Source organism: Pelobates fuscus, chromosome 4, assembly GCF_036172605.1.
Source record: "Pelobates fuscus isolate aPelFus1 chromosome 4, aPelFus1.pri, whole genome shotgun sequence".
NCBI lineage: Eukaryota > Metazoa > Chordata > Amphibia > Anura > Pelobatidae > Pelobates > Pelobates fuscus.
Window position 1 is genome coordinate 172,391,633 of NC_086320.1, and position 243,548 is coordinate 172,635,180.

The window sequence follows — 243,548 nt, forward strand, 5'->3', positions numbered from 1 at the left end:
AGTCTCTCCTCTGAGCCAGTGCTCCCTTGTGCCTTGGAACACAGCTGCTGGTCGTTAATCAAGTGTAAGATCTGCTTTTGTAGGCTTAAAGTTTGACAGTTGCAGGAGCTGTTGTTGTGTGCGACCATTCAGGTTGGCGGTCAGGCCCCGCCCCCCCCCTACTATGTATAGTTTTAAAGCGCAAAAAACTGTACTCCAAAGTGTTTTTAATTTATTTTTTTTATTTCTTATTTCTGCCTCTGTTTGTGACATCACTTAAAAAAAAATGTTCATATTTCAGTGAACAACAGTTGATGATGGCAGAGCGGTCAGCTATGAAGAAACCTGATGCTCGTCACTGACCATAGTGGACCCTTTGTGCCTGGCAAGGAACCATGTTAAAGGACAAGCCACTGCAAAATGGGAAACGAGAACCGGGTACTCCTGGCATCATAATCACTACAGTGGTCTATAGTGGCTATGATACTTGGAGTAACACTTTCACAATAAAACTTCCCTTTAGTAAACCAGATATTTAATGTGCAGTAATACATCCAATTGTAAACATCAGTAGACAGATCATATAACAATATAATCACTCAAAAATATCACTGACATAGAATGTGTAAGTTAATTATTTTATTTTTATTATACCACTTTGTAACTTTTTGATGAAGGCTCAATGAGCCATTTGATGTTTTAATTTTAAACTTATTATTAGCCATTCTAGTATACAAACTTAAAGGGAAACTCCAGTGCCAGAAAAACGATCCGTTTTTCTGGCACTGGAGGGTCCCTCTCCCTCCCACCCACCAATCCCCGGTTACTGAAGGGGTGAAAACCCCTTCAGTCACTTACCTGGGACAGCGGCGATGTCCCTCGCCGCTGTCTCCGCCTCCGCGACGCTCCTCCTAATGATTACGTCGGCCGGTGGGCGAGACTAATCTCGCTCACCGGCCGAGGAGACCTAATGCGCATGCGCGGACATGCTGCGCATGCGCATTACGTCTCCCCATAGGAAAGCATTGAAAAATCATTTCAATGCTTTCCTATGGGGTTTTGAGCGACGCTGGAGGTCCTCACACAGCGTGAGGACGTCCAGCGACGCTCTAGCACAGGAAACCTGTGCTAGAACCCAGGAAGTGACCTCTAGTGGCTAATAGACAGCCACTAGAGGTGGAGTTAACCTTGCAATGTAAATATTGCAGTTTATGAAAAACTGCAATAATTACACATGCAGGGTTAAGGGTAGTGGGAGTTGGCACCCAGACCACTCCAATGAGCAGAAGTGGTCTGGGTGCCTGGAGTGTCCCTTTAACTCCATTAACTATAGTGTTAAATGTCTGGATTTAACATCAGCAGGGATGCACTTCAGTGAAGTGTTCAAAGTTCATTTGTAGCTCTCCTAATGGGAAAATTACATGATAGCAGAAAGCGTTAAAAAAAATCAATACATTAGGTTAACCTATTTGTGTGATTTTTTTTTTCTTTTAATTGAATGTGAGAAATTTAACAATTGACATCACAATCCCATTCAGTCCAGGCATAGTCAGGACACACCTTGTATGAGAGGAAGAGAAACAAAAACACAAACACTATTTCTGTTTGCATTTTGTAAGTAAAACTATTTTTAAATTTTTTTTTTATTCCTTTGTTTGATTTAAATCTGGATGTTACTTTATTAAAGGAACACTATAGTCACCTAAATTACTTTAGCTAAATAAAGCAGTTTTAGTGTTCAATTCACTGTCATTTAGGAGTTAAATCACTTTGTTTCTGTTTATGTAGCCCTAGCCACACCTCCCCTGGCTATGATTGACAGAGCCGGCATGAAAAAAAAAAACTGATTTCACTTTCAAACAGATGTAATTTACCTTAAATAATGATATCTCAATCTCTAAATTGAACTTTAATCACAACAGGAGGCTCTTGCAGGGTCTAGCAAGCTATTAACATAGCAGGGGATAAGAAAATCTTAATTAACCCCTTAAGGACACATGACGTGTGTGACACGTCATGATTCCATTTTATTCCAGAAGTTTGGTCCTTAAGGGGTTAAACAGAACTTGCAATAAAGAAAGCCTAAATAATAGGGCTCTCTTTACAGGAAGTGTTTATGGAAGGCTGTGCAAGTCACATGCAGGGAGGTGTGACTAGGGTTCATAAACAAAGTGATTTAACTCCTAAATTGCAGAGGATTGAGCAGTGAGGCTGCAGAGGCATGTTCTATACACCAAAACTGCTTCATTAAGCTAAAGTTGTTCTGGTGACTATAGTGTCCCTTTAATGTTATTTAAAAAAATATTATATCCTATGTGGAATTTCTAAACAGACAAAGTGTCAAATAATAGTGCCTACATGTGAAAAGTCTGAATATTCAATAGGAGTACAGTCCCTATTTTGGGCCAAAATGTATCTTTCCCTCTTTTCCATCCTTATGTCCCTCAACTCTACGAACTCCATATTGGTAGTCTGTCTGAGTGTTCCACAGCAATATTACTCAAAGCCATGTATCGTTCAACTACAATAAATGTGTTTAAACTACATTTCAATCGCGCAAATTGTAATTAATAAGCCACCTAAAATTTCACAGAACAACCCCACTCATGGCCACACTCCAACTCACAACCCTAAGATGAAAGTGTCCATCTTTGTCCATTTGAAATATTGTGAGTGTATGTTACCATGAATGGTGCAAAGTGTGAGTGTGCCAAACTACAGATATGATGTAGAAAAACCAAAATAAAAAATTATATATAAATCTGTATATAATTTTAAAAATTAACTTGTATAGTTATGTTAACCTTTGAATAATACACAATATTGTTACATTAAAGCAGAAGACACATGTACACACTTATTTGTATATACAAATTGAGATCGATATTTTGGTTTACAATATTTATTATTTCAGAAATCCTTTCAATACTAATATTACAGATAAATATGTATACACATTTGTTTCTATACATTCATTTCCCCAGCTTAATACTACGAGATGGAAGTTTAAAAACTTTTTAGTCTCTATTTCCCTGAAAAAAACATTGCCTCTTGGCCAAAATGTGTGATGCGTGTATATGTATGCATTTTTTTTTCCTGTCAATGAATATGACTATACACAGTATAACATTGTTAAAAAGAAATCTCAGTGTAACAACGCTCCCCTTTTTCCTGTAAGCGCCCCCTCAAAATACACTTGTACAACACGAAACCACCGCTGACACATGCTACAAGAAATGCAGTTTAGCCTGGTGACACATTAAATAGCAGGCTGACAGCAGAAAAGGGTTTGTCCATCTAATGGAAACTTCACACTGTTTCAACTCGGCTGAGAAACTGACAAAGCATGATAAAGTACAATAAACACATAATTATGGAGAGCTAACTACTAATCACTGACAAAAGTGTAGCATCCATATATATTGACAGACAGAGAAATATATACATGTACATAGGTAGAAAAGTAGAGTGATTCACAGACAGAGAAAATGTCAGAGAGACAAAGACAGACATATAAACAGAATGAGAACAAACAGGCAAAGACAAAGATAAACATTCACGCAGAGAAATATTTAGACAGAAAAAGGTAGGTAGAGGATAGATAGACAGGAATATCACTAATCAAATATACTACTGGAAGGATTTGCATAGCATATATCATATATTAACAAACAAAGCATAACAACTTTTTCAGAATACAATATAAGGTATAATAATAGTACATATAGAACGATCACATTTTCAGATTGCTTAACTACACTTTTGTTGGCTCCCTTTGTAATGACCTCTTGTTTAACCCCCTTAATGCCACCAATCGTGTATACATGGTTTCCAGTGTATACAGCCATATGCTGCAATCCGTGAATACATGATTTTAACTATTCCAAATGAAGTTAGTTTATTGCAAACTAATTTTGTTTGCAATGGCTGTCAGGACATCAGAGCCGGCGCTACCATTATAGCGCCAGCTCTGCTAAGCCCGGCACAGCTACATGGGTTGGTGGAGAGATCTACATTTCTACACCTCCAGCTGAAAGCTGCTCTCATCATCCTGGTCCATGAGGGGGCATCCAACATCCAAAATAGTCTGCACCCAGTCAGTGGTATAAATCCCATTAGCAGCCCACTGGACAACCAGGGAAACTGCTGGACCAAAAGGAAATGAAAAATAGAGCCATATTCACTCCAAAAAGGTAAGTAGAAGGTGGGCTCAGCTGAAAAGGTATGTGTGTGTGTGTGTATGTATGTATATATATAAATAAATAAACTAGCAACTCTGTGTGGGGAGGGTGGACAGAGAAATACAGCCCTCCAAACACAATGTACCCTGCTACTCATATTGTCACATTACACATGCAGACACACACACCCGCTCCTCACACACAGTCAGTCACCATGTCACAGATACCTCCCACACCCACTCCTCACACAAAGTCACTGTCACAAATACCCTGCCACAGTCATCCTTATACATAGGTTACATATTGAGACATTTCATTTACAACACTGTTTTCTTAAGGGTAACTTCATTATTTGGTAAATAATTTTTTTCAAAAAAGTTTTTCTGTCCAACATAGAATTTTGCTTTTGTTTCCATTTAAAAATGCGCTGTCTGTGAATACTAAAATTCAAAAATACATTTAAACATTACTTTCCAGTACACACAAAATACTTGGTTTCTGAAGGTGTTTTTGCAAACTGAGAAGGTGTTAAAATGGAGCGTTTAGGATGGATACTAAGTTGCACTTGCATGTTTACAGTCACAAGCTCACCTTTGTGCCATAAACAACTAAACTGTTACCCTAAATCTCATGATATATTTTGGAAAAACCAGAGTACAAAATGTGGGAAAGAATCATTCCACCCCCAATTTATCCTTATGTGTGCGGTTTTATTAATACTAAATAATCAACAAAGTACAAATGTACCCCGCCACTAAAAGAAAATGAGAGAAATATGAAAAATAAATAAACAATGCAGATTTTGAGAGGGTGCTTACTCCATTAATCTCCGTTTCTTAGGAATGGAAGCTATGGCATCACTAGCAGCCCTAGTACAAACAGTAACCCTAGTACAAGGATTATCCCTCTCCTTGAGCTGTTGGATGACAGACCTGTATCCAGACTGGACAGATTCTGCTATTTTCACATACCCTACTATTATAACTCCCTTAGGCCCAAACATAGCCTACAGAGACAATTCATGACTTTTGAGAATATGTTTTCTGCTGAGTGATAGAGAAATCACTACTTTTCAGATCCACACTAAGTTTCTCGGGTTTGCCTTACTCAGGAAATAAAGCTGGGGAGAGCATACCCTGATTAAGCAGTTGTGAATATTGGTATTTTTTCCTAGCCAGCTGCATACTACATAGACAGATTATAAACTCCTGAAATGGGATACAGAGTCATGCCTGAGATGTCGGGGAAGTAGGATTGAATCACTGTTGTCCAATGTCTGCATATAGAAAAAAAAAATCATTGTAGGCATTTCATCAAAGGAGTGAAGGCTGTGATTCCTGTCTAGTGGAAACAGCTAGTGGAAAAAATGTGCTCCTCCGTTAAGATAACTGACCACTAGAGTGGAGGTGATAAACGATATGGAAGATGTGATAGCAATATTACATGAAAGGTTGTTTGAGAAATAGAATGGTCCTGCCCAGTGGCGTCTCTAGGATTAATTTTTAGGGGGGGCTCATGGTGGGCCAGGGACAAAAGTAGGGGGGCACATTTAACCCCGCCCTCGCCGCAGTTTGACCCCGCCCCTGCCGCATGTTAAGCCCCGCCCCCGACACAATGTGTTTTTTTGTTTTTTTTAATAATCCCTGGTGGAGGATTCATTATTTTCCACCAGGGATTATTAAAAAAAAAAAAAATCCCTTGATATAGGGCCATAGTGCCAACATTTGAGACATTGGGACATTCAGCGCTCCCTGTACAGTGCTGCTCTCTGTATAATACATGGCTGTGTGTACAATACCCTGGGACAGTCAGTGCTCCCTGTATAGTGTTGCACTCTGTATAATACATGGCTGTGTGTATCATAGGAAAAAAGCAAAAAGTTAACCGTCAGTACTATAGTGCACACAGTACCCTAGGTTTATAAGTGTACCCTTATAAACACTCAAAAAACAACAGTGACAAGAAAAAGGAAAAAACCAAAGGTACAAAATAATGTGAATCACCAAAGTGATAATGCGTAAATAAATACAAACTGGGATGATGTAGAAATGTTAAGATTCAAAATTGTATTCACAAAGGTAAGATGAAATCAGGCATATCTCCCTCTGTATTAGGGAACTGGAAAATATGAAAGACCTCCAGCGATGAATCCCAATATAAGATGGCAGCAAATCTTCTAATGCACTCCAAATAGAGAGAAGAAAATAGATAGTGCAGATTGTATAAAAAGTAACAATTTTATTGCATGTATTGCACTTACAGTGTATCAGAGTAAAAACAGCTTGTCTCCACACTAGGTGGTATTCATAAGCAGCAGCTGGACCAATCAAGATACAGGATCAGGAACAGTGGTAGCAGCACCAAACAATGTACAAATAAAAGTTCGGTAAAAAAACAAATAAAAATTAAACAATTCCGAGGGGCGGAGCCTAGCAGCTAAGCAGCCCAGACGTGTTCAGCACGAGCTCCCACGTCTGGGTCGAAAAACAGGGTGTTTCACCCCAAAAATCGGCACTTACCAACCGCAGCTTCTACTGCTGATAACCGGGAGAGGCTGCTGCACCAAACGGTACCTCTCCCGTTCTTCTACGTTAGTGGATCAACCAACGAGGCTTGCGGCCTACAGAGGACTGAGTCCGGGAGAGACGGCCGCTCTCCAGGATCTCCAGCAACGAGTGGGCACCCTGTGAATCCCCCCCCCCCCCCGGACCGGTGGGGGTCATCCCGGTCCATACCACGCACCATACGGAAAGCGGGTACCGGAGAAAGCGGGAAGCTGTTAAACTGCGATCTCCCCCAATATGGCGGAAACAGTTTCTGCAAGCGACACGAGGCAGACCACAGCAGATGGATGCGCTGCACTCGACCGCATGCTGCTACACATCGACGAGGTCTTCGCCCGGTTCTGGAAGCATTTAGCCGAACGCGTAGCAACGGCGGCTGGGGGAGGGAAAAGCGGACGAAGGCGAGCAGGGGAAGGGGTACGTGGGACCATGCCAGGCACCACAGCCCACCGAGCACCCAGGCCGCACGCAAACAGCCCTTCTGGGCAGAAAGCCAACGAGAAACTCACCCCAAAGCCCCAAGAGCCACAACGAAAGGCCCCTCAACAGCTGACACAGCATGACACTCCCAGGCGGATTGCAACCCCAAAGCAGCAGCCAGCGGCACAGAGGAAGGCCCCACCATGGCGGCGAGCAAAGCACCATCCGTCGCACCGGCTGCGGGTACAGCTTGGGCCCCATGCATCATCCCAGCACAAGCAGAAGACAAAGCAAAACCGGATCCATAAGAGACATACCTCTGCACAGCACAGAAGACTCCCGGTACTCCCAGCGACTACCACCAAAGGGTCTGACCGAGCCCACTTGCCAAGACAGGAGACGGGAGGCCTGGGCTACTCATCAAATAGGTCTGGACAGTGTCTGATAGCCATGGGCATAGGCTGAGCGAAATAAGCACCAGGGGACACTAGCTAAGTTAAAGCTATAATCTGCTGTTCCCTCTCCTACACACAGCACTGATATACAATGGTAGCATGTGTTTTAATGTTTTAGTATTTTGTTTCATGTCTATATTCCTATGCCCACTAATCCACCGGATCCCACTACTATGTGGTACCAAGTCATTAATAGACCTGGTGGTCTCCTCTCTCAAATAATGACCAGCACCTGTAGTCCCTTAGCATGCGTTGTCCTATCAACTACCTGAATATTCCTGCTGCCCCTCTAGGACCAGTCACTTATTGATGCATGACATGCATAACCTTGCATCCTTCCACGGCCCTAGACACATTCTCTACGCCTATTCTATAAGCCTGATTTCAAAGCCTGATTTCAAAGCCCGATTTCAAAGCCCGATTTAACAGCCTGATTTAAAAGCCTGATTTAAAAGCCTGATTTAACAGCCTGATTTAACAGCCTGATTTAACAGCCTGATTTAACAGCCTGATTTAAAAGCCTGATTTAAAAGCCTGATTTAACAGCCTGATCTAACAGCCTGATTTAAAAACCTGATTCATAAGCTTGATTTACATGCCTGTTTTCTTAGCCTGTTTTCTAAGTCTGTATTATACGCCTGTTTTACATGCATATCTCGTCTTAAATATACATAAAAGTGCACTGTCTATGCAAGCCACATTACAACCTATGTATGACCGCGTAAACTCTGACAGAATGCTGTTGTGGCACTATGCACAATAAAATAAAGATTTGAAAAAAATTTTTTTTAAAAATTCAACAATTCCAACGCGTTTCGTCCTTCTCTGGACTTCCTCAGGGATGTGTAGCTGTGATGGGAATGGGAGTCTTCTTAAATATCCGTCTTTTAATCAATCAAATTATCGCCGGTGTTGGCGTGCGTTCCACTGTGGAACTCATATTACTTCCGCATGACGTCACTTCCGGTTTCGCGAGTAAAGTGAAAAAACACATTCTCTATTGAAAGTGGCAGCTCAAATAACAATAATAATAATAGCATAGAGACATAGACAAAAACAGTGGAATTCATGTTTATCCACAAAAAACATCTCACATGAATTTACAAATGTAAACATATAAATTACTGGACATTGGGCATATCTAAATTGATATACATCTATGTAATGTAATATCTGCAGATTAATAAGAATAATTAGAATAGACAATTAGAATAAATCCAGTTATGATGAATATGGATACATTGAAATGTTATTTAGAAGATGGAAATTTGGAAATATAGAAATTTAGATTTGAAAAATGAATTTAAGATTTAAAGGTATACACAATTAATATAGATCGCCTTAGTATGCTCAATATCTTACAAGGTTGAATAATATATTGTATAACATCATCCAATGAATTGGGAATAATATTTCTGTAATAAAAAACAACAATTAATCATCAAATATAAAATTATCAATTATCAAAATATCGGATAATTATGAAGAATAAAAGAAAATTGAATTAAAAGATGAAAAGGAAAAAAGGGGGGAAAAGGAATTTAAATTAATTTAAATTAATCCCACTAAATCTATTTCTTGATTCAAACCAAATTTTAAAGTTTTTAAATTAAAAATCCATTGAGCCTCCTTAGTTTTTAATAAAGTTTCAATGTTGCCTCCTCTCCAGTGTTTTTCTACCTTATCTATCCCAATGGCTATCAATGTGTTCCATTGGAACTGTGGACAGTAGGCACAATGTCTGGATACACTGTGTTCTAATTTTGTATTCCTTATGTTTTGAAAGTGTTCCAATAACCTTACGTGTAATTTTCGAATCGTGCGACCAATATATTGAGCTCCACAACCACATTGCAGTAAATAAACTACATGGGTAGTGGAGCATTATATACATTTATTAATCTGATAAGTTTGTTGAGTATAAGTTCCTAAAAATGTATCTGTACTCTTTTTTTGAAAACTGCATGTGGAGCACTTTCCACATTTAAAGAAGCCTTTTAGTATCTGATTAGAAAAAAATTGTGTAGGTTGAGAAGAAATACTTTTATTAGTAGGAAGAATACTAGGAGCTAGTTTATTCTTTAAATTATCTGCCTTTTTGTAAATTACAGTGGAATTACTTGGTAGAATATTATTAAGAAAAGTATCTTTCTTTAAAATATGCCTGTCAGGATCCCGCGGGCGGCTGCGAGGGGAGGCTGCAATCCGCTCGCGGCACTCACCCTCCAGCCGTCCGCGGTCCCCTTCCTGCCATGTGTTCGGCGGGCGGCATCCTCCCAGCCACGGGTGCCGCCCGCGTCTTCTTCCGGGTCCCCCGGCGGCAGCATGCATGACGCTGCACGCTGGGAGACCGGCCAATTTGTTACACGCCGGGGTCAGTGACCTGACCCGGCATTAAAGTCACAGTGCCTCAATCACAGTGGGAGGTTTAGATATCTCCCACGTGTGATTGTTAATTCTGATTGGAAATTAGCCAATCAGAATTAACCTTCTGGTTTAAATACTTACCTTTCCTGTTCCTCCCTGCCCTGTTGTGGTCTTTGCTTTATAGTTTGATTCTGAACGTGTGATTTCTGGTTACGTACTCTCTGGCTTGTTATACTGACTTTGTGACTTTCTCCTACCCTTTGACCTCGGCTTGTTTCTCGTTATTCTGTTTTCTGGTTCCCCTTACTCGGCTTGTCTCCTGACTATTCTGTGTGTGCTTAGCCCGGCCACTCTAAGGACCGGTACTGCACACTTTCTGTGTGTGTGTCTGTGTGTGTGTTAGCGTGTTGGGTTCCCCGAATCGTGACAATGCCAGTGTCGATTGATAATATTTTTGATCTCACGGGCTTGAGAATGATATCTAGTAATAAATGCAAAATGCAATTTATTTGAATCTTCGTTTCTTTTCTCTCTATTTCTATTTGATGAAAGCAATTGGTTACGATCACTATTAATTAAAGAAGATTCTGCTTCTTCAATTATTTTTAAATCATATCCCTTTTCTATGTATCTTTGTTTAATGATTCTAGATTGAGTTTTAAAAGTTTCTATATCTGAACAGTTGCGTCTTAATCGTGTTAATTGCCCCTTTGAGCGCTGATCACCGTCCCAGATGATAAGGACATCATCTATGTAGCGTCGCCACAGAACGAGGCTCCCCCCAGCGTCTGACCCAAAGAAATACATCTGGATTCCCAATGGGAGACATATAAATTGGCGAAGCTGGGGGCGAACCTCGTCCCCATGGCGACACCACATAGGTGTAAAAAATACTGGTCATTAAACCAGAAAAAAAAAATTGTGAGAACAAAAAGCATGCAGTCAATCAAAAATTCAATCTGTTTTTTGGCAATAGAAGAATTCTGTAATAAACACTCTCCTACTGCCGATAGGCCTTTTTGATGGGGAATACTGGTATAGAGAAAAGATACATCTACTGAGGCTAAAATATAACTAGATTTCCATGTTACAGATTGTAGATGATTTAATAAATGTTTGGTATCTTTGATATATGAAGGTATCTTGGATACATATGGTTGTAGAAAAAAGTCTATGTAGGCCGAAAGGTTTCAAGAAAGTGAATCAATACCGCTTATAATGGGACGACCTGTAGGATGTGAAATGGACTTATGTATCTTAGGTAAAAAGTAGAAACATGCAATTTTGCAATGGGGATTATATAAGAAATTGTATTCTTCTTTAGTGATTATATCATTTTCTAATCCAAATTTCAAAAGGATATCAAGTTCCTTAAGAAACAATGCAGTTGGATCTTTATCCAGACATTTATAAGTAACCTCATCGTTCAAAATTTTATAGGCTTCTTCCATATAATAATATTTAGACAGAATAACAACACCACCTCCTTTGTCTGCTTCTTTGATAATAGATTTAGATTAGAAATAGATTTAGTGGGATTAATTTAAATTAATTTCAATTCCTTTTCCCCCCTTTTTTCCTTTTCATCTTTTAATTCAATTTTCTTTTATTCTTCATAATTATCCGATATTTTGATAATTGATAATTTTATATTTGATGATTAATTGTTGTTTTTTATTACAGAAATATTATTCCCAATTCATTGGATGATGTTATTGTGGCGAAACCGACCTCGCCACGTGTCCTTGGAGGGGGCTGATTGCCCGCCTCTTGCCTTTGGACTATGGACCAGACTTTATGGGAATGTGATACCCCAGATAGCCATACCATGGAGCCTATTCATATAATGAAAGACTATGGGAAAGACTTTAGCTCCATGGCAATTGTACTGTGTGAGTAGGATCTGCGCGCTATTCTGTAGTTTTGTGCGTGCAGATCCCAGCTATCTGGGGATAAGTGAAATGTCTGTGTGCTATGTGTAAATGTGACTTTATGTATTTTAAAGTGTTTTATGTTGTTTTGCAACCATGTGGTTAATGGAGTCTGGCTTTAGTCCTGGGTAATTGGATTACTTCTCCAATTAACTCCAGGGCAGAAGGGAGGAAACCAGGGTGCATTGTGGGGATGTTTTTCTGCCAGCCAGAAAGGAACAAAAGATACTTTTAGTATCTTTTGAACCCCTGGTCGGATTCATGCCATTTTTTAATATGTTGTTCCCCTGAATGGATTGATTGTGGATATGTATTTTTATGTGAATGTGATGTATGGTTTTAAAGTTATGAAAGTTGTGTAAAAGTATATTTTACACTGTATGCATAATGGGATTATGTGTCACACTAAGGGGAGGGGATGTGTGGGAGGTAACATCTATGTCATTGGTTCTTTTATGCCTCCCCCTGGGTGTGGCCTGTATGTGTGAGTTGGAAATAAAAGCCAGGCTGGATGAGCCAGTCCAGAGTTCCTGTTTTACCCTCAACTTGAGTCCTGTGTCTTATTGGGGGAATCTGCTACAAGGGATTGCTATGCTAGGCATATTCCCTTGCTATAATCACTGAGCTCTTGTAAGAGCTTGTTCCTGCTTCGTTCTGAAGGGAGATAGCTGCAGCCTGCGGTGCTTATGGTGTCTGGTGGAGTGCTTGGAGTCCTCTGGAAGCGCTAGGAGCATCTTTCAACGGAGGTACCCAGTCGGGGTGCCAGGCGATCCGTTACATTGGTGGCAAGCGGTGGGATGGCGTCCTAGTGCGAGGAGAAGCAGCTCAGAGACACCGGTAACGTGTGGAGTTGTGCAGCGTCCCTATCTTCAGCAACATAATGGAACCAGCAGTGGCTACAGCAAGCATGGCGTATAGCTACTCCGTACTAGAGTTTGGCACGATGGTAGGGTTGCGCCTGAAGTTTTACGGACCCAATCCAGAGGAGAAATACGTGCGGTTCGTGTGGGACATGGTGACCCGGAACCTACAACACAGGGCGTTGAGGGAAGGCCAGTGGGCACGTTGGGAGAAACTCCAGCCACAGGTAGAGTGGGACGAGGAAGAAACCGAAGTGGCCGGTGGAGATGGGACCGAGGTCTCTCTACCGGCCCTACAGGGATGCTGGGCACCCGGCCCAGATCCCCAGCGGCAGTATGTTTTACAGGGAGGGGAGACAGTCGGTCTCACTCCTCAGCGGCAGAATGGGTTATTGGAGGAAGAGACAACCGGTCTCCCTCCCCAACAGCAACCAGAGGTACCCGAGGTAGAGGACCTCATAGACTGGTCCTGGGAGGACCCCCTGCAGGCAGGTGGAGATGGGACCGAGATCTCTCCACCGGCCCTACAGGGATGCTGGGCAACCGGCCCAGATCCCAAACTAGAGCTGGAGTTACAGAAAGTGGAGAGCATCGACCTCCCCCCCCAGCAGCAGGACAATGTATTGGGAGGAGAGACAGTCAGTCTCCCTCCACAAAGGCGGAAAGTATGTATGGGAGAGGAGCTTGCTACCACCTCTCCCCAGCAGCGGATCATTGATGTGCAGGGAATAGGGAGCCCAGTCTCCTTTCCCCAGCAGCAGGGCACTGTATTGGGAGGAGAGACAGTCGGTCTCCCTCCACAAAGGCGGAAAGTATGTATGGGAGAGGAGATTGTTACCACCTCTCCCCAGCGGCGGATCATTAATGTACAGGTAATAGAGAGCCCAGTCTCCATTCCCCAGCGGCAGAGTGTTCTAATGGGAGAGGAGCTGGTTACCACCTCTCCCCAGCGGCAGCTTAATGTACCAGGGGGAGACTGTAAGCCCCACACCTGTGCAGATGGGACCGTGGTCTCTGCACTTCCAGCACAGGGGGTAGGGACGGTCGGTCCTGCCCCCCCACAACAGGGCTGTTTAGCCAAAGGGGAGACAGTCTGTCTCCAGCAGCAGAGCTGTGTAACTAAAGGGGAGACAGTCGGTCTCCAGCAGCAGAGTTGTGTAACTCAAGGGGAGACAGTCGGTCTCCAGCAGCAGAGCTGTGTAACTAAAGGGGAGACAGTCGGTCTCCAGCAGCAGAGCTGTGTAACTCAAGGGGAGACAGTCGGTCTCCAGCGGCAGAGCGGTATAACTCAAGGGGAGACAGTCGGCCTCCAGCAGCAGAGCGGTGTATTTAAAGGGGAGACAGTCGGTCTCCAGCAACCAGGCTCCAACCAGACTACTCCCGTGGTAGTGCTGGCAACAGGACAGAGTACCGCTGGTCTCTGCCCCCTCAGCAACCTACCAAGGCAGCCTACCAGTCCCCCACACAGCCGTGGTGAGGCACCTGAACCTGGACAAGATTCTCCCTCACCCAGGTGTAGTAACGGTTTATTGTGGGTGGGCTGCTCTGCTGTTTCTGTCTTGTGGGTGGGCTGCTGGACTAACAAGGGCACTGACCGGCAGGAGGTCAAGTACCCTGTTAGTCTGGGGGGTAAAGGGGAGAAGTGTGGCGAAACCGACCTCGCCACGTGTCCTTGGAGGGGGCTGATTGCCCGCCTCTTGCCTTTGGACTATGGACCAGACTTTATGGGAATGTGATACCCCAGATAGCCATACCATGGAGCCTATTCATATAATGAAAGACTATGGGAAAGACTTTAGCTCCATGGCAATTGTACTGTGTGAGTAGGATCTGCGCGCTATTCTGTAGTTTTGTGCGTGCAGATCCCAGCTATCTGGGGATAAGTGAAATGTCTGTGTGCTATGTGTAAATGTGACTTTATGTATTTTAAAGTGTTTTATGTTGTTTTGCAACCATGTGGTTAATGGAGTCTGGCTTTAGTCCTGGGTAATTGGATTACTTCTCCAATTAACTCCAGGGCAGAAGGGAGGAAACCAGGGTGCATTGTGGGGATGTTTTTCTGCCAGCCAGAAAGGAACAAAAGATACTTTTAGTATCTTTTGAACCCCTGGTCGGATTCATGCCATTTTTTAATATGTTGTTCCCCTGAATGGATTGATTGTGGATATGTATTTTTATGTGAATGTGATGTATGGTTTTAAAGTTATGAAAGTTGTGTAAAAGTATATTTTACACTGTATGCATAATGGGATTATGTGTCACACTAAGGGGAGGGGATGTGTGGGAGGTAACATCTATGTCATTGGTTCTTTTATGCCTCCCCCTGGGTGTGGCCTGTATGTGTGAGTTGGAAATAAAAGCCAGGCTGGATGAGCCAGTCCAGAGTTCCTGTTTTACCCTCAACTTGAGTCCTGTGTCTTATTGGGGGAATCTGCTACAAGGGATTGCTATGCTAGGCATATTCCCTTGCTATAATCACTGAGCTCTTGTAAGAGCTTGTTCCTGCTTCGTTCTGAAGGGAGATAGCTGCAGCCTGCGGTGCTTATGGTGTCTGGTGGAGTGCTTGGAGTCCTCTGGAAGCGCTAGGAGCATCTTTCAACGGAGGTACCCAGTCGGGGTGCCAGGCGATCCGTTACAGTTATACAATAAATTTTTCAACTTTGTAAGATATTGAGCATACTAAGGCGATCTATAATAATTGTGTATACCTTTAAATCTTAAATTCATTTTTCAAATCTAAATTTCTACATTTCCAAATTTCCATCTTCTAAATAACATTTCAATGTATCCATATTCATCATAACTGGATTTATTCTAATTGTCTATTCTAATTACCGGTATTCTTATTAATCTGCAGATATTATATTACATAGATGTATATCAATTTAGATATGCCCAATGTCCAGTAATTTATATGTTTACATTTGTAAATTAATGTGAGATGTTTTTTGTGGATAAACATGAATTCCACTGTTTTTGTCTATGTCTCTATGCTATTATTATTATTGTTATTTGAGCTGCCACTTTCAATAGAGACTGTGTTTTTTCACTTTACTTGCGAAACCGGAAGTGATGTCATGCGGAAGTAATATGCGTTCCACAGTGGAACGCACGCCAACACCGGCGATCATTTGATTGATTAAAAGACGGATATTTAAGAAGACTCCCATTCCCATCACAGCTACACATCCCTGAGGAAGTCCAGAGAAGGACGAAACGCGTTGGAATTGTTTAATTTTTATTTGTTTTTTTACCGAACTTTTATTTGTACATTGTTTGGTGCTGCTACCACTGATGTAGAATTATTAAAAATCTTTATTGAACTTGTATTGAATTATTGTACTAACTCCATTTTAACTGCATACTGTGAATCCTCCATTTTGTCCTCCTAACCTGACTTCTTCAATCCTCCATTTTGTCCTCATAACCTAACTTGTTCATTTTAAAACTACATTACATGACAGAATTTCCCAGCACATCTAATACAATAGACAAAGACTGTATTCTCTATAAAGACATGATTAACTCAGGAACTGCTGACTTTACTGACTTTCCCCTAACTTGCAACATAGTATAATTTGAAGGCCACGAGAACACAGTAGTAATGAAATGTTCTATTCATAAGAGACCTTGCACCTGGACATGAGGCCCGATATCACTGACTGTGTAAAATGACGCTCAAGCCCCCCTTTCCACCGAGTAAACCTCATGCTGGGAAAGATGGCGCCTGAGCCTTCTGTCCACACCCTTGTCCAGAACAATACCACCTCCCGGTGGGAGGACACCTAGCTGGTCACTCAAATCCCTGAGCCAATTAATAATATTGATGGGTGGACACTGATATAGTCACATAACGTTTAATCCAATTAATGATGTTTATTTGTTATTATCTGATATTCAATGATGATGTCATTTTGCTTTTAAAAAGATCTACACAACTGTTTTCCAACCAGATTGTATTAAATTTTCTGAAGTGCTTTTAACCTGAACTCCATGTGTCAGTGTGAGCTTACTTCTGCGTATACGCAATTTAATCATCTCAGATTTGGACAGGAACAGATAGACATTTAAACATATTTGTTTATTTCTAAATTAATCTACATCAATTTGGCGCCCAACGTGGGGCATCGGGCTATGGCCTCTGGCCGGTGAGCCGTCCTAAGGAAGATGCTGTTGGACGGGGGAATCCTGGGGGTAGGAAGGGAGACTGATCACCTCCAAGTACACGGTAGAGACTTCTGCAGAGCCACCGGTATGTTCCGGCCCCTTTGATTGACCCGTCCACGTGTCTGTGACTGCTTCCCGGGAGGACATCAAAGACAGGTAATATCTTGCCCGGTGTCTCGTTACTCACTTGTTTACCTGCATTTTAGTCTATCTGTTGCCTGGGTGTGTTTGAATTGTTTGCCTGTTTCCCCATTTTGAGATAAAGGGGGGGTGGACCTGCAGGGGTTTTGCCTGGGGTTCTGTCTTGCTTGTTTTCCCCTTTTTGGGATAAAGGGGGGTGGACCTGAGGGGACTTGCCTGGGTCTTCAGTATATCTGTCTATCTGTTTGTATTTTACCCCTTTTGGGATAAAGGGGGGTGGACCTGAGGGGATTTGCCTGGGTCTTCTGTTGCCTGTTTTACCCCTTTTAGGAACCACGGTGCTGTGGTTGTAGGGAAAAAGGGGGGTTGACCTGTGGATGTGTTCCTGGGGGTCATCTTTTCCTGTTTAACTCTTTTAGGAGCCTCGTGGCTGGGGCTGTAGGGAAAAAGAGGTGTGTTGGATCTGTGGAGATTGTGTAGACTCATAGTTTCCTGGGGATCCTTCTTGTGTCACTTTGATAGCCTAGCTAGCTTCTCTGTGCACGTTACTCTGCTTGCAGAGTGGTGGTACCCTCCAGCTTTGAGCGCTGAGCTGGAGCCATTCCAATTTTTATTTGGTGGTGTGTGAATTCGGGCAGGCATTGCTGTCTTCATCACCACGGAGTAGTGGGACTTATAAAGTGGGTCTTTATAGGGGCACTACAAGAGTGAGGGTAGCGCAGACACTATTAGTGGGCTGCTGTGACGAGGGAGGCATATGGATTTCGGACCGGTGTTAGCTGTTATCCTTGGCCGCTGGTAGTAAGATACTACGGGATTGAGGGAGGTGACTTTGGAGTAAGCACACGAGTAAAGGAAAGGGATTATTGTTGATTTCATTTGAACTGTGATGCATGCACTGTATTTCAATTGTACTGTTGTTTTGTTTGTGTAATTAGGAGTTATTTAAACTCCTGTGTCTGTCTCTAAGGATTTTTCCTTGCCTTTTCCCTTTTCTATACTTCCTATATTATTATTCTATCCTCTCCTATTTCTATTGTGAGAGAAGTGATTGGTCACACACTTCTCACCTCGCTCCAATTAGTGACTAGTCTACGTTTTGGGAAGACGCACTTGGGGGGGACCCACCCCTCTCGAGTGTCAGTCCACCATTGTAGACACTGTTTAAAACCTTTTTCCCCTATATCTGGGACGCCTGTATAGGAGGGGAATGGAACAGGGTTAGAAAAGCCCAATAAGGGCTGACTAGCGCGTGTGATCTAGTTGAAGATAGAGATTGCTAAAGTGTGTAAAATTGCTGTGCCTTCATGTGGTAGATTACTGACAGAGAAGAAAGCAAGCTTACTGGTACAGAGTAGCAATGCTATTCAGCAGGAAGGTAGGGTTGAGGAAGAACTAGATCACAAAGGGTTAAGAATGTATGTATATTATAATAATTGTTTTTGTATTTTGTGTTAGCCATTACCCTGGTAGAGGGTGGGGGTTTTGTATTGAGTTTCACTGAAGAGTATTATTAAATGTTGTGTTTTTGTGTCTCTTTGCTTTTGCAATAATTGTAACGTAACTGTCTTTCCAGCGCTGACATGGTTAAAAAACTTCATGCTGGCTCTCTCCTTGCCTTCTGTGAGACGCGAGGGGGGAGAGGGAGGGGTGACATTCCTGGTTTTTCAGTTCTGTGTTCAGTAAAATTATTCAGAAACTAATAAGATTTAGCAATGGAACAAAGTATTTTCTCCAAGACTGTTGTATAAGATAAGGAGTCAGGGATGTAGCTCAGTGTTTATTACGAAGGTTAGGAAAGTGAATCTGATGCAGGAATAGAGAATTATTTGGACGAGTTAAAAATGTAAAGGCAAGTGTGATTTGTTGCATTGCTATGCAATGTGGATAGAGGGAATATGCAAAGTTGTTAAGCTAGATTGTGAAGAGGAAAAGTGATTAATGGCTGTAGGTATATTGTTTGCATTCCGTGAGTTTATTTATTTATTTTATTTATTTATTTATTTTCCGCCCGTGTATTGTGTCATGCTCATCCTATCTTAAAGACATGCTGTCTTCCTTAATTCCCATATATTATGAACAAAAAGGTTACGGTTACTAGGATTATCCTGCTATTAGTTTCCCTGTGTCAGGAAGGTGTCTGTGACAAGTATTGGTTAATATGTAGATAGAATATATATGTCTATCGTTTCACGTATAAGTAACAAGTGTGTTTTAGCTTTGTGTACAAAGATTGATAACATGCTGAAAGAAGGGTTATCTTAAAGAACATTTACTAAAAGAAAGTTCTAATAAACCAAGATTTCTTGAACAAATGAATAAGCCAAGTTTAAAGACTGACTAACATAATTTTTGTTGTAAGCCCAGATATTTTATTATTGCATATCGAAGGAATTGAGACTTTGGGCATTATAGTATATTAATTCTAGATCTGTTACTAGCAGCAAGTGCTTAGCCTTATGCCTATCCCACGCATGCTTAAAACACTTCTACTGAGTTAACCTCTACCACTCCAGTTGGAAGGCTATTCCATGCATCCACTACCCTCTCAGTAATGTAATACTTCCTGATATTATTTTTAAAACCTTGGTCCCTCTATTTTTGAGACTATGTCCTCTTGTTATGGTAGTTTTCCTTCTTTTAAATATAGTCTCCACTTTTTACTGTGTTGTTTTCCCTTTATGTATTTAAAATGCTTTTATCATATTTCCCCTGTCTCGTCCTTTCACCTAGCTATACCTGTTAAGATCCTTTAACCTTTCCTGGTGAATTTTATCCTGCAATCCATGAACCAGTTTAATAGCCCTTCTTTGAACTCTCTCTAAGGTATCCATATCCTTCTGAAGATATGGTCTCCAGTACTGTATCCAGTACTCTAAGTGAGGTCCCACCAGTGTTCTGTACAATGGCATGAGCATTTCCCTCTTCCTACTGCTAATACCTCTCCCTATGCAACCAAGCATTCTACTAGCATTTTCCGCTGCTCTATTACATTGTACATTGTCATCAACAGCCAGAAACTGGAGAACAAGAAATGTGAATTAATGTATAGCCATTTATAAGCTTAACAAAATCTCCATTATCTTTTCCATTTATTTTGCAGAAGGCAATGTTATTTGTCTATTTTGTATGTTTTAAAAATACATTATCAGTAAAGAGTAGAATAAATTTTATCCCATTTACGAGACATAAAATTGTGATAATGTATATTTGTGATATAAGTAGAAATTACATTTTGAGATGTTAGATATAAATTATTAAATTAAGAACGAGAGTCAGGGATAGCGTCTGTCTCCGCGGGCACAAGGCCCCGTGTGGAGAAGTGGTGGGCAAGCCATCATGGGCCACCCATGGGAGTGAAACGTTCGAGGCTTGTGGAGACAAGATGAGCATGTTAGCCTTTTATTATTTTTCTCTAGGGAAAGCATAGGGCCAGTTAATAGTTGTTGTACATGGGCTATTTGCAGCCTCCATTGCATTTCTACCTAGTCTTGATTCCTGATGTATCCTCCATTGCTACATCACCTGTTTGCTCCCTTACCTGCCCACCCCCGCTTATTCCTCTAACCAATCCATCCATTCCTCCCACCGATCCCTTCCCTTCATCTACAAGTCCCCCACTTTCCCCTACTGCCCCTCCCTCTACTCCACCTTCTCCTCCTCCTTCTTCCTGCTCTTACTCCTCCCTCCTCTTCCTACTCCTCCCTCTACTCCACTTTCTCCTCCTACTCCTTCCTCTACTCCACCTTCTCCTCCTCCTACTCCTTCTTCCTGCTCTTACTCCTCCCTCCTCTTCCTACTCCTCCCTCTACTCCACTTTCTCCTCCTACTCCTTCCTCTACTCCACCTTCTCCTCCTCCTACTCCTTCTTCCTGCTCTTACTCCTCCCTCCTCTTCCTACTCCTCCCTCTACTCCACTTTCTCCTCCTACTCCTTCCTCTACTCCACCTTCTCCTCCTCCTACTTCTTCTTCCTGCTCTTACTCCTCCCTCCTCTTCCTACTCCTCCCTCTACTCCACTTTCTCCTCCTACTCCTCCCTCTACTCCACTTTCTCCTCCTACTCCTCCCTCTACTCCACTTTCTCCTCCTACTCCTCCCTCTACTCCACTTTCTCCTCCTCCTACTCCTTCTTCCTGCTCTTACTCCTCCCTCCTCTTCCTACTCCTCCCTCTACTCCACTTTCTCCTCCTACTCCTTCCTCTACTCCACCTTCTCCTCTTTCCTCCTCCTTCTCCTCTACCCCCCCCTACCCCTTCCTCCTGCTCTTACTCCTCCCTCCTCTTCCTACTCCTCCCTCTATTTCTCCTTCTCCTCCTCCTACTCCTCCCTCTACTCCACTTTCTCCTTCTACTCCACCTTCTCCTCTCTCCTCCTACTTCTCCTCTATTCCTCCTTCTCCTCCTCCTCCTCCTCCCTCTACTCCGCCTTCTCCTCCTCCTACTCCACCTTCTTCCCTCTCACTCTATCCACTACTCATTCTTCCATCTCCCCACCACCATATCTATATCCTTTATATGCTTCCTCCCTTCTTATTCCTTACCAATTTCCTCCACTCATAGACAACTCTGCCTCTACCTGACAACATTATATTTTGAAGAAAAGTTGCTCTGGCCACTCTTCCGCCACTTCCCAGGGGGGAATACCACACTGAAAGAACTGTTTTGGGCACTCTCAAGGAAATAGTGCGGCCCTGACCCAGATTCCCATGGAAGTAAGGGAGGTGGCTGTCCCTCATGTTTTTTCTTCACTAAGTCCCCAGAAATCTCATGAAAGGAACTTGACTCATTAGAACAAAACATGAACATTCAATTTACAAATCTCTACAGAGGGGGGTCAGCAAGAGAACTGTGAATAGAAAGACAAAGTAGCTTTACCAGATCCTGACTCCACTCTGTTTGCGGATAAAGAGGAAAGGTACCATACTGGATTTGCTGTTGCTACAGAAGATCAGGTACGTCAAGCACCTTCACTTTCCTCACTCACATCTGCTCAAGACGCTGAATTGACAGCCTTCTCAGTGGCATACAAAATGCCTGAAGGAAGACATGCCAATATCTACACTGACTCAAGACATGCCCTGGGTGCAGCACATTATTTTGGATCAATCTGGAAGATAAGAAGCACCACTCAGCTGCCCAAAAGCTGCCAACCAAGCCACAAGTGCACCAAGGGAAGTGGACAGAAGAGTGTCCGCTAAAGAAACTTCTATACTCACCATGTAGATCCTACCTACAGATCTCAAGCTTCTGAAAGAATGACAAGCAGCTGCTGACCCTGAAGAAATACAAAGCTGGAAAAACAGAAAGGGGCAACCCTTGAAGACGGGCTGTACTCCAACGCTCTTAAGCTCTGTTTACCCAAAAACATGTACTGGGCAGTGAGCCCATGGAACTTTATACCTATCCAAGACCCTCATGAACTCTTTGATCTCTAAATACTCTAAAGCACCTAGAATTACTCCTCTAATCACCAGTCACTGCCGATCCTGTGTTATTTGTGCCAAGGACAGCTCAGGCAGAAGAGGAGGAGAATCCTAAGCACCTAGCTAACTCTCAATATCCCTTTCAAGAATCCAGATGACAAAGAGCTACTGGGTCAAATATGCACTAGTTATCATAGACATTTTGTCAGGATGGCCAGAAGCCTAGCCGGTCATCAATGTGACATCCAAGACCATATACCCAGTAGTGCATTGTGAAAGTTGCAGAGATCACTCAGTGGATTCATTGTTCCAGATTCAAGACTCTCTCTGCAACATGAGAAGTGACATTTGTTGATTTTGACACACTTTTGACTCTAAAGAAAAAAATGACTTGTTAAATAAAAAGATACCAGCAAGTAGGTGTTTGATGGCCATAATAATGCCTGACCACCTGCCATCGATGGAAAGCCGAGGACCCCAAAAGGAGACCTCGTGAAGCTAAAGAGATCCAAACGCCAAGCTCCCTCAGGATTATTTGCCCATCCTGAGTTTGTGGTGATATTAATATTGACTAAATGATCCGAGTCCACCTACGCTGATGTAGCGTGGGACAGGTTTAATACTACAATGCATAAGCAAATGCGCCCTAGCCAAGGTTATTATGTCCATACACATAATACATGACAAGGTACTCTTGACACACCACATTCATGCTTCAGAACATAAAAAGGAGCACCCCTCTAAAGGGAAAGTTTGATATATATATATATATATATTGATGCCATAGGTGTGCCAAGGGGGGTACCAGATGATTTTGCAGTAAAGGGAAAGTCTGAGTCCATTTTCCCAACCGTCACTGCTAATAATAATAATAATATTTTGATTTGCATTTATTATATCTATTGCAACCAACAACGTTTACCTGTCACCATGACTTGTTGTGCCTATATTCCAGATAACACAGGTCCATATGGTAATGTAAGCTTGTCTATTTATGATGTCCCTCTGAAGAACTAAGAAGACTTTAAGAACCGTTACTTCATAGGGTTTTGTGCCTTTGGGCTAACCTGTCTTCTGAAACTAACTAATAAAGTTTATCTCTTAGAATATTAACATTTCATAGGGGGGACTGATGTAGAATTATTAAAAATCTTTATTGAACTTGTATTGAATTATTGTACTAACTCCATTTTAACTGCATACTGTGAATCCTCCATTTTGTCCTCCTAACCTGACTTCTTCAATCCTCCATTTTGTCCTCATAACCTAACTTGTTCATTTTAAAACTACATTACATGACAGAATTTCCCAGCACATCTAATACAATAGACAAAGACTGTATTCTCTATAAAGACATGATTAACTCAGGAACTGCTGACTTTACTGACTTTCCCCTAACTTGCAACATAGTATAATTTGAAGGCCACGAGAACACAGTAGTAATGAAATGTTCTATTCATAAGAGACCTTGCACCTGGACATGAGGCCCGATATCACTGACTGTGTAAAATGACGCTCAAGCCCCCCTTTCCACCGAGTAAACCTCATGCTGGGAAAGATGGCGCCTGAGCCTTCTGTCCACACCCTTGTCCAGAACAATACCACCTCCCGGTGGGAGGACACCTAGCTGGTCACTCAAATCCCTGAGCCAATTAATAATATTGATGGGTGGACACTGATATAGTCACATAACGTTTAATCCAATTAATGATGTTTATTTGTTATTATCTGATATTCAATGATGATGTCATTTTGCTTTTAAAAAGATCTACACAACTGTTTTCCAACCAGATTGTATTAAATTTTCTGAAGTGCTTTTAACCTGAACTCCATGTGTCAGTGTGAGCTTACTTCTGCGTATACGCAATTTAATCATCTCAGATTTGGACAGGAACAGATAGACATTTAAACATATTTGTTTATTTCTAAATTAATCTACATCACCACTGTTCCTGATCCTGTATCTTGATTGGTCCAGCTGCTGCTAATGAATACCACCTAGTGTGGAGACAAGCTGTTTTTACTCTGATACACTGTAAGTGCAATACATGCAATAAAATTGTTACTTGTGTGTATCATATCCTGGGACAGTCAGTGCTCCCTGTATAGTGCTGCTCACTGTAAATACAGATCTGTTTGTGTATAATATCCCAAGACAGAGAGCAGCACTATACAGGGAACAATGATTGTCCCAGGATATTATACAGACACAGACCTGTATTATACAGAGAACAGCACTATAGTATTATACAGATAGCTGAGCATATACCCCATGTCCCAATCTCTAGACTACAAGTACCTGTCAACAGCAGCTCCCAGATGCGTGTAGCAGGGCTAAAGTGTGCGGCAGCTCACACAGATGATTCAGCGGTAAAGCGCACTCGCTGGCAGAGCCAAACTGGAAAGCAGCCCTGGAAAAAAAATGTATGCCATTTCTACAGGTCAATATATATATATATATATATTACAGTGAGCACACAAGCTCACTGACATGCGCAAATAGGCTCACTGACAGACAAAAAACTCTCTGACTCGCACACAGGCTTACTACAGACAAACTCAGTTGTATAAACACAAGGCTCACTACAAAGAAGTTCAGGGACACACACATGCTCAATAAATAGAAGCTCACTGACACACACAAGCAGTACCATCTTAACAGTGTTAAGGGCCCCCGGGCAAAGTAGTGCACTGGGGCCCTTCCTACACAACAACTCACAGGAATACAAATTTTAATTATTGATTGACTGCTGAGTATATACACACAGTACACAGATACGAACACCGAGAGACTTCTGAATACACACACACAGATTTCTGAATGCACACAGACGTTGCTGAATGCACACAGGCTGATTTATACACTTACACACAGACTGCTGAGTCCAACACACACACAGCTGAGTCCACACACACACACACACACAGACATACAGACTGCTGAGTCCATACACACACAGACTGCTGAGTCCATATACACACACACACACACACACACACACACACACACACAGAGTGCTGAGTCCATACAGACACACACAGACTGCTGAGTCCATACACACACACAGACTGCTGAGTCCATACACCCAACCACCCACACACACACACACAAAGAGTGCTGAGTCCACACACACACACACACACACACACAGAGACTACTGAATCCATAAACACACACACACACACACACACACAGACTGCTGAGTCCATACACACATACAGACTGCTGAGTCCATACACACAGACACACACACAGACTGCTGATTCCATACACACACACATACTGCTGAGTCCATACACACACACAGACACACAGACTGCTGAGTCCATACACACACACATACACAGACTGCTAAGTCCATACACACATACACACACACACACAGACACACAGACTGCTGAGTCCACACACACACACAGACTGCTGAGCAGGGCTGCCATCAGAAATTTTAGGGCCCCTGACACAGCTCAAGATCTGGGCCCCCAGGGCCAGCCCCGAGCTTCCCACAAGGATGAAGTATGTGTGTGTGTGTGTATAGAGGATGTAGAATGTGTGTCATGGATGCAGTGTGTATAGTGGATGTAGAATGTGTGTAGTGGATGCGGTATGTGTGTCATGGATGCAGTGTGTATAGTGGATGCAGTATGTGTGTCATGGATGCATTGTGTATAGTGGATGCAGATTGTATGTTTTGTGTAATGTATTTAATGTTTGTATGCATGCATTAGATGCAGAGTGTGTGTGTTTAGTGAATGTAGGTGTGTATAGTGAATGCAGAGTGTGTGTTTTTGTAGTGGATGTAGTGTGCATAGTAAATGTAGTGTGTATAGAGCATGTAGTGTGTTTGTAGTGAATGTAGTGTGTTTGTAGTGAGTGCAAAGTGTGTAAAGTGAATGCAGTGTGTGTGTGTTGCAAAGTGTGTTTAGTGAATGTAGTGTGTGTGTGTGTGTAGTGCAGAGTGTGTTTAGTAAATGTAGTGTGTAGTGAGTGCAACGTGTGTATAGTGAATGTAGTGTGTGTGTGTGTGTGTGTGTGTAGTGCAACGTGTGTTTAGTGAATGTAGTGTGTGTGTGTAGTGCAGAGTGTATAGTGAATGTAGTGTGAGTATGTGTAGTGCAGAGTGTGTTTAGTGAATGTAGTTTGTGTGTGTGTTTGTGTATGTGTAGTGCAAAGTGTGTATAGTGAATGTAGTGTGTGTGTAGAGCAAAGTGTGTTTAGTGAATGTAGTGTATGTGTAGTGCAGAGTGTGTTTAGTGAATGTAGTGTGTGTGTGTAGTGCAGAGTGTGTTTAGTGAATATAGTGTGTGTAGTGCAGAGTGTGTTTAGTGAATATAGTGTGTGTGTAGTGCAGAGTGTGTTTAGTGAATGTAGTGTGTGTGTAGTGCAGAGTGTGTTTAGTGAATGTAGTGTGTGTAGTGCAGAGTGTGTGCTTGTAAGGATGCAGTGTGTGTGTAAAATAGGGGGGAGGGGAGTATTTTTTTATTTATTTGTGTATATTTCAACTTTTTTTCCCCCTCCCTGGTTCTTACCGATCGCATTCCCTGGTGGTCCGGTGGCATGGTGGAGCGAGCCAGCCGCGTTACATTGAAGAGGGACCCAGCAGCACACACTGTCTTCCTTTCCAGCTCCTCTCTGACTAACTCTCGTGAGATAGGTCTGCGTGCTGTGCGGAGCGTTGCCATGGGCGGTCGCAGGGTGCAGGAAAGTTAGACAGAGAGCAGCTGGAAAGGAGGACAGAGTGTGCTGCTGGGCCCCCTCTTCAATGTACAGGTAGCAGGGGGCCCTCTGTGCACATATATATATAGCAAAAATTATATATAGGTGCACATAAGGAATGTGGGGCTCGGACTGCCAGAGTAGTTTGGGTCCCCCAGGACCGCCGGGCCGGTTGTCATGCCCTGATGGCGGTCCTGCTGCTGAGTCCATACACACACACACATAGACTGCTGAGTCCATACACACACACACATACACACAGACTGCTGAGTCCATATACACACACACAGACTGCTGAGTCCATACACACACAGCTGAGTCCATACACACACATAGACTGCTGAGTCCATACACACACACACACACACACACAGACTGCTGAGTCCATACACACACACACACACACACACAGCTGAGTCCATACACACACAGACACACACACAGACTGCTGAGTCCATACACACACACACACAGAGACTGCTGAGTCCATACACACACACACAGACTGCTGAGTCCATAGATACACACAGACTGCTGAGTCCATACACACACACAGACTGCTGAGTCCATACACACACACAGACTGCAGAGTCCATACACACACAGACTGCAGAGTCCATACACACACAGACTGCTGAGTCCATACACACACACAGACTGCTGAGTCCATACACATACACACACACACACACACACAGACTGCTGAGTCCATACACACACAGACACACAGACTGCTGAGTCCATACACACACACACACACACAGACTGCTGAGTCCATACACACACACTCACAGACTGCTGAGTCCATACACACACACACACACACACACAGACTGTTGAGTCCATACACACACACACACACACACACACACACACAGACTGCTGAGTCCATACACACACAGACACAGACACAGACTGCTGAGTCCATACACACACAGACACACAGACTACTGAGTCCATACACACACATACACAGACACAGACTGCTGAGTCCATACACACAGACACAGACACAGACTTCTGAGTCCAAACACAGACACACACACAGACAGACTGCTGAATCCATACACACAAGCTTCCTCACTAGCAGACAGACAGACAGACACACACACAAGCACATTAAGCCTACCTGTCCCTGGAGCCTGTTGCTTAACGGCGGGGGCGGGGCTTGTGTGCAGGAGGCAGGACTTCGTTTGGGGGCGGGGCCTGTGCCGGGGAGCCTGTCAGTGCTCCCTCCGGCCCCAGACAGCACCTGACCCAGTGCTCCAGCTGCTCTGCCCTGCATTCCCTCGGGCTGTTACAGATTGTTACAGCCCGAGGGAATATAATTCAAATACATAGCCAGTAGGTTGCTGGCATTTGGGGGGGGCCCAAGGGGGGCACAGCATGATGTAGGGGGGCCATGGCCCCCTCTGGCCCCCCCTAGCGACGCCACTGTCTACAGTCCCTAGCCACATATGCATTACATTACACCGCAAACACAACACGACTAAAACCGACCTTATTACACAATACCACACCACAATCAGCTCACTCTACACACACGCAATCCCACAAGCAGGCTCCAAACACATGCACAATACTCTTTCCTGGTATTTTTGTCTCCTGGTATCCATTTATAGAGACACCAGAGACAAGTTGCAAGGAAACACAGTGCAAGCATGTTATTAAATTTGCTTGCCCTGTGCAGAACAAATACAGGGCTTTTTTCTCATGCTAGAGCTCTTTAGCAGAGCTGTGCGCATGGTCTGCCCTGGAAGAGCATTAAACCAACATGCTCACTTTGAGATGGGGCGTGTTTGTCATTAGTGATGACAAAACACACCCACTCTGCCCCGCCCCCTTCTTAGTGGGCCGCTGTGATAACAAAATGCCAGGGCAAACTTTTTTTTCCCAGTCCGGCCCTGAGCACTGGGTATGCATGCAGGCTCAGGAGAGTTAAGTGCTGTCAGTGGGGAGCTGCAAAATTAAATCAACAACAAAAAATGGGATTAAAGGTGACGTTTTGAAAAAAAGAATATACAGTTGTTGTCTGCTGCAAACTTGAGCATGTGTGACAGGCAGCCTCTTAGTCGTTCCTGTAGTGGTGCTGGATCCGTCGGTGTCATAGCCAGGATCAGGTCATATGTAACTCGCGCTGGTTGCTTGCATGTTTGGTGTCTTAGTAGCTGGGAATGTGTCTCTGTGTCTGCTGGCACCAACCTCAGGCAAAGGGCTGAGCCTGCACCCCATGTCCATAAGTATAGGCTGGGTCAGAGTCCTGACAATGTCCCCACAAACCTGCCTGCGACCGTGGAAGGTGAGCTCTTGGGTGGAGTGAGGATACTCTCGGAGATGAGCCGGAATGGCTCTTAACATGCTTGTTGGGTATTCACCCTTTAGAGAGATCCGGTGGTCGGGGTGGACGGAGGGGATACACCGTTTGTTTTTGGGCTGCTGCCAGCATGCGATGTTCAGTGCTGCCCCGGCTTCCTGGAGGTATGTAGCCTCTTTTGTGACAGCCTCTGCTCTCCAGCTTATGGTAGACGTGGTGGCCATTTTGGTTTTGCCATGCGGGCCCAGGTTGGTCTCTCCACTGCTCAAATGTTGCGGGGAGCTCTGCTTCCCTGGTGGGGGCCGGGATAACCCCCACCGGCCCACTGGGGGGGAGAACGGGGCCCTCCACAGGCGTGAGAGAGGACACGCCGGACTAAGCGCAGGAGATCAGCCGTTTCTCCCGCCAGAGCCTCGCATCAGGCCGCAAACCCATCATCCCATCAGTTGGTGCGGTCGGCTGTATGGGAGCTGACATCCGCCCCGAGGGTTGCTGCTCGGGTTCCCTTTTGCCTTCTCGCAGCTGCTGAAGATTTTTTAGGCGAAAAGGGGTAGTTTTGGTCTGGTTATTGGGGATTCCTCTGGGAGCTGAAGTGCCCCACGTCCATCCACCTTGGCGGCCAAGCCCCGCCCCCCCTCACAGAGCTTATAAACCTTTACACCAAACCTGGAGCGCTTGGAAGAAATATACTGTTTGAATCCCATCCTTCCCTTATACTTCATCAGGGATTCATCCACGCATATATTCCTTCCATGTAAAAAAAAAAATCCTTTGCAAACCTGGCAGCGAAGTGGGTAATCAGGGGGCAGATTTTATACAGCCTGTCAAACTGGGGATGCTCCCTAAGGGGGCATAGGCTGTTGTTGAAGTGCATTAAATGTATATTCATTCCATACCTCTTCCTCGACATATACTGGGAGTAAATGGGGGTAGAGCAGATGGGGCTACTGCTCCAGTAGGAGCGGATGGAGGGCTTCTTTATGATGCCCGTCACCATAGTCAATGCCCAGAATTTTCTAAATCAAAATAAATCAATTTGGGCCCTTTGCTGCTTTGCCAAAAAAGAGTCAGGCTTTGCAGCACGGAACTGATGGGCATATAAATTAGTGGGCGACAATCTTTCCTAATACATCATCGCCCAGAAATACCTCCATAAACTCTTGGGGGCTAAATCCTGCAACATCCACATTGATGCCAGGATTTGCTGTGAAGGGTGGGATATCTGGCCTCTGGCGATGAGGCACCAACCACTCCTCAGCAGCACGTCTCCTTCTGGCAGGGGGACTAGAAGCCACAGATACATCATAACTAGATACATCACTAGCAGCAGAAACTGTATCTAGTGATGTATCTGAGCACCTGGTAGGGTCAAAATCAGGGTCGGAGACAGACATAGACGCATCAGACTCAGTGGTGTATCCTGGTTTTGTGCTGCCCTAGGCAGGACAAAACTCAGGCGCCCCCCCTCCCCCCGCGCCCCCCCTCCTCCCGCGCCACCCCCACCCAACCTTTCCCCCCGCCCCGCATACTAAATACACACACACACATTCACTGACAGATACGCATACACTAGCTAACAGAAACACACACACACACACTAACAGACACACTCACACTCAGTAACAGACAAACACACTCACTAACAGACACACACTCACTCACTAGCAGACACACACACTCACTAACATACACACTCACTAACATACACACTCACTAACATACACACACAGTCAGACACAGACACACACACTAACAGACACACACTAACAGACACAAACACTAACAGACAGAAACACTAACAGACACACACACTAACAGACACACACACTCACTAACATACACACACAGTCAGACACACACAGTCAGACACACACACTAACAGACACAAACACTAACAGACACACACACACACTAACAGACACAGACACACACTAACAGACACACACACTAACAGACACAGACACACACTCACCCACCCACATTAACACATTTTGTTTAAATTTATTTTTAACACATTTTTTTTTATTTATTTTTAACACTTTTGTTTTATTTATTTTTAACACATTTTTTTTTTATTTTTTTTTAACACATTTTTTTTTAAAATTTATTTTTAACACATTTTTTTTATATTTATTTTTAACACGTTTTTTTTTTTTATTAACCCCCCCCCCCAGCCTCCTTACCTTTGGGAATGCTGGGGAGGGGGGGTGTCTCTTCGTCCCTGGTGGTCCAGTGGCTGCTGGGCGATCGGGCGGCACTGCATGGCGGGCGGCCGGCCGGCGAGGGAGCACTTCCCCTGAGCTGTCTGCTCAGCTCCCTCGCGCGCCTCAGAGTGAGGCTGGGAGCCGGAATATGACGTCATATTCCGGCTCTGCCTCCCAGCCCCACTCTGCGGCTGGCGAGGGAGCTGAGCAGACAGCTCAGGGGAAGTGCTCCCTCGCCGGCCGGCCGGCCGCCCGCCCGATCGCCCAGCAGCCCGCCGGCATGTCTGTTAGCCGCAAGGCTAACAAGACATTTGCCTTGGGCATTTGGGGGCGGCTTTTTTTGCCGCCCCCTGGAAAATGCCGCCCAAGGCAAATGCCTTGTTTGCCTCGCGGCTAATACGCCCCTGATCAGACTCTAACGCAAGGATGGCATACACCTCCTCAGCGCTATATGACCGCTGTGACCTCTGTGATATGATCACAATCACTTTATTTCGTGGTCTGTCACAAAAAAACCCACACAAAATAATTAACCCCTAAGAAAATGCACAGACAGCTAAATAAATTATGCTGTGCAAGAGCCAGTGATCTATACAGTGATCACTGACAGGATAGGGGTTAATAGCTCTGAACTTTTGGGTCTCAAAAAAATAAAAAAAATCACAAAAATAAATGAACCCCTAAAAAAAATGCACAGACAGCAAAATAAAGTGCTGCTGTGCAAGAGCCAGTGATTATAGTGATCACTGGCAAGATAGGGGTTAATGGTTAAATAAAATTGTTATAGGGGCAAGCTTTGATTGGATGTCCCTAGCTTGCCTGTGCTGAAGAACTGAGTAACAGGGAGAGCAGGAGACACAGGCGAAACTGCATCACCCCAAACACACACACACACACATCTTCTTTTGTGTTTCTCTTAACTCTGTTTTGAATTTCTTTTTTTTTTTTTTTTTTTATGTTTTGTATTCCCTCCTTTGATTTTTTTACCTTGTTTAGTGTATATTGTCTCCAATGTATCTGGAAACAAGATACATTGGATGACAATCGTAAAGCCATTCTATAGGTCAAAAAATATGCTTAACCCCTTAAGGACACATGACATGTGTGACATGTCATGATTCCCTTTTATTCCAGAAGTTTGGTCCTTAAGGGGTTAAAGGACCACTATAGTTAAACGTGGTTAACCCCACCCCATGCTAATGTTTTTACTGTTTAACCAAACTTGTTTTACTATATAAAAATGTGCTATCTCTCCTGCCACTGCCGAACCTAAGTACACCTTCAACACGCTGATGTGGCGTATATATCGATACCATGTAATTAACTGCACAACAAAAATAAAGAATTAAAAAAACAAACAAAAAAACCCATTATATCACTTTACCAACTGAAGCAACTGTTTTAGGCTTTGTATCTGATAGCTGGTTAAACCAGCATAGCTAGTAACACTAGCATAATGTACTGTATACTAATGGGACCTCGTGACGTTTACCTAGCTTGACATAACTACCTATTGAAAATGTGCAGAACCAACATATACATCTCATTGAGCGAAGTGTTTTCTCTTGTGTTCAAATTATTATATGTTACCGGATGCTTGACTACTCTACCGTATGTTTCTACTAGTAACTGCAAATATCTGAATACCTGCTAATATATTACTCATTCATGCTTTATGTTCAGTAAAGATAAGTTTACGTTAAGCGACTTACAAAATAATATAAAAAATGAGGCATTGATAATAATTTGGAAATGTAACTAACGGTGCTATTGCTATATTAACCCTACTCTGTGAAAATTCTTGCATTTCCCTTTCTTTATTCTGTACCCTACACACGTGCCTTAATAAAAGAAAGATTGACAAAAAAAAGAAAATACCTCTCTGTCACAATAAAGTAAAAACTGGTATTATAAAACTCACATATTTCCTAAAAGAAGGTACATTACCAAAATAGAGGAGCTCAAGAAATTGAAAGCGCAAAGTATAAACTTTCTGTTTAATCCTATACTACAAACACTACAACAAACTGCGGGATACGGCTGAGAATAATTCTAAAAGGAACATACAAAATACACAGAAATAGTGAAGTACAGTTTAACACATCTCATGCGCTATATATGAATGCACTCACAAGATAACGGAGAATAAATCGCTCATAAGGTGCCTCCCCCGGTGGATATGGGGGGCTGGTAATCCCTTGATTCCTCGTTGGATTTCTTAATAATACTCAGGACTTCAAATGGGTAGTAGTAGAAAAAAAAGGATGCTTTTATTGATAAAAGGTGAATAATCACCATCAATAAAATGTATTAAAATAAATCAAAAACGGTATGGTCCTACGCGTTTCGTTCTGTAAAGAACTTCCTCAGGGACCGTATATAGAAATAAAACAATGTACAATAATAACAGGTAAGAAATACATCCTATTCCCACCCTCCCCTAGTCCTCTTTAAATAGGGCTACTCCCTGTGTCCATTGGTGGTTCCATGGGTGGTACTCGGTGTCCATCGCTTGATTGGTCCTGTAGGTGGATAGTACAGCTGATTCCCATTCTCTGCCTTTTGCTGGCAAATTTGGCGCGTTCGGCTGACCGGAACCGGAAGTGTAGGTCATATTGCACTTCCGCTTTCCAAATGCGTTCCACCTACGGTTCATATGCGTTACACCTTCATTCTATTACGATCTCATAGTGTGATCAAAAAAATCAACAGACAACAAAATCTTCTATCTCCTGAGAGGAAAAAAAAGTGTTAATAACTTCATTTACAGCACATTTTGTCTATAATACAGATCATAATAAGACACCATCCTTAAGCTGTCTGTAAACAGTGGTGCAGAATATTTAAAGGGTGAAAAGTGTATAACAAACACATTCCTTTATAATATATATAATACAATTTCCCAAAGATATATCTCATATTGATTCAATGTGTAATGTGCATAGTGGAAATATATTATATATTATATATCACTAATGTGATATGTGTTAAAGAACTAAATAAAAATAAGTATGCAATGTTCCTATAAGTAATCTCCAATATTAGATGGACTGACACATATACCTGATATCCTAATTAATTGTAATATCAACATATTGGACCTTTTATTTCATTAGTGTCTACAAAAATATTAATAGATGGAAAAAAAGATCAAATATTCCCCAAAAATTGTGTATATAAATACAATTTAACCTCCAAATTTCAAGGAAGACCAACAATTGCACCTACTCAATGTGATGAATATGTCGACTATACATAGTTAATGTTTTATAATAAAATCACAAAGGTCCAAAGAAATATATATATGAATAAAAATAAATATGTAAAGACAGAAAATTATATAAACCAAATAAATCCTAATCCAGAAAACATACTAAATCAATACCTATGTTAAGACCTTGTGGCTCCAGGGTGTTCAACCTATGAATCCAAAAGGTTTCCCTCTGTGATAGTTTTTGGACCCTATCCCCTCCTCGCCAGAATGGAAACACTCTTTCAATACCCATAAACTTAAACTCCTTGAAAGAAAATAATGGACAATTGGAACAATGGACTGAAACTGAATGGGTTGTTAGTTTTTTCTTGATGTTATTTAGGTGTTCTAATATTCTAACCTTCAGAATCCTTTTCGTGCGTCCCACATATTGTTTGCCACACGGACATTGCAGCAGATAAACTACATAGTCCGTGTGGCAACTGATCTCAGATTTCACCTTAAAAACTTCCCCCGATATATTACTATGAAAGACCTTACTTTTGGACAATGATGTGGTGGTGCAAGCCTTGCAAGTACCACATCCCCTAAATAAACCAGAATTTGAAGAAACATTAACATTCTGGTGTTTAATAGCATAACTAGGAGCTAATAGATTCTTGAAATTCTTATTCTTTTTATAAATCACCAGCGGGCGGTCGGATATAGACCCTCCCAAAACTGGGTCCTGCAGCAAAATGGGCCGGAATTCTTGTAAGCTCTTTTTTATTTTATAGTGGTCAGTGTTGTGCTGAGTTATAAAAGATGATTTAAAATTTGTGTTTTTTTTGGTCAAATTATGTTTATCCTCTAACAAGGAGTTACGTTGTAGTGAACCAATGGAGCGGATTTCTTTATCCAATTAATTTTAATTGTAACCTCTATCGATGGGTTTTTTCTTTATGTGTAATGATTGGGTCTTAAAATCCCCCAAATTAGAACAATTCCGTCTCACGCGTGTAAACTGGCTTCTAGCTATGCCCCGTAGCCATGGTTTATGGTGGCAGCTTTGTTTGTGTACAAAGCCATTGCCATCCGTCGGTTTGAAAAAACACCTGGTTTGTATTTGGTCTTGATCACAAAAGAGGACAAGATCCAAAAAATGAATTTCATGTTTGTTCCATTCCAAATAATAATAACGTCATCAATGTATTGCCGCTATAGGACCAGGCTCTCCCTCCAGCCATGCCCAGACCACACGAAAAGTTCTTCCCATCTTCTCATGTAGGTGTTGGCATAGCTGGGGGCGAACCTGGTACCCATGGTAGTCCCAGTGATCTGTAAATGATAATCACCATTAAAGAAAAAATAATTGTGATCCAAAATAGATTGAACTGAAGAAAAAATAAACTCCCTATGATCTACCGATAGTGTGCTGTCTTGAGACATATAGTGATCAACTGATTCCAGGCCCAAGGAATGGCTAATTACGGTATACAGAGAGGTCACATCCAGTGTGGCCCAACTGTATTCCGGTCTCCATTCAATGCTTTCCAACTCCTGTAGGAGAGATTTTGTATCTCGCACATAGGACGGTGCTCCCTGTGCATACTTTTGCAGGAAAGAGTCCACATAAGCGGATAAATTAGCTGTTATAGAATTTACACCGCTAATAATAGGGCGCCCTGGTGGATTAGGGAGGCGTTTATGTGTTTTGGGGAGAAAATAAAAAATTGGTATAATGGGGTGCTTTTTAAATAAAGAATCAAATTTTTTTTGAGTAATAATCCCATTATTAAATGCTTTTTCCAATAAGATCATAAGTTCCGAATTGAAACGGGACGTGGGATCGTTTGAAAGGATAGTATAAGTATTATTGTCTCCCAGAATATAGGAGGTGGTCATCAGAACTATGCCACCTCCCTTATCCGCCTCTCTAATTACTAGATCATCGCGTGTTTTTATCTTGTGTACTAAAAGACTGAAATGTTTGGTTTACCATGTGTTCGAATGTTTCTAAGAAAGGGCCCATACTTTGTGCAGGAAAAAAGTGTGATTTCGGTTGAAATCTATAATTAGAAGGAGTTATTGAAATGTTCAAGGCATCATCTAAGGGTGATGGATTTAGGAGGAAATGTCTCTTGATGGTTAGTGAGCGAATTAATTTCTTTAGATCTATAAAAAGATTGAAATCATTAGAGGTCTTACTTGGGGCAAATTTCATTCCCTTAGATAGTAAATTGATCTCTTCGGATGTCAAAGGAGTCTTAGTTAGATTAAAAATGCCATTGTCTATTTCCCTTTGTTCTAATGAATAGGTAATTTGTGGTAATTGAGTTAATCCTCTGTTCTCACCCTTTTCGTGGGTGAGTTCTGATACAGAGGGGCAAATCTGTTGGGATGTTCCCAAGTGTCCATTCTTGGACGGAAATAATTGGTGATGGTTTTTTCCTTTGGGCCCCGGGGTATCCCCTGAAAATGTTGTTCTCGGTCATTATATTGAGTGTTATTCCCATGGGTCTCTGTTCTATCCCTTGTGGTTCGGGCATGTGACTTTAAATCATATGTTCTTTCTGGAGATTTGTTTCTAAATGGATGGGAGTTAATTGATTCTCTATTAGATGTATCTTGGCGATCCTTTGATCCATCATATTGAAACCTAGAGTGATTTTTATATTGTGCAATTTTAGATTGGGAGTTCATACTTGTTCTATAGGAAGAGGGGCGTTGGTTATTTTTAGTATTATTATGTGATGGAGTACGTAATCTCCTTCTGCGTATTTTATTTCGCACCGAAAAAGTTTCCAACAACTTATCCTCCCTATCCCTACTATACTTTTTATTTTTTGTTTCTGCGATTTTTTCATCTAGCTTCTTTATAATCCTATACTAAACAGAAAGCAAACATTATTAGCATTAACATCAATTCGTGTTAAAGTGACAAGTGCAAGAAAACGCGTTGGGTTCACAATAACGTGACAATGTTGAAAATATAAGTGCAGCAGTGAATAGTGAAATGCAATACATTTTAAGCATGCTAGCAGAGGGCTTATAATGAAGAGGTTATCTGCATTCTCTTAAATGGCACAAATATAATTAAACCGACACTATAGGCACCAGAACAATTATACAGCTTATTGTATTTGTTCTGGTGAGTAGAATCATCCTCTTCAGGCTTTTTTTTTTTTTATTCTGTATTTTTATTGTGCATAGTGATAAAGACATACAAGCTTGTGGTGCCCCAATAGCAATCCTCAAGCATCTTTGGAAGCTTAACAATAGGAGCAGTATGATAATTGGCACATTTTTAGTATATGAAAGAGTGGTATCATTCAAGATTTTGCATGCAAGGGTTATTTAGACCTGGTCCATTATAGCCTATACATGAAATGTGAAACTCGCTAGTGCTGAGAACCCTGTTGCTATATTAGAGTCGTATACATGGTTAACTGTTACTTCACGCCTCTGAACAAGGTTATATCTCCCTATACAAGATTGTGTTAGCATAAGTATCTGAGACCAGGCATATCAGGTGTGGGATTCTTTAGAGTAGGCTGCTGCATGTTATGTGAAGCAGACATAATGCTTATTGGTAGAGCTTGCAAAACTACAGGCTAATATACAAAGCTAAACAGTTGCTAGGCTAGCATGAATAGTAAAAACAGTATGCTTTTGTGCACGATTAAAAGATAATCATGGTGTGCCTGCATGAAAAGCTTTAAAGCTAGGTATCAAAATAAAGGGTAAAGATAGCGAAGACAAAAACATTTGAGATTGAGACATGCTGATAAGTGAGTAGTACCACGCATATTTAAGGAGAACAGGGAAACAGAGCCCATTACTCTCCACAGCACATGTGCAGAATCCACTTGGATCTTAAAATATAAAAGAGCAAAATCGAGGTATTAAAATACAGAACAACTCTAAATAAAAGCTGACAAGTCATACTCACACCTAAGACCCAATGAACCCTACCCTAACCCAACCACTCACCCTTAACCCTACCCCAACCCTAACCCATAACCCTACCCCAACACTAACCCTACCCCAACCCTAAGCCTAACCTTCCTCTACCCTTAACCCTACCCCTAACCCTACTAGGGTTAGGGGTAGGGTTATGGGTGGGGTTAGGGGTAGGGTTAGGAGTAGGCTTAGGGGTAGGGTTAGGGTTAGATTCCTGTCATCATTCCCTTAATTTTCCCTCCCTCTCCTGTTTTGCCACTTTTCAGATATTAGAAGCACTTCGGCAATTCGGTTCGGCATTTCCGAAATTTGGCACTTCGGAAATTCGGAAGCATCGAAACGAATTGCACATGTCTAATATATACCACATATATATGATCTAAGTACTTTTTTTTAATTTAAAAACGGTTTCATAACTTTATTTAACGTTTTAAAACTTTTTTGCAGGCATGAGGGGGATTGCCTTAGAGCTCAGGCAGGCCCCCTGCAGGCACTGCATAAGCCGGCTATTCCGGCCATGTGATCGCGAGGACCCCACGATCACATGGCCGGGGGGGGGGCGGATTGGGCTCCCAGGCAGACCCTAGGATCGCGACCACCGTCGGGGGAACGGCGGGGACCCAGTTAGTAGTAAGGACGGCAGGGACGTTCTATGCCACCCACCGGGATTTAGGACTGCCCCGAAAAGGACGGCATAGAACGCCCGCCGTCCCTAAGGGGTTAAACTACCAAACAATCCAGCAATGAGATTTTAAAGAAAGAGGTTGAGAGAGAATTGACTGATGTTTAAGATACACAGATTCAATGACGAAGAAATATGTGAACTTCTCATTGTCAAATTTCACATCAGTCCAGTTTTTTAGGTCCTTTATAAAGAATACAGAACGTTGGTCAACTCTACTGGGAGCCCAGTCGTTATTGATTCACTTTTGTCTCCCATTGCAAAATTTTTAGATCAACAACCCTTAGCCCTTATCTGATATCAATTAAGTCCTATCTAAATGTGAGTGTTACATTTACCTACAGTGAGGGAAAAAAATATTTTATCCTCTGCTGATTTTGAATGTTTGCCAACTGACAAAGAAATGATCAGTCTATAATTTAAATGGTAGGTGTGTTTTAACAGTGAGAGACAGAATAACAAAAAATATCCTGAAAAACGCATGTCAAAAAAATGTATAAATTGATTTGCATGTCAATTAGTGAAATAAGTATTTGACCCCTTCTACTTAGTACTTGGTGGCTAAACCCTTGCTGGCAATCACAGAGGTCAAATGTTTCTTGTACTTGACCACCAGGTTTGCACACATCTCAGGAGGGATTTTGTCCCACTCCTCTTTGCAGGTCCTCTCAAAGTCATTAAGGTTTTGAGGCTCACGTTTGGCAACTCGAACCTTCAGCTCCCTCCACAGATTTTCTATGGGATTAAGGTCTGGAGACTGGCTAGGCCACTCCAGGACCTTAATGTGCTTCTTCTTGAGCCACTCCTTTGTTGCTTTGGCTGTGTGTTTTGGGTCATAGTCATGCTGGAATAACCATCCACTACCCATTTTAAATGTCCTGGCTAAAGTAAGGAGGTTCTCATCCAAGATTTGACGGTACAGAGCCCCATCCATCATACCTTTAATGCGGTGCAGTTGTCCTGTCCCCTTAGCAGAAAAACACCGCCAAAGCATAATGTTTCCACTTCCATGTTTGACGATTGGGATGGTGTTCTTGGGGTCATAGGCAGCATTCCTCCTTCTCCAAACACGGCGAGTTGAGTTTATGTCAAAGAGCTCGATTTTGGTCTCATCTGACCACAACACTTTCACCCAGTTCTCCTCTGAATCACTCAGATGTTAAATGGCAAACGGCAAACTTCACATGGGCCTGTACATGTGCTTTCTTGAGCAGGAGGACCTTGCGGGTGCTGCAGGATTTCAGTCCTTTACAGCTTCCAATTTTTTGGGTGACTATGATCCCAGCTGCCTTGAGATCATTAACAAGATCCTCCTGTGTAGTTCTGGGCTGATTCCTCACTGTTCTCATGATCATTGAAACTCCACGAGCTGAGATCTTGCATGGAGCACCAGACCGCGGGAGATAGTTATTTTGTGTTTCTTCCATTTGCGAATAATCGCACCAACTGTTCTCACATTCTCACTAAGCTGCCTGGTGATAGTCTTGTAACCCATTCCAGCCTTGTGTAGGTCTACAATCTTGTACCTGATATCCTTGGACAGCTCTATGGTCCTGACCATCGTGAAGAGTTTGGAATCTGGTTGATTGATTGCTTCTGTGGACAGGTCTTTTACACAGGTAACGAGCTGAGATTAGGAGCATTCCCTTTCAGAGAGTTCTCCTAATCTCAGATCGTTACCTGTATAAAAGACACATGGGAGCCAGAAATCTTGCTGATTGATAAGGGATCAAAAATGTATTTCACTCATTGACATACAAATCAATTTATAACTTTTTTTGACATGCGTTTTTCTGAATCTTTTTGTTATTCTATCTCTCACTGTTAAAATACACCTACCATTAAAATTATAGACTGATCATTTCTTTGACAGTGGACAAACGTTCAAAATCAGCAGGGGATCAAATACGTTCCCCCCTCACTGTATGTATGTGTGCACAAGCATATATCTGTATCAGATTGTCTGCACTATATGTGTGTTTTATAAGTCTTTACAGAGTGACTGACAATATTTATTGTTTATTATGGTGAAGTATTACCATTTATTGTTTATGGATAATAATTTTCTAGTGCAACACCACTTTATGGATTTGATTTTATCTCACTTTTTAGGGGTAAGTGCATCACTCATTGAATTTGTGCAACACATTGTATACGTTTTAGCGCTGTCTACACTTTGGTTATTGTCCTCTTTTCTATTGATCTGGTGATCTAAGTGCCTATTCATGTGCTGCTGAAAGAGATCTTTACGAAGGGCAATTTTTGACTCAGCAGAGTCTTTATCAAGCCAATTTGCTGAGTTAAAAATGTTGCCCATTGTATCCAATGTACCGGACCTTTCTTTTAATTGCTATTGGAAATAAGGTTTATCCATGAGGCACCAAGTAAGATTTGATGAACTGAATGTGTGCAATCCTTAACATCTTGTTCCTGTGCTACTAGGATTAGTGCCCAAGTGCTATCATTACATATATATATATATATATATATATATAAAGCAAAAACCAAAAAAGTTATGGTGGGGAACAATTATGATTGCAAACCCCTTCCACCTGTAGTCTGTGGATAGTCAAGCCATAAGACTTGCTTTTCCCACAGAAATCACAAATTTGCAGTGATGTTACTACCGCAAAGGATTCTGGGTGGACATATGCAAATTAATTCAACAAAGAATCACATTTTTGACTCATTCCTTTGAGTCTGTGTTTGTTGTATACAACAGCTTTGAAACACATATTGGGAACTGCAGACTGACGGGCCGTTGGGTGGCCCATAAATGACATGTGCCATGAGGTGCCCTGTCGTGCGCTGCTGCGCTTTAACAGACCGGGCCTCTTTTTCTCTGCAAGGAGAGATAGGAGGAAGTGAAAGCCGGTCAATTGACACACTCTGAGCCATGCAGGGGAAAGGGGGGGGGAAGGGGGGAGTTCAACCTTGTGGACCAAAACTTTAATTTGCGTGTCATTGTAGGTATCTGTATGTGTTTTAGTGTATGTATCTGTATTTGTCTCAGTGTGTGCATTTGTATGTATGTGATTTTGTGTATGTGCCAGAGTGTGTATCTGTGTCAATGCATGTATCTATCTGTATGTGTGTATATGTATGTATCTGCATGTGTGGCAATGTTTGTATCTGTGTGTCTGTGCGTCAGTGTGTGTATCTGTATGTGTGTCAGTTTGTATATCTGTATGTGTCAGTGTGTCTAACTGTACCTGTGTCAGTGTATCTACTTGTGTGTATCAGTGTGACTGTATATCTGCATGTATGTCAGTGTATTTATCTGTGTATCTACATGTGTTTCTATCTGTGTATCTATATGTGTTTGTATCTGTGTGTCTGTATCTGTGTCAGTAATGGTATCTGTAGGTCTATGTATCTGCATGTGTGTCAGTGTGTGTGTCTGTATGTATATGTATCTGCATGTGCCATGTTGGTATCTGTGTGTCTGTACATATGTATGTATATCAGTGTGTATATCTGTATAGGTGTCAGTGTATGTATCAGTGTGTCTGTGCATATGCATGTGTGTCAGTGTTTGTATATCTCTGTATTTGTGTGATTGTGTGTGTTTCTGTGTGTATGTCAGTATTTGTATCTGTGTGTGCATTTTCATGTTGTCAGTGTGTGTATCTGTGTGTATGCATTTGTACGTGTGTCTGTTTATCTGCATGTGTGTCAGTGTGTATATTATATATCTATCTGGAGAAGCAGGGGGAGCCTGGGTCAGAGGAGAAGTAGGGATAGCCCGGGGCATAGAAAAATGGGAGATGGGACAGATAAAAATCGGGTACATTTGAAATAACAGCAACTATATTGATTACTAACCTTTCGCTAATATGAGGGATACAATTTATGGAAATAGGCTGCCAAGGGGTACACAAGTGAAATAAGATTGGGAACCACTGTGTTAGCGGAAAGCTAAATGTAACCTTTAAGACAGGTGCATCCAACCCACGGTCCAGTTGCTGTCCGGACGGTGTGGAAGGCAGGGAGCGCATTGCTTTCTGTACTCTTTCTGCACAACTCCCTTGCACACCCTGCAGTGAGCCAGCAGCTGGTATATGACGTCAACTGGCATCAATATTGGGTACACGTGCAAACTCTGCAGGAAGAGCGCAGTGATCACATATCACAGCAGCAACCACTGGCCACCAGGGAGAGGATCCACTACAGCCCTCCCAGAGCAAGGTAGGGAGGCTGGGTGAACCTAGTAATTACTAAATGTGTGTGTGTGTGAAAGTGATTTGTGTGAATGTGATTTGTGTGCCAGTAATTATGTGTGTCTGTGATTATGTGTACGTGTGGGGGTCTGTGATTGTGTGTGTATGTCAGTGTGTATGTCCAGGACTGTGATTATGTGTGTGTCTGTTATTATGTGTGTATTATAATAATAACATTAATAATAACGTGTATATCTGTGGTTATGTGTGCATATTATATACATGTGTATGTGTTTAGTAGATCGTTCCCTAATTTGGTATCCTTAACTATGGCAATCCTACATTAGGATAAAAAAATAAGGGAGTTATCTACTAAACAAATGAAATATCAACATCAAGAAAAGGGCTTTTGAAGTTGTATTATATAAATTAATGATATTACAGATTTTATGTGCCACCCACCACAATTTTTCTTTGCTCAATGTGACCTGGGGAAGCCAAACGGTTGGAACCCAAGACAATAAATAACTGAACTGGTAACACATTTCCAACTTCGCTCTTTCCCATAATCATTTGGACCTAAATGTGACATTCTAGGATAATTCTTATACCAGCTTGTCTATTTTGGCCTTAAATTTGCATTATTTTTTGTGTCATGCTGTTTGGGGAATAAGACATTTCTAGAATTTATAATAATAATTAGAATGTTTATGGCCTTCTTCCCCCCCCCCCCCCCCCCCGCCCAATCTGAAATTTTCCTGCAAAATATTACATTACATTAACACTTGATCAAAAGTTTTTTTGGGGAAAATAAGACAGGCAATTGTCCAGCAGATGTCACTAAAGAATAGAGCCTTCATGTGACATGAGGCAGTCTGTAAACAGCAGAGGAGGAGACAGTCGCAGAGCAAGGCGGATCCGGCTTAGGCAGAGAGCAGCTTCAGCTGTTACTGGTCATTGACAAGTCCCTGAACCAGCACTAGCAAACCTCCCTCATCCCAAGGAAACCGACTGACACATTAGAACCCCCCTTTAAACGACAATCACACTGAGCATAGGCAACTGCGTGTTTGTGTTCTAACAGGAAACTGACCATAGGAACTGTATCAGTGCAAGCTTGCTTCCTGTTGTGCTATAAGTTGCAACCCAGCTAACAGCAATGGGTAATGGAATGAACAAGGTACTGTACACTGCATGGCTTTTAACTCCTTATTGTTCTGTTTCAGGTACATTGGTTCTGCCTAGCCAGCCCTGTACTGTAATGAGGCCCCACCTGGTCTAAATCCCAGGGTTTGTAATTCTATAACTAGTTTAAATAGCCAGGCAGCATGCTATCTGTTAAAGGGCTCATGCTGCAGCAGGTGCATGTTTTAATGCTGTAGGTATGTGGTGTTGGTGTGTTTGATTCCCTCCTCTTCACAAACTGAGAGGTGGATAATAACAAGTGTTTTCGGGGATAATAATTCATCGCCTCTTTGTGCATGTGACATTATTTTTACCTTGTAACTAGCTGGTGGTATGAGACAGACAGGCAATTCTTAGTGAGGGGTGTGACTTACAGACATGCTTGGTGACTGGCACAGACAGGTTCCTATTGGTGGTTAGTTTCCTCGTGCTTTTTATGTACAAAGTGTGAGCTAATGATGACAGGCTTTGGTTAATCCAACTAGCAGCACATTTTATAGTTTTTTTTTTTAAGGTTTCTTTTCCACCCCCATTGGTTAATTATTTACATAATCCCACAGAAACCCCCTTCTGAAACAAGCAATTTGAATGTATTTTTCTTTCTTTAGTTTTATATGGTATATGAGACCTAATGATATGTATAGCAGATGGCTCACTTGGTAATTTTTATTAAAACATTTGTTTCAAATAATTTGGTTCAGCAAATCTATAAATGTAAAGTGATTTGTTTCCTAGTATCCATTTTAAATTTTGTTATTCTTCAGATAATTGGTCATTTAAATAGGAATGCTTATTAAGGATGTGTGTGTGTATTTCTGTCACTCTTCCTTGTTTTTTATTGAAAACCTCAATAAATACAATACCAGGGTGCTTCCCCAGTTAACAGTGGGGTCTTATATGAATAATTGATTAAAACAGGATTGTCACTTGTTAAGGTGTTTTATATTTTGCAACGTGACCCCCTCGTCCCCCAAGATTATGCATCTGTCACCTTGTAGTTTTTTCTAGTGTCCCCATGGTGGGACCTTAGTAGGCGGAGGGGAGATGTATTTTTCTGGGACTCTATTCCCTTTGTGCTACCAGGATCTCTTTTTGAGTTTTGGGGGTGCAGTTGTATAACAGGGGCCCATGGAATGCCTCGGGACCGAAATCCAGTTTCACCAAAACTGCCAGGGAGCCTAACTGTGATTGCACTGGCAAAAAGCTTTTCTAGGACTCCCTCATACAGGATTGTTTTCTAAACGTGGGATATTTGTAAATTAAATCTAAATAGCTTAATGGGGGCTAAAAACCTGTAACAATGCGGAGTTGGAAAATTTTTCCAGAGTAACTATTTTAACCTCAATTTTGTCATTCTGACTTAATTTGCCAACATTTGGAGTTTAGTGAAAACCCATGATAGTCTAGCTACGTTGCTGTTTTACACTGTGTCAGGATACTGTGAGGAAGCACTAACAATCTTCTATGCTCCCCCTCTGGATTTAGTGGGAGCAGAACATACAATGCATTCAGGGAGTATTCAGACTGTTTCACTTTTTTTTTTTTTTTTCTTAAATTGATCTCGTAGCCACTAAAAACATAGAGCAGGACTTGACAAATCTACTTGGAATCTAGGAGCCAGCTAAAAGAGTTAGGAGCCAGGCTTTTCAGCAACAAAAATACAATTCTTAAAGGGACATTATGATCACCGGAGCCACTACTAGTTGTTCTGGTATCTATAACCCATTCCTGCACACTTTTCAGTGTAAATACTGCCTCTTCAGGGAAAAGGCAGAATTTACATTGCTGCCTAGTAACACTTCTAGTGGCAGACACTCAAATGACCTCTAGAGGTGCTTCCTAGTTCAGTGCTGCACAATGTTTAGCACCTATGCTCAGCGTCTCCACGCTCTGTGTTATTTTACCTTCTACATCAGTGGTTTCCAACCCAGTCCTCAAGTACCCCCTAACAGTCCAGGATTTAGGAATTACCCAGTTGTGTCTAAGGTTTTTTTTATAAAAAAGAAAACAATAACACTTTAGACATTCCTAAATCCTGGGCTGTTATGGGGTACTTGAAGACTGGGTTGGGAGCCGCTGTTCTACATGGATGTATTACTTTACTGAGAGGGTAGTGGATGCATGGGATAGCCTTCCAGCTGAAGTGGTAGAGGTTAACACAGTAAAGGAGTTTAAGTATGCGTGGGATAGGCATATGGGTGTCCTAGCTATAAGATAAGGCCAGGGACTAATGAAAGTATTTAGAAAATCAGGCAGACTAGATGAGCCGACTGGTTCTTATCTGCCATCATGTTCTATGTTTCTATGACCCGCACGGCGTGGGGGATAAAGGTAAGTAAAAACCCTTTTGGCAGAGGGCTGGTCACCTAAACACAAACTCACCGATTTAACACATACTGATGGACAAACACAGATTTGAGACACACACACACACTGATACTGCAACACTCACACACTCACAAATCATTTGTTTTTATTATAATTTGAGTTCGCCCACCCTCCCTACCTTTGGGAGAACTGGAGTGGATTATTTCCCCGGGGTCCAGTAGGGCTACTCTGATCATTTTAGTCTTCTCGCTTGTCTCCCTCGCACGCTGCTTAGTGCTGGGGCCGGAGGGATGTCGTTTTCCGGCTCCCAGCATCACCACAGTGCGAGGGAGCGGAGCAAGACGATTACAGCTCTCTCGCGCCACTTCCATTCTCCCTCAATCGGCCACAGGCCGCTCACCTCGGGGGCTGAACAGCGACAAACACTCAGGCACCAGGACAAAACACCTAGTCCTCATGGCGAACTAGTGTCTGGGATTTGCCGATCCTTGTCATAGCGTATCAATAAATTCAGTGCGTCTCTATGAAAAGCATTGGATTGGTGAACTGTGATGGTTAACGTGTGTGTGCAGTAGGTCTCTGGATTGCACCAAAATCATAAAGGATGATTACAGGCAAGTTTAAAGTTTCTCTTAATTTCTAAAGGTGGGAGAGGGTCTGAAACAAAACAAAAGAACAGCTGAAGGTTAAAAATAAATATAATTATTTTTAACCTTAACGTGTTCCTTTAACAGGGCCAGCAGCACTCAGCAATATAATGGAAAATTGAATATAACTGCTGTTCAAGCTGATATCAAGCATGGTGTCCTCAAATTCACCATCACTAGTTTGTGGTTTCATCAGTAGAGTTATGCACCTGACAGTAAACTGGCTCCTTCACCAAAAGCAATTTAAGAGCTACTTGACAGAAACAAGAAAGCGTAGCTGTATGGTGATATATTTCAGTAACTGGGTGTCTGCAACATGTTTGATTCCTGACATAAAATAGATTATTTAATCGGTTTGTCTATTTTAGTCCTGATTGACAGTCACTAGAGGTGTGGGAATTGCAGAAATCCCCCCCCCTCCCCAGCTTTCAGCCTGTGCTGGGTAAATAACCAATTAGAAGCTTCACAGTGAGGAGGCCGCTGTTACGCTGTTGCCACTTCTGATAGCTTAGTGGAGCTAACGGAAGAAGCAGGGGGAAAACCTTAATTATTTTTTTATTTCTCATAGAAATAGACCGCTTTATGAAGTGCCACTAAAATGGTTTGCTCTTTACCCATCAAGCACTTCAGCAAGCTGAAGTTTCTTATGTACAAAGGCAGAAAAGGCTGCGCCAATAAGAAAAAAGTCTCACTAATGTAACCGGATAAAATAGGGTGCAATCCTCAGGAGGGTGCAATCCCTGTTTCTTAGAAGGGTTAGAGGGATTCCCTTCTTTAAGGTTGCTGCTTACCAACATAGTGTGTATAAATTAGCGCTTACCTTCTGTTGTTTTTTGTGAAGTTTCTTATGTGTATGGTTTGGTCTTTTAAGATGAAGTGAATTCTTGCATAGGCTGTACCTTTTTAATGAGTCTCAAATTTGACATGGTGCACTCTGTGCCTCTTAGCATCCGTTATCAGTAGCCTCTGCTGATTGGGTGTTATTGTCATTGCATTCCCCAGGCTGATCGGCTGTGAGCTAACTAAATTATAAAACAGCAATACATCTGTAAGCTTTATTGATGGAGTAATAGTTGAATAGTTGAGTAATAAAATGGTAATTTTGCCACAATAAGTGTTTTTCTTTGGTACATCTTGAGTTAGGTTTATAGTTAATGTGAGGATATGTACACAGGACATATATTTCTATTGCAATCCAGAATTGCTAGAGCCATATTTACATATGAAAGTATTTCACTGTTGAAATTAGATTGTCAAGAAGAGAAAGATAACGTGCAGGAAGAGTATGTATCTATTAGGTAATAATAGGTGAGGCAGGAAATGACCCGGGCATGTACAAGTGGATACAACAATAGAATGAGAGAAGGGCGTATGTCATGGAACAATTTTAATGTTCTGAGTCAAAAGTGACATCCATTTTTTTTTTTTTTACATTTTGTTCTGCTTAGTATTTGTTAATAATGTTGACCACTGGTATTTTTTGCAGCACGTATAATATATGAAGTTGCGGCTTTGATATATAGTTTTAGTAAATATTGTGACTTCTAAGGATGATATTGTCCAAATCACAAACGGTGTGCATGTATCTTACTACAAATCTTCTGTGACCCCTCTAAACTGGACTGCAAGCAATGTTTTATGAGTATTGTGTGTTTTTGTCCCCTCTGGAAGTTAGCACCGTATTAGATCAGATTTAGGGTCATATAAGAGGACAAGAGGACTATTGAATGGATATTTTCTCCTGATCCTAAAACACTGCCAGAATTAGTTAGAAATAATTTTTAGGTTTCCTGACTTTTAGTGACTTTGGGAGCACGAATCTAGTCTTTTGAATAGCTAGTATATCTTCTTTAATGCGCATCTGCTTTATTTAATTTTTTTTTTCTTCCAAAATTAGGTTTGTTTTTAAATGGTAAGTCAATTTAGCTCTGTAATGTGGTCTGTATATGCTTAGCGAACACATCAGGCAGCTCTTAGATTTCTGATCGCTATTTTGAATGCAATGATAAAAAAGACTAAGTCAACATTTGTTTAGCAAAAAATAAAACAAAATACAAAGCAAAAATACACAGCAGACCTATTGGTGATCTGAATATTTGCATTTTCTAAATAAAAACTAAAAAATTTTCAGGCTTTTTTTATTTCGGTTTATATTTTTTGCATTTCTGAGAACAATTTGGAAATAAATTCAGCCTAACAGTCATTGTCGTTTTTGCAAATTTGTTTTAGGTATTAAAATTCACAATTAAATGATCTGCTGTAGACAGGAACAAATTTCTAATTAGGCCGAGTAGACATCTGCTTACAGGCACCTGTCCTCTAGGGGGCACCTATTTACATTTACAATTATAATGTGCTGAGTCGGAGCTTAGATGTGCTGGTGAGGGTAGAGGAGTACCAGGAGCCTTGACCAGTGTCCTCTTGGGTCCAGTCAGTCATTGGTCACGAGTAGTGACTTGGCAGGGAGTTTGTTTTATTATATTAGCCCTGCTGAAGGCAGGTGGTAGGACTGACTTAATGGGCCATAGCTGGCAGTGTGAGGTTTGCACCTCCGTCACGTGCAGACCTCAGCAATGGCTTCCTTGTGGTCCGATGCTCTCAATTGAGTCAAAGCACTGCTGAAGGATGTTTCAAGCTTTCACTCTGTATTGCTGAGTGCCAAACTGCGAGGGAGCGATTACTGAGGTCAGCATCATCCGATGGTGCAAACCTCATGCTCCCGAGCGAAACCATCAAGGACTTCCCCCCCCCCCCCCTGCTGGATATCCAGGAAGTACAACCCAGACCTCCATGGATCATAATCCCTTTTTTTTTTTATAAAACCAAGCAGGAGGAGACTACACAAAGCACAACCACACACATTACATACAGCCAGTACATATATCATATATGCGTGTACCCTAAAATATATTTTTTTTCCCTAACCCTAAATGTAACCCTTCCTGTAACAGATCCCTACCAACCTCTGGTGGATGTGAAACAAACAAGGGAATTACAACTTACACATCCATTCGTTCCATTCCTCTGTTCGTCTGGTTCCGTGCGAATTTCACGTGTAATGCAGAGGTGGCCGCCATTTCGGGACTTTCCACGTGTTCGCGGCCATCTTGTGTGCGAACAGCGGTGTTTGCCTGTAACCGCATGGAACTGAAAACGGATACGCAAACAGGCGAACACCGCTGAATCCTCCAGACCTCCATAAGTTCGTACGGAAACTACCGAACGTCCCCTCGTTCGGTAGTTATATGCAATCATCTATGGGGATTCCAGCGAACCCCGCGATTCGCATGGATGGCCAGAGTATCATACCTTTTTACCGTGCGAACGGAGACCGACCGCAAGGCCAAAACTCATGGAACTAATTTCGGCTAGTTGGTCTGTGCGGTCGGTCAAAACTTTGGAACGTTGTATCTCCCGAACTGTACATCCGAATGGGGTGATTTTTGGATATATTGTCCCCCTGAAGGAGAGCTATCCAGCGCTACCGGATTTAAAGCTGTACCCCCTGTTTTTGGGGTACATCCAGAACTGGTGGAAAAATGTGGACATTTTAATTGGGTTATGTAGTTATCTGAGGGGAGGAGACGTGGGGGTGTTACCATCTGTATTATTGGTTGTTTTCATCCTCCCCCTGGGAGTGTTCTGTGTGTATCTATTTCTAATAAAAAGCAGGCTGGGTGTTCCAGTCCTCAGTTCATCTTGACCCTTCAAAACGTAGCCTCGTCTCGTTCTTGTAAGGGGATTATTTGGGAATATTATTCTGCTCCTGTTTACAGCTGAACCTGCTCCTCACTCTGGATATCGTGGATGGGATTACATCAGCCTACTTCTCCACAGCAGCTTGCAGGGAAAAAGGACACCTTCAACGGCAGAAACCCTCTCTCTATCTGGGTAGCCGTTACATTGGTTGGCAGCGGTGGGATGGTTCTTTTTGCCCAAGGAGCAAATGCTGAATGGAGTCTCAGTATGCCAAGCTGAAAAGACCCACACTGAAAGATCTATTGGAAAATCGTGGTAGGAGTGCTAGTAACAGACCAAGGAGAGAGCTGATAGCTGACCTACTGGAGCTGGACGAAATGGATAGATCCATGGAGGTAACTGAACCTATTGCACCGGTCAGCGAGAACGATGTACTCACTGCTATTGTACAACGAAGATTAGCATTATATCCGGAAAGGACCACGGAGCTATTAGACAGACTGTTCAAGAACGCAAAAGAGGAGATCGAGACTAAGAGGAGGCAAGACACGGAACATGTATTGGCGCAACAAGCTAGTACACATATAGTTCCTACTCCTCCTCCCGTTGCTGCAGGGAGGAAAATACCATTTACTGCATTTAAAGCGTTTGCAGAAAATGAGGAAGAGATTGATGGGTATTTGGCAGATTTTGAGCGGCAGTGCTCACTGCACCAGATACCCCCAGACCAATGGGTTACTATTCTGGCTGGAAAACTTTCAGGAAAAGCAAATGAGGCTTTTCGGGCACTCACGGCCGAAGATATCACACAATATCAGCGGGTGAAAGCCGCACTACTCACCCGATACGCAGTCACCCCAGAGGCGTATCGCCGTCGCTTCCGGGAGTCCAAAAAGAAGGCAGCGGACTCCCACATGGAATGGGCAAACAAGCTACAAAGGGTGGCATCACATTGGATGCAAGGGTGCAATGCTAACACCGGAGAAGAAGTGCTACAATTGTTCCTGATGGAACATTTCTTCCAAGATTTGGCGGCAGATACACAGGATTGGGTGAGAGATCGCCGCCCAGCCAACTTAAATGAGGCAGCACGACTAGCGGACGAATATGTGGAAACGAGAAAAGTGAGCCAAGGTACTACGCGACCAGCACCTAGAACAGAGGCCCGCAACCCAACCCACGCTGCACGCACAGAATTCCGGGCCCCGGTACCCCCAGGACCTCCACGTCCTCAAGGGTCTAACAACCACCCCCGGGAATCCTACAGAGTGACGTGTCATCGCTGCGGCAACCTGGGACATATTGCCCGTGTTTGCCCGTTGGGATCAGCCAATAATAATTGGAGGCGCACATCTAACACCGAAAGCCCATCTTCACGCCCCGCTGCTGCTCATTGCCTGGAGATTGAAGGGAGCCCTGAGGAATGCCTGGGAATATTATATGAGGCCAACCCCATACAAGCGGCTTCCCCAGATAATCGCCAGCACCACCGTCAGGAGGTGCGTGTAAATGGACAGATAGCACAAGGCCTAAGGGACACTGGCGCTACCATCACCTTAATACAAAAGCATCTGGTGAAACCAGAACTTGTGTCTAACCGTACTGTTGCTGTTCGGGTCGCAGGGGGGGCTGTTTTTCGCTTACCCACCGCCCGGGTACACTTGGATTGGGGAGTCGGGTCAGGAAAGACCACGGTGGGCATTATGGACAACCTACCCGCTGAGGTCGTGTTGGGCAATGATATTGGCCCTCTAGCCTCGGCCTTCTTACCCACTACTGCTGCGGCTTGCCCCGTGACCACCCGCTCACAGACCCGTATCGAGGACGATCCGCCAACAGGTCGGGAGACCCAGGTAAGCCACCGACAGACACCTAGCAGTGACACTACAGATAGACCGCTAGCTTGGGACACCCCAGAGGAGTTTGGGAGGGAAACTAGACAGGACCCCACCCTCCGAAAGTACCGAGAACTAGCTGACAATAGAGGGGATGAGCGGGAACGTTTTATATGGGAGGGGGACAGATTATACAGATTAACCGAAGGCAGGAAGAGAGGCTGTGCTCCTTCGCAGAAGCGCCAATTAGTGGTACCTAGAAAGTACCGATTGGAGCTTCTCCGAATTGGCCACGACATTCCGTTAGCAGGACATCTAGGGGGTAACCGCACAACCTACAGAATCACTCAGACCTTCTTTTGGCCAGGAATCTCGAAGGACGTGCGCCGTTACTGTAGCACGTGTGATATATGCCAGAGGGTGGGGAAGAGAGGGGATCATCCGAAAGCTCGACTGTCCCCTATGCCTGTGATCGAGGAACCATTTAGCAGGGTGGCAGTCGATCTAGTAGGACCCCTACCTAACCCCAGTCCCTCTGGTAAGAAATACATTCTTACCGTGGTGGACTATGCCACCCGCTACCCAGAAGCCGTCGCTCTGACGAATATCCAGGCTGACACTGTCGCCAGTGCGCTAGTCGGGATATTCACCAGAGTAGGATTTCCCCAGGAAATCTTGTCGGACAGAGGGACCCAGTTTACCGCAGACTTAACCCAGCAGTTGTGGAAGGTCTGTGGTATTAAGCCCCTACTTAGTTCACCGTACCACCCCCAGACTAACGGTCTCTGTGAACGCTTTAATGGTACCCTAAAGCAATTGCTACGGACCTTTACGGCGGAATACAGAGACTGGGAGCGATTTTTGCCACACCTCCTGTTTGCTTACCGGGAGGTACCGCAGGAGTCCACTGGGTTCTCTCCCTTTGAACTGCTCTATGGACGGAGGGTGCGAGGCCCTCTCGACCTCATCCGAGAGCACTGGGAGGGAGAGACGGAACACGAAGGTGTCCCCATCGTACCATATGTGCTAGAAATGCGGGACCGTATGGAACAGTTAGCCCGGATGGCCCGGGATCATCTCCATGCGGCCCAGGGTCGGCAGAAACATTGGTACGATCGGAACGCTAGGCTGAGAACATTCCAGGTAGGACAGAAAGTTCTAGTACTTAAACCCGTTCGAGGAAATAAATTGCAGACCTCCTGGCAAGGCCCCTACAAAATAGTAGCCCAGGTCTGTGACACCACCTATATCATTGCCAGTAGCAAGGACGAAAAGATACAGAAGTCCTTTCATATAAACCTATTAAAGGAATACCAAGAACGGCCCGAAGACATAGCCGCCATATGCATCCCCGCCACTGAGGACCCTGACAGTCTCCCCATCCCTGATCTATTAGCCAACCCCGAGTCCAAAACTCTGCTTAATACAGTACAGCTAGGGGAGCGATTAACTCCCCCAGAACGAGAACAACTCCAGCAACTACTAGTTGAAAAGAGATTAACCTTTTCCCAGGAGCCAGGTTACACACCTGTAGCGACCCATTACGTAGAAACCCCAGGACAAGCCCCGCTCCGACAAACCCCCTATAGAATTCCCGAGGCTGTAAAAGAAGAGATGAGGAAGGAGATTCAGGAGATGTTAAAACTAGGGGTTATAGAGCCATCCGACAGTCCCTGGGCATCTCCCGTCGTCCTAGTCCCCAAAAAGGACGGGACGACCCGGTTCTGTGTCGATTACCGACGCCTCAACGACCGGACTGTGACAGACGCATACCCCATGCCCCGAGTAGACGAGCTCTTAGATCGCATTGCCAGGGGACGCTATCTGACCACCATTGACTTGTGCAAGGGGTACTGGCAGATTCCCCTGGCCAAGGACGCGATCCCTAAGTCGGCGTTTGTCACCCCGTTTGGCCTGTACCAGTTTAAGGTCATGCCTTTCGGGATGAAAAACGCCCCAGCTACTTTTCAGCGCTTAGTGGACCGCCTTCTTGATGGCTTCCAGGACTTCGCTTGCGCATACCTGGATGACATTGCGATCTATAGCGAGACTTGGGGGGAACACCTACAACACATAGAGACTGTGTTGGATCAGATTAGGGCCGCCGGCCTAACTCTAAAGCCGGAGAAGTGTAACTTTGGCATGGCTGAAGTCCAGTATTTGGGACACCGGGTGGGGTGTGGGAAACAACGACCAGAACCCGCTAAAGTAGAGGCCGTAGCCAATTGGCCCACACCCCACACTAAGACACAAGTGTTAGCATTTTTAGGGACAGCAGGGTACTACAGGAGATTTGTCCCTGACTACAGCGCCATCGCCAAACCCTTGACAGATTTGACAAAGAAGAATTTACCTAGAGTAGTCCTGTGGTCTCCCGCCTGTGAAACAGCATTCCAAACCTTGAAACAAGCCTTGATCAATGCACCTGTTTTATCTGCCCCCGTCCCTAACAAAAGATTTGTCGTCCACACAGATGCGTCCATGTACGGACTGGGGGCAGTGCTAAGCCAGGTCGGCGAAGACGGGGGCGAACACCCTGTCGCGTATCTCAGCAGAAAACTGTTACCTAGAGAAGTGAGTTACGCGGCAGTGGAAAAAGAGTGCTTAGCCCTGGTCTGGGCCCTAAAGAAATTAACCCCATATCTGTACGGTCAAGAATTCACCTTAATTACTGATCATAACCCCCTTGTATGGCTGAACAGAGTAGCTGGAGATAATGGACGCTTACTGAGATGGAGTCTCGCACTACAGCCATACAATTTCTCCATCCAATACCGCCCTGGCAAGTTTAATGGGAACGCGGACGGTCTGTCCAGACAAACAGAACTATTGCCCTAACAAAGGACCGGACAGCCCCAAGTTGACCCGAAAAGGATCAATCCGGGTCTGCCGGAGTGTTCCACAAAAGGGGAGCAGTGTAACAGATCCCTACCAACCTCTGGTGGATGTGAAACAAACAAGGGAATTACAACTTACACATCCATTCGTTCCATTCCTCTGTTCGTCTGGTTCCGTGCGAATTTCACGTGTAATGCAGAGGTGGCCGCCATTTCGGGACTTTCCACGTGTTCGCGGCCATCTTGTGTGCGAACAGCGGTGTTTGCCTGTAACCGCATGGAACTGAAAACGGATACGCAAACAGGCGAACACCGCTGAATCCTCCAGACCTCCATAAGTTCGTACGGAAACTACCGAACGTCCCCTCGTTCGGTAGTTATATGCAATCATCTATGGGGATTCCAGCGAACCCCGCGATTCGCATGGATGGCCAGAGTATCATACCTTTTTACCGTGCGAACGGAGACCGACCGCAAGGCCAAAACTCATGGAACTAATTTCGGCTAGTTGGTCTGTGCGGTCGGTCAAAACTTTGGAACGTTGTATCTCCCGAACTGTACATCCGAATGGGGTGATTTTTGGATATATTGTCCCCCTGAAGGAGAGCTATCCAGCGCTACCGGATTTAAAGCTGTACCCCCTGTTTTTGGGGTACATCCAGAACTGGTGGAAAAATGTGGACATTTTAATTGGGTTATGTAGTTATCTGAGGGGAGGAGACGTGGGGGTGTTACCATCTGTATTATTGGTTGTTTTCATCCTCCCCCTGGGAGTGTTCTGTGTGTATCTATTTCTAATAAAAAGCAGGCTGGGTGTTCCAGTCCTCAGTTCATCTTGACCCTTCAAAACGTAGCCTCGTCTCGTTCTTGTAAGGGGATTATTTGGGAATATTATTCTGCTCCTGTTTACAGCTGAACCTGCTCCTCACTCTGGATATCGTGGATGGGATTACATCAGCCTACTTCTCCACAGCAGCTTGCAGGGAAAAAGGACACCTTCAACGGCAGAAACCCTCTCTCTATCTGGGTAGCCGTTACACTTCCCAAAACCTAAACAAAAGCTTTCCTTGGTCCAAGTTTAAACATGCAAAGCCTAAAGCTGAAACAAAAAAAATTTACTCTTCTTAAAAATTAAGCAGACTGAAGGGGCGTGGCTCGGAACTTGAACGGACCAGCCGCGTGCATTTGAATCTTCCGCGGATCACGGCCTAACTAGCTAAAAATAAACAGAGTTCTGAGCCTCATTGGGCTACTATAGCTGATACACACCTTCCTGATGTCCCAGAGGAGAAAGGCAAGCTTGCCAAGATGGACAAAACCTCCTTCTTCCTGGCGCGAGCTCTGGCAGGGAAGGCCGCAGCCTGATCCAAGATGGCGCAATTACCGCTCAAGGGCCCCAATCCCTTCTTGCCAGTCTCCCCAAGCTCCGTTTCAGAAGAGGGACCCCTCACTGCCACAGGGATTAGAACCCTAATGTCTGAACTCACAGACAAAATGCAGGCCACTATCACCAAGCAAATCCACCGACCTCCGCAGGGAACTGCTATATTGGGCACAGAACACAAGCAGAACAGAGGCTGGATGATTTTGCAACAGCCCATAATGACCTGGCAGACAAGTTCCAAGTGATGGATGACATGCTGGAAGCACAAAGGCGCAAGATTGCTGACTTAGAGGAAAGATCCAGGAGGAACAACCTCCGGACCTGTCCAACTACCTGACGGACCTGTTCCAAGAGCTGATACCAGCACACACCCAGACCAGCTGGTGATAGTCCATTGCCTCCGCAGACCCAGCTACCTGCCAGCCACAGTCGTGCAGGACGTGATAGTGTGCATCAATTTTTTTCCATGTGAGAGCGCATCACCAAAGCCTGCAGAAAGACTGCCCTCCCTTAGCCATACAGCACTATCAAAGTCTTTGCGGACTTGTCAGCTACCGCGATACAATTTCGAAAATCGATGTTGCAGATCACTACCACGCTTTGGTCCAACAACCAGGCTTACAGATGGGGATACCTGGTGAAACTACTCATCCAGAAACAGGGGGTGATCCACACCATAGCAACGCAAAAGGAAGGCCTGCAAAAGCTGAAAGACTGGGGTATAGATTTTACCAGAACTCTCTCCAGCCACTCCGGCCAAAGTCCCCAGGCTGTCACCAGAATGGTCTCAAGCCTGGAGCATCGGGCCCTGGCCAGCAGGGTATCGTATATTAATATGCCTCATATGCCTATGTAATTGATTTGTAAAGTTTACTGTGTCCAGTTCCCTGAGATTTGGGAGACATGTTTGTCTATGTGGGTGTTCTAGCGCCTGTCCTTTAAGCACAGTTTATATATAACATGACCGTATAGACCTACTACGACCGTTGATGCTACCTGGTTAGATACTGACACTGCCCAAGTCGCACCATACACGGTCGTGCCACCGGAGCCATACTGTCGAAGGCACAAGTGTCCTTGTTGTTATAGTTTGTCTAAAAAAAAAAATCCACTAACATGGGGGGAAAAAAGGTTTTACTGCTACTGCTTAGCAGTATACTTGAGGTATTGCTAAATAACCCTTTTAGCTATCAACCGCTCCTATTGGGCCCTACCAACTTAGTGACTCCCGTTCCCCCCTTCCATCTTTCATCACTGGGTACTAAGGCGGCCACCTTCCTCACCCGCCCGATTTTATAATAGCTGTCAACAAAGCTCTGACCATACAATGTCCACAAACATCCCAGAGTGATACTAGGGGATGCTTACTGATTCACGGTCTAACACAATATGAATATCACAACCCTTAATGTCAAGGGGAATAATACCCCAGGTAAACGTAGTCTCTTACTCAGGGACTTAAAGAAAGAGGGAGTGGATATTGTCTGTATTCAAGAGACAAATGTTTAGTAGGCATCACACACAGTCTATTTTCAATAAACATTACCCGACCCAATTCCATGCCCTCTCTGAAAATAAGACAAAACGTGTTTCTATCTTCATACATAAGGATGTAACCCTGACATTACAACAAAAATTTTTAGACCCACAGGGCAGATACATCATACTTATAGGCCTGTTCAACAATGCACCCTACACTTTTGTAACAACTTACTTCCCTAACACTGATTCCAAAGCGTATCTTCAGTCTCTCCTCCTCACTATTGACAAGGTCAAATCAGGTGGCTTACTCCCCTGTGAGGATTTAAATGTTATCCAAGCACCTACACTTGACACCACAGCCTGCCCCACAGGATGTAGGAAAAGGCAATTGACCACTACGTGCAAGACCCTAACCAAGTTTTTTGCACAATATGGCCTTTATGATGCATGATGTACTCTGCACCCCTCAGACGCATACTATACTTATCACTCCAGAGTCCACAACATGTACACCGGAATAGATACGATTTTTTTTTTTTTTTAAACAACGCCCAACTGTCGGAATGTACAATAGGGGAGATAACATGGTCTGACCACAGCCCAGTCCGCCTGTTCATAAATTATGAGTTTCAATTTAAGGGTAAAGGGCATTGGCATCTCAATGAGTTGCTACTGACTGACGATCCGTTTTGGTTGGTTCAATCTGAATTGACAGACTAATTCTGAAACAACGAGACGGGCGAAGTGGCAGATGATATAGTGTGGAATGCCTATAAGGCAGTGGTCAGAGGGCTCTTTATTAGGAGATCCTCCTGCCTCAAAAAACAGATCCAAACCAGATTAATAGATTCCTATAAAGAACTAGCAAAACTTATTTCCAAAAAATAAGACGCAGCCCACGCAGGAACTACTGGCCAAGATCAATGCCCTACATTTGACCATAGCTGCCCTACATGCGGGAAAAAATGAACCATCACCTACATAAACTGAAGGCCACTACCTACCACACCTCCGGCAAAGCCACCTAGCCTAGCGGCTAGGCTCCGTGCTAAAATTGCGCAGTCTAAGATCCCTCGTATCATTGACGAAGAGGGTTAGAAACACATTGATCCCCAAGTAATTAGTCGGGTTTGCAGATTTTTATTCTAAAATATGTAACTTACAACACGACAAACCTATAACCCACCCTACGCCATCTGACATCGAGCACTACCTCAATAACGTCTCACTGCCTAGACTCACTGAGGAACAAACACAATCCCTCCTACAACCTATTGCCATCCAAGAAAAACTATTAAAACACTTACCTCTAGGAAGTCCATGGATGCCGATGGCCTCTTCAATCTCTATTATGAAATGTTCAGCACTACACTTGCACCACAGCTTCTGAAGGTTTACCAGGCAACAACAGAATCAGGTCTGCTACCACCCAAAATGCTATTGGCTCCAGGGCTAGAGATCTCTCTCACAAGATCTGGAGCGTTGCCGTGGTAGCCACGGCAGTGCTCCATGCTCGCGAGAGTAGGACCCGGAGGAACTGCAGGCTGAGCTCCCGGGTCCTCTCTCCCTCCCCTGCCAACCGCCAGCACGGTGCCTGCGGACCGGGGATGGAGAACACTGATCTCCCCTCCGGTCTGTAAAAGCACATTGCAGGGCTGGCGCTTGGACAGTGCAGGCCCTGCATTAGCTGGCAGGGGAGAGCCTTGTTGCCCCCCTTCCGCTCCCTCTCCTGGATCCACCAGTGGCCTATGTAGTCAAATTCAGTGATAACGAGATTTAGAAAGGGCAGAAGTGATGGTTGTGATTTGGTAGAGAACTCCCAGAATTAAATATTATTCAGGTTGGTCTCCCTTCAAAGAGGATAATCAATGGAAGATAGAACGGTAATCTGGAGTGTTAATCCTCTTGAGACATGTAGAAAATAGCAAACGAATACTGCAGATAGTATAAACTTTAGCTATTTATTGATAAAGTATTGCACTTACAAGAAAGTAGATATCTAGATGCATATCTTCACATTCAGGAGTAATGAGGGAAATTCACTCTCAAAAAGTAATTTTAATTGATAGGGTTGTATTTATCATATTTATTCAATTATATATATTTTAACTTTTGGGTGTTCTTTTGTACAGTTAACCCTTTGGGTTTTTTGTTTCTATTGAATTAAGGAAGCGTATCTTGTGGCTGTCTGCAAGACAACTATTAAAAACGGTCTTAGCCCTGCAATATAAACATTGCAGGGTTAAGGAGACGGGGACAGTGTACCCAGACCACTTCAATGAAATGAAGTGGGAGACGTGCCTATAGTATCCATTTGAGAGAGAAAAAGCTGGAACAGAGGCCTAATTGAATTTAAGCACCATAACCACTACAGTAGTCAAATTCTTAGATGGCATTGATAGTCTGAGAGCCATGGCAACCCTCTGATCTCTGAATGTATTATTGTGATCCGATGTTGGACAGATTAATCTAGATAATGTCAAATTGTAATATCTGCATTATCTATGCGGCTAGAGACAGGCCAGGCTATGGCTTTCTTTCTTTCGCTCTCTTTCTTTCTTTCTTTCGCTCTTTTTTCTTTCTTTCGCTCTTTTTTCTTTCCCTCGCGCTTTCTCTTTCCCTCGCGCGCTTTCTCTTTCCCTCGCGCGCTTTCTCTTTCCCTCGCGCGCTTTCTCTTTCCCTCATACTGACACAGGTACACGTACACACCAACATAGGTATACACACATATATACTGACACAGGTACACGTACACACCAACATAGGTATACACACATATATACTGACACAGGTACACGTACACACCAACATAGGTACACACATATATACTGACACAGGTACACGTACACACCAACATAGGTACACACATATATACTGACACAGGTACACGTACACACCAACATAGGTATACACATATATACTGACACAGGTACACGTACACACCAACATAGGTATACACATATATACTGACACAGGTACACGTACACACCAACATAGGTATACACATATATACTGACACAGGTACACGTACACACCAACATAGGTATACACATATATACTGACACAGGTACACGTACACACCAACATAGGTATACACATATATACTGACACAGGTACACGTACACACCAACATAGGTATACACATATATACTGACACAGGTACACGTACACACCAACATAGGTATACACATATATACTGACACAGGTACACGTACACACCAACATAGGTATACACATATATACTGACACAGGTACACGTACACACCAACATAGGTATACACATATATACTGACACAGGTACACGTACACACCAACATAGGTATACACAAACATACTAGCCAGTGATGTATTTTGGATTTGTGCTGCCCTGGGCAGGACTAAACTTGGGCACCTCCTTAATCTAATTTTGCCTCCCCTCAGCTTACTATTTAAGACCACCACACGTCCTCATGGTTTCATGCGCTGATAAACCGTAATTGGCACACACTGTTTAACCAACACACACTGACAGACACTCTCTCTCTGAAAGACACACACACTCACAGAAAAACTCACTGAAAGACAGACTGACATACACACTCACACTGACACACTCACTGACAGACACATTCACAGACACACTGACAGACAAACACTCACTGAAAGACAGACAGACATACACACACATATTTTATCATACACTCAAAAAAAATTACTTTTTTTAATTATTATTTTAATTTCTTTAGCTTGCGTGCAGTTTTTTTTTGGGGGGGGGAGCTCTTGTGCTGCTGTGTGGGCTCTTGATCCTTACTGATGCCGGAGTGAATTCATATTCCGGCTCCTGGCATCACAGAAGGGCACGCAAGGGAGTGGAGTGAGAAGAACTCCGAGACCAACGCTCTCTTGTTGCCCGCCCACAACGCTTGTTGCTGCCTGCCTCGGGTGGTGGGGAGGCCCAGACAGAGACTAACAAGGCATTTGCTGGGGCATTCCTTGCTGACCTTGTGATAAATACATAGCTGATACTGACACAGATACACACACACACACACACACACACACACACACACTGACACACTGACACACTGACACACTGACACACAGACACCGACAGATGCATACTGACACACACACATACTGGCACAGATACACATGCAATAAAAAACAAAGAAAAAGGTTACTTGTGCACTATTCCAAATCGATATGCACATTTAGGTGTAAGCTCACCTTTCATGTGAGACACACACACACACACACACCTACTTAAAGGCGCACTATAGTCACCTGAACAACTTTAGCTTAATGAAGCAGTTTTGGTGTATAGAACATGCCCCTGCAGCCTCACTGCTCAATCCTCTGCCATTTAGGAGTTAAATCCCTTTGTTTATGAACCCTAGTCACACCTCCCTGCTTGTGACTTGCACAGCCTTCCATAAACACTTCCTGTAAAGAGAGCCCTATTTAGGCTTTCTTTATTGCAAGTTCTGTTTAATTAAGATTTTCTTAATAGCTTGCTAGACCCTGCAACTGCCTCCTGTATGTGAAGTTCAATTTAGAGATTGAGATACGATTTATTTAAGGTAAATTACATCTGTTTGAAAGTGAAACCGTTTTTTTTTTTATGCAGGCTCTGTCAATCATAGCCAGGGGAGGTGTGGCTAGGGCTGCATAAACAGAAACAAAGGGATTTAACTCCTAAATTGCAGTGAAATTGCAGGGGAATGATCTATACACTAAAACTGCTTTATTTAGCCAAAGGTGACTATAGTGTTCCTTTAAGTGGAGCACTTGAAATAGAATAAAAATTAAATATATATGTAAATGCGGTGAACTTACCCTACGCTACCTTGTTAAAATCTTGAACTTGTGATACATATCTGTTTTCTGGGCGTAGTGATAGGGGAGAAGTTTTATTAGAATTTTTTTTTTTTTTTTTTCATTTTATTCCTGTCTCTCTGATTCTTACCTGGGAGGAGAGATACTACATTCCTTGGTGGTACACTAAAGACTTCTGCTAGCGCCTCTGCTGCATTCAGGCAGCACTGGAATTCTGTAGTATCAGAGCATTGCAATGGTCTGACTTCTGGGGCCACTCTCGCTCCAGAGGATCGAATTTCTATATATATGTGGTTTGCACCTAATTGAGCTGCATATCACAGGCTCTCCATACAACGTTGTCCTGCCTGCTCTACCTTCTGCCCGGGCTGTCCTCTTCTTCCTCCACCTGTCAGTGTGTGGAGGACGACATCAGGCTCAGCAGCAACATTTCAATTTGCTCACTGTTAGGCTTCCTGCTTTCCATCCGGCCCAACTTTAGTCAAGTAAATAGTGCCCCTTTTAACTGGGAAACTAAGTAATTGTCTTAAAAGTGCACAGTTTTGTGGTACAGGTAGGTTAGGTAGCCATTTGCTGACCATTGATGATTCCAAGGCCAGTGTGATACTTAAAGGATCACTTTAGGGTCAGGAACACAAACATGTATTCCTGACCCTATAATGTTAACACCACCATCTGGGCCCCTCATGCCTCCATAAATATAGCAAAATCTTACTGTATTCAAGCCTGACTCAGAAAAACAAGCAGTCTGCTGACTTCATTAGAAGTAGTGGCCTGATCCAATCACAGTGCTTCTCATAGGATTGGCTGAGACTGACAAAGAGGCACAATTCAAACACAGCCCTGGCCAATCAGCATCTCCTCATAGAGATTAATTGAATCAATGCATCTCTATGAGGAAAGTTCAGTATCTGCATGCAGAGGGTGGAGACACTGAATGTTTGGATGCATTTTAGGCAGCCATGACCCAGGAAGCACCCCTAGTAGCCATCTAAGAAGTGGCAAGTGAAGTTTTCTCTGAAAAGACAGTGTTTACAGCAAAAAGCCTGAAGGTAATGATTCTACTCACCAGAACAAATTCAATAAGCTGTAGTTGTTCTGGTGACTATAGTGTCCCTTTAAGGCATAGAGAAGGAATTTTTGTTTGGTTCTGGACTGTGGCAGAGGTAAAGTGAACATGTTAAAGTCCTTCCTTGTTCATTCTCTCTATCCACTCCTTATATAGCCTTAACTGGTAAGACGAGAATTTCATACATAAGGTAATATAAGAAAATACAGAAAGGGAAGATATTTCGTCATATCCACTGTATGATAGGATCATTTTCCTTTTTTTTTCTTTTTTTTTTTTTTCTTGCTATAGACCCCCAGCACCGCGGCACGCAAGGACAGTTGCCTTGGACTTCCATAGAATTCGGGACAGAGAAGCAGTGGTGATAGCTCAGCGGCAGGCCTGGGGCTGGCGCAAAGTGATATAGGTGCATCTGCGCTCTAACCACAAATGGCTGTCAATGTCTATACTAGTTGTTTATTTTAAGCTTTTGTCTCCTGCTGCCAGTATTGGTGGGTGCCAGTGGTTTATCAAGCTAAAACAACTCAGTGGGTCACATATCGTGGCACTATGCGGTTATCTTCTGAGATCCTAATCCCACGCCTTATGGCAAACTGCCTGTAACGGAACCACTGGCACCCCGACAGGGTACCTTCCGCTGACGGATGCTCCAAGTGCTTTCTGAGGACTCCAAGCACTCTGCCTGACACCATAACCACTGCAGACCCCACCAACCGCCGCAGCTTGGTTGGGGTCTCGCAGTCTCCACCCACTCTGGACCCAAGACCAGGGTCCAGCTGCCAGTAGGTGGACCTCTCCGAATCCCATAGAGCAGGAACAGGAACAAGCTCTTAGCAGAGCTTAGTGATTATACCCTGGGGAGTATAGCAATCCCCAGAGTGTAGTTCTCCAATCCCCCAAACATGAGCCGAAACTTCATGAAGGTCCAAGATGATCTGAACTTTTAATGACCACACACTAGCTTTTATGCAAGTCCCCATGCAAGGGGACATCCCACAGGGTGGGACACAGTACAACCAATCATTTACAGGAACGCCGTAAAACACACCCTGCACAAACATACAAGCCCTCCCCTCTGCCTGTGATATAATTACTGAACACAATGGGTTAATGTAATTCATCACAGACGGAAAAATACACTTTTTATACATACACTGTAACTTTCAAAAAATATGCATCATATTCACATAAAACATACATATTCAGAATCAGCATACTTTAAATATAAACATAACCACAAATCATACAAATCCCTTCAGTACATAAAAAGTTAGGTGGAAGTCCTATATGACCGACCGCAAGCCCATTTTCCTGCCCAAAACAGTTCCACAGATTTGTGCTGTGCGGCCGGTCAATTTTATGCAGAAAAATTTAAAAGTCCCATTCGAATGTGCGTTTGAATTGCTGAAAATTCAGTGTAGGAGAAGGTAAGGGTCAGCGGTGTTCTTTGAAATGTGTAGCCGATTTTAGTTCCATGGATTTGGCTACAGATACCGCTGACCTCGTTCGAATGAACAATGATGGCGGCCGCCGCCACGTGTTGGTTTGTCGAATGGCGGCCACTTCGACTACTTCGGCACTTCGGCTGCATCCGAAGTGCCAATTTAAAGCTGCAGAACTGCTCCAATACAATTTTTAAAGGGGCAGCAAGTCTTTTAAAATCCAATCTGCTAAAATATTCTTTAAAAGGCAATATCTTCCAGGGGCCATAGTCTTAAAGGGGCATTGTTCACCAAAAGTCACAGTATGTCCCCAAATGGTTCTTAAAGGGCCAGCAGCAGCCTAATAAAAATCCATTGGCCCAAATAATGTTTGTAAAGGGCCATACAACCCAGGGCCATAGTCATGAGGCAGGAGGCTGGCAATCAGGCTCCTCCAACAGCCACGGGAAAAGGGCAGCTTGTCACCTAAAAATCCGGTGACAAAAGGTGTTTCGTCACACTGCCCTAGCTCAAATAACCTGTTATCTTTATAATTAACTCCTGTTGTTTTCCATGTCTAGCTAGGCTACCACTGTACTTATTACACGCATACCTGCCTACAGCTAGGACATGCACGCCTGTTGAGTTATTAAAAATAAAATTGTGCATGTTCTTTCATGTGCCCAAATGTTATATATAATGTTATATATATATTAGATTGTGTACTGCCGTTCGGGCACCTCAAGCATGTTGTACACTTTTGCACTGCAATAATAGTCCTGATATGTCATGGCAGGGTTAATATCTAGTTGTGATGTGTGACAGCAGTGCTATTACACACCCTTATGCACTTTGTTCTCTTTTCCTGTAACAATAATGATGACGTCATTTATCACATGTTTCAGTTTACATGTTTGCTTTACTTACCTATCCTTTTAGAAATTTAGTTTGGAATCTGTTTATAACAATCAGGTCTGTACGCAAACTACGCACACAACTGAAAAAATTCTCCAAGTCATGTATGTTTTAATTTGGCCATTTAATCCTAATTTAAAATTCACTTTGACTTTAATTTGAATTATTTAGAAGTCACACTTTTGTGAATACTCTATTAGCAAGACATTAGCAACAGATCTTTCCTCGCAATTTGCGAGGTGGTGCCTTTGTTGTTCCAGAATATCCCACAGATGCTCAATCGAATTGAGATCTGGGTAATTTGAAGGCAAGCACAACTAGGGATCGACCAATATTGATCTTTTAGAGCCGATACCAATACTGTGAACTTTCCGGCCCGATAGCCGATATCTTACCGATACACTGTACATTTACCGTTTTGAAAAAAACAACAATTTCTAAATAAATCTACTGTTAACTGAACATGTTTATTTATTTTTGCAAATCTTTATAAAACATTTTTATTAAGTGGCAAATGCACAAAATATACATGCCAGTCAGATTTTTTGTTTTCAATAATATTTAGTGCACCTCTCCTCTCCCATCCCTGTCCCTTAGTGCACCTCTCTACTCCCTGTCCCTTAGTGTTCCCCTCTCCTCCAGGGCTCTTAGTGTTACTTCCTGCCAGTCACTCGATTCTTAAGCCCCCAGAGCTGGTGCACCCCATTGCCGCCGTGTGTTCCACTTTATGTACGAGCCGGCCCTGCACTTTATGTACGAGCCGGCCCTGCACTCACTTTTCTCCAGCGCCGGGCTCCTTCGGCGCTGGGGACTCTCCTCCCTCTTCTGATGTAATCGGCTGAATGTGCATGCGTGGCAAGAGCCGCGCATGCTTTCCTATGGACGCTGGCGTCTTCTCACTGTGAAGATCACAGTGAGAAGCACGGAAACGCCTCTAGCGGCTGTCAATGAGACAGCCACTAGAGGCTGTATTAATCCTAAAGTAAACATAGCAGTTTCTCTGAAACTGCTATGTTTACAGCAGAAAGGGTTAATCCTAGAGGGACCTGGCACCCAGACCACTTCATTAAACTGAAGTGGTCTGGGTGCCTATAGTGGTCCTTTAAACCTTGTTTATTTGGCCCTTGCTAGCCTTTGAGTTTAACATGCTTGATTTATTGTGTTGCTTATCTGCCTCTCATTCCAGCTCTGCCTTTCTTGGAGGTCTATACAAGTTCCACTAAACATTAATTGCCGCACCATCTCTGCTTCGTTGGCCATGATAGTGGACACTTCCACAATGTGTGCAATCCTCTCTAATGGCATTGCTGGAATCACTGCCAGCACATCTGCATCAGTGCATCCTACACTCCCCCTACAAACATGAGAAATGCTTGCTGGGACAGTAGCACAGCTACTGAGAAGAGGAGAACCACTACAGAAAGGTTCTAGTCTCCCTGTCATTCAGTTCTCGGAATAGAGATGTCTATTCTGAGGCACAATTAAAGGAGATGAGGCATGGGCGTATGTTTTAAATTGCATTCATTTGGTAGCATTTAATGTTAATTCATTTTAGCCCAAGCTGTGCATACTATGACTGGTACACTATAAGCCCACACACAAACTCTACAGCAGTGTCCAGTGTATGAGCAGCCCTCAAAAATGATAGCTATTGGTTTGTGCACAAATCAGAATTCAGTTGCCAGAGGTGAATGTTGGGTATAATAAAGAATAATTCAAAAATGCATCCTGATTTATTTATTTTTTTGGTTCATTTTTATTCGAACAATGCCAGCCGTATGTATTTTGGGAAAAAGAAGAGAAATACCACTCCACCTTTGCTTCACACATCACCCTTTTTGATAACTGGAAATGATTCCAAAAATAATATCGAACTTACTGACTGCCTGTTTGGCCAGCCTTCAACGTACAAGATCACGCAGCGAGCGTTTCTGAAGTGCACAGTGCATTGTCCTAGTGCCTGTTCACATTATTAGATGTGATCGCTCCGCAAGGAACAAAATCAAGACAGTGGTATTGTCCCGTCAAAATCAGGACTGTTGGGAAGCGTGAAATTGCAACACCTCAGGCTGACTATTTTTCATAAAGATATCATCTTTGTGAAAAATTAGAATGCAACAAGTCTGCCGTAAAGTAATCTAAATGAGACAAAAATTGAAGAGAGGTTCTATTTTAACACTTCCATTTTTTTACTGAGGCAAAGCGCATTGCATCTGCAAACAAAATCTTATTTTTTTATTTTCCAGTAGGATCTGAAAAAATATAAAATAGCTTCTAAAAACACCAAGTACAATTTCATACCTTCCAACAATCTGGTCTGGGGAGTCATGATGGGGTAAGGCAAGCATGGCCCTGAGGGCGAAATGACACCTTTGTCACTAGCGACTGCCATAATGGGTGGACCTGGTTAGAAAAGGGGTGGGATGACCAACCCGAGGAGGAGATTGCGGCAGTATCGAGGAAGAGGTACCAGGACTGCATCGTTAGGATTCCTTTTAAGTAATCAAAAATAACTACTTTCTAAGTGCACTGTAGTTATTTACAGAGTAGGGATTATGTTAGTCTCTTTATGTCATCACATGCCTGGCGTGCCTTTGGTCCCTTAAGCGGTTAAATATAATGGCATAGCTATCCTTACAAACCTTTCAGTACCATTTGTTAAAAGTGACATGGAGTATAAATACTGCCATGCCACATGTTGGTTACGTACTTTGCTACCTCTTACGGATTAAAATTCCTTTTCAGTAAAAAAATACTTTGCATGAATTGTCAGGAGGATTTGAAGGGTATTTGTGGTTGTCAAAACACTCTTTTTGTTTTTTGCACAAAATATACATTTTTTTTAAACTGTAAAAGACCCAGTTATTGACTATAGCACACCGTGCACAATGAGATATATATATATATATATATATATATATATATATATATATATTGTCATCTGCTATGGATAAAAAAGTTATTTTGTTTGGTTTTTAACTTAAGCAGTGCTTTATAGTATTTATTTTTTACATTCATTTCTTAAAATGTGTTTTAATTGTGCTTATTTTAGCTCTACATTATATATAGTTTGTGGCAGTGCTTTTTCTTTTGTTTATGTTCTTTGGATCTCTTAAATTAAAATTTTGGGGGAAAAATACACAAAAAAACCTGCTGCAGTTAAACTCACTACTATTGTTGAGCCGAGCTCTCACCTCCTGGTAGCCACCACTGCTTTTTTGAGATTATCCATCCGGAAAAGATGATTTTAGGCTTAATTCAATGCTCCTCAAATTTATAGTAAATTCTGCAAACAGCCAATCAGGTGTTTCTCATAGAGAAGCATTGAATACAATACAATGTTGGGTGTCATTATGTGGTTGTTTATGTCTCAGAACTTGAAATAACTAAAAGTTTTCGTTCCCTTTAACCCCTTAAGGACACATGACATGTGTGACATGTCATGATTCCCTTTTATTCCAGAAGTTTGGTCCTTAAGGGGTTAAAGGTTTATTCCAACCGAAAACTAGTGTTTTCATAAATCACTGGTTTTAGTTAGAGCGTAACCAGTTTTGAGGTGGTATGCCACCCCCCTCCCAATTTCAAAGCAAAATGCGCTTACAGACTGCAGGCACCATGACCATTTCAAGTCACTGAAGTGGTCATGTTGCTTGGAGTAGACCTTTAACCCCTTAAGGACCAAACTTCTGGAATAAAAGGGAATCATGACATGTCACACATGGCATGTGTCCTTAAGGGGTTAATGTTATAAGAATAAACAAATGCTTGGTGAGTTGTCTGAATGATAGGTTTGATGTTAAGCTAAACGCACATAGTTTGTTATGAAACATTACTTTTATGTTGCAGAAAATCACTGTGCAGATGACATGTTATGGTGCCAGGTTCCACATTACTGCTTAACTGTTTATTCACCATTTAGCAGAAATTAGTAGTCCCTGCTAGGCTGAAGCCCGACATTCAATGATGAAATGGTGATGCAGAGCTATGCTCTGCTTCACACCACACCAAGGGTAGTGGGCAGTGATTGGCTTAGAGCAACTGCTGGTCTTAGTCAGTCATTGCCTCATTCGTTAGCATGAATTGATATGGCTCAAGGCAGAAGCATGTCTCCGGGTGACTGGCGGAAGGGGAGTGCAAAGCATGAAAAGCACTCCCCTCCTGCAGCTCACTGTATGTAGCATTGTCGAGCCACTGACTTCAGTAGATGAACTACTGTAACTTCTACCCAGCTATCCTCTATCCTGCCCCCTACAGAGGGGCTGAGGTGGGGAGAAGAGACACACAGTGGGGCTGTGGAGGACAAATACACACTATGGGGAGAATAGGACACAGAGGGACTAGGGGACAAAGAGACACGCAGAGGGCCTGGGTGCACAAAGAGACACTGTGGGGCAATGGGGGGAAGACACAATATGTGGAGGGGGAGAGACACGCAGTGGGGCTTTGGTGGGGGGAGAGACACGCAGTGGGGCTGTCGTGGGGAAAGAGACACACAGTGGGACTGTGGGTGGGGGGAGAGACACCTAGAGGAGCTTGGGGGGGGGGGGGGTGGAGAAAGTGCCACACACAGTTTGCATTTTTCTGATTGGGGTGAGGGGTGCAAGTTGCTGGTTTTGCCTAGGGTGTAAAATAGCCATCCACCGGCCCTGAGGGTACACGACCAGGATAGCACTGGTACTATCTGAACTGACTAATCAACGCATCCTGTCTCTCAGACTGAGAGTGGTGATTATTCTTTTTTTATTTCACACATAATGGTTACACACAGAGGACACTGATACTAACATGTTCGGGGAAAAAAAGAGGACACTGACGCACACACTCACTGATTTGACACTCTTACTGACACACACACTCACACTGATTTGACACGCACTCACACTGATTTGACACGCATTCACACTGATTTGACATACATTGACGGACACTCAATGACAGAGACATACACATTTTCCTGCACACTCACAAATTATATTTGTTTACAATTTTTATTTAATTCCACCCAGTCTCCCAAGATCTGGGGGTGGATCCTTGTCCTGGGTTCAAGTGTGACTACTGTCATCTTCATGATCTTCTTACTCTGCTCCCTGATGAGCTGTATAGGGATGCTGGGGTCGGATTGATGTCATAACTCTGCTCCCAGCATCACCACGCGGGGGTGCGTGGCTACAGCCTGCTGCCGGAACACTGTATTTGGGTAGAGTAGGCACATGCTGTCTGGGTAAGGTGGCTAGCCGGCTCAGCTCTTGGCTTACCCCCTACTTTTAGTTGGCATATCCCCCTGGGACCTACCTATGGTAATTCATGCCAGCAGTTGAAATAGTAATGTTATTACCCAATTAAGCCATACGTATTTCATTGATCCTCTGATGGTGCTCCTGCAGTATTGGCATGGTTCAGTATTAAATCTAGTTTAATCTGTCCTTTAAGCACTTTCTTTCATTTCAAATTCACACCTTGCTTTTTTGTATCTATTACCTGATCAAGTTCTCAAAATAGCTTACTCTATTTCACCCAGCAGTTAATTATCTGTATACTATGACAGGCTTGAAAGCATTCCTCTTCTGCTTGTTGACCCTGTTGCGAGGATATTGAAATGTTGCTACAGCTAGAGGAAGTGTCCAGTCTTGCTACACACAACTGATACTGTATACGATGTATTAATAATCTGTGAGCTCATGGACAAATGTTTGAAATCTCTTTTCCTGTCGAACATAACAAGTAGAGGGTGTGTGTGTTTGTATACATGTTTGTAAGGTGTTCTCAGAAATCTAAAGTTATAGTGTAAGTGCAGATTGTTTTGCGACCTACCTGTTTTACGACGGCTCGTACTTACGACCAGGGATAAGTGCGAGCCATTGTGGGGATTCCCTGCTCTGGTGCGTTAGTCTATGTTCGGGGAAACTTCCCTGAATATAGACGAATGCAGCAGAGCAGGGAATCCCTTAACTCCTCACTTACTGACCAATTTGTTCTATGACCCGGTCGCAAGAACGGAACCCGGTCAGTAAGTGAGGGATGTCTGTATAGCATTGTGGTAATAATGTCACCTTTTCAAATTCCAATACTTCACCTTGTGTTTTATTTCTTGTAGATTCTTTCTGGTTTATTCATTGGAAATTTTAAAGGTATGTTGACATTTTAATTTATTATTATTATTATTATTTTATAATTCTTTTTTTGGTGTGCATGGATGGTACATGACAGCAGTTCATACTATTAACCAACATACCCTGTTATAAACATGTCATGAGAGAACGAAACAGTAAAGCCGGCATAGGCAACCTTCGGCACTCCAGATGTTTTGGACTACAACTCCCATGATGTTTTGTCAGCATTATGGGTGTAAGAGCATTATTGGGGATGTAGTCCACAACATCTGCAGTGCCGAAGGTTGCCTATCCCTGCAGTAGAGCTTAGTCTGCACATTTTATGTTAATTATGCAAGTTAGAAAGACATAGTGCTAGTGCTGGATTGAGTAGGTTAACAGGGTGAAACGTGAGGTTAAAAGCTGTTGCAGAGACTTAGTTAGATTAAGGGCCTTATGCCCATGAGTAGTAGTTTGGGAATAATGCCTGTGTGTAAAAGTAAGGCCACCTAGCTATACTAGGATTATATTCAAACCTCAACGTTGGTTGCAAGTGAAGGAGTTTATAAGATGCAAATTATATTAAAATCAAGTTACTGGGGGAAAACAGAAATTACAGGATTATGTTTAAGTTCATAGCCTGGACGTATGCTCAGACTGGGTGAAAATAGTCCTCTCAGCCTATGCCTGTGATGGTCAGCCCGAGTGCATGCAGGTGCAGCAGGAAGTTCTTGCCTCCTGTGTTGCTGTGCAGCGTCACAACAGCCCCGGTTATTCTCAGGACCCAGTTCCCCATGTCCATAAGCCTCTCTCGCTGTTTCTGGAAAAAGGACTTCAGAGTCCCGGGCGATGGTGTCACATCTCAGAGCGTGGGCTCCAAGTGGTTATGTGAACCTTCTAGGTTCCCCGTCCAGAAGGGGTGTATGGGACCGGAGCACCATCTGGAGGTTGCACCTTGGATGCGGGCATCGTGTGGTGGCTTTTGCCATTCCTCCCAGCCTCTCCAATACTGCTGGCACATGATGTCAAATCTTTGCAGAAATTCTGCTTCCCATCTGCTTGGTTGCAGTTGAGCTTGTTCAGTGTTACCGTCGGCCATTTTGGGGAGGCCGCGTGTAGGCCGCCGCCTTCACTTGTGTTGGCCCAGAGCATTGTTGAGGTGGGTACTCGCTTGGTGGGGGATGGGATATTCCCCGCCGGCCAAGATGGGGGTGAGTACGAGGCTCGGCCTGTCCACAGGAGTAAAAGCTCGGGTCACCCCAGACGTAGAGATCGGCTGCTTCTCCCACCAGGGCGGCACCAGGCGGCAAAAGGGTGGAGGCTGCAGCTGCTGGTTTGCGAGAATGGTGGGTTTGTAATCCACTCCAAGGTCACTCCAGCGATGCAGAATGAGTTTGTTCGTGTGGGGATTATCTGTATCGGGTATTTGCTCCCTTTAGAACACTTTTATATCTGTTTCAGGCAGGAGCTCAGTCTGCCTATGACCTTCCAGGATGGCGTCCAAGCCCCGCGCTCAATATATTATTTTTAATATTTCATTAATGAGAGTTGCATTAGAAAGGTGTTTCACTGAGGGAAGTTTTACATTACTTGAGGCTCCTTTCACATTTGATGAAGTCATGAGAGGACATGTGACAGTTAGTGGGAGATTTGAGAAGTGTTTTTATTTTTTTTGTTAACACTAATATGGTGTTCATATTGACCCCAGTAGGCCTTTATTGGTAATATAACCCCTTGGGGTATTTTGAGAAGGAAGCAGTAGGGGGGCTCTGCTATTGCTGGCAATGAGAAGTTCAAAATGAAAGTGACTGAGTTTCGCTTGCAACTAAAATATGCAAAATAAATTTGATGAACTGAACCAAGGCATGGATGCAATTCAGTTAAAGGACTAGTGGTGTGCGTGCCAGGTCCATCTAGGGTTAACCCTGCCTGCTGTAAACATTGCAGTTTCAGAGAAACTGCTATGTTTACATTAGGGTTAATCTAGCCTCTAGTGGCTGTCTCATTGACAGCCGCTCGAGACACTTCCGCGCTTCACACTGTGAAAATCACAGTGAGAAGACGCCAGTGTCCATAGTAAAGCATTGAGAATGCTTTCCTATGGACTGACTGAATACATGCGCATTCGTCGAGAAGAGGGAGGAGAGTCCCCAGTGCCGAGGGAGCCTGGCGCTGGAGAAAGGTAAGCGTTTAACCCCTTCCTCCCCCTAAAGCCGGGCAGGAGGGGGCCCCTTTAGGGTGGGGGGGACCTATTAATATATATTGGCTAATATAGTGCCAGGAAAAGTAGTTTGTTTTTAGTAGTTTTTATTTTTTTTGGCAACACTATTTTGGAGTAACCAAACTTTCCATCTTTGCACAAGTCTAATAGGCATCAGCTGATTCTTTCAGCCTATCACTGATTGCCCAGTGCAAATAACAATACGTTCTGTTCTGTTTGTGCTCTCAATCTCTATATTCTTTGTCGTCTTCTTCCTTTTTATGTTTCTTCTTTAATCTAGAAACTAGACAAAAACCCCTATCATATAGACACTTTATTTTACTATGATCTTTTAATATGCATTATGCATTGGATAACAACCTTTTTGTTGTGTGTGTTCTTTTTTTCATTTTTAAAAAAAAATATTCATACAGTCATCCACCAGCTGGTCATGCATGTATTCCTAAAGGCTAGAATTACTGTGGAATATACTAAGCGTGTATCTTCAGGCGATGTATTGTCAAGTTGTAGTAAAGCATTGTGGGTTATTACAGATACGTACCTCAAATACTTTGTAGCCTATACATGCACAGTATACAGACTCTTCACCCTGTAGCCTGTGGCTTTATACTTCTGGATTTATATTGGGGGGCCAGTGGACCTTCCCCACAGTGCTCTGGTGCATCAAGATACCAGTGTGCAGCATTCTACTACCTGGTTGGATACATCTCCCTCAATGTTCTTGCAGCCATAGTCGCCAGGATTTAAGTCCCTAAACCAGCCTGACTCAGGATCGCTAAAGCAGACTTGGACCGGCATGTCTACTCACAGGTGAAGAAGCCACTTCTCATTCCGATCCACCATGTTCTCCCGAACCCTCCATGACACCTTGTATTAAGGAAGCAAAGGACTCTCACCATTCGCCCTATGGAAAGCCTGCAGTAGAATAAATAATATCTCCCTCAACATCTCTGAAGCACTAGCCATTTTATTTGGGAGGAAAACTCAATTTAATAAATGTATTTTTTTCAGGGACTACCAGAGGAAAGACACAGCCAGGTTCCCTCAGAATTGTTCACCAGTAGTCTGGAAATTTTCCCAAACTGCCCTGTTTCCAACTGTATCCATTTGTTTGCTATGCCAACCCCTCAGGGCAGCAGGGTTGGCCACGTTTGCAACACATAGGGAGCCTTAGCTCTGGAAAAAGTATTAGCAGAAAGCTTACTTTTCTTAAAGGAACACTATAGGGTCAGGAACACACACACATATCCCTGACCCTATAGTATTTAAAACCATCATCTAGCCCCCCTGGTGTCCCCTTGCCTCCCTAAATATAGTAAAATCGAACTTGAATACAAGTCTGCAGCTGCTGCCTCTGCCCCTGATCTGCTATGCTTCACATAGGAAAGCACTGGGTTGGCTCTAGATTGTCAAGGAGGCAGATCAGGGCTAAAATAGTAAAAAACAAAAAGTTAACATTTAGTAATTATAAAAAAAAAACAAGAGTGAGGAAGACAGAATAATCTATAAGATTAGAAAGAGGCTAAGTGAGTTATAAGAGCTTCCAAATCACACACAGAAGAGAAAATAGCACAGTCAGTTAAAAAAGGGGGACAGAAGCTTTTTCAGATACATAAATGAGAAAAGGAAAGTAAAACAAGGATTAGTTACCGTATATACTCGAGTATAAGCCGACCCGAATATAAGCCGAGGCCCCTAATTTTACCCCAAAAAACTGGGAAAACTTATTGACTCGAGTATAAGACTAGGGTGGGAAATGCAGCAGCTACTGGTAAATTTCTAAATAAAATTAGATCCTAAAAAAATTATATTAATTTAATATTTATTTACATTATTTACAGTGTGTGTATATAATGAGTGCAGTTCGTGTATGAGTGCAGTTCGTGTATGAGTGCAGTGTGTGTGTATGAGTGCAGTGTGTGTGTATGAGTGCAGTGTGTGTGTATGAGTGCAGTGTGTGTGTATGAGTGCAGTGTGTGTATGAGTGCAGTGTGTGTATGAGTGCAGTGTGTGTATGAGTGCAGTGTGTGTGTGAGTGCAGTGTGTGTATATGAATGAAGTGTGAGTGTGTGTGATGCAGTGTGTTTGTGTATGTGTTGGTGGGGGTGGGCATTTTGATATATTATTAATTATTTTATTTTTTATTTTTTAATATTATTATATATTTTTTATTATTATTATTTATTATTTAATGGAATTATTATAAATTTTATTTTTTTTAATTATATTTTTTTCGTCCCCCCTCCCTGCTTGATACATAGCAGGGGGGGGGGCTCCTTCCCTGGTGGTCCAGTGTCATTGGTAGTTCAGTGGGGGGAGAGGGGGGCTGACAGAGCTGTACTTACCTTTCCTGCAGCTCCTGTCAGCTCTCTCCTCCTCCGCGCGGTCTGTGCAGCTCCCTCTGTCAGCTCCCAGTGTAAGTCTCGCGAGAGCCGCGGCTCTCGCGAGACTTACACTGGGAGCTGACCGAGGTGCTGAACGGACGGCGCGGAGGAGGAGAGAGCTGACAGGAGCTGCAGGAAAGGTAAGTACAGCTCTGCCAGCCCCCCTCTCCCCCTGTCTGTATATGGCAATCCAAATTGCCATAATACAGACTATGACTCGAGTATAAGCCGAGTTGGGGTTTTTCAGCACAAAAAATGTGCTGAAAAACTCTGCTTATACTCGAGTATATACGGTAGGTTAAAAACAAAAGAAGGAAGCTATGTAGAAGATGATAAAATTCTAGCTGACTGCCTCAATTAATATTTTTGTTCAGTATTTACAGTTGAAAATGAAGGAAAGGGGCCTCAGTTAGGAAAAAGGACAAATTAGTCATTATGTTACATGTGAGTTTACAGAGGAAGAGGTTCTATTTCAACTGTCAAAATTAAAGACAACTAAGTCAATGGGACCTAATGGAATACACCCAAAGTTATTAAAAGAGCTTAGTGGTGTACTAGCAAAACCATTAACAGATTTATTTAACCAATCATTGTTAACAGGAGTAGTCCCAGAAGATTGGAAATTAGCGAATGTTGTACCCATTCATAAGAAAGGGAGGAGTTGGGCAACTATAGGCCAGTAAGCCTTACTTCAGTAGTGGGGAAAGTAATGGAAACCATGTTAAAGGATAGGATTGTTGAACATCGAAAAACATATGGATTTCAAGATCAGAGACGTGTTTACTTCAGGGAGATCATGCTAAAAAAATAGATCAGGGTGGTGCAGTAGACATTGCTTACCTAGATTTCAGTAAGGCTTTTGACACTGTTGCACATAGAAGGCTTAATCAATAAATTGCAATCTATAAGTTTGGATTCCAATATTGTTGAATGGGTAAGGCAGTGGCTGAGTGACAGGCACAGAGGGTTGTAGTCAATGGAGTATATTCAAAGCTTGAGCTTGTCACCAGTGGGGTACCTCAGGGATCTGTACTTGGACCCATTCTCTTTAATATTTTTATTAGTGATATTGCAGAAGGTCTTGATGGTAAGGTATGTCTTTTTGCTGATGATACTAAGATATGTAACAGGGTTGATGTTCCTGGAGAGATAAGCCAAATGGTAAATGATTTAGGTAAACTAGAAAAATGAGTTGTGGCAACTGACATTTTATGTGGATAAGTACAAGATAATGCATCTTGGACGTAAAAACCCAAGGGCAGAGTACAGAATATTTGATGGAGTCCTAACCTCAACATCTGAGGAAAGGGATTTAGGGGTGATTATTTCTGATAACTTAAAGGTAGGCAGACAATGTAATAGCGCAGCAGGAAATGCTAGAAGAATGCTTGGTTGTATAGGGAGAGGTATTAGCAGTAGAAAGGGAAGTGCTCATGCCATTGTACAGAACACTGGTGAGACCTCACTTCGAGTATTGTACGCAGTACTGAAGACCATATCTCCTGAAGGATATTGATACTTTAGAGAGAGTTCAAAGAAGGGCTACTAAACTAGTTCATGGATTGCAGGATAAAACTTACAAGGAAAGGTTAAAGGAACTTAACATGTATAGCTTGGAGGAAAGACGAGACTGGGGGATTTGATAGAAACATTTAAATACATAAAGGGAATCAACACAGTAAAGGAAGAGTCTATATTTAAAAGAAGAAAAACTACCACAACAAGAGGACTTAAATTAGAGGGGCAAAGGTTTAAAAATAATATCCGGAAGTATTACTTTACTTTATATTCATACACATAAATAAGTAAATGCAAATAAATAAAAAAATTATATATGTAAAGTTATTCTAACTGTATTTTGATATTAATATCAAAATACACTTAGAATGAAATTATATATATATATATATATATATATATATATATATATAGAGAGAGAGAGAGAGAGAGAGAGAGAGAGAGATATAAATAAATAAAAATAATACAAAAAATATATATATAATTACATAAATCATTTTATAAATATACAGGTAGATTCAAATATATAAATGTGTGTATGTATGTGTGTATATATATATATATATATAAATTAAAATCTACGTGCATATTTATGTAATATTTTTACACAATTAAGTAATTTTATTGATTGCAATTTAAGGGACCTGCCTGACAACCCAGGCAGAATGTCCAGATAATTTAATTTGCTAGCACTGTATTTAACCCTGTAACTTTCCATGACACCCTAAAACCTGTACATGAGGGGTACTACTTTACTCGGGAGACTTCGCTGAACACAAATATTAGTGTTTCAGGGGGCGGGGCCTGACTGCCGAGCTGACTTGAAGCAATCCTCAGCAGCTCCCAATGCATAGAGCACATGAAGCAATATTTTACAGCCCAAACGGCGACTAATCAAGGCAGAAAGGCCACCAATCGAAAGGTGACGTCGAGCTTAGCGAGATGACACCACCCAAGCGACATTTGGTGTAATGCTTACCCGACAAGGGCGTGAGGCCTACCAGCATGACAGGCGCAGGAGAGACTGCCGCTTTCCTGCCGCCGCAACAGACCACAAATCGGGACAAGCGCCCTCGTCGTCCCCCCTTTGAACCGGCGGGGATCATCCCAGTCTACCCTCATGAAGAGAACACTCATCACCAAACCGATCCAGGACACAAATTCTAGCGTCTGTGTCTTACACTTCTGGCATTTAGACCCTACTTCTCAGTTTGTTCTCTCCCTTGTTTCTCTCAGTGTGTTTTCCTTAGCCTCCATGTCTTGGCTCCAGGTTCCCTGCGTGAGTGTATTCGCACCTTCAGGTTCCCTGCGTGAGTGTATTCGCACCTTCAGGTTCCCTTCGTGAGTGTATTCGCACCTTTTGGCAATAAATGCTCACTTTCAGTTGCAGGAACCTGGCACCATCTGCAGGTAATAAAGGAGCGCACATGAGAGGGATTTTAAAACTTGATTGTAAACTGGAAACTTGGTTGTTTTGCTTATTTACTACTCTAAATTTATTTTGAAGATTTTTTTTTTTATATATATTTAAGATTGCTCCCAAAGAGAGCTACACAATCCATATTAATTGCTATTCTGAAAGTCCCTGTTGGCACAAAATTTGTTTGTATTCTTCCGGTGTGTCTTTGTGCATTCAGAGAACTAATAGAGAAGTTTTATATTTGGAATTATATTCTTGGAGCTGCACTGGGTGTTTAACCCCTTAATGACCAAACTTCTGGAATAAAAGGGAATCATGACATGTCACACATGTCATGGGTCCTTAAGGGGTTAAAGACTGTTGCTGCGTTGATTCAGTCTGTTAATACAATCTGTTGAGACTGGCTATCAATAGACATCTAATTAGGAACTCTATGGAAATTTTAATGTTGTTGCCAAATAATGTTACCAAATATCACTTATATCACAATATTATTATATTCATTGCTGTGGAGTCTGAAGCAATTGTTGGGTTGGGTTATTTAAGTCAAAGGGTGGTAAAAATGTGCCCACTCCAACTAAATGTGCTATATCTGTTTACAGGTAAAATAGGTTTAGGCCTATATTCACCAGATAAGTCAACCCTAAAAATAATATGCATGTATGGTAAATTGCAATATGATCATTATGCTGTATCTAAAATAATATGAGTCCGAGGTACCATAAATTGAGGAGTCGATGGTTTTGTCTACTGACTCTACAGTCCTGATGATAATACTATATAAACTGTCATATAGTTTGGCTTTGTTGTTCGTATTTCTTCTGATTTATTTTTCCTTCATTCATTGATCTTGCTAAATTGACCTCAATGTTTCCATTTTATATATATTTTTACAGATGCACGGGATGTTGAACAACTGTCTAAGAACAATGTTACTCACATTCTTTCCATACATGATAGTGCCAGGCCTATGCTAGAGGTAAGCAAAATAGTAAATGTATTTCTTCTGTAACCCTTACTGTAAGGGCCAGATTAAGAGCCCAAGGGGCCTGCTGCTGACAATTGAGGGGCCTAAGTACAGATTCTTATCAACCAAAAACACAAAAACAGTCATACCTCTCAAGCGTTATGTATCTGGTGGAGATGTTGCCGGAGGAAAACTCATAGGATGCAGCTAAAAAAAAAACTCAGATTCTCTTAAAATATGCTAATATATCTCTAATTCATACTTTCATCTTTCAAGTAAATCCATAACCCTTAACAGCAGTGTCCAATGAAGCAGGAAGTCAATGGGCGGTGTAAAAGGGTGTGCCACTGACGCGGATCATGTAAGCTGAACTCCCGCAAAGGACGAACATGCCAAAAAAGGAAGCTTGTCTGCCCAAAGAATTGGAAGGCTAGCCTGGCATAAATGCATCTAATGATGCGCTCGCTCCACGCTTTATATGGACTGTCCCCTAGCACTCACATCTCCACTTGTCTCCTTACTTTCTTACTGGCAGGCAGAAGCTCATTGTATATAGTCTGAAATAGAGAAAAGGTGGATGTAGTGAGTGTAGAAGAAAGGGAACATGTCACGGTGTTCGAGAGACTGAAGTCCGCATTACCTTAACTAATTTCATTTCAGCTAGTCCACACAAGTTTTGTTTCCATATATCCCTCTTAAGTTTCCATACTTAAGCAAGAGTATGTGAAGAGTAGTTAGGGTTGCCACCTTTCTTGGAAAAAATACAGGGAGACATGGGGACACTGAGACACTAGTTATACTGGGAGACATGGGGACACTAAGACACTAGGGACACTGAGACACTGGGAGACATGGATACACTGAGACACCAGGGACACTGGCTGGGAGACATGGGGACACTGAGACACTTGGGAACATTGTGTCCCTAGTGTCTGTGTCCCCATGTGTGTCTGTGTCCCCATGTCTTTAAGCTTCCCCTAGTGTCTGTGTCCCCATGTCTCAATGTCCCCATGTGTGTCTGTGTCCCCGTGTCTCCAATTGTCCCCAAGTGTCTCAGCATCCCCATAGATCTCCCTGTGTCCCCATGTCTCACAGTGTTCCCTAGTGTCTCAGTGTTCCCATGTCTCCCTGCAGCCTTTACCCTATCCCTCACTTCCCTAAACTATAGGCTGTCTCTGCAGGCTGGGAGCTGCTGTCTGGACTCTCTGTGCTGTGTAGCTGCGTTCCCGCGGATCAGTGAGTAGAGAGATGCAGATATATGCTGTAACTTCCTATCCTGCCTATCGAGCCACACACACACACACACACACACACACTACTGGCTGGTGCTGGTATTGCAGAGTAATCTCTTTTTTTACTGAGAAGAATACCGTGATTTGTTTTGCCGTTATTACTGCAATATCGGTACCGGACAGGCAGCCTCAAATAAACACTGTGTCATGGCCGTTACCAGTAATTCCTGTCTCTTCCGGGTTGACGGACTGTAGCCACACCCCCTCTCTGACGCGGTCTCATTGCGCTACATAATGCGACCGCGCCAGACAACAGACGCTGGATTAATGAACGGCGTACCGCGGAATTAAACCGGCTGCAACTCTTCTCTACAATTTTCCTGTGTACCGAACCGGACTCGTACTCGACTGACCTCCTTCTCCTTCCCTCGATCACGGCTAGCACTTTGACTCCTCTCGACCTCTCTCCAACGGAACCTCCCCGGAGGGGACTCTGGGACCAATTTAAAGCCTCTGGAAGCTAAGTTACCTCACTTGTGTTATGCGAACTTTTCCACTGACTACTGAGCACTCAAGCTTTAACCTGCTCGCACGTTCTCCTATCGTTATAGGAGTAATTCCTATTCATTAACCCATCAGTCTCCAGCTGAGATGTTTTCTACCAATTAAGCTAAATCAAATCTCTGCAAGTTAATCTCCATTACCTTTCCTTCATTTTATTACTGCAATTCAATTGTAGAAGATAGTCTAAGAATCCACTCACCAATACTGAAGTATTTAAAGATACAGTACCTATGTTTTCTTCAATCAAAATATTAAAGACGCAGTATCAGTGAATTCTCTGGTGAACTGTCATCTCTTTATTTCCTCAATTTATCACATTCACATCTAATTAATCTGAAATCTGCAGTTGAGCTCCATCTTACTCTATGTGAACGTGACATACCGGGCAGGTGGACAACCCTAAGAGTAGTGTGTAAACAAAAAAAAAAGTGAAATTATTATTTATTTTTTTTTAAATCTATGGGCCTATTCCATAGACATGGGCATGGAGCTACAGCTCCATCAGCCACTATGTTGATCCGGTCCTGCTTTCTGTGGTGCGGTAGAACAAATCTGTCACCATCTCAAATGTTACACAGTCTAACGAGTCTTGTATGCTGCTACTTTTAATCTAAAACCCTCTGGTTTTTTGGGTACCATACAGCACCATACAATTAACCTCTCACTCCCCAATATTGTCCCCACTTGCCACTGTCAAATAACCAACTCTACAGTTACAAATCCCTACAAATCCATTCCAATTCACCTCCTCCTTCCCCAACTTAGACTACCACATTTCCCTGACAATACACCCTCTCCTTTCCCAAATTAGCTTTTGCCACATTTGCCTGCCTATGAACTTTATATTCCCAAATTAGATTTTCCACATTTGCCCGTCAACTAACCAACTCCATTCTCAATTTAGATTGGCACATTTCCCTGCCGATAAACCTCCTCCCTCCCCCAAATAGTTGGCTACATTCTTCTTCCAATTAACCCTTCCTTGTGCTCAAATAGATCTTCTAAATCTCCTCACAATGCATACACTACGGAAGGGCCCTACGCTGGCTCCTCAAGTGCTGAGCCCTGTCATATTTTGTCATATTTCTGCTCTCACTGCCTGGAAAACCTCTGAGAGACAGGCTGACTAACTCAGCCACTACATGGGGAGGGCTCATGCCTCTGCTGCCTGTACACCCAGAGAAAGGCAGCATGCATTTTGAAGTGAGTAGGGCCAGGCAAGGTAGAGACCGCAACTGACTCAGAATACATTGCTTCCTGCCTCTCATCAGACCTTGCCTGATAGTAATAAATAAATCTGGTTGTGCTCTTTCCTCAACTCACCTCTGTTGGGGCCCTCACTGCTTTCCCTCCCCTCATGGGAGACCAGGAACGGACCACTAAACTCTGGTGGGCCCCAGTGCCATTGCAACTGCAGTGTTTTTTCCCCTGAGCATCAACATGTCCTGCAGCACTATAAACATAGAATGATGGGGCAAATAGAACTTATCGTTTCATAAACAACAATCTGTAAATTATTTCTATTTGTATACCATGTGTCAAATTATGCTGTGTGATTTTTAGTTATACAGAGATGTATTTATTGCAACTTGCCATTTTCTTTTCAAACCAGTTGTGTTTTTGTATCATAAATTGCAATTGGAGACTGGCATACATAAGGGTTAATTCTCACTATGTATCACATCAGGAGTCATTCCTTTCTGTGAGATTCACTGTCTTGTTCTTATAGAAATAAACTTATCCTTTTTTAATTTTAAGAGTGCTGCCTGATTAATGGCCAATCTTAGCACTCCAACCATTGCAGCTGATTGAAGTAGTATGGTACAGAGTCTTTCTATCAAACCATTTTTGAGAAGTTTGTCAAAAATCATGGCTCTCCCTGCACCCAAAGCCTGTGTCCCCTCTTCTACTGGCAATAGTGTAGTAATTACATTTCTGCAATAGCGGTACACAGATGTGCAGTGAGAATAATTCCACAAAGGTCTATGTATGAAAACCCATAAGTTATTAATTTTTTTTTTTTGATGGTTCTTTTTTCTACTCACGCTGTGTGGGCTGTCACATTTTTACATTCCATTTTCTGTATTTTACGTGTAATTGAAAGTGACTTTATACCGGCTGATTTGTAGCTACACTGGAACTAAAGGCATTTCATATTTAGCATGATCATCACTTACTCTGCTTACATGTAGAAAGCTATCCATCCCTGGGAAGGAAGCTGCAAGTGACTTAGCCTGGAGCCTAGATTAGACAATAAAGTGACCGATAAAGTGGAAAATAAATGTCCCATTATCTCCGCACCAGGAGAAGGGACAAGGCTCTGGGTGAGGGGAAGCCCTGTTTATGTCAAAACCCTTTAATGGAAATGGTGAGACCGGGTGCTAATTATGGAATCTCTCATCCTTACACGCAATGTTTGCATGCTGAAGTATAGATATCAATGGAATAAGAGTGTTGAAGTTAGTGGAATCATAGTTTTAAAGTGATCTGTTTTGTGTGATTTCTTCATTAGTTAATAAAAAAAAAAAAAACACTGTGGAAACCTCTTTTAACCCCTTAACGAAATAGTGCCAAAGACATACAATGGGGGTGTCCTTTTACTCAGAAGACTTAGCTGATCATAATTTGGGGGGTTTGAACTTAGTGGCACATATGAAATATACAAAATGCCCAGCAAAAATGCAATCCGTATGCAAAAAATGCACAAAAATTTTTTTTACCACATACTTTGGCATATATTGGTGAAAAAATGGGGGCATGTTAAGGCACAATATGCACCTTCTGAGATACCCTGGAGTGTCTACTTTTACAAATGGTAGGCCTTTGTGGTTTTTTTTTGAACAGTCAAACTGTTATAATACCCCAAATGGAAGCATAGGCTCATTAAATCCGTCTCTCAAAATTCGACTGTGAATACTGAAAAGGACAGGTCTCCTATATGGCACTGTAGCTTCACAAAATAGTGCCAAAGACATGCAATGGGGGTACCGTTGTACTCAGCAGAAGTAACTGAACACATAATAAAACTTTGTACAGGAATAGCACACACCAACTTTACAAAATACACATGAGAAGTTCTTTGTTATAAGTTTGTGTGCAAAAAAAACCAAAAAAACACAATTTTACTCCAATATTTAGCCGAGATTGGCGGTGAAATGGCTACGTAGAAAGTGGCAAAACAACCTTGGGTAAATAACCTGTGATGTCTACTTTATGTAAATATATACTTTTGTGTGGCAATTTTGTTTTCTTTTATGGCTATTAAGCTTACAAGACAAACATGCCAAATTCTAAAATAGGTCCATATTAAAAGTTTATTTTACTCCTTGTGCTTTGTGACCTGTAACTACCAAAAAAAAACTTAAAATCCCAGACACATTATATATTCTGTAAATCAGAACAACTAAATTAATTTATTTTTAATTACTTTCCTTAACCTGCACTAATTGTGCACACATTATTATTGCAAAAACTGTAAAAAAACACATTTTTCAATTTTTTTTGCATTTTTCTGTATTTTTTTTATAATAAATAAGCATGTGTATATATGTGTTACATCAAATTAAAGCCCTTTCTGTCCTTTAAAAAACGGTATATAATATGCGTCGGTGCAATAAATTAGTCAAATGCAAATTGCAGTTGAACACAAACAGCAAAAAATGCCATTGTCATTAAGTGAAAGACAAGCTTCCGAAGCCCTGTCCTTAAGGGGTTAAGGTTGTATTAAGTTTACACTTTAAGTCATGACTTGCATTCTTACATTACACATGTTTTGTCACGTAGTAGAGCTAGGGAATTGTTCCAACATTGCTTTTGACTTGATTTTAGCTGTGTCGCTTTTGCTTTATAGTTTTTTAATGAACCCCTCATTCTCCATATTCATAGATTTTAACTATTGATGTGAGTCGTTGAAATGTACATCTCTTTTAAAAATGTCGTATACGAATAAAAAGTTAATTTAAGTTGAGATAAGACTCACTTCTGTTAACTTAAAGCGTTTGTTGGCTTTATATTCCGGTCTTTGCATTCTGTAGGCCAGGGGTTGCCCAATAGGTAAACCCCCAGATGTTGTAGGACTACAATGCCCATAATGCTTTGCATGCCTTTTAAAATGGCAAAGCATCATGGAAGCTGTAGTTTTAAAACATCTGGGGATCTACTTTTTGGGCATCCCTGCAGACTGTAGTGGTGCAATATGGCTTTTGGGAAGCCCAATCAGGAGAGGGTTACAATAATCCATGCGTGAAATTACTAGAGCATCTTGCCTAAGAAAGGGGTAGATGCAAATCCATGAAACAGCTTAGTCCCACTCTCAAAAACTTGTTCAATAAAATAAATTTAGAAGGCCTGCCAACAGATGAACTTAATCAAGCCAGAATAATTCTGATACCCAAACCTGACAGGGATGCTGAGAATTTGGCTTCCTATCGCCCAATATCACTACTTAATCAGGATGTCAAACTCCTTACCAAAACCATTGCTCTGAGAATACAATCGTTTTTGCTTTGTGTGTGGAAGGCAGGGAGTGACGGGGGTCCGCAGAGCTCTTGCGGCTGTGTCTTTAGCCACACGTGGGGGACTGTACTCATACTCCCCATCCCTTATTAGCCTTGACATAGAGAAGGCTTTTGATAGCATATCCTGGCAGCCCCTGATTAAGGTGCTAAAGTTGAGATACTTCGTTCACACATTTGTCCATTTAATTCAAAATTTACAACATCACTCTAAAACCTGTATTAACACAAATGGCCTGGACTCGCCATACTTTGCCTTGGGGAGGGATGTGTGCCAGGGTTGCCCGCTCTCGCCTTTGCTGTTTAATCTTGCTATCGACCCGTTACTTAGAGCTATTGAGAAGCAACAGGGGTTTAGGGGCATACCGATGGGTGATGTTACACTGAAAGTCACAGCATTTGCTGATGATCTGTTACTCTTTATCACTGACCCACAACGCTACCTGCCACCCCTTGTTGACTTGTTAGAGACCTTTTGACATGGCGGGCCTCGGGGTCAATTGGGCCAAATCATGTGCCCTTCACTTGAGTGGACGCCCTCCGCCACCACTCCCTCGAGGACTTTCTCTGCGGTGGCAATCGAGGGCACTTAAAGGACCACTATAGTGCCAGGAAAACAAACTCATTTTCCTGGCACTATAGTATTAATAGGTCCCCCCTCCCGCCGGGCTTAAATATCTTGGCATTAGGGTCCCTAGAGATCTCTCCCTCATATATAAATTAAATATTCTGCCAATCTTAACGGCCATCTTTGCAGAGTTTAAACACTGGCACAAGTTGCCTTTATCTTACATTGGGGGGGGGCAATCTTTACAAATTGGTCAATTTTCCTAAACTGTTATATCCCCTCCAGATGCTCCCAATACTCCTCTCAAAAAGTGATGAGTGTTTGTTGAACAAACACCTTAGACAATTTCTCTGGCAGGGGAGTAGGGCACGCCTTAGCTTTTCTAAATTATTCCAACACAGGGCTGATGGTGGTCTAAACCTGCCTAATGCCGGGGAATACAGTTTGGCAGCACAGCTTAGACATGCGCTAGACTGGATTCAATTTCAAAACAGATTTTCTAACTTGTCCTGGGAGTCCTATCTTGCATCACTGAACCCACAAGTGGCTCTCTTTCACAGGCCGCACCACCTACTCCCTGACTCCATCCTATCTAATCCCTTCCTGGCTACCCCTATTAGGGCATGGAAACAGTCTCACTCCAAACTGGGTGTTGACCCAATACGCACCATTCACCTACCTTTAACTCCTAACCTGGACTTTTCTCCAGGTGCTCACCACTCTTTCACGGTGTGGACGGAGAGTGAGATTATCACCCTACGGCCTTTTGTAGATAATGTCGGCTAGAGGTTTCTCTCCCTTGCTGAACTACGGGAGCGTTTTGCAGGCCTTCCTCTTCCATCGATCGCTTACCATTTCCATTTCCAATTTCCAAACTCTATAAGATACTGCGATATATCCCGAACTGGAGCTCCTTACAAACAGGTATAGGGAAGTGGAAGACACATTTTCCAAACATAAGCCACACACACACTGTTACAGACATGCTCACGGCACACTTTACCAATAGCCAGACTCTACCAATCGTGTCTTATAGGGACATGTTCCTTAAAACTCTACACTACACTTATTACTTCCCTCACCGACTCCATCTCATGGCCAGAAGGGAGACTGCGACTTGTTTCAAATGCACACACACCAACGCTGACCTGTATCACGGTCTGTGGCAGTGCGCTCTAATTCAATCTTTCTGGACCGAGCTAAACGGTTACTTAGATAGCGGGGGCATGCCTATCTTACTGCTTACCCCTGAATTTTTGCTTTTGGGACCCTTACCAGGACTCCCATTGCCTAACAAACAATGCCTCCTTATCGTAGCAGCGGTGGGACGCAAAACCATCCTGCAGGTCTGGAACCAGCCGCACGCACCCACCTTGGAGTTATTTCTAACCACGCTTGCTTTTGTATTTAAAATGGATTGGTTGGACACACTAACTAAGAACTCCTCGCCAAAAAAATTCTCTTGACCTGGAGATCATATATATTCACCCCGGACAAATCTTTCAAGACCAAGGTGAAAACCACTTTGGCATACACAGCATGGTTCTCGGCTGAGGTGGTGGCGGATCGAGATCCCCTGGCAGTAATGCCTTGATGGGCTTATCTCAACTTATTCCCGAACACTGGCTTACCAATGTGTTGGAGGGTGGGGGGCTAAGGCAAACCGGCAATTAGTTTACTATGTTCTGTTTAATTTAGTCTGGTCTTTCAATTCATGGTGTGATAGCAGAGCACTTGCACCGCAGACCTTCTTTGGTATACTTTCTCCTGCTCTTCACTGTTAAAACGCAAACTATTGTATGTTTCATTGCCCTGAGCAACAACAGCTCATAGTCCCTGATCCACGCAAGTGGTATCTCGGGAAAATTGGCAGTGACTGAGCATGCTGGACACCCACATCTAAAGGTAACTGTCAAAGCTCAACCTCTTACTTATTAACAATGACCTATTTTATTTTTTGTAACTCTTATTTGGTTTTGTTCTGTTTTGTTTATGTTGAGAAAACCACAAAACAGTGAATGTAACTGACCGAATAACAGCTTAAAAGCATAAATGATAATGTCACTTGTGCTATATTCTTGTACCATGCATTCACAATAAAAATGGTTTTGGAAAAAAAGTGATATTTGTGGAATTGTAATTCTTCGTGTGTTATATAGTTCATCCAGTTATTACAAAATGTCTGTTGTAAATTATATTTTTTGTAGTTAATAACTGTAATTCTATAAAGTTTTAGAATTTTTTGGTTCCTGAAGAAAAAAGTCAATTAAAATCACTTAGATGTGTAAGGTTTTACAATTTAAAGAATAACTACAGATTTTTAAAAAAAAAAAATCTACTTTTAATTGCAATGTTGATTATGAGTGTTGATTATAAATGACCTGTGTTGGTTAGGAATTGTCATTCTTTTAAATCTTCTTTGGTGCCATTGATTAGAATGTCAAGAAAAGAGCAGACAGACCGTAGACCATATTTCTAGATCATATTCCAGTTGACATAATAAGCTTTCAGAACTTTTATTTCTGTACATTTTTTAAATCTATTATGCACACTCACTCACTGCAAGAATAAAATGGTTCATTCAAATAATTACCTACTTCTCTTGAATTGTGGTCCTCATAATGAAATTGCATTGCATACTGTACAATTCTGCATTATCTTAACTACTTGTCTTGCAAGGGTAATTGTCATGTCTCTGGAATTTATACTTTTGAATAAAACATCAAAGATCACCTACAACTTGTGTTAAATATAATTTTTTGAGATGCTCCATATGAATGATTGATTTAGCAAATAGTATCATAATCCAGTTCAGACAAGGCAAAGTCATAACTTCATAACTAATGAAGAGAATAAATAGAAATATTGTTTAATTTCTCCTTTCCTCTGTATGCTTCCTCTGTGCTCACTGCCAGATGCAAAGAACAGTGCTTATAACTGTGATCCATAGATGGAGGCACACAGGGTAAACAGTTGATTTCATTTTGCACACCTCATTATTATTGTTATTATTATAATATAAGCATTAGTCAACATAATATAAAAAATCTTTTGTGACATTTCATATTCAAGAAGTGTAGAACAAGCATACCCATTTACACATCCAAAAACTATACAATGTACGGCAGGACAGGTTTGCTATTAGCCCAGTATTCTCAGTTTATATGTACATTTTTAGTTTTTTTGTTTAGCCTTTTAGCACCTTTCTATAGCAGGTATTCTGTTTTTATATTGAAAAACATGATATGTTTCTGGCATGCAATCAAATTTTTACGTTGACTTTTTTTTTGGGGGGGGGGGGAGAGGTGGTTAAACTGTAGGTTTGTTTTCAACATTACTTTGAATAAAAAAATGTGCAAAATTAGAAGAAAATAGTTATATCTCAACACCTGTTTCGGAGTTTCACTGCTATGTATTTTTTACAGGGAACCCAAAAGATACCTTTCCAGCTGTTGTATGACTATAGATAACATGATTCTGTGATTCTTTACCATCAAAACAAAGTTGGCAAAACATCCTCGGGGCTGTAATTGTATCCTGGAATACACGTTTTGGCTACCCCTGCTGTATAGTACAAGTGTTTCCACTAAACAGTGTGTTGCAGATTTGTTTTCTGGTTGCAGTTTTGTTCAAAATGTTGTTACGGTCTCCATCTGGGACTTTTGCTTGAGCTTACATCACAAAGTAAACAAACCTATGTGTATATATTTCAGAAGAAATATGGAATTTGCCTGCTTTTCTTCTACTACTCATATGAGTCATAAATAAGGTGTGCTTGGGGTCCTAGCGACCTCCCTTGAATTATCCAATACTTTCCATAGTCAATGATTTACTAAATTTATTGGCAGGCTGTCTTTACTTTAATTTTTTTTTCTGTGGGCATCACCAGTTAGCATCAGATAACACAATCTTGGCCCTGGAGATTGTTTGTTTGAATGGGTTATCAATGCATATCCCAGCCCCCCCTGCCAACAGATGCTGAAAGGGTTACTCAAAGCAGTAAAGGGATTTTTACATTTTACTAAATCATACAGGAACAATAGGTAGATGAGGATGAGCTTACAGTCTAGAAGAGTGGACTTCTTAAACTATTGAAGACTATTGAAGAGATTTATAGGGGTAAGTAGGCTGTTCCAAAGGAAAGGAGCCACACGTGAAAAGATCTGTAAGCACAGGTTAGCAGTAAGGGTCCGAGCAGCGGACAGACCCTTGTTCCATTCTCCTGCTTTGCCACAATCCTGACTTTACAGATGCAGCTAAAGCCTATGTACAATAATTCAAGCGGTGCCAGAACTCACCATTTTTTAGACTTGCCAAAATTGCTTACTCCTGTAGCATCTCTTAACACAGGCACTCCCCCATGTTTTTACAGACACTCAGACATTAACAAATCTCATATTACTTTCTGTCAATATCTCGACAACATTGCCTCACCAGATCACTTACCCCTTATGAACAGCTCTGCAGAGAAGACAGAGAAGTTGCTTGTCCATTATATAGTGTGTATAAGTATTGTGCATAGATATTTTACCTTAAAAAGTAAATGGAAAGCAGAATTATAGTGCACATTTTCTTAGAAGTCGACCAAATCATGACACTAGCAGACACACACACAGTAACACACACACTGACACAAAAACTAACACACACTCTAATACGAACACACATACACACACACTTAAAAAAAAAAATGTGATCCCCCAGCCTCCCTTTGGGAGTGCTGAGGGGATTCCCTGGGGTCCAGTGGTGCTGCCCGGTGGCCGGTCCTGGGGGCACTCGAGGGAGCACTCTCCCTGTTCAGCTCCCTCGCGCGTCGCTTACTGATGCCGAAAGCCAGAATGATGTCATATTCCGGCTCCGGCATCACTGCGGTGCGCAAGGGAACTGGGCAGAGAGCGCTCACCGGCCGGTGACACAAGGGCCAGCCTCGGAGCCCTTAGGTGGCCAGCTCTGGGCCCCCCAGGAGAAGAGGCTGGCCACACTGGCGTACATACCGGGTCGCAGCCTCGACCCCTGTGACTGCGTTATGTACGCCAGTGTCTATGACCCTCTCCCTCCTTCAATCCATCTGCCATTTTCTGCACCAAACAGGGCTTCTTGTTAAGACTTACAAGATCTTTACAGTCTTATGGTTGCTCAATAAAACAAAATCCATTGCATTAAAAAAAAAAAGCAAATTCTGAAATTCTGCTAAAATCAGTTTCAGCTGGTACAAACAAATTAAATGCCTTTTATTCTTCAAATGAACTAATAAACTTACACAGGCAAATATCAGACTGGGTTGGAATCATTCATTCTAGCTGAAATTGATTTGTCTGAAGAAAACATCTCCTTAATTAGCTGGTTGGGTTTGACCTGAGGAAGACCTATGACTATTTGAGCAGTTAACCTCTACGTCCTATATCATAGCAGATTGCTACTTTGCTAGGTGGCTTTGCCGAGTTGACTTTCCATAAGAAATGACAGCCAAATAGACCGCTCTGAAAACAGAAAAGAGCAAAATAGAGACTTAAAGGAGCATTCAAATGGAAATATTTTTTTAAATGTATTAAATATACCCCCACTCTATATAATTAATTATGCATTTTTTCATGCAAATCTCTTGCCTGTAGCCTTTGCAAGCGCCCTCTTCCAAGCCTGTCGAGACTTTCTGTGCCTGTACAATCATAGACTTCCTATTGCAGCTCAATGAGAAGTCTTTGCAAGGCAGGTGCTCAGTGCATTTGCTGCCTCTTGAGTTTAGCTCCATTGAGCTAAACAAACCAGGAAGTAACAGGATAGATTGTCAGCCGAAGGCTTTAACAAGGTTCATTTCAATTGCTATTGAAATCTGTACTTTTTGTAAAATGAGAAAGAGGACACACTATTCACATATGTAAAATAAAAGTTAAACTAGCAGTTATTAAAATAAATAGTGCTTGGCTGTCTAGGGGTTAACCTTGATAACCCTTACCACCTTGTTATTCATAATATTACCAGTTTTACTGACCTTAGTTGATAAATCAAAAAGTCCCTTAATTCTTTGACTTTTTCAGTAAGTCAGTCATCATCAACCCACTGAAGCCTAACAACATTATCACTGTCTAGTCATGTTGGGCTTTAGCTATTATTATACCTCTTATTAGTAACATGGAATTGCTTTTTTACGGTAAAAACAAATATTGACTTTGTCATGTTTCCAACGTTAGTTTGTTTGTACGTTCATATTTTTAATGAGTCATCGTTCGGGTGAAATGCTTAAGCAGTAGTCTAACAGATGGAGAGATTTTACAAGCGTTAGATTCTGGTATGGTAACCTTCTCAACAAACTTTCAGTGTTCCCTTAACAAACCAAGAACCACTGACTGTTTTCATGCGGCAGTCGTGTGCACTGAAATTAAAATGTCCTTGCAAAAAAATCTATTTCAGTCCTCTTGTTGACGGTAAAGTCACACAAGTATTGGCAAACTTGAAAAGACTGGCCAGGTGGTGAAGGCACCCAATTTGCATATAGAAAAACAGATCAAACTTTCGGCTTAACCCTGGTGTAAAAATGTGATTAAATTTAGGATTTCCAAGAAAGCCACGTGTTTCATTTAATTTAAAAAAAAAACAAAAAAAAACAATTGTTATTAAAGTAGATTTTATACATGGTGATAAATATATATGTATATATGTTTGTGTGTGTGTATGTATATATATATGTATGTGTGTGTGCGCAAAATTAAGATTATACATTCAGTACTTGCTAACAGCATGAAGAGTTCTACACTATCGATGAATAATTTTTGGTGGAATTTCAAAGAATTTCCAACTCTATAAATAGGCCTTCATAATGATTCACATCTGAAAAGTGAAAAGTCTGCTTCAAAAATTACACAGATTGTAATTTTTATTTTTTGCAATGATGTGAAATGAAATATTTCTCATCCATCAAATGCTTTTTTCCTCAGTGCGGAAAATAAAATTAGCAATAAATGTGACAAACTATGACATTATTTGACAGGAACAATATATTGATGAGGACCATGCTCGTTCTTCTACATGTATATACTGAAAATGGGGGGAAATGAAACCGTTTTGTAAAGATTCTCAAATTGGTATGAGAACAAAAATAGGCTTCATAGATTCCGTCTCAAATAAGACTTAAAAATAATCTCTCTCTCTCTCTCTATATATATATATCTATATATCTATATATCTATATACACCATGCATTATAACCACTACAGTGCTGAGACACTGGATATATTTGCAGAGCTTTGTCACGGTCTGCAAGGGAAAACTGGAAACTGGGAGGATGCCAGGGCAGTCTTAACACTATGACCACTATAGCACTAGGACGCTGGGTGTCTTTATTGAGCTTTGTCACAGTCTGCAAGGGAAAACTGGGAGGATGCCAGGGCAGTCGTGACATTATAACCACTGCAGCAGGTAGTGTTTATGGTATTTGAAATGGTACTTTCATAAAGATTCACCTTGTAAAATTTAGAAAAGAACAAAGAAAGAACTCTTGGGTGCACACCCTAATGAAATATACTGCGCACGCCTATGAGTAGCTTATATAAAGCACATCATAAAAGTTCCTGAACATTTACTCTCTTCAAAACATAGTGCCGTACTTACCATTCCAGGAGCCTCAAAGTAAACCAGGCCTTTTTAAAAAGGGATATTCCATTCACACAATAAAGAAAATTCATTAAAAATTCTTGTAAATTAATAAATAAAAATATACTTTTAAAGTTGTCACTTTTGGCGAATACTCCCATACATTAAATTAGCATCAAACCATAGTTTGGGGAATCAAGAGGCAAGTTTTGTTTTGTGGTGTTCTGTATGCAAGCAGGCACACCAGGAAACAGTTTAGTTAGACACTCTTCCTCTGTGCTTAGGGCACAGGGATAATGCAGAGAATGCTGCAGTTCTTGTGCACTGCCTCCGTTCAGACAAAAAATTCCACCTCCCTTATGCTTTAACCATCACAATTAGTATAGTTAACAAAAGTCATTATTTGATTAGCAATTTTACCTCAAAGCAAAGGAAGTAGTCTTTTTGTTTTAAGTGCCACTTGTTTGCAGTTTATTATAACATACTTCTCTTAAGAACACATTTATTAAGACAAAAACAAATGCTATTCTGTTGCAAAGTGTTTAGTAAAAAGCTGTCACTGAACTGTTTTGTTGTTTTGCTTTTTTTTAGTTCTGAAACATTGATCAAATTTTTATACCTAATGTTGCAATTTTGTAACTAGATTATACTCAATAAATACAACAATACAACAATGTACAGATCCTCTTCAGTGTTTTTTTTGTTGTTGTTGTTTTTTTTAAATAATGTTGGTTACTGTAATCTACTAAGTATATTGTCCTCCAAGCAACTTTTACCTATGGAAACTACCTCTTTCTTTTATAAATATATATCTCACTCTAGAGCAGGGTTTCTCCAATACATTTTCCCCTTGGAACCCTTTGACATGGTATAGCAAAACTTTGGAACCCCAACAAAAAAATGTGTGCCGTAGTGTAGCGCAGCACAAACCTTTCAATGAGCAGAGTGTAATGTTCTCTTTTGATGGCAAATTATTTTTATATCTGGTTTAATTGTTGACAATTGTATTTGCATGTCTGCAGGTGTGTCAAGTCGATTTCGCTACTTTGTTTTTGTTGCAGAGTAAAGCGAGAATCCAGTTTCACATACGTATGTGCTGGCGAATGGCAACAGAACTTTGATTGCCCGCTTGGACAATTCTGGGTATTCTTCGCGTAAATCACCGCAAAAAGCAATAAGAGAAACTTCTTTACATTTTTGGCTTAGTTGACGGTCAGAAGTTAAATCAATCAGATTCTCAAAATCTACATCAGAAAAATTGGCTGGCTTGTCTGTTATGAATGGATTTCGAACCCAGTCATTATTGTTTTCATTCAAGAATGGAAAATACTGATTATAGTTGTGATTAAATGGCGAAGATCTACGATTTCATTACGAATTTCATCTTGAAGTTCAATTTCTGATTCTTCAAGAAAATCCTTAAGTGTTAGCAAAGAGTTCAAATTATTTTGCTCAACAGATTAGGTCCAAAACTGCAGCTTACGAGACAGTGAAAATATTTTATCTCTTGCATTAAAACTATTCGTGTTTTTTTCCTTGAAATGATAAACATCATTTAATTTTGTGAATAGGTCTGCAAGATATGGTACTTTGGATATCCACAGAGTGTTTGTTTGTTAATCGATCAGATAATCCAAATTTATGATCCTGGAAATGTGCAAACAACTCTTGACGCAATTCAAACATTCTAACAAGGACTTTACCTCGTGATAGCCAACGGACTTCTGAATGCAAAAGCAGAGCTGAGTGGTGACTGCCCATATCTTCACATGCTATTCTAAATAGTCGTGACTGTAACGGTCCACTTTTTATAAAATTAATAATCTGGACTGATTTGTCTAGCACAGTTTTAAGTGAGATTGAAATATTGTTAGCTACCAGTGCATGTCTGTGAAGAACACCGTGAGAACTGGTGATGTTTTTTGCTACATTTCTTATTCGTGTCACAGCGCTTGCCACTTTCCCAACCATTGCTTTGGCACCATCACTGCACACATCTACATATTTGTACCAATTTATGCTGTGTGTGTTTATGAACTTTTGGATATTCGGTAAAGATGTTCTCACCAGTGGTATGAGTTTTCAAAGTTTCACACAGAAGCAAGTCTTCTTTAATCTGTTTGTCAAAATTATATCTAACAAAAACCAACAAAATTGAAAGTCCTGCACATCTGTGGACTCATCTAATTGCAGTGAGTACCCATCACATTTATGCAGTCGAAAAATTAGTTCAGTATGGAAGTCATCAGCAAGATCATGAATACGGCGCAAAACTATGTTGTTGGAAAGTGGCACAGCTTCAATTTTTTTACTCAACTTCTCACTTAAAATGCATGACACTATTTATTTTGCACATGGTTTTATTAGTGATTCTCCAATTGTGTGTGCTTTTTCTGCAAGTGCTATTCTGTAAGAAGCCTCTGTGGCTTTTTCATTAGCATTTTGAAATTTCTTGCTCATAAATTGTTTACTCTTCTGATACTCATTTAGCTTTTGCTTTAAAAAAGTCAACGTCTTTATCTTTGTACTCTTCGTGGTTTTGCTCATGACGACATCATTTAGCAGGTGCTAATGAACTGTTTGGCAATATTTTATTGCAAAGTGAGCATTGTGATTCAGGACAATCTTCATTTCTGGCACTTGTGAATCCAAATGACAAGTAGCTATCATCATATTTTCTTTTCTATGTTTGAGAAGAAGATTGGCTAGCATTGTGTGCTTTCCTTTTTTTTTTTTTTTTGACTTGTCATTTGTCTCTGCTATTTGAGGAACAGTAGATACAACTATTTTGTGCATGTTTTCAGGATTTTTAGTTGTATTTTCTTTCTCAGTTTCTATAAGTGCCGAACAAGTAGAAGTAGTAATAATTTTTCTCTGAAGAGTTCCCTGCTGTAACCAGCGTTCCAAATTCATGGTTGTTTTAGTTAAAAAAAAAAAAAAAAAGAAGAGATTTGAACACTTTGAAAAATACAGATCTCACAACCTGACTGAAAAGGATGCTGATTTTGATAACACTCTTAGAAAGAACTAAACTTATGCAGGATTTCTGAGTTAGACATGGAAAAAAAAGATTTGAACACTTCGAAAAACACAGTTAACAGTTTTTTGCCCCTTACATAGTCTTTCAGTGCCCCTGGCAGAGCCTTTTAATGTCCCTTACAGAGCCTTTTAATGTCCCTTACAGAGCCTTTTAATGTCCCTTACAGAGCCTTTTAATGTCCCTTACAGAGCCTTTTAATGTCCCTTACAGAGCCTTTTAATGTCCCTTACAGAACCTTTTAATGTCCCTAGCAGAGAATTTCAATGTCCCTTACAGAGCATTTTAATGTCCCTAGCAGAGAATTTCAATGCCCCTGACAGAGCCTTTCAATGTCCCTACCTAACAGAGCTTTCTATCTGACAATAACAGAGCTTTAACTATCCGCTCCACTCTCTATCACTTCTCTACCACGAGTGATAGAAAATGGCTGACGGCAGGGCTGGCTGATGGCTGGGCGGACTTTCTCACGGATAAGTTAAGTGTAAGTGGCTGGCTGATGGTAGGGTGGGCGTCAGGGCGGGCTCTGACGGCAAGGCGGGCTTAAGATTGCGTTCCCGTGATCTCTTATGAGATTGTGGTTGTGCGATCTCTGCTGTTTCCGTCCTTTCGGTGGCCATGTTTGATGTGGCAAAATGCCGCGGAACCCCAATTGGGAAATGCTGCTCTAGGGTCTAGAGACTCTTTATCAATGATGTAGAATTCTATTTTGACTGCAGATCCAATTATTCAATCTATACATATAATCCACTATAGAGTTAGCAGTCTTTACCTATTGCTATTTCCAGCTATACCATCCATCAACCTATTTTTTTTTCTATTTTTACTACAAAACTCAAGTTTATTTAATTTTCCTTTTGTTAAAATTGAATAGAAGTTCTTTGTATTTGTTTTTAGTAAGTCTCACGTTTGGTATGCTAGTTTCTATTATATGTTTCATATAAGCCCAACTTTCTTAACTATAGAAACTAAAAGCTTTCATGCTTTTTTCAACAGGCATTATTATTTGCGTTAAATGTCTTTATATAGAGCATACATAATATGTTTATTTTTGTATTTATATTTGAACGTTACATATTACATAGTTACATAGCTGAAAAGAAACTTGCGTCCATCAAGTTCAGCCTTCCTAATATTTGTTTTTTGTTGTTGATCCAAAAGAAGGCAAAAATAAAAAACAGTTGGAAGCACTTCCAATTTTGCAACAAACTAGGAAAAAAATAATTTCTTGACCTCAGAATGGCAGTCGGATATATCCTTGGATCAAGAAGCTATTACCCTTCATTGAAAAATTATATCCTTGAATATACTGTTTTTGCAAGTATGCATCTAGTTGCTGTTTGAACATCTGTATGGACTCTGATAAAACCACTTCTTCAGGCAGAGAATTCCACATCCTGATTGTTCTTACAGTAAAAAAAACTATTCTTTGCCTTATACGAAATCTTCTTTCTTCCAGTCTAAACGCATGACCTCGTATCCTATGTAAAGTCCGGTTTGTGAATAGATTTCCACACAATGGTTTGTATTGGCCCCGAATATATTTGTATAATTTTATCATATCTCCTCTCAGGCGACTTTTTTCTAAACTAAAGAGGTTTAAATGTGTTAACCTTTCTTCATAGTTGATATGTTCCATTCCTTTTATTAATTTTGTAGCCCACCTCTGCACTTTTTCTAGTGCCATAATATCCTTCTTTAGAACACATGCCCAAAATTGCACAGCATATTCAATATGTGGTCTTACCAGGGATTTATAAAGAGGTAAAATAATATTCTCATCCTGAGAATGAATGCCCTTTTTCATGCATGACAGTACCTTACTGGCCTTAGCCACCGCTGATTGACATTGCACTTTGATGTTGCATAGTTTGTTGTCTATCACAATACCAAAGTCCTTTTCGTGTGTTGTTATCCCTAATTCGCTTCCATTAAGGGTATACGTTGCTTGTGAATTCTTTACGCCGAAGTGCATAACTTTGCATTTTTTCAACATTAAATTTTATCTGCCATTTAAGTGCCCAGCCCCCCAGACTATCTAAATCCCTCTGCAGCAAAGTAATATCTTGCTCACGATCATTGCTTCAAGATCATTTATAAACATGTTAACTAGAAGGGGTCCCAGAACAGAACCCTGAGGGACACCACTTGCCACCTCTGTCCAGCTTGAAAATTTACCATTAATTGACAACTCTTTGTTCTACCCAAGAACAGGAATTTTTCATCTAGACTGATTTATTTGAGTTTGAACACTAATTTATTGTGTGAAACTGTATCAAATGCCTTGGCAAAATCCAAATAGATCGCATCCACTGCAACACCCTGATCTATACTTCTACTTACTTCTTCATATAATGCAATCAAGTTAGTTTGACATGACCTGTGCTTGTGAATGTCTTTTTTTTAATTTTTTTTTTTTTTATTGTTTCAGTAATTTAGTCTTTTTATGAGACTGAAAACTGAAAAAAAGCTAATTCAGGAAAAAAATAAAATAAACAAAATGGTCCAGCATTCCTTCAATACAATTCAACATCATTCTATTCAGTCAAGTACATGGAGCAACAAGGCCAACATTTTGATAAAGTTAATTCACATCCAAGTTTTTATTCTCTGGCCACTGACAAAGATTTTAATTCTGTCTGGATTCTGATCCTGATGGCTGAAAATAGTCAAATCAGAAGACTGTTTGTTTCGCTTGTTAGTGATAGATTATTTATTTTCTGTGTTTGATCACTTTCTGTTTGAGCTCATATTGTTTTGTCTGTAAATGTAGAAGTTTTACCATTAAACTCGTAAATTAGGACATTTTCTCCTCTTTAAAATATTAATCCTTAAATATCAGATATTAAGGGCAAACCACTTCATAATCCTGTAGCATTTCAAGATATGCTTTGCGGCTTAACCAATAATAAAACCGAGATCTTTAATAAAACTTCATAAACGGTTTCAGTGATATTTTGGATCTCTAAAAGTTTGTGCAGATTGTAGAAATGTAGTTCACAGACTGTAGTGAGAACCCTGAGACTCTAGGTTAAATCATGCATGCTTCCTACCCACATATACACGCTTCCTTAACAGTCTGAAAACCTAGTTGGCCTTGCAACATTTTCATCAGTTTTATTTCTTCTCAACTATGTACATGGCAACAATGTCAAATTAATCATGATTGTGCTTATTTTCATAACCAAATGTTGACTCAAAGCTTCAATCCTGCAATATTTTAAAGGAACACTCTGGACACTAGGTGAAGGAACTCTTCAGGTACATTAACCACTACAGCGCTGTAATGGTTATGGTGCCAAGAGTACCCTGCCGCTCCCTGCCATTGTATGTATGGTTTGACTTTTTACATGAGGTATGCCAGGAGCTGGTCACTGCCTCCTCTACTATGGGTGGAGAAACAGAAGTTTGTCAACGAGAACATTCTTAAGCTTCCACAGCAAGAACCTCCTTCCTGCATCTATAGTAGACAAGCTTTGCACTTCCACACCTCATCACATGCATTATTCGGTTTATATATTACTCAATGTATGTATTAGGAGCCATATTCATATTTTTTTGAGATTTCAAATATTTAGAATAATAGATAATGTTGTGTCTTGTACTATTTAATTATCACACCTAGGACATTAGGCTGCTCAGTTACCTAGGGAAACTGCTTTTTTGTAGTTTTGTTCATGAATTTAAACAGAAAAGAACTTCTTGAAACAACCGATTATGTTCCATATGGCGTATAATTCTTGTGTTCGGATATTTGGAAAATTAACATGCTTATGGACAAGTGTGTCCTGTATCAATTTAATTCTTAACCACAAAAACAAGGTTTTGTATTGTAGCTCCTGAAACCAAAATCAGTTAAACTGATACAGTGAGAGCTTGCAAAACTAGAATAAGTTATAGGATTTCACGATTGACAAGAGTTGAAACAAGCGAGAGTTTAGTAAAATGTTTTAAATTATGAAACAGACAGAAGGTTATTGCAAGCGTAGAAAGGAACAGTTTTTCAATTTGCCATTGGTTGTGCAGCGATGCCTCTTTGAGCGAAGAATAGGCTTTCCATTGATATTTCAACATTTTATTACCTTTTCCTGAATGTTAAAGCACAAACTAACACCTTGCTTTGTTTTGTTGTCTTTTTTTTTGTTTTTGTTAATTCATGTTTATTAAGAGAGATTTGAAAGAACATATAAAGGATATACTGGGGCTTGCAGGTCCTATAAATGAGGCAAGGTATAATACATGGGTTTGAACATTGTAACACGCGGACCTCAAAAGTTGCAAAATAAGGGAAATGAATACGTCCTCTGATTACCAAAGGAAGTGTAGAAAATAAAAAAAGAACGAAAAAAGAAATGTAAGAAAAGAGAAGTAAAGAGAGAGGGGTTAGAAAAGAGCAGGAGGAGAGTTTGGATACCAGTTACATCAATCTAACTCTGCTAAGCAGCATAGACTCTCTTATAAACGCAATATTTTATGCCTAAGGCCTATCAAGGAGTGCTTGAAAGTCAGAAGTTTATGTAGTGGTTATTCAATGTTTTGGTTTATGCTGCAGTAAGGGGATTAGGTGTTTAGCAGTATTCAAATGGTCATTAATCTTTTTTGTCTGCATCTCCAACATCCTAGGAGCCAAATCTGAGTACCGTATATACTCGAGTATAAGCCGACCCGAATATAAGCCGAGGCCCCTAATTTTACCCCAAAAAACTGGGAAAACTTATTGACTCGAGTATAAGACTAGGGTGGGAAATGCAGCAGCTACTGGTAAATTTCTAAATAAAATTAGATCCTAAAACAATTATATTAATTGAATATTTATTTCCAGTGTGTGTATATAATGAATGCAGTGTGTGTGTGTATGAATGCAGTGTGTGTGTGTATGAATGCAGTGTGTGTGTGTATGAATGCAGCGTGTGTATATGAATGCAGCGTGTGTATATGAGTGCAGCGTGTGTGTATGAGTGCAGCGTGTGTGTATGAGTGCAGCGTGTGTGTATGAGTGCAGCGTGTGTGTATGAGTGCAGCGTGTGTGTATGAATGCAGCGTGTGTGTATGAATGCAGTGTGTGTGTATGAGTGCAGTGTGTGTGTGTGTATGTGTGTGTTGCAGAGCCTTGGGGGAGGGGGGGGTGGGCAATTTTATTATTTTTTTTACATAATTTTAATATTTTTTTGTCATTTTTTTATTTACTTATTATTATTTTTTATTATTTTCATATTTTTTTATTATTTATTTATTTGTAATGTTATTTTTTTTTTTAATTATTATTTTATTATTAATTTATTTTTGTTTCGTCCCCCCTCCCTGCTTGCTAGCTGGCCAGGGAGGGGGGCTCCTTCCCTGGTGGTCCAGTGGGGTTGGTAGTTCAGTGGGGGGGCTGTGGGGGCTGCAGAGATGTTACTTACCTCTCCTGCAGCTCCTGTCAGCTCTCTCCTCCTCCGCGCCGTCCGGTCAGTTCCCTCTGTCAGCTCACACTGTAAGTCTCGCGAGAGCCGCGGCTCTCGCGAGATTTACACTGGGAGCTGACCGAGGTGCTGAACGGACGGCGCGGAGGAGGAGGGAGCTGACAGGAGCTGCAGGAGAGGTAAGTAACATCTCTGCAGCCCCCAGTCTGTATTATGGCAATGCAAATTGCCATAATACAGACTATTGACTCGAGTATAAGCCGAATTGGGGTTTTTCAGCACAAAAAATGTGCTGAAAAACTCTGCTTATACTCGAGTATATACGGTATTGCTTTTGGGATTTTATACCACAGAGACAGGAGCGTATAGGCAGATTCATGCATCCTGTTTGCCAGGGAGCCAGTTGTGCACTAAATCACACACTTAGTTATTTTTTTTTTAATTTTTTTTTAAATAAAAAATCCTAAATAAGAATATGTATGGCTGCTTTTTTTCATTTGCTGTTCAATCTTTTTGTGTTTCTGGTCAGGGGAAATGGGTACAGAAAAGGAGGCAATGTAAGCAAATGAAAGGCAAACTTAAAAATACTTGACATAGAAAGCAATTCCCCTAGTGTAGTGGCTCGTAGGAATACTAAGGGAGAGGAAGTAGTTCCCACCAGTGGAAGTTGGTTCTGGTAAAGAGAACGTTGCTGCATACCCCTCTATTAGATAACGTAGTGGCTATGCAGCAGGTATTCTTTCTGCTTGTGCTTCCATTGAGATACTAGAGAGCATACACAGCACACTGTTTGAGGATGGAGAGGAGGTGAAATAATATGAAGAGGTGAGGATGTGCCATGACACATCCCAATCCCTCTGTTTGTGTGTCATTAAGTTTTGCTTTTTGCTCAAGCCCCAGGTATTACTGGAAGTTGTCATCACCCCTGGTGGTAATGATGCTTAAAATACCCCTTTAAACCTTCAGAAAACTTGTGTGAAACCTAGAGATTTAATAAATGTAAGGACTGACTGTTAAGCAGTGCTGAACCTTTTAGTGTTTGCCTATAACTTAGGAGTGCTGTGTCTACAAACCCACTCGCCCACATATTTTAACTATTTGTATTTTTCGATATTATATATTGCAGAGAAACAAAGGATTTTATGATGAACAATTCCACAAAAACTCTCATTTTAACTTTAAGAGTGCGTTTGCATTTGATTGTTTCATGTCATAAGTATTGTTAACTATAAATATTAACACATTTTTTTTAATACTTTAAGTATTAAAAGAAAGTAATAGACTGATGACAACTCTTGTTGACACACAGACACAATTTGACTTTAAGGACACACTCAAAATTACAAGCACATTCACAACCTCATTCACACCGAAACACCTCTTCTTGCAGTGATGGAGGCTCACCCTTGGCAACTTTAGGGAGATTCTTTGCAATATTCACCTCTGTGTTAATCAGCATGTATGTATCACACTTTACTGACCGGAAGTACCGTGTTAGTCTACCATTATTTTCAGATTTTCTGCTGCTCTGCTAGACATGGTATTACCAGCACAATGTAAAATTTTCATGCGATAACTAAAACCCATGTAATACAAAGCAGATATGGTTAGTTTAAAGAGACCATGAAGATACTGTCAATAATAAGACCATACAGTTTATTCAAAGCCGTCATCAATTTCCATCTAGGACTACATTGTAAATGGTCAAATATATCTTTTTTTTATTATAATTTTTCTCCCTTTTGACTTGCTTTTCTCAGCCATTTTTTCCATGATTTTCTTGCTCCTGTCTTATACATCACTTACCATTCTTCTCTTTTTACTATATGGCGCAATATGAATTTAAAGTAGCAAAATACCAATGCACATTCCCAAATCCACATGTATGTTTGCTCCACATATAGGTAAATGGGGTGGTCTTAGTGAGGTACGGTCATGGCATCTCAGGGGCATTTAGAACATATAGGTGGTGAAGTTGGCTGAACATCATTATTGGCCTCTTTCACAGGTAGAAGATGGCAATTTTTAAGAATTTGTGCAGTTGTTTTTACCTATTGTATAGACCCTGGAAAAATGATCTCCCACCTCCACCCATAAACTGTTTTTGAAGTTAGTAACGTTAAACGTACAAGGCAGTGATCTTTTTTTAATATGTTAAAATAGGCTTCCATTTATAATCCGCTTAGGAACACAATAGCCATTTGTTTTATTATAACATAAACGTTTAATGTCTGTTTCTTCACAACAAAAATAATTGAGGTTCCATTACTAAATAGTACAAACCACTATAATGTTCAAAATTATAAAATATTTAGATGTACAATGTGAATTTTTACAAATAATTTAATGTGTAACCTGCCGGTTTTCCACTAATAATGATCCATACTTCACATAACCATCTCGTAAAAATACTTTTCAATGTATGGATATTACAACTTTTTTTTTTTTTTTTTTTTTTACAATACCCTGGAGCCACTCCCATAGTAATGGGTTCCCACAGGCTACTGAGATGGGTGATGTGCACGACTCTATACTGTGTGAGTTTTATTGCGCGCGCGTGTGCGTGCGTGTGTGTGTGTGTGTGGTGTATATACAGAGATCACTATGTACTGTTTGTTTTGTAGGAGTTCCTGATTCTATTTGAGTATCATTATAAGTATATTGTGTGTGCATTTTACATAGGGTGTTACACTTTTCTTTGGTTTTTGTATGTATTTGTAAGGTGGTAGAGGATTCACCTCTGCAACAACCTTTATACACTTGATTCTGATAAGCGCCTACACACCATATATTTGTATCTTTGGCAGAACTAACATTAGCCAGCCTGGAATCCTTGTTAACTTGGTAATGATGCCCTAATAAGAAGTTGGGCTACATGTTAGACAGTAAAATAAAATATCTCTGTAAGGGTGTTTCATAGTGAACCACTGCAAATCTAGACTCCAAGCACCATGGCCACTTTAGATCACTTTAGTGGTCATAAGACAATCCAGACAGCATTCCAGCTTGCTTAGTTTTCTAAAGATTGTGTCTTTTAAGTTTCATTCATGCATTTCTAACAATTTTACACCCTCCTGGCTGTCAATCATGCAACCAGTCCTGTTACTTCCTGGTTTGGTTAGCTCAGTGGAGCTAAACTCAATGCAATTGCCCAGATCCACCTGCCTTGCAAAAGACTTCTCAATGAACTGCATTGGGAATCTTTGATTGGACAGTCACAGAACATCTGGTGCGGGGTTAGAAGTAAATGACTTGGGAAGTCTGCAGACAAAAGATCTGAAGCTTTTGCAAGCTGTTTTTAAATATACCCCTATTTTTAAAATGTAAAACATTTAAAAATTGTTAAATGCCTGCATGTTTTCTTTGTGGGTATACCTAAACAGTGAGTTTTATTTATTTTTTATTTGGACAGTGGAAAGTTTGAAAGTATCCCTTTAAAAATGTGTTTGGTGTGCTATAAAGAAGTACAGCTTGTTTGTTAAAGTTGTGTTCCTGTGGATCTTGATGTTATCAAAGTAAAACAAACTGGGTTTCTGCGATTGCCGACCTCACAGCTGCGGAACAAATTCTTCTTCCAAAACACCTGTTTTCATGTGAAACAAGCTCTCAGTATAGCTCAGCATGTTTCACATAGGCTACATTTTCTCTTCTCTTACCATTTAACTTAGTTTCATGTAACACAGCTGCTTGTGTTTAAAACCAGCATCCTATTTATAAACCTGATTAAAAAAAAAATCCTGTAAAAATAATAATTGCTGAAAGTCCACCCTAGCTCTCTGCATGTCAGGATAGTGCAAGGAGAATATATTAATTGCATGTTCTAATAGATCAATGCTTTATTTAGCTTTAGCTTGTATAAGATACATTTATAAAAGGAACACTCCAAGCACCATAACCACCACAGTATGCTGTTGTGGGTATGGTGCTAGGGGTTCCTTGACTCCCTCTCAGTGTAAGTAGTCAAACCATTTTAGAATGGGGGACTACCAGATGCTACTTTCTGTTCCCACTGCAGCCAGAAGCTCTCCGCAAGTACTCCATGGCTTAGCTCAGGAGAGCTAAAAAAACTGTACTCAGTAGCTTTCGCTCTCCTGGAGTCTTCATCGAGACAGGGAGTGGCGCAAGTGGAACCCTGGTAAGAATTTTTTTAATTTTTTTTTTTTTTTTGTTTAAAAGACCATCTTTATTTTTCATTTGCAGATATCGTAAACGCATAAAATGAGGCATCCAGTATATCCTCAATATGGAGAAAGTCATAAACCGAACAAAAAAAACCCCAAACTGTTACAAACAGTGAGCATTTTCAAATATAGAATTTTTCTTCAGGGAACCTATGTTAGAAGTTAAACCATTCTAAAATGGCTCGACTACTTCAAATAGGGGACACCAGGGCACTTTTCACACCATATCCACTACAGCACACTGGGGCTTGGATTAATTCTTTAAATGTGGACTCTGCTTACAATCAGAAAATTTTATGAAATACATTAAAGAAAAGTTAATTATTGAAACACGAGATCAAACCAGATCAAATCCTTGCATGCTAAAGAAGGGGGTGAATTGATCTTTTTTTTTAGTTTTTTTTGTTTAAGTAAACATTATTCTACCATCATTTCATGATGAACTGAAGATCACACCATTTTTGAGCATCGTCAATTATCACATTAAAAAAACTACAATGAAAAGCATAATGTATTGTGAAATAGATCAGTAAAAAATGACAGCCAAGATTATACAAAAATGAAATTTTGTAAGAATATTCACCTCTTAGGAGTCACAAAAAGTAAACGGACAGCCTCATGTATTTCTCTGGCAATGTTTCCAAACCAAGTTAGAGGCTAAATCAGAGTTGCCTTTGCAAACAGAGAACATTTTATTCAAGACAGTTAGGTGGGTACTGAAATTGATGAGCGGTGCATTTCCGAGGGGCTGTGAGTTTTCTCAATTCTTAACTTCACTAAAGGTTGGCAGGCAATTAATCGAGTTTCATGATGACATTCTACAGACATTTTAGCAAAATGCCTTAAAAGGGCGTAAATTAGTTCTTTGTTATTAGGAAAATAATATTATGGCTCCAAAAAATTTGCTAAATTTATTTTAAAGGTTAATATACAGTGATGGTAAATAGCTGTCACTCATGCAATTGAAGGATAATATAATCTCTCTAAGCCTGCCTAGGAAATTCTTTCAACAGGTCGTTTCCACATCACAACTAATGATCAGATATGATAGCGGCCAAGGTCTTCTGTATATTTAGAGTTGTGTGCCTAGACCTCGTAAAAAGCCAGAATGAAGTGGACTGATCAATGACGTCACTGGTACCTGGACTTTCTGTATGATCAAAGAAAGTTTTTTGCGTTCTCTATTGAGTAATTAAATTGGCCTTTCTTTAATATATAATTAAAGGATCACTATAGAGTCAGAAAAACAAAGTGCTTTTCCTGACACTATAGTGTCCTGAGGCCGACGTCAGCGGAGCCGAATGCGCATGCGCGGCAAGTGCCTCGCGCGCATTCAAGCTGTCAATAGCAAAGCATTTTTCAATGCTTTCCTATGGACGCTCTGTGTGATGGAGGCAAAATGTGCCTCCAGCGTCGCAGATGCACCTTTAGTGGCTGTCCGGAAGTTTCTCTTAAACTGCTATGTTTGCATCTGCAGGGTTAAAACCTGAGGGACCTGGCACCACTTCATTGAGCTGAGTGTGGGTTTTTTTGTTTTTAAAATCATATTGGGGGCATTTTTGGACTAGTGCTAGATTCAATATTTACAGCTTTTAAGCCTAATTATTAGAGCTTTTCGAATAATGCTGCTGCTTGGTCATCAGCCAATCTAATATAACTTACATTTACAGCAGCACTTCATGTGTGGTTTGTATTATTTTGTTTACCACTCCATGTAATTAACCACAATTTATTTATATATTTTTTTTACATTTATTTGTAAAATTCTTACTGGGACATACTGGCACATATGAAGAAACCATAATATACATATATTGGCACTTTGTGTACCTGTTTTTCAGTTTCACAAGTTTTCAATAACCAGCGTCTGTGATAATACATGATAAAAGCTAATTATGAGCTTCAATGTACCAGACCGGCACATACACAATATAGAGCTTAGAAGAACAAGCAACACTTTACTTGGACAACCCCTAAAATATTTAGGGGTTGTCCAAGTAAAGTGTTGCTTGTTCTTCTAAGCTCTATATTGTGTATGTGCCGGTCTGGTACATTGAAGCTCATAATTAGCTTTTTAGCCAGTTCTGTTCATATGATCATCAAAATTACTAACACAAATTCTAAAACTAACCAGAGACAAAGAAAATAACAATTTAAGGTAAAAAGGTGAATCATCTTTACTTTATAGCATAGCGGTCGAGCAGCAGTGTAATTGTAGTATTCTAAATCTGGTTTTGGTCAGAGGTTTTTTTGAGTCTCTGACACAAGGTCAAATTAATGCTGCTGTAATTTTCTATATGTTCTTGAAACACTAGAGCTCCTGCTGTGCAACAGCTGAGGAGACAACTGTGGTGTATCATTTTTCAGTGACCTGTAAGCCTTTTGGGTTAATGCTGAAGACCATTTATCACAACAGGCTTATTTGCATGTATTGTAATCAGTGGCGTCGCTAGGGGGAGGGGGCATGGCCCCCCTACATCATGCTGTGCCCCCCCAAATGCCAGCAACCTGCTGGCCATGTGTTTAGATTATATTCCCTCGGGCTGTAACAGTCTGTGACAGCCCGAGGGAATGCAGGGCAGACCAGCTGGAACAGGGCTGTGGGCTGTCTGTGGCCAGAGGGAGCACTGACAGGCTCCCCGGCACAGGACCCACCCCCAAACGAAGCCCCGCCTCCCGCACACAAGCCCATGCTGCTGCTGCAAAGGCCATAAGATGGCTGTCCCCCAGCAACAGGTAGGCTTGTTGTGTGTGTGTGTGTGTATGTGTGTATGGATTCAGCAGTATGTGTGTGTGTGTGTGTATGTACTCCGCACTCTGTGAGTGTGTGTGTGTATGTACTCCGCACTCTGTGAGTGTGTGTGTGTATGGACTGAGCAGTCTGTGTGTGTGTGTAAGGACTCAGCAGTCTGTGTGTGTGTGGACTCAGCAGTCTGTGTGTGTGTGTGTGTGTGTGTCTGGACCCCCCCTTGCCCCCCCCAAATGCCAGCAACCTGCTGGCCATGTGTTTAGATTATATTCCCTCGGGCTGTAACAGTCTGTGACAGCCCAAGGGAATGCAGGGCAGAGCAGCTGGAACAGGGCTGGGGGCTGTCTGTGGCCGGAGGGAGCACTGACAGGCTCCCCGGCACAGGCCCCGCCCCCAAACGAAGCCCCGCCTCCCGCACACAAGCCCATGCTGCTGCTGCAAAGGCCAGAAGATGGTTGTCCCCCAGCAACAGGTAGGCTTGATGTGTGTGTGTGTGTATGTATGTGTGTGTGTGTGTATGGACTCAGCAGTGTGTGTATGGACTCAGCAGTCTGTGTGTGTGTGTGTGTGTGTGTGTGTGTGTGTGTGTGTGTATAGACTCAGCAGTCTGTGTGTGTGTGTATAGACTCAGCAGTCTGTGTGTGTGTGTATGGACTCAGCAGTGTGTGTGTGTGTGTGTGTATGGACTCAGCAGTCTGTGTGTGTGTGTGTGTGTGTGTGTGTATGGACTCAGCAGTCTGTGTGTGTGTATGGACTCAACAGTGTGTGTGTGTGTATGGACTCAGCAGTCTGTGTGTGTGTGTGTGTGTGGACTCAGCAGTCTGTGTGTGTGTGTGTATGAACTCAGCAGTCTGTGTGTGTGTATGGACTCAGCTGTGTGTGTGTGTGTGTGTGTCTGGACCCCCCCTTGCCCCCCCCCAAATGCCAGCAACCTGCTGGCCATGTGTTTAGATTATATTCCCTCGGGCTGTAACAGTCTGTGACAGCCCAAGGGAATGCAGGGCAGAGCAGCTGGAACAGGGCTGGGGGCCGTCTGTGGCCGGAGGGAGCACTGACAGGCTCCCCGGCACAGGCCCCGCCCCCAAACGAAGCCCCGCCTCCCGCACACAAGCCCATGCTGCTGCTGCAAAGGCCAGAAGATGGTTGTCCCCCAGCAACAGGTAGGCTTGATGTGTGTGTGTATGGACTCAGCAGTGTGTGTGTATGTGTGTGTGTGTATGGACTCAGCAGTGTGTGTGTATGTGTGTGTGTGTATGGACTCAGCAGTGTGTGTGTGTGTGTATGGACTCAGCAGTGTGTGTGTGTGTGTATGGACTCAGCTGTGTGTGTGTGTGTGTGTGTGTGTGTGTGTATGGACTCAGCAGTCTGTGTGTGTGTGTGTGTGTGTATAGACTCAGCAGTCTGTGTGTGTGTATGGACTCCACAGTCTGTGTCTGTGTGTGTGTCTCTGGACTCAGCCGTTTATGTGTGTGTGTGTCTCTGGACTCAGCAGTCTGTGTGTGTATGGACTCAGCAGTCTGTGTGTGTATGGACTCAGCAGTCTGTGTGTGTATGGACTCAGCAGTCTGTGTGTGTATGGACTCCGCAGTCTGTATGTGTGTGTGTATAGACTCAGCAGTCTGTGTGTGTTTATGGACTCCACAGTCTGTGTCTGTGTGTGTGTCTCTGGACTCAGCCGTTTATGTGTGTGTGTGTGTCTCTGGACTCAGCAGTCTGTGTGTGTATGGACTCAGCAGTCTGTGTGTGTGTGTGTGTGTGTGTATGGACTCAGCAGTCTGTGTGTGTGTGTATGGACTCAGCAGTCTGTGTGTGTATGGACTCAGCAGTCTGTGTGTGTGTATGGACTCAGCAGTCTGTGTGTGTGTATGGACTCAGCAGTCTGTGTGTGTGTATGGACTCAGCAGTCTGTGTGTGTGTATGGACTCAGCAGTCTGTGTGTGTGTATGGACTCAGCAGTCTGTGTGTGTGTATGGACTCAGCAGTCTGTGTGTGTATGGACTCAGCAGTCTGTGTGTGTATGGACTCAGCAGTCTGTGTGTGTATGGACTCAGCAGTCTGTGTGTGTATGGACTCAGCAGTCTGTGTGTGTATGGACTCAGCAGTCTGTGTGTGTATGGACTCAGCAGTCTATCAATAATTAAAATTTTTATTCCTGTGAGTTGTTGTGTAAGAAGGGCCCCAGTGCACTGCTTTGCCCGGGGGCCCATAACACTGTTAAGATGGTACTCCTTGTGTGTGTCAGTGAGCTTCTATTTAGTGAGCATGTGTGTGTCAGTGAGCTTGTCTTTAGTGAGCTTGTGTGTGTCCCTGAACTTCTTTGTAGTGAGCCTTGTGTTTATACAAGGGAGTTTGTCTGTAGTAAGCTTGTGTGTGAGTCAAGAGAGTTTTGTCTGTCAGTAAGCCTATTTGCGCATGTCAGTGAGCTTGTGTGCTTACTGTACAATATATACTTATTGATTTGTAGAAATGGCATACATTTTTTTCCAGGGCTGCTTTGAATTCTCAGTTTGGCTCTGCCAGCGACTGCGCTTTACCGCTGAATCATCTGTGTGAGCTGCCGCACACTTTAGCCCTGTTACACGCGTCTGGGAGCTGCTGTTGACAGGTACTAGTAGTCTAGATTGGGACATGGGGTATATGCTCAGCTATCTGTATAAAACTATAGTGCTGTTCTCTGTATAATACAGATCTGTGTGTGTATAATATCCCGGGATAGTCAGTGTTCCTGTATAGTGCTGCTCTCTGTCTTGGGATATTATACACAAACAGTATTATACAGAGAGCAGCACTATACAGGGAGCACTGTCTGTCCTGGGATATTATACACACAGCCATGTATTATACAGAGAGCAGCACTATACAGGGAGCACTGACTGTCCCAATTTATTATACACACAACCCTGTATTATACAGAGAGCACTGACTGTCCAGGGATATTATACACAGACAGTAATTGATAGCTGTGCTGCAAATTGTCCTTGGAATTTTGTTTCAAATGTTGGCAACTATGGCACTGTATGAAAGGAAATGTGTTTTTTTTAAATAATCCCTGGTGGAAAATAATGAATCCTCCACCAGGGATTCTAAAAAAAAAAGCAAACACCTTTTGTCAGGGGCGTGGCTTAACATGTGGCAGGGGAGGGGTCAAACTGCGGCGAGGGCGGGGTTGAATGTGCCACCCTACTTTTGTCCCTGGCCCACTCTGTGCCCCCCTAAAAATGAATCCTAGAGACGCCACTGATTGTAATAGAGATGAAGCTTAACAGTCAACCAAGATTTGAGCTGTAGACAGAGCCACTCAGGAAGCTGCAGTCAGTGCAATTGTAGGGTGCCCTGATGTGTAAAGAGGCCCAAAGTAGATCTCTGTTATCATGCTGCACCAAAGCTCAATTTACCAAAAACAATGTAGTTGGCAGCTACCGGTAATTATGTGGTTAAAGACTTCTTCCAGTTCAGGTTTTGTTAGATCAATGGCAACTAACAGTTGTAGTGTCTCTAGGGGGTAATTGGCAATATTATGTGCAGGGATGTAGAGTGTGCAGGGGGGAAATATGGGCTGTAGTGGGTGCAGGGGGTAATATGGGCTGCTGTTGGTGGGGATCATAGGGGCTTTAGTGAACAATGAATGATCAGGTCAAAGAGTACCTCCTATTACAGAGGGATGTGTATACCAGAGTATCTAATAAACGAATACAGTAATAGTCAAGCTGCTCAAAACACCAATGTGGAAATATCCTCTATTCCACAAAAACAATGTTTACAATTATAAGTGCGGTGTAAGTGACAAAGTACTTATACCAATAGGTGGAGCGCTTTTAACACATATAGCTTACCAAAAATGGTCAAAATGATCTTTCTTTCAATGATGTTATGCAGGGTACATATCGAGAGAAGATATATAAAGGGTACAATATAGTGCAGATGGTTTCAGGAAAATAACAACATATAACACAATAAGTGGTATCTTAAAAAATGGAACACTCACATTTAAAGGAGCCTGTATGTGAGAACACTGGCTCCGTATTATGGCTTGTGTGCTTATTTGGGGTAGCACGGCCCGTCTCCTTCAATGTGGGGTATTCCTCAAAAGAAAAGAATGGGAGAAGCAGACCAATGTGTAGAAGGTGTTTTGTAAAAATCTCAATTTAGGAGATAAATGGTGTGCTCACCTGGTCCTGAGCCTGGGTCCCGGCTCTAGGTGTGAAAGTGTTGTGCCAATTTGAGTGGGGATGGCACTACCCCTAGGAAGATGTAGTGAAGGTTTTTCCCAAAAAGGACTTGAAAGGCTTTTAAGTAAAAATTAATAAATTTATTCTATTGTAAAACAAAATAAAATAAAAACAATATAATAAAAAAGTCCTTAATAAAAAATTTCCTTTTGTAGTAGCCAAAACGCGTTTCACTCCTTGCTCTGGAGCTTCCTCAGTCAGCTGTGATGCTTGGTCCTCTAAATCTTCCTTTTAGACCGTCTGTATGGTCTATCTTCCAGCCTCTCCCGGCCAGCTTCTATTTTCTCCTCTTCACATGCTCGCGGCGAACTGGGGGGAGGAGCCAAAGACCACTCCGACACTCCTCTATGGGTGGAGAGTGCCGGAGTGAATCTTACACTGTCTCTCCCCTCCGTCTGACCGTAGAGAAGCGCATGCGCCATGGAGAGGCCGGCATACTTCCGGGGTATGACGGAGTGACGATCACGTGGGTCCGTGACGTCACTTCCGCCAATCGCCCGAACACACACGGATTATTTCCGCCAACCACTGTCCACCAATGAAATTGAAAAGGCTAAATAAAATAATTAATTAAAAAAAGGGCGCCCAAACCCAGCACCTATTAAAGAAACACACACACAACACACTATATAGGAAAATGTAACCATCACTGTGATTGGACAATATGGACTGCAACTCTTAATGGGGAGGACCCCTACAAACATTTAAAATGAAGATTTAGAGGACCAAGCATCACAGCTGACTGAGGAAGCTCCAGAGCAAGGAGTGAAACGCGTTTTGGCTACTACAAAAGGACATTTTTTATTAAGGACTTTTTTATTATATTGTATTTATTTTATTTTGTTTTACAATAGAATAAATTTATTACTTTTTACTTAAAAGCCTTTCAAGTCCTTTTTGGGAAAAACCTTCACTACATCTTCCTAGGGGTAGTGCCATCCCCACTCAAATTGGCACAACACTTTCACACCTAGAGCCGGGACCCAGGCTCAGGACCAGGTGAGCACACCATTTATCTCCTAAATTGAGATTTTTACAAACACCTTCTACACATTGGTCTGCTTCTCCCATTCTTTTCTTTTGAGGAATACCCCACATTGAAGGAGACGGGCCGTGCTACCCCAAATAAGCACACAAGCCATAATACGGAGCCAGTGTTCTCACTCCTTTAAATGTGAGTGTTCCATTTTTTAAGATACCACTTATTGTGTTATATGTTGTTATTTTCCTGAAACCATCTGCACTATATTGTACCCTTTATATATCTTCTCTCGATATGTACCCTGCATAACATCATTGAAAGAAAGATCATTTTGACCATTTTTGGTAAGCTATATGTGTTAAAAGCGCTCCACCTATTGGTATAAGTACTGTGAAGAAATGACTATATTGTTCGGTATTTTTTTGCATAGTTCTTGCTTTTTCTGTGTATTTTCATTCGGCAGATGGGACTGCCGAACAAAGACCACCCCTGGCTCACTTAACTTCAAAGCCGGCATCACTTTCACCCTCTATGTGTGCGGTCAGCGTTCGTACTGCCGAACGCCACGTGGCAGAGAAAACCGCGCCCATCTTTTTTTCGTCAAACAAAGGCAGCGGGACTTGGTCGTCGAGTGTCTGGAACTAAAATCGGACACTCGACTTCCCGAACACCGGTCTCAATCATACAAACGCTGGAACTAGTGATACCGATTAGCTAGAAGAGCGCTATTCGGTACAAATATGCACACGAATGAGGGGAACAATCGCTGCTAGGAGCCAGGGGAATTCATTCGGTACTTTTATTCGTTTTTTCCCTTTTTCTAAAGTGACCGGCAAAACCCCACGAATCTCTGGAACTATTTTGGGCAGCCCACCCACAGTGAACCGGTCACAAAGGACTTCCATAGTTTTTGCGAACCCCTGAACCGATCTGGGTGAAATTTGGATATGTTGGTCACCCAGATCGGGGCTATCAGGGGACATAAGATTTGTGGGGATACCCCAGGTATAAAGGGGTGTTCCAGAAATGGGGTAAAACAGTGACTTTTCAGCCTGGAGATAATTAGGTTGTTACTATATCAGACCTGATTATCTCCAGGACTAGGGGAGGGAACTGCCTGTTTGTATTGGGTGTGTTTTATATTTTTACTGTTCAGGATTGGATAAATGTTACTCCTCCCTGTGGGATGTCCCCTTGTATGGGGACCTGCATAAAAAGCCATGTATGTGAATAAACGTTAGTTCTACTTGTATCCTGAACCTGGACTCTGACTGTTATTTGGAATTCATATGCTGTAACAAGGGAATTATCTTATGCAGCTGTTATATTTCGTATGGATTTCGTTTCCTGTAACTACCGAATAGAACTCTCACTACCTTAGGCTCTGACCTTTCGGGAGGAAACTACCGAACGCGGTTTGGCTAAACTTGGTTTCCTTACAAGTACTTTGTCACTTACACCGCACTTATAATTGTAAATGAATGATAAGGTGGCTGTGGTGATAGATAAGAGCACACTTTGGGGGTAGGAGCTGTGATGGGGGATGTGGCAGTAGTGAAGGAATTGTTTAACCCCTTAAGGACGCTGGACGGTTCAGGACCGTCATCGGCATTTTCCCATTGCCGACCGACGACGGTCCTGAACCGTCCTTAATTTAAAATGTACTTACCCGATCGCCGTCGTTCCCCCGGCGGCGATCGGCGGTGCTCCCGTTGTGGGGAGACTGCCTGCAGCCCAGACAGTCTCCCCATGGCGAATTAGGACCCCTGTGGCCATGTGATCGCCCAACAGGGCGATCACATGGTCACAATAGGTGTCCTAGTGTCTGCCTGCAGGGGGACTGTCTGTGCTGACAGGCAGTCTCCCTGCTGCTGTAAAATCATTACAAAAATTTAAAGTTAAAGTTAATAAAAAAAATATATATGTGTATATATATATATATATATATATGATATATAGACATATATTATACCTATATAATATATGTCTATATATATATATGATATATAGACATATATTATACCTATATAATATATGTCTATATATCATATATATAATGTCATGCTAAGTGTATTTTTATATTAATATGTACATATATTAATATAAAAATACACTTATAATTAAATTACACACGTGTATATATATAATATCTATAACTATATATATTGTATATATATATTATTATAAAATACAAATAATAAGTAAATTAAATTAAATAAAAAAATGAAAAATAATAATAAAAAATTTTAAAAAATTATATATCTATACGAAATTTTATTCTAACTGTATTTTGATATTAATATATATATATATTTATATCAAAATACACTTAGAATGAAATTGTATATATATCTATGTATATATAAATAAATAAAAATAATACGAACTATTCATATGTCCATATACAAAATTACATAAATAATTATATAAATATACACGTAGACTTCAAATATATAAATATGCATATATATTTAAATTCTACGTGCGTATTTATGTAATATTTTTACATAATGAAGTTATTTTATTGATTGCAATTTAAGGGACCTGCCTGCCAACCCAGGCCGAAAGTCCAGAGAATTTAATTTGCTATCACTGTATTTTACCCTGTAACGTTCTACGACACCCTAAAACCTGTACATGGGGGGTACTGTTTTACTCGGGAGACTTCGCTGAACACAAATATTAGTGATTCAAAACAGTAAAACATATCACAGCGATGATATTGTCAGTGAAAGTGACTTTTTTTGCATTTTTCACACACAAACAGCACTTTTACTGATGATATAATTGTTGTGATACATTTTCCAGTTTTGAAACACTAATATTTGTGTTCAGCAAAGTCTCCTGAGTATAACAGTACCCCCCATGTACAGGTTTTATAGCATTTTTGAAAGTTACAGGGTCAAATATATGGGGCAAATATTTTTACATTGAAAATGGCCAGGTTGGTTACGTGCCTTTGAGAGCGTATGGTAGCCCAGGAATGAGAATTACGCCCATGATGGCATACAATTTGCAAAAGAAGACAACCCAAGGTATTGCAAATGGGGTATGTCCAGTCTTTTTTAGTAACCACTTAGTCACAAACACTGGCTAAAATTAGCGTTCAATTTAGTTTTTTACTTTTTTTCACACACAAACAAATATGAACGCTAACTTTGGCCAGTGTTTGCGACTAACTGGCTACTAAAAAAGTCTGGACATACCCCATATTGAATACCCTGGGTTGTCTACTTTAAAAAAAATATGTACATGTGGGATGTTATTCAGAGATTTATGACAGATAATAGTGTTACAATGTCACTATTGATACATTTTAAAAATGTATGTTTTGAAACCGCAATATCCTACTTGTACTTATAGCCCTATAACATGCAAAAAAATAGCCAAAAGCATGTAAACACTGGGTATTTTTAAACTCAGTACAACATTTTGAATCTATTTAGCAGTTTTTTTCATTCGCTTTTGTAGATGAGTAAAAGATTTTTCACCTAAAAGTCAAAAAACATGTATTTTTTTCAATTTTTCATCATATTTTTTCATTTTTTAAAAATTAAATTACATGAGATTATATAAATAATGGTATGTAAAGAAAGCCCCTTTTGTCCTGAAAAAAACAATATATAATTTGTATGGGAACACTAAATGAGAGAGCGGAAAATTACAGCTAAACACAAACACCACAAAAGTGTAAAAATATGCCTGGTCACAAATGTACAACATCGCAAAAACAGCCCGGTCCTTAAGGGGTTAATAAAGGTAAAAAAATAAATAAAACAATTTACTTACCTCTCCATGAGCCTTACCTTTGTCCAGGGAGTGGAGAATCGTTATCCCTGGTGGTTCAGCAAGCGACTGTTTGTCTACAACCCCAGTGGGTGCAGACAGGTGTATCGGAGCAATACAGAAAAAAATATTAGATAATAGAAATAATCTAATATAGATTCAGGAGTGGTATATACCTTTAAATTTTAAATCCTGTTTGATACAATGCTAAAAAGACATCATATAGCTTATATTCAATGGTTAACACATATCAGTGTATTTTACTTGGATTTGCTTAAGTCCAATATAAAGAAAGTCTCTGAATAGATACTATACAGGATTTAAATGTTAAAGGTATATACCACTCCTGAATCTATATTAGATTATTTCTATTATCTAATATTTTTTTTTCTTTAATGCACTAATAGGGATATTTAGTGGAGTCCCTTTCTTTCAGTTGAGGGTTTACCTTTAGCTGTACTATATACTCTAAAATCAAAGTCTATTTTAGAGCTTATCTTTTGATTCTAGGTGTATCGGAGCGATGCTGCAGTAATGCTTGGCAAGGCTCAAATACTGTAGAAGGAGGTAGACCAAGTTCTCTCGCTTCTCCCACTCTGCATCTCAGCAGCCTGGTCCGTGAGGGAGATCTTTGCTCTCCCCACCAGCCTTAGAAATGGCATTGGGGCACACGGGGTTGCAAGGCACAATCAAGGGAAGCAATTGCCCTCCCTTGCATCCCTGTAACAATGCCTGTAACCACTATACCTTGCCCAAGCATTTCATTTCAACACCAAACTATAATTTTACATGTAAGTACAGTTTTTTTTTTTTTTGTTTTTTTTGAATGTATGATATTTAACCCCTTAAGGACACATGACGGAAATATTCCGTCACAATTCCATTTTATTTCTGAAGTTGTGTCCTTAAGGGATTAAATAACCTTTGACAGTGGGGATCATTTTACTGTTGGTTTTACCATAGTACAAATAGTACAAAACAAACAAGGTAGTGCAGATCTGGCCATTTCTTTGGTATACTTAAATAATATAGCGATTGGCAATTCCACCTGACAAACAACTCCCAGAAATGTAAATTGTAAGACAATGCACAGCAATATTTGTGGTGTAAAAAGGGGAATACTGCTGAAGCTCTCTCTGCATGGCCCTAGTGCCTGCCCCACAGCGCAAGCTGGTCTGATAATTTGCATGCGTTGTTCTTTGTTCATTCATTTAGGAGCCTCTCCAAGTCCAATTTTGCAGCAGACGTACCTTTATCCTAGGCTATCTTTGACCAGACGGGCAGGTCAGCTGTATGCCTGGCTGTCTGCCTATCTCACAGGTTAACCCGTAAGGGCAGACCATGCAGGAAGCAATGTTTCAGTGCCCTTGGCATAGTGCAAGTGCATAACATGATTTGCTCACTATGCTGTTGTACGATAGTTCACTGGTGTCCTCAAAAGCGAGAAACCAGGGAACAAACCCAGATATAAGCAGCAGATTCCCAATTTCGTTACTTTGAAATTGGGAATCTCCCGCTAAAATCGGGATATTGGGAGGCATGCATTAATATAATGTGCATGTATAAACTTTTCTGCAAGCATAGGGATTCTATTGAATATTTATCAGTGTAGTCTTTAAAATATTTTATTTTTGTATTGTTTAAAACTTGTGTCTTGAGATCTTTGTAAAAAACTCCTATAGACAGCATTGGAATTTCTTCTATCTCATAAGACAAAGTAGATACTATCAAAAAGTGTCAAAAGGTAGAGCTCCAATCAAGTACAAGTGGGCAATTTATGCAGCAAATATGTATACAACTGGTGTCAGATGCCCTCAGGCACAACCAAATAGAGGGCCAAGCTGTCTTCTGCTGTGTAGATCTCTATGGATCATGACTACCTATATATACACACCTGGTGACAAGTGTAAAAAAAATACCTCATATATTTAAATGCGTGTTTTCTGAGTAGAAGTATTTTATTTTTTTAAGATGCACGCACTAATGTAGATTCTTTGGGTGTTCTTTGCAAATTATATGTGTTATGAGTGCAACTACTCTTGGGAGATAAACTACTTGTTCTATAAATGCTGGACAGGATTTATGTGATAAGAATAGAGCTCATAGACCATTAGGAGATCCTCTTGATTGGTGGTCTCGAACATGTCTGGAAGGAGGTGCCTGTAGCTGCAGTTAGACTCAATAAACAGTGATTTGGCTAGGAATATGTAATGTGTTTTTTTTTTTGTTTTGTTTTTTTTTTTTGCATTATATTAATACATTATTTATAGAGTAGATGAATAATAGGTGATAATTTTGACACCAGTGTCCAGGTATACATTGTAAGTTGTTCAAACTAAGGCAAGGGTGACTGATGGATGGGTTATTTGGTCCTCTACATATGTTCTGAGTGTGCTTATGTTATTTTTAAAAAATATTTTTGTTTGCAAGGTTAGCTACACCCCGTTTTCCTGTTTTTTATTTGTGTTTGAAATGCCCAATAACTTTATTTATTTTTTTTAAACCTTTTCTGATCTGCTTCTTTCTACCAACCCAGGCCCTTATCTAAAATACTATTATATTACCATTATCTTGCATTACCATACAAAGCAAACAACAAGCATTCTAAGTTTTTATAAAATGAATATTCAAACTCTAAGTAATGTTCATGTGACATGGGAGCTATTGTATTGCAGTGTGAACACTGATCTCTCCAACACTGTTGATAGTCTGTTAATGTGTTTTTTGACTTGTCTGCACAGGGTATGAAATATCTCTGCATTCCAGCATCCGATTCTCCAAGTCAAAACTTGTAAGTAACCTATTTTTTAACTATAATTCTATTATGAAAATGTGCTACAATATTTCATCAGCTCCAGAGATGGTGCAAAGGATGACGGCCTTGCTATTTCTGTTTGATGCATCTTGCTGTGTGTGTGTATAGTCTACCTTACCCTAGCACTCTACAGTAACTTTACACTAGCCATTAACCCCTACATCAGGGTCTACAATGTGTAGCCCTATGCTGCTAGCCACTGCAAGCCACCAGAGGTGAATTACTACATCTTGACACTTACACTAGCAGTACACTAACCTACAATTACCTGGTAATATAAACATTCGATAATAGTGGTGTATTAGGGGGAAATAATACCATATCTATGCTGTAGAGACATTTATAAACCATGCAACCTTCGGTTCTGTGGTTGATTATGATGTTTCCAGAATTCTTCAATGGCATGATTTTCCTATGATAAATGGCTCACCATTATGTGTCCTATATATTTTTCTTTGTTGGCCGTGCTGCAGTATTGGTGAGAATGAGAGCAAACGGTTATTGTGTTGGAATAAGTTGTGATGATTTTGTCCCCAAGAAATGTCAGTAAAAGGAGAATAAGTATTTTCCTATTGCAGAAAGAAACTTTGAAAGGCATTGAAGTGCAAATGGTACATTGGAGGTGATTGCATGGGGAAGTCCCTCACTGTATGCAAAATACAAACACAATTAGGTTGGTTGTGTAAATGTAGAGCAGTGCAATACATTGCAGTTCATTATTAGCATTATTTTTTTTTTTAAATTCTTTATTCTTCTCATGCCACACATTATTTGTACACGAGTATAAGCCACAGGTCACAAAAGAGAGATGAAAAGTGATAAACATAGTATCGTTGACAATATTTTGCTTAATTGACAATGGTAAAGACTGAAAGGTGAGTGAGTTTGTGACATGCGTGGAAGTGTGGGATGAGGGTTTTTTAATATAGAAAGGAAGGTGAACTTCTTAGATGTCATTTAGTGTTACTCCGTATAGTGATAGTCAGGAGGTCTTGGCGAGTGTTCACCAGTTACGGGGGCACCTCCTCCCATGCATAATAGTATAAAGAGAAGTGGACCGTGAACCCGGTAGGGTCTTACTGGAAGGGGTGGGGGGGTAGGTCGCCTATGGCGATGAGCAGAGTAAAGTATGAGGGGACTTTCCGGTCAGGTCTCCAAGCTATCTGCATGCTGTAACGTGGAGGTGTAAGAGTTACCCCTAATATGTGACTGTGTGTATAGCAGAGTTTGGCACAACTGTGGTTTACCAGTTCAGAAAAGAGGAAAGAACGGAAATAACAAAAAAAAAAAGAAAAAAGGATAACCAAAAGTAAAAAAAAATAAAAATAAAAAAAATTAAACACATTTGAATAATAAGGAAGCAAAAAACCGAACAATCATTATTAGCATTATTAAATGAATACATTCTTTAATTAAAACTGAAACTTTGAAATTAACATCCTTATGAGTAAAATGTGCATTATACCAATGCATGTTGTTGTATGTCCACTGTAACCTTGGAACTCTAAATTTTTGGGAACTACATTGTTCAGTCAGCCTTTTTGGAATGGTAAGTATCATAGGTAATGGAGTTTCCCAATTATCTTGGCGGCCAAGTTTAGTCTTCTCTAGTCAGATTGTGTTTATAGTTTTAGCATTAGCTGTTTTCTAATACATTCTACAGTTTACTACTAAACAATTGTTTTGTTACTTTAATAATTTCATTTTAATAATTGTATAGATTCATTGGTAAAGTAAAGGCACTGTAGTCCATTCTGTCTACGCATACAAGCCAGTTCCTTTCTGTTAAAATCATTACATTTAGCTAAAGATATTATCATTGTATGCTTTTGAATCCTTTTTTTTTTTAAGGTGGCTGAATAGACATTAATGTGCAGAGTAAAAAAAAAAAAGCAAAGCATCAGAAGTGGTTACTGTGGTGACAATGGAAGGAAGCTGTATGTTTTGTACTAATAATATATTGAAGTGGGTATAAGATTATATGTCATAAAGGGATACTCTAGAAATATGAACTATGAACCAACTGGTCCTCGTAGTCTTCACTTTTTCTTATATATCTGAAACCCTCATGTTTAGATGCAGTTTTTCCCTTTCTAAAAGGTTTTTAAACTTTTTGAAGGGTGAAAATCTTCATGTCAATTAATTTACCATTAAATGAAGGCTACAGTTCTTATAGACTGTGCTTCAGGTTTCTACTGTTGACTGTGGAGGGATGCATTTTCATGTGCATGGGGGGCTGAAGGTTTATGTTTAATGCATTGCATGTGTGCAGCACTCTGTTCTATGATCCTGTACATCTGTATCTTCGGAAACATAACTCTGTCACCTCTTCATCACTACTACTGCCCACAACAGATTGTTAATTCAGATACTTTCTGTTATCAAAAATAATAGCATTGATTTCAGAGTAAATTTGTTTCATTTCCTACCTGTTAAAGATTTTATTTCCCACACTGCCATTAATTTGGGGTTGCTGAAGCTTAAAAACTCTATGTGCTCAATACTAGATCGAAAAAAACATCACAGTTTATTTAACAGCACACACATTTGGAAAATGTTATCCACTTCAAATAGGTCTGATTCCACCCCCTGATGTGTACACACATGACAGTACTAGAAGACTGCACAATATGCAGGACTATTTTAGAGGTGTCAAGGATATGACCACACCATACAAAGCATGTTTAATTTCTACACCCAGAAAATAGGTGTTTTTATTTTTCAAAAATGTTCCAAAACCGTATATATAATATAATTAGTTGCTCAGTCTCTTGGCATATACAGCCATCAATACGGGGAGAGAAAACTGCAGATATAATCATGACATATACAAAGTGATTGTTTCAAACACAAATTATCATTGGTCCATGCCAATAGATGTGATTCCTTTTTTTTTGTTTTTGGGGTTTTTTACACCAAAAACTGAGAAGCTCTTCCCCACCTACTGCTATGGACCAGCCTCCAATGCTTTCATTGAAGCTTTCCAGTATTACCTATTAGGGATCGACTGATATTAATTTTTTAGAGCCGATACTGATACCGATAATCTGTGAACTTTCATGCCGATAACTTATCGATAACAATATTCTGTACATTTACCACGGGGGGGATGGGGCCTTGACAGAGGGGAAAGCTATAGTGCCAGGAAAACGAGTTTGCTTTCCTGGCACTATAGTTTCCCTTTAATTTGGACTATGTGCTGCCAGGGCCAAGTTAACAAATTGGCCATAATGCAGAAAAACATGTGTCCCCCCTCTCCTCTGCTCTGTATGACCACTTCTCATTTTACTTTATATTTCTCCCAGCAGCAGCATATATCCAGTACCAAGGGCGTTATTATAATTTGTATAGTGCCAATATATCACCCAGAGCTTTATTATCATTGTATAGTATCAATATTTTACCCAGGGGTTAATTATAATTGTACAGTGGCCAATATTTTACCCAGGGTTTTAATCATTGTATAGTGGCCAATATATCACCCAGGGCTTTATAATCATTTGTAAAGTGCCAATATATTACCCAGGGCTTTATTATCATTTGTATAGTGCAATATCCACCACCACCTACCTCTCCTCCCCCTCCCCCTCTCTGACTGAGTGAGTATGTTTATTGGAGTAAAGAAAATTACCTTTTACAGACCAGAAGGATAATATTGGCCAACCAATTGGCACACAATTGGCAGAGCAGATATGACACTGGGTAGAAAGTATAATATCGGCAAAAATGATAATCGGTCGATCCCTATTACCTATGTCTTCCAACTTCAGTTCAAGCCCTCTTGTTTTGCTGCCACTCTTAAAAAAAAAATCCCCCTAAAAGTTTAAGGATTGAAGTTTTAAAGGGACACTCTAAGCACCAAAGCCGCACAGCTTAATGAGGTGTCCTGGCAACTAGATTCTGTCCCTGCAGTCTGATAAATGTAAGTATTGCCATTTTTTGGAAACCGCAATATTTACTTTTGTCAGTAAGTGGCTATCAATCAGTGAGCCACTAAAACCACTTCCTTCGAGGGCGAAGCCTAGCCGTCAAGCAGGGCAGATGTGTGGATCCTAGGCTCCTGCAAAATAAGCAGACTTCTGGGGTTTAACTCCAGCCACCTAGAGTCTTAACCCACCGAGAGGCATAACTACCCTCGGTAGGCTTCAGCGCAACAGCCTGATACTTTATCAAAGTCTGACACCCACTGGGGGCCGGAGATCTGCTGCTGCAGCCTACTGTAACAGAGCTGCAGCCGATCTTCCTCCTCATCAGCAACTGAACAGGCCTGAATTACTGCTACCCCCCCCCGGACCGGCGGAGGTCATCCCGGTCCCCACTAGACTGCACAGATCTTCCTTAACAGCACCTACCTTCTCACCCGAACCCAGGCCTAGCCATGCTCTAAAGGCTTAGCAGACTGAGCACAGCAGACTACCTCAAAATGGCAGGGGCGTCTTACCCTAGAGAGGAAACGCACGTGTACATTGCAATGACCAGTCAAATCTCTGTGGAGCAATTTTTACAAAGGCTCGACGAGCACTTTCAGCGCTTCTGGGATGCCCTGGAGAACCGCCAAGCAATGTTATCGCCCTAACCGAGGGTGGATGTTCGGGGAGGTGAGAGGCGGCGAGCGTGGAGGACACCCTCAGGCCTAGCTGTCACGCAATTGCCCGTATTCCCCGCTACTGGTCCCCACAAACCATTGGGACCCCCCGCTACTCCCAATCCGGGAGGGACTCTGCAAATAAGGAATACTTGGTTAAGAGTTAAATCACTTTTGTTTCTGTCTTTGCAAGCCCAGCCACACCTCCCTTGTCTGTGACTGACACAGCCTGCATGAAAAAAATGCTTTCATTTTCATTCAGGTGTAACTTAGTTTGCATGTTTTTATCTCCTGCTCTGAACATTAATCACATACAAAAGGTTCCTGCAGGGTCTAGCAAGCTATGAACAGAGATAAGAGTCTAAATTAAGCAAAATGTAATAAAAAAAATCAAGGCAGTATAAACATTAGATCTCTTTTTACATGAAGTGTTTAGGAAGGCAGTGCAAGTGACATGCAGGGAGGTTTGCTTGGGGCTGCATAAACAAAGTGATTTGACTCCTGAATGACAGAAAATACCAAATCTGCTTAAACTAAAGTTGTTTTGATGACTATAATGTCCTTTTACAGTTGAAAATTTATTTTTTTATTTAGCTCCAGCAGCATGTAATGTTTCACATCCTTTTGTTAACAGCAAACTTGAAAGAAAATAAGATCTATAAAATGATCACTATTAACACTCGTCTGTCAGCACCATCGCTGAGAGATGCATGTCTAGAGCAGTAGACAGGACAGAGCTGAAGTATGAGGAAGCTTGAGAGAGGAGGAAGTGGAGACTTCAGAGAGAAAGAGCAGTGACGCAGATCAAGGAAGCTTAGATTTCTGACAGCCAGAGATGAGCTAGAATTGATATGTTGAATGAGGGGCACATTGACATTATCGGTTAGAAGATGGTGGCCAGGTAGAGGGAAATGTGTAATAGAGAAGTTATATATAGAGCAAAGGTTGTAAAAGTCAAGGTCAAGATAGTGTGTTGTTACTCACTTGTGTGTAAAAGACCGAGGGTGTAAAAAATATTAGAGGGTCAAATAGTGCAATTTGGAAGGCAGCATGCACTAGGAATGAATAGTCCATAATGTTGAGAAGTAACAGATATAAGCCTGCTGCTAAGCACAGAACATTATAGTGTTATAGTGCAAAAAATGTAAAACAGATTAAATTGCAAACTGGCAAATCGAGAATACATCCGGTATAGGATTCCCAGGTGTAATAACTAATCACAAATTAAAATACAAACCTGGAGGATATTACAGGATTCCACAGACTTCCAAAGTTATTTAAAGGGACACTATAGTCACCAGAACAACTACAGCTTATTGAATTTGTTCTGGTGAGTAGAATCATTACCTTCAGGATTTTTGCTGTAAACACGGTCTTTTCAGAGAAAATGCACTGTTTACATTGCAGCCTAGTGATAACTTCACTGGCCACTCATCAGATGGCTTCCTGGGTCATGGCTGCCTAAAATGCATCCAAACATTCAGTGTCTCCTCCCTCTGCATGCAGACACTGAACTTTCCTCATAGAGATACATTGATTTAATTCAATTAATCTATATGAGGAGATGCTGATTGGCCAGGGCTGTGTTTGAATCATGCTGGCTCTGCCCCTGATCTGCCTCTTTGTCAGTCTCAGCCAATCCTATGGGGAATCATTGTGATTGGATCAGGCTAGCACTTCTGCTGATGTCAGCAGACTGCTTGTTTTTACAGCTTCAGGCTTGAATACATTAAGATTTTTCTACATTTATGGAGGCATGAGGGTCACAGGGGGTCAGGAATACATGTTTGTGTTCCTGACCCTATAGTGGTCCTTTAACCCCTTAAGGACTGAGCCAAATGTACACGTTGTGAACAAAACAAAACGTAAACAAAACCTGGCATTTGCGCTATATGTCTGTCCAACCGTAATCCACCTCTTTCATATTAAATGCACCCTCCCCCCCTTATTATATATAATTTTATTCAGGGGTAACAGGGCTTTCATTTAATATCAAATATTTAGCTATGAAACATAATTTAATATGAAAAAAAAATGGGAGAAAATAAGACATTTTGTTATGTTTTTAGTTCTACATGACATTTTAACTGTCAGTGTCATAATACTGTTTGCTTTTACTGCAATAAAATACACATATTTGTATTCAGCAAAGTCTCACGTGTAAAACAGTACCGCCTATGTACAGGTTTTATGGTGTTTTGGGAAGTTATAGGGTCAAATATAGCACGTTACATTTGAAATTGAAATTCGCCAGATTGGTTACATTGCCTTTGGGACTGTATAGTAGCCCAGGAATAAAATTTACACCCATATTGGCATACCATTTGCAATAGTAGACAACCCAAGGTATTGCAAATGGGGTATGTCCAGTCTTTTTTAGTAGCCATTTGGTCACAAACACTCGCCAAAGTTAGCGTTAGTATTTGTTTGTGTGTGAAAAATCCAAAAAGCCAATTTTGGCCAGTGTTTGTGACTAAGTGGCTACTAAAAAAGACTGGGCATACCCCGTTTGCAATACCTTGGGTTGTCTACTATTGCAAATGGTATGCCATCATAGGGGTAATTTTCATTCTTGGGCTACTATAGGGTCTCAAAGGCAACGTAACCAATCTGGCGATTTTTAATGTGAAAAAAATGAAACACAAGCCTTATATTTGACGCTGTAACTTTTGAAAACACCATAAAACGAAGTCTCCCGAGTAGAACAGTACCCCCATGTACAGGTTTTATGGTGTCTTGGAAAGTTATAGGGTTAAAGGGACACTCCAGGCACCCAGACCACTTCTGCTCATTGGAGTGGTCTGGGTGCCAACTCCCACTACCCTTAACCCTGCAAGTGTAATTATTGCAGTTTTTCATAAACTGCAATATTTACATTGCAGGGTTAACTCCACCTCTAGTGCCTGTCTATTAGACAGCCACTAGAGGTCACTTCCTGGGTTCTAGCACAGGTTTCCTGTGCTAGAGCGTCGCTGGACGTCCTCACGCTGTGTGAGGACCTCCAGCGTCGCTCAAAACCCCATAGGAAAGCATTGAAATGATTTTTCAATGCTTTCCTATGGGGAGACGTAATGCGCATGCGCGGCATTTCCGCGCATGCGCATTAGGTCTCCTCGGCCGGTGAGCGAGATTAGTCTCACCCACCGACCGACTTAATCATTAGGAGGAGCGTCGCGGAGGCGGAGACAGCGGCGAGGGACATCGCCGCTGTCCCAGGTAAGTGACTGAAGGGGTTTTCACCCCTTCAGTAACCGGGGATTGGTGGGTGGGAGGGAGAGGGACCCTCCAGTGCCAGAAAAACGGATCGTTTTTCTGGCACTGGAGTTTCCCTTTAAATATAGTGCTAGCAAATTAAATTCCCTTTACTTTCGGCATGGGTTGTCAGGCAGGTCCCGCTAATTGTAATTAATTAAGATACCTAATTTTGTAAATATTACATAAATATATATGTAGAATTAATATATGTGTATATATATATATATATATACGTATGTGTGTGTGTATATATGTATATAATTTTGTACAAATATTTTTATTTATATATGTGTGTATATATATATATATATATATATAGTGATATATACATATATATTTATGTATATAGATATATATATAATTTTGTTCTACGTGTATTTTTTTATATCACAATACAGTTAGAACGAAATAACACACATCTATATATTTTTTAATTATTTTTAATTATTTTTTTAATTTTATTTTTTAACGTATTTACATATTTTTTATATTCTATATAAATATATATATAACAATAATTATATATATATATTTAATCAGTATCAGTCTACGTGTAATTTGATATTAATATAATTATATATATAAATAGTAAAATACACCTAGACAGTGTATGTGTATGTATATATGTGTGTGTGTATATATATATATATATATATATATATATATATATATATATATATATATATATATATATATATATATATATATATATATATATACTTAGATCATATATATATATATATATATAATACAATATATATATGATCTAAGTATATTATTATTTTTTTACACTTATTTTAATTTATTTTATTTTATTTCCGCCAGCAGGGGGACCAACTGTCATTACAGTTAGTCCCCCTGCTGGCAATGCCTCAGCCAGCTAACCCGGCCATGTGATTGTGAGGTCCTCGCAAGGACCTCACTCTCACATGACCGGGGGGCCCCCAGGAGAACGGATCTGCCGCGGGTGCTCCCTAGGGGTCCCCCCAACCGCGATCGCCGGCGTGGGATCGCTGGCGACCGGGTAAGTTTAAAAAAAAAAAACGGAGGGCGTACTATTACGCCCGGCGGCGTTTAGAGCCGCTTAAAATAGGGCGTAATAGTACGCCCTCCGGTCTTAAGGGGTTAACAGAAGGCCATATAATACTAGCTTAAATAGATAAATAAGCTGACCAATAGAGTTAAATATAAGTATAGACTGTAAGCACGTCTTTAGACTGTAAGCTCGTTTGAGCAGGGCCTTTTCAACCTATTGTTCCGTCATTCCTGTACGTTTTTGTAATTGTCTCATTTATTGTTAAATCTTCCCCTTTGATAATATTGTAAAGCGCTATGGAATATGCTGGCACTATATAAATACCAATAATAATAATTAAGACTAAGAGGAAAAAATGTTAAATACAAATATATAGAGGGTAGTCCATTTTTTTTTTAAATTGTATAGCATCATATATGTGTGTTCTTCCATCCAGATGTTTTTTGTACAATGTTAGAGAGATTCTAATGGGGATTGTTCGACTTTATAATTCTAATCAAGATGCTAAGACTTGCTTGTCAAGACTGCTTAATATTATATAACAAACATGTATTGTCATGATATACTTATACACATAGCACATAACTGTTGAGTTATTTTGTTGTGGAATTTTTGTGATACCCTCATACACCTTTAGTGAATAGTATTATGTATAGTATTGTGTGACATGGATAATTATTAATAAACTGTAATCCAATAATATTTGTGTAAATGTTTGATATGTGTACTTTGTGAAAGGGAGGGGGGCACAGACACACACTATCTAATTTGTGTGTGTGTACCTTTCTTCCATCAAGATGTTTTTGTACAATAATGTTAGAGATGTTCTAATGGGAATTGTATGGCTTTATAATTCTATTCGAGATGCTGTAATTTGCTTGTAAAAACAGCTTCACCTGATATAAAAACATGTCTTAAATGAACTGTCACTTCTCAGAATCTTTAAAATTATCTATACTTAACCCTTACAAATATGTATGTTTGACATGTTAATAATAAAATGTAGAAGTTCATCCATCTTAGCTCCCTGCTCCCATTGAAACAAGCTGTATAGGTTATGGCACGTCAAATGTTCTTTTAATTGAATTGTTCTGCCATGTTATAGGTGATTTTAGTGATTACCCTTTTCAACCTGAGCTTTGTGGATCCAGGAACTAAGTGCTATTGCTGCTTATATTCTTGATGCAGAAATACAGTTTTTTCCTGATTAGGGGAGTTTGAAAAAAAAAAAAAAAGCAACCCAAATATGTATATATAAAACAGCCCAATGCATCTTTGTGAGTGGCAATCTGTCTAACTACTGCAAAAATATATATATTTTTTGTATAGACATATGTAATTTTTAAAATTATTATTTATTTATTTTTATTTTTTAATACGGCATAATGTTTAACGTTTTCTTAAATAGGTCCACCAGAGTTTGCCTGATTTCATCTACTTGTCAGCCTTCTTTCGTTGATCAAATAATTGCTGAGGAGTAATTTGTAATTTGAGAGTTGCTCAGTGAAGCATGTGTTTCAGTCGGCTCCACACTTGCTTACATCAAAAATAGCAGAGTAAATTTGAATCTCTCATCCTGACCACTAAGTTAAATCTATGTCTCACAATGCATTGCATTCTGTTATAAGCCCCCGCCATCTGTTCCAGCATGTACGACAGTCATCAAAGAGTTACAGGAGAGCTGCAATTTTATGTTCTTGTATTCTTAGAGAAAATAATATACCCTGACATGCCAGGAAACCATTTGAAACCATCATCTCACTTATGCACAATAAACATGGTTCCCTACAGAAGATCCTGTTAGACTTATAAAAAAAAATGTGCTGTTGTACTAGTCAAATAAAATGTGTCAGAGTGCAAAGCAGCTTTCAAAGGTGTTGAGACAGGTATCAATGACATTTCCACATGTGCACCTTTTCAAGACACCATGTTGACCGTCAACCATTGAGAGGAAAGCATCTAAAGCACAAGTTTCCAACATGTGGCCCATGGCTGAATCAGGTCCCCAGTGTCCAAAACTCTAGTCCCCAACCAATTATTTTTAGTTCCCAAACCTCTTCACTGCATAAAGTTAAGGCATCTCTGTTAATTTAATCATGAAGAGGGGACACATTTTTTTTTTTATTAATGAAGTTATTATTGTTTATTTATTGAAATTTTGTTATAAAAAACTATTTAGTATGGACAGACCCTATTTTGGGTCAAAATCCTTGTATCTTAATGTCCCTCTTTTCCAATATGTTGTTAATGTGTCTGTGTATTCGAGAACTCCACAGCAATAATATTCACAGTAATGGGTCTTTAAACTGAAATTAATGTGTTTAGAAATCAGTCCATGCAAATAAGACTCATTGTTTTTGTTCTAAATTCCCAGAATTTACTATTAACATGATGTAAAGTCATAATTTTATTAATGACACGGAGGAGTGTATTATGCTTTTTTTTTTTTTTTTCTTTTATTTCACTCAGCAGCAAAGAAAAACATGAGAAATGTGAGAAATCATATGAAAGCAAACACAAAAACTGCATAGAAACATCATAAGAGATCACAAAAGAGTAAAGGATGTGACGTCATCTAGCACCGCCTCTTTCTTTCGAATACTAAAGACCAAAACAGACCAAAACTAAAGACCAAAACAGATCACTGGAATCATTAAATCCACCACAGATTGAAAATTCTCAAGAAGATTCAGGCTACAAAAAAGAAAATAAATATGGTAATATCCCAAGACGAGAACCATGTAAATAAACACATTAATAATAAATGTTAGAGACAATGCAAGAATAGAACAATATTAAGAACCTGTATCAGTATAACCTTTCAGCAAAACATTTCTAGAAACACCCACTTACCGTAAAAATAGAAAATAGGCCAAGGCCAAGAAGAAAAAAGGGTGGGTGGCTGGGAATAATACTTTCCTCTGTCATTAATAAACCATGATTTTACATTATGTTATTAGTAAAATCTGTGAATTTAAGTAAAGGTACAGAGGCTCCTGTTATACTTGTTTAAAGCTGTGCAATAACCTGACTCGTGAAATGGCAAAAGTAGAAATCCCTTAAAAGTGGACTATGATTGACCAATCTGCCCCTCATAGGATATCTTCAAAACAGCAACCCACCATTGAATTCAGTTGGGTAGCCATGGCTCCTCAAATGGAATACAAAGAGATATAAATGGCGCCAATGACCACATCCATTTAATTCACTGGGTTCACTAGGCGTGGAGACTGGATGGGGTTTACGAAATCTAAAACTTGTACATCTGATACACATGAAAGGAACCAGAAGATTCAAAACCATGTCGACATCTCCGATTTTGGAGGTTGTGAAAACAAATTCCTTTATGAAGTTGACAAATAAAAGAGTGACAACCAAAAGGAGAACCATCAAAGCCATGATTACCAGCCGAAACATCCACTCTGTAGAGATTGATAGTGCGATATCCCCCACCGGCTTCAAAAAGACTGATGAGGAAATGCAGAATGGCATTCAGAGGTGCAGATAGGGGACCGCCTCATGCACCAATTAGACCATGTCTGCCACTCTGCATGATATGATTGTCTAGTTCATGGTGATCAGATGTCTGCAAGGAGACTGAGAGTTACTTGTCTAGTTCCAGGGTCCCTGGAAATCAGCAAGCTTAAATCATGTGACTTGCCATTTGGATTGAGCAGGAAAGAAGCCATGTCTGGTAAAAATCATGGGAAATCTATCAACATTTACAGCAGTTGTGGGAACCAAGGTTCATATCTCTATAAGGCAGTGATCAAAACCATTGTACTCCTATGGAGACGAAGTTGAGTAAGGACCCGAGAGATGAGGTTTAACAGTGGGAAAGCATAATGCCGCGCTAAAGACCAATTCTATAGAAATGCATCTGCTGCTGGATCCGGTCTCCAACTGAAGAAATTAGGGAAATGAACATTCAGTTAGGAAGCAAATAGATAGATGTCTAGAGGACCCCACAGTTGAGAGCTGCAGAAATATCGAACGATGAAGACTCTAATCTCCAGAATCCCAGAGATAATGTGAATTCCAATCCTCTGTTGATTTGGCTATACCTGAAATGTGGTCCGTCACAATGGAGATGTTGCGAAAAATACAATAATGCCAGATGTTCCAAGCCAGAACTTCTAAGACTTTCAACTTTGTTCCCCCTAGATTGTTTGTATATTGAACAACCAACACATTGTCTATCTTCAGAACAATCGAATATGATATGCTTTGGGAGGAAAGACTGCAAATGGTAAACAAGCCCACCAGTAACTGCAGACAGTTGATGTGGAAATTGGACACATCGACGAGTTATCTGCAAATAGTAGAAAGGGTCCTTCAGCATGTGCCCCAGCTGTGTAAGCTCAATCCAACTCCGTTCTTCTTTGTATTCTGCATCTAGAGAAATACAGGTTTCATAGGAAAGACCTGAGTGTAAATAAGTCGCTTTGACTCGCTGAAGCACTCGATATTGAAGAGGGCCCAGAAAAAGTGCGAGAGAGAAAAATGTTGTACCGCAGATGGTGTCTGATTTCCTTCTTGATTGCCGTGATTTTTTTCCCTGTAAGCACAAGGTCTGTTGCAGAGAATCCATCATGAACCCCAGGAACTCTGTGTTCTGTGATGGGTGAATGATGGATAACTCCCAGTACCAAGATTCTGGAGAAGATTAATGGCCCAACAAAGGTGCATATGGAGCTGAGATATAGATTGAGAGAGAATGAGGATGACATCTAAGTAGATTATTAAATGGACACACCTAGTTCAAAGGAACAACACTACTAGTTTAATTACCTTGGTGACACCAAGCAACCAATGACAGACTGAATGGTAGGGAAGTGAATCTCTATTTCTTCATGTGCCAAAGACATTCTAGAAAATGTTGGTGATCTTCAGCAATCCAAACTGTCAGGAATCTTGTAGATCCAACTTGATCATTCAATCTGATGGTAGCAGCTTATTTCTTGGCAATGATAACCATCTATTTTGAAATATTGATATTAGATGGAGGCATTCAGCAGTTTCAGGTCGATAATGAGATGAACTCTGCCGCCTTTCTTTGGGACCAGGAAAAGGTTACTCAGAAATTCCGCCCTCGCCATTGGAGTTCCTGTAATTTATTTGCAAGTAATTTGATGATCTTGTTGGAAACTAATTCTCTATCATTTTGGCAGAATTATCTGTGCTGGAAAATAAATTAATTCCAAATGATAAATCTGAAGTTATCAAAGCTCATATATGAGAAAAAAAAGAGTGCGTCTGCCCCCAGCTTTGTTGGAAGTAATGGGGGTTAGCGTACTAACCATAGGGTCTCGTCCTGGGAACTGCACCACGTGTTCCTCGTGAGGCCAAAGGTCATCCTCAAGAATGGACCGGGTTTGTATTCTGGTGCAGATGATCGAGTAGAGAGGGAGGCTCAGTCGGTATGAGTCACAGGCACCACAGCTGTATGGATGGTTCCTTGCTTTTCCAGCCTCTCCAAAAACCTTGGGTGAGAACATTATGGAGCTATATGCCTAGTCCAAGGCGGTAAGTCTTCACAAAATTTCCAATATCTTTTACAAAGGATTTGCCATACAGTAAGCCTTTAGCAGTCACCCCAGCCAGATTTTGAACATGGTTCCTACTCTATTCCCACCAATGATGGTGTAGGTCACCTGGGTCAAATAAGGGACATTTTGTGGATCCCAGAGATCACCACCTGCTTCCACAATTGGCATGGCTAAACTGGAAGCCAGTTTCCCAGTGGGTTTGAGAAGGGGCTTCCCCTCTGAATCAGAAGCCTCTGAGTCCAAACATAGCTCCTCAGATAATCCATCCTCAGTCAAGTCTGCATCAGACAAATCTTTCCGGACACACACCCATTTCCAGGATCTGGTCGATTTTCTGGCCAGGGGCTCATTTGCACGGTAGGTCCACGTCATCTGTGACAGCATTATTCTTGTCAATCCGAATAGGCGTTTCCTTGTCAGGCAATAGTGAGGTTTCTTCAGTTTAGCTTGTTCCTTGCCGTCCGACGGTTCAGGTTTTGGGGCATTCGGGGTAGAAGTCTGGGGAGAAAGATCCGAAAATGGGTGTGGCTAGAATAAAGGCGCTTAATAATTATTTAGTGCAAATTATTTGGTGTAGCTGGTATGTGCACTTTTAGTGGATACTCCAAAACCACTATAATTGGGAAACCAAAAGAAAACAAAATACCAAGCAGTAAATCAGAATGCAACAAACTTCAAACCAACTTGAAATAAGTGCAGCGCTAGAAGTGTAATAATACTACTCCATATGTACTTATAGAAGTCTGGGGAGCCTTTGGTCATGTGATTGCATAAATGCTTGAGCAATCGAGTGTGTAATTGAGGAGTATATCAACCCCACGGCCCAAAATAGAGCTTTATTAATAGATTTAGCCGTTGTATTGTCCAACAGTGCCTAGAATTAATCTGATGCCATAAGTGCCATGTCGTCACCAGAACCAGAGGGGGCAGAACCCACTAATGGTAAAGATGAAGACCCAGAAGGGCCCTCACCATGGGACTGCATCTTATATGTGGTAAAATACAACTATGAATCCACAAAACCAATAGAAATTCAGCCAATACAAATATTCCCAGGCAAATGGGCTACGGTGAAGACACTAAATACAGCTCAAATAGAACTTATCAAGGGTTCTTTATAGGACAAATAGTGAAAATATATCTGTATAGATGTGTGGATGGGTTGTAAACAGCTAACAAGTGTGGACACCTAAGCCCTAAGCTATGTACCACTACACTGAATTATCATAGCAGTAACAAAACAAGTGGACTATAGGGAGGTGGAGACAACAGCTGCACGGACTGGACGCGTCTTTGCAGAGCTCCGTGAGTGCAAGGGAAAAGTCACTAATTTACACAATAATACCTACCGCACCAGCCTCCAAAGTAAGCATCTTGCCTTGCTGCAGCTATGGGGCGCAAAAGTAAGAAGTACCGAGCGGAAGAACCCCTGTCCACTGCCGATATCGGTGACCTGTTGTGAAGGCTGCAGAATTCCACAAGTCCTGTCATTTAGCCCCTCTAGGATGCGCCTTCCCAGACATCCAGCGAAGAGTCCATATCAGACTTGTGGAGTGCGGAGTTATTGGCGGACACATGGATAACAGACAGGCTTCCACGGCAGGGCAGTCCTCCAGTGACTGAAGAGAAACTGAAGGCCTTACTGGATAATCTCCACCGTAACAGTGCGTGAGATATCAACTTATTTGAAGAAGTTAATGGGGTATCTCTGCGCCTGCATGACACTGAAATTAACACTGCTGCCCAAGAGGTCCGAATTACTGGTCTAGAGCATGAACTGACCACACTCAAACACGACCTGGCCCAAACCCAATGACAAGTAGCCGCCATGGAGGACCGCAGACACTGGAAAAACGTGAAGATAAAATGTCTGGCTCAGAGTGTAGCTTTGGCGGAAATAACCCACTTCATTCAGAGACTGCTCTCCTGTATATTTTCTCCTAAACAAAGCTATGACCCTAGATGGTTACTACCAACTACCTCAACCTCAGACTGCCTCCTCGCAAACGGGCAGGGATGTTATCCATTTTCAGCACGGACCGGACACACAAGCCTTCATGTCTGCGGTCCGCAAGACCTCTCCGTACCGATTTGAGGAACATTCACTGTTGTTCTACCCTGATCACTCCCAAGCCACAATGGACTGGCGATGGTCCTTGCGACCCTTGACCTCGGTGCTGATACAACACTAAATTCCTTACAAGTGGGGAAAACCATGAAGCCTTTTAATCCTGTGCAAGTCTGGGACTCTCAAAGTGGCCAGCATTCTCAACAACAACTCGGGTTCTCACCAGCAGAGATGGGCTCACAGGCACTCCCAACGCAAAAGACTTAAGCAGAAACTGACCATGCTACTAGCTAACGCAATAGGGGTAGCAGGCTTAGTTTCACTATGAAAAATTGCTACTGTTTCTTCCATGTTATAAAAAACCCATAAAAACTCAATCCTGTTGTTACTGAGACAGTTATGTATGTAATGCTACACTGGAATCGTACTGTACTACAGACTTCTTTATCTTATGCATGTCTCACTTGTGGATAGGAACTCACAGAACCAAGGCTGAGTGCACCCAGGGACTGTAGGAGTCTTCAATCACCAGTGTATACTGAATCTGAGAGGCAAGGAGATGACCGTGGCGCGATTTCTGTTTGATTCACGCAAGATCCGGGAACCACAGCAACCAAGAAAATGGCCACCACAAGCTCACGTGTGCATGTGTGGCGCTCCAAAATGGACTAAAGGACTTTATGGGGACGGGTAGGGATGAGGAAAGGAGGAATCTTCCTAGGTCGCACTCCCAGGACAGAGAAAACTGAAAACAAATAGAAGTGTGAACAATACAATAAGATAACCTAAAAGATAGCAAAAATAGTCACAAAAATTGGATAACTCTGCAGATGTACTTAACTGATCTAAAGGAAACGGCAAAGAAAGAGGAGGTTCTAGATGAGATCACACCCTTTATGGATCATACTCTGTTGTGATTGGTTATAATGTTTCTATGCAGTTTTTGTGTTTACTTTAATGTATATTCTTTCATGTTTTTATTTCTTTTAAAAAATTATATTTTAGTTGCATAATCTGTTACTAGTAAGTCAGCTAATATTTCTGAGAACAGCCCTACCCCTGGCCACTCCCCTGCTTACACCTCTAAAATTAAAGTAAATAACATAAATAATCCATAAAAATGTGACATAAAGAAAGGTTAACACAAGCAGGGCCGGCCTTAGGCATTTGGGCGCCCTGTGCAAAAAATCTTCACAGCCCCCCCCCCCCCACTACTTACCCCTTCCCACACACCCTGTCTCTCACACACACACACACACAAACACACTCAGGCAGTCATACACAGACAGCCACACACAAACACACACACACAGACATAGAATGTGACGGCAGATAAGAACCATTCGGCACATCTAGTCTGCCCAGACAGTCACACATAGGCAGTCACACACAAACACACACACACACAGGCAGACAGCCACACACACAGCCACACACAAACACACAGGCAGACAGCCAAACACACAGAGGCAAACAGCCACACACACAGTCACACACAGACAGACAGACACACACACACACTGGCAGACAGTCACACACACACACACACGCAGACAGTCACACACACACGCAGACAGTCACACACACACGCAGACAGTCACACACACACACGCAGACAGTCACACACACACACGCAGACAGTCACACACACACACGCAGACAGTCACACACACACACGCAGACAGTCACACACACACACGCGCAGACAGTCACACACACACACGCGCAGACAGTCACACACACACACGCGCAGACAGTCACACACACACACGCGCAGACAGTCACACACACACACGCGCAGACAGTCACACACACACACGCGCAGACAGTCACACACACACACGCGCAGACAGTCACACACACACACGCGCAGACAGTCACACACACACACGCGCAGACAGTCACACACACACGCGCAGACAGTCACACACGCGCAGACAGTCACACACACGCGCAGACAGTCACACACACGCGCAGACAGTCACACACACGCGCAGACAGTCACACACACGCGCAGACAGTCACACACACGCGCAGACAGTCACACACACGCGCAGACAGTCACACACACGCGCAGACAGTCACACACACGCGCAGACAGTCTCTCACACACACACACACACAGGCAGACAGCCACACACACACAGTCAGACACACACACTCACTCACAGACACACTCACTCACAGACACACTCACTCACAGACACACACACTCACAGACACAGACACACACTAACAGACACAGACACACACTAACAGACACAGACACACACACTAACAGACACACACACACACACACACACACTAACAGACACACACACACACACACTAACAGACACACACACACACACACTAACATACACACACACACACACACACACACTCACCCACATTAACAAATTTTTTTACATTTATTTAGACACCCCCCCCCCCCCAGCCTCCTTACCTTTGGGAATGCTGGGGGGGGGGGGTCTCTTCCTCCCTGGTGATCCAGTGGCTGCTGGGCTGGGCGGGCGGCGCGGGTGGCTGGCGAGGGAGCACTTCCTCTGAGCTGTTTGCTCAGCTCCCTCCCTCGCGCGTCATATTCCGACCGCCCAGCAGCCCGGCATGTCTGTTAGCCGCAAGGCTAACAAGACATTTGCCTTGGGCATTTGGGGGCGGCTTTTTTTTCCCGCCCCCTGGAAAATGCCGCCCAAAGCAAATGCCTTGTTAGCATTGCGGCTAACAGACATGCCGTGTGAGCTATGCGGCCGCAGGGCGCCCCCTGCACCATGGCGCCCTGTGCGGCCGCACAACTCGCACACCCTTAAGGCCGGCCCTGAACACAAGTGAATGTTTTATTAAATGGCTTAATTTCCAAAGAAGTAACAGTTCTCCTTTAAGTGCACTATACATTTCTTAATGACTGAAGGCCTTTTGTAATGCGCTCACTGGATATTTCCTGGTTATTGAAGGTGTATCACAGTGATGGAGTGTCTCTGTTTCTAGTTATAATTCAAGGATTTTACTATTACCATGACGTAAAGTCATGATTTTATTAATGACACGGAGGCTCCTATTATGCTGCACTCTTTCTTTATTTCCCTCAGCAGCAAAGAAAAAACTTTATAAATATAACAGTAGTAACATTAACAGTCTTAGGTGTATTCTTCCTAGTAACAGGAACAGCCAATCAGGAACAGCCAATCAGGTTCCACTTCTCCAGCATAATAGGCTCTGTCAGCCAATCCTGTTCCTCTTTATTTGCAGTCCCGAAGTAGTAAAGTGTCCAACCGAACATGGAACTGTACAGGAAGGAGTTTTCCCTTTCGATGTAGGGTAGATTAGGCTGTAAAAGAGGAGAAATATGGTAATACCTTAGCATCAAACTGGGTGTACGCATAATCATAGGTATTTGAGCTAGTGTTTGGTCAATGTTTGTCCAAGGGGATATTATTTAATCTGTAGATACTGGTGAACGTATAGACAAAAGACTATCATAGTGAAGACTCACCTGGTTGCAAGTATAACTGTAATTTAATAGTCTGTTAAAATGACTTACCGTAGGTCAACTTACCCAACTCCCGTCTACCTTTCCACCGTCGCCGGGTGGGAGGGAGGGATAATACTCGCCTCCGTGTCATTAATAAAATCATGACTTTACGTCATGGTAATAGTAAAATCCTTGAATTTTATTAAGACACGGAGGCTCCTATTATGCTGGTTTAAAGCTGAGAAACTACCGTTCCTGCGAAGTGTTGTATTGGTTTGAAGTAGAAATCACGGAAGGTGGTTTCTGAGGACCAGTCGGCCGCTTTCAAAATGTCTTCCAGGCGACAACCCATGGAAGAGGCCTTGGAAGCCATTGCTCCTCTTATGGAGTGAGGAGAAAATATGGAGGTGTCAATTACTGCCGTAGTCATGATCCATTTGACCCAGCGGGCCAGGGTTGTGGTAGACACCGGTAGGTGTGGTCTTTGGAAAGAGATGAAGAGTTCATGTTTTTTTGGGTCCCGCAACGTCATGGTGCGCATTTCGTAGAGTTGTAGGCATTTAACCGGGCATAAGAGAGGCTTGTCAGGAAAGGCTGGGTATTTCACTCTCTTTGTCGAGCTTTTTGTTCTCCGTGATATATCAAAAGTGACCCCTTCTGGCGTGTAGGACCGTGCGGTGATGTCTAACGCTCTAACGTCTGAGACCCTTTTGCAGGATATGAGGGATAGGAGCATGACCAGTTTTGCCGACAGTTGTTTCAACGATAGTGATGCATTATCCGGCCAAGATTCGAGGAAAAGGAGGATAGTGGAGACGTCCCATAGCACTGAATAGCGTGGTAGCGGGGGTCGTGCAAATCTGATGCCGCGTATGAGACGGCATACCAATGGGTGGCGTCCTATCGGTGCGCCATTGATGCCTTGGTGTGCGGCCGAAATGGACGATCTGTAGAGGTTCACCGTACGGTATGCTTTGCCGTTTTCAAATAATGAAGTTAAGAACTGTAGGATCGAATTCAGAGGAGCCGATATGGGATCCAGGTTCCGTTCCATGCTCCAATTGTGCCATTTGCTCCAAGCAGATTTATAAGCTTGTCTCGTGCCGGGTGCCCATGCGCTCTCGAGAAGTTGGAGAGTTGATTCCGAAACCCCTTCGATTGAGTAGGGTTCCCGGAAACCAGCCATGCCGTGAGATGCAGTAATTCCTGTTGAATCAGGGGGTGAGGGGACCCGTCCGGGTCTTGGAGAAGATAGTCGAAGTGTGGGAGAGTGCGGGGTATGTCTACCGCCATTTCCAACAGAGAAGGAAACTAGGGATCGACCGATTATCGGTTTTACCGATATAATCGGCCGATATTCTGTATTTTCGGCAATATCGGTATCGGCCAATAGGGATACCGATATTGCCGATAATACCTCCCAGGACCGCCAGGCTCATTACAAGCCCGGCGGTCCTGGGGAGAGCGGGCAGCAAGCGTTTACTCACCTCCCAGCAGCTCCTCCAGCTCCCCAGTGTAAATCTCGCGAGACCCGCGGCCAGCTCTGACGGCCGTGGGTCTCGCGAGATTTACACTGGGGAGCTGGAGGAGCTGCTGGGAGGTGAGTAAACGCTTGCTGCCCCCCCTCCCACAGCTAAGCCAATGCCACTGGACCACCAGGGATTAACATATCCCCCCTCCCTGGCAAGGCAACAAGGAGGGAGGGGGACAACAAAAAACTAATAATAATACTTAAATATATATATAAAAAAAAATTAATATAAAAATAAAAAAATTATTTAATAAAAAATGCCCCCTCACACATACACTCTTATTATACACATGCACTACACAAACACACTGTGTATATAATTCAGTGTGTTTGTATAGTGTGTGTGTATAATAATGCAGTGTGTGTTTGTATAGTGTGTGTGTATAATGCACACTACACAAACACACTGCATTATAAACACACACACACACTATACAAACACATTGCATTAGATACACACACACACACACACTATACAAACACACTGCATTAGATACACACACACACACACTATACAAACACACACTGCATTATACACACACTATACAAACACACGCTGCATTATACACACACACACACTATACAAACACACTGCATTATACACACACTATACAAACACTGCATTATATAAACACTGCATTATATACACAGTGTGTTTGTGTAGTGTGTTTATATAATTCAGTGTCTTTGTGTAGTGTGTTTATATAATTCAGTGTGTGTTTGTGTAGTGTGTTTATATAATGCACACTACACACACACTCTGCATTATATACATACACTATACAAACACACACTCTGCATTATATAAACACACTACATTCACTATACACACACTACACAAATACACACACTCTGCATTCCTTATATACACATACTACACAAATACACACACTCTGCATTCCTTATATACACACTACACAAACACGCACACTTTGCATTTAGTATATACAGCATTCACTTTACACACACACTGCATTCACTTTACGCACACTACCTACACACTACACAAACACTCTGCTTTCATTATATACACACTAGACAAATACACAATACACACTGCATCCACTACACAGACTAGACAAATACACACTGTATCCACTACACAAACACACACTGCATCCACTACACACACACTACACAAACATACACAGCTCCCCTGTCTAAACACACTGCATCCACTACACGTGGCATGTATATTTTGTGCATTTACTTTTAGAAATAGTTTTTATTTTCCAAAATGGTAAATGTACAGAATATCGGCAAATTATATCGGCTATCGGCCTAAAAGTTCACAGAATATCGGTATCGGTATCGGCTCTAAAAAATCAATATCGGTCGATCCCTAAAGGAAACCATGGTTGAGACGGCCATAATGGTGCCACGAGCACTGTCGTTCCCAACTGTTGCCGTAGGTGTATTAGGCATCGGGGAATCAACGCAAAGGGAGGAAACGCGTAGTTCCTTGTGTAGGACCAGTCTTGGGTAAATGCATCTGTTGCCAGTGCTTCTGGGTCTGGTTTCCAACTGAAAAATCTGGGGAGTTGTTTGTTCAAACGGGAGGCGAACAAGTCCTTGTCCAGAGGGCCCCATAGGGATTGGATGTCTTGAAAGACCCTGGGATCCAAGTGCCAGTCGCTGGAATCCCTGAGGTGCCTTGAGTACCAATCCGCCGTTGTATTGCAGAGGCCCGGGATGTACTCCGCTGTGACCGAGATGCCCTGTGCCAGGCAGAACTGCCAAAAGTCTCATGCCAGATTCGCCAGGACCTTGGATTTCGTCCCGCCCAAGTGATTTATATAACGGACTGCTGATATGTTGTCCATTTTCAATAGGATGGCACATCGGGCTTGAGTTGTTGAGAAACTGCGGATTGCAAAAGAACCGGCCAGGAGTTCTAGGCAATTGATGTGAAGCGTAGATTCCATTTCGGACCATCTGCCACCTGTAGAGATATTGCCACAGCGTGCACCCCAACCGTGCAAGCTCGCATCGGATTCTATTACTATGTCTGGTGTGGTGCCGAAAATGGCCCGGCCATTCCATGCTTCCATATGGGAGAGCCACCATCTGAGTTCTGTTTTTGCCTCTGTGTCCAGAGAGATCATGTCCGTGTATGAGGACCCGTCTCTAAGATGAGAGGCTTGTAGGCGCTGTAGCGCTCGATAGTGTAGAGGGCCCGGGAAGATGGCCTGGATGGAGGCCGCCAAGAGGCCAATCACTCTCGCCAATTGTTTTAGGGAGATCAGGGGAATCTTCAGAGTGCGTCTGATTTCCTTCTTTATGGTGGCCAATTTCGCAGTCGGCAAGTGTAGTGTCTGTAGAGTAGAGTCCACTACGAGGCCCAAGAACTCTATGCGTTGTGTAGGGGTCAGGATGGACTTTTTCCCATTGATAAGGAAACCCAGGTTCTGCAAGAGATTCTGAGTCCACGTCAGATGGGTCTTGATAATGTGGTTGGATTGACCCATGATGAGGATGTCGTCTAAGTAGATTATTAGACGAACCCCTCGACTTCGAAGTAGAGCCACCACGGGTTTCAGGAGCTTTGTGAAACACCATGGGGCTGAGGATAGTCCGAATGGGAGGCAGGCGAATCTCCATTTTCTTCCTTGCCATATGAATTGGAGGAAGTTTTGGTGTTGACGTGCGATTGGTATAGTGAGGTAGGCGTCCTGTAGATCTAACTTCACCATCCAGTCTGACGGTTGGAGGAGATCTCGGAGGCAGTGTATGCCTTCCATTTTGAAATGGTTGTAGGCAATAAAAGTGTTGAGCTGTTTCAAGTTTATCACTGGGCGGACGCCGCCGCCTTTCTTGGCAACTAAGAATAGGTTGCTCACATAGCCTGGGGTAGTCATAGGGATCTCTAAGATGGCTTGTTTGTGTGCCAATTCTGAGACCTCCTTGGAAACAAGGGAGGCGTCTTGTTGGGAGAATAACATTCCCCGTGGTGGGGAGATTTGTACTGGGAGGGACAGGAACTCTAAGGAGTACCCTCTTACCGTGTTCAATACCCAGGCATCTGATGAAATGTGTGACCATACATGGAAAAAATTTCGGAGTCTGCCCCTCACTGCCCCTAGGGAAGAAGGAAGTAGGAGATGACTTACCATAAGGTCGTCTGCTTGGTCTGGTGCCACGTGATCCACGAGCAACCCATGGCCGCCCACGTTGTGGGAAGAAGGCCGGGGTGTTACGGTGCTCCGTGAAGGAGGTTTGTCCAGTGTAGGAGCCTCGGTTCTGTCGGAATGAACCCCTGTTAACACGGCCGGACAGACGGCTCCTGGCTCTTCCGGCCCCACCAACAACCTTAGGGTGGAAAACTCTGCGCATGTTTGATTGCGCCTTGTCTAGGGCAGTAAAAGTCTGTACAAAGGAGCCAAGCTCCTTGACAAAATTGTCTCCGAATAGGAGACCACGGGCCTGGGTGCCCGGCTCGGTAATAGCCATATTTACCAATTTTGGCTCTATCTTTAATAAGATCGCCTTGCGACGCTCTGTGGCTATCGCACAGTTGGCATTGCCGATCAGGCAAATTACTCTTTGAATCCAACCACTTATGGCGGTACGATCTAAGTCTTGGTCGTTTTCGACCATATCAAAAATTTTGGTTGCTGGGCCCAATATATCCAGTAATTTATCCTGGCAATTGCGCAGGGAGAAATCAAGGCCCTTATTAGGCTTCCAGCCAGTCTTGCCCAGGAATTGGACGATTTTTGGGTCTACTGCAGGTGTTCTGCAGGCCTCGTCCGGGACAGTAGGGCGTGGGCATTCTGCCCGTAGCTTATTGCGTGTTGCCTTATTTAAAGGCTTGCGAGTCCTTGATGCAACGTATTTGGCCACATGGGCCGAAGGGGACCAGTCTGCTGACCTTGGATGACGTAGGTCATTGGGGTCGAACAGAGGTTCCCCATAGGGGTCAACTAATTTGTTTGCATCGTCTGGGACCTTAAGCTCCATGTCAAACGATGGAGGCGTATTATGCTCTCTGAGGCCATGGTCCTCGACCATATCATCGGATTCAGGATCTGATGGATCCTCAGTATCCATGCAGATTTCCTCTTCAATCTCGCTGAGATCTGACTCAGAATCTAGTTGGGCTTTTGCCCGTTTCCATAACCTAGCCGATTTTGCCCGGCTAGTGGCTCTTTTGCGCGGTGGTATATTAGGCGCGCCATCTGTGACAGGTTTGTAGCTGTCCATCTGTGAGATTGAAGAGTGTTTGGTTTTTGCAGTGGCCTTACGGCCAGTGTGAGGTTGTGAAGGGACCACTACTGGCAAGGCCTGGGTAACGGTCGGCTGAGCCGATTTCTGTGCCTCAAGCAGAGCCTGTGTAAGAGTCTGCGAGAAAGATTCAGACATCAATCCCATGGCCGATGTGAGGGCCTTAGTCATAACATGAGACATAGTGTCGTCAATCAGAGACTGCATATCAGCAGTGGGAGCAAAATCAGCGGGGTTAGCCGCTCCAATTTCAGATACCCCTGAGGGTGTTCTAACACTCCCTGGTTTGGTGACAAGGGACCCAGAAGGGGTGGGTAAATCTTTCTCACCAGGCATGCTTAGTATGACACTGGTAGAAATAATATCTGAGCTGAAACTAAAATGGGTTGATTAACCCAAAGGAAAACAATATACCTTTAAGAACAATAAATTAATTACTCACATGAACTTTAGATTAACAGCAGTAATTGTCTGACCAAATATTGAAGATTCACAGGTAATAAGTAGGAAAAATAGCAAGGAGGGAGCAAAGAGCCGTCCGACCGCCACTACAGCTTAAACCCAACTCCGAGGTGCGGACGTTGGGGGTGGAGCTGTGTGTGAGCGCGGGAAGGCAAAGAAAATGGCCGCCGCGAGCGGCAGAGATGGAAAGAATAGGGAGATTTAGCCGGTAAGTTGTGCTCGCGGCGAATGTGTGATCACTATAAAGTGTACACATTCCAGCGCCGCGAGCAGGGAACCGGCATTTGAGCTCTGTGAGCTCCGCGGATGGCGACCGCTCACGGCGCCAGTAATGAAAGGGGGGGCGCGAAGCGCCGAATGCGGCTCCAGCCGGCGTCCCCGAGCCGCTCGTTAAATTAGGCTCTGGGGACAGGCTGGACCGCGGAAAGGATTAAAGGCAAGAAAAATATAGCGAAATGAGAATGAATCAATAAATAAATTAAAATAACAGTAAAATACAATAACGGTATAATACTAATAGTAGTAATAATAATGAATAGTAATAATAATAATAATTAATAATAATAATGATAATAATCCCACAGTTAAGGAGCTGAGGGATCAGGTATACTTAACTGAGGGAGCAGCAAAGAAAGAGGAACAGGATTGGCTGACAGAGCCTATTATGCTGGAGAAGTGGAACCTGATTGACTGTTCCTGATTGGCTGTTCCTGTTACTAGGAAGAATACACCTAAGACTGTTAATGTTACTACTGTTATATTTATAAAGTTTTTTCTTTGCTGCTGAGGGAAATAAAGAAAGAGTGCAGCATAATAGGAGCCTCCGTGTCTTAATAAAATTGACAGTTTGTCTCCTATTTCCCTAGTGACATGCTTACTTACACTAAGGAAATAGATCTGCTGGCTAAGCCACATAGTAAATCAGCATGACAATATAACTTAATTACAAAGAAAAGGTTCATTGCAAAGTAGAGAAAGTTGTCTGTATATGCAGTGACCCTGTAGTGGTCATTACGCCCCTCACACCACTCCAAAATTGATTTAAGGGCAAGGACACAGAGCAGTTGGGGGAGAGGACATTCTTCCTTTGTACAATTTTTAATCTCAAACAGATCTGTGATTGCTCAGTTCATACAAATATGTGCTATGCGATTGGTGTGTAAAGCCAGGTAGCTCATGGCTCCCTGTGTAAGGCCTTATCTGCGCGCAGCAGAGAAGGGTCACTGAGTTGGTCTGTGCTTGACGCAGGAATGTTAGGGCCATGTTGTGTTGTGCTTCCCATCTGGTCATTATGTTTCAACCAAAGAAGAAGGGACTTATCAGTGATTTTAGAAAATAATTTGAGATTGGACTGTAGCTTGCACCACCGCGTAACTAGTAATCACAGGGTCCCGGTGCAAGAATTAGATCAGGGCTTCCCTTACGTACTCACTGTATATTTATACACAGACTTACACTCACTGACAGACACACAGTAAGTGGCACACAAAGAGAGAGAAAGACACCCACACACTTTGACTGACTGACAGATACACACGGACTTACACTCGCGGATACACACTCACTAACAGACACACACTCTCACTGGTCTTACACACACTGACAGGTACACTCGTTGACAGAAAAATTCACTGACACAGACATACTCACTGATATGACACGCTCACACATATACACATTCTCTCACAAACACTTTGTAATAATAAAAAGTAATTTAATGTATTGTGTTTGTTTTTTTTAGGCCCACCCAGCCTCCCTAGCTTTGAAAGAGCTGCTGTGGGTCATTTCCCTAGGGTTCAGTGGGGATTTTGTCCCTTGGGTCCAGTGTGACTGCTTTACTCTTCATGTTCTTCACTGCTCCTTCACTGCCACCTTCCTGTGACAGGAAAAAAGCAGAGGGCCCGTTCACACTCGCGACCTCAGTGACCCCTATGGTTCCACCACTGGCATGCATGCTGCTCTGAGTCCTTGCCCTCATGTGCAAGTATGGTTATGTTGGCTGTTAGGCCCTGACATTGGATATGTCTGCATTAGTGTGTTGTAAGGTGTATCTGGTTCTTTCCTCAGGTGGACTGAGAGAAGCAGATTTGAAGTGGAGATGAGAAGAACAAGTCTGTGTAATAAGCTTAAATTGTGTGCACTATTCATGCATTTTCGCAATAAAAGATTTCCACACATGGGTAAAACTAATGGGTAATGGAACACACTAACTGCTGCCAAGTGAAAAGTAGGAATATTGTCCTATATGTTGGATGCTGCCAGATGAAGAGTGATGGGAGATTTGAGCAATTGTTTATCACGTTGTCCCATTGCAATCTGCAAGGAATGCTGCAGACAGGCCTGTCGTCTTAACATTTTCTGACACCTCCCTCCCACATTGCCACTTGCCAACCCATACTTTCCAGAATAAAAATTCAAAATACTTACACTGACCTACAATGTTCCCTTCAACCCTACCTCTGCTTACATTTCTTTATCGCTTCATGCTTGATCACCTTGTTGTCTGTGTGCATCCATGTTACTAACTCTCAAGTGCTGGTCTTCTCAAGGGTGGATTAATTATTATTGTTATGATATTTATAGAGCGCCGTCAAATTCCGCAGCGCTTTACAATGGGTGGACGAACAGACATGTAGTTGTAACCAGATGAGTTTGACACACAGGAACAGAGGGGTTGAGGGCCCTGATCAAAGAGCTTACATGCTAAAGGGAGTGGGGTAAAGTGACACAAAAGGTAAGGATAGTATTAGACTAGTGACAGTTGCAGAAGAGGAATCTGTTGGGAGCTATTAACAGTTTAATTGATACGCTTTTATCAATATAAAATTAATAATTAATATTTTTATAATTTATAATTACTATGGAATGCCCTACCGCATACTGTCAGAACAGTCTTAATCTCCAGTCATAAAATAAACTATCTCTTAAAACGCAGCTCTTTAGGAAAGCTTACCTTCCTGAGTAATTTCTCTCTTTACTTCACTGTACCCTGCCCAATTCTGTTTCACTCTCTCACCTTTTCACTTTACTGCTTTCACACAAACTACTTTTTGTTTCGTCATGCCCGGTGAGTTATTTCCCTTCTTTTTGTGTTCTCAGAACCTACTTTCCCATTGATTGTAAGCTGACATAAAGAGAGACCTCTTCAGTTCTTGTTAATGTCCACATGCTTTTCTTTTTTTATTAACAGCTTTATACCCCAGTTGAAAAACTCTAAAGCATTGCCGGAAATATCAGTACTATGTAAATGTTATCAATGGCCACAATAAATGGGAAAATTTAAATTTCAGAGAGACTTCTTGGATGAGTTTACCATCAATCCTTTTAAGTGAAATAGATACAACACTTGTCAGTTGGCAGTTACTCCTCCAAAAAGTCACTCCCTATCACGTAATCACATGCTTAGTGTTACTGTGTGAACTATAGATGGCTCTATCACCTACCTATACAGATCCAGATATTTCAGGGCTAGTCGTATGAACCCCTTGGTATTGTCAGGGCCGTCTTTAATTTTGATTGGACCCTGGGCAAGCATTTACTTGAGCCCCCTGACTACATATAGATACACACAAATACACTTCCTGACACACATGCAGATGCACACTGACCGCATATAGATACACACAAGAACATACAGATACACACAGACTACATATAGATACACTGACACACACAGATACACAACCTGACACACATGCAAATGCACAGATAAAAACACTGACATACATGCAGATAAACACTGACTACATATAGATACACTGACACACATACAGACACACAGATACACAACCTGACACACATGCAGATATACAGATACAAACACTGACACAAACAGACAACATACAGATACAGAGACACATTCTGACAGATGTACTGACACACACAGACACACATACACAAAGACAAACTGAACCACACAGACACTGACAGACTCACACACAGACATACAGATACAGTGACAGACATACTGGCACATATACACACAGACAGATTGACATACTGAAACACACAGACACTGACAGACATACAGAACCACACAGACACTGACAGACTCACACAGACATACTGACTAACTAAGATACAATCAACACTGTATTGAGCAAATGCAGGAATGCAGAAACTGAAAACACTTCCCCTCCTCCATTGTTCTGGGTGAGCCATGTGGTCTAACATGTAAGGGAAGTTAGGCTTTGTTCAGCTGATTGTGTAAAGAGTATATGTGGGTAGAGTTAACTATAGGAGGAGCTATATGTCTATATTATGCATTTACACAGTCAGTTCTGGGCTCAGATCTTGTTGTATTTTGGTGACATTAGTCCCTCTGAGCCCCGGTCGGTGAATCGAATAAAGAATCTCTTCCTTCCTGAAGAAACCTGTGTCCACTTCTCTGTGCTTGGCTTCCGTCAGTTTCTCCGGTATCATTTGGTGCATTGGGCCGGGAAGCTCATCGTTCAACGGTAGCTGAGAAGCAGAGGCGTGAGACGGTCTATCTTTGCCCACGTTCTCTACGGCTGCACCCCTGAACTTCTGCGTGGACCTCCTTTCGTCTCGGCGCCACTGGTCTGTTGTCCAGGAGATCATCGGCCTCTACGTAGTAAGTGCTGGGGTGCCCCCGTCGATAAGTGTGAACCCAGGTTCAGGAACGAGGAGGTAAGACGACTACTGTTTTAGACGGTGGACCCACTAGGGGTATTGGATACCGATTGTGCGGTAGGCCCATAAGGGGTTATTTGTGTATGGAATCTGCCCCCGCCTTTTAGTAAGCCCGTTTAATTTTGGTTTGGAGTCAGGCGGGGTTCTGGTGTAAATAGCCCTAGCCGGACACCGGTGTCTTGTCTAGACTAGCGTTCTAGGGTGTATATTACGTTCGCTAGGTCGGAGGGACCGGGAGACTAAGCGGCGTCTGTGTAAATTCGGTCCGCTAGATCTCAACCTATCTTGGCTAAGTGGGAAGGTGTGTAAATTTGGAACCCACTAGACTATTGATAGAGTATATAGACTAAGAGGGTTCTGTGTAAATTCCGCCCTCTAGTTCGCTATATGTGGTGTTTGGGCAGCGTGGCTAACCAAAACGGATGTAAATTGTTTTAGGTAGTCCATCAAGGTACTGGGCAATAGATTAGTTGGGAATTGTAAATGTGTTAAAGATTGTTGTAGTAGAGTGTATATCTTGCTAGATAGCGTGAGCTCTGCCGTCTAGCGAGAGTGTGAATAGTGTGTAACTGTATTATAGCGCACGGTACCATAACCATGTATAATAACTACTGATATTGTAAATAACTACTAATAACTGTCGTCTATGTTGTATGTTTAACACCATAACCACTACTAATTGAACTGTGACTTTAAATTGTACTCTAACCAATGCTAACCGTACTATAACTACTGTTTGTAAAGACGATGTTACTGGGGTGTGTTATAGACGGGTAATTCAGATATAGGGAATTATAGCGTGGGTGACTGTATAGTTTCACCAAAGGGCACAGTATTAGTTACTTAGTGACTGGTGTAACAGCTGTGTGTGTACGGGAATTCCCTGTATGTTTTGTTGTATGAGTTTGACCTAGTAACTGTGCCACATGGTGCTGTTGCCAGGGAAACGAGTGTGACTGTTGGAGGTGTGTTTGTTGTGTTTCTTTGAATTAGACGCTCCGTTGCTAAGTATGCATGCGCCAGAATTCAAAAATTAATAATCCCTTAGAATGTATGCTAAATAACTTTAAAAAGAGATATAATGTGTGTGATTTTGGGGTTAAATTGGCTCCGAATCACCTGACTATCTTATGTAGTAGAGAATGGCCTCTGTGGTAATCTGTCTTGATTTAAATCTAGTGCAGCGTGTACATGTGTATCTATTATGTTTGAATTCTATGACCAGTTTCCATATTTTGACTGTTTAAAACAGTTTGTGTTACTAGATGGTTACCAAAGCTGGTTTGTCCATCCCCAATGGAATCTGACCCATCTGACCATCCCTCAACTAAATTCTTTAGCAAGAACTGGTGCAAGCTGGTATGTCCACCTGTGCTCTCTGTGCCTACCTACCCCCCCAACTGGTGCTTGTACCCTGAGGCCATTTTTGGTGGAAGGGTATTTTAGTGTCTTTTTTATTATTGTTCAGTTTTATTATTAGCAGTCAAACTTGTGAGGAGAATTTTTAATAACAGTAACTCTGATCCACTGAATCAGATAATTCTCAGCAATTACACAATACCATAATCACTGAAAACACCATAACCACTGACAATACCATAATCACTGAAAACACCATAACCACTGACAATACCAAAACCACTGATAATACCATAACCACTGAAAACACCATAACCACTGACATAACACTATAATTACTGAGCCTTGTGTGCCTTTAGTAACAGTAAATTAGTTTTGAAATACAACTGGATGAAATTGTCAATGGTATAGGACGTTGGAATACACTTTTACCATTTTTTGTTACTGGTCAGGCTCCTCCTAGCCCAGTCCGAAACATTTTGTTAACCGAGTTACTGACCAGTAAAATGAATTTAGCCATTTCCACCTACCTCACCACTCCCCGACCGGAACCTATGACTAAACAACCCTATCTAAGTCCCACCCTAACCTGACAAATGACCGGTGCCCTCCAACTTTGACATTTACAAATGCCACTGCAGCTTACCCCTGGTCCCCCACACATTGATATTAATGGTCAATTACAGTTGGCAGACCCTGTATTTGTTTATGTCCCGTTCACCATGACTGATCTGTTTAATTGGAAGACCCATAATTCCTTTATGAAAGCCGACGAGTTACCTAGTGCTTTCTATGAGAGATTGCTGGAGTCATATAGATTATATATTCCTTTTAATCCAGAGGCCCCTGAGAACTCTCGAATGAACAACTCAGCATTTGTCAGCCAGACCCAAGGTGATATCAAAAGAAAATTGCTAAAGTTAAAGGGATTTGTAGGAATGTCCATATCACAGTTAATGGAAATTGCAAGTCAGGTGTATATGAACAGGGCGATTGAAACAAAGCAGGAGGAAGAACGTAAAATGAGGATGAAGGCAGATATGCTAGCTGTAGCTATCATAAGTGTAGTGAGACAGGGAAGGGAGGTGAATAGAGGAGTTGAGAATAGGCTGAGTAAGGGAGGAAGTAGGAATCACTGTGCGTATTGTAGAGAGGAAGGATATTGGAAAAGTGACTGCCCACAGAGGGAATATAAAGCAAGTTATAGATAAGACAAGAGAGAAGGTTATGAGATGGTTACAGAGGTGGCTATAGAGAAAGTCTTGGAGGGAATGACAGTAGTAACAGAGGAGGTGTTCAGGGAAGTAGATACTATTCCCCTACCCAGAGATTAAGGGATAGAGAAGATAGAGATTTTGTCGGTCTGGCTGACACTGTCATGGAAGACTATTGATACCGACTGGGCTCCATCCCCCTTTAGCCGAGTGCAGCCTATGGTCGATGTATCAATAGAGGGAAAGAGGAGCTCTTTCATGATTGACACTGGTGCTGAGTACTCTGTGGTAACTAACCTAGTTGCTCCTCCTTCAGGAAGACTATAATTATGATAGGAGCTACTGGGAAAAGCGCTGCTAGACCAATTCTCAGGAGTCATACTTGTATTCTAGGAGGCCATCTTGTTAAGCACCAGTTCCTATATATGCTGGAGTGTCCAGTTCAGCTTCTAGGACGAGATCCATTATCAAAGCTTCAAGCCCAGATAACTTTTAAACCCAACGGATCAACGTCTCTGAAGTTTAATAGATCACCAGGCATAATATCAGTATCGGTGCAAAGGGAAGAAGAATGGCACTTCTACTCTATAATAACAAATACAGACCCTAAGAGTGATGAATCCTTATTTGACATTTCAAGAATATGGACAGAGAATAATCCTCCAGGACTTGCTCGCAATATTCCACCAATACACATTGAATTAAAGCTTGGAGCGTATCCTGTTAGCCTTAGTTAGTACCATATATTATAGAGGGCTAAGGAAAATATACAAACCTATGTGGATAAGTGTGTAAAGTATGACATCCTAAAATTCTGTACCTCCCCTTGGAACACTCCATTATTACCTGTTCAGAAGCCGGGATCAAATGAGTATCATCCTGTACAAGATCTAAACGCAGTTAATAATGCAGTAGTCAATATACACCCAGTGGTACCCATCCCCTATAATCTGCTTGCTTTAATACCAGGTGGGGCAACCTACTATACCTTCCTAGACCTCAAAGATGCTTTCTTTTGTTTCTGGGGTACTGCTGAAAAATTATGTATGGGCATCCACCTTCCATACTTGGTAACTTAAGGGGGGATTTGAGTCAGTTGGGAGAAGGAATTACTCGGCAGCAGGTTGTAGAGTTGGGTAAAATTATGGAGGAGGTACAGAAATGGGTACAAGATAGATTACCTGTGAATATTTATCCACCTGTTCATTCTTACTATCCAGGGATCAAGTGTGGATAAAAGAATGGAACACTGTTCCATTAGGTTCCAAGTGGAGAGGTCCCTATGTTGTTCTTTTATCTACCCCAACAGTTGTAAAGGTTGTAGAAGTGACTCCGTGGATTCATCACTCTAGGGTAAAAAAAAACAGCGGCAGATTCCTGACAAGCTACCAGATCCAGAGAATCCCTGCAAAATCTGGTTAAAGCGCACGACTCAGTCGGAGTGAGGAGGAGATATTGGGATTACAATTGTATTTAAATAGATTAGTACGTGAGTGTTTTGACGGCCATAATAAAGCCTGACCACTCACCCACGTGTCATAGCCAGGGTGTCTCGAAGGGACCTCTGTGAAGAAGAGCAGAACTCCATTCCTTGCAGCCCTTACATCCTGGAAGCTGAGGTGCCATCGCACGGACGAAGACTGAGGATGAAGACGTCGAAAGCAGTGTTTTTGATAATATGTATTTTTGTGTCTTTTTATATTCAGGAAGGTAGAGGTACCGACACTCCTAGCTGTGAGGTTTGCATTAAGACTACTATAACATGTAATCATATTTCCCAGACTCTAATTTGGCATTCACAATATGAGTGTAAGGGATATGTGTCTAGGTGTAGATACCTAGGTATAGAATATAGTGTATGCCATTTAGGAGTAGGAGAACCTAAGTGCTTCAATACGGAGTATCAACCCCGTACAATTTGGTTGACCCTCAGGAATGGAGATCCACAGGGGACCCTAATAAATAAAACTGTATTAGAAACCGTACATTCTTCGGGTGTTCTGCTATTTGATGCATGTAAGGCGATATCAAGTGGTAGAAAACCGTGGAATGTATGCGGGGATCTTAAGTGGGAGAGAACGTATGGGTCTAACGATAAGTATATTTGTCCCAGTAGTAAAAATAAGTACGTAAGTCCAAAATGCTCAGATAGGGATTATAATTATTGTCCATATTGGTCTTGTGTGGGGTGGGCAACTTGGGGACAGACAGCAGATAAGGATATGATTGTTACTAAGTTGCCTACCAAACCGTATTGTAAGTCTATGAAATGTAACCCAGTCCATATACTCATAAATAATCCTGAACAATTTTTAGATAGGTTCGGTAACTTATTTGGGTTCCAAATATATGGGACGGGTTTAGATCCTGGGACAATATTATTTATAGGGATAGAGACCGATACCGTAGCATCCCAAACTCATCAGGTTTTCCATTCTTTTTATGAAGAGATGAGTGTGGAAAATAAGATCCCCCATAATGCGAAAAACGTATTTATAGATCTAGCCGAAAACATTGATGGTAGTCTTAATGTAACCAACTGCTATGTGTGTGGAGGTACTAACATGGGAGACCAATGGCCATGGGAAGCAAAGGAGGTAATGTATTCCGGTTCTGAGACAGTTGAACAGTTAATATCTTCTCAAGCCGATTATCAAATGAGTGTTAGAGGTAAATCTGAGTGGCGATTAAAGACCTCCATTATAGGTTATGTTTGCATAGCAAGAAAAGGAATAATGTTTAACACATCTGTAGGAGAACTAACTTGTCTAGGGCAAAAAGGTTATAATGATAGTACAAAAGATACAACTTGGTGGTCAGCTTCAAATGTCTCAGAACCACCTAATCCGTTTGCAATTTATACCAATTTAAAGGATGTGTGGTTTGACCTATCTGCTACATCTAGTTGGAAAGCCCCAGCAAATTTGTACTGGATCTGTGGTAAGAAAGCCTATTCGGAGTTACCACAGGACTGGGAAGGGGCATGTGTATTAGGTATGCTCAAACCATCCTTCTTCTTGTTGCCAATTGAAACAGGAGAGACCTTGAGAGTTAAAGTTTAGGATGTGAATCATAAAAAGAAGCTATAATCCTTGAATGTAGGTAGCTGGGAAGATAATGAGTGGCACAGGCTACCTTAGCGCACTAAATTGCCAATAGGAGGGATGTTATATGTGAGGGAACTGGTTAACAGCCAAACTGTATGCCCATGAAGTGTTATTGTATTCTAATACAGGGATTCAAGCCTCATTCTACCATTAGGCAATTATGGATTCCTCTGTAAAGCACATAGCCTTCTTACCAGGTAAACCAGTTGGGCTGTTGATAAAGTCATTCATTCACTTCCAGTGCAAATAGAAGGAGGTGTATGTGGAAAGTTCAATCTCAGCAACTGTTGTCTGCACATAGATGAGGAAGGGCAGGCAGTGGCTGATCTCACAAGCCACATGGCTAAACTGACGCATGTACCGACTTAAGCCTGGAACGGGTACAATTCTAGTAGTTGGTTTGGAAGTAGGTACGAGCAGCTTGGAGGGATCAAGACATTGGTAGGAGGAGTCATGTTGATTATAGTGTGTCTCTTTCTACCATGTTTGGTTCCATTGGTAATTAGGTCCATACAGAGTGTCATAGAGAGCACGACAGAAAGGAAACCAGCTGCGCATGTAATGGCTGTTTGCAAGTATGAACCCTTAGCCCAGAGAGAATATATTCAGAATGAGGAGTGCTGAAGGAATTTCTAATGATGCTAAGATGCTTACGAGGTCTGTTCTGATTCATGGCAACCTGAGGTGTAAGCAAACTATGGTTAAGTGATGCATCTGGAATTGTGAAATATCAGAAGCATCAAAGGGGGGAATGTGGTGGAATCTCAGTAAAAATAAATTTACTAGGACAAGATTGCCATGTGGCATATGTGTGTAAATGTTGGTGTATCAGCTACGTGTAACTGACTAACTAAGATACAATCAACACTGTATTGAGCAAATGCAGGAATGCAGAAACTGAAAACACTTCCCCTCCTCCATTGTTCTGGGTGAGCCATGTGGTCTAACATGTAAGGGAAGTTAGGCTTTGTTCAGCTGATTGTGTAAAGAGTATATGTGGGTAGAGTTAACTATAGGAGGAGCTATATGTCTATATTATGCATTTACACAGTCAGTTCTGGGCTCAGATCTTGTTGTATTTTGGTGACATTAGTCCCTCTGAGCCCCGGTCGGTGAATCGAATAAAGAATCTCTTCCTTCCTGAAGAAACCTGTGTCCACTTCTCTGTGCTTGGCTTCCGTCAGTTTCTCCGGTATCAGTATGTGCACAGAGTGTGTGTGTGTGATGTGCAGTGCCTATTATTGTGTGTGCTAAAATGCATATCTATAGGTTTTTGCAGTGTTTATATTTATGCAGAGGAAGTGTTGACCTGTATGTAGTATGTCTACTGAAAATGTGTTCTTGTAATGTACACAAGTGTTTGTGTTCTCTGTGTGTATGCAGTGTGTGTATCTATGTAATGTACACAAGTGTTTGTGTTCTCTGAGTGTGTATGCAGTGTGTGTATCTATGTCTATCTGTCAGTTATTTTGAGAAAGCTCTAAATATTGAGAGGTAATCACCAATTTTTCTTAAGAATACATTTAGCATCAAATAAAACAAAATTAAGAATTATATTTAAACATAAAAATACAGGTTCCACCTTTTCATATTAAATAATGATACCTTAAAGGACCACTCTAGGCACCCAGACCACTTCAGCTTAATGAAGTGGTCTGGGTGCCAGGTCCAGCTAGGGTTAACTAATTGTTTTATAAACATAGCAGTTTCAGAGAAACTGCTATGTTTATCAATTAGTTAAGCCTTCCCCTTTTTCCTCTAGTGGCTGTCTCACTGACAGCCGCTAGAGGCGCTTGCGTGATTCTCACTGTGAAAATCACAGTGAGAGCACGCAAGCGTCCATAGGAAAGCATTATGAATGCTTTCCTATGTGACCGGCTGAATGCGCGCGCAGCTCTTGCCGCGCGTGCGCATTCAGCCGACGGGGAGGAACGGAGGCGGATCGGAGGAGGAGAGCTCCCCGCCCAGCGCTGGAAAAAGGTAAGTTTTTACCCCTTTCCCCTTTCCAGAGCCGGGCGGGAGGGGGTCCCTGAGGGTGGGGGCACCCTCAGGGCACTCTAGTGCCAGGAAAACGAGTATGCTTTCCTGGCACTAGAGTGGTCCTTTAATGATGGAGGCAAATGAGCAACTATGGTAGGTCACATGAGTACTTGGCCTTCAGTAAATACCCATTTCATCTCCCATTTAAACAGGGCCCGATTCCCTGTGTCTGGTATTGACTCTGTGCACGTTTTGGTCTCTTACAGTGCTGTTACCAGACTGTGGGACCATAACAGTTTTATGGGTTTCTCTTCTATGTCTGCTCATATGAAAGATGCAACTTAAAAAAAAAACAAAAAAACTCTATCTGAGCAATGAGGTGATCCTCTTAACAAGGAGGTGCGTTAAGTAATTAGCGCTTAAAAAGTACTTGTGAATTAAAAAGCAGCTCTAATAACACTCGTGTTGGGGTACCCCCTACCCACACTTCTAAACAAAATTGTGCAAACAGTGTTTTATACGTTTTTTAGGCCTATATATAGTGTAGCACTTATAAAAGTTAGTTAATACAATGCAATTTGAAGAAATTATGTTTTAAACTAAAATGATGGGAAACACTATGTCCGTCAAATGTTCTCCTATGCGCATATGTAAATTGCATTTTGTGCATCCAACATATTTAAGTCCACAGGGGCATGTCAATAAATAAACAACATTTGAAGAATGGCATGTAATAAAATCTTTTATGGAAAATTCTTCAGTCTCTTGTGTATTTAAAAATAAAAAAAATTAATGTCTCTTCTTGTTCTGGGTATTTCTACAGGCTAAACAGGTACCACAGCCAAAAAGGCCATTTCCTTTATTTAAAAAATAATAATAATCATTATATATATATATATATATATATATATATATATATATATTGCAAGTTTTTCTTCTGTGGTATCAATCTGGGTCTGTGTTTTTGTCTACAGTATGTACCGTATATACTCGAGTATAAGCCGAGTTTTTTAGCACATTTTCTGTGCTAAAAAAACCCAACTCGGCTTATACTCGAGTCAGAGTCTGTATTATGGCAATTTGCATTGCCATAATACAGACTGGGGGAGAGGGGGCTGGCAGAGCTGTACTTACCTTTCCTGCAGCTCCTGTCAGCTCTCTCCTCCTCCGCGCCGTCCGTTCAGCACCTCGGTCAGCTCCCAGTGTAAGTCTCGCGAGAGCCGCGGCTCTCGCGAGACTTACACTGTGAGCTGACAGAGGGAGCTGAACGGACGGCGCGGAGGAGGAGAGAGCTGACAGGAGCTGCAGGACAGGTAAGTTACAGCTCTGCCAGCCCCCCTCTCCCCCCCATTGAACTACCAATGCCACTGGACCACCAGGGAAGGAGAGCCCCCCTCCCTGCTATGTATCAAGCAGGGAGGGGGGACGAAAAAAAAAGATAGTAATAATAAAAAAAAAAAATTAATAATAAATAATAATAAAAAAATAAATAATAATTAAATTAAATAAATAAAAATAATAATAATAAAAAAAATTAAAATAATAAAATAAAAAATTAAAAATTGCCCACCCCCCACCAAGGCTCTGCAACACACAAACACACACACACACACACCACTCATACACACACGCTGCACTCATACACACACGCTGCACTCATACACACGCTGCACTCATACACACACACTGCAATCATACACTCACACTGCATTCATACACACACACTGCATTCATACACACACACTGCATTCATTATACACACACTGTAAATAAATATTCAATTAATATATTTTTTTTAGGATCTAATTTTATTTAGAAATTTACCAGTAGCTGCTGCATTTCTCACCCTAGTCTTATACTCGAGTCAATAAGTTTTCCCATTTTTTGGGGGTAAAATTAGGGGCCTCGGCTTATATTCGGGTCGGCTTATACTCGAGTATATACGGTATCTTTTTAATGACAATTATTTCCTTTTTGATGAAGTAAAATATGTATGTTTATTTATGTGTGCTACAGATCAGATGTAAAATGCTTTAGACTTGAGAAAGGGAGGTTCTCCCGAAAGCTTGTCATTAACAAATTCTGTTAGTCCAATAAAAAGGTATTACAAGATACAAATTTTATCTGTTTTTTTTACATCTACCTCACTGGACTAATACGGCTACAATCTCGAATAGTGCTCTCTCTCTCTCTCTCTCTCTATCTATATATATATAATAAAATTATGCTGCACCATGCCGTATTTAAATGACAGGTGCACTCTAATTATTATAATAATTTCCGTTTTCAAAGTATCTTATACTATATTAAGCTTTTTTTTTTTTTTACTATAGATTTCCTTTAAATATCTTTGTGTACTTTTTTGTTTCATATTGGTAAAACATTTGCATACACGTCTATATGTGTGTCTGCTACGTGCTTGAAAGCGAGTTGGCACTTACTTTGTTGTAACTTTAGATACTACTATAGTTATTTGTGTATATGTAGGAAAACACAAACATACTGAATGGAAAAACATATAGAACATACTTATTTTGAATTCACCAAACATGTTAACATACATTACAAAAAATAAGTATTGAAATATCTAATAATGTTATATATATATATTTTAGAAATATCTGTGTTTGCATATTTTTCACAGGACAACCATCAGAAATCTAAGGACTACTTAAAAAATATTGGCTGGGGCCCCTCTGCTAGATACACAGTCCTTGCCATAAACACAGATGTACACACAAACTGTCATACAAACTCTTTCAGAATACACACGTACACATTGTGCAACACAAATATACAATGTTATGTACCCACAGTCACATACGCAGGTACACAATGTTAGAAACACACATATCACACATATTACCACTGTCAGACACACAAGCCACACACACACACACACACACACAGCCAGGCATGAGCACACAGTCAACCACACTAATATATTGTTAGACACACACACACACATTGAGCCAGACACTAATGCACACTTTGTCAAACAGGCACACAGACAGACATACACATTCTCACACACACAGTTAGAAACACACACACTGTGAAACAGATACACAATCTGATATACAAACTCAAGCACATATAGTTAGATACACACACGGTCAGACATGCAAATATATATACAAACTCACACATGTAGTTAGTTAAATGCACAACTACACTACTACACATAAAAAATCACACACTATAGATATACATGCACTGTCAAACTGACATACAGCCATAGACACACTTACAAAACACAGTTCCCTCCACATTTACTGCTACCTGTACCTCCTATTGGCAGCCTTTAAGTTTTATATAGCTTTTAGATGAGCTCAATGTGACCACAGTGCTTTTATACAAGAATTGCTTAAATGAACTTTGCTCAGCATGAACAAGGAAGTTGTTATTTTGCTAGGTAAAAATGGGGTGGGTCATATCAGCTACAGAAGATGTTGGATCTTAGGGACTTGGAAAAATAAGTTTGAAAAACTAATGTATGTCTAATTTTATCTTAGTTGCCTTGTTCAAATGTATTAAACATATACATTGAAAAGAACACTTTGCCTACAGTTAAGCGTGGTGGTGGCTTGGTAATGCTCTGGGGCTGCTTTGCACTCTCTGGCATTGAAAACCTGCAGCAAGTGGAAGGCAAGATGGAATAATGGAAGCAATTGATATAGCTCAACACAATGACTGCTTCAAATGGTTTCCCCAAATTCAACTGACAATGAGACTTATAATGACTTCTTCAGTCTCAAAATTTTTCAACACCTTCATGGCATGCATCTTTAGTACTTGTAGAGCACCGCTTTACTGTTGTGACCTGCTGCAAACAAAATGCATAGCCAGACACCAGCTTTTGGCAGCGTTCCTGAGGAATCTTAGCCCACTGCTCATAAACACTGGCTTCCAGTTCAATAATATTCTTTTGGCTTGTGTGCTGCAACCACCTTCTTCAAGTTCCACCAGGGATTTTCAAGTCAGGTGACTATGATGGCCACTGTAGAATTTTCCAGGACTACTTCTGCAACCAAGCCTCAGTGGAATTTGACTTTTGCTTAAGATTATTGTCTTGTTGGAAGGTCCAGTGGCGCCCAAGCTTCAGCTTCCTCAAAGACGCCTTGACATTTTCCCCTTGGACTTCCTGATACTTCAATGAATTCATTTGGCCTTCCACTTGCTGCAGGTGTAGTGTTAACGTTTCAATGCAGGAGTGTGTTTGTATGTAGTGTTGGCGTTAGAATGCTGAGATGTATGCACATATACACATGCACTGCCACACACACTGTGATACATACATACATACATACACACACACACACACACACACACACACACACACACACATATATACAGATACACAACCTGACACACATGCAGATACAGACACACAGAAACCATCACTGACACACATGCACAGACATACACATACAAACAGTGACACACATGCAGATACACACACATAGATACACACACTGACACTTGCAGACATACCTATACACACGTTGAGAAAATACAGACACACACACTGACACACGTATGGACACAGATACAAATCTGACACACATGCAGATACATGTAAAAAAATTGATGGAAGTGCACTCAACCCTTTGCCCAGAAATCCAGGGTGCTTTCACTGGATATGTCCCAGTACCAGAATGGACCAAATAAAGCTTGTAGATCGCAATGTTGATCATGTGATCAGAATTATGTTCATTGGGTGAATAGAGTCAAGTGACTCATCACATGTGACAGGACCCGGAAGTGTAAGTACCTGTGGCAGATAAGACTTCTAATTTCATCTTAACTAGTTTACTTATTTAATGATTATTGGATACCTTCTGTGTATGATAAATTCATTAAAGTGACGTACTTTAATGGATTAATAAATTTTAAGCTCATTGGCTGTGCTCATCTAGGCTCCCTGACAACCGTGATTTATAAGATGATGATTGGTGAGACAATTGTATTTTACTCAGATGTTTAATGATGTGAATGATCAATTATTGTATCACATGTGTATTCACTCATATAATAAGTTATGCACCTATGTATTGTATTATCTGTGTGTGCTTCAGTAGCTTGAAAAAGACCCTGAGGGGTTAAAACGTCGCTATGTAGCTGCTGGTTCTAATATTGCCTATTTCTTGGAATTCATTTGGAGTGCCAGGATTCATTTTCTACAATACACATGCAGATACAGACACACACACACACACAGACATATATACGCACACAGATATACATACAAACATACAGATACACAAACTGACAAATACAGATGCACAGACACATATTGACAGATATTCTGATACATAGAGACACACAGAAACACACAGACATACTGGCACACACATGCACAGACAGACATACTGGCACACATACACACAGACAGACATAGTGACATACATACTGACACACTGAAAGACATACTGACACAAACACATACACATACACAGACATACTGACACACTCATAGACACACTGACAGACAGGCACACAGACATACTGAAACACACAGATATACTGACACAAAGACAGGCACAGTGACACACTCAGACACACAGACTGATGCACACACACACATTTAGACACACAGACAAACCTGCTGACAGACTGACACACACACACACACTCAGAGACACTGGCACACACACTCAGAGACATATGCAAAATTTACAATTTGATAGCTAACCTCCAGCTTCTTACCTTTCCTGTTGACTGGGGTGGCTGGGCTCGGAGTTAAGCTCTGGCCCCCTCCTGCACAGCTGGTCCTCCTCTCTCCCGTGGCTCGGTGTTCTCTCGGAGGAAGTGACCAGCCATCACTTCCACCCATGCTACCGAAAAGCAAGGGGCATGGACATGCAGTTAAAGGGCCACAGCTCCCGACCGGGCCCCTGCTGACACACGCCAACTGAGTAGCCCTAAGTGCATGGACCACCCGCCCTTAGTGTGCGGGCCCACTGCCTTCAACAATTTATTTTAGGATTGGTGATCCCAAAATAAATTGTTGTGGGAAGAGAGGGCAAAGGGAGCAGCTGCCTTGGGCCCCCTAGCAGTAGCAGGGCCCGGGGTAGCTGCCCCGTTTGCCACGAGTTAAAGACGGCCCTGTTAGGATTACGATTAAAATCAAGGTTAGGATTAGGGTTAGGTATAGAAATCTAGAAACAGAATGTGACGGCAGAACCATTCGGCCCATCTAGTATGCACAATTTTCTAAATACTTTCATTAGTCCCTGGCCTTATCTTATAGCTAGGATAGCATTATGTCTATCCCACGCATGCTTCAACTCCTTCACTGTGGAACCTCTACCATTTCAGCTAAAAGGCTAATCCATGCATCCACTACCCTCCCAGTAAAGTAATACTTCCTGATATTATTTGTAAACCTTTACCCCTCTAATTTAAGACTATGTCCTCTTGTTTTGGTAGTTTTTCTTCTTTTAAATATGGTCTCCTACTTTACTGTGTTGATTCCCTTTATGTATTTAAATGTTTCTATCATATCTCCCCTGTCTCGCCTTTCCTCCAAGCTATACATGTTAAGATCCTTTAACCTTTCCTTGTAAGTTTTATCCGGTAATCCATGAACCAGTTTAGTAGCCCTTCTCTGAACTCTCTCCAAAGTATCAATATCCTTCTGGATAAGAGTTTGGGTTAGGATTGGGGAAGGTTTATGATTAAGGCTAGATTTGGTATTAGGGTTTGGTTTAGAATTTTGATTTTGTTTAGGGATAGGATTAATATTGTTAATTTGCAAAGGTATGCAGATGGGTTGTTGTTGTACTCAGGAGATGTTGCAAACAGTATGCATTTTTTGAGTAATTTCAATATGTGTTAAATGCTCCAAAATGTACCATAGATCCATCTTTAATTTGCAATTTTTCATAAAAACTGCACTGGGGAGTTTATAAATTCAACCCTGTGTTTTCACAAAACCTGACAAGGGTATGCAAAGGTGGTCAGTCTGTACCCATGAGATATAGCTGAGCACAATTTAGTGAATTTATTACAGTAGCACACACAAAGGTTCTAAAATAAACTGCTAAATTGCAATTTGCATGTGTAAAAAACACAAAAATAACATACCACAAACTGTGAAAGAAATTTGTGCTAAAATGGCTGAACGATAAAAGCAAAATATACTACCATGTTTCTACTTTCTCAAAAATATTTGTATTTATGGGGTAATTTGAACTTTTAAACTACTACAGTGTTCTAAAATAGGACATAGGCCTATCAAATCCATCTGTCAAGACTCTACCTGTGAAAATTGAAATGGTAAAGTCTTTTATATGGCATTGAAGCTTCACAGGATAGTGACAGAGGCATACAATGAAGGGTATTGTTGTGCTCAGTAGACTTTGCTGATCACAATGTAGGGTTTGTACAGGAGTAGCACACATCAGGTTTATGAACTATTAAACATAGAAGACAAACGTGCTAAATTCTAAAATTGCTCCACATTGAAATTTTATTTTTTTCATGTTTAATATTTTACTTTTATTATTATATATAAAAAAATAATACATTACACTGGACATAAATACATTAAATATTACATTATTCAGATGTTATTAATAACCTTAACATGAATCTCTAATTATATTGGTACATTATTTTCCCCCTTTTTTTTCCTTTCTTTTCTTTCCTTCCTTTCTCTCTTTTTTTTTTCCTTTTTTCCCTTTCTCTTTTTTTTTTTCTTTCTTTTTTTTTTTTTTAAATCTCATAATATAATATATCACACATAACAACACCTAAGGAGAGCGTGTGAGCCAGGATAAGTTTCTAGTAACCTTTTAAATTCCTTTAGACATTAAGATACATTTATATCAATGTAAGCAGGGTTATTTCATTCCTATTTTACTGAATACGTTTAATACAGGCTTTAAACTTGCTGTATCATGCCGAGCCATTCTTTCATTTTGTTTGGTTCTTTAACAATACCGATCTCCATTTTTATCTGATAAATCACTTGAACTTTAACTTCCTCCCATGCTGGAACTTCAATAGATTTCCATTTTCTAGCAATTAATATTTTAGCTGCTAGCAGGATATGTATTACCAATGCAGCATACTGGCCAAAATTCTAAATTATATATAGTTGCAACAAGAAAATATCTGGCTTTAGTTCAGACTTAATTTTAGTCAGTGATTTAATCTTTAATGCTATCATTGACCAGTACAATTGAATTGATCCACACTCCCACCATATATGCATCATTCCTGCCTTTTGAACCCCACAGCGCCAACATTTATCGGAGGCGTCTATATACATTTTAGCTAGCCTATTTGGTGTTAAATACCACCTATTCATAATTTTGTACTGAAGTTCCACTAAGTTGAGACAATGTACATTCTTTGTGAGCAGATTTAGGACCTTCGTCCACTCTTCATATCTTATATTATTACATAGATCCTTTTCCCATTTATTTATTAAAATTATTGGCAAATAATATTTTCCGGATCTTTTTCAATTAGATCGAAACATTTTGAAACCAGTTTTTTAATAGTATTTTGGTTTTTTAATAGTTGTCCGAGTATTAATTGTTTACCTGCGTAATCTTTGGGTAAATGCTCTTTAAGATAGCCCTTTATTCTCATGTAAGTAAATATCTCTTTACTCTGCAGCTTATATTCATCTACTAGAGCATTAAAATCTTTTACTTTACCATATTCTACTATATTATTATTATTTTTTATCCAACTCTGTATGTTTAAGTCTGCTATATTATTTTGCAGATATCTAAGATCAAGACTAGTAATAAGTTTATCTTGTAGATCCAAATCTTTCCTTAATTTATTCCATATAGGTATAATATTGTTTAGTATCAAGCCCTTAGAAGTATGTCTCTGTCGGTATTTATATTTATTATCTGTCTTCCAAAAAAGGGAACATAGGTCTTCATTTATTTCATCTTTAAGTAAGCTCTGCTCTGCTTTATACCAAAATTGATCTTTGGCTAAGTCAGATTGGGTAATTATTGCTTGAGCTATATTACATGCTCTCCACGTTTGACAAAGCTGTGGAATGATTGAGTGTGCTAAAGAGAGCCAATTTTCTGTACAATATAGAGGCATCATGTGGAAGAGAGAGACCCATTTTGGGTATATATATATATAATTTTATCATATTTATTCTCCCCCAACCAAGATGCCTCTATTCCCTTCCATTTTTTCAAGGTTTTTCCCGTATCTTTCAATAGTTTCAAGAGGTTTTGAAACCATTCCGAGAAGAAGCTACTCCTTACAACTCTGGCTGTTGGGACTGTGTATAAGGCCATAATAGCCCTAATAATATTGCCATGGATTCCAAAACTATGTAATGCCTTCTCCAATAAAGCCCACCTTACCCTGTCAAACGCCTTTTCGGCATCTAATGACAGGGCACGGAGGGGTAATTTCCTTTTAGTTGCTTAATCTGCGACATCTATCAATCTTCTAATATTAAAAATTGGGGATCTACTAGCTATAAACCCACCCTTGATCTTGATGAATAATTGTTGGTATTATATTAGAAATCCTATCTGATAATACAGAGGAATATATTTTGATATCACTGTTTAACAGTGAAATGGGTCTATAGTTTGTTACTAGTTCCAGGTTTTTATCAGGCTTTGGAATAGGTACTATATGAGCCTTTAACATTTCTCTGGGGATATTTCCATGTACCATAAAGTAATTGAACAATTTAGTAAGCGGGTCTATAATATTTCCCTTAAAAATTCTGTAGAAACAATTACTGAACCTGTCCGGCCCTGGAGCCTTCTTTGTTTTTAATTTTTTAAAAGCGATTTCTACTTCACTTTGTGTGAGAGGTTCATTTAATAGTGTCAACTGGGAGTTTAAGTTGAGAGAAAAATTCGGAGATCTTATAAGTATCATTCCTCTCTGGTAAATTATATAAGCCTGAATAATACTCCTGAAAGGCATTACCGATCTTATCTGGTGACAGGATTACTTCTTCTCCACTTATTTTTATTTAAGAAATAATTTTTTTAGTTTTTTCCTTTTTTTAATCTATTTGTTAATAATTTATCCGCTTTATTCCCTTTATAATACCAAGTTCTTTTTAAATTCTTTATTTTTGTAGTGCGTAAATTTATGACATTCGCTTGTGAGGTACCCCAAAGGCAGTCCTCCAGCGTGTTAACAACAGATTAATATAGAGGTACATAGTAGGTCAAGCACTTTTTTTTTTTTTTTGTAAGGATTCAGACAGTGTATACTTGCATTGCTTAAGTGTTTCCATAACATAACATAACAAACAGAGAATAGTTATGCTAAACTTGTGCGAGGTTAAAGTAACACATCATATAATTAGGAGTGTGCAGGCTATAGTCACGTACGTATTTGGTCACTGATAGTTACAAACCTAGTTCACTGACTTAACATGAGTAGATCAGATAAGGTAGCTAAAACCTGGGGGAACTGCTTGAATATTAGTTAGAAGTTACATGTTAGATAAGATTCCCTTGCAATTGTTGTGTAGTTACTGCTCGACTGCCTGTTAAGCATATCACAGTGGGCATAGTTTAACTACCAGCTGTGTGGTTGCCTGCTAGATAAGCCAGCTTATTGTGTACGCCACTGGGGTCGAGCCCGTCGCTTTGCCGACACATAACTGATTCAAATGTACAGCTAAGTCAAATAGGAGGCATGTAAAACAGACTAAGTGGGCAACAGGTTTAAAATAGAGCTTAGCTGGTGGCATATCGGGTATTGTGTAGAAGTCGCCATCTAGGCCGGTTGCAGGAGGGTCGTGTTCTTGGCTTCTGTGGAGCCGTCCGTCTCTCAAACAAGAGTTTCGTCCGATTCTTCAGCCGAGCAGTGCTTATAGAGTGGGATTAAGTCCATCAAAGGTGGTCTGGCAACGAGCCTCATGCGAAGTGCGCCCTTGCTCTTGCTTCAGGACGGGATACAGAGGTGAGGTGATTGGAGTTGGAGACCATGATTGTGTCCCCGATGGTAAGTTGCGTGCCACTTCGTCTTGCTGGGGGCTTACTCTCGACTCTTGTAGGTTACAGGCTGGTTTGTGCCTGTAAGCGTTGTGAGTGCTGGGTTGTTGTTGCAGGCCCTCGTATTGCCTTCGGCACGCATGGCGTCCGCCATCTTTGGTAGGGTGCTCAAGCCGCTCTTCTTGGTGGCAACGCTGCTGGGTCTTGGTGGTCCTGTGGTTGCCGTGTCCACCGGGTTGGGACCGGGATAACCCCCCCGGTCCAGAGGGGGGGGGGGGGGAGAAGCGAGACCCCGGACGGAGATCCGGGAGAGCGGCCGTCCCTACCCGGCTCAAGCTCCAGAGTGCTTCGGGCCTCGTCGGGTTACTTTGGAGTGCCAGGCATGGTCTTGAGTGGTATCCCCGTGAACCTCTGCTGCTGGAGGTTGCTGTGGGCACCAGTATGGGTCAGTGGTTGCATGTGGCACCTAGTTGGCACCGATGTTCCGGCCCAGAAGCAGGAGCTCAGACGGGGCACGTCTGATCCTGTCGGCGGTCAGGCCCCGCCCCCATACCAAGTTCTTTTTAAACGTTCTAAGGCTAGATTAGATTTATTAATCAAGATATTGTTAATTGTCTCTCTTATTTATTTTAATTCTTCACTACTTTTAATCGAAGGACTGTTCTTATTCTGTTTTTCCAACCTTTCATATTCAATATATAGATGTGCTAAGTTTTTTTTTTTTTCCTCTGAACCCAGTTTTATGAAATTTAAATGCGCACCACAGCGTTGACAATGATGTCTCAGGATTTTTATTTTCTCTAAAGTAATCTTCTATTACTTTTTGTATAATATCCACATTTTGACTTTTTTAAAGTAAATATTCATTCAGTCTCCAATTAGATCTAGTTCTGACAAAATCATCTTTGATAACCAAAATTAATGCATTGTGGTCTGACCATGGAATATTGGTAATTAACCATTCTGGCAGTATTTATTTCTGTCAATATATAATCTATTCTTGAATAGACTTCATGTGGATAGGAAAAACACGTATAATCCTTTTCCATAGGATGCCTGCATTGCACTTTAATATCATCATTCTTTATGATCTCAGCTAAGCCAGTACTTTCCCATAAGAAAGCACTGGGAGAATATTGCACATGAGCTGCAAATCACAGCGCTGTGCCAATCCGCATCTCCTCATAGTGTTTAGATTGAAAAGCCTGCAGGGACAGTCTATAGACACCAGAACAAATACAATAAGCTACAATAAGCAATAAAGATTTTATGTTAATCAGTTATATAAAATCTGATATGAGAGAATGATCTAAAATCTGATGTGAGAGCATAAAATAATCACATGCAACCTTATAGACCTCACAGCTGACTCTACATTTATCACACTTGCGCTATGCATTTTATATTACTTCCCAGAGATAAATATAGCATTATGTTTCTTTATTAAAGTGCAATGCAGGTTAATCTATATCTTCTAATAACCAACCTTTATGTGAAATGTACTCTGATGAATCATGATCATACATATTCTATTCCATACGTGCACATCCATAGTGCTAGAGTTCACTCTTTATGGAAACCGCTCTGGAATAATTCCAACTATAATATGTAGGGCAGCAAATACAGTCACATCTCCACTGCACCCCCACACTCACCCAATCATACTGTCATACTCAGCCCATCTCACTCATACTACCACATTCACCTTGTTACATGCAGCTCCCCCACAGTCACTCTCATACACACACAGTCACCATCATACACAGGCACATACAGCCACCTTCATGTGGGCAATGTGAAGTATCCTATTCCTTGTTTCCTAAAGGTGATGACCAGACATTGATTCCTGGTTGACATCTGTTAATTTGTTGTTGTTGTTTTTTTATTGGGCTTTTTTTTTTTTCTTTTTTTCCAGACTTTGCACATCCCTTGATCAGTCACATGAAAGTCACAATATTGTTTTGTGTGGGTAAAACTGAAATCCGATATTAGCAATATATGTTTTGTCAAATGAAACTAAAGCAATGATTGAATAAGAAAGTAAACAGAAACTGAAAATTAACAAGCATACAATGTATATTTGTCTGTGTTTTTATTATTCTTGGTATTACCTGGTATTGGTATCTGGGTGAAAGTTGGAAGATGTCATTAGTATTGGATCAGCGTCATTTAGATTACCAATGTCTCCATTTGTATGTTCAGTGTTTCAGTTTGAAACACTACACATATAAATGTATCTGAAGTTGCTGCCAGAGCTGGATTAAGGTTGCCCTGGGCAAAGAGCCAGATTGGGCCCACTTTGCTCCCTTGGTAGTCCAGTGGTGGATGAGCGGTATCCCTGGTGTTCCGGTGGGAGAGCTCCATCATTTGTACCAGTACAGGCAATGACAGGCAATGACTCAAAGTGCTGGCTGTTGTGCTCTGAGTCAATGAGAAGCACAGGGGAGACCGCAAGGGTGCTATTATAGAGGTCTGTACTTGGTATTGGTGCCTCACTCCAGTGAGGGGAGTGATGCCACTGAATAAGTATCAGGCTGCAGGGAGAACTTGCCATGGGAACAAAGTGGGGGGAAAGATGCATACCAGCAAGGGTCTATTAAAACCCTTTTTTTGGGTGGAGTAACTCATTAATCCTTGCAGCGCCAAGTGCTTTGCAAAAGAACCACCACCAAAACTTTTTGACAGTGTGAGGGGTGACTGTGTAGAATGAGTTGAAGGAGTGACTTTGCGTGCGGACGCTATGTGTCTGTGTTCAGCATTCCCAACACTATTGTGCATTATTCTTTATTCTTCCTCCCTCCTGCTTACATTTTGGGCATCGAGGCATTTTTCTGTCCATGACACTGGCACTGTGGTGGGGGATTCCTGGTGACACTGCAGATCTGTTTTGTGAGCAGCATATATATATTGGAATAGAGAGATCTATAGATCTCCTAAACAACATGTACAGCTGCTAGGGGTCACAGCAGAGCCAGCACTAGAAAAGTAGACAGATTTGGTATATTGGTAATAAACTAATTCAATTTGGAATTGTTAAAATCATCTATACATGATTCTAGGGTATATGTGCAAACCCTTGCAATCATCTATGATTTTCATAGTGAAGGGGGTAAAGAGAAGACACTCTAAGCATTGAAACAATATTAGCTTAATGAAATGGTTCTGCTGTATAGATCATTCAATTATTATTATTATTATTTTTTTTAATCATCTTTTCCCATAATTTCCATTTTCTATGAAAAGAAGAAATTGGCTTGTAGTGCACCCACTTTTATGAGTGTTGTATCGTAAAACTGTACAATGTTGCAAAATATAATGGCAATGTAAATTGATAATCAATAATCATATAATGTGTAGAAGATGATGTTTGTGCACTAATGGTTTTGTGTTTTCTTACAGGATACAACATTTTAAAGAAAGCATTACATTCATCCATGAATGCAGACTGAAAGGAAAAGGCTGTCTAGTTCACTGGTACGTACTTCCTTTCACTATTCAAAACAATATTTTTTAATAAAGTATTTTGTTTTTACAATCCTGTTATAATACTGCAACAGAATATGTAGGCACACTACAGTATTCCAGTAAAGCCTGCTATCCATGTTTTCTGCTAAATACTATAAGATGTTGATGTTTTAGGTAAACTAAGAATTTTTGTGATTCCTTACAGTCATGAGAAAAAGAGAGTACACTCTCTTTGAACTCTTTGGTTTTACATATCAGGACATAATAACAATCATCTATTCCTTAGCATCTCTAAAATTGGGTAAATACAGCCTCAAATAATATAATATTCTAAGGCACATTCCTTTTAAAAATAACTCATCTTATACCGTTACTTTAATTGTATTAATTGATAGATATGCTGCCTTCCTCTAATCCTCTTATAAATGTATATGTGTAAAGTTGTACAATTATTGAGTTTGCGCAATAATTAGCTAAGACAGTTATTAGTAATACTAATAAGATAGGAAGAATTCCATTTTATTTTTATTACTTCGCAAACTCAATAATTGTACAACTAGATACAACCTCCGATGAACAACATGTGACATAAGCGACAGAAGTACTGCCGGTGCAGGCAGTGCACTTGAGTGGGTCCATGCATCAATGTGTTCTCAGGGGCCCTTTGAAAAATTGCAGCACTAGAAGGAGGTGAGAGCTGGTCCCGTCCTTCCAGATAACAGCAAGCCACGCCGGAGAAGAGGGCCGAGAGGAGGGGAGCGTGGACTGGGAGAACTTCAGCCTCCTAACAGCCTCAGCTAGTAGACTGGACACAAGGGAAGCCACCCTCCTGCACCCAAAAGATAGGAAACAGGAGGGTGGCTAAAAATGTGTACATTGAGCATGTGTGTGTGTCTGTGTATCTGTGTGTCTGTATGTGTACCTGTCTGTTTGTGTATCTACACGTGTGTAAGTGTGTGCCACTGTGTATCTTTGTCTGTCTGTGTATCTGTATGTGTATCAGCGTTTGTACGTATAGGAGTGTCATTGTGTGTATCTGTGTATTGCCTTGCTAACAAACGTGGTAGTGTCGTTCAGAGGCTATTTGTCTGACTCCTGTAGCATGTTGCTGGACGCCGGCCACTGCGGATCCACACTAATTTGTAACCCCATGTCCGCCCACGGCTTTGTCGGCGTGCGTGTGACGTCACGTAAATAACTTGCATGCGTGTTCTGGGGTCAAAGGTCGGGTACGGCCAATCGGATCTGAGAGAGGCTTATTTAAACTCCTTTTGCCTTTTCCTCATTGCCCTGTCGTGGTTTCCCTTAGTGGTTGTCCGAGAGTGTGTTCCTGAGCTTTTTTTTTCTGGTTATTGACTTTGGTTTCGTTTGACTTCCCTGTATTCTGGTATCACTGACTTCTGGCTTTCCCTTATCGTTGTGTCCCATTCTGTTGTCCCCGACCTCGGCAAGTATTCCGACTATTCTTTGGTACGTTAAGTGCGGCCATTCTTAGGCCCGGTAAGACGTTAGTCTTAGGTGTAATACAGTTCTGCGTGCTGGATCAACTAGTAATCCTGATAATTTGGGAAGATACATATCCACTATATGGCATACATTTTCTGTGTTAGTGTGTTTTTTTCTTCTTTTGAGTTTCCTATTCCCCATTTATATTAGTGATTATACCCTCCCAAACCTCGCAAGTGCCATTTGACTTTATGCATATTTATTATCTTTTCTTCTTGTGCTGGATCTCAGTATGTAGTCCCAGCAGATTTTGTTCTTCTCGGTCTATATCATCTGCTGTTTGCCCTTTTATGAGATTGATTTTATTGATGGATTGTGGATAAATGTGATGGGTAACTGTAGCCGAGCTCCCGTACTCCAGACGGGTATCTCAACCTAGTTTGCTTCCTAGCTGCTTTCAGGGACTTTGGAACGGTTTTACTACTCAATTCACTGCCATTTAGAAGTTAAATCACTTTGTTTCTGTTTATGCAGCCCTTGTCACACCTCCCCTGAATCTGACACAGCCTGCATGAAAAAAACTGGTTTCACTTTCAATCAGATGTAATTTACCTTAAACAATTGTATCTCTTTCTCTGTAAATTGAACTTTAATCACATACAGGAGGCTCTTGCAGGGTCTACCAAGCTATTAACATAGCAGGGGATAAGGAAATCTAAATTTAACAGAACTTGCAATAAAGGAAGGATAATCTTTAGATGACTCTTTACAGGAAGTGTTTAGGAAGGCTGTGCAAGTCACATGCAGGGAGGTGTAACTAGGGTTCATAAACAAAGTGATCTAACTCCTAACTGGCAGAGAATTGAGCAGTGAGACTGCAGGAACATGATCTATACACCAAAACTGCTTCATTAAGCTAAAGTTGTTTTGGTGACTATAGTGTCCCTTTAAGTTTTCTAGTTATAATTGGTGTAGCTTTGTCATATTCATTCAGAGTGATAACTTGTTTAAAGTGTGGGGTTAGATTATGTGGTTTAATTTGGCGCCAGTCTCTATGTGAGGCTATGTGCCTCTATATCAGGCTACATGCCTCGTGGTATGCTTCCTCTCTCAGCAACCCACTCCCTCCGGCACAGTAGCCCCACTTGCCCGATCTTCTTCTCCTTTGTCCACTTGGCGCGTGCCACCTACAGGGAAATAAACCCAAAAGCCACAACTTCAGCCCTGCGTGTTGTCTCTCTGACCACAAATCGATTGCCGGTTTCTTTTCTGTTCCTCCCAGCTTTCGACACAGCTCTTTCCGCTCTCCGTCACTTCCTCAACATCCATAGCCTCCGAAGCTCCACCTCCTGACGTTGTGTGGTCATGTGATACGTCATGGGTCGACATCTCCGTAAGAACCACACACAGTGGTTTTTAACTACATTGCAAAATATGTAACAGTGGTTTAGTACAAATCTGTGTGGATGGTAAAGCTTATTAAAATGTTATAAAGAAAGTGGTAGTAATGCTTCTCTGCTTTGAGATATGTACTGTTTGTGCATTCCTAATTCTGTATAGACAGTTATGGTTTATATCTGTGATTTTGCTTTTCAGTTTAGCAGGTGTTTCCAGAAGTGTAACTTTGGTAGTGGCCTATGTTATGACTATCACAGACTGTGGATGGGAAGATGCATTGTTTGCCGTACGTGGTGCAAGAACATGTGCCAACCCAAACATGGGTTTCCAGAAGCAACTTGAGGATTTTGGAAAGCGAGATGTACTTCATGTAAGTGACCATGGATTCATTGTATTCTTTATTTATTTATTTATATACATTGATACAATTGCAGATAGCAAGTAAAAAATATGCATAAATATGAAAACGTAATTCACAAGAATGTGAAGTACCCAAAGGCAGTTGCACATTTTAAAGGAGATGCAGTAGTGCATACAAATCTACACTGAAAAGAGAGTATGACTTTGTTAAAATGAGTAGTTATCTGCACAATATTTTAAATTGTATAGTAAGACGTGTTCAGTCAAGTATACAGCATAATAATCTACCTAGGAGGCACCTGTGATGTTCTATTAACATAAGAGGCAAACATAATACCATAAAATTCTGCAGGTAAAGCAATGAAGAAAAAGAGAAAAATAAAATCAAATAGTTACTCTACATTGACTCTTGTTGGAGAAATTAGATTAGTGAGGAGTCTGATCTAGGTTCTGGGAGGAGTCTATTACCAGAACCCAGATCAGCCTATACCCTCCAGGGGCATTACATAGTCTTACTCGGGAAGGATGATCTTCATTCATATGTTATCCAATTGGGGTGGTGAGATAAGTCTAGTGATGGCTTGAAAGTCCCCTCTGGCATCCCAGCCTCCCAGGATGTCCCGTGATATTGCCTCTGGGGGCCATGACATTTTTGGGCCCTCTCTACGGCTGGAGCTGGTGACTCATGCTGGATTCTCATTAATAATTTCTGGGGTAAGTGGCCACTCAGCTGCTGCTGAGCAAGTCGATGAAGACAATTGTTCAGTTTCCTCCAAAAATCCAGGAAGACATTGTCTAGCTTGGACATAGTGCTAGACTGCTCACTGTAGTAGGCAGATGAGCATGTGACGCCCGTCATTTTGAGAAAGACATCAAGTCTGCTTAATCTTATGGCAGCATCGTGTAGTCTTGGTCTGTCAGTAGGGCGCCTCGAAGGTGTAGACTTTGCTCACCACCATCGGTCTAAAGGATGGGGGAGGGGGGGTGGCACCAAAATGACTCCACTAAGTTTCAGGTTAGAATAGAATAAACTATGTATCAGAGCTTAGTGAATATACCCCTATCTTTAAACTTAGGGGTCAGCATAGAAAATGTCTATCAAACAAAGAGTTCCAATTTCAGTCTTATTTTGTGGGTATTTTCACAAGTCCGCAGGGATTAGTTGTTGCAACAGTAGCTCATATGAACACTCTGTGTCTTTATACGTATCCAAAACCTTTAAAATAGAAAAGATACTGACATAGTGTAATATAGTTACAACTTTATTTCCCATATGAAAAATCCCCCATAAGAAGAACTCTTACAATAAAATATTGTGAAGCTTATTTCTAAGATTCACAGTAAAAGCGTGATTTAAACAGAGTATTGATTGGAGAGTTGATTATTACCGCTCCGTGGATGTAGATTTTTCAAACCAGTCTTGTGCACTTAGATCGGTCTCTCACAGAACGCTAACTCCCAGGTACTACTGTAATCACTGCAGATTCAAAAGTCCCGCCAAAAACACGAGTTTCAGGTTGCTCCAGGCCAGGAGAATGGCCGCCTCTTCCATCCAATGTGCTCACTAGGCTGCAATGTGTCGAGCCGAGTATTCTGTTGGTATACACTCTAAGGTAGACCAGCCAAGTCATAAATAAGGTAAATGTCTACCAATCTCATAATGAGAACAAAATAAGTGATAAATCCAGAAATATTGGAAAACAAGCACGGGGCTCTCTCAAAACTCCTCTATCTGCCATGGAGTGCAGGCCCCATCCCCATAAGGATTAATTCTGCAGGATGGTCAAAAGAGTTAAACTGACAATACAGTATTTTCTAAATCAGCTATGCTTTCAATTCAGCTGCTCTGACCTTACATTTTTAATTCTCTTTGAATTCTCACTTTAGTAAATAACCCTGTTTAAGTCCTTTCAAACCATGGAAGATATCCCACTGCTGTCATTTAAGTTATCATAAATGATCATCTGCCTTACTAACACCTGGCAATATGTGCTAGACTTGCTGATTAATTTTATGAGTGACTTATTTAAGGGGAAACTCCATGCACCAGCACAGCTTTTGTGCATTTATAGTTTTTTTTTTTTTTTTTTTTTTTCCTATTCTGAATTTTGTATAGTTTTTAAAGAAGAAAATAAAAGTTTCTTAACCTTGATTTTCTGTACCAACTCCCTATATGAAAAAACTTCCTTCTTGCAGGCTACAGTACCTGCATAAATGAAGCCACTGCTCACTTGTTTATTCCTCTCCATAACCTACAAAATGCACTTGCACTCTAACATACAATTGATAAAATGTTATCAATCTAAAACAGTTGATAAATATGAATTTTTATTTTTGCATTTCCTCTGTATTTAATGCCAGCAACAGGCAGCCAAACTCGTTTAATGGATTGGTTGCTTGAGAAAAAAATAATACCAATAAATATGCATTAGAAACACATTTACTGGCCGTTTTTAAGGACACCCAAACATGTTCTTTATTTTTGTAGTGCATAAAGATATAACAACGCGTATGTGGTACCCCAACGGCATTCCACACGTTTTTCAATGGCATTTATAACATTGGAGAACATAGTAATACTTGCACAATTTTTATATTAATATGAAAGGTCAGTTCTATTACGAGTAGCTTAAATGTGGGTTCCATACTTGAAACAAGAAAAAGTTATTTACGGTCATGGATATATTTGTCAATCAATGGTTCCCTGAGACATGTTAAGATTGTAACTGTGCATTTTTAAGGTAGTATGGGAATTAACAAGGTTAACTTTTTAGGCATATGATGTTGACAAAACATAACGTGAGAAGACTGGCAAAATAAAAGTAACCGACAGGCTATACATGTTGCCTAAAACAATTTAGCTTGGGATCATATAACTATAGTTGGTCATATTTGGCATGCAATCTATGTTTATGCTGCACAATTTTATATTAAAGTGAAAAACAGGTTAGGCTCATATGTCTAGGTGTGTGGCTGCAGTTAAACATACATTGTTTGAGGTTATTCTAGACAAGGTGAACGTGGTTAAATTAACAAGTTTTAACAATTTAAGTCTCGTCTTGGGTCTGGAGTGTCTGCCATGCCCCTTACGGTGGTACCAGCGCCAGTCCTGAATCAGCCGACCCTGCACATGGGCCACTTGGGATAGATAGTCTCTGTGACTGGCAAGGTTATGGGTCCCTCTCCGGCTCTTGGTAATCTGCTGTGCCGTGGCTTGGTAGGTCGCTTTAGCCCAGGATTGCAGTGCGTTGGCTTGCTGGCCTGGGGTGCTGTGTTCAGGTACGTTGCTGGGGCTTTGTGGCTGCTTGACTGTCACGTTCTTATATACGTGGTAGCGGTTGCGTGCGCCCAGTTTGCTCCACTTCCTTTCCCGCCGTCGCAGTTTTCGGTGCTTTTTGGGCCGTATGACCGCCCCGAAGGCCCACAGTGGAACTCCGTGATGGCGTCAGCGGATCGCAGGACGGATCCACGAGGCCAGCATCCGAGCCGCTTGATGGTAAGACACTCCCCTGTCGCATAGTGTCGCGTAGAGACTCGAACAGAGTCGGTCTAGGGCTTCCAGGGATTGCGAGTATGGGTAGCTGTCCGTGTGCTCACTCTTTGGTCCTTGTTGGGCGGCCATTTTAGGCAAGCTCTGGCAAACTCGTGCCTTAGCCGGCTTTCACCGCTTCCCACTTTAGACCACTTGTGTGGTAGGGACCGGGATAACCCCCACCGGTCCAGGGGGGAGAGGGGGGGTGGAATAGGAGATTTTCAGTGATTCTGGGGGAATCTGGCGTCATGGACCTAAGCCTCTCCCCGCGTATCGGGCCTCCGGCTCCGGCAAGGTTTCTTTCGAGTCTGTGGTGCACCCCTGACTCGATGGGTCTTTGGGCTGTGTAGCTGCCGGTAATGGCTTTTTTCCTGCCCCCCCGACAGGAGCTCTTTCCCCGCCTTTATTGATAAATTTTGATAAAACATAATCTAATTCTGAAAACAAACAAGTAATGAGCATCATAAAATTAAGAAGAAAAAAATAAAAACTAGAAAAATATAATGACTACGTATGACTAATCCTAGTATCCTCAGGCCAGCCCCCACGGTGAAACTTACTGTCCCCCTTACCTCCACCTGTTGTCAGTGGTTGTGGACTATAGTTCAAATAAATGGCAGGTGACCTTGTTATGATGATCAGTGGCAGTGGACTGTAATTACATAATAAACAGTTGGGGTCCAAATGTCTCCACCTATGGCTGGTGGGTGGGGGTTACTAATGCATTGTCCATATCGCCTTGACAAGCAGGGCTTGGTAGAAATGAGGCTTGCCTAAGGGTCTGGGGACCCCGAGCCACGTGAGGGAAGTTTAAACCGAACACAATGTTGTATTAGTAGCCCACACCTGCTGCCTCTGGGCAAGAAGACCAAAAAAGCATTCACAAACTCCAGAAGGCCATTTATCAGGGTTTATGCCCCAGATATATGGAATTGAATCAATATTTGATTTGATTTTTAATGTACAATGTAGATATTGGATTCAATATTAAAACTGATAAACTTTCAACATCCTATAGGGAGACGATAAACTGCCAACAAACGTGATCGGCTCTAATTAAATTGAGGCCATAGCTAGTAGTTATCAGGAAACACAGCATAGCTTTCTGGGAATTGAAGTTTACCTAAAAGTTTACTCAAGTAGAACACTTATTACTGAAGTACAAGTCCCTGTGTACAGCAAAATTAGAAAGCAAATAACTAGCCATTTCTAGCAAGAACTTTCCCTTACAGTTGTATAGGTTTCAGCTATGCCATGGCTAGTGACTGTCAATTTCTTAAGAGTTTTTTTTTTTTTTTTTTTTTAATGTGCCAAATCTGCACTTTATCTATCTATCTATCCCACCAGCAAGTTTAATTGAAAGAAAACTACTGAACGCAAGGGGACTTTTCTTGTCTGTCTCCTTCCTTTTTTGAGTCATTGGCAGCATTTAATATTGCACATTGTGAACTATTTCTGTATATCACATGAATTACTTTTGAATGTTCCAAAGCATCAGACAAGATAAATCGAGCATTAAGAAGACTGGGGCAATTCTAAAGATTTGTTGCGCATAATATAGTTCTAGTTTTATTTATTGTGATTCTATACTGTGGCACGAACAAAAAATACATTTACTACTTTATTTTGAAGAGTTAAAATAACATTGAGCATGATACAAAATATAGGTAAAAAGGTAAACAACCAAATGTGAAACACAATTTAAAAAGAGTATGAAGAGTATGCAAAGTTACATTAAAATAGACACGGAGATAACCAAACAGGCAGCTGCTACATTTTGTTCAACTTGCTAAATATTTATATTATATAGAGTATAGATGAGAAACAACCGAATTGCTAACTTTGCAAAGACAGAGCCAAGTGTGACAAATACCTAAGTTACATTGTGAGTGCAATTCTCAATCCAAAACAGAATATGAGACAATTATGCTAATGATTAAATATAAGTAAGAAAAACATACATGTAACTTTGAGAATGTCCAACAGGTATATCTCAAACAATATACAGAAAATTAGATATAAAAAGCAATAATACTGGGGCGGAGCCTGACCGCAGAGGTGAACGGACGCACAAGCCTGCAGCTCCGTGCACACAGCAGCAAAAATGACTAAAAATAGAAACCCTTACCCCTGCAAACCGACCATACTAGTTCACCGGGTCGACCTAGACAACATGGGGCGCAAATCCAAGCGACCAACAACGGACAAATCCGCACCGGGACTCACCATTGGAGACATGTGGAGGCAAGCGCTTGGCGCCAACGGGCCCAAAATGGCCGCGCTCTCCAGTGGCTGCTCAAACTACTCGGATGGACTGTCCGACGACGCTGATGACAATTACCTACCCATGCCGGCACCAGCTCCCTCACAAGCACTGCAACGCACCAAAGCAGGGTCTGACTCCTCACCTGTGACTACAGAGGTCCTCAAGACCCTGCTGGCAGATCTACAAAGGAATATCTTGGCGGACATCACGGCGGTACGTACCGACCTGCAGGGGCTGACGGGCCGCATAGGGGCCCTGGAGGGAACTTCCCATACCAACACCCAACAAATTGCCAAACTTCACCTAACTGTACAAGACCTGCAGCAGCAGACCCTGTTACAGGAACACCGCCTCGCAGCCCTAGAGGACTCACGGAGACGAAATAACCTCAAACTCAGGGGAGTCTCCGATGACATCTCTGAGCATGAACTGCCACACTTCTTAAGCCGCATGCTGGCGGCCATACTGCCTCAGAGGCAGAGAAAAGCCATCATACTGGACAGATTCTTCCGAATCCCTAAACCCAACAAAGCGCCAGCAACAGCCACCAGGGACTTGATAATTACCTTTCAAACCGGGAATGACAAAACAGCGGTCCTCTCAGCACTACGAGACTAATCCCCCCTCAGCTTCGAAAATATGTCGATATCGTTTTACGCCGACCTATCGAGCGGCACGCTGGCATGGAGGAGAGCGCTCCGACCGCTCACTTCCCTACTCCAACAACGGGGGACTCCATACCGTTGGCACCAATCCCACAAGCTAATGGTCAAACACGGAAACGAAACATACTACATTCAAGACCTCCAGAGCTCAACAACGCTACTACGGGAGATGGGCCTGACCATGGACTCGCTGCTACAACAGGGAGTACGCAACACCCCTCCCTCAACCCACGCCTGGGATCCAGCAAGAACCACCATTTTCATCCCCCAAGGAAGAACACCCGACTCCTATGCAACTGTCACTACATGAAGAGCAATATGAACGACCCACGGGCCGAGACTGCATGTATGTTTGATGGACACTACCCATGGTTTTACTGACCCCTGCTACTCACGGACATGGTGACCTCGTTTTACTGTTGTACAGGTTATACCCCATCCTTTCCCCCTTTGACACCCTGCCTGGCTAGCAGACACACCACAGACACGCCAGCAGAAGATACTACCAGACATGGTAACTTCTACACATATACACAAGAAGACCGACATACACCATACTAGCTCCACTATCACTTCACCGCCCCAACAATCACCCATTCACTCACCATAGGCTCAGCAACAACAATTACGGCAACCACACCTCTCTAAGCCATCAAAAACGAATCAACAACAGCACATAGAGGGGGGGAACGCACAGGTTTTATGTCTCACGATAATGTATAACATGCTCCGTGTCCATATAACTGTAAGTCATGATCAGTGCACAAGGGACACCTAGCCCACAATCTATTACCTGTTCTTTGTATAACCTTGTATTATCTCTGAACTACATTGATCTAGGCAATATGTATAACCTGCCAGGGGTGTGTGTGTTTTTTTTTGTTTTTTTTTTCTCGTCTTTCTTTTGTGTTTTTGTTTGCCGTTCTGTGACCGCTCTTGGTTCCCCTATCTCACAAGAGCTAAGATCTATAAACGCATGCACGAGTATTGACAGGCTGGGATAGGTATTCTACTGGAGTCGAGTTACACGCCTCTAATAGCTGTTTTAATTCTGTAACCTCCTACATTTAGCCTAAATCAATCGTACATTCCAGATGTTAGATAGAGAACTACACGGGATTACCACATCTCCATTGCAACACATAGTTAGACTTACTACGTACAGCCTGCTCCATAACTCCTACAGCCATGCTTAGCTTACAGCGACATAGCTAGTTTTCTTCTACTGGCTTGGTACTAACTTGTTTCACTAACGTACTAAGGTATGTCTTAACTTCAAATGCCTCACCGAGAGATACTTGCACTGCTTAAACCTAACCTCATGTCATATCTCTTATAGTGCATAACACACTACTTAATCATTTTACCATCCACATGCCGGATCTCTCCCGGTTTGATGCTCCTGTCTAATTGTTCCCACAGATACGTAAGCTCAAGCATCTACCATACGGCAGTAATTCGCTGCAACTTCTCATTCCTGTTCAACGTGTTGGTATTTAGTTACATGGCCACTCGGGCATAACCCTGGACTATCAGGGATTTTTTCTTATACAGATAAGCTAGGGACTCTTATGCTGAAAATATGTTATAATATGTTTTCATTCTTTTAAACCCTGGTTCCTGTATTGTGACATTACATTACTTTTTCAGCTAAGATAACTATCAGAAATTAAGACGTTAAATGTACGCCTCAATCATCTTTAAAGTTACCTATACTCATGTAAAGCGATAACCTAAGGAAATAAGCTACTTAGTTTTAGCATGTTACTTACACTTATGTAAAGCGATAACCTACTTATATGTTTGTTAAGCCTGATAACTAAAAAAAAAAAAATGTGCCAGTTAAGAATGCACCCCGCATGCTCGCGTGGGAAAAGCCTGAGGATTGCCTTTGGGGTACCTCGAGCCTGTCTGTACTATATGCGTGCACTACAAAAATAAAGAATTAAATAAAAAGCAATAATACTTGGCTTATAAAGAAGTGTTACAGCCTCCCTAGGTCGCTACCCAAATAAGCGACCTATATCATATATTGTAGACCAAAAACAAAGAAGATTCGGGATATGGCTGTGTAAATCTACAGGAGAAATATAAAGCATAACATAGTGTGATATTGTTATAAAATCACTCTAAGCCAAGCATGTCAAACTCGCGACCCACAGGCCGCATGCGGACCACAATGGATATATTTGCGGCCCACCTCTCCTGGGGCCACTTTGTGTTGTGGCAACGACCAGCTGTGAGACAGGAAAGATAGTTCCTTAAGAAGACAAGAAAGTATAAACACTAAAGATAAAGAAATAATACGTCAAAATTGGAGTAGTTCCTGGTGTACCTCACTAACACCCAATAGATAAAAAGCAAACAAAAAAGTGGAAAAAACACCAAATAGACGTTTGAAATTAAGAAATACAACCTGGAAAATATGAATCCAAGGTAGATGAGTACTATATAAGTGTATAAACAATCTAGAGTGATAAAAATAAATATCATAAAATAATACAGTTTATATAAATGTGAAAATGTAATGCTAGTAGCAAACTCACAAGAGTAAATTGAAAGCAGGCTTCTCACTCCACCTGGGGTTCAAGTAGAATTTGATAGTAGATCCTAGTGGTATATAAATCTTTCAAAGGAATGGAGGAAAAGAACCATACATAGTGAAGTATGTATAAAAAATACAAAATTATTTATTAGAATACACTTACAGACAAGTGGACGTTCACAGGCATATTTCCACTATAAGTGGAACAAGATAGCAGCGTGGTGGGTCTACAAAAGGTCCAAATCAGGCCACAGGAAGAAAAAAGTAACATGCAATAAAAAAAAAATGAGAGTCCAAAATCCAACGCGTTTCATCCGAATAATGGTAAGGACTTCTTCAGGGATGTGTGATAATTCTTCAAATGGAGGGCTTCTTATACTCGTTATAATTTATCTCAATTCCGTTCACCAGCGGCATGCGTTCCATCCTTGGAACGCAAAGACCTACTTCCTGTAGCGTCTTGTCGAACAGCTGACGCATGCATGATACAAATTAGAGTTCCAAACACTAAGTCATAATACCGATAGAACGTGCATAGACGCAAGTGAATGGTATCTATACAGAAGAGAATAAATATAATACAAACGAAATGTTGCCATAAAAGTTAACAGAATTTTGGTAGAACATATATATAGAAATCAACATAAATACCAAATAAAAATAATCGTATTGAAGGGTTCCCAAGTAATGTGACTAGAATGTAGATAAAAAAAAAAAGAATACATAAAAAATAATATATATTTAAAAATATATATAAAAAACTTGAATATTGATGAATAGTAATGTTAATGGTTTATATTGGAGTACCAATGCTATATAGATATAGTGAGGTAAATATATAACATATATTTTTTTGGATGTTGTGTTGTGGAGGGCCAGTAACATGACATAGGAACCATTCATATAGATATTAGAAAATGAAGTGCAGTATAATGAAATCTATTATTTTTATATATAGAGCACATAAGAGGAAGAAGAGACTGTGGACATCTGTTTATTGTATTTTGAAGTTTAATTTATATTAGGCCTTGAAGATCTATTTTGGCATTGAGGGCATGTTGTAAAGTTTTTAAAGTGTATATCAAGTTTATTTTTGCGACCCACATCAATTTAAACTTTGTTTATTTGACCCGTGTTAGCCTTTGAGTTTGACATGCTTGCTCTAAGCACAATAGACAGCAATATTTACATTTGTTAAGGAACACACCTCTAGTGACTGTTAGGAACACAGTAGGCACCATAACCAGTTCAATGGATTGAAATAGTTATGGATGCCAGAAGTTCATTGGCACCCGATCCCGAAGCACTACTAAACAGTTTATGCAACATTCCGTACAGAGGCTTGGAACCCTGCAGCAGAGGTGAAGCAATGCTTCTGCCTCACACCATACAAGTTCATACCAGGAGTTGGGCTCAGTCACTGCCTGCTACCCCTGGTATGGAAAGAAGTGAAGCAAGCTCTGTCTCCACGGTCTAACCATTGCAGGCTGGCTGTTGAAGTGATTATGTTGCCTAATATGTTCCTTTATGACTTTCGTAAACTTGAGTTTCTCACATTGGCGTCAGTGCTTCTTTATAAGAAACAATGGATTGAGTCCCATGAGCTGTATGAACTCTATGCTTCTCTTTGAGAAGCATTGGATTAGACAAAAGTCATCTGATGACTTCACAGAAGGTGGAGTGGCTGCCAAGAGATTTTTTTTTTTCTTCTTCATTACGGTTCCCTTTAATATTTTAAATGATCATCTATATGTGTATTCAGTATGTTAGACTTTAGGTACTGTATCAAATCAAATATAGTACAAGTCATGGTTTTCTTTTCAATTATAGTTCCGGAAGTGGTTGAAAGAGACTTACGGTGAGAACCCTTTCCCTGATGAAGAAGAAGTCAAACAACTTATAGCCAAACATAAGCAGCAAGAAGAGGAGGAATCTCAACGTGCTGGAAGTTCGGGAAGACAATGGAGCAGCCACTTGACTCCACTTTCATCCATGTCTTACAACTACACCACTGAGACATAAATCTTTCTCCTATTGCTTATATCTTTTGTATGTCCCACTAAAAAGTCACCAGTCAGAGAATATAAGTGGAAAGTTGGTGATTAGTGTTGGTAAAAAAAGAAAGGTTAAATACACTTTGATTGGTCTTAAAACACAATGTATCTGCTGTATAAAATGACACTATACTTCCCCTTAACTACTGTCAGTTTGTTCTAGAATTATTTTAGCCTGGTTTTATAAGGGAAGAGGGGCATGTCGACAGCTACATTAATTTCTAAGCACCCAGATGCTTTCCATTGAGTACCTTAAACCAGGAGTCTTTTTTTAAAAGCCTTGGGAGTGCTAAGCACTACTTTTTTCTGGCTTTTACTGTTCTTCAATTTTTTAATGTATAGTTTAATATTTTCTACCTCAAAATGGAATTGTTTTCTAAGAACCACTTCCCCTTATTAACGTCAAAAGGATTGACTTATCTCACCACAGTGTTGGTCTTACTCAGGTTGTTTAACTACATACAACACTTTTGAATTATACAGTTCCGCCAATTAAGTCCAACATACACTTATAGTGGTGTGATCAGATGCTCAGGTATGTAACTTGGAATGTTCCACTACCCTAAATTCTTAAAAAAAATAACTAGCATTTTCTGCATGCACAGTTGTGTCAGGCAGCAGAATAGCTATATAGGTGTAACAGAGATAAATATTGTGTTGTACTTTATGATCACTTCGATAACTACATATACAGCAATATTGTGATCTTCATCATTGCAAGTGATCGTAGATGACATTCGTGTACTCAGTAATATCTTATCAAGACACAAAGAAAATTGTCATTAATGTTTATGTATAAAATACCAGAATATTCTGTAATTTAATAACAGAGAAAAGGGAACATATTAAAGTGGGGGTACTGTCTCTCAATAAATATGTTATAAATTATACATTGAAAGGCATAGAAAAGAGTTATAACTGGTTTATGTTTTTTCTCCACATACTAATTTAAATCTAAACTAAAATATTTCTTTGTATCATATTCTTTTTCATTGTGTGCTCATTTAATTAAAATTTACAAGCTAGTGACCTGGACCCTATTTATACATTTAAAAATTGTTTAGTACCACATAGGTGTTTTGGTATGGGGGGAGGGGTATATTTTCTTTTTCTCATTGGCCAGTTCAGCCATAATGAATGTAAATTAAAATTAATAAAAATACAAAAAACATGGGAACAAAGTTATTTGGTCACAAGCCTAGAGTTTCTATGTGATTTTTCCAAGGGTCACATAATTAAAACAACACTATATCCACCAAAACAATTTTAGCTTAATAAAGCAGTATACATCATTCCTAATGCAGTCTCACTGCTCGATTCTCTGCCAATTAGGTGTTAAATCACTTTGTCCATGCAGCCCTAGTCACACCTCCCTGCTTGTAATGTACACAACCTTCCTAAACACTTCATGTAAAGAGACATCTAATGTTTATACTTCCTTTATTACACATTCTGTTTGATATAACATTTCTCATCTCCTGCTATGTTAATAGTCTTCTAGCCCCTCAGAAACCTGTTGTGTCTGATTAAAGTTCGATTTACAGAGCAGAAGAAAAATACTTCTAAAACAAGTCAACAACTTATTTAAAATCAAACCATTTTGTTTTCATGCAGGCTGTGTGAGTCACAGCCAGTGGAATTGTGACTAGGGCTGAATAAACAGAAACAAAAGTAATTTAACTCATAAATAACGGAGAATTGAGCAGTGAGACTGCACTGCAGGGGCATGATCTGTACACCAGAACTGCTTTATTACGCTAAATATGTTTTGGTGCCTACCTATAGTGTCCCTTTAGATTAAATACTTGAGGTCTTGATATAGACGAATGTCGACAATAGGATACAATTCATGCAGTCCAGACATGACCAATATTAAAAGGCTGTGACCAAAAACGGAAAATGCAGAAATAATAACGTTCATGCTATAGTGTGTACTTGTGATAGTTAAGATTCAACTTTTGAATTTTGAAGTTCTTGCTTGTGCCTTGTCATGAAAATGGATAATCCACCCTTCTTGGTGTTTCTTAATAAACACACACATCTATTTCATATATTCTCTTTGATGTAAATGATTAGTCAATTAAATTCAGGAGAAGCCATAGTGAGAGGTGTTCTTATTTTCTCAAAAAAATAGAGAGCTGCTATTTGGATTTATTTTTATACCAGAACTGTAAATTCACTTAATATACAATTGAAAGGATTGGCAATTTAAAAAAACAAACAAACAAAAAAAAAGTCATTTCCCACAACAAGTAGTGTGTAAGTCAACCTATGAAGTTACCTTTTTTCAAGAAATTTAAATAAAGGTCTGTTTTCTTCTGTAATATTTGCATAAACCTAATGCTAGTACACAAATGCCTTGATCGCTATTAGTGTAATGGACCCTAATATAAGGTGAAGTCAGTTGATTTAAAGGACATCTCATGCATGTTCATCAAAAATCATATTTAGGCTTGTATTTTCTTTGTATATTAGCGAAAATATTTTGTTAGAGTATCGAAAAGGGGGGGAGAAACTATTTTGATGAGTAGTAATATTTGCATATCTCATTCCAAGAGCATGCAATTTATGTAAAACAAAATGCATAAATTACAGGGAAGGAAGATCTTGGTGACTGAACATTAAGGAAAAGTTAAACATTTTCTGTTTATTTTGTTTTGTGTTTTTTGATACATGAATATAGTTAATCAACATATTATGACCACTTACTCCTCCTGTGCATCAGATATCTCTTTGGGTTACTGAACAAAGACAAATTGCATCAGATAAGCAAGGAAAAGCAAATGTTTTATAATGTTTGAGCAAAATGTTGGTTTGCCACCCTCATTCAATTAATATTTTGCAAATATTCCAACGCCTGTTTTAAATGCTTCTGGGTAAATGCCATGTAAGGCTGATTCCAAATGACTATATGAATGTTTGCCAGAGATTACACTGAATATTCATTGAACAAATGTAGCATGATTTATATATATTTTTTTTTTTAAAGGAACACTATAGTCACCTAAATTACTTTAGCTAAATAAAGCAGTTTTAGTGTATAGATCATTCCCCTGCAATTTCACTGCTCAATTCACTGTCATTTAGGAGTTAAATCACTTTGTTTCTGTTTATGCAGCCCTAGCCACACCTCCCCTGGCTATGATTGACAGAGCCTGCATGAAAAAAAAAACTGGTTTCACTTTCAAACAGATGTAATTTACCTTAAATAATTGTATCTCAAGCTCTAAATTGAACTTTAGTCACAAACAGGAGGCTCTTGTAGGGTCTAGCAAGCTATTAACACAGCAGGGGATAAGAAAATCTTAATTAAACAGAAACAGCAATAAAGAAAGCCTAAATAGGGCTGTCTTTACAGGAAGTGTTTATGGAAGGCTGTGCAAGTCACATGCAGGGAGGTGTGACTAGGGTTCATAAACAAAGGGATTTAACTCCTAAATGGCAGAGGATTGAGCAGTGAGGCTGCAGGGGCATGTTCTATACACCAAAACTGCTTCATTAAGCTAAAGTTGTTCAGGTGACTATAGTGTCCCTTTAAGTATAAACGTCATAAAACATTCAGCCGTGCCTACAAATGAGTATTTTTTACTTCCGGGTGGCTATTGGATGCAAATTGTCATTGAGTTCCAGATTATGATTTGTTGTTGAAATAAGTAAGCTTGTTTTTTTGTTCGGTTGAAGGTTAGACATTGCTTCTCTGTTAAACTTTGCATTCTACAGAATCAAGGTAGAAAATCATTGTTCTGTTGAGTACCATGGGATGCATTTACAATCACAGGTGGGATGGTGTACCTGATTATCATTCTTATGAAATGAGTAGGAAACTGTCCACAACGATGGATAGCATACACAATTTACAAATACTCTAATTAAAAGTTCACTCAATAATTAAACCAAAAATGTGTCTTGTTTGTTACTCTTGAGTGATAGTGTTGGACACCCTCTCTATTAATAGATGTGCCAGTTAAAGTTACAGTGGCCACATCTAACCCATATTTCCAGTTGAACTGCAATGGTTTATAATTTTATTTTTTATGTTTTCATCCAGTTTCATAAGAGCATTGTAATGGTCTTAACTATCTGTAGGACGTACAGCAGGGGTTCCCAAAAGGTAGATCTCCAGATGTCTTTAAACAGCAGATTCCATGATGTTTTGTCATGCTAAAGGCAATCAAAGCATCATGGGAGTTGTAGTTCTACAGCATCTGGCGGTCTACCTTTTGGGCATGCCTGACGTACAGTGTATGTTAGAATTTTAGCTGAATGTAAATGAGACAAAATATGTCTGGTATGGTATGTTGGAAAAGTTATATGAATGGACGAAGACGTTTAAAGAGACACTCCAGGCACCAATGCAACTTTAATGCATTTGAGAGATTTTTGCCTCATTAATAGTAAAATATTTGTTTAAAGTATTTTTTGCATAAATAATAGAAAGGAGGATAAGCGCTAAAAGGCAACTATACGTAGAATTGTAATCAGGCAGCAAACACTGGTAGTAAGGGATGCCCTTACTTAAAGGACCACTATAGTGCCAGGAAAACAAACTCGTTTTCCTGGCTCTATAGGGTCTTTAGGTCCCCCCCACCCTCAGGGTCCAAATCCCGCTGGGCTCTAGGGGGCTGAAGGGGTTAAGCACTTACCTTTTTCCAGCACCGGGCTCCCTTGGCGCTAGGGACTCTCCTCCACCTTTGGACGTCATCGGCTGAATGCGCATGAGCAGCAAGAGCCACGCGCGCATTCAGTCAGTCCATAGGAATGCATTCTCAATGCTTTCCTATGAACGTTGGCATCTTCTCACTGTGAAAATCACAGTGAGAAGCACCTCTAGCGGCTGTAAATGAGACAGCCACTAGAGGCTCGATTAACCCATATGTAAACATAGCTGTTTCTCTGAAACTGCTATGTTTACAGCAGGCAGGGTTAACCCTAGAGGGACCTGGCACCCAGACCACTTCATTGAGCTGAAGTGGTCTGGGTGCCTATAGTGGTCCTTTAAAAGTATCTTTCAGTCTATTCGTAAGGACTTTACTAACCTTATTGTTGTTGTGATACCATGTTTGCTTAAGAAATTTTATAGATGTATTAACCTTGTCCTGAATCTTTTTATTTATATGGTGTTGCAGGCGCATGATTTCGTTAGTAATGTTTTGATTCGTTTGTAACTTATTTAGTCTTTCTAATTTAGCCAACTTAATCTATAATGTAGAGATACTTTCATCTTTGTTTTTCTTTTGTCCTTGAGCCTGCTTTTATTAGAACCCCTCTAGCGAAACATTTTAGAGTACACCAAACAATAGATGTAGAAGCCATCCCGTTACAGTGCCTTGCAAAAGTATTCACCCCTCTTGACTTTTTACCTATTTTGTTACATTACAGCCTTAAGTTTAATGTTTTATTAATCTGAATTTTATGTGATGGGTCAGAACACAATAGTCTAAGTTGGTGAAGTGAAATGAGAAAAATATATACATAAAACTATTTTTTAGAAATAGAAAACAGAAAATTGTCATGTGCTTATGTATTCACCCCCTTTGTTATGAAGCCCATAAAAAGCTCTGGTGCAACGAATTACCTTCAGAAGTCACATAATTAGTGAAATTATGTCCACCTGTGTGCAATCTAAGTGTCACATGATCTGTCATTACAAATACACAACTTTTTTGAAAGGCCCCAGAGGCTGCAACACCTAAGCAAGAGGCACCACTAACCAAACACTGCCATGAAGACCAAGGAACTCTCCAAACAAGTAAGGGACAATGTTGTTGAGAAGTACAAGTCAGGATTAGGTTATAAAAAAAATATCCAAATCTTTGATGACCCCCAGGAGCACCATCAAATCTATCATAACCAAATGGAAAGAACATGGCACAACAGTAAACCTGCCAAGAGACGGCCACCCACCAAAACTCACGGACCGGGCAAGGAGGACATTAATCAGAGAGGCAGCACAGAGACCTAAGGTAACCCTGGAGGAGCTGCAGAGTTCCACAGCAGAGACTGGGGGATCTGTACATAGAACAACAATAAGCCATTCGCTCCATAGAGTTGGGCTTTATGGCAGAGTGGCCAGAAGAAAGCCATTACTTTCAGCAATAAACAAATTGGCACATTTTGAGTCTGCGAAAAGGCATGTGGGAGACTCCCAAAATGTATGGAGGAAGGTGTTCTGGTCTGAAGAGACTAAAATTGAACTTTTCGGCCATCAAAGAAAATGCTATGTCTGGCGCAAACCCAACACATCACATCACCCAAGGAACACCATCCCCACAGTGTAACATGGTGGTGGCAACATCATGCTGTGGGGATGTTTTTCAGCAACCGGGACTGGGAAACTGGTCAGAGTTGAGGGAAAGATGGTGCTAAATACAGGGATATTCTTGAGCAAAACTTGTACCACTCTGTGCGTGATTTGAGGCTAGAATGGAGGTTCACCTTCCAGCAGGACAATGACCCCAAACTCACTGTTAAAGCAACACTTGAGTGGTTTAAGGGGAAACATGTAAATGTGTTGGAATGGCCTAGTCAAAGCCCAGACCACAATCCAATAGAAAATCTGTGGTCAGACTTAAAGATTGCTGTTCACAAGCGCAAACAATCCAACTTGAAGGAGCTGGAGCAGTTTTGCAAGGAGGAATAGGCAAAAATCCCAGTGGTAAGATGTGGCAAGCTCATAGAGACTTATCCAAAGTGACTTGCCGCAAAAGGTGGCTCTACAAATTATTGACTTTAGGGGCGTGAATAGTTATGCACATTGACTTTTTCTGTTATTTTGTCCTATTTGTTGTTTGCTTAACAATAAAAAAAAAAAAAAATCTTCAAAGTTGTGGGCACGTTCTGTAAATGACATGATTCAAATCCTCAAACAGTCCATGTTAATTCCAGGTTGTGAGGCAACAAAACACGAAAAATGCCAATAGGGGTGAATACTTTTGCATGGCACTGTATCATAATTTTGAATAAAGAAGTCTAATTCCCTAGCTAAGTCAGTGGTTAACTCATCTATTCGTAAGAGGATTTCATTCAGTTTCCATCTATTTCAAATTTTAAAGAAGGTTGGCATTTTAAGTGTTAAAAATACTGGAGCATTGTCGATAGTAATAATTTAGCCAATCCTAGAGTCTATAATCTGATCCAGAAAATCAGGCCTAACTAAAAGAAAATCTATACGGGAGTAGGTCTGATGAACGTGAGGAAAATATGTATAATCTCTCAAAGCTGGATTGAGAGTTTTCCAACAATCATAAAGTGAATTTTTTAACAAAAAGTCATTGAATTTATTTTCGGATGTTTTAATTTTTGGCACCGATTCATTTTTGTTATTCTTGCTTTTGTCTAATTTTAATTTCGGAATGCTATTAAAATCCCCTTCCACGTTTCCACACTTAACCTTATCAATTCTGGAGATGCAATCATCCAGCAAACTCATTGAGAAATCGTTTGGGACATATATTTTCACCAGAGTTAAAATCTTATCATTTATCCTAGCAATTAAAAGAAGAAATCTACTGTTGGCATCACTTTCAGAATGCATTAGAATTTGAGGTTTTTAGACAAAACAATGGCTACTCCCGATTTTTTGACGATTGGCGTAGTAGACTGTAGGGAAGTTATTGAAATGCCTAAATTTAGTAGCAGAGGATATCCCATGAGTCTCCTGGATAAAAGCTATATCCAGATTACATTCTTTTCAAAATTTGCACATTTCCCCCGTTTTCGGGGTGAATTAAGCCCTTGGATATTCCACAAAACACACCTAAGTATCATCAAAAGACATCATAACCCCTGTAATCAAGTCCCACTAGAGCAGTCCTTTAACATTTACAAACAAAAAACATATAATTATTTGTCTATAGCATTTGTAGACAATTTTCATTTTTAAACAAAAAGTTGAACAAAACATCACTAGTACCTGCTACTTTTTTACGCATGTAGTGAGGCATGGATATTAACTAGGAGATTTACTACACTTGGAAACCACATATCCAGGAATACAAAACAAATAATACTAATAATATGAAGTAGTGCTAAATATGGAATCAACCATTTATTAATGTTCACAAATAAGACACTCAATCAGATAATATTTAGTAAACTGGAGAGTATTATCTCCTCAATTAAAAAATATATTACTATGTCTTGGGGCCAAAAAAGACAAGGACAAAATAATAATCTCAGAAAAAAATAAATTTATACTTATACTTATATACTTATTATAAATATACCTTTTACTGTCCAAGAACCGGTGAGACCAACAATAGATCATTTTCACATGAACAGAGAGAAGAACTGAACCTTTCTATACATACTACACAGTATCAAGACATATAGCTAAATCATCCTTTAGCTATAACGCAACAGACACTGGATGAATCTTTAAACAAAGTCTACATCAAAATAAAGCAAGATCTCGACTCAATTAACATACTCTAACAGAACAAACTCAAATAATTCAGAAACTCCAAGAAGAAAATAAAAACTTGTTTTCATTAAATAATTCACTAGAAGATAGAATTGATAAATAAGAGAACAAATTAGTGGATTTAGATGGCCGTTCCAGAAGAAATAACATTAAAGTCAGAGGAATACCTGAGTCAATTTCTCAAGATCATCTCTTCTAGAGCAATAGCTTAGATACCTTTATTCATCAATATTACCATCTCTTCAACTGGTTAAGCACCCATTTGAGAGACTGTCTCTTTAAACCCCAAAATATCTCTTCAACTTAAAGATACAATTGTTAAATTTACAAACTGTTATATAAAAAATCTGATAATGCAAGCTATTCTGAAATCTCCTCCCACGTAACCTCAGTTTAAGGACACTAAATTATTTCCTGATCTGTCTCCAGCAACTCTACAGGCGAGAAGAAAATGTAATTAAATTACAGCTATTCTCAGAGCAAAAAACATAGGATACAAATTGAACTTTCCGGTAATGTTAGTAATATTCTATCAAGACCAGTCTTATGTTTTAAGATCTTCCATCGGCAAAATAATTAATTATAAAATGGAAACTTTAATTATTATCAATTACAATTAATAGTAAGGATATATATATATATATTTCTTTTTACATTTTTCTCTCTGTGAGAATGATAAGTTTTTCATGTAAAAGGCAACATGACGTATCTTTTTAAAAACTACATTGTCTTTTTATGTCTGCAATTTGCATCTTTCTGTGTTTAGCTCTTGCAATAGCTACACCACAGTGATTGACCTTTATTTTGAATCTTTAAACACGCTCTGGCCTTTTTGGCAGCAGTTGTAACAAACAATGTTAGTTGTCTCTAACTTTAAACCTTAGAGTCGTGTTACTCACCTATAATACATTATCATCATTTGCACTAGTGGAGTATTTTTCAGAATCCTCAAAACTTCTCAGCTGTATTTTAACCCCTTAGTGACCAAGGACGTATCTTGTACGTCCGTCCAAAAATGTTCCTTAAGGACCACGGACATACCTGATACGTCCGCAGGGAATTAGAGCGCTGGAAGCAATCATGATCGCTTCCAGCAGCTCTAATGGTATTGCAGCGATGCCTCGATGTCAAGGCATTGCTGATATAACCCGCTTCACTGCCTGGCCGCCAGAGAACACTGGGTGATCGCCCCCCCCCCCCGGAGTGATCACTTCCGGGTTGCTCCACATGGAGCCCGGCAGTGAGGCAGGGCATCGGAAGCCATCAGGCAGGCTTCCGATGCTCTGCCTGTACTGAGTGCCTCAAGGGCAAAAAAAAAAAAAATTTTGAATACATTTTTTTACAAAATGTAACCCCTACCCTCCCTCCCTCTCCATGTGCTTACTAATCACAGCCATTCCCCTGCCGGCAATTGGTCTTCTTCTTGGGGCTCAGCCCAGACAGTACCCCCTCTGCAATTTATACCCAGGGGCCATGTGACTGCTCTAAAAGTGCTGCCAGCAGGGGGACAGCTAGAGCTGACAGGCAGTCCCCCTGCTGGTGAAGCAAGTTGAAAATAAAAGGTAATACATTTAAAACAAATATATATATATATATATTATAGATTATAGATTATAAAACAAATAATTAAAAATAAATAAACTAAAAATAATTGTAAAAAATTATATATATATGTAATTTTATTCTAACTGTATTTTGATATTAATATATATATATATATAATATATTATATCAAAATACACTTAGGACATTACATATATCTCTATGTATATCCTCTTAACGACCGTGGACGCATTACGTACGTCTGACCAAAAACGGACATTAAGGACTGCGGGCGTACCTAGTACGACTGCGGCAAATAGGAGCCCTGGACTTACCTGACCGGTGATCGGTGGCGATCATGGTCGGGGAGGACTGCCAGAGACCCTAACAGTCCCCCTGCAGCAGCTCCGGCCACCCGGCCCTCCAGGGCTATGTGATCATCGCCACATCGCCACAATAGGAGTCTAGGAGCTCCCAGCAGGGGGACTTTCTGAGCTGTCAATTCCCCAGGCTTCTAAAAAGTAACAAAAATAAAATTATTATTTTAAAAACAATTTATTATTTATTTTTTTCAGTGTCTATGGGTTTTTCTGCACTCAGGTTGTTTTTTTTTTTTTTTTTTTTTAAGTGTGACAGGTATTATGTTTTTTTATTTGCCCTTTTTGTGGCTGAAAAAAGATTTTAGAAAAAAGAAGACATCAAATGTTAAGTTCCTATATATAGATTATCCTATATCTTGCTATGTATGTTACCGATATATAGCTCTGCATTATGCAGATATACATTGCTCCGCATGTTACAGATATATACATATCAGCTATGAAGAAAGATTAACAAATTTAAACCTCTTTAGTTTAGAAAAAACGTCGCCTGAGAGGGGATATGATGACATTATACAAATACATTTGGGGCCATTACAAACCATTATGTGGAAATCTATTCACAAACCGGACTTTACATAGTACACAAGGTCATGCGTTTAGAGTGGAAGAAAGAAGATTTCATCTAAGGCAAAGGAAAGGTTTTTTTACTGTAAGAACTATAAGGATGTGGAATTCTCTGCCTGAAGAAATGGTTTTATCAGACTCAATACAGATGTTCAAACAGCTACTAGATGCATACTTGCAAAGACAGAATATTCAAGGATATAATTTTTCAATGTAGGGTAATAACTGCTTGATCCAAGGATAAATCTGACTGCCATTCTGGGGTCAAGAAGGATTTTGTTTTATCTAGCTTGTTGCAAAATTGGAAGTGCTTCAAACTGTTTAGGTTTTTTTTGCCTTCTTTTGGATCAACAGCAAAAAACAAATGTGAGGAAGGCTGAACTTGATGGACGCAAATCTCTTTTCAGCTATGTAACTATATAACAGTTCTGTATGTTATGTATATATATGCTCTACATGTTACATGTATATTGCTCTGTATGCTACATGTATATATATTGCTCTGTGTGTTTACACATATGTTACATATATAGCTCTGTATGTTACAGTTACATAGCTCTGCCTGTTACAGCCATATGGTTCTGCATTTTATAGATACAAGCTCTGCATGTTACAGATATATTGCTCAGTATGGTTGCAGATACCCACATCCCTGCATGTTATTATATATGTAATATAAACTACAAATATCGCTTCAAGTACTGATTAAACGTGACCCAGGAATAGAGGGTCATGTATAGGCAGCCAGCATATACGAGACGTGACCCAGCACATAGAATGTAACATTATACTCTTCATATATATGTTAGCACTAGCCCCCCAGTGCCTGTATAGCAGTTTCCCATCTTTACAGCTGTACTGTAAGCCTGCACCTTACAGGATTTTTCTCCCAACACTGGCAGAAAGAACTGTGGCATACAAGATACATACTGCAATTGCATATGTGTGATGCTTCAGTGTGTGTTTTCTCATCCCCCTCCCCCCCGTATACCCGCCGTAATGCCGAGTGAGGGGGGAGAAGAGAAAAAAAATGAGGTAATGCTGCAAAAAACATACTCCGAAGTGTGGAGTAGCATGGAGACAGTGTGTGGTCTCAACTAACAGCCACCGTGAGTCTACTTGCGTTCCGGTCCCCAGATAAGGCCACCAGTGGCGTGGGCTGAACCGCAATGTAGATGATAGGCATGACTCATGGTTAGCTGTCACCCGGGATGGTGGGGCCGAGAGGAGGCGTCAAAGCGCGAACAGCCCAAAAGACCGCTACACAGGAACTAGAGGAGGCGTGACCGGAAGTCCCGACAGGTGCGAACTGGAAGTGATCGTATGCTGAGCGTCAGACCACTACGGTGATGTAGGTAAGGGGGGGTAGTCCCTTAAGTAGGTCCCGCATGCCCCTCCCACAACTCCAGGCAAAGCCTTCCCATGTATATGATATAAATTGGAAAAAAAAAAACACTTATAAAAAACAAATAAAAACGCTAACTTTGGCCAGCGTTTGTGACTAAGTGGCTACTACAAAAGACTGGAAATACCCCATTTGGAATACCCTGGGTTATCTACATTTGAAAATGGTATGCCATGATGGGGTTATTTCACATTCCTGGGCTACCATATGGTCTCAAAAGCCAACAAAGGTCCAGCAAACCAATCTGGCAAAATGAAATGGGCAAGCCCTATATTGACCCTATACCTTTTCAAAACACCATAAAGCTTGTACATGGGGGTATTGTTATACTCAGGAGACTTCGCTGAACACAAATATGAGTGTGTAAAACAGTAAAACCTATTACGACGATGAAATCGCCAGTAAAAGTGCAGTTTTTGTGTAAAAAGTAAATTGCAAAAAACTAATATGAAGGCTAACTTTGGCAAGCGTTTGTGGCTAAGTGGCTACTACAAAAGACTAAACATACCCCATTTTTTATTTTTATTTTTTTATTTTTTCAGCCTCCAGTTTAACAATTTATTTTTATATATAGAACTTCAAATTAAGCAAAAAGACAAAACTTTTTTTGTAATATACTTTTTTTCCCCTTTTTATTAAAACCCAAGCCCCACAAAAATAAAAAGATACACCAAACATTATTTCCATAACGGGTTGTATTGCATGACCACTTGTATCTAGAAAAACACAATTCCTATTTCTGCTAGGCCGGCGTTGGAACAATGACAATAAAGGGGGTCATGTTCATTATTGTTTGATAAGAAACTAATCCAAAAATTTATTTTTTTACATTTTCATCTTAAGTCCCCGGCTACTGATCTCCTCATCACTAAGTGAATTCACGATGTGGATTCCAGAGTAGGTCCTCACTGTCCAGAAGAGGTGAAGAGAAAGAAAAATATTAACATAGGACCTGGACCGGTGCAGCTGTCAGAAACTACTCTGTGCTTGATAGTTGATGTGGACATTAAAATGAGGCGATTTTGTAGACTGGTAGCATATTACTATGAAGAAAACAGTTCGCAGAGGATAGGTAAATGACATTAAAAAACATGTTAAAACCAAAATTGCAACAAAAAAAGTGAAAAGGGAATTACCAAAAGTAAAACGGGAAAATTTACATAAAAGTTTTAAAACGATGAATGACCCCCAGTCTGTTCCTGATAAACTTCAATAACATCTTCCTCTTCCATACCAAGCTCTTTAGGAGTTTGGTGGTCTGAGATCCTATGCCCTTCAAACAGAAACCTGAGTGAATTCATAGGAACACCCTGTCTCTGACAATATGACTCTTTCAGCTTTTTCAGATGCGTTGTCATCTTTACCTTGAAGTGAATTTCACTGCTGTCCTGTCCAATTACTTTGAGTTTAATATAATCCCCTCCATCTTTCTTGTCCCCTAAATCTTCACTTGAGGGTTTTGCTTCCTGATCAGACATGCTGCCGCCGTGTGTACGCCGGAATGCGCTTCTGCTTCACCAGGCACAATAACAGCACTGGACTCTCACACCAGGCGGGTGTTCCGGGGCTCGAACATACCCCATTTTGAATACCGTGGGTTGTCTACGTTTACAAATTGTATGCCATGATAGGGATAATTTTCATTCCTGGGCTGCTATACGGTCTCAAAGGCAATATAGGCCCAGCAAACCAATCTGGCAAATTTCAATGTGCAAACATGGAAAAGGGGAAAGCCCTACATTTTACTCCTGTAAGTTTGCAAAACCCATAAAACCTGTACATTGGGGGCACTGTTGTACTCGGGAGATGTTGCTGAACACATATTGGGGTGTTCTTTGTCAGTAACACATAACAGGAACTGAGAATCCATGCCTAAAGTGCAAAGTGTGTAAAAAATAAAACATAAAAATGACTACCCAGAAGGTTGACAAAGACTGGTGGTAGAATTAGTGCATGGAAAGTGTTAAAATACCACCACTTGAAATACCCTAGGGTGTCTACTTTTCAAGAATATATGGTTTGATGGGGTAAATTACATTGTCCGGCTTCAAAAATGTCCCAAATAGGACATGGGTGGAAGATGAGCAGCTGAGAAAATTTCAAGATGGAAAACTGGAATGCACACCCTCCATAGAACACGACACACCTATACATAGGGGGTATTACTGTACTCAGGAGATGTTGCTGAACACATATCGGGGTGTTCTTTAGCAGTAACCCTTAGAGTTCTCCATACATGTATTCTTAAATTGCTATGTGTGTCAAAAAAATCACCAGTTATTTTTTATTTATTTTTTATTTCGCATAGATTGGTGGTAAAATGGTTGCATGAAAAGAGCCAAAATACCCCAAATTTAATACCTTAGGTTGTTTTCTTTTAAAAAATATATACATGTGAAGGATTATTCAGGGATTCCTGACAGATATCAGTGTTACAATGTAACTTGCGTTAATTTTGGGGGGAAAAAATGGTTTGGAAATAGCAAAGTGCTACTTGTACTTATAGCCCTATAACTTTCCAAAAAAAAAGCTAAGAAGATGTTAACACTGGGCATTTCTAAACTCAGGACAAACTTTGGAAACTATTTAGCATGGGTGTTTTTTGGTGGTTGCAGATGCTTAAAAGATTTTGCGGGTCAAAGTTAGAAAAAGTGTGTTTTGCCATTTTTCCATTATATTTTATAATTTTTTTAGATTAAATTATATGATATGATGAAAACAATGTTATCTCTAGAAAGATCATTTAATTACAAGAAAAACGGTATATAATATGTGTGGGTACAGTAAATGAGTGAGAGGAAAATTACAGCTAAACACAAACACCGCAGAAATGTAAAAGAGGCCTTAACGGTAAGAAAATTGAAAAACGGTCTTTGTCACTAAGGGGTTAAACTGGGCAAAAGTTACTTTCCCATCTCCCAGTGTAATGTGGATGGCAAACAGTTTAAAAGATTCAGGCCAACTTTTCAAATTAATTGTAATCAACACTCCATGTGCTTCCTCATTCTTACTGTGATCTTCGTCCTCACCTTTAGTGTCTGCAGACACACTCAGGATGGTTTCTTTGAGTTTCAGCAACCTCAGATGTCCCAAGAATTTAGTCTCCCAAAGTTCATAATTCTCTTCATCTCCATCAAAGCATAGCCTGCTCAATCGGTTTCCTGCATCCCTCCTGGGCCCAGAACCTTTTGCCATTTTTATTATTTTGGGTGGGATAACTGGGTATATAAGAATAACATTATATAAAATGGAGGGAAAAAAATCACACAGGTGCTTCTTGCTTCTGTGTCTTTATTTTAACTAACACTGCTTCTGCTTCCTGTTTCAGGAGGAAAAGGAGGAGTAACAACAAACTGTATATACACTCTTTTTACCCGTACAATGTATAATATAAGTTACAGCACTATGAGAGCACTTTTAGTTTATATATCTCAACACTAACAATAGCAACATTTCTACATGTTATTATCACGTGTTATAATTATGCAATGACAATAGTGTGAATAACACTTAAAGCAATATATACATAAATACTTTCCATTAGCCACAGTTATTCCAGGATGTATTTATAGGTCTGGGGTCAATGGTTCCAACACAGAGACACCACTCTGGATGGAGTCCTCTCTTTAGGTGCAGATACAATACTGGAACGTTCCATTCAGGTTTCCATGGATTTGGAACAAAGCCTGCACAGCTCCTGCATCAATGTCCTTGCATCCAATTCCAAGTCCATGCCTACACAGCCCTGTAGATACTGCCACAAAGATCCAGAATTCCTTTCACTGGCCAAGAGTCCTTTTCACTCCTTCCTGTTACGAAGTTGCTGTTACTGTTACAAAGGTTGTGAATCCCCTTCACTGGTCAAAAGCCCTATACATTTTCACTCCATCCTGCAGTCTTGCTCAGGACTACCTCTTTTTTATACTATTTTTTTATATATACACAAGTCAGGTTGCCATAATAGAAAGCTGTGTTTGGCAAAAGTAGCAAGGATAAACTTTAACTCCAAATTTTAGTGTGTGCAGTTTGTAACCATGACCATCAGCTGGTATATTTCAGTTAAAACTCAGTTATAAGTCAGTTGACAGCCAAGCGTACTCTTACAAATCAACTACCAGTTCTCAATACCAGCTGACTGACTGTAATAACCTAAGGCTAGGAAACCAGAATCTCTAAAACTGTGAAAGACTTGTAAAGCTGTTTGGATTTCCTAGTGGCTTTGCTAGGATCCAGGGGCAATGTATTGACCAAACAGTAACTAGTACAGCTTTTTATCAAACCATTTACAGATAATGTTTTAATGTGATTTGAGGCCGGTAAAAAAAGTGCTACATGCGGGATAGTGTGGGTATGATGGAAAAGCTGAAAATCATTACATTATTGGCATATCAAGCATGTGTCATGTGTGCCTGGACACACCCTATTGCAGATGGCGCTCAGTCAAGACTGTAGAAAATTGCCATTCCTAAAGCACAATGGGATCTTCTACTTTATCAATATCACAGAATACTGGAAAGTCCTGTGTTCTCTCCAGGCAAGTGTCAAACTGTTCAAAATGGCTTGACTTTCTTGGGACAGTAAGAGGGGACTCTGAGCACCATAACCACTAACCACTAGAATGCACTGTAATAAATATGGGCTAAGAGTGCCCCTATAAATTAATATTTGCATTGGTTGTCTTCTTTAAATATCTTGGCATGTTAGTGAAGAGTCATCTAAATTCCAAAAATAAGTACTCTGTACTCTGTTCAGAAAATAAGCCCATGGCAAGGGAATAGACTGTAAGAAAAATGCTAATAATACCCCATTCGTTCCGGGCGTGGAACAGGACTCTGTGACTTGACCACACAAGTGTCCACCTTTCCTGCCCAGTTTACTTACCTTCTACTCTGTTTGACCTCTGAGTTTTGTGATTTATAATTTTAATTTTGTTTTGCCAAATTATTTTTTGCAAATGGCACTGCTAATATGATGCTGTTGAGAGGCACAGCTGCAATTTAATACTACATTGTAAAGCTTCTGCCTTATGTGGGCGTAATTGTTATTCACAGCTATACTGTCCATTCCCCCCGATCCTCCCCATTCCCCATAGGTTAAGGGGGTTTATAAATCTCTCTCCAGAGGTTTGGTTCATAAATATTTGTCGATCACTCCCTGTCACTAACAACAGCTTTGCCTAGTCAAAATTTGTCGATCCGAACTAGTTTAGCTGGACCAAGCCCATAAGGGTTGCTCATATATTTTATATAGGTTATATCGCTCTCATTCCCATAAGAGTGGTGTCTATTTTACTTCCTTCATTTGCCAGTTTTATCGTGTTTATAATTCTGACATGTAAACCACCTGTACATCTTCTTCATGTTTATTTCTAAAAATAAATAAATGTGCAGCTCATTATGACATATATTATTGTTTTAGCTTTCTTTTTTGTTATGAAATCATGATAACGCATATGATCTATGTCATTATTACTCTGTGTACTGCACTGCAAAATAATGTAAATATTTTTTTTTAGATGCTAATACCAGTTATTGAATATAAAGAGGAAGTATATGCAAATGCGCCACCAATCCGTCTCTGTAAACTCAACACTCCTGTACATGTGATCACATAGCCCATCATTGTGATATGGTAACGCAAATAAATGTGTTTACATTTTAATGTTCAAATTGCCTTTCTTCCCTGTTCTATTACCACTTCTCTGGAAACCTCCAGGGCTTGAATTATACTTTACAGCTACCTCCACCACTTAGAAGTTATGTCTCACTCCCACCATCTAGCATTTCACTCAATATGGAAATAAAAGCTTCACTTTCCCACCTGTGGAATAACCTTTACAGAATAGAAAAACGTTTTTTCCACCAAATCAAAATCTGAGAAAAGTACTGCCTATTTATATCTACTAACATACCAGAGGTGTAATAATTGGTAAAGAACTCTCCTAGTATCATAACTATTCCAGCTTAATGCTGTTTAATGGCCTTGGTAGCACCTAAATCCTATTAGCTTCCTTTGTCAAGGGATGCTTAGTCAATTTGACACTGTTGCTGAGATAAGCGTCAGTTCAAAGCAGCCAAATCCTGCTAAGTGTCAGGGTACCTGCGGTCTCTACCTCCGAAAGAGGTAGAGACTTAGCTGTTCCTCCATCCAGACGGCCTGATGGCTCCCTTTCCCACGGTCTATCCGGTCATGCAAGGCCGGGAGTGACTGCCTTTTACAGCATCTAGGCAGGAAGTTGTCATCAGGACACTCCTCCGGAACGACCTGTCACTCAATTGCTGCAGGACCAATCAGGACGCCTCGGAGGCGTGGTTACTGCTCTGAACAGGGTATTTAACAGAGCTTCTTTCATTAGCTCATTGCCCTGTCGTGGTTCTAGCTTGTTCTAGTCACTCAGTGCTTGTGTATTCTATTATCCCTTTTGGTTTTGACCCGGCTTGTTTTCCTTACTCTGCTTATCTCTGTTACCCTTGATTCGGCTTGTCTCTCGCTTACCTGTCTTCTGTTACCCTCGACCTCGGCTTGTCTTTGACCATTCTATACTGTACTACTTACGTTAGTCCGGCCATTCTAAGGTCCGGTATACGTATCTGGCTACTGTTTGTACTCTGCGTGTTGGATCCCTGTCCCGATCCTGACATTACGACAGGGCCAATGGATCCTGCGAGTACAAACAGTCAGCTTGCCTCTCCTGATCCTAGGTTTGAAGCCATGGATCACAGAATGGATCAGATGGCGCTTGCGCTACAGGCTCTATTATCTCGTGCCAATAACCCACCAGAGGAGATACGTAATACCCCTGTTTCTCCCGTCGGTTCAGGTCTAGAGGTAGCCACAGTGGGTGCTTCTTCTCGCATTACCCCCCCAGTACGCTATGGTGGGGTTCCTGAGAAGTGTCGTGGTTTCTTAAACCAAATTAGTATCCATTTTGAATTGCAACCTCGCTCTTATCCTACAGATAGGGCAAAGGTAGGATTTATTATCACCCTACTTATTGAGAAAGCTCTGAGATGGGCCAACCCATTATGGGAGAACGATAACCCATTAGTTTATAACTATAACGCCTTTGTAGCTGCTTTTAGAAGAACATTTGACCCTCCAGGTAGAAAGGTTAATGCAGCCAGATTACTGTTGCGTCTGAGACAGGAGAACCGAACACTGGTGGATTATGCACTAGAGTTCAGGTCTCTGGCGTCAGAGGTCAAGTGGAATGAGCAGGCGTATATGGATGTATTTTTGAATGGCTTATCTGAAGTAATCCTTGATGAGGTTGCTACCAGAGAACTCCCTGAGAATTTAGAGGATTTAATTTCGTTCATCTCTCGTATAGATGAACGTTTAAGAGAGAGACAGAACACTCGAGAGAGGAACCGGAGACCTTCTTTTAGGTTAGCCCCCGCTTTTCCAAGTCCTGACTCCACGGTATCTTTGCTGCCTAAACCTATGCAGATAGGGTATACCCGCCTCTCTGAGGAGGAAAGACAGTACAGGAGAAGAGAGGGTTTGTGTATGTATTGTGGAGCTAAGGGTCATTTACTCTCGAACTGTTCTAACCGCCCGGGAAACGCTCGCACCTAAGTCTCTCTAGAGGACAGGCCTTGGGTGTTTCTATTTTGTCCTCTACTCCTAATTATAAAGATCACAGGCTTCTGCTACCAGTTTCCTTAACTTGCGGGAGGGAAGTAGTAAGGGCTATGGCTTTGATAGATTCCGGTGCTGCTGAGAATTTTATCGACCAAGCCTTTGCTAGTAAAAACAATTTCCCATCCCAGCTAAGGGAGACACCCTTGGCCGTTGAGGCCATAGATGGTAGACCACTACTAGACCCTGTTATCTTTCGTGAGACCATACCCATTGAGTTAAATGTTGGTATCCTACACGTGGAGAATTTATCTCTTAAGCTCATTTCGTCTCCTTCCGTTCCCATAGTTCTGGGGTACCCCTGGTTGAAAGAACATAACCCTATTATTGATTGGGAGTTAGGGGAGATACTCTCGTGGGGCCAGGGCTGCCAGGATCGGTGTTTGTGCAAGGTTTCTCCATTAGCTAATATTAACATACAGGAGAATCCTACTCAGTCCACAGAAAGACAAATACCAGACCTTTACCTAGACTTAAGGGCAGTGTTTGACAAGAAGAATGCCGATTCTTTGCCGCCACACAGGTCATTTGACTGTAAAATTAAGCTTCTACCCGGGACTATGCCTCCGAGGGGCCATGTATATCCTTTGTCTGTTCAGGAAAACTTGGTTCTAGAGGAGTATATTCAGGAGAATTTAGAAAAGGGATTCATCAGGAGGTCTTCTTCTCCGGCCGGGGCGGGGTTCTTTTTCATTAAGAAGAAGGATGGCACGCTGAGACCTTGTATCGATTACCGAGGCTTGAATAAAATAACTGTCAGAAATGCCTATCCTATCCCACTGATTACCGAGTTATTTGATCGTCTTAAGGGCTCCAAAATCTTCACCAAGTTAGATCTCAGAGGGGCTTACAATTTGGTGAGAATCCAGCAAGGTCACGAGTGGATGACGGCATTCAATACTCGGTATGGCCATTACGAATACACTGTTATGCCATTTGGACTATGCAATGCTCCTGCAGTATTTCAAGAGTTGATTAATGAGGTACTTAGGGAGTTTCAGCATGATTGTGTTATTGTTTACCTGGACGACATACTAATACACTCTAAGGAGATTGAGACTCACCATAGACAGGTCAGAAAGGTGTTACACAAACTTCTGCAACATGGTCTATACTGCAAATTGGAAAAGTGCAGTTTTGATCAGTCTCAGGTAGACTTTCTTGGGTACGTGATTTCTGGGGAAGGTTTTAAAATGGATCCTGGTAAACTCCAATCTATTTTAGACTGGCCTTTGCCTAAAGGACTCAAAGCTATCCAAAGGTTTATTGGTTTTTCCAACTACTATAGGCGCTTCATTAAGGGTTACTCCTCTATCATTGCGCCTATTACCAATATGACCAAACAAGGGGCTGATACTAAGTTCTGGTCTGAGGAAGCTCTTGGTGCTTTTAAGACTCTCAAGGAACTTTTTGCCTCAGCTCCCATTCTAGTTCATCCTGATACGACTCTGCCTTTCTTGCTCGAGGTCGATGCTTCTGAGACAGGAGTTGGGGCTGTTCTGTCTCAAAGGTTAGGGGTGGATAAACCGTTACACCCTTGTGGTTTCTTCTCTAAAAAATTTTCTGGGCCTGAGAGCAGATATGACATCGGGGAGAGGGAACTGTTAGCGGTCATTAAGGCTTTAAAGGAGTGGAGACATTTACTGGAAGGGACACTACACCCTGTTACTATCCTAACGGATCATAAGAACTTGTCTTATATTGGGGAGGCTAAGCGCTTGTCCGCCAGGCAGGCTCGCTGGGCTTTGTTCCTCACTCACTTTAATTATGTACTTACGTATAGACCTGGTTCTAAGAACTCTAAAGCCGATGCTTTGTCTCGTCAATATGAACCATCCACTATAACTGAACCACTTCTGTCCTCCATAGTTCCTAAGGGGAATATCATCGCGAACACGAATCTCAGGATTCACTCTCCTTTGCTTTCTGAGATCATGAAGTTTCAGCATTTGGCACCCAAACAGACTCCTGGGGATCGACACTTCGTTCCTGCCGCTCTCCAACTGGAGGTGCTACGCTGTCTCCATAACAGCAAGGTGGCTGGGCATCCTGGCATCCGCAAGACTTATGCGCTGGTCTCTAAAGATTTTTGGTGGCCTGACTTACGCAAGGATATTAAAGAATTCATCGGGGCATGTGAAGTTTGTACCAAGACCAAGCTACCCCATTCGCTTCCATGCGGATTTCTGCACCCTTTAGAGGTTCCTGAAAAGCCTTGGTCCTGCCTGGCAATGGACTTCATTGTTGATTTGCCTATCTCTAAAAAGCAGACTGTCATCCTCACTGTGGTAGACAGATTTACTAAAATGGCTCACTTCATTCCCTTACCTAAACTCCCATCTTCGCCCGAATTAGCGGAGATATTCGCCAGGGAGATTTTCCGTTTGCATGGGATACCTTCCCAAATTGTCTCTGACAGAGGCTCCCAATTTGTTTCCCGTTTTTGGAGATCATTCTGCTCCCAACTAGGCATCAAATTGAATTTCTCCTCTGCCTATCATCCTCAGTCCAATGGAGCTGCTGAACGCACTAACCAAAAAGTTGAACAATATTTACGTTGTTTCGTTTCAGAACACCAGGACGATTGGGTCGGTTTGATTCCTTGGGCGGAGTTTGCACATAACAATCTCATTTGTGATTCTACGCATTCTAGCCCTTTTTTCTTGAATTATGGCTTTCATCCTTCCATCCTTCCTTCGGAGTCTTCTTCTCAAGGGATACCGTCGGTGGATGTTCATGTTGCCAATTTAAGAGAGTTGTGGGATCAAACTCGACAAATTCTTTTGCACAATTCTACGCTGGTTAAAAAACACGCTGACAAACGTAGAAGGGCAGCACCGGTGTTTGTTCCAGGCGATAGAGTATGGTTAAGTACTAGAAACATTCGGTTAAAAGTGCCGTCCATGAAGTTTGCTCCTCGATATATTGGACCTTACAGGGTACTGTCTCAAATTAACCCAGTTGCGTATCGTTTAGCGTTGCCTAATGCCTTACGCATTCCTAATTCATTTCATGTTTCCTTGCTAAAACCATTAATATGTAACAGGTTCTCCTCCACGATCGCCCCTCCCCGCTCAGTTCAGGTGGAGGGTCAGGAGGAGTATGAGGTCAATTCCATCGTTGATTCTCGAATCTCCCGGGGGAAACTGCAATATCTGGTCGATTGGAAGGGTTATGGTCCTGAGGAGAGAAGTTGGGTACCTCAGGAGGAGGTGCATGCTCCCCGTCTCCGCAGGGCGTTTCACTCTCGATTCCCTTCTCGCCCTGGTGTATTCCGCCCGGTGGGCGTATCTGAGAGGGGGGGTACTGTCAGGGTACCTGCGGTCTCTACCTCCGAAAGAGGTAGAGACTTAGCTGTTCCTCCATCCAGACGGCCTGATGGCTCCCTTTCCCACGGTCTATCCGGTCATGCAAGGCCGGCCGCGAGGGAGTGACTGCCTTTTACAGCATCTAGGCAGGAAGTTGTCATCAGGACACTCCTCCGGAACGACCTGTCACTCAATTGCTGCAGGACCAATCAGGACGCCTCGGAGGCGTGGTTACTGCTCTGAACAGGGTATTTAACAGAGCTTCTTTCATTAGCTCATTGCCCTGTCGTGGTTCTAGCTTGTTCTAGTCACTCAGTGCTTGTGTATTCTATTATCCCTTTTGGTTTTGACCCGGCTTGTTTTCCTTACTCTGCTTATCTCTGTTACCCTTGATTCGGCTTGTCTCTCGCTTACCTGTCTTCTGTTACCCTCGACCTCGGCTTGTCTTTGACCATTCTATACTGTACTACTTACGTTAGTCCGGCCATTCTAAGGTCCGGTATACGTATCTGGCTACTGTTTGTACTCTGCGTGTTGGATCCCTGTCCCGATCCTGACACTAAGTTGCTAACCCCTATATTTTGGACAGATAATGAGGAAGTGAAACTTCATTATCAAGATGGAGGCAGTTAGTGTACTTTGGATTCCTGGAAGACCCCTGGGACCTCAACCACCGACTCCTTGCACTCTAGTCAGTACATGAGTATAGGTCTTGGAATGTCCCTTTAATGCTTCATTGGTTTTGTACACATTTGTTCTGTATGTGTAACCTTCTTGATTTTTTTTATTTATTTCAAGGGCAATCTTAAAGGACCACTCTAGTGCCAGGAAAACATACTAGTTTTCCTGGCACTAGAGTGCCCTGAGGGTGCCCCCACCCTCAGGCAGGACCGGCGCGTCCTTAAGGCGGCACAGGCGGCCGCCTTAGGGCGCACCGGCTCCGGGGGCGCAAGATTTCGGTGACCGGCAGGAGGGAAGCTCTCCCTCCTGCCGGCCACCATCTCCGCCCCCGGCGCGGCAGTGCGGCAGTGCTGCGATCAGGCGCGGCGAGGGAGCTCTAACCTCTCTGCTCTGCTCCCTCGCGCGCTGTCTAGTGATGCCGCGGGAGCCGGAATATGATGTCATATTCCGGCTCCCGCAGCATCAGCAAACAGCGCGCGAGGGAGCAGAGCAGAGAGGTTAGAGCTCCCTCGCCGCGCCTGATCGCAGCACTAGTGATGCCGCGGGAGCCGGAATATGACGTCATATTCCGGCTCCCGCGGCATCAGCAGACAGCGCGCGAGGGAGCAGAGCAGAGAGGTTAGAGCTCCCTCGCCGCGCCTGATCGCAGCACTGCCGCACGCCGCCCAGCAGCCCCACTGGACCCCAGGGAATGATCCACACCAGCTCTCCAGGTAGGGAGGCTGGGTGGATATTATTTATTTATTAAAATAATTTGTGAATGTATGTGATGTGTCTGTCTGTGTGTGTGAGAGTGTCTGTGTGAGAGTGTGTGTGTGTGAGTGTCTGTGTGAGTGTCTGTGTGTGTGAGTGTCTGTGTGTGTAAGTGTCTGTGTGTGTAAGTGTCTGTGTGAGTGAGTGTCTGTGTGTCTGTGAGTGTGTATGTGTCTGTGAGTGAGTGAGTGTCTGTGTGAGTGAGTGTCTGTGTGTGTGTGAGTGTGTGCATGAGTGAGTGTATGTGTGTCTGTGTGACTGTGTGTGAGTGTGTGTGTGAGTGAGTGTATGTGTGTCTGTGAGTGACTGTGAGTGTGTGCGTTAGTGAGTGTATGTGTGTCTGTGAGTGACTGTGAGTGTGTGCGTGAGTGAGTGTATGTGTGTCTGTGAGTGATTGTATGAGTGTTGCATGTGAGTGTATGAGTGTGTCAGTGTATGTGTGTGTCTGTCAAATCAGTGAGAGTATCTTTGTCATTGAGTCTGTGTGTGACTATCAGTGTGTCTGTCAATGAGTGTCAATCAGTGTGTGTGTCAGATCAGTGAGTCTCTGTGTTTGTCATTGAGTGTGTGTGACTGTCAGAAGAACACTAAGGGACAGGGAAGGGAGGGGACCAATAATGGACAGGGAGAGGGGCTGGTTAAGAGGCACATAGGTGAAGATGTTATTTTTGAATGGGGGGGGAGGGGGGGCGGAAAAATACATCTTTGCCTATGTACCCAAAAATCCTTGCACCGGCCCTGCCCTCAGGGACCCACTCACGCCGGGCTCTGGGGGGAGGAAGGGGTTAAACGTACCTCTTTCTCCAGCGCCGGGCAGGGAGCTTTCCTCCTCCTCTACTTCTTCCTTGCGACGTCATCGGCTGAATGCGCATGCGCGGCAGGAGCCGCGCTCGCATTCAGCCGGTCGCATAGGAAAGCATTTACAATGCTTTCCTATGGACACTTGCGTGCTCTCACTGTGATTTTCAATGAGACAGGTTTTGGAGGCTGGATTAACCCTCTGAAACTGCTATGTTTATAAAAAAAAGGGTTAATCCTAGAGGGACCTGGCACCCAGACCACCTCATTAAGCTGAAGTGGTCTGGGTGCCTAGAGTGGTCCTTTAAAAACAATATCTTAATGTATTCTTCCTGGTAAAATATTTTCTCAGGTAATAAGTAATAGTAGGCAATGGAAAGAACCAGTAAAGTCTGTTTGCTTCAAACCTTCCTGCTTCTGACCAGGCAGTGGTATCTGAACACTTTTGAAACTTTTGTGTCCACTATATCACATACTCAACCTTTTCCACAGTAATTTCTTGACAATTACCTGGATATGTCAGAAATGTCAGTGGACAGGAGTAATAAAATTGAATTGGTTAGAGAGTTCAATATTAGACATATGGACCTGGTGGTATATGAAGTTGGCAAATTAATCTGCAAGGTTCTGAAACCGCCAGATATATCTTCGAGAAATTCTTATAGGGCAACCACCTCTAATCAATTTTTTTTATAATGTTTACTTTATCCATATATGTATGCAACGAATCTGCATACAATTTTGCATTAAGCTTTAACTTTCCTCCATGGAAACTCTGAGATGATTCAGAAGGTTTGGGGGACGATGCAATGAGTGCAGTGCAAATAAAAGCTTCAAAGATGGTCGAGAATCTGTTGTAAGATTTGGTGCCCTATGACTTCTGGCTTTTCCCAAATCTAAAATCACCTTTGAAAGGGAAGAGATTAAATATTGGTGATGAGATTCAGGTAATACAACAAGGCAGGTGAAGGCATTTCCAACCAAAAATTGTGCAGAGTGTTTTGAACAGTGGAGTAGACGCTGGGGAAACTGTGAGGTACCAAAGTGCCTACTTTCCTATGTACAATGATTCTTGTATCTTGAATCTTCTTCAAAACGTCTCTATTTTTCATATTACCTGGCTGGATACATTCCGAACAGAACGTGTACATTTAATAGAAAATTGTGCATTTCTTGAACAAAATGTTTTCAATATTTTGTTTGATTGTGTAAATTCTACAGAAGTGTCAGCTCCCCTCAGGGGTGGAACTACTGCAGGTGTAATGAACAGGGTCCACCAGCATTTAGGTGCTTTTCTTGGCCACCAATCAGGGGAAGGAGAGGAGTGATAGCCCACAGCAGAGGTAAGCAGAGAGTACACACAGGTTGCCTTATTACTATCAGGCAAGGTCCCATGAGCAGCAGGAAGCAATGGAATAGAAAAGCAGACCTGGTGGGTCAGAAAAAATAGGGCGCCCCCTAGTGAATATCCATGCATATATACAGAGGATAAAACATAACCTTTAATGAATGCTGTATAAAAAATATATATAATATGCCTACAATGGGATTGCAAAAAACGAAAAGTAATAAAAAATGAAAAAATGGGAGGATATAATCAAGAGAACATGTTGGATGGGGCAAAGTATCCTAAAATAATCACCTGAAGGATACTTAGTAGTCCCCCCAACATGTATAATATCTCTCAAGTACACTGATATCTCGATGCAATTGCAATTGAATGCAGAGGACCCTCCAGTTAGCACCCGCAAATTGAAACCAAAAACCGGAATCAGAGGGGGTGAACGAAGTAGCAAAAAAATAGCATACTTGGGAGGGAACTGTAGCAACAGAGGATAACAGAACGAGGTCAATGTACCATGTAATTGAACACTGTCCGGGATATATACAATGTATCTGAAAAAACTATATGGTTACTAGAGCACAGCCTCAGGGGGCCAGGAAAATAGATCTGTCGTGGAGAGAGCAAACTGTGATGAACAGAATTCTCAACACATAACCCTTCGCCCCTTCCCCCCTTGCTTCTAGTGTAACTAGCTCAAATTTCAGATTTCTAGTATAACTCGCTTAGTTTTCTAAGTTTACTAGCTAATCATTGAGGAGAACAGTGTCATCGGATATCCTCCCTGCCTGCCTGACACGTGTTTCAGCGCCACTATCTGCGCCTTCTTCGGAGGCTAACCAAAAGGTATGTGAACTTCGGGGGCTCCTTAAATACCCCTTAACACTGAATCTAATCTATGGGCGTATACAATGCGTCCGCGCCAAAATTGGCCGAAATCAAACAAGCCACTCCCCTAGATGACGTGCCGGAATGGGATAGGGTTATGCTAATAAGATGACCGAGACCTGGTTAACTCCTCAAGTGCCAGTGTCATACTGTTGAAGAGATTAGTCCGTGATGTATATAATCATTAGACATAAAGGTAGCACATAGGTGTGGATGAGTAGAATCAGGATTCAGCACAGTTATGTGTTAAATAGCTGATATTAGTGCGAGCATACGTCCCAATGTGTCAGCATTAAAAAAGAGGGCAAATATAGCTCAGGTAGAGTGTCTACAGAACTATACAGCCCGGCCTGTAAATAGCTGATACGAGCATATCTCCCAATGTGTCAGTATTAGAACGAGAGCAATGATAGCTCAGATAGAGCGTCCACTGAACTATACAGCCAAACCTGTCCTCAAGTCTGAGAGGGCTGATTATGGTATCATAAGTTCCAGTTTATACGTGTCCCTCTCTGCAGCGACACTGAGGGATAGACCAACACAAATAGAGGAGTGCTTGTTATATATAAGTGTGTATATACAGGGTTTAACTGAACCCCCGATGCTAGAAAAAAGGAACAAAAAAATAACAAATAAAGATAACAAAAGTATATACAGTCTTAATAAAAAATATGTACATATATGGTATAATCATATAATGATTACCTTGGTGTGGTTATTTTTCAATAAAGGGAGTGAATGTAAAGCCCGCATTTAGACCATTGGGGGCCAAAGTTTTGAACCTGTAGATCCAATAACACTCTCTTTTAAGCAAAATGTGATCCAAGTCACCGCCTCTATGACCTACAGTCACCTTTTCAATACCTGCGAACCTCACACCTTTGGGGTCTCCAGAGTGTTGGTTTCTTATGTGTCTTGCCACAGGTGTATCCCTCAGATTTCTCACGGAGTGTATATGCTCCATGATTCATCTTTTGAAGGGGCGGATTGTTTTACCCACATATTTGAGACCACATGTACAGATCAAGAGATACACTATACCTAAAAAATTGCTTAACACTACAGGCTACTTGATCGCACGAATCCTTGAGATGTTTGGAGTCTTTGCAAATGTAGCTGCACGCCACACATTTGCCACATTTGTATGTACCCTGTACAGAAAGCCAGTTGTAACCAGCTTTTTTAGAGGATAAATGGCTGGGCACTAATGTCTCTTTTAGATTTCTCCCTCGCCTTGCTGTAAGGGATACATAAGGGGTGACTGCTCCTTTAAAGTGCGGGTCTTGTGATATGAGTGGCCAGAACCTCCCTAGTATCTTTTTTGCCTGATCCCAGCCTGAATCGAAATTCGCAATACAACGAATCAGCGTTTGCTCATTGGGAATCGATTTGTCTTGGAGGAGGTCCATTCTATCGCTGTGTAAAGCTCTCTGTTATGCCTGCTTCAGACAGCGATTGGGATAGCCTCTCTCCTTGAACCTGAGTCTTAGGAGTTTAGCCTGAGTGGTGAATTCCTCCAAGTTTGAACAGTTCCTCCTAAGCCGGAGATATTGTCCCACGGGAATGCCTCTCTTTAATGTGGTCGGGTGATGATTCCACCTGTAAGATGATACAAGATCTTAGGATGGACTCCCTTCAACTCCGACCACACAGTAACCTTTCAAGGACTGAATGGCAGGCCCTCTGTGATCTACAGGGAGATGACGATATTATCATCAAGCCAGCAGACAAGGGGGGGAATATTGTGGTACAAAATAAAATACAGTATATACAAATGACTCAAAACATACTTAAAGACAGTACCACTTACAAAAAATTACCCACAGATCCCTCAGCCAAATTTCTATCGCTCCTGAAAAACCTCTTGGATAAGGCCTTTGATGATGGTGTTCTGGGGAAGGATGAATACTCATTTATCTATGTAAAGTAGGTTCACAAACAGTATGAGAACCTGACAGGAAGACCCATTATGTGCCCGGATCTAACAATCTAACATGTAAAGCAAGTATCTATATAGACAAGATCCTTCGCCCCTTTGTAGAGAAGCTACCCTCCTATCTTAGGGACACCAAAGACACTCTCAAATGCCTAGCCTCCACTACCCTTCCTAAGGATGCCATCCTGTGTAGTCTGGATGTAGAGGCTTTGTATTCTTCCATTCCACACTCTCTTGGATTAAGGCACACTAAGCATTATTTGGAAACCCGTGGCTCTAGACATCAATGTCACACTTCTTTTGTACTAGACCTGCTGCAGTTTGTCTTGACCCATAACTTCTTTCTGTTTGATGGTCAATACTATCACCAGGTGCAGGGAACAGCTATGGGTACGTCTTGTGCCCCATCATATGCTAACCTGCACCTGGGATGGTGGGAGGAGAATGTGGTCTTCAGTGACACAAACAGTGAATACACCAAGTTCATCTTTATGTGGAAGAGATACATAGATGACGTCCTAGTGGTCTGGACTGGCACAAGGGATCATTTCACGCTGTTTGTGGAGAGCCTGAACTCCAATGACCTCAACTTGAAGTTCACAATGGAGATAGGGGGCTCTTCTTTAAATTTCCTTGACTGCACGTTCAGCACTACCTCTAAACAGACAATTGAAACAACTTTATTTAGGAAACCCACATCAACTAACACTATGTTGAGGTGGGAAAGTCATCACCCGACCACATTAAAGAGAGGCATTCCCGTGGGACAATATCTCCGGCTTAGGAGGAACGGTTCAAACTTGGAGGAATTCACCACTCAGGCTAAACTCCTAAGACTCAGGTTCAAGGAGATAGGCTATCCCAATCGCTGTCTGAAGCAGGCATACCAGAGAGCTTTACACAGCGATAGAATGGACCTCCTCCAAGACAAATCGATTCCCAATGAGCAAACGCCGATTCGTTGTATTGCGAATTTCGATTCAGGCTGGGATCAGGCAAAAAAGATACTAGTTAGGTTCTGGCCACTCATATCACAAGACCCCCACTTTAAAGGAGCAGTCACCCCTTATGTATCCCTTACAGCAAGGCGAGGGAGAAATCTAAAAGAGACATTAGTGCCCAGCCATTTATCCTCTAAAAAAGCTGGTTACAACTGGCTTTCTGTACAGGGTACATACAAATGTGGCAAATGTGTGGCGTGCAGCTACATTTGCAAAGACTCCAAACATCTCAAGGATTCGTGTGATCAAGTAGCCTGTAGTGTTAAGCAATTTTTTAATTGCCGCACTAAAGGTATAGTGTATCTCTTGATCTGTACATGTGGTCTCAGATATGTGGGTAAAACAATCCGCCCCTTCAAAAGACGAATCACGGAGCATATACATTCCGTGAGAAATCTGAGGGATACACCTGAGGCAAGACACATAAGAAACCAACACTCTGGAGACCCCAAAGGTGTGAGGTTTAGCAGGTATTGAAAAGGTGACTGTAGGTCATAGAGGCGGTGACTTGGATCACATTTTGCTTAAAAGAGAGTGTTATTGGATCTATAGGTTCAAAACTTTGGCCCCCAATGGTCTAAATGAGGGCTTTACATTCACTCCCTTTATTGAAAAATAACCACACCAAGGTAATCATTATATGATTATACCATATATGTACATATTTTTTATTAACACTGTATATACTTTTGTTATCTTTATTTGTTATTTTTTTGTTCCTTTTTTCTAGCATCGGGGGTTCAGTTAAACCCTGTATATAAACACTTATATATAACAAGCACTCCCCTATTTGTGTTGGTCTATCCCTCAGTGTCGCTGCAGAGAGGGACACGTATAAACTGGAACTTATGATACCATAATCAGCCCTCTCAGACTTGAGGACAGGTTTGGCTGTATAGTTCAGTGGACGCTCTATCTGAGCTATCATTGCCCTCGTTCTAATACTGACACATTGGGAGATATGCTCGTATCAGCTATTTACAGGCCGGGCTGTATAGTTCTGTAGACACTCTACCTGAGCTATTTTTGCCCTCTTTTTTAATGCTGACACATTGGGACGTATGCTCGCACTAATATCAGCTATTTAACACATAACTGTGCTGAATCCTGATTCTACTCATCCACACCTATGTGCTACCTTTATGTCTAATGATTATATACATCACGGACTAATCTCTTCAACAGTATGACACTGGCACTTGAGGAGTTAACCAGGTCTCGGTCATCTTATTAGCATAACCCTATCCCATTCCGGCACGTCATCTAGGGGAGCGGCTTGTTTGATTTCGGCCAATTTGGGCGCGGACGCATTGTATACGCCCATAGATTAGATTCAGTGTTAAGGGGTAATTAAGGAGCCCCCGAAGCTCGCATACCTTTTGGTTAGCCTCCGAAGAAGGCGCAGATAGTGGCGCCGAAACACGTGTCAGGCAGGCAGGGAGGATATCCGATGACACTGTTCTCCTCAATGATTAGCTAGTAAACTTAGAAAACTAAGCGAGTTATACTAGAAATCTGAAATTTGAGCTAGTTACACTAGAAGCAAGGGGGGAAGGGGCGAAGGGTGATGTGTTGAGAATTCTGTTCATCACAGTTTGCTCTCTCCACGACAGATCTATTTTCCTGGCCCCCTGAGGCTGTGCTCTAGTAACCATATCGTTTTTTCAGATACATTGTATATATCCCGGACAGTGTTCAATTACATGGTACATTGACCTCGTTCTGTTCTCCTCTGTTGCTACAGTTCCCTCCCAAGTATGCTATTTTTTTGCTACTTCGTTCACCCCATCTGATTCCGGTTTTTGGTTTCAATTTGCGGGTGCTAACTGGAGGGTCCTCTGCATTCAATTGCAATTGCATCAAGATATCAGTGTACTTGAGAGATATTATACATGTTGGGGGGACTACTAAGTATCCTTCAGGTGATTATTTTAGGATACTTTACCCCATCCAACATGTTCTCTTGATTATATCCTCCCATTTTTTCATTTTTTATTACTTTTCGTTTTTTGCAATCCCATTGTAGGCATATTATATATATTTTTTATACAGCATTCATTAAAGGTTATGTTTTATCCTCTGTATATATGCATGGATATTCACTAGGGGGCGCCCTATTTTTTCTGACCCACCAGGTCTGCTTTTCTATTTTTATACATTTTTGTAAGGGTTATCCCCTGGTCTGGTCGCCCCTGGACACACATGAAGTTGTTTCCCCTTGTTGGGAATCCAACTAATTTTTCTTCACCCAGGAAGCAATGGAATCAGAGCACGTGCTGCCTTCCTCATGGGATGATTGAGAAAGCAAATGCTACAGCCTGCTCTCAGTGTAGCCTCAGGCTGTCAACACAAGAAGAAGTCATCCCCTGTAGTAGATGAGTGAGTCAACCTGTCTGTCAGAAGAAAGGGAAGAGGACTGGGGCTTGATTTCTTTGTTACAGGCTGTTTGTTACTACATGGTACATGGGGCCCTACTGAGCCACCTGGGCAGAAATATGACAGGGACTAACACTTTATGAGCTAGGAGAGGACTCTCCTGCATAGTGTGGATAGCAAAGAGAATGAGAACTTGGACTTTCTCTCTTTGGGGGAAAGGAATGGAATAATTGGAAGAGGAATGTGGCCATCTATTTGGGGGAGGGTGGGTGCTAATTGACAGGGTGATGTGCCAGTCTAAATTGGGAATGGAGTGGCAGCTGTGCAAAAAAACAATTTGGGAACAGAAAGAGTTTATAGGCAGGCACATATGGCAAAACCTAATATGGACAAAAAGAGGGTTAATTGTAAAATGTGGCAGTATAAATTGGGTATTGAACTTGTGAACTGGCTTGGGGGTATTGGGCCTTGTGACTACAGAGTCCCTTAATTGAAACATAGAAACATAGACTGTGACGGCAGATGAGTGGCCCATCTAGTCTGCCCAAAATTGGGAACATTTTGGCAATTGGGAACATTTTAGAGGAATTAGAGGTTAATTTTCTAGAGTGGTAGAGGCCCCCCAAAAATCGCGAGGGCCCATGTTCATTAGTTGCGCTACTAGTTCCCCGTTGATTTGGCTCCAGGATCAGGGTATTAGAATCGACACAATGGCCATAGCTCTCAGCTACATTTGCAAAAGTATTGACTTAGGGCATGAAAACTTTCAAAATGTTTTATGCTGTGCTTAAATCAAATATTAAACATGTAAACAAAATCCACTTTAATTCTAGTTTGTAAAATTTTAAAATGCGAAACCATCTAAAGGGAGAGTAAACACGTGCACAGTACATGTACAAGCATATAATAAACACAAACACATATTTAAATATAACTAGAAAATTCCTTTCCTCATGTACAGTGCCTCAGTGAAGTGTTATCTTGCACACTTGATAACTTACATGCACCCTTGGACTTTGTGTCCTGGCTGATCAGCACGCTCAAACCAAAAATGGGTACAAAGTATTGTCACTTCCACCATCATCACCACATACTTGGAAGTATTGACAAGCATTTCTGTATAACTCTAGCCTCCAACAAAGCAAAAGGTCAAATGAAGAAAGCTTTATTTTACCTCTTAGACACTACTAGTACACCAAGCTTATGTTGTGTTAATGCATCATTTAAAATTCTTAAATATATATATTCTTTCGAATAATAAAAAAAGAACTCTAGACTAAATAAAGAATATTGTAACTGTCAGTATAGTTATATCTTGTGACAGTGTTATCTTTAAATAGCTAAACATCTGCAGCTATATCTGTCTCAGTCACATATGCAAATATTAGTGTTCAATTAGTTCAATACTGGACTACCACATGAATGCATGACATTCATCTCCAATACATGTTTAACTCCTTCATGTCGAGGGATATTATTCACTACCAGACGTGAGGATTGCTGGCATTGTTGTCTATTTCCCTTTGTGTACACCCACACATATTCCATAAACATTTATAGGACTACTATGACTTTTTGATATTGTGTATATTGACACCCCCACTACTACAATCCCTTTAGAAACAGTAATTTGACATTAGTTTGAAATGGAATATGTAACTAAAACGTATATGTGGGATAAAACAGCAATTCTTTGGAATATACATAAAAATATCTGAAATTCTGTGTTGTACCAATTAAAAAAACACACAAGCATTGCAACTAAAGTGTAACTTGTCAAAACTGATTGCCTTTCAAATACACATGTGAATTATACCTGAAAAGTGTTAAAAAGTGAGAATCTTAAAGAAACACAGACACACACTGTCTGCAATGCCGGCATGGCACATAAGGGGTTAATGACACACATCTCATCTACCAGCAACATAATGCACTTGGCATTGAAATACCCCTAAAAGGCAACAATGTTCTCTTTAACCTCACAAAATCAGTCTATCGACATAAAATCACAGTTTTGGCCTGGTTTTCAAACAACACTGTTTTCAGATATAATAATGGTTACTGACAGACATTTTTTGTAAAATTTGAATTGTGATCACTTTTAAAACTGAAAACCAGCCCAAAATTAGAAACCATCTTTGATCGGTTACCACAACTGACTTTTAGTGTAGGCCTTTGTTTGAAATTACAACATAGAAACAGAAGCATAATTTGATCACATGCATTGTATCTAAAACAAATAAACACAAATGATAACATATCCTGATTTATTGCAAGGAATCTGCTGGTATTTAGGGGGAGGCAGTGTACTTACCATGTATCCAGGATGTAAAAATAAAGTCTTTCTGGGAGAATAATGCCGAAATACAGTAAATACAGTTGTACCAAGCATCTATATTCTCCAGTCATGCATACACTTTACTGGTTATGCACGGTGGAGAAACTACTGTCACTGCAGCAGGTGTGCTCACTCCAAAGCGTAGAAGCTGGGGGATCCATCGGGAGGCCCTTTGAAATAGGGCCACCCAATAGGCATCTCTTATCAGTGGCCCGTTCTGGCACCGCTGCCTCCTTTAGTGTACCAGATCAAGGCCCTATCAGATCAACCACTGTTCTTGAAGGAAGAAATTTCAGGTCATTATCTAGCAGCCTGCTGAAAGCCACATGGGTGAGGAAAGAAGTGTGGGAGAATAAGGCGAAGAGCAGACAAAAAACTTGGAGTCTGAGATCCCCATTGGCCTCAGGCAGCACTTCCTGCAGTCAGATCGCTACAAAGCCACCAGGAGAGTGGCAACAATCTGTATGTTATGACCTGTGTGTGTCTGTATGTGTGTGTGAGTTTGTATATGTCTGTGTCTCTCAGTGTGTATCTCCATCTGTGTGTCAGTGTATGCATTTGTGTATATGTGCATACATTTATGTAATTACTGCTACTAGGGCGCAATGCTTTATGTATCAGAAAAGGTCACATCTAACCCTGCACTAATACTGCTAATGGAAGGGCTTAAAGGGAATCTCCAGTGCCAGGAAAACAATCCGTTTTCCTGGCACTGAAGGTTCCCTCTCCCTCCCACCCCCCAATCCCCGGTTACTGAAGGGGTGAAAACCCCTTCAGTCACTTACCTGAGGCAGCAACGATGTCCTTCGTCGCTGTCTCCTCATCCGCGCCACTCCTCCTACTGGCTCCGTCGGCCGGTTGGCCAGATTGATCCCGCCCACTGTTCGAGGAGACCTAATGCATTGCCGCGCATGCGCATTAGGTCTCCCCATAGGAAAGCATTGAAAACAATTTTCAATGCTTTCCTATGGGGATTTGAGCGACGCTGGAGGTCCTCACAGAGCCACTAGACAGCCACTAGAGGTGGAGTTATCCCTGCAAGGTAATTATTGCAGTTTATAAAAAAACTGCAATAATTACACTTGCAGGGTTAAGAGTAGTGGGAGTTGGCACCCAGACCACTCCAATGGGCAGAAGTGGTCTGGGTGCCTGGAGTGTCCCTTTAACCTAGAATCCTAATCAACTAGAGAGGAATAAAAGAAAAAAAAAATCCAAAGTTGAATGTTCCTCTGTGCAGGTGTAAACAATATATATATGTATTTTAGTTGGAAGTTGCATCAGAAGCAAATTAATGTTTTAAAAGGAAACAGAGTATATGGACCAATTAGATGCTGGTGAGATAGCTCAGTGGGCTAATCCATCAGTAGAATCTGTTCAATCCTTGGAGGTCACAGATTGACTCAGCCCTTCATCCATTCAAGATAGATAAAATGAGTAGCATTAAATTCGGTAATAGTAACATCCCCTCGATGTTGGGCTAAGGTAACATCCCCAGCACGTTCTTGGAAACCAGAATAATCTGAATGTACCTTTCCTGGTTAGGTATTCCATTAGTCACTGTACCACTATATAAATAATTCCCTTATCAAGGTTGGATCTATATCGGATAGATAATATTGGATTTTAGCATTGCTATTTTATATATCCTTTATTAAAAGTTAAGTTTATTTTATATTCTTATATATGTGCACAATCTCTCAGGGATCCACTCGCCAGGGTAACATTCTGTACCTATACCCATTTCTCCTGATGCCTTTTTTATTTTTATTTGCTATTATTAGAGAACTTTAGACACTAGGGGTTAACCCCTATTCAGGAGGCTAAATGATAGACACCCATTCCAATTAACTTCCCCCTTTGAGTACACTGAAACACGCGTCAGGTTTAACACTGAATGGAGACACAGCACATGGTGACTCCAAGCACTAAACCCTTCACTAAGATTCTAGTGCCTATAGTGTCCCTTTAAGACATAGTAAGTGTTTAGTGCATTTGCAATAGGACTAAGTAGGCTAACTTCCACAAATCTAAATAGGATCACTGACTTCCTATGTGTAGAAAGTATAGTCACAGTAAAGAGAGTCAGGGGATATGGTACAGTCCCTCAGCTGTTTCAAGCGAGAAGCAGTCCACAAACCACCACTGGGATAAAGAGGAGTAGTCGGAAAAAGGGAGAGATAATGAATCTATAAAGGTGCCATAATTGCAGTGCAAGACGTGCAAAGTGAAGAATGTGTGAATCAAATATCCTGAAACGTTTTGGTGCATAGCTGCGCCTTCATCAAGAGAGAAACCTGCAATTAAAACAGTGCTCGTATAAAAGGGAATAGCAATCCCTCCTACTCAATCTGGCAAATCAATTATGTAGAATTAAACTCACCACATCTTAATTAGATAATCTGAACAGGGCCTCCACTCCAAACCTCCTAGACTGAGCACTGCAACGGTATCACAAGAGAGTGGGAGTGGAAGGGGCAGGCTAATAATCGATTTTTGCATACCGAAATTTTATTGAATTGTATTTGTTTTATTACTGGAGGGCCCTGAGGAAGTTCATACAGAACGAAACGCGTAGGACCTGGGCTCTATTACATATTTTATTCATATTATTGATAATTTTTTACGTTCTTTTTTGGCACAATAAACAAGATTTTTATCTAACCTGGATTCCTGACCTTTCTCGGCTCCTGTATCGGGAACATCAGGGACAGTGAGGAGGTCTACTTAGCCCCTATTATCCAGGGGAGGCACCTTTAAGGCAATCTTTAAGTCTTCATCTTGTGAGTGCAATCTATTACAAGCGTGTCAATTGACTTTGTTTTGCAAAATCACACTATGTCCTATTGATATATAATGTTTTTAGATGTACAGCTGTATCCCTGTTTTCCTTGCACATACATTTTTAATAATCAGGATGCCCCAGCAAGGGGATTGTGCTCCAGCTGAGGAAACTCACAGAGGAAGCTCAGTTTTCATGGCCCACACAGAGGTCCCTTCATGGGCCTAGTGTGCTCAGTGCTGCGGTGAAGCCAGAGATTTTCTGGTATGTTATTTTGCCAGATGCAGACCATTTTCAGTGCCCCTGGAAGCTCTGGCATTCCGAATGTTGCTGAGGCTTTTTAAATTGCAAAGCAATTGGAACATTAAATTCAAAAGGTTGGGCATGTCAGAAAAAATAACGTTTTGTAAATTTTCTAAATGGAAAGAAACAAAAATAAACCCTACATGCTTGTGGATGTTTTTGTCTTGTCATTCTTTTTTTTTATTTGACATGCCATCATTACAATACAGCACTATAGTAAGATACTTGTTATGTCATCCCAAGCATTGGATTGCTATGGGTATGTGGGAAACCTTAGGTTTTTTAAAGAAAAAAACACTTTGCTATGATTTGAGATAACTCTGCTGGACTGCACCTATAGATTTTTCTCAAACTAACCATCACCCTAACTACAAAGCCCTCATTGCTATGATGTTTGAAGTGTTACCTTTTTAAATATCAAAGGATGGATCAAATAGATAAATTGCCCTAGGTGCCAATTACCCAAATACACCTATGTGATATTAACTGGATATCCTATGTTTATTCTTTATATTCTTATTTTTTTCAGAATGGCATTTTCAAATTCCAGAATCATAGTTACATAGCTGAAAAGAGACTTGCGTCCATCAAGTTCAGCCTTCCTCACATCTGTTTTCTGCTGTTATCCAAAAGAAGGCAAAAAACAAACAAACAAAAAAAAGTTTGAAGAACTTCCAATTTTGCAACAAACAAGGGGAAAAAATCCCCTGGCACTGTATATACTTGTACAATATTATCATATCCCCTCTGAGGAGATGTTTTTCTAAACTAAAGAGATTTAAAATAGTTAACCTTTCATAATAGCTGAAATGTTCCATTCATTTTATTAATTTTGTAGCCTGCTTCTGTACGTTTTCTAGTGCCATAATATCCTGCAAACACTTTTCAAGATCATTAATAAACATGTTAAATAGAAGAGGTCCCAGAACAGAACCCTGAGGCACACCACTTGCCACCACTTTACCATTAATGACAACTCTCTGTACTCTATTTCTAAGCAAATGTTCTACCCAAGAACAAGAATTTTCATCTAGACCGATTTCTTTGAGTTTGAACACTAATCTATTGTGTGGAACTGTATCAAATGCCTTGGCAAAATCCAAATAGATCACAGCCACTGCAACACCCTGATCTATACTTCTACTTACTTCTTCATAGAATGCAATCAAGTTAGTTTGATATGACCTGTGTTTCATAAAACCATGCTGATTTTTCCTGATAACCACGTTCTTCTCAAGGAATTCTTGAATATTATCCCCTAATAACCTTTATAATACTTTTCCAGCCACAGAGGTTAAGCTCACAGGTCTATAATTTTCAGGCAAGGATTTTGAACCCGTTTTGCCTTCCTCCAATCCTCCGGAACACTTCCTGAAAGAAAAGAATCTTGAAAGATTAAAAACAGAGGTTCACTTATTTCTACACTTAGTTCCTTAAGTACTCGTGGATGAATACCACAAGGCCCTGGAGCTTTGTTTATATTAATCCTTTCCTATGTCTATGTAGCTTACAAAATGTCACAGTTAGATGCAAAAAAATTATTACCTTGGTAAATATACAATTAATAAATTGAACTTATGGTTGTCCTGTTATCTTTCATAGTGTCTAATAAATCCTCCATCCACCAGGTCCAAAAAAGGGTCAGAAAAAAAAAACACCTCAAAACTGAACTGGATAGAAGTTAGAACATTTTGTGGCATTTCTCAAAAACGTAATTAATCACATCATTACACAGTCATGTGTGTAATATCTGTCTGTATGGGTCATTGTGTGTGTCTGTATGGGTCAGTATGTGTGTCTGTATGGGTCATTTTGTGTGTCTCTATGGGTCATTGTGCGTATCTGTATGGGTTATTGTGTGTCTGTATGGGTTATTGTGTGTCTGTATGGGTCAGTGTCTGTGTCTGCATGGGCCACTGTGTATCTGCATGGGTCAGTGTGTGTGTCTGCATGGGTTTACGGAACCCTTCTATGGTGGAATAGCATGGGTATTTGGGGTATTTCCCAGGGACTAGGCCAGAAAATTGTTATTGGAAAATATATGCAACTATATGCTATTTTTCAATTATTTATTTTGCTCTATCTATCTGAAATCCCCATACCAATCAGTGACCATTCCTGGTTAGTGAATATCCCTTGCAATGTTGTTGGTATGACTCTTTGCATTACCTGAATTTTCTGGCCAATGTCTCTTCCACAATGATCTGAAAAGCATTGTAGTGCTACTGTTCAGCAAGAAATGTTACATTGTTGTCAGAAGAGTTTCGGTTTTGTCAAAAGATTTGACATACAATTCGCAGAGCTCAGCTACTTTACTGACCCAATTTCACTTTGAAGAATTGAAAATAACTTTTTTCTGTTTTGTGTCATAATTCATTTTCCCCAGTAATCGAGGCTAAAAAACATGCAAGTCTATTAAGTTCAACATTCTAAATATAATTCTTTTAAAGTGCTAAAGAGGTAACTCCCTAAAGATAATTCTTTTAACATGACAACCAGTTTACACGATATAAGCCAAAATGTTTCGAAAAATTTGTCCAGCTTGCTATTTTTGCCTAAATTTACTATAATTCATGGTTTACTAAATTAGCTCTTTAAAATAAATAGTCACAAAAACTGCACTACAATTAACCCCTTAACGCCGTTACGGAGTTCTATGCCGTCCCGGCTTTAAAGGGCTTTAAAGCCGTTGCGGCAGCATAGAACGCCGTAACGGCTTTGAGCCCCTGGAGGTGAGATTTACTTACCTCCGCCGCGATCCTCTTCTAGAGGGCTGCCTGACAGCCCAGGCAGCCCTCCCATGGCAAATGAGGCCCCTATAGCTGGCTGTGGATCTGCCAGCAGGGGCACTGTCTGAAATAGCAGACAGTCCCCCTGCTGGTGGGAAATGTTAAAAAAAAATCATTAAACATGTTTAAAATAAATTTAAAGTATTTTTATATATATAACATGTATATATATATATATATATATATATATATATATATAAAAAGTATGTATCTTGGCACTCACCCTTTCCAAAACAAATAATTAATTCATAGAAATGCCTAGGTGCTATCCCACGTTGTGGTATATATATGAATGAAAAAGAGATGCACTCACAGGTCTTGATAAATAAAAAAATATCGGTATTTTATTCTCCAAACAGGGTACACATTATCCGATCGACGTTTCGACCCCTTAGGGTCTTCCTCTTTTTCATTCATATATATATATGTAACGTCATACAAAGTGTATTTTAATATTAAGATAAGTACATATATTAGTATTAAAATACCCTTAGAATTATGTTACATATATATATAATATGTATATATATTATATATATAATAGATATATACACATATATTATATATATATATATATACACGTATAATTACAAATAATAATAAATAAATAAAATAATAAAATAAATAAATAAAATATTGAAACAAAATTTAATATAAATTATATATTCATATGTAATCTCATTCTAACTGTATTTTGTTATTAATATATATAAAAATACACTTAGAATGACATTCTATATATATCTATCTATATATAAAATACAAATAACTGCAAATATATATATGTAGATAAATACATATAATTACATAAAAGATTACATTAGTATACACGTAGAATTTAAATACCTATAAATGCATATATATTAAAATTCTACGTGTATATTTAAATAATCTTTTAACATAAAAATGTGATTTGATTAATTAAAATATGATTGACATGCCTGACAACACAGGGAGAAAGTGCAGAGAATTTAATTCGCAAGCACTATATTTGACCCTGTAACTCTCCAAGACACCATAAAACCTGTACATAGGGGGTACTGTTTTACTTTGAAACTGGTAAATTGTATTACAACGATGATGTTTTAAGTAAAAGTGACGTTTTTTGCATTTTTTACAAACGAACTGCACTTTTATGGACTATATTATTGTTGTAATATGTTTTACTGTTTTAAAACACTAATATTTGTGTTTAGTGAAGTCTCCCGAGAATAACAGTACCCCCCATGTACAGGTTTTATGGTGTTTTGGAAAGTTAGAGAGTCACATATAAGGCTTGCATTTCATTTTTCTGACATTGAAATTTGACAGATTGGTTATGTTGCCTTTGAAAGCGTATGGTAGCCCAGGAATGAGAATTACCCTCATGATGGCATACCATTTGCAAAAGTAGACAACCCGAGGTATTGCAAGTGGGGTATATCCAGTCTTTCTTAGTAGCCACTTAGAAAGTAGTCACAAACACTGGCCAAATATTAGTTTTTTGCTTTTTTCACACAAAAACAAATATGAACGCTAACTTTGGCCAGTGTTTGTGACTAAGTGCCTACTAAAAAAGACTAAACATACCCCACTTTCAATACCTTGGTTTGTCTACTTTTTCAAATGGTATGCCATTATGGGGGTAATTCTCATTCCTGGGCTACCACACCGTCTCAAAGGTAACATTACTAATCTGGCAAATTTCAATTTGAAAATGGAACGTTCTATATTTGACCCTGTAACTTTCCAAAACACCATAAAACCTGTTAATGGGGGGTACTGTTGTACTCGTGAGAAATCGCTGATTACAAATATGTGCATCTTTTTGCAGTAAAACCTAACAGTATTATGACATTAACAGCTAACATGTCAGACGGAAATACAAATGTAAAAATAAAATCTTATTTTCTCATTTTTTAAAAAATTGTATTCATAATAAATTATGTTCCATATATGAATAGTTAATGATAAATTAAAGCCCTGTTTCTCCTGAACAAAATGATATATAATAAGTGTGGGTGCACTTAATGTGACAGCGGTGAATTACGGTTGAACAGACATATAGCGTAAATTCCAGTTTTTGTTTACATTTTGTTTTGATCAGAACGTGCACTATTGACTCCGTCCTGAAGGGGTTAAAGGAAAACTGTCACTATATTTGTATTATAACTGAAATAAAAGATTATATGCAATATAGCCTTATTGGGCCTTATTTTATAAAACATGTAAATAAGTTGATACCTTTTTCTTTCTCTCCTGACTTGCCCTGGTTCTGTGGGGGCAGCCATTTTAGCCCTTTCTGATTGGCAGCACCACTTGTGTTCTAATTCATTACAGAATTTGAAGGCCTATAACCTTCTCGGGATGCATTTTTACTATGCATAATTGTGGGATTTGTAAATGTATACCAGCACTTGAACATTTTTTAGTCAGTTTCGGTCAGGTAACCTCCGCTTCCAACGAAATAGAACTTAAAGATGGCTGCAAGCCACAGGATACACATAAAATACGTTTTCAATTAGATGCATATGCATTTCAGAATAATGTACAGCGAGGCTAAAATCCATGTGATCTTTTATTTGCCATAATTAAAAAAAAATCTAATGTTCCTTTCAACCTGCACTATAACTTTATTAGTGACCAGTGCTACCACAAATTAATTTTCACCCGTGCATATTTTATTCTTAAATTCATGCAGTAAATTCCGTTTTAACTGTTGATGGGAAATTTGTGTTGAAAATTACCTAGACATCTGCTTGTGTTAAAAAAATAAATTGATAATTGTTTTAAATTTCCTCTCTGTTCCTCATTGGCGCTCGTGACCTAGTTAGCTATTTTTCTATACTCACTCACCATGAAATAGCCCACCCACGTGTAAGGGAAAATTAATTTAGGCCACAGATTACATAGACGTTGTAGTTAATAATAAGAATGTTCTTACAAAAATATCACGTGAAGCACTACTGGTTATTTATACATTACTGGTAACAAAATAGTTAACAGTGTCTGGGTGCGGAGGGGGAATTCATGGTGGTTTTCTGTCATTGCCTTTCTGTGCTTGACTGGGATTTAATCCAAATTTATTTCACCCCTTTACTACCACATGCTTTTAATAAAAAAAAAAAAAATAGAATTACATGTGACACAAGGGATGCATACTTATCACACATTTGTACGATAACACAGTATTTTTCATAGATTGCTTCAGGATCCTTGGTTTGGTGGGGTTTGGCCAGATGTTGTTTGCGTGTTTTCATTGCAAATTAAATTTAGATAGCTGGCTTCACTTTTAACTTCTCACTCTTTGCTGGCACATGACCAGTAAAAAATGGAAACGGGTGGTAGAAAAACTCCCCAACACTTTTTTCCACCAATCCTCTGAGGGGCTATATTAACAAATAAAAGCCTATGAAGGTCAATATGACCCCATTAATTACATTTCTAAATTAAAGGGACACTCCAGGCACCCAGACCACTTCTGTCTATTGGAGTGGTCTGGGTGCCAACTCCCACTACTCTTAACCCTGCAAGTGTAATTATTGCAGTTTTTTCTAAACTGCAATAATTACCTTGCAGTGTTAACTCCACCACTTCCATGTCCCTAGAACAGGAAACCTGTGCTAGAGCGTCGCTGGACGTCCTCAAGCTGTGTGAGGACCTCCAGTGTCGCTTATTACCCCATAGGAAAGCATTGAAAAGCATTTTCAATGCTTTCCTATGGGGAGCTCTAATGCGCATGCACATTAGGTCTCCCCGGACGGTGGACGGGAATCACTGGGAGGAGCGGCGGCGGAGGAAGAAGCAGCGACGTGGGACATCGTCGCTGCCTGTGGTAAGTTACTGAAACGTTTTTCACCCCTTCAGCAACCGTGGATTTGGGGGTGGGAGGGAGATGGGACCTGCAGTTCCAGGAAAACGGACTGTTTTCCTGGCACTGGAGTTTCCCTTTAATTAAAACTTGCCATGTTGGGCATATATACTAGTGTCCCAGCCCCTATATATGAGCATTGGGTGGGGATTATTTTTATGATAATGCAGGGGGACCTGACACATGAGGCCATGTTGGGTTTACATCTAAAAAAAAAATCCAAAAACTAAGCGGGGGACCCAGTGAACCCCCAATACACCCACAGTGGGGTTTTAAATAAATAATAAATCAGGATATTGTGCCCCTCTTGGTCACCTGGAGGGGACTTTCATATAAAATAAATGGGGGGCACCTAATAACCCCACCAAGCCCCAACCGATGAGTGGCAGAGGGGAAGTAACCTAGTAACCCCTCCAGCCCCACTCATAGGTTAAATATTTATTTAATAACCCCAAATTGACACACAAGAGTGGATGCTGAGGGAGCATCAGGCCCCTTAGTGTTGTTATAATTAGACCCCTCACCTGCATGGGTGGGGGAACCAGTTACTCCATTTATTTTATTTTATAGACACCTGCCGTTGGCCACAGGCGGGGGCATAGGGGGATTTTTTGTCCCTCCTCCTTTACTATTTATTTAAAGCCCTACTGTGGGGGAATGGGGGGGGGCACTATCTCTCCCTGTTCTATTATTTATTTGTAGCCCCACTGTGGGGGCAAGGGGAACCTGTGTCTTTTATGACAGCAACACTTTTTAGTATACATGACGGAGCATGATAGAGGTTTTAGACCTCTCTAATACAAATATGGAGTACATATTTACCTCCATAAATTTACATCTCACACTGTGTAGGAGCTATCTTTCCTGAACTAATTGTGCCTAGTTAATTTAAACCATTGGGGTAGCTCCCCCTTTGTAATTAAATAAATTACTAATGAACAAAGTGCATTGGCAAATCTTTATCCATGCAGAAAGAGAACTCCTGCTCTCACTCCCACCACTGGGCGGCAACAATGACTACAGTACACATCAGCCCCAATATATAGTAAAAACCAAAGAAAAACAAGTTACATGCGCTCTTTCCTTAATCCATATGTATTTTTAAACAAATGGAGTTTTTTTAGTTACCTCCAATCGCCATGAGAGGATGAGCCCACCTGCCAACGTCAAGGCAGACCCCCCTAGGTGGGTCCTAACTCTAATAAAATGTTTATAAATACATAGTGATTAAGGAGAGAGAGCAGGTAAATTATTTTTCTTGGGGCGGGGCCTGAGCAGCATGGCGGCTGGACGTGCTTCGTGAGAGCTCCGAGCTCAATCCTCTTTCTAGCCGACATAATCGCACTCCAGCCAGCCAGGAAACGTACAAAAGATTGAAGCCTTATCGTACTCTCCTCAGGACCCAACCGAGGTGCCCCGGGACTGCAGCCCACGGGTGCACGGAGCGTCCGTCGAAGATACGGGGAGTGAGGCCTAGCAGTATCGCCGGACGGGTGAGTCGGCCGATCCCCCGCTCTGCGCGACCTAGTGCCCTCCCAAGCCTGAATGGAGCCCTGTTCCCCCCCCAGGACCGGCGGTGGTTATCCCAGTCCGCCCTAGCCTGCACCGGTGACCAAGCGACCCAGCAACAAGCTATTGCCTACACTCTCACCTCGCGTGAAGAACCGAGCCCGCCACGAGACGGGCCTCGCATACAGGCCACACCACAAATGGCGCCTCCACAGTCAGACCCCAACGAGGACCCGACTGTGCGCTCCCTCCGACGGATAGATGAGGCCTTCCAGCGCTTTTGGGAAAGACTAGAGCAGCGCATGGCACTGCAACTGCCAGAGCACATACAGGAGAAGAGAGAGGCCAAAAAGAAGGGGCCGAGCGAACCCCGCTCGGGCAGACTCCGTCCTGGAGCACACGCCACCCAGGCTATCTGTCCACCTGGGCCGAAGGCCAAATGGGGTATACCCCCACAGCATCGCCCATGACGCCGGAGGACCACGCACCGCAGGCGGCGTTTCACCACCGGAGCCCTCCGTAGCGCCCATAAAGGGGAAGACCCGGCTGCACTGCATACCCGAGTCTGTGGCACACAGATGCGGTCCTTCCAAGTGGCCCGGGGCTGGAGCGGGGTCTGCCACGGCACACGCAGCTCTGTCTTCGTCAGCAGAGCCGCAGAGACCTCTGAGCTCCCCTCTGACCAGAGCATAGAGCCACCACTATCCTTACGCCTGAACGACCTACAGGAAGACCAAGCGACTGCTTCACAACTGCCAATCACGGGAGTCGGGTGAGGTTGAAATTACCCCCACACCCTGGGGTCAGCTCGGGAGGCGACAGCGAGCACACACCCGCACCACATAGAACACTCGAATACACACCAGCCTCTAGTTCCTATTGACACATACTCCCCGGCTTCCGAATATTAAAGTGGAGGGCCAGATTTACACTGCACATGGGACTGTTCAACCTACCAGCTGTACATTTACGGCGGCCTACCACAGGGGACATCGGCTGAGTAGCCCACTGGGACTTTATGTATCCTGGCAGGAATTGCGACACCCGAGCCCCGAAACTGCCTTACTCACCTTTCCTGAGACATGATGGACATTCTCCAGCCCTCTCTACACCTTCTGGTTCTGCCCCCTGCAAGAACAAGAACCAACACGGCGCCCTTACCTTTGACTGATATGTATATGTTGTCTCTCCTGCTCTTATCACGTTAGTGTTTACTTGGTTAAATGCATAATCTTAAACTCGCAGAAGCTACCGCTATTACATTAAGCTGAACTTGCCTACATTTACCACATAGCGACAGTGCGAATTTCGAGGTGAGGTCCACAGTTACTACTGTGTGCGCAGCATGCTGGAGACTCCAAATTTGGTGGTGGGGTCATATTAGCTCAAGCCCTGTACGGTTCATAATTTTTGTCCATATTGGTCCCGCAGTTTGATGTTCCTGGGCCTGTACTTAGTGACATAATGGTGCTACCACATACACGCCTCCATGTTTAGCTAGCCGGCCCACACACACAGCCACTAATAAACAACACCTCCTTGCCTGATGCCAACAGCCCACATAGCTATGGGAAAAGCCCCCAGATTCTACGCAGCAGCGCTAATAAGTAAAGCTAACGCGTTTTGGCTACACAGTCAGCCCACGTACGCCTCTAATAGTCCGGGCAACCGCATTAGCTTGTTCATGTTCTAGCATGTTATCACCATCTATGCAAGCAATTTATCATTTATTGTGTAAGCGTGTTCCTATTATTTTAGTTTACTTTGCGCGACATGGAAATACTGAACCTGCGCATCTAATCTGTTCAAAGTTTGCGCACCTAATCTCTCGCAACTAGTTAATGTTAAGCGAATTCAAATGCATATAGACTAAACCTGTTTACAAATGCGACTCTAAATCATTATATATAAAAAAGAGGTATCGATGCTAAGGGAATGTTAGATGCCATTGTTATAGATCCCTACACTGTATTCGAATTGCAAACGTCCCTCTCTTTATTCTGTACCCCATCTACTATGCCTCAATAAAATACAGATTGACACAAAAAAAAAATATATATATATTTTTCTTTGGTTTTTACTATTTATTATTTGCAGAAAATAAATGATGGTCCAGACACTCAAGGTAAATCCACTGTGAGCAGGTTTATTGGAGCAGATGAAAAGCAATGTTTCAGCCCACAACAGGACCTTTATATATATGTGCATATATCTGTGTCAGTACAAGCAGGGGCGGACTGACCGGACCGGTCGAGCACTTCGGACATGGTCCGAGGACCCGGCCGGGAGGGGGGCCCGCCATCAGGGGGCCGGGTGGCACACTCTGAGGGAGCCGGCTGCATTCAGGGCCAGCCCTTTAAATGCTGCAGCTGCCTGAGCGCTCTGTTAAGAGCCTCAGACGGCTGCAGCTTCTTCTTACCCCCTCCCCTGTAGCGTGGCCGAGCTGCTCTCCGGTCCACGGTGCCCGGCCAGAGTGATAGGAAGGTGCACACTCAGTGTGCACTTCCTGTCAGTCCGGCCGGGTACAGGAAACAGAAACACCTGTTCCGCGCAGAGTTTCTGTTTCCTGTACCCGGTCGGACTGACAGGAAGTGCACACTGAGTAAGAAAAAGGGGGTAAGAAAAAGGGGAGGGGAGGGGGTAAGAAGAGAGGGGGGAGTAAAAAGAGGGGGGAGGGGGTTAAGAAGAGGGGGGTAAGAAGAGGGGGAGTGGGGAGTAAGAAGGGGGTAAGAAGAGGGGGATGGGGGAGTAAGGAGGGGGAGGGTGGAGTAAGAAGAGGGGGGGAGTTAGAAGGGGGTAAGAAGTGGGGGGAGTAAAAAGAGGGGAGAGGGGGTTAAGAAGAGGGGGGTAAGAAGAGGGGGAGGGGGGAGTAAGAAGGGGGTAAGAAGAGGGGGAATAAGAAGGGGGAGTAAGGAGGGGAGGGGGGATAAGAAGAGGGGGATAAGAAGATGGGGAGGGGGAGTAAGAAGGGGGAGGGGGAGTGAAAAGAGGAAGGGGGAGTAAGAAGAGGGGGGAGGGGTTAAGGAGAGAGGGAGGGGGGAGTAAGAAGAGAGGGGTAAGAAGAGGGGGAGAGGGGAGTAAGAAGAGGGGGAGGGGAGAGTAAAAAGAGGAAGAGGGAGTAAGAAGAGGGGGGAGTAAGAAGAGAGGGAGGGGGGAGTAAGAAGAGGGGGAGGGGGGAGTAAGAAGAGGGAGAGGGGGGAGTAAGAAGGGGGTAAGAAGAGAGGGAAGGGGAGTAAGAAGAGGGGAGGGGGGAGTAAGAAGAGGGGGAGGGGGGAGTAAGAAGGGGGTAAGAAGAGAGGGAAGGGGAGTAAGAAGGGGTAAGAAGAGGGGGGGTAAGAAGAGGGGGGTAAGAAGAGGGGGGTAAGAAGAGGGGGAGGGGGGAGTAAGGGGGGGAGAGAGGACCCGGGAGCTCAGCCTGCAGCTCCTCTGGGTCCTTCTTGGGAGTAAGAAGGGGGTAAGAAGAGGGGGGTAAGAAGATGGGGAGGGGGAGTAAGAAGGGGAGAGGGGGAGTAAAAAGAGGAAGGGGGAGTAAGAAGAGGGGGGGAGGGGGTTAAGAAGAGAGGGAGGGGGAGTAAGAAGAGGGGGAGAGGGGAGTAAGAAGAGGGGGAGGGGGGAGTAAAAAGAGGAAGGGGGAGTAAGAAGAGAGGGGAGTAAGAAGAGAGGGAGAGGGGAGTAAGAAGAGGGGGAGGGGGGAGTAAGAAGGGGTAAGAAGAGAGGGAAGGGGAGTAAGAAGAGGGGGGAGTAAGAAGAGGGTGGGAGTAAGAAGGGGGTAAGAAGAGGGGGGAGTAAGAAGAGGGGGAGAGACATGTGTCCATCAAGTTCAGCCTTCCTCACATTTGGTTTTTGCTGTTGATTGAAAAGAAGGCAAAATAATCCCAGTTCGAAGCACTTACAATTTTGCAACAAACTAGTAAAAAAATTCCCTCTTGACCCCAGAATGACAGTCAGATTTATCCTTGGATCAAGAAGCTATTACCCTACAGTTGAAAGATTAGATCATTGAATACTCTGTTTTTTAAAGTATGCATCTAGTTGCTGTTTAAACATTTGTACAGACTCTGATAAAAGCACTTCTTCAGGCAAGGAATTCCACATCCTAATTGTTCTTATGGTAAAATTAAAAAAAACCTTTCCTTTGCCATAGACTAAATCTTCTTTCTTCCAGTCTAAACACATGACCTTCTGTCCTATGTAAAGTCCTGTTTGTGAATAGATTTCCACACAATGGTTTCTATTGGCCACGGCTCTATTTGTATAATGCATAAAACACATCTTGCATCACCACCACATCGATGGCAAGAAATCCCTCACTAAATGGATCTTAAAGACTATGAAACAAGTAATTCCACTTTTTTTTTCAGAAAAAGGTCACACCACCACCCCTTATACTCTCTGGTTTGACAAAATGGAGGAATTAAGACGACTTGAAGAATTGGCAGTACATCCCTGATATTTTAGGGACATGGACCTCGCTTATCTCAAGCTTATTATTAGTTTTGTTGCATATTACCTTCTCAGGTGGGGACCGTTATCCTATTATACTTGATTATAATCGTGAAATGGATCTTCCTGCGAAGGGCATGAAATTAGACGATTGAAGGTTAGCCTCTTTCCATGTGTTTAGATTTCTGGGAAGGGATGTGGGAAAGATGGCATTTAGACTCTGTTTGTCAACGATAACTGGATATTGTACTTTGACACATGTTTTCATGGGACTGTTTATGGTTCAATTTTACATCTTGTTGGAGATGCTTTGATGTTTAACAACAGACCTGCGTGTCCATGCTTATTTTTGTACTTACACGGCCTAGTTGTATCCTCAATATATGGCTACTTATGATAACCTGTGTGTCATTTTGTATTGCCTTTCATCGCTATACTGGAAACCAACAAAACTTGAATTTACAAAAAAGAGAAGAATAAATACCCCTGTGATGTTCCCAGTAAAACTGGGAAGGGGCCCAAAGTAACCCGATATCCTAGGCACTTTCCTGGGTCCATTTAAATTAATAGGCATCCCCCCCAGACATCTCCAAATGGTGGCCAATGGATTGGGGATCCCTAAATATATATCTAAATGCACTCTGAGATTAATAGCAGTAAGGGTGGGTCCACTAATTCTAAAGTAATATAAATACTGTCAAAAACACCCACAGAACATGTTGACTGCTGGTTTAGTTGTAGTTGTACATATTTGGTAAGGGACTATCTAGTCATTTCATAGACCATTATATTTACTTATAAAGGGCTCAGGAGACTGGGCATCACCTGGGCCCTCTGGGAGTCTTAATATTTATTTATGAAAGGCCCATTAGGCTGAGCATCTCGTCGGCCCTCTTTCAGCAATATAAAATCAAGGGTACAGAAGACTTGGTATCTCATGGATCTTATTTAACTAACCTTCAGCCCACTGTCAGTGGAATAGAGCATAGGATAGGGGCTAAATTTCTTTCTTGGTTTTCACACAAGGTAATTTCTATGAAGTGATTGTTATCAGTTGTGGTGAACGTTAATGGTGATAAAGTTGGAAACTTGCTGGTAATTAGTGGCCAGTAAGACCTACTGGTTGTTGCTAATAGTGACAGTATGTGGCTGCTATGTATTGACAGGGATTTAAATTAGGCCACAAAATACAACGCAATGTAATCTACGAAAGTAAATTGGCTAACGCAAGACTGAATTCTTTGCAAATGTCCCCTTTCTATGGCAGGTGTGCCTTAAACCTAACTTTCATTTTTTCATTACTTTACACTTCATGAACAAAGAGTGCCTTTCTAGATCAATATTTGTTCCTATTTGGTTAGTGCTACGTAGAAAATGATACAAGGAAAATGATAGAGACAGTTTCAAGATACCCATACATGAGACTGAGACTACTTGTGAACTTGGAAGTGAAATCTCACGGTCGTGAACTTTCAATTGGAAGAAAAATGTATCAGGTTACTTGAAAAGTAATATGACCTTTACTCAGTATACATTAAAAGTTATATAATTTGTAGTCAGTATACAGGTAATGTAATAAGACCCGTAATATGTGCACATGGAAAACATCCTTAAAGGGACACTCCACACTCCTATAGCAAGCTGAAGTACTTTAGGGGTCAACAGCATGCCCTATTTTTTTTTTTTTTTATTTTTTTTTTAGGAGTGCTGATTTCTTAATTTGAACCAAA

At 41.3% G+C, this 243,548-nt stretch overlaps 2 protein-coding genes across 3 annotated transcripts; one reads left to right on the plus strand and one right to left on the minus strand.

Moving 5' to 3' along the window:
- The first annotated feature begins 44,606 nt into the window (after positions 1 to 44,606).
- On the plus strand, positions 44,607 to 193,919 carry DUSP22 (dual specificity phosphatase 22). 2 transcript variants are annotated; one of them, XM_063451781.1, is made up of 7 exons: positions 44,607 to 44,901; positions 73,433 to 73,466; positions 81,867 to 81,949; positions 123,510 to 123,559; positions 176,436 to 176,510; positions 179,544 to 179,715; positions 190,544 to 193,919. In XM_063451781.1, the coding sequence occupies exons 1-7, from the start codon at positions 44,881 to 44,883 to the stop codon at positions 190,733 to 190,735; spliced, it is 627 nt and encodes a 208-aa protein (XP_063307851.1). In that variant the 5' UTR covers positions 44,607 to 44,880; the 3' UTR covers positions 190,736 to 193,919. The 2 variants fall into 2 exon arrangements, with proteins under 2 accessions (XP_063307851.1, XP_063307852.1); XM_063451782.1 differs by lacking the exon at positions 73,433 to 73,466 and having other exon boundaries at positions 44,610 to 44,901; positions 190,544 to 193,918.
- Positions 193,920 to 203,685: 9,766 nt separating this feature from the next.
- Positions 203,686 to 204,645, minus strand: LOC134607948 (small ubiquitin-related modifier 1-B-like). The gene is made up of 2 exons (XM_063450548.1): positions 204,220 to 204,645; positions 203,686 to 203,991 (listed from the first exon to the last, which is right to left on the minus strand). The coding sequence occupies exon 1, from the start codon at positions 204,559 to 204,561 to the stop codon at positions 204,253 to 204,255; it is 309 nt and encodes a 102-aa protein (XP_063306618.1). The 5' UTR covers positions 204,562 to 204,645; the 3' UTR covers positions 203,686 to 203,991; positions 204,220 to 204,252.
- Positions 204,646 to 243,548: the final 38,903 nt, after the last annotated feature.

Bases quoted from the DNA above. Each gene is read 5' to 3' on its own strand.
- DUSP22 (XM_063451781.1), top strand. From the start codon at position 44,881: ATGGGTAATGGAATGAACAAG. The intron at 73,467-81,866 runs GTATGTTGACAT...ATATTTTTACAG, and splicing joins ATTCATTGGAAATTTTAAAG to ATGCACGGGATGTTGAACAA. The intron at 179,716-190,543 runs GTAAGTGACCAT...TTTCAATTATAG, and splicing joins GAAAGCGAGATGTACTTCAT to TTCCGGAAGTGGTTGAAAGA.
- LOC134607948 (XM_063450548.1), bottom strand. From the start codon at position 204,561: ATGTCTGATCAGGAAGCAAAACCCTCAAGTGAAGATTTAGGGGACAAG.